Source organism: Chiloscyllium plagiosum, unplaced genomic scaffold (assembly GCF_037043375.1).
Source record: "Chiloscyllium plagiosum isolate Xiang-an unplaced genomic scaffold, Cpla_swu_hap1 HiC_scaffold_5, whole genome shotgun sequence".
Taxonomy (NCBI): Eukaryota; Metazoa; Chordata; class Chondrichthyes; order Orectolobiformes; family Hemiscylliidae; genus Chiloscyllium; species Chiloscyllium plagiosum.
Genome location: NW_028270143.1, coordinates 125,529,060 through 125,786,806, shown reverse-complemented (window position 1 = coordinate 125,786,806; position 257,747 = coordinate 125,529,060). Strand labels below are relative to the sequence as shown.

Sequence of the window (257,747 nt, the reverse complement as noted above, 5' to 3'; positions counted from 1 at the left end):
CAATATCACCGCCCCACCAATGCCTGGTGTGACTGGTTATATTTTTCTGTCCTGAGGTGGTGGGAAGGTTTCTATATAAATGTCAGACTTCCTGAATGGATTTTGTCTTGTCCTTTTTATTTCCTTCCTCGCATGTGCTGCTGGTCGGACCCTGTAGGTGGCGAGAGCGGGTACAACATCCCCACGGTGACGCTGTGCCCGGAAGTGGCAAAATACACCCAGCGCTCAGCCGCCCAGTTGGCCAAAGAGAACCCGCGGGACATGGAGGGTGTGGCCAAACGCCAGCTGTGTGATGCCTACATGTACCTGTACGAACACCCGCGCATGGCCGTCTACAAGTGAGCAGCACTCCCCCCATTGCCCAGCACCGGGGTAGGGGCTGGTGGAGGACGGTGGGGGGGGGGAGATGCAAATAGGGGAGGGTGGGCTTTACTGTACCAGGAGAACCAATCGAGACAGCCGTCCCATGTCGACCTTGCTGCTGGGGGGAGGGGGGTTGGTGAGATTTGGAGGGGGATTATCAGGTTGGATGGGGATGGCTGTGGGTCAGCAATGTGGAGGGTCAGAGGGGAGGTTACCCCAAGCGAGTTTGGGTTTGGCTTTGAGCTCCCGCTGTGGGCTTATCCAGCAAGCGTGCAGCTTTCTCTGCACACGCTAGCCTTTACCTCCTGCCCCGCACAGCTTTAGCGCCACATTTAAAAAGCTTCTGACAGTCTCCTGTTTCCGGAAGCCTTCTCTGTTCCAATTAGTTCACTGGTGCCGTGGCCAGCACTGGCAGAGCCAGCTCCTCGTTGCTTTTGAGAACTTGTCGGCTGTCATGTTCTGGTTGGAAGTGGAAGCTGACATTTGTGTTTTCCTATTGGCGTTTATTTGCAGAGTCCCCCCACCCCGAGCACTATTTCAGTCTGCTGCTGTTTAGGTGAGAGTATATCAAACCCCTCTCAATGGAACACCACCAAATAACATACAATTAACAACAGCAAGCTTTTGGGCTCTGGTAGTACGTTGGTAATATCCTACCTCGAGACCAGAAGGTCCAGGTTAAGTCCCATCTCAGGACGTGTTGTTCCAGTGGTGTTTCATAATTGGCCTGAACAAAATATTTACAGCATTGATCCCCCACTTTGAAATGCTGCTGTGTTTGATGAAGACGTTTCTATGCGTTGGTGAGCACACATCCCAAAGTCAGGTCTAACGACCAGCATTTAAGAACAAACTTTTGTCATGTGCGCGATCGCCTTAAAATGGTGAGAGTCACTGTTTTATTAAAGACCCCCGTGACACTGTTTGGGATGGCTTAGACCCAATGATGATGTAGAACCAGCCAATATGTTCAAACTAGAAATAGGAGTAGGCCATTCAACCCCTCAGGTCTGCACCACCATTCAATAAGATCATGGCGGATCCGATTGTAATCTCAAACTCACTGATAACCTTTCACCCTCCAGCAAGAATCTATCGATCTCTGCCTTAATAATATTGAAGAACTCTTCTGCCACCATCATTTCAGGAAGAGAGTTTCATACACTTTTTTATTTTTAAAACATCTATTGACAGGACATAGGCGTCACTGGCTGGGCCCAGCATTTATTACCCGTCCCTAGTTGCCCCTAGAGAAGGTGGGGGTGAGCTGCCTTCTTGAACCGCTGCAGTCCACCTGCTGTGGGTTGGCCCACAATGCCCTGAGGGAGGGAATTCCAGGATTTTGACCCAGGGACAGTGAAGGAAAGGCAATATTTTCCAAGTTTGGATGGTGAGTGAGACAGTGCTCTCAATCTTGGTTTTCTCTGGCCCCTCCATTTTGAAACATTACACACATTTACGCGGCCACCTCAAACTTAATTCCCTCCCGGCTCGGGGCGGTTCCAGAGCAAGGAGGAATTCTCTCTTCCTAATTTCCATTTCCACTCAGGCTGCCAGTGGATATTTCTGCTGACTGTGTGTTTGCAATTTTGTTTCTTGTTTTCTGTTGTGGAGTTTGTCAGATTTGTATTTGCAAATCGTTTTATCTTTAAATAAAAAGAAAACATTTTATCTCATTTTAGTTTTATTTTTGTTGGCAATGTTGGACGAAACTTTGAAATTGGGTCCAGGCCATCATAGCTGGAGGCCATTCACCCATCCTGCCCATGCCAGTTGTCTGCTTACCCAGTGCCACTTACCAACCTTTTCAGCAAAGCCCTGTAAATACTTTCTCTCCAGATAACAACCCAGTTCCCTTCTGAAAGCTCTGATTAAATTGACCTCTGCCTTGCCCTCAACCGGTGGTTTCCAGATCCTAACCACTTGTGACACACACGCAAAAAAGTCTTATTCTTCCTGTCACCATTCTGTCAATCGATATGAATCACTGCCCTCTGATTCTTAATCCTTCTGCTAACGTCGGCAATGTTTCCCTATCTGCTCTGTCCAAGCCCTTGTGATTTTGGAAACTTGTATCAAATCTCATCTCGCTCTTCTGAAGCAAAACAGCCCGTAACCTTTCTTTTTCAAGAGTCATAGCAATGTACAGCACAGAAACAGATCCTTCTTGTTTGAGCCATAGGGAGAAGCTGTTTTTCCCTGGAGCGTTGGAGGCTGAGGGGTGACCTGACGGGTTTATAAAATCATGAGGGGCATGGATAGGGTAAATAGACCATTTCTTCTTCCTCAGAGTAGGGGGAGTCCAAAACTAGAGGGTAACGGTTTAAGGTGAAAGGGGAAAGATTTTGAAAGGGACCTGAGGGACCACATTTTCACGCAGAGGGTGATGCGTTGATGGGATGAGCTGCCCGAGGAAGTGGTGGAGGTTGGTTCAGTTACAATATTTAAAAGGCATCTGGATAGTATAGGAAGGTTTTGGAGGGATATGGGCCAAGTGCTGACAAAAGAGACTAGATTTAATATATATCTACATAACGTGATGTTCCACATCCTGAGAAGCATTCTCGTGAAATTTTCTGCACTGTCATGGAGTCATACAGCACGGAAACAGACCGTTTGGTCCAACCAGTCCATGCTGACCATCATCCCAAGCTAAACTGGTCCCAGCTGCCTGTTCCTGGCCCCTCCCCCTTCCTAAAGCACTGGACACAACACACCAGCAGGGATCAAACCAGCCTTTCATCCAAGTTTATCATAACCTCCTTGCATTTGTTCTTGATAATACAAGATGTAGCATTGTGTTTTAACGGCACTCCCCAGGTTGTTCTTTCCTGTATCCTCTTTTCAAATTATCCCCTGGCTTTTGTGTTGTCTGTGTTCTTTCAATCAAAATGAATAACTTCACACTTCTCTGCATTAAGTTTCATCTACCACTTATCTGCCAATTATTCCTTATTTTTACCCAAGTTCCATATTCTCCTTGTCACAGTTCGTGAGTGTTGCCTCCATTTTGATTTTCTGCTCTGGACACCAATGTCCAGGAGCAGCAAGGCTGCCGGGACTGAGCCCTGGGGAACTCTGCTACAAACCTGACCTCCAGCCCAAGAACCATGCATTTACCATTATCAAGTTCGAAAGCAGGGTCAGGGGTTAACTTTGTTTTTCTCTTTTCCCCCCCCGCCCCTCTATGTCAATGGAACCGAGCTTGAGAGGATGGAGTGTGTCACATTGCTTGGAGCGACTGTAACTGATAACCGGTCCTGAACTTCCCACATGGATGTGATGGTCAAGAAGGCACAACAATACTTTTCCTTCCGCAGGTGGCTCAGGAAATTTGGCCTGTCCTTAAGGATCCTCACCAACATTTACAGATGCAGCATTGAAAGCATATGGTCTGGATGCATAACTGCCTGATATGGCAACCGTAGGAAACTACAGAAGGTGGTCTGCATAGCCCAGACCATCATGAAAGCGAGCCTTCCATCCGTGAACTCCATTTACCCAATTGCTACGCGGAAAGGCTGCCAGCATCAAACATCCATCACACCCAGTAATATTCTCCTATAACCCCTTCCGTCAGGCAGAAGATACAGAAGCCTGAATACACGCACCAGCAGGATCAGGAACAGCTTCTTCTTGGCAGTTTAGACTGAATAGACGCTCTAGCCTCCAATAATGCTGATCTTGCTAACATTGATCTCATCCAGCACATGACCTGTGCAGTGTAATCTGTATGCCACTAAGTCTTTTTGATCTGTACATCCTTGCCTACTATGATTAGATTAGATTACTTACAGTGTGGAAACAGGCCCTTCAGCCCAACAAGTCCACACCGCCCCGCCGAAGCGCAACCCACCCATACTCCTACATTTACCCCTTACCTAACACTACGGGCAATTTAGCATGGCCAATTCACCTGACCTGCACATCTTTGGACTGTGGGAGGAAACCGGAGCACCCGGAGGAAACCCACGCAGACACTGGGAGAACGTGCAAACTCCACACAGTCAGTCGCCTGAGGCGGGAATTGAACCCGGGTCTCTGGCACTGTGAGGCAGCAGTGCTAACCGCTGTGCCACCGTGCCGCCCAGTGATCTGCTTGCACTGCTTGGAAACAAAGTCTTTCACTGTACTTCGGTACACATGACAATGCATCAATCAATTAGAGAATCAATCAACCCTAAATGATGCCAGATCTGCTGAGTTTCTCCAGTAGCTTCTGCTTTTGTTTCAGATTTCTAGCATCTGCTGCTCTCGGTTTTATTTTATGCATTTCTCATTGCTTTCTCGCTCTCTCGTTTTCCTGTCGCTCGGCCAGTTCTGTAACTGTGTTGTTAATGTCCCTTTTACTCAGTAAAGTCTAACTTTGCTCTCAAACGTTTTTTATAAAATGGCCTTTTGGTAGTCTCTGTACAACACAGGGATAACGTTACCTTCATCGATCTTCTCTGTAATCTCGTCGTAAACACTGCAGCATGTTAGTTAGCTATGATTTGCCTTTAGCAAATAACTTTTGAAGTTCTGCTTATTGGGTTCTTTTTACAAAATGCTGACTTCAGGGTCACATCCCTCAACACTGCACAGTAGGGACCACTGGTCCTGATCCTCTTCCCCAAGTGGAATTCTCTGTAGCCACTCTCTGCTGGCCTTGAACATGGTGACCAGCACTCTAGCTAGCACTGAGGGAGAGATTGTGATGCTAAACTAAAAAGCTAATCATCAACTTCAGGAAACCAGGAGGAGGGCACACCCCTCTCTACCCCAATGGAGCTGAGGTGGAGAGGGTCAAGAGCATCAAGTTCCTGGGAGTGACCATCACCAGCTATGTGTCCTGCTTCATCCCCATTGATGCAATGGTTACAAAAGCACAACAATACCTTTTACTTCCTCAGGAGGCTAAGGAAATTCAGTGTGTCCGTAAATAGATAGATTACCGACAGTATGGAAACAGGCCCTTCGGCCGAACAAGTCCACACCAACCTTCTGAAGAGTAACCCACCCAAACCTATTCCCCTGCCCTACATTTACCACCTGACACTATGGGCAATTTAGCATAGGCATTTATCAATTTTTAGAGATGCATCATAGAAAGCATTCTATCTGGGTGCATCACAACTTGGTATGGTAGCTGCTCTGCCCAGGACTGTAAGAGATTACAGAGAGTTCTGAACACAGTCCACACCATCACGCAAGCCAAACTTCAAGCTCGTGACTCCTTTCCCACTGCCTCAGAAAGGCAGCCAACATCAAAGACCCTTCCCACCCCGGTTAGAATCTCTTCCAACCTCTTCCGTCAGGCAGAAGATACAGAAGCTTAAACACACGTACTAACAGATTCAAGGACAGCTGCTTCCCTGCTGTTATTAGACTACTGAATGGACCTCTCCAATTTCAAATCGAATGTAGACCTCGTGCTCTGTGCACCTTGTCTGCAGCTGTAGCATTGTATTCCTTGCTCTGTTCTATCACCCTGTGATCTCCCTGTACTGCTGGCAAAACAAAACCTTTCACTGTACCAAGGTACGTGACAATAGTAAATCAACTCAAATCAAATCCTGCACTCCCATCAGTTCCTGTGGAGATGCCTGACTGCGAGAGATGGATGCAGCGGGAATGCCTGCCAGTCTAGTAGACACTACTGGTGTAGAGGACCAGCTTAATGCCCAGAGGCACATGGGTTCAAATCCCATCATGCCAGCTGGTGGGATTAAAAATCACTTGATAAAATCTGGAACTGAAAGCTAGTTTTAGTGATGGTGACCATGACAACTGTCATTGCTAGCTGTACAATCCCATCTGGATCACTAATGGCCCTTTAGGGAAGTGAATCTGCCACCCTCGCCTGGGCTGGCCTACGTGTGATTCCAGACCCACAGTAATGGGGTTGACTTTCAACTGTCCTCCGAAATGGCAAAACTAAGCCCAGTTAGGAATGGGCAACATATATTGGCCTTGCCAGTGATGGTCATGTTCCACCGAAAATGGTGAAAGCAGACTCCTGTAGCACCTTCCTTTGTCCAATCCTTGTCCTGGCTCTGTCCGGCTGAGTGAGGCCAGGTGATGTGAGCCTAGTGCTCACCAGGCTGTCCCGGTCTCACTAGGCTGACTCCGTCTCACCAGGCCGTCCCGGTCTCAACAGGCCCTCCTGGTCTCGCCAGGCCCTCCCACTCTCACCAGGCTGTCCTGGTCTCATCAGGCACTCTCCGTCTCACCAGGCTGTCCCGATCTCACCAGGCTGTCCTGGTCTCACTGGGCCCTCTCCGTCTCACCAGGCTATCCTGGCCTCACTGGGCCCTCTCCGTCTCACCAGGCTGTCCCGGTCTCACTAGGCTGTCCTGGTCTCACTGGGCCCTCTCCGTCTCACCAGGCTGTCCCGGTCTCACCAGGCTGTCCTGGTCTCACTGGGCCCTCTCCATCTCACTAGACCATCCCCGTCTCACTAGGCCTTCCCCCTCCTGTCCCTTGGCATCCCGATTCTTCCGTCGTGTTTATCATTGCTGCTACCTTCACTTTCATTTTGTGAATGAGTTAAAATGCTTGAGTCAATGTGTGGAAGATACAGTGTATAAGCTGGGAATGGAAAACACTGATGGAAAGTTCTAGAACTTGGACATCCCTCCCCCTTCTCTCGTGTCCTCTTCACTCACTCTCCCTCATCTCTCTTTCTCCCTGTCACCTTCTAATACTTTCTCTCACCTCCTTCCTGTTTTTCTCTCCCATTTTCTTCTTACTTTTTTTCTTTCTCTTCACTCCTTTTTTCTCTCCCTTCCCCTTTTTTCTCTCCCTTCTTCCTTTTCACTTTCTTCCACCGTCCTCTCTATACTTCATCGCCTTCTGTTCTCCATCTATTGCCTCTTGTTCTCACTTGATTCCCCTTCCTCTCTCTCTCTCTCTCTCTCTCTCTCACACTCACACTCTCTCTCTCCCTTTTTCACTCTCCTATTTCTTTCATCCTATTGCTCTGTTATATTTTCCATCTCTTTCTCTCTCACTCTTCCTCTTTGCCTCACTCCTCATGTTTCCCTCTCTCTATCCTCCTCTTCCCAACCTCTCTATCTCCCCTCTAGGATTAGATCAATTTAACCTCTTTCCCCCCTCCCCCCCTCCACTCTAGCCAGTATTCAATCCCATTTTAGAACCTGGGGTCTATTCTCATAGCATGACCTCATGTTAAGCCTGGGTCGGACTAACCTTCCAGGGTTCACACAGCGACTCAGGCGAATGGGAAAAATTCCAGGAGGAAGTGCAGGAAAGCTCAAACCAATGCTAAAGGCTTCCGGAAGCTGTAACAGTTTGGCATGTCAGGGAACATCAGGGGAGGGGATTGGAAAGCTAAACCTTTCACAGGTAGAGCTTAGAAAATATGCCAGATGAACAGCATTAAAATAAACACAAGCTGAACAGGGATGGCACGGTGGCTCGGTGGTTAGCACTGCTGCCTCATAGCCCCAGGGACCCAGGTTCGATTCCACCCTCAGGTGACTGTCTGGAGTTTGCACGTTCTCCCTGTGTCTGCGTGGGTTTCCTCTCACAATCCACAGATGTACAGGTTAGGGTCAACTGGCCATGACAAATTGCCCATAGTGTGCAGGTTGGGTGAGGTAACCCTGGGAAATGCAGGGGTACAGGGATTGGGTGGGATACTCTTCAGAGAGTCAGTGTGGACTTGCTGGGCAGAATGGCCTGCTTCCACACTGTAGGGATTCTATGAAAGAAACTAAAACAACCTCCCCCCAGTTCTAGTATTTTCATCACCGATATTTATGGATCACAAGAATTGTAAAGTAGAAAGTTTGTCCGATTCCCGGCTGTAAAAGCGTTACAGTGTGATGCCTTGGTCAAGGAGAGTCGTCTGCTGGAGAAGCAAAAAAACTTTGCGACGTACAGCGAAACTTTCCAATGAGAGGAAAGAGATCACGTTTGCGGGAAACTTTAAGGAGCGGCAATGACCCAGTGGTATTATCACTGACCTGGTAATCACTACAGGTGACTCCAGACCCACAGCAATGTGGTTGACTCTGATCTGCCCCCTGAAATGGCCGAGCAAGCCAGGAATGCTATCAATCACTAAGAAGTCTCATCAGAGAAATGAAACTGCGTGGACCACCTGGCATCGACCCAGGCATTGGGAAAAACAAATCAGAAACAGCCCTGTCGACCCTGCAGAGTCCTCCTCACTAACATCTGGGGGCTAGGGCCAACATTGGGAGAGCTGTCTGACAGACTGGTCAAACAACAGCCTGACATAGTCATACTCACGGGATCATACCTTACAGACAATATCCCAGACACCACCCTCCCCATCCCTGGATAAGTCCTGTCCCACTGGGAGGACAGACCCAGCAGAGAGGGCAGCAGAGTGGGATACAGTCCGGAGGGAGTTACTCTGGGAGTCCTCAACATTGACTCCAGACCCCATGAAGCCTCATGGCTTCAGGTTAAACATGGACAAGGAACCCTCCTGCTGGTTCCCACGCACCGCCCTCCCTCAGCTGATGGATCAGTTTCTCCTCCATGTTGAACAACACTTGGAGGTACACTGAGGGTGGTAAGGACACAGAGTGTACTCTGGGTGGGGGGTTTCACTGTCCACCACCAAGAGGGGCTGGGCAGCAGCATTACTGACCGAGCTGGTCGGGTCCTAAAGGACACAGCTGCTAGACTGGGTCTGCGGCAGGTGGGGAGGGAACCAACAAGAGGAAAAAACATACTCAACCTCATCCTTCCCAATGTGCCGACTGCAGGTGCATCTGTCCATGGCAGTATCGGAAAGAGTGACCACCGCACAGTGCTAGTGGAGACAAAGTCCCACCTTCACATTGAGAATACCCTCCATTGTGTTGTGTGGCTGGGCTGCTCCGGCCAAACTGGTTGTGAAGCTCGACAGGTCGATGGGGATATTAAACAAACAGGAAACTGTTTCTCGCAGCTGGATAAATACCCAATCCCTTGCGTAGAGGATTTATGCACAAAGATGGCAGGGGGCTGTCCTTCACAAAGCTGGATGTAAGCCATCCGTACCTGCGATTGGGTTTAGGTAATGATTCCTAGAGGTATGCTACAATTAATGCCCATAAAGGTTGGTACCCATATACAAGACTGCCATTTGGGGTATCATCAGCCTGTGCCATTTTTCAGTGGATGATGGAGAACATTTTAGAAGGTCTATCCCAGGTCGACATTTATCTGGATAAGGTGCTAATAACAGGAAAGACCAATAAAGAGCACTTAGAGAACTTGGAAATAGTCTAGACATTTCTCCAAGGTGGATGTATGCCTAAGAAGGGAAAAGTCTGTGCTCCAGGCACCCCCAGTGACCTACATGGGCTACAGAGTCAACAAGACTGGGCTACTGCTCCTCGAATGCTGCCTGACCTGCTGTGCTTTTCCAGCACTACACTCTGATCTCCAGCAGTCTGGAGTCCTCACTTTCTCCGACACCTGTTGGAAGATAAAGTGAGGATGATCAAAGGGGCCCCAGCTCCCATGTCTGTATGAGAGCTTTGGTCTTGCCCTGGGCTGGTGAATTATTACAGAAAGTTCACACATTACCCGGCCTCCATCCTGGCACATTTGCAGCAACTCCTCAAAAGAGTCAGCCTTGGAAATGGTTGCGTAGCTAAGCCATCGCTTTCAGGGAAGTGAAGAAACAGCCATCATCCTCTAAGGTATTGGTGGATTATGATCCCACACGAGAGATCTGGTACTGACATAAGCTGCCTCCCTACATGGCATTGGGGTAATACTAGCTCATAAAAACTGAAAGAATTGCTTATGTTGGAAATCAGAAACAAAAAGCAGAAGTTGCTGGACAAACTCAGCAGGTCTGGCAGCATCAGTGGAGAGAAATCAGAGTTAATGTTTCGGGTCTGGTGAAGCTTGCTGAGAACTGGAGTTTGACATATAAGGACAGCTCCATACTACCCATCATCCAATGGGCTGGCAGAAAGAGCAGCCTAAACTTTGAAGGAGGGCATAAAGAAACAGCCTACAGTTTCACTCAATACCAAACTGTGCCAGTTCCTGTTTGATTATGGGACCATCCCTCACACAACCACAGGGATAGGCCCAGCAGAGTTGCTGATGGGGAGAAGACTCCTCACCAGGACAAATCTGATCTTCCTGAATTGGGGGTGAAGGAGAGGGTGAAACCATGTCAGGAACACCAATGCTGGGCACAAGACTGCGCCAAGCGAGAGTGACAGTTTACTTCAGGGGATGGGGTTTGGTGCAGGAACCATGGGAATGGCCGTGCGTGGGTGAGAGGCGAGGTCGATGCGAGATCAAATCCGGTGACGTATAAACTTCAGGTAGGTGTGAGAGTCCTGAACAAGCACGAGGACCGTGCAAACTCGCAAACGGTGCGACAGCCCAAACCTTGCCTGACTGTTCTGGAAGGAGAAAGTGAGGTCTGCAGATGCTGGAGATCAGAGCTGAAAATGTGTTGCTGGAAAAGCGCAGCAGGAAGGCCTCATTCCTGAAGAAGGGCTTATGCCCGAAACGTCGATTCTCCTGTTCCCGGGATGCTGCCTGACCTGCGCTTTTCCAGCAACACATTTTCAGCTCTGACTGTTCTGGAACCCCTGGGTTCTCAAGTTCTGAAGACACCTCAGAATCTGAGACAGACACAGCGGATATTGCCACCTCTGCACCCTTGCCGCCCGAAGAAAAGAATGAATTTTTCCCGAGATACTCCGGGCACAAGAGGCGAGTTATTGTGCGTTACACACCACCCGGATCCGAGGCAGAGTTGGAGCAAACTGACCCAGTGCTAAATCTCACCCCTCCAAGTGGCCTATGCCCCCAGACATACTGTGTGGGGGGGAGGTAAGTCAGGTGAGAGGAGGGATGAGGGGGGAGGAGAGCATGGGGAGGGGTATGTGGTGATTGTAATGAAGATAGCCTCAGAATATGAGTTCTGTGGTTGGGGCTATTAACCTGGTCCAATCAGGGAGCCCTGGCTGACAGATATGAACAAGAGTGTCAGGGGTTTTGCTCACTCTGAGAGTCTCACTCAAGGACTGTCCTGTGATTAGGTGACGATGGATTTATTTTAGTTACCATCACTGAATCCCCCACTCCCAACATCCTGGGAGTTACCATTGACCACAAACTCAGCTGGACTTATCACATAAACACAGTGGCTACAAGAGCAGATCAGAGGTTGGAAATACTGCAGTGAGTAACTCACCTCCTGACTCCTGAAGACCTGTCCACCATCTACAAGGCACAAGTCAGGAGTGTGGTGGAATACTCCCCACTTGCCTGGATGGGGGCAGCTCCAACAACACTCAAGAAGCTTGACACCATCCAGGACTGAGCAGCTTACTTGATTGGCACCACATCCACAAGCATCCACTCCCTCCACCACCAACACTCAGGAGCAGCAGTGTGTACTGTCTACAAGAAATTCACCAAAGATCCACAGACAGCACCTTCCAAACTCATGACCACTTCCATCTCAAAGGACAGGGGCAGCAGATACATGGGAACACCACCCCCTGCAAGATCCCCTTCAAACCACTCACTGTCCTGACTGGGAAATATATTGCCGTCACTGGGTCAAATTCCTGGAATTCCCTCCCTCAGGGCATTGTGGGTCAACCCACAGTAGGTGGGCTGGAGCGGTTCAAGAAGGCCAGCTCACCCCCACCTTCTCAAAGGGCAACTAGGGACAGGTAATAAATGCTGGGCCCAGCCAGTGACCCCCAGGTCCCACAAATGAATAAAAGAGAAACCTTTTCGACCCAGATCAGATCTAGTTCAGCAGTTCTGCTGAACACAGCTAAAGAGGAGGAATGTGGGAGGTGCTGTGTGTCCGCTCACCCGTTACAAACTAAATCTGTGATGTCTTATCAGCAATGTGTGTGCTGGAGGAGGCCAGTGTCAGGATGCTGTTTGACCTGATAAATGTTTCATTGTGCTGCCAGATGCTGCTGTTCCTTCAGGAACTCCGAGCCTATCTCAGGCCAAAGTGTTACTTCACCCGGTTACGTGCTGACTCCAGTGAAATGAAAGGCATTGAGTTTGTAATCGGAGCCTTGAACTCTCTGTGGGAGCGTTAACACTCACCATCCCTGTTCACGGTGAGAGGGCACCATCTTCACAACTGGGATCAGCAAACAGCTGATCACTTTCTCTCAAACACAACACTGACACACACAGACTCATTTGTCCCCGTGGTGACCACCCTCAAAGGCAGGAAGGTCTTAGAAGGACAAATTATGAAGAAAGATGTGATATAAGAGACTTGTATCCCCTTGACGACAGAAGACTGAGAGCTGATCCGATTGAGCAGCTGAAGATGATGATGGGATTTGATCGGTTAGATAGAGAAAACCTCTGTCCATGAGGAGAGTCTAGAACAAAGAGGCAGGACATTTGACCTCCTTGTTTGTTGAGAATCTGTTGACCTCTGCCCTAAAGATTCAAAGGCCCTGTTTGCACTGACTGTTGACGACGGGAGTAAAAGATGGCCCAATCACTGGGCTACCTGCCTTAATGCATAGTCATTAGCAATCCCTCACTCTCCAGTCTGTTTGTCCACCTCGGGGACTCCATGTCTCTGGTTCTGGGTGCTGGGGGTCCTTGTGTGGATGATAAGCCCAATCCTGGAGCCACATCTCTGGCCTCATATTTGGCAGGTGTTTCCGGGAGGTGGGATGAGACCTTGGCTTTGATTGCTGGCATTCCTTTAGAATCCATTAGAATCTAATCTAATCTAATTCCTTTCCAGGGTTCCTTTTCTGTGCTTCCTCTTCCCAACGGGTGTTCTCAAAGAATTCTACCCCTCTCAAAGTCGGTTTCTTTGGGAGCAGGATCTCTGAAGTGTTAGAGCTCTCTGCTGTATTTCTTGAGGGAGGACATCAGGGAATCTTTGAAACACTCCCTTCAGCTTCCTGTCACTCAAGTGCCTTCCTTGAGCTGGATAAAGATGAATTGCTTTGGCAGTCGGAACTTGGGTAATCCTAAACACATGGCCAAACATTGGCATTGGTTTTGGATGTTCATGGTGCTATTGGCTGCTTCAAGGACACTGATGTTGGTCTGCCTGTTTCCCCCGCTGAGGTCATGAATCCTTCTCAAACACTGATGGTACTTACCAAAGGCATTGAGATGGTGTCTATATGTAAAGCATGTTGTCTTGTGCGCAAGTATCTTGGGATCAGCATGGATGCCACAGACATTGTAGACTCTCATGTCATTCTACGGATTTGACCCCCCTGACCAACATGCTCTGCGCTGCCCTGCAAAGTGGTCCAGAAAGCCCCTTCCTAGAGCATAGGGGGCTGGGTGATAAAGGCTTCCCCTGGCCAGTGGGACTCACAATGAATTGAAAAGTTATCAAGTTAAACCTGTGATATTATAAAGATGCTAGGGAATCACAGTCCATGGAGAGAGAACGTTGTGAGATTGCCAGTTTGGTGGAAGAGCCGTTCTTTTTCCATTGAGTCCCTCCCCAGCCTCCGGTACTCAATATTGATTTCAGCAAGTTTACATTTTCAACTTTGTTACCCCATGTTGAACCCCCCCCCCCCCCGAAATAACCCTTCAGGGGCTGACATCCCCATCCCCAATCACCCTTTATTTACAAATGACTAATAGTACTGCCTCTCACTCAGTCAGGTAATCAGAGTCCCAATTAGATAGAGGGTCTCTGATTGGATTATGGTTAACAGCCCCAATCAGGGAACTCATATTCTTTGATGTCCCATTGGCTGACCCCGTTACAATCACTAACCCCCCCTCCCCACTGTCTATACCTTGTTTGCATGGTTTTGCTTCCAGGTTAGATCTGACCTTCATTCTGCCATTAACACCATCTCTGGATCAAAGCTTTGTTACTTCTCTATAACTATTCCCATCCCTCTTGCCTATTGTCCATGTAAACATAGGATCATAGAATGTTACAGTACAGAAGGAGGCCGTTTGACCCATTGTGCCTGTACTGGCTCCCAAAACAGCTACTCAGCTTGTCCCATTCTCCAGCCCTATCTCCATAGCCATCTAAATCCATCCCTTTCAGATATACAATATATCCAGTTCTCTTTTGAACCCTCCAAAGGAATCCACCTCATCCCTATCTCCAAATTGGTTATATAAATCAGCAAATGCAACGGTTCCCACACCGATCTCTGGGGAAGACCACTTTCAACATGTCTCCAATCTGGGAAATGCCCATCTATACCTACTTTCTGTTTCCTATCCTTGAGGCAATTTCTAGTCCATGTTGTCAAGGTCCCATCATTCCCAAACATTTCTCATTTGCTAACTAACATACTATGTAGCACCATTTCAAATGCTTTATATAAATCCAAATATACAACATCCACAGCACTACAGGAAGCAATGGCCTGATGGTATTATTGATTGGCTGTAAACCCAGAGAGCCAGGTAATGTTCTGGGGACCTGGGTTCAAATCCTACCACGGCAGATGGTGGAATTTGACTTCAATAACAATCTGGAATTAAGAATCTAATGATGATCATGAATGCATTGTCATTTGCTGTAAAAACCCCATCTGATTCACTAATGTCCTTTAGGGAAGGAAACTGCCATCCTTACCTCATCTGAGAGAAAGTGAGGTCTGCAGATGCTGGGGATCAGAGCTTAAAAATGTGTTGCTGGAAAAGCGCAGCAGGTCAGACAGCATCAAAGGAGAAGGGCTTATGCCCGAAACGTCGATTCTCCTGTTCCTTTGATGCTGCCTGACCTGCTGCGCTTTTCCAGCAACACATTTTTTAGCTCCTTACCTCGTCTGGCCTACATGTGATTCCAGACCCACAGCAATGTGGGTGACTTTTAACAATTCGGGATGGGCAGTAACTGCTGGCCTAGCCAGCAACACCCTCATCCTGTGAATGAAAAAGAAAACTACCCTCATCCACTGCCTGTGTCACCTTGTCAAAGAACGCACTTAAATTTGTCAAAAATGACCTGCCATGTGGACTGTCTGGTGTTTGTTAATTTATTATTAAATTGAGGTTGACAGGATGGCGGTGCAGTAGGGCTCTGACTGTGTTTCTTTCTTCTTCCTTGTTTCTTTTCCTTTCATTTTTCTTTTAGTTTTCTTCCTCCATTTACCTTCCAGAGGGAGCTTGAATGTGGTGGGGCAGTCTGGGGACCCTGAATGGGCACTTTTGCCAGTCAGCCACCAGGAGGTTAGTGTGCTCAGGCAGATCTCTGGCAGTCAATGGCATGGTGGGGGCAGGTGGGACTCCAGCAGTCAGCGATGAGATGGCAGTGTGGAGGCGTGGGGATCGAGAGATCGACTCCTCATGGGGAAAGCCTAACGTGGAGCGACTGCAGGCCCGTGACTAAAGGAGGACTGTAATTTGGAACTTCTAACTTTAAATTCATATTTACTACCTTACATTGAGAACTGTCATGTCAAACTCTTATTTCTTGATCTTTCTAGATTTTGCCTAAGATTTTGTATCTGGGTAAATTGTACCTGAGATGTCACTGGGATTAGCGAAATTATGTACTTTTCACTGTACTCCAGTATTCCTGTAAAACAGTACACGTGACAATAAACCCTATTCCTAATTTTCTTTAAGTATATATTTATCTTCATCCATTTTCCCACAATTGACATCACGCTGACAGGTCTGCAGTTTTCTGGGTTAGCCTTTGTCCCTTACTTGAACAACTCCATGTCACCTTTACAATCCTGCAGGACCAATCCAGAGGCCTTTGATCTTAAATCTTCTTCAGTCTCTAACCGTCTGCTCACCTGGCTTTCTGGGAGAAAGTGGAGACTGCAGACGCTGGAGAGTCAGAGTCAAAAAGTGTGGTGCTGGAAAAGCACAGCAGGTCAGGCAGCATCCGAGGAGCAGGAGAGTCAACATTTCAGACACAAGCCCTTCACCTGACCTGCTGTGCTTTTCCAGTGCCACACTTTTTGATTCACCTTGCCTTCTGTCCCACTTAGACTCATAGAGATGTACAGCACAGAGACAGACCCTTCAGTCCAACTTGTTCTGCTGACCACATATCCTAATCTAATCTAGTCCCATTTGCCAGCCCATTTCCCTCTAAACCCTTCCTATTCATATACCCATCTAGATGCCTTTTAATATTGTAATTGCACTACCCTTTGTGTGAAAAAGTTGTCCCTTATGTCTCTTTTATATCTTTCCCCTCTCACCCTAAACCTATGCCCTCTAGTTCTGGACTCCCCCACCTCAGGGAAAAGACTTTGTCTATTTATCATATCCATACCCCTCATAATTTTGTAAACCTCTATAAGGTCAGCCTTCAGCCTCCGATGCTCCAGGGAAAACAGCCCTAGCCTATCAACCTCTCCTTATAGCTCAAACCCTCCAATCCTGGCAACATCATTGTAAATCTTTTCTGAACCCTTTCACGTTTCACAACATCTTTCCGATAGGAAGGAGACCAGAATCGCAGGCAATATTCCAACAGTGGCCTAACCAATATCCTGTACAGCTGCAACATGACCTCCCAACTCCTGTACTCAATACTCTGACCAATAAAGGAAAGCATACCAAACGCCTTCTTCACTATCCTATCTACCTGCAACTGCACTTTCAGGGAGCTATGAACCTGCACTCCAAGGTCTCTTTGTTCCCCAAAACTCTCCAGTACCTTACCATTAAATGTGTAAGTCCTGCTAAGATTTGCTTTCCCAAAATGCAGCACCTCGCATTTATTAAATTAAACTCCATCTGCCATTCCTCAGATCCCTCTGATCAAGATCCCATTATACTCTGAGGTAACCCTCTTCGCTGTCCACTACATCTCCAATTTTGATGTCATCTGCAAACTTACTAACTGTACCTCTTATGTTCACATCCAAATCATTCATATAAATGATGAACAGCAGTGGACCCAGCACCGATCCTTGTGGAACACCGCTGGTCACAGGCCTCCAGTCTGAAAATTGTTCCTCCCCACCTTCCTCCAGAACGTAAAACCCAACTTCTCAATATGTTCTGAAGAAGAGTTGGACTTGGATCACTAACTGTCTCTCTCTCTCCCCAAGTTTCTGGGTTTCTCCAGGACTTGCTGTTTTGATTTCAGCATTTGAGGTGTTTAACTGTAGCCTGGTTAATCTGCTGCAGCTGACAAAGGGTTAATCTGCAGTTGGAGTGAATCTCGAGAGTGTAACAGACAGAGTTCAGTCCCTCCCAGTCAGTCGGACTGCAGACTGCTGCTGCAGGTTACACTCTCCCCGAGGTTTCACTAAGGATGGAGGAAATGGGCATAACCGAGGAGCAGCCAACTTGTGCCTTCTGCCACTGCCCATTCCCTGACTCTGACGCACTGCCCTGTGGCCATTACCTTTGCTCCAACTGTATCGAGGATTCCCAGGCCAAGGGGAAAGCTGTGGGCAGACTGGACTGCCCGGTGTGTGCCAATCCGTCGGTCTCGGAGCCCAGGCCGGACGTGGCAAGCCAGCCTGAGGAAGCAGCTGCCTCTGCCCTCACGGCCAAGCTCCCCTTACCTGGAGGGGAACTTCAGGTGGTGAGCGTAGGTGAGCCTGCGGCCAGACTTCCCAGCGATCCGATAGAGAGACAGTGCCGTGAACACAAGGAGCCTCTGGAGTTTTACTGTGAAGACGATGGAGAGTGTGTGTGTGGGCCGTGTACAATAACAGGCAAACACAAAACCCACTCCCTGCTCAGCTTGGAAAAGGCAGCGGCCGAGATTAAGGTGAGTGAGAGGAATAAAGTTCTGCAGTGTCTTTGGGAAACAGGGATGGAGGGAGATTCAGTTGGGATCTTCAAAACCATGGAGTTAGGGTGCAGGTCACCATGAGAGGCACTGTCATCCCCCAGTTACCACACCAGAGGGTCAGTAACAAGAGCACACACAAAGACTGAAAAGAATTTACAAAGTAGCAGAGGCAGGATTCAGAGAAGTTTTTTTTATTACTTTGGTTTAGAAAAGTCTAGAAAATTCCGGAAGTTACAGTCAAAAGTATTTGAAAAGTGACCTTAAAAAGGAAACGAACAAGCCTTGAAAAGGCAAGGGTTTTGCCAAGGGCACTGGGGAAACAGCAGGACAAATGAGGATATCCTGACAACAAACTAGTACAGACACAACAGACTGAATGGCCTCCCCTGTGCTGTTAGATTCCATGAGCTGAATGAAAGGATTTTTTAGAGAGAGAAATGGTGTTGACAAGGGTGAAGATAGTGTGGACTGTATTGGACTTTGAGGGGCAGATGCTGAGAGGATGTTTCTCTCCATGGGGGAGTCTGGACCAAGGGGTCCTGTTTCAGAATAAGCCATTGAAAACAGGGATGAGAAAGGATGTTTTCTGCTTGAGGTTTTTGGTCTATGGAATTCTTTCCCTCACTGGGGGCTGGGATATAGAATATCTTCAAGGCTGAGTTTCCAATAGTGTGAGGTAAAAACAATGACTGCAGATGCTGGAAACCAGATTCTAGATTAGTTGTGCTGGAAGAGCACAGCAGTTCAGGCAGCATCCAAGGCTCGGATGCTGCCTGAACTGCTGTGCTCTTCCAGCACCACTAATCCAGATTCCAATAGTGTGAGGCAGGAAAGAGGAATTGGAGTTAAAGTTATAGTAGACTCTGCTTGAGTGGTTTAACCTTACCCTTGGGGTTTCTATGGTCAAGAGGACAGACACATCGAACATGCCAGAGCTCTGACCCTCTGCTCGATGAGATCCCGCCCAGTCACAGCTCTATAAAAATCCCAGAGTAATAGAGCTGGGAGCTGGGGAAGCTATGGCTAATAATTATCGAGTAGAGTGGTGCTGGAAAAGCACAGAGTTCAGGCAGCATCTGAGGAGCAGGAAAATCTGCTGCCTGAACTGCAGTGCTTTTCCAGCACCACTCTACTCGAGAATCTGGTTTCCAGCATCTGCAGTCATTTTTTTTACCTAATAATTATCGAGTGACAGTGCAGTGTATCTTAGCTGGAAGACAGGACTGTGGGACACTTGCCCTTCACACTGGGAAACCTAATTCTCTCAAAGCCACCATAGCTTTCCCTCCCTGGCCAAGGGTATCTGTTACCCCCTTCACCCGGCAGCCCAGGACTCCAATCTCTGTCCACCCCACTTCAGGGCACATCCCATTGCCCTCCAGCTCCCCAAACCCAGCTTGGCACCAGCCCTGTGAAAACTACATCCTTGCCAAATCCCAGCCCACACCTCCCTCTCCGTCACCCTCAGATACACCCCCTCACATACCCACTGCCATTCAACCAGGGACTGAATGAGAAATCTGAGGGAATTCCCACCCTGTGTGGGGTATGTTCCCTCTGTGCTCCCCTAGTCACCAGGGAGAGGAGTAACCGTGCAAATCAGGCCAGGCCTCCACGTGGGAGTGAGGCCCAGGCTGCTGGGGAGAGGCCACACCACCTTGGAATCCAGCAATTTCCTCCCCTCCCCTTGACTCCAATCCTATAGCTAACTTTGAGGTGTGATGGTAATGTCACTGGACTCGTGATCTAGAGACTCGGTATAAACCCACATCTCACCATAGCATCTGGTTAAAACATAAGTGCAATTATTTAAAATTGAAAACTTGCCTCATCGACACCATTAAAATCCATCTGATTCACTGGTGACCTTCAGGGAAGGAAATCTGCATCTTTACCAAGTCTGGTCTACACATGACCCTTTTTTAAATACATTTGTTTGCAGGAATTGGGTGTCACTGGCTCAACCAGCATTTATTGCCCATTCCTAGTTGCCCAGAGGGCAGTTAAGAGTCAACCACATTGCTGTGGTTCTGGAGTCACAGGTAGGCCAGACCATGTGAGATTGGCAGATTTCCTTCCCTGAAGGACATTAATGAACCACGTGGGTTTTTTCTCGATGATTGGTAATGGTTCCCTGGTCACCGTTAGAGTCCTGACTCCAGATTTTTATTGAATTCAAATTCTACCACCTGCCGTGGGGGGTTCCGAACCTGGGTCTCCAGAACATTAACAACAAAAGCAGAAATTGCTGAAAAGCTCAGCAGATCTGGCAGCATCTGTGGAGAGAAATCAGAGTTAATGTCTTGGGTCCAGTGACCCTTCTACAGAACTGATGTAGCCAAATGCCAGCAAATGGCTGGTTGGCACAGATGAGTTGGACTGAAGTGTCTGTTTCCATGCTGAATAACTCTATGTTTCTATTAGTCAGTCGAACAGTTGGCACAATGCATCAACAAAGGGTCAAGTGATGCTCTGGTGCCCTGAACCTCCTCGGTTTCAGTCCAGCTGCTGTGGTTGCCAACTCTGATTAGGGGGCATTCCAGTGACTTTGTCACATGACTTCCTGCCCCTAATCCTCACACCATTGGGCACAGAGCATGTCAATCCTCATGATGTTCTACCTGCCCAGAGCCAATTAGAAAACAATTCTGCTAGCCATGCGGAATAGCCATTCCTGAATAAACATGTTATTACACTACCATTCAATTTGTTGTAACAGAGCCTCCAGCAGTAAATGGTGATGGTGCGGGAGGACATCAAGCAGAGCAGCTGGAGCAGTCTTCTCTGGAGGAAAGGGTGTCTTTTGCAGATGGTAATCCTAACGTGTCAGGGATCCCACAGACAGAAGATTTCCATAACCAGGTGTAAAGCAAAGACTTAACTCCATGTGAATAACATGTCTTCTTTCTTTAACCTTAATCTCCCTTCACATTTGGAATGACTGATGCGAGTGGCTGGAGATTCTCTACTCAATGATCTTTGGAATATCTGTTTATTCCTATTTCATGTAACATTATTATTAAGAGAAAAGTGATCATGGAAATAGGAAGATCCTACACAATTTTTGCTCTTGCTCTGAAGTCTCTAGGCCAATTCTGGAGAGTTGGTAACCCTGAGGAGCATCCTTGAATGTTTTTTCTATCTGTAAGTGACTCAGTGATGACAAATGAATCATGTCTTACATTAAAGTTCACATTGAAATATTATTTACTCTCTTTGCAGGGAAAACTACTAAGCAGCGTGAGGAGTATTCTGCAAACTCAACAAAGTTATCATTTCAAATACCAGGATCTCCAAAAATCAGAAGATGAATTGAAGGTAGGCACATAAACACACACATAACACACACACTCACAACAGACACACTCACACGCGCACACACTCGCACACACACACAGACATATACACAGACACACATGCAGACACACACAGACACACTCTCACACATAGACACACTCTCACTCACAGACACATACAGAGACCCACTGTCACACATAGACACACACAGAAACATTCTCACATAGACACAGTCACACACACAGACACACTCTCACATATAGACACACACACATACACACAGACACACTCTCACACATAGACACACACACAGACACACTCTCACACATAGAGACACACACACACAGACACTCTCACAGACACACTCTCACACATAGACACAGGCACACTCACATACAGACACACACAGACACACTCTCACATTAACACACACACTGACACACTCTCACACATAGACAGACACTGACACACTTTCACAAATACAGACACACACTCACACACACAGACACACACACACAGACACACTCTCACACATAGACACACACAGACACACTCTCACACACACACTGACACACTCACATGCAGACACACTCTCACACACACTGACATACTCTCACATACACATGTAGACACACACACAGCCACATCTCACACATAGACACACACACACACAGATGCACTGTCACACATAGACACACACACAGACACACAGACACACACACACAGACCCACTCTCACACATAGACAGACACACAGACACACATACAAAGACAGAAACACTTGCACATATACATTCACAGACACAAATAATCGTGCAGATGCACTCACATTCACATGCACACAAATGCACACATGCCTGCACACTTACATGTTGTTACATGTGAACACACACACACACACACACACACACACACACACAAATACCTCTCACTCATTTCACTTCTCTGCCAGCCAGCTAATATGTTACACCCTACACCATGAGCTTTTATTTCCTGCTTAACTTTTAATGTGGCACCAATTAAATACCTTCAGGGAATCTTAGGAGAGTAGAAGTGGGGATGTTCATCGATAATTGCACAATGTTCAGCACCATTTACAACTCCTCAGATACTCAAGCAGTCCATGTTCAAAGCAACAACATCCAGCCTTGGGCCAACAAGTGGCAAGTGACATTCATAGAATCAGAGAGTCTAGGTGTCGTATTGCACAGAAGCAGACGGTTCGGTCCAGCTCATCCTGAACTGAACAAGTCCCATTTGCTTGTGTTTGGCCCATATCTCTCTAAACCTTTCCTATTCATGTGCCTGTCCAAATGAATTTTAACTGTTGTAATTGTACCCAGTTTTACCACTTCCTCAGGCAGCTCCACATTGCCTCCTTGGGTCCCTCATACATCTTTCCCCTCTCACCTTAAATCTTTGCCTTTTAGTTTTGGGCTTCTGTGCCGTTGGAAAAAGACCTTGACTATTCACCTTATCTATGCCCCTCGCGATTTTGTAAACCTCTATGAGGTCACCTCATAGCATCCAACGCTCCAGGAAGAAAAGTTCCAACCTATCCGGCCTCTCCTTACATCTCAAATGTGGGCGGCATGGTGGCTCAGTGGTTAGCACTGCTGCCTCTCAGCGCCAGGGGCCTGGGTTCGATTCCAGCCTCGGACGACTGTCTGTGTGGAGTTTGCACATTCTCCCCGTGTCTGTGTGGGTTTCCGTCCACATTCCAAAAATTGTGCAGCTCAGGTGAATTGGCCATGCTAAATTGCCCATAGTGTTAGGTGCATTAGTCAGGGGGAAATGAGTCTGGATGGGTTACTGTTCGGAGGGTCGGTGTGGACTTGCTGGGCTGAAGGGCCTGTTTCCACACTGTAGGGAATCTAATTAAACCCTCCAGTCCCAGCTAAAAATCCCTGCTAATTTTTTTCTGTATCCTTTCATTCCACACAAATTCCAGACAGTGACCATCTCCAGTAAGAGATAATCTAACCACTGCCCTTTGACAATCAATGGCATTACTGTCTCTGAATCTCTCACTATCATCATCCATTGTCCAGAGACTCAACTGGACTCACCACATAAACATAAACTCACCTCCTGATTCCCAAAAACCCGTCCACCATCTACAAGACCCAAGTCAGGAGTGTGATGGGTGCAGCCCCAACAACACTCAAGAAGCTTAACGCCATCCAGGACAAAGCAGCTCACTTTATTGTTTGATTAATTGATTGATTGATGCACTACATCCATAAACATCCATTTCCAATGCTCAGTAGCAGCAGTGTGTACTGTCTATAGGATGCACTGCAGAAATTCACCAAAGATCATCAGACAGCACCTTCCAAGCCAATGTCCACTTACACTTTGAAGGATAAGGGCAGCAGATACACAGGAACACCACCCTCTGCAAGTTCCCCTCCAGGCTACTCACCATCCTGACCTGGAAATATATTATCATTCCTTCACTGTCGCTGGGCCAAAATCCTAAGGGCGTTGTTGGTCTACCCTACAGCACATCGATTGCAGCGGTTCAAGAAGGCAGCTCATCCCCACCTTCTCAATGGGGCAACTAGGGATGGGTAATAAATGCTGGGCCCAGCCAGCAATGCCCATGTCCCACAAATGAATAAAAACAAATCCTTACCCAGAGTAATTCTGCCAACCAGATCTTTCCAGTTTCTTTGTAGGTTAAAGTCTCTGTAATTATTGCCATGCCTTTATCACAAGCACCCAATATTTCTTCTTGTAGACTTTATCCCTCATTGTGGTTACTGTTGGGAGGCTTACAGACCACTCACATTAATAAATTCATTCCCAGAATATTCTTCATATCTATCCAAACTGATCCTACATTTTGATTTCCTGAATCAAGGCCATCTTTAACCATCACTAAAAAGTATCCTTCATTCACGCTTCTCTGTCTTTACCGAGCTTCTTATTCTTCTTAAAATCCAAATACCCATCGATATTCAGGTGCCAATCTTTCATCCATGTCCCAGTCATGGCCATCAGGTGGTAGTTATTCACTTCAATTAATACTATTCACTTACTTTGTTAAAAATGCTAAACACACTCAGATACAGAACCTTTAGTTTGAACTTTGTAAGCTCTAGTCTTGATTCTGTCTCCTCTCTGACTCTTCCCGCCATTATCTGATCCTCATTTCCCATATTACTATTTCCCTCTCTTACCTTGTCTACTCTTATTTACGGAGGAGGAGAAGGTGAGGACTGCAGATGCTGGAGAGTCAGAGTTGAGAGTGTAGTGCTGGAAAAGCACAGCAGGTCAGGTAGCACCACACTCGCAACTCTGACTCTTATTTACCACATCTTTCCATGTTTAGAACATAGAACATAGAACAATACAGCGCAGAACAGGCCCTTCGGCCCTCGATGTTGCGCTGACCTGTGAACTATTCTCAGCTCATCCCCTACACTATCCCATCATTATCCATGTGCTTATCCAAGGATTGTTCGAATCTCCCTAATGTGGCTGAGTTGACTACATTGGCAGGTAGGGCATTCCACCCCCTTACCACTCTCTGTGTAAAGAACCTGCCTCTGACATCTGTCTTAAATCTATCACCCCTCAATTTGTAGTTATGCCCCCTCGTACAAGCTGACATCATCATCCTAGGAAAAAGACTTTCACTGTCTACCCTATCTAATCCTCTGATCATCTTGTATGTCGACAGGAAAGTCGACATTTCGGGCATTCCTGATTAAGGGCTGATGCCCAAAATGTTGATTCCCCTGCTCCTTGGATGCTGCCTGACCTGCTGTGCTTTTCCAGCACCACACTCGCAACTCTGACTCTTATTTACCACATCTTTCCATGTTTAAAACATAGAACATAGAACAATACAGCGCAGAACAGGCCCTTCGGCCCTCGATGTTGCGCTGACCTGTGAACTATTCTCAGCTCATCCCCCTACACTATCCCATCATTATCCATGTGCTTATCCAAGGATTGTTCGAATCTCCCTAATGTGGCTGAGTTGACTACATGTCAACTACAGGTTGCAGGGGGCAGGTAGGGCATTCCACGCCCTTACCACTCTCTGCGTAAAGAACCTGCCTCTGACATCTGTCTTAAATCTATCACCCCTCAATTTGTAGTTATGCCCCCTCGTACATGCTGACGTCATCAATCTAGGAAAAAGACTTTCACTGTCTACCCTATCTAATCCTCTGATCATCTTGTATGTCTCTATCAAATCCCCTCTTAGCCGCCTTCTTTCCAATGAAAACAGGCCCAAGTCTGTCAGCCTTTCCTCATAAGACCTTCCCTTCAGACCAGGCAACATCCTGGTAAATCTCCTCTGCACCTTTTCCAATGCTTCCACATCCTTCCTGAAATATAGGGATCAGAACTGTTCACAATATTCCAAGTGTGGCCGCACTAGTGTTTTGTATAGTTGCAGCATGATATTGCGGCTCCGGAACTCTATCTCTCTACAAATGAAACCTAACACACCGTATGTCTTCTTAACAGCACTATCCACCTCAGGCGCCTCAGGCGACTGACTGTGTGGAGTTTGTACATTCTCCCCGTGTCCGTGTGGGTTTCCGCTGGGTACTCTGGTTTCCTCCCAAAGCCAAAAATGTGTAGGTTAGGTGAATTGGCCATACTAAATTGCCCGTAGTGTTAGGTGCAGGGGTAAACGTAGGGGATTGGGTCTGAGTGGGTGCGCTTCAGCGGGTTGGTGTGGACTTGTTGGGCCGAAGGGCCTGTTTCCACACTGTGGGTGATCTAATCTAATCTAATCTAATCTAATAAAAACCTGGGTGGCAACTTTCAGGGATCTATGCACATGGACTCCAAGATCCCTCTGCATATCCACACTACCAAGAATCTTTCCATTGACCCAGTACTCTGCCTTCCTGTTATTCTTCCCAAAGTGCATCACCTCACATTTAGCTGCATTGAACTCCATTTGTCACCTCTCAGCCCAATTCTGCAGTTTATCCAAGTCCCCCTGCAACCTGTAACATTCTACCACACTGTCCACTACTCCACCGACTTTAGTGTCATCTGCAAATTTACTAATCCATCCACCTATGCCTCCGTCTAAGTCATTTATGAAAATGACAAACAACAATGGTCCCAAAACAGATCCACCCTCCTACTTATCTCTTAGCCCCCCCTTCCACCCCCACATTCCTGATGAAGGGCTTATGCCCGAAACGTTGACTCTTCTGCTTCTCGGATGCTGCCTTGACCTGCTGTGCTTTTCTAGCTCCATGCTTTATCACAGTAGACTGACAGTGTTGAGTCACCTGTGGCGTTGAGTGCTCATCTCACATCTGTTTTCTTTTGGCTTTTCCACAGAAGGTGGCATCTCTGGCCAGGTGAGAATGTATTGCCCTAATTAAGAACATGGTGATAAGCAGAGCCCCAGAGTCCGTGTTTACCCATGTCCCTATAGGGCTACACACTCTCATTGGAGAGAGACAACTGGTGCTGGGTTAACCTGAGGGTCAACACACCTCGGGCGAGGGAAGAGATTGAGAAGGAGTGACCTTCATGGTAACCTCAGCTGGTGTGGGAATCCTGTGTCGCAAACTAGCTGCCCAGCAACTGAGCTAACCCTGAGCAATCGCTCAGCCACGGTAGTTCAGAGTCAGCCATTTTGCTGTGAATTTGGGCCCGACTGTAGGTCAGACCGGGTAAGGGCAGAAATTCCCCTTCCTAAATGACATTTTTATATCAGATGGGTTGTTACCACAATTCAGTAGCTCCAAGATCATTATTACTAAGTCCAGCAAGTGATTCCATTAAGTTATGGAATTTAAAGTCCCCCGGTCACCATGCTGGGGTTCGAACCTAGCTAAAAACATTGTAGATGCTAGAAAACTGAAATAAAAATAGAAATAGCTGGAAATTTCCAATATGTCAGGCAATTTCTGAGGAGAGAAAAAGAGTGACTATATTTTAGGCTAGTGATCTTTCTCACAAGAGTACTCCAACATCTAAAAGAGTTTTGGAGATGAGTAGACCTAATTTTCCCTACTCTTTGCACGAAGCACTGCTTCCTGATCTCACCCCTGAAGGATCTAGCTCTAACTTTAATGCTCACCCTCACCCCCACTCATGATTCGGATGTCCCCCACCCAACCAGGTAACAGTTTTTCTCCATCGACCTCCGACAACCTTTGAATTAGATCTAACAATCTGATCATGAATTGAAATTTCAGATGCAGATCAATCGGCTGCAAGAAAACATATCAAAGAAGTTCTCCGAGTGGAGGAAGAACCTGGAGGAGGATGAAGAGAATGTGCTGAAAATGATTGACGAGGAAGGAATCCGACTGACGGCTCAGAGCAGCTACTGTTCTAAAACATTAAATGAGAAGATGGATTTGATCAAATTGATAGATGATGAGGCCCAGAGTCTGACACAAGGCGATCGTCTGTCATTTTTCCAGGTAACTGCAGAGGAACCTTGATTATCCGAAGGACACGTTCATCGAATGTCTGATAGCATAGTTAGCCAAGGATCAGGACTTTGCAATCTTGTTCGGATAATCCGAAATTTGGTTAATCGATCGCCGGATAATTGGGGTCCCTCTGTACTACTGCCAGGACCATATTTAGAATGGAAACCATCTTTGTAAAGGTGTCCTCCTCTCAGTGGGGGCACTTTACTGCCACCACTGGTTGGATGTGGTAATTACAGCAAGGCAAGATGTTTGAGGCCATGTGACCACTGGAGTTTGTCATGCAGATGTATACGTTGAGGGCAAAAATGACCTCAAAATAAGAACTGAATAGCTCACTCTATCCTGTAATATCGGTACCTGAAAATTAGACTTGGCTTGTCTGCCAAATGTAATACCACGGGAGGCCTACTAACTATTGAAGTGTCATCTGCACTCAAAATGTTATTTTGCCCTCTCTCCACAGAAGCTACCTGACCCGCTGTGATCACCAGCATTTTTTTGTTTTCAAGTCAACTGAATGTTATTGGAATAAATTTAAAAGTCACACATTACCAGGTTATAGTCCAACAGGTTTAATTGGAAGCACTAGATTTCGGAGCGCTGCTCCTTCATCAAATATCTCACAACCACCTGATGAAGGAGCAGCGCTCCAAAAGCTAGTGTGCTTCCAATTAAACCTGTTGGACTATAACCTGGTGTTGTGTGATTTTTAACTTTGTACACCCCAGTCTAACACTGGCATCTCCACATCATTGGGATAAATGTTAGCCTAGCCAATGAAATCCCATGAATTGGTTTTAAAAAAAAACTAAAGTATTTTCTGCATACAAAATCTGAACTTGATTTTACTGACATTTGTGCATCAATATTTTTAAATTCTCATTGTGAATTACTTTATCCAAATTTATAATGGGAACTGGCTATGTAAACATGTCACAGTGTAATCACTATAGCTGAGGCAGAGGCTCACCAGAGGCAACACTATAGCTGCTTTGTTTCTCTGGCTTTTGCATCTCAGTTTGCTGCAGAAAAATTCATACATTCTAACCAATTCTGCTTTCTGAACAGCTGTTAGATTTCAGTATGTAATTAGATGCAAAACCCAAGATTCATTTAAAAATAAGGAATAAAATGTCTAGCTTAAATGGATAACGTCGACATAAAACTTTAGCCTGCTTTGACCTGGATATTATACATAGTGTCGACTTCACATTTGTAACCCACTGGTATATTACAGCTCTGCAGGCTACACTTACTTATCAGCTCACAAACTTAATGTGACCATAAAAACTTCATTTTTTATGTTAATGGGCAGGCCCTGATGTTGCCATGGTCACACATTGAGGCCTGTATTATATTTGTGGACAATGACGAAAAAAAACCACTGGTGCCACCAGAGTGTCCCTCTCGGGAGGAAATCTGCCCGGTCTGGCGTATGTACATATATATGTAACTCCAACCCAAAGGTTGAGCCTTAACTGCCCCAGAGAATCATAGAATCCCAAACAGTGTGGGGAGAGGCCATTCAGCATGTCAAGTCTGCACTGACCCTCTGAAGGGTATTCCACTCCCACACCCCGACCCTTGTAACCTTGCATTTCCTACTTACCCCACACAACCCTGAGCACTATAGCCAATTCAGCATGGCTAATGCACCCTACCTGCACATCTTTGGACTGTGAGAGGGAACCAGAGCACCCGGAGGAAACCCACACAGACACGGGGAGAATGTGCAACTCCACATGGACAGTCACCTGAGGCTGGAATCGAACCTGGGACCCTGGTGTTGTGAGGTAGCAGTGCTAACCACTGAGACACTGAGACATGGGATGAGCAAAAACTGTTTGACAGCAGAACTCACATTCTGTGAATGATGATAAAGAAACTTTGACAAACACGTCCACCATTTACTCTGGGAGACAACACTCTAATATGAGACTAATGTTCTTTTATTTCGGTGTGTTAACTTAATGCTCTAACTTATTTTTATTTCTCCCCTACAGAAATCTAAACAGCTCCTTTCAAAGTAAGTTTCATTTAGTTGAACAGGTAGTACTGACTTACAGCTCAGGACTGTGCCCTGGAATATTGGAATAGTTGCAAAGGTCCCTGAACAGTCCTCATGAAGATATGGTTCTGCCTTCACATTGAGAGTACCCTTGATCATGTTGTGTGGCACAATCCCCATGCTAAATGGGATAGATTTCAAACAGATCTAGCAACTTAACTCTGGGCATCCATGAAGCGCTGTGGGCCATCAACAGCAGCAGAATTGTACTCCAGCACAATCTGTAACCTCATGGTCCAGCTTAGACCCCATTCAACTATTACCATCACACCAGAGGATCAACCCTGGTTCAATAAGATTGCAGGAGGGTATGCAAAGAGCAGCACCAGGCATCCCTGAAGATGTGGTCTCAATCTGGTGGGGCCATCAAACAGAATTAACAATGGAAGCAGTCTGAAATAGTCAAGGTTAAGTGATCCCTCAACCAATGGTATGGCCAGCCACTATTATTAATAGTGGTGGACAATTAAATAACTAACAGGAGGAGGCTGTATAAAAACCCTATCCTCAATGGGTGTCACTGCAGGTGCTGCTTGATAGCACTGTTGATGACACATTCCATCACTTTACTGATGATCGAGAGTGGACTGTTGGCGTGGTAATTGGCTGGGTTGGATTTGTCCTGCTTTTTCTGCACAGGACATACCTGGGCAATTATTCACATTACCGAGTGGATAACAATGTATAACTGTACTGGAACAGCTTGGTCAGGGGAGCAGCAAGTTCTGGAGCACAAGTCTTCAGTACTATTGCCGGAATGTTGTCAGGGGCCATAGCCTTTGCAGTATCCAGTGTCTCCAACCATTCCTTGATATCACGTGGGGTGAATGGAATTGGCTGAAGACTGGGACCTGTGATGCTGGGGACCACTGGGGGAGGCCGAGATGGACCATCCCCTCAGCACTTCTGGCTGAAGGTTGCTGGGAAAGCTTCAGCCTTATCTTTTGCTCCGAAGTGCTGGGCCCTTCCATCATTGAGGAGGGGGATATTTGTGGAGCCTCCTCCTCCAGTGAGTTGTGTAATTGTCCACCACCATTCGCGACTGGAAAAATCTTGATTGGGTTTTTTGAAGAAGTAACAAAGAGGATTGATGAGGGCAGAGCAGTAGATATGATCTATATGGACTTCAGTAAGGCATTCGACAAGATTCCCCATGGGAGACTGGTAGGCAAGGTTAGAGCTCATGGAATACAGGGAGAACTAGCCATTTGGATACAGAACTGGCTCAAAGGTAAAAGACAGAGGGTGGTGGTGGAGGGTTGTTTTTCAGACTGGAGGCCTATGACCAGTGGGGTACCACATGGATCGGCACTGTGTCCACTACTTTTCATCATTTATATAAATGATTTGGATGTGAGCATAAGAGGTATAGTTAGTAGGTTTGCTGATGACACCAAAATTGGAGGTGTAGTGGACAGCAAAGTGGGTTACCTCAGATTACAACGGGACCTTGATCAGATGGGCCAATGAGCTGAGAAGTGGCAGATGGAGTTTAATTTAGATAAATGTGAGGTGCTGCATTTTGGGAAAGTAAATCAGAGCAGGACTTATACACTTAATGGTAAGGTCCTAGGGAACAAAGAGACCTTGGAGTGCAGGTTCATAGTTCCTTGAAAGTAGAGTCGTAGGTAGATAGGATAGTGAAGAAGGCGTTTGGTATGCTTTCCCTTATTGGTCAGAGTATTGAGTTCAGGAGTTGCGAGGTCATGTTGCAGCTGTACAGAAATAGGTTAGGCCACTGTTGGAATATTGCGTGCTGTTCTGGTCTCCTTCCTATTGGAAGGATGTTGTGAAACTTGAAAGGGTTCAGAAAAGATTTACAAGGATGTTGCCAAGGTTGGAGGATTTGAGCTATAAGAAGAGGCTGAATAGGCTGGGGTTGTTTTCCCTGGAGAATCGGAGGCTGAGGGGTGACCTTATAGAGGTTTATAAAATCATGAGGGGCACGGATAGGATAAATAGACAAAGTCTTTTCCGTGGGTTGAGGGAGTCTAGAACTAGAGGGCATACATTTAGGGTGAGAGGGGAAAGATATAAACGGAACCTAAGGGACAACGTTTTTACGCAGAGGGTAGTACGTGTATGGAATGAGCTGCCAGAGGAAGTGGTGGAGGCTGGTACAATTGCAGCATTTAAAAGACATTTGGATGGGTATATGGATAGGAAGGGTTTGGAGGGATATAGGCCGGGTGCAGGCAGGTGGAAGTAGATTGGGTTGGGATATCTGGCTGGCATGGACGGGTTGGACCGAAGGGTCTGTTTCCGTGCTGTACATCCCTATGACTCTTTGTGGCAAGACTTTAGAGCTTAGATCTGACCCATTGACTGTGAGATCACTTAGTTCTGTCTATCACTTGCTACATAAGCTGTTTGGCATGCAAGGAGACCTGTTTGGTAGCTTCACTAGGTTGATACCTCATTTCTAGGTACGCCATTTAAGACAGAGATGTGAAGGCTGGGTTGTTGAGTATAATCAAGACTGAGACGGCCAGATTTTTAATTAGGAAGGGTTCTGGAGAGAAAGAAAACAGGAAAGGGAGTGGAGGGTCATCAGATCATTGATAGATTTGATGGACTGAGTGGCCTACCTGTAGTCCAACGTCTGAGGTGTTGCTTCGAGCGTTTTCTTGCCCTCTTCACTGAGCCATGATTAATATCCCATCTCGATGGTAATAACGTGTGGGAAAGGCCAGGCTCTGAGGTTACAGATTGCATTCAAGTACAATCCTGTTGCTGCTGGCGGCCCACAGTGCCTCCTGGAGGCTGAGTTTTGAGTTGCTGGATCTGTTCAAAGTCCATCCTCAAGTGGAAGATGGGACTGGAGCTCCATATCAACGGTGTGGCATCACTCCCACCATATTTCCATGGAGACAAGTGCCTGTAGATTGGTGAGGATGTAGGTTTTTTTTCTCAGTTGGAACTGAACTGGAATTTCCGTCTTGCTCTTCCTTCACTGTCACTATGACAAAACTGTGGCCTGAAAGCTCTATGGCTGTACCCACATCAGAAGGACTGTCGTGGTTCAATTCAATGGCTCGGCACTATCTTGTTAAGGATGGGCGGTAAATGCCAGTCTTGCCAGGGATGCCCGCATCCTACAAATGAATCAAAGTACATTATTTAGCTCACCACCACCTTCTCATGGACAACTAAGGATGGGCAATAAATGCAGCCAGCAAAGCCCAAGTCCCATGAGTGGATAAAAAAAAAAATCAATCAGATCATCTCTTAATTTCAAATTCCCTGCTTGCAAAGGTCATGGAAGTGAAGTTGATCATCGCTTCCAAAGAGAAATGGGAATGTGTGCGGGGCTCTGGAGCTCAGAGCAGTGTGATGGGGTGAATGTGTTTTGAAGGAGCTTTCACAGATACAGAGGGACAAGTGGCATTTGTAATCTATCACTAAATAAAAGCCAGAAGACCCGCGAATGCTGTAAATCAGAAACAAAAACAGAAGCTGCTGGAAAAGCTCAGCTGTGAAGAGAGATCAGAGTTAACCTTTCGGTGACCTGAACCTGCTGAGCTTTTCCAGTAACTTCTGATTTTGTTGCAGTCCATCACTATGTTTCCAAAAACATAGCGCGCTACCAAATTGATGCTGACCGTATTTTCGCGAAACACCTCAAACCGGTATGAAAGCTGCTGTGTAAGAGCACATTGTTCTTGTCTGAAGCAAAGACAATGTTTCCTCTTCCATCCTAGGGCAAGAGAGCTTCAGAACCAAAAACCACTAATCAATCAGAGGGATATGTTGAACATCCGTTCTATATCTGAACAAGTCAAGGTGCTGATCGATAAATCGATGGCATATTACTCGATCATACTGAACATGATAGGTAAGAAATTGAAGCAATTGATAAATTGTTAACAACTTGTTAACATCTGGGCAGAGTCCTTGAACAGTGGAAGAAAGGAGGCAGACCCTAGCAGAGGCTGAAATATAAATGGAGACAGCCAGTCAGACAGAGATAGATACAGATTTGTCAACATAGACAGACTGCCCCTCGACATTCAATGATGTTATTTTCACTGAATCCCTCACTATCAACATCCTGGAGTTACCATTGACCAGAAGCTCACCAATAAACACAGTGGCTACAAGAGCAGGTCAGAGGTTGGGAATACTGCAGTGAGTAACTCACCTCCTGACTCCCCAAAGTCTGTCTATCATCTACAAGGCATAATTGTGGAGGGTGATGCAATAGAGTCAGAGAGTCATAGGGATGTACAGGACGGAAACAGACCCTTTGGTCCAACCCGTCCAGGCCGACCAGATATCCCAACTCAATCTAGTCCTACCTGCCAGCGCCCGGCCCATATCCCTCCAAACCCTTCCTATTCATATACCCATCCAGATGCCTTTTAAATGTTGCAATTGTACCAGCCTCCACCACTTCCTTTGGCAGCTCATTCCATACACGTGCCACTCTCTGCATAAAATAATTGCCCCTTAGATCTCTTTTATATCTTTCCCCTCTCACCCTCAACCTATGCCCTCTAGTTCTAGACTCCTCCATCTCAGGAAAGAGACTTTGTCTATTTATCCTATTCATGTCCCTCATGTTTTTATAAACCTCTATAAGGTCACCCCTCAGCCTCCGATGCTGCAGGGAAAACAGCCCTAGCCTATTCAACCTCTCCTTATAGCTCAAACCCTCCAACTCTGGCAACATCCTTGTAGATCTTTTCTGAACACTTTCAAGTTTCACAATATCTTTCCGATAGGAAAGAGACCAGAATTGCACACAATATTCCAACAGTGGCCTAACCAATGTCCTGTACAGCCGCAACATGACCTCCCAACTCCTGAACTCAATACTCTGACCAATAAAGGAAAGCATACCAAACGCCTTCTTCACTATCCTATCTACCTGCGACTCCACTTTCAAGGAGCTATGAACCTGCACTCCAAGGTCTCTTTATTCAGCAACACTCCTGAGGACCTTACCATTAAGTGTATAAGTCCTGCTAAGATTTGCTTTCACAAAATGCAGCACCTCACATTTATCCATAAATACATTGGGCAATTTAGCGTGGCCAATTCATCTGACCTACACATCTTTGGATTGTGGGAGGAAACTGGCGCACCCAGAGGTAAACCCACGCAGACACGGGGAGAATGTGCAAACTTCACACAGACTGTCACCCAAGAGTGGAATCAAGCCTGGGAATCCTGGCACTGTGAGGCAGCAGTGCTAACCCCTGAGCCACTGTTTTCCATCTCCCCACCTGACCTCCCTTTAGGATGAGGGTCACGCTTTCAGAATAAGGCTTCGCCCATTTAGGACAGAGATGAGGAGAATACATGTCCGAAAAGTAGAGGAAATAGAGTCCTACCTCAAGGCAAAGGTAGTAAATTCTTGATAAGCAAAGGGAGGAGGGTTGAAAGACTGAAAAAAAGAGTAATCAGATCTTATTGAATGGCCTCTCATGAATCTATCTACCTCGGCTTAAAAATATTTAGTTTCCACCGCCTCTTGAGGGTGACTGTTCTTTTGAGGGAGGGCTTGATCTCTTCAATCTCTAAAAGCTGGGGATATGTCTCACTCCGGCCTCCATTGTTCACCTTTGCGTAGATGCCCAGATTCCCAGCAGAACCCATCGCTGCTACCGGACAACCTCTCATGGCCGAGACCTCCTGTGGGAGAAGTCTGACCCGTTCCCCCATCCCCGGCCTGTTAACACCACCCCTCACATCTCCAGGGCTTTACTCCCACTCAGTCAGTCAGTCAGTTTGGGGCAGGGAGGGTCACTTTAGTGCAGTGTGAAGTCCTGCCCATGATCACTGTTGTAATGTAACATAGATCTCAGAGCAGGAGTAGGCCATTCAGCCCTGCTCTGCCATTCTGTGCGATTATGGCTGATCCTCTGCCTCAGTGCTATATTCCTGCCTTCTCCTCATGGACATTCTTTCCTTTAAAGTCTACAAATGAATCAATCACTTTCCGGAATATACTCAGTGACTAGGCCTCCGTAGTCAGCCACACTCTGAGTGAAGAAATCTTTCCTCATCTCAGTCCTAAATTGTCCACCCTGTATCCTGAGACTGTGTCCCCTGATTCTAGACTGTCCCACCCAGGGGTAACATCCTTCCTGCAGCAAGTCTGTCCAGGCCTGTTAGAACTGTGTACGTTTCAATCAGATCTCCCGCTCATCATTCTAAACCCGAGTGAATACAGGCCCAGCCAAACCAACCTCTCCCCCAGAACAGTCCTGCCATCCTCGGGATCAGCCGAGGACATGTAACAGGCACTTGGTACACAGCAAGATCCCACAGGTAGCAATGTGTTAACAAGTAAATAACCCATTTCCTGAGATGCTGATTGAGGGATAAATGTTATCCAGGACACCAGGGACAAACATTTCTCTGAAATAGTGCCACAGGGTCTTTGACATCCACATGAGAGGGGCCTCAGTTCAGCATCTAAGCAGAGCAGCAGCATCGTCAACTTGGTGTTGCACCTTTGACCTTTAGTTCTGTGTTCAAGTGTCAGAGGGGAATTTGAACCCACCTCAACCTTCTAAACTGGGAGGTGACAGTGCAAACCAACTGAACCAGAGCCTACAATTCACCAGTTCCCAAGTGAGAAAGCAGAACTGAAGCCAAATTTTGGCCATGGTCATATTAAAAGACAGAGCTCTTTCAATGGGCCAAATGGTCTACTCATTCTTCTATTCTAGTGTTTGCTGGGACTAATTCACTCTTTGAAACAGCCAACATGAGCTTCAGTGCTCTACTGGTTTAGGATCTGTTTGTAATTTTTTTTATGCTCGTGGGACTTGGATGTCACTGGCTGGGCCCAGCATTTATTGCCTGTCCCTAGTTGCCCCTTGAGAAGGTGGGGGTGAGCTGCCATCTTGAACTAATGCAGGCCCTCCAAGCCTGTGCCAATCTAAATCTACTGTCTAAACCTGTCGGTCAATTCCTAAGCATCTGTATCACTCTGCTCCCCACTTACTCAAGCATCTGTCCGGACACACCTTAAATGAATCTACCGTGCCTGCCTCTACACCTCTGCTGGCAAAGCATTCCAGACACCTACCACCCTCTGTGTAAAGTACTTACCGCGTGTATCCTCCTTAAACGTCTCTCCTCTCACCTTGAACGCGTGATCTCTCGTTATTGAAATCTCATCGTGGGATAAAGCTTGTCTCTATCTACCCTGTCTATACCCTTCATGATTTTTGTAGATCTCAATCGGGTGCCCCATCAATATCCTTTTTTCTAAGAAAATAATCCTAACCTACTTAACCTCTCTTTGTAGCTAGCACCTTCCATCCCAGGTAATATCCTTGTAAACCTTCTCTGCACACTCTCCAAAGCGTCCACATCCTTTTGGTAATGTGGTGACCAGAACTGTACACAGTATTCTAAATGTGACCGAACAAGGTGACTTGTACAATTTTAACATGACCTGCCAGCTCTTATACTCAATACCCTGTCCAATGAAGGCAAGCATACCATATGCCTTTTTGACCACTCTATCCACCTGTGCAGCCACCTTCAGGGTACAATGGACCTGAACTCCCAGATCTCTCTGCCCATCAACTTTTCCCAAGGCTCTTGCATTTACAGTGTAGTTCGCTCTAGAATTAGACTTCCTAAAATGCATCACCTCACATTTGCCTGGATTGAACTCCATCTGCCACTTCTCCGCCCAACTTTCCAGTCGATCTATATTCTCCTGTATTCTTTGACAGTCCCCAATGCTTTCTGCTACCCCACCAATCTTCGTATCATGTGCAAACTTGCTGATCATACCATCAGTGCCCTCTTCCAGATCATTTATGTATATCACAAACAACAGTGGCCCCAGCACTGATCCCTGTGGAACATCACTGGTAACCTTTCTCCATTTTGAGAAACTCCCTTCAACTACTATTGTCTGTCTCCTGTTGCTCAACCAGTTCTTTATCCACCTAGCTTGAACACCCTGCACACCATGTGACTTCACTTTCTCCATTAGTTTACCACAGGGAACCTTTTTCAGACTGGAGGCCTGTGACCAGTGGGGTGCCACAAAGATCAGTGCTGGGTGCTCTACTTTTTGTCATTTATATAAATGATTTGGATGCGAGCAGCCCCAGCCTGTTCAGCCTCTCCTTATAACTCAAATCCTCCAACTCTGGCAATATCCTTGTAAATCTTTTCTGAACCCTTTCAAGTTTCACAACATCTTTCCGATAGGAAGGAAATCAGAGTTGTACTCAGTATTCCAAAAGTGACCTAACCAATGTCCTGTACACCCATAACATGACCTCCAGGTTCCTATACTCAATGCACTGACAGTAAAGGAGAAAGTGAGGACTGCAGATGCTGGAGATCAGAGCTGAAAATGTTTTTCTGGAAAAGCGCAGCAGGTCAGGCAGCATCCAAGGAGCAGGAGAATCGAATTTTCGGGTTTCTTCAGGATTCCTGAAGAAGGGCTTATGCCCGAAACGTCGATTCTCCTGCTCCTTGGATGCTGCCTGACCTGTTGCGCTTTTCCAGCAACACATTTTCAGCACTGACAGTAAAGACAAGCATGCCAAATTACCTTCTTTGTCCTACCTACATGTGACTGCACTTTCAAGGAACTATGAACCTGCACTCCAAGGACTCTTTGTTAAGCAACGCTCCTCAGGACCTTACCATTAAGTGTATAAGTCCTGCCCTGATTTGCCTTTCCAAAGTGCAGTCCTCACATTTATCTAAATTAAACTTCATCTGCCACTCCTCGGCCCATTGGCCCATCTGATCAAGGTCCCATTGTACTCTGAGGTAACCTTCTTCGAATGAATGCCTCCAATGTCGTAGAAAGGTAGAAAATAGGAGCAGGAGTAGACCATTCGGCCCTTCAAGCCTGCTCTGTCATTCAATAAGATCATGGTTGATCATCCAACTCAGTTCCCTGTTGCTGCTTTCTCCCCATGCCCTTTGATCCTTTAGCCCCAAGAGCTGTATCTAACTCCTTCTTGAAAAAATTCACTGATTTGGCAAAAAACACTTTCTGTGGTAGTGTATCCCACAGGGTCCCCACTCTGTGGGGAAAGACATTTATGCTCATCTCAATCCTAAATGGCCCATTGCTATGTGTGAACTATGATCCCCTGGTTCTGGATTCCTCACTCAGTGGGAATATCTTTCCTGCATTTGTTGTGTCTAGTCCTGTTAGAATTTTATTGGTTTTTATGAAATCCTGCCCCATTCTTCTCACTCCAGTGAATGTAGTCCTAACCGATCCAATCTCTCTTCAAACATCAGACTGCCATCCCAGGACTCAATCTGGTAAATCTTTGACTTGTCAGACTGAGAGGGTGAGCAGAATGCTCTTTCCAGTTACATATTGGGAGCAAACACCACAAGTTTCATTCACCTGCGGCCTACCTCATCTCCCGAGGCTGAGCCAGAGTGTGTGCGACTTTGGTGTTGAGTTTCTGCCCACACGCCTGCTCTGGTTCCACCTTCACTGGATGTGGCTCACTTGGTCACGTTCTCCTTGAAGTCAAAGGTTCTGGACTCAAGAGGATTCCAGTGTAGACATCCTTACGGAGAGCTGGATAAACCCAATAAGACAACGGAGCAGAAATTGGCCACTCAGCCCATTGAGTCTGCTGCACCATTCAGTGAGATCATGGCCGATCTCATAATCCTCAACGTCATTTCTAGGTCAGGCAGCAGCTGCAAGGAGAAACAGTTCAACATGCTCTAATGGAAAATAGGACGGCCTGAAAGGTTAACTCACCCTCCTTTGTGCGTTCTCTCTCTCTCTCTCCCCCCCTTTACCTGTGGAATTTCCCAGTCATTTGGTCACCTGACCTAGATATCTCTTTGTAAGGCTTGGTATCAAATTAAATTTGCTCCCTTGAGGCATCTTGGAGATGTGTGACTATATTGGGGGCTGTATATAAATTTGATTTGGTTTGATTGAAGCTTTATTGTCACATATATTTCAATACAGGAGTGAAAACTGTACAACATTGCCACATATGGCACCATCTTAGGTACAAAGGTATGAAGGTGCAAAACTCAGATACAAGTAATTGCACAAAGAAATAAACTTAAAAGGAAAGCATTACTGCTGTTAGTGATAAATAGAAAAATAAAGAAATAAAGTTAAAAGTTAACATTACAGTCCTTCCTCGTATTAAGTGGAAAAATAAAGGAATGAAGGTAAATGTTCAACAGACTTTCTTAAGTGCACTCCCTGCAAGGGCAATGTGGTGGCTCAGTGGTTAATACTGCTGCCTCACAACACCAGGGACCTGGGTTCAATTCCAGCCTCAGGTGACTGTCAGTGTGGAGTTTGCACATTCTCCCTGTGTCTGTGCGGGTTTCCTCCAGGTGCTCCGGTTTCCTCCCACGATCCAAAGGTACGCAGGTTAGGTGAATTGGCCGTGCTAAGTTGCCCATAGTGTTCCGGGATATGTAGGCTAGGTGCATTAGTCAGGGGTAAATATAGGGTAGAGGAATGGGTCCGGGTGGGTTACTCTTCAGAGGGTTAGTGTGTATTCTGTTGGGCCAAATGGCCTGTTTCCACACTGTAGGGATTCTACTCTATTCTAAAACAAAGGCTCAGTTTCCTCTGCTTTGGCTCACTCTCTGTGAGATTTCAGGCTTCCTGCTCTTGTAAACCAGCGTAGATGCTGGGGTCCTCCCTCTCGGACACTAGCTCTAACCACATTGGGCTCAGACCTCCATGTTGCTGTGCTGCAGACCTCACTCTGGTAAGGACCTGGCACTGTAGGTGACAGATTAGCATCATAACAGTTCCCTGCTTCTCTCTCTATCTAGGTGAATGGGCACGGCTCACCCTGGATACCAAAACCGCCTACTGGTTCTTGACCGTCTCTGAGGACGCCCGCTCCCTGACGTTCGGATACGACCTACAGCCTTACCCGTCCAATCCGGAGCGGTTCAGGACCCACCGTCAGATTCTCTGCTGCCAGAGCTTCACCTCGGGTTATCACTCCTGGGTGGTGCAGGCTGAAGGCATTGCCTGGGGCATAGGGATCGCCTACGGGAGTATAGCGAGGGAGGGAGAGAGCTCAGATCTGACCAACTCCAACAAAGCTTGGTGCATTCACCTGAATCATGGCACCCTCACAGCCAGTCACAACGGGCTACACACTGATATCATCAAGGAGCCATTGCACAACAGGTTCCAGGTTGAACTAGACTATGAGTCAGGCTGTGTGTCGTTTTACCAGGTGGGGGACACTCCCCAGCACTTATACACATTTCGGACCATTTTTAGGGAGCCTGTATTTCCCGCATTCTCTTGTTTCTACATTTCCTCCATAAAACTGTGTTAAACACGATGTTAGAGAGGATTTTACAGCACAGTCTCAGGCCAATCAGCCCATCCAGCTCGTGCTGTTTAATCCCTTCATGAGACCTGTCCCACCTCATTATTTCCCATCCCCTTTCACTGAAGTTATCTAGTTTCCCCTGAAACGCATCCATGCCATTCACCTCTTTGCCGCTCTCAAAAGAAACAAGCTTTCCCCTGAACTCACTACAGGATTTAATTATTCGCTATTTCACTCACATTAACAGGTAGTGACAGTTGGAAACATTCAGTGAGGCACATCAGCCAGCGGTCACAATCACAAGTGAAAGCATTTTCTTTACATCAATCTTATTAATGTTTCCTTTCCTTAATGTTAAGAATATTGTTTTTCTTAAAAAAAAATCCATTCTTGGGAAGTGAGTATTTGTTGACCTTGCCTAATTGAGCAGGCCATGATGATGAACCGCCTTCTTCACCCTCTGCAGTTGATACTCCATTTTGTTGTCATTTTATACAGACCTGGGCCATTTAAGAGGGAGGTAGAGTTAAGACTCAAAAACGTTGCTTTGCGTCTGGGATCACATTTAGGCCAGACAGGGTAAGGATGGCAGAGATATACGGACAGAGCCTTTGGGAAGTTATTTGCCCGACTTGACCATAGGGGGCTATTTGTTTATGGGGCTAGGTTAAAGCCACGGTTTACCCACTTTTGGATGAACTTAGAGTGAAGATCACGAATGCAGTTCAAATTATTCCGCAGCAAATGGAGGTTGTTTTCAACAAGGCGTATAAATAGATTCAACAATGTATTGTAAAACATAGTGGTCATGTTGAAGCCTAGATATTTGACCTATAATGCATTGAAACCTTTTGAATCACACTCACATATGCTATTTACAGTTCACCACTATTGTGTGTACATCCAATATTACTAACACGTAAAGTTATGCAAGTATGCTATTAAAAAATCCTTTCAGTAGAAATGTGACACACCTTTTTGTATTTCCATTCACGGGATGTGGGTGTTACTGGCCAGAACAGCACTTTTATTTTTTCATTATTTTGCAAAGTCTCCTAGTCCAGGGAACCCTTCCTCACAGTATACTGGCTCTGGCCAGCTACAGAACAGCATTTATTGCACATCTTGAATTGCCCAGATGGCTGTTAGGAGTCAGGCACATTGTTGTGCAGTCACGTGGACAGAAGAACATTCAAATCAACAGCAAGATTTGGCCATTCAGCCTTTTGAGCCTGCTTCCTAACCTCCATCCACATTTTGCTCGTCACCTTGCACCCCCTTACTTAACAAGAATCTACCCATTTCTGTGTTAAGAATGTACAGGGCTTCTGCTTGCATCAACTTTTTAGGAAGAGAGTTCCAAAGACTCTCAGAGAGAAAAACACCTTATCTCAGCTCTGTAAAAAATGACCTTTAAATGGTGACCTCCTAGTTGTACACTCTCCCCCCCCAAAACCACCGTGTCAATATCAGGATTTTATATCTTTCAATCAAGTCACCTCTCACTCAGCGGATAACAGCCTTGCCTATCCCAACCTTTCCTCAGAATACAACCCATTCCAAGTGTTAATGCAGTAAACTTTCTCTGAACTGCCTTCAACACAATTATGTCTTTCCTTAAATAAGGAGAACAATACTGTGCACAGTAGTGCAGTTTTTTAATAATGAAGTTTTAGACCCACTTCTCTCTCTCTCAAACTTCATGTAAAATTCAGTCATATTATGATCACTGCTACCTACAGGAACCTTCATTCTGAGATCACTAATTAATCCTATCTCATTACAGAATATGAGGTCTGGTATAGTCTGCTCTCTGATAAACTCCAGAACATGCTGCTCCAAGAAACATGTTATGATGTACTTAATCTAAGTCAGAAGACACATGACACTAGGTTACAGTCCAAAAGGTTTCTTTAAAATCACAAGCTTTTGGGGCAGCGCTTTTAAATGAACCTGTTGGACTATAACCTTCAGGTTTCAGACTTTGCCTACTCCAGTCCAACACCACCACCTCCACATCATGGCTACTTCATCTAGTCTACTCTTGCTTATCGGACTTTTCCAGATGAAATGCAAATCGAAAACTCTGATTATTATGACGCCTTTCTGACCAGTTCTCATTATTTCTTCCTTTATACTACAAATTACGATAAAAAACTTAAATCCTACTCTGTGGTTACTGTTAGAGGCCTGTTCATCACACTCACAAAATAACTTCTTACCTTTTTCATTTCCACCCAAACTATTTCCATTTCCTGAATTTGGGTCATCCCTCTCTGTTATGTTAGTGCCATCATTAACCAGCAGAGCCACCTCACCACCTTTCTCTTTTTTAAGCTTTCCCATAATTCCTCAATGTACCCTTCAAATTTCAGGTCCCATTTCATATCATCCTGCAGCCATGAATCTGTAATGGCTTCTGTATCACACTTAGTCATTTCTGTTTGCACTCTCAGTTCATCTGCTTCATTTCAAATGCTAGGTACAGTCAGCTGTAGAGCCGTTAGTTTCATCTTTTTACTCTCTAATCTTATCCATTGGTTTGCTTTAGATTCATATGCTCAATGCTTTCCTGTCGTGGTCCATTTCCCAGTTGTCTGGGTGGCTGGTTTGCAATGTGCAGTGATGCCAACAGAATGGGTTCAATCCCTGAACTGGCTGAGGTCATTGTGAAGATCCCACCTTCTGTAGTGACCCTCAGGTTAAACCCACCACTGGTCACCCTCTCTCTAATGAGAAAACAGCCCTATGGAACTATAGTGACTTTACTTCATAGCCCTCTGCGGTAAAGAATTTGACAGATTCATTATACTCTGAGAGAAAGAAATTCCTCCTCATCTCATTCTTAAATGTCAACCCCTTAGTCTGAGATTATGCCCTCCCACAAGATGAAACAACCTTTCTGCACCTACCCTACAAAGTTCCCGAAGGATCTTACTTGTTTCAATAACGTCTCATTCTTCTATATTCCAAAGAGTACAAACTGAACCACTCAACCTCTCCTCATAACACAGTCCTTCCATAACAACTTAGTGAACCTTCTCTGGACTGCCTCCAATGACAGGATATCTTTCATTGGATAGGGACCCCAAAACTGTTCACAATAGTCCAACCGCGGGCTAATTAGTGTCTTGTGTATTTTTAGCAAAACCTCCCTACTGGTACACTCCATTCCCTTTGAAAAAAAGGCCATCATTCTGTTTGTCTTCCCTATTATCTGCTGAACTTGGATGCTAGTTTTTTGTGATTCACAAATGAAGACTCCCAGATGCCTCTGTCCTGTAACTTCCTGCTGTCTTTCTTCATTTAAATAATATTCAGCTCCTCTATTCTTCCGGCAGACAGTAGATTCTATCCTTTTTAAAAGCTGGGATCAGGGAATTGTCAATGTCCATAAGAAAATGCAAGGATTTGAAATCAATTATTTCTCCGCTATTCCGATGGTGTTGAGGTTTGTTACATAGAACATAGAACAATACAGCACAGAACAGGCCCTTCGGCCCACGATGTTGTGCCGAACATTTGCCCTAGCTTAAGCACCCATCCATGTACCTATCCAATTGCCGCTTAAAGGTCACCAATGATTCTGACTCTGCCACTCCCACAGGTAGCGCATTCCATGCCCCCACCACTCTCTGTGTAAAGAACCTACCCCTGACATTTCCCCTATACCTTCCACCCTACACCTTAAATTTATGTCCCCTTGTAACACTCTGTTGTACCCCGGGGATAAAGTTTCTGACTGTCTACTCTATCTATTCCAGTGATCATCTTATAAACCTCTATCAAGTCACCCCTCATCCTTCACCGTTCCAATGAGAAAAGGCCTAGCACTCTCAACCTATCCTCGTATGACCTATTCTCCATTCCAGGCAACAACCTGGTAAATCTTCTCTGCACCCTCTCCAAAGCTTCCACATCTTTCCTAAAGTGAGGCGACCAGAACTGCACACAGTACTCCAAATGTGGCCTAACCAAGGTCCTGTATAGCTGCGACATCACTTCACGACTCTTGAATTCAATCCCTCTGCTAATGAACACTAATACACCATAGCTGGAAATGTGTTGCTGGAAAAGCGCAGCAGGTCAGGCAGCATCCAGGGAATAGGAGAATCGACGTTTCGGGCATAAGCCCTTCACTTTCTCCACTAATACACCATAGGCCTTCTTACAAGCTCTATCCACCTGAGTGGCAACTTTCAAAGATCTATGAACATAGACCCCAAGATCCCTCTGCTCCTCCACCTTACTAAGAACCCTACCATTAACCCTGTATTCCGCATTCTTATTTGTCTTTCCAAAATGGACAACCTCACACTTGGCAGGGTTGAACTCCATCTGCCACTCCTCAGCCCAGCTCTGCATCATATCTAAGTCCCTTTGCAGCCGACAACAGCCCTCCTCACTATCCACAACTCCACCAATCTTCGTATCATCTGCAAATTTACTGACCCACCCTTCGACTCCCTCTTCCAAGTCATTAATAAAAGTTACAAACAGCAGAGGACCCAGAACTGATCCCTGCGGAACTCCACTTGTAACTGGGCTCCAGGTTGAATATTTACCATCTATCACCACTCTCTGACTTCGACCAGTTAACCAGTTTTCAATCCAATTGGCCAAATTTCCCTCTATCCCATGCCTCCTGACTTTCCGCATAAGCCTACCATGGGGAACCTTATCAAATGCCTTACTAAAATCCATGCTGAAAATGTGTTGCTGGAAAAGCGCAGCAGGTCAGGCAGCATCCAGGGAACAGGAGAATCGACGTTTCGGGCATAAGCCCTTCTTCAGGGGAAAAAAAAATTCAACCTACTAAAATCCATGTACACTACATCCACCGCTCTACCCTCATCCACATGCTTGGTTACCTCCTCAAAGAATTCAATAAGACTTGTAAGGCAAGACCTACCCTTCACAAATCCGTGCTGGCTGTCCCTAATCAAGCAGTGTCTTTCCAGATACTCATAAATCCTATCCCTCAGTACCCCTTCCATTACTTTGCCTACCACCGAAGTAAGACTAACTGGCCTGTAATTCCCAGGGTTATCCCTATTCCCTTTTTTGAACAGAGGCACAACATTCGCCACTCTACAGTCCCCTGGTACCACCCCCGTTGACAGTGAAGACGAAAAGATCATTGCCAACGGCTCTGCAATTTCCTCTCTTGCTTCCCACATAATCCTAGGATATATTCCGTCAGGCCCGGGGAACTTGTCTATCCTCAAGTTGTTCAAAATGCCCAACACATCTTCCTTCCTAACAAGTATCTCTTCTAGCTTACCAGTCCGTTTCACACTCTCCTCTTCAACAATACGGTCCCGCCCGTTTGTAAATGCTGAAGAAAAGTACTCATTCAAGACCTTTCCTATCTCTTCTGACTCAATACACAGTCTCCCACTACTGTCCTTGATTGGACCTACCCTCGTTCTCGTCATTTTCATGTTTCTCACATACGCATAAAATGCGTTGGGGTTATCCTTGATCCTATCCGCCAAAGATTTTTCATGCCCTCTCTTAGCTCTCCTAATCCCTTTCTTCAGCTCCCTTCTGGCTATCCTGTATCCATCCAACGCTCTGTCTGAACCTTGTTTCCTCAATCTTATGTAAGCCTCCTTCTTCCTCCTTACATGACATTCAACCTCCCTCGTCAACCAAGGTTCCCTCACACGACCATCTCTTTCCTGCCTGACAGGTACATACATATCCAGGACACGTCATATCTGTTCCTTGAAAAAGTTCCACATTTCCACAACATCCTTCCCTGACAGCCTATGCTCCCAACTTATGCTCCTCAGATCCTGTCTTACAGCATCGTATTTACCCTTGCCCCAATTGTAAAACCTACCCTGTTGCACGCACCTATCTCTCTCCATAACCAAGGTGAAAGTCACAGAATTGTGGTCACCATCACCAAAATGCTCACCCACTAACAAGCCCATCACTTGTCCCGGTTCGTTACCAAGTACCAAATCCAATATGGCCTCCCCTCTGGTTGGACAATCTACATACTGAGTTAGAAAAGCTTCCTGGACACACTGCACAACACTGCCCCATCCAAAGGGATCTAAAGAGCTTCCAATCAATATTTGGGAAGTTGAAATTGCCCATGACTGCTACCCTGTGGCTTCTGCACCTTTCCAAAATCTGTTTCCTAATCTGTTTCTCCACATCTCTGCTGCTATTGGGGGGCCTATAGTAAACACCCAACAAGGTGACTGCTCCTTTCCTATTTCTAACTTCAGCCCATACTACCTCCAAAGGCAGATGCCCCTCAAACTGCCTTTCTGCAGCCGTTATACCATTTCCAATTAGCAACGCCACCCCCCCTCCTTTTTTACCAACCCCCCTAATCTTACTGAAACATCTGTAACCAGGAACCTCCAACAACCATTCCTGTCCCTCTTCTATCCACATTTCCGTAATGGCCACAACATCGTAGTCCCAGGTACCGATCCACGCCTTAAGTTCACCCACCTTATTTCTGATACTCCTTGCGTTGAAGTATACACACTTGAACCCATCTCTGTGTCCGCAAGTATTCCCTGTCAGTGCTATCTTCTCCACAGCCTCCCTACATTCTTGGACATCCTGACAAACAGCTAGCCTACTTGCTGGACTACAAGTCCGGATCCCATTCCCCTGCCAAATTAGTTTAAACCCCCCCGAAGAGTGCTAGCAAACCTACCTCCCAGGATATTGGTGCCCTTCTGGTTCAGGTGCAACCCGTCCTGCTTGTACAGGTCCCACCTTCCCCAGAATGCAGTCCAATTGTCCAAATACCTGAAGCCCTCCCTCCTACACCATCCTTGCAGCCACGTGTTCAACTGCACTCTCTCCCTATTCCTTGCCTCACTGTCACGTGGCACCGGCAACAACCCAGAGATGGCGACTCTGTCCGTCCTAGCTTTTAGCTTCCAGCCTAACTCCCTGAGCTCCTGAATGACCTCCCACCCCTCTTCCTATGTCGTTGGTGCCAACGTGCACCATGACTTCTGGCTGTACACCCTCCCCCTTAAGGATTCTGAAGAAACGGTCCGAGACGTCCCGGACCCTGGCACCCGGGAGGCAACAAACTATCCGAGAGTCTCGCCCATGTCCACAGAACCGCCTGTCCGTCCCTCTAACTATGGATTCTCGTATAACTAGCGCTCTCCTCCTCTCCTCCTTTCCCTTCTGAGCCTCAGAGCCGGACCTCGTGCCAGAGACCCGGTCACTGCAGCTTACCCCTGCTAGGCCGTCCCCCCCAACAGTATCCAAAGCGGTATACTTATTGTTGAGGGGAACGACCGCAGGGGATCCCTGCACTGCCTGCTTCCTCCCCTTCCCACCTCTAACTGTTACCCAGCTACCTCTGTTCTCTGGCGTAACTATGTCCCTGTAGCTTCTATCTATCACCCTCTCAGCCTCTCGAATAATCCTCAATTCATCCAACTCCAGCTCCAGTTCCCTAACACGTTTTGTGAGGAGCAGGAGCTGACTGCATTTCCTGCAGATGAAGTCGGCAGGAGCATTGGTGGTCAGGGGGAACATTCCACTGCCTGCGCTGCCATTACTCTACACTTAGTCTCCAAAAACAAGAACTGAGTAGCTTACCTGTGGACTTTAAAGTTAGGTTAGAGGAGGAAGATGGGAGGGACGCCCTACTATGTAGGGCCTGGGGTCTAGAACACACCCACTCAAATATCAATCACTTACCTTCCCGACTAGCTCTGCGCTCCAACCTCACTTCCGCCCAGCTCCCGCCGCTCTCTGCTGTGAAAAGACCGTTGGCGTCGAGGTAAGTTCTTAAATATCAATCACTTACCTTCCCAACCAGCTCTGCGCTCCAACTTCACTTCTGCCCAGCTCCCGCCGCTCTCTGCTGTGAAAAAAGGGGATTGTTTCTTTCAGATTTGTGACTCGATCCTTGTAATTCATTATGAAGGTGTCGATTCCTCTGTAACAGGTACTTTCACTGACTGCTTCACCAAAGATCTTCAGATATGCTAAAGGTGTACCACCTTCAGGCATCAAGGGTTCCTTCAGTAAATAAAATGTTAATTCTCCAACTGTTAAAGTTGCCTCCTGTTTTGATTGTGAAGTGGAACAATGGGGTAAAAGCAGATTTGATAGCTGGACAGAATAAAGCCACCTGACCATGTGACCAGAAGAAATTGGTACATGAGTAGACCACTCAGAGCCTTGGGCCATTCAATCGGATCATTGCTGACCTGGCATTCCTCCTTCCACCTATCGCCTTTCCAACGCCCATCCCCCAAGTCCCTCCTTCCTACCTTTTATCTTAGCCTGCTTGGCACACTTTCCTCATTCCTGAAGAAGGGCTCATGCCCGAAACGTCGATTCTCCTGCTCCTTGGATGCTGCCTGACCTGCTGCGCTTTTCCAGCAACACATGATCTCCAGCATCTGTAGTCCTCACTTTCTCCTGGCATTCCTCATGTCCACATTCATGCATTTTCCCCCGTAACCTTTAATTCCCTGACTGATTAAGAATCTACCTCTCTCAGTCTTAAATAGACACAAGAATTCTACCCCCACAGCTCTCTGTGGTAAGGAGTTCCAAAGACTCACAATCCTAGAAGAAATTACTCCTCATCTCAGTCTTAAATTGGTGCCCATTTATTCTGGTACTGTGCCCTCTGGTACTGTGACTCTCCTACAAGGGGAAACATCCTCCCAGCATTCACCCTGTCAAGCCCCTTAAAAATCCGTTATGTTTCAATGAGATCACCTCTCATTCTTCTAATCTCCTGTAAGTAGAGTCCCAACCTGTTTAACCTTTGCTCCTAAGACATTCCCTCCAACTTGACAGAAAAGTCCATTTTTTTAGCACAATTTCATTCCCTATTTTAGACATTTCATTTCCTCGTACAAGGCAGTTGTTGAGTTTTCTCTCTTGACTCTAAGCAGAGATTATTTCCACGGGCAGAACCTTGGGCTGCTCCTGCGAACAGCAAGAGTGGAGATAATGAACAAAGACATGGTGTTTGTGTTCAATATTCATAAAACACTGGTTAGGTCTTAGCTGAAGTACTGCAGCCAATTCTGGACATCTCAATTCAGGAGAAAGTGAGGACTGCAGATGCTGGAGAGTCAGAGTCAAAAGGTGTGGTGCTGGAAAAGTACAGCCGGTCAGGCAGCGTCTGAGGAGCAGGAGAGTTGATGTCTCAGGCATAAGCCTTTCATCAGGAAAGCCCTTCATCAACACATTCCTGATGAAGAGCTTATGCTCAAAACGTCGACTCTCCTGCTCCTCAGCTGTGCTTTTCCAGCACCACACTTTTTGATCTCAATTTAGGAGCACTGTATGTGTTTTAAATTCCCAAGAATGGTATAAAAGAGAAGAGATGAGAATGTAGAGAGATGAGGAAAAACTGGCATTGCTATCCTTCAGGCAATGTGGAAGATGGGGGTGTTCCAAATCTGAGGGCTTATTAATGAGCTAAAAATGAAAAACTCTCTCCAGTGGGAGAAGCCTACCCCTAGCCTAACTCTCCAAGACCCATTTAACTATATCCCCATGGATGTAGGTTTGCTCGCTGAGCTAGAAATTTCATTTTCAGAAGTTTCGTCACCACACTAGATAGCATCTTCAGTGTTAAAGCCGGAGGCTCACTGAAGACGTTACCTAATATGGTGATGAAATGTTTGAAAATGAATCTTCCAGCTCAGTGAGCAAACTTACATCAGAACCTCAACCTGAGCTACAAATCTTCTCAAAACTCACTACTATCACCCCATATTTGCTGACCCAGAGCAGTCTCATTTATGGATTCTGGGAAGGAGGTAGAAGTAGGTTGTTTTGCATAGCAGATTCAATGGGCTTAATGGTCTATTTTTACTTCTATATCATAGAGTCATAGAGATGGACAGCATGGAAACAGACCCTTCGGTCTAACTTGTCCATGCCGACCAGATATCCCAACCCAGTCTAGTCCCACCAGCCAGCGCCCGGCCCATATCCCTCTAAACCCTTCCTATTCATATACCCATCCAGAAGCTCACCAATAAACACAGTGGCTACAAGAGCAGGTCAGAGGTTGGGAATACTGCAGTGAGTAACTCACCTCCTGACTCCCCAAAGTCTGTCCACCATCTGCAAGGCACAAGTCTGGACAGTGATGCAATAGAGTCAGAGAGTCATAGGGATGTACAGCACGGAAACAGACCCTGCGGTCCAACCCATCCATGCCGACCAGATATCCCAACTCAATCTAGTCCCACCTGCCAGCACCCGGCCCATATCCCTCCAAACCCTTCCTATTCATATACCCATCCAGAAGCCTTTTAAATGTTGCAATTGTACCAGCTTCCACCACATCCTCTGGCAGCTCATTCCATACACATACTGCGTGAAAAGGTTGTCCCTTAGGTCTCTTTTATATCTTTCCCCTCTCACCCTAAACCTATGCCCTCTAGGTCTGGACTTCCCAGGGAAAAGACTTTGTCTATTTAACCTAACCATGCCCCTCATAATTTTGTAAACCTCTATAAGGTCACTCTTCAGCCTCCGATGCTCCAGGGAAAACAGCCCCAGCCTGTTCAGCCTCTCCCCATATCTCAAATCCTCCAACCCTGGCAACATTCTTGTAAATCTTTTCTGAACCCTTTCAAATTTCACAACATCTTTCCGATAGGAAGGAGACCAGAATTGCACGCAATATTCCAACAGTGGCTTAACCAACGATCTTATTGTCTTAGCCAGATAACGTAGAGGAAGGTCTCCAAAAGAAATGATAATGATGGTTCTGGATGCTGTGTCTTGAAATGTGCTACATTAATTCATTCATTTCTACATTGAATGCTCAGACTACTTATTTCCCATCCTGCTTAGAGAAATGATCGCAATGCACTCATCAGTCCTAAGCAGATGTCATTAACCCTGCCTCCAGGCAGGCAGGCAGGCATCACCTCTCTGTCTCTCTCTTTCTCTCTCTCTGCGCTAGTGGCAACATTCCTCATTATACTCTCCCTACTACCATTACATTCAGAATCACAAGAGATTAATGGCATGTAAGGAGGGAATTCTCTTTGTTCTCCATGGCTTCCAGTACAACACTGCTACAGTCAGCAATTGGTTATTCAGTTAAATCATTGAATGATTCGATTGCAACTTTAGCACTCACCTCCCCCCCCCACCCCAGATTATATTAATTAGGTAAAAATAAGGGCTGCAGATGCTGGAAACCAGAGTCCAGATTATAGTGCTGCTGGAAAAGCTCAGCAGGTCAGGCAGCATCCAAGGGCTCTTCCAGCACCACTATAATCCAGATTATATTAATCGCAAACTGCAGTTCAGCATCCCTCCAGTCGCAGCGCTGTCTACACCTTTTCCTCTCCACATTTCGCAAAAACGACACACAACATCAGGTTATAGTCCAACAGGTTTATTTATTTGAAATTACAAGCTTTTGGAATGCTGCTCTTTCATCAGTTATCTAGTGGGGCAGGATTATAGGACACAGAATTTATAGTAAAAGATCAAAGTGTTATACAACTGATATGATGTGTTGAAGAAAGTTAGATTACGTAAGAACTAAGAGCAAGAGCAGGCTATTTGGCCCTTGGAGCCTGCTCTGCCATTCAATAAGATCATGGTTGAGCTTTTTGTGGACTGCTGTTAAGTCTTTCAAGCACTTAGAATGGGAATGATTGATTAATATGTAAATCCCAGGATTTCTTTCAAGTCACAGCTCTGAGATAACTTAAGGTTTTTCTAAGTATAAATAAAACATCTCAACTCAGACAATGCTTAAAGGTGTGAAGTTAGAGTCTGTCAATATCCCAAACTTGAGTTAGACTGGTTCTGTTTCCAAAGTAGGAAATTATAAAATGTCACATTGACTGACTGCGTACAGATTGTGTGCTTTTTGAACAAAATAGAATGTATCTGCATTTGCAAATTCACCCCATAGATTTATATGAGTGTGTGAGAGAGTGATTACATCAGCCACCAGCTGCAGTTCAGCCTCCCTCCAGTGGTAGCGCTGTCTCCCCCATCCCCTTCTCGGATTACATCGTTAAAAATCACACACCAGGCTATAGTCCAACAGGTTTAGTTCGGAGCGCTGCTCTTTCATCCTTCGCAACCACCTGATGAAGGAGCAAAGCTCCGAAAGCTACTGCTTCCAATTAAACCTGTTGGACTACAACCTGGTGTTGTGTGATTTTTAACTTTGCACACCACGGTCCAACACCGGCGTCTCCAAATCGGATGACATCAGCCACCAGCTGCAGTTCAGTCTCTTTCCAGCGGTAGCGCTGTCTCTCCCGGTCCCCCACCTTAGATTACATCAGCCACCAGCTGCAGTTCAGTCTCTTTCCAGCGGTAGCGCTGTCTCTCCCGGTCCCCCACCTTAGATTACATCAACCACCAGCTGCAGTTCAGTCTCTTTCCAGCGGTAGCGCTGTCTCTCCCGGTCCCCCACCTTAGATTACATCAGCCACCAGCTGCAGTTCAGTCTCTTTCCAGCGGTAGCGCTGTCTCTCCCGGTCCCCCACCTTAGATTACATCAGCCACCAGCTGCAGTTCAGTCTCTTTCCAGCGGTAGCGCTGTCTCTCCCGGTCCCCCACCTTAGATTACATCAGCCACCAGCTGTAGTTCAGTCTCTTTCCAGCGGTAGCGCTGTCTCTCCCGGTCCCCCACTTTCGATTACATCAGCCACCAGCTGTAGTTCAGTCTCTTTCCAGCGGTAGCGCTGTCTCTCCCGGTCCCCCACTTTCGATTACATCAGCCACCAGCTGTAGTTCAAGTCTCTTTCCAGCGGTAGCGCTGTCTCTCCCGGTCCCCCTCCTTAGATTAGATCAGCCACCAGTTGCAGTTCAGCCTCCCTCCAGCGGTAGCGCTGTCTCTCCCGGTCCCCCTCCTTAGATTAGATCAGCCACCAGTTGCAGTTCAGCCTCCCTCCAGCGGTAGCGCTGTCTCTCCCGCTCCCCTCTGCCTCCTCTCATGCTCCGCCGCTTGGCCGCCCGGAGCCGGTCTACCGTAGCTGCCGCGGCCGGGTTGCTGTCGCTGTCCCCCGGGGCGTGGTGCTGCACTCGGTCGGTGTGCGTGTCAGCGCCGGGTCTCCAGAAGCAGAAGCCGCTGTGGCAGCGCGTGTCCCGCGTGATGGAGGGAGACGCGGGCCGTGGGGAGCAGGTTCTGGCGCCGCTCAGGCTGGCGGTGCGGGAGCAGGTAGGAGGGGCCCGGCCTGGGGAATGGGGAATGAGGCTGGGGCGTGGGCGTGGGGAATGGGGAATGGGGGCTGGGAATGGGGAATGGGTCCCAGGGAATGGGGAATGAGGCTGGGAATTGGGAATGGGTCCTAGGGAATGGGGAATGGGTCCCAGGGAATGGGGAATGAGGCTGGGAATGGGGAATGGGTCCCAGGGAATGGGGAATGAGGCTGGGAATGGGGAATGGGTCCTAGGGAATGGGGAATGAGGCTGGGAATGGGGAATGGGTCCCGGGGAATGGGGCTGGGAATGGGGAATGGGTCCTAGGGAATGGGGAATGAGGCTGGGAATGGGGAATGGGTCCCGGGGAATGGGGAATGAGGCTGGGAATGGGGAATGGGTCCCAGGGAATGAGGCTGGGAATGGGGGCTGGGAATGGGGAATGGGTCCCGGGGAATGGTGAATGGGGGCTGGGAATGATGCTGGGGAATGGGAATGGGAACGCTTCTGAGACAAGGCTTGGGTGTGGGTGTGGGTGTGGGGGTTGGGGCTGGGACAGGGGCTGGGACAGGGGCTGGGGCTGGGACTGGGCACTGGTGCCTGGGACAGGGACAGAATAAGCCTCACTCTGGAGGGGTCTGATATTTCATCAGATGTGGGGAACGCGGGTCAGGTAAATCAGGAACATTTCTGCCTGTAACTGGTCTTGTGTGCAGTTCTGGAATCCACATTCTGGGAGGGAAGTGATAACACTGGAGGGGGTGTAGAGAAGATTTACCAGAATGTTGCCTGGGGCTGGAGAGCTTCAGTTATGAAGAGAGCCTGGACAGACTGGGGTTGTTTTCCTTGGAGCAGAGGAAGTTGAGAGGGTTCACAATTGAGATGTGTAAACTCGAAGGCATAAACTAGGCAGGCAGGAAGAGACTTTTTCCCTTGGTGAAGAGTTCACTGATTAGGTGGCATTGATTTAAGATCAGGGACGGAATATGTAGAGAGGTTGTAATGCAAGATGTTTCAGGCAGAGCGTGGTGGGAATCTGGAACTCTCTGCATGTGAGGTTGGTAGAGGCAGAAATCTCATAGCATTTGTACACTTGTGATGGCAAGGCATACAAGGCTTAAGGACCAAGTGCTGAAAAATGGGATTAGAACAGTTAGGTAGTTACTAACAGCAGAAACCAATGGCCCAAAGGGCCTTTTTCAGTGCTTTAGAGTTCTACAGTTGACTCTATTAGCTGATGGTGGAAGAATTAGAGAACAGAAATGGAAGATTCTGTGCAAGAGATGCAATGAGACTATGTGAGGGACAAATGTTTTGTGCAATGAGTTCACTTGTCTAGACAGATAGGATGCTCTCAGTTTCTAACCTCGATCCGAAAGATGATGATTCTGACAGTACTTCCCTGGGACATTAAATATCTGGAGTGGGGCTCAGACCTTTAATCAACTGATTCTGAGTAGGAGTTAACTGCTTGCAGTGCCTGTGGCCCCATCCATTGTAAAATTGTCCTAATATTTGCTAATCAGCCTGTTCAGAGATGTTGGTGCACTGGAACAGGTGGGACCTTAATCCAAGATTTTGGCTCAGAGGTAGGAACACTGCCACCACACCACAAGCACTTTAAACCTGACCTCACAATATAAAGCATCTCTGCTATTTGTATGAGGTGATAATTGTTTTGAGTTGCTTATAAATGTTAGTTCTGGTTCAGCAAGTTCTGTTATTTTTAATGTACAAAGGTTTGGGGGAAAAAATCTAATGCTGTTGGTACTAATGATTTCAATATAGTTTTCAGCCAAACCATGTTGCTGTGTATGTGAGAATGTTTGGAACCAATCGATTAAGAGAAAGTGAGAACTGCAGCTGCTGGGGATCAGAGCTTAAAAATGTGTTGCTGGAAAAGCGCAGCAGGTCAGGCAGCATCAAAGGAGAAGGAGAATCGACGTTTCGGGCCTGAAGAAGGGCTTATGTCCGAAACGTCGATTCTCCTTTGATGCTGCCTGACCTGCTGTGCTTTCCTAGCAACATATTTTTAAGCACCAATCGATTTAAGCTGACTGTGAAAGTATAACACTGAGTGATGAGCTGAGTGATGATGTCTGACCAAGTGCTGGTCTTCTCTCCCACGTTTGAAGTGAAGGGTGTTTTTATTTCTGTTGAGATGGCAGTTGCACCACCCTGTGCTCCTTCATTACTGCTCAGAAGAGAGTGAATGTAGTTGCTTATGTGACCAGCCACGTGTGTTTTTCAAAGCAGTGTGGAATCCCAGCAGACCCTGCTTGCTGCAGTTTCAGTTTGCAGATTCTTCCCTCCCCCTGCCACGTTTCCCTCCTTCAGCAGTGAACTGCTGCAGAACTCTGCCCGGTGATTATCTGATTTTGGTTTCTTACTGCGTTCCCTGTTCAGCGATTTTCCCCCTCAATTGCTGCCTGGTTCTACATTTTCAGTCATGTGCTTTCTGTTCTTCTCCTTTCAAGCTACAGCATCTTTTGGAGAGATTTTTAAGTTTAAACAAAAGGAACAGCAAGCAACACCTATGCAGTTTTCCCACAACCCCTTGAAGCATATTACAGCCAGTGTAGGACTATTGAGATGTAATCACTATTGTAATGGAGGAAAGCCAATGTGTGCACAGCAAGCTCCTAGAAATAATAATGTGGCAACGACCAGTATTTTTTGGTAATGCAGTCTAATGTTGGCTGCTCTCCCAGTTATAAGATGCTCTGCAGAAATTCGCTAGAGATCTTTGGACAGCACCTTCCAACCCTCCAAAGGGTGAGAGATTTTTGGGAGCACCACCCTCTGCAAGTTCTCCTCCAAGCCACTCACCATCCTGACTTAGAGCTATTTTGGCATTCCATCATTGTTACTCGGTCAAAATCCTGTGACTCTCTTCTTAACAACACCGTAGGTGTCCATACACCACAGTGACTGCAGTGGTATCAGAGGGCTGCTTGCCACCATCATCTTCAATTAGAGATAGGGAATAAATGCTGATCTAGCCAATGTCACCCTCATTCTCTGAATAAATTTTATAAACTTGCCCAATTGCAATGTATGAAGTTAGACCATAAGAGAGAGGAACAGGGGTAGGCCATTTGGCCCCCGTGAGCCTGCTTAACCATTCAATCGGATCATGGCTGATCCAGTACTTGTCACGTTCACTTTCCTGCCCTTTCTCCATAACCCTTGATTCCCTGACTGAGCAAGAATCTATATATCTCAGTCTTAAATATACACAAGGACTCCGCCTCCATAGCCCTCTGTGGCAAGTTCCAAAGACTCTCAAGCCTCAGTGAAGAAATTCCTCCTCATCTCAGTCTTAAAGTGGTGTCCCTTTGTTCTGAGGTGATACCCTTTAGCCCTAGACTCCCATGAGGGAAGTCATGATGTAGAGGTGCTGGTGTTAGACTGGGGTGTTTAAAAAAACACAACACCAGGTTATAGTCCAACAGGTTTATTTGGAAGCACTAGCTTTCGGAGTGCTGCTCCTTCATCATGTGGTTGTCAAATCAGAGATGGAAGTTCTTTTTCAGGTTGGCAATGTGTAACCACTATGACTCCACTGGGGTCCGTGCTGGATCACAACTGTTTACAACACACATTAATGACTTGGACAATAGAAGTAAATCTACTACAACCACATTTACAAAAGCATACAAATAGGTGAAAAAGCGAGATGGATATTAACAGTTTAGAGTATACTGATAGATTATGTGAGTGGGCAAAAGTTGGCAAATGGACTATAATGTGGGAAAATGTGAAGTTTGTTTTAAAGTGAGAACAAAAGAACAGAATATTGTTCTAATGGAGAGAAAGTGCAGAAAGCTGCAACACAAAGGCACTTGGGGGTGCACTGTAACACCATGTCTCTGTGCTCCCAGTTAGGATGCACTGTAACACCATGTCTCTGTGCTCCCAGTTAGGATGCACTGTAACATTATGTCTCTGTGCTCCCAGTTAGGATGCACTGTAACATCATGTCTCTGTGCTCCCAGTTAGGATGCACTGTAACACCATGTCTCTGTGCTCCCAGTTAGGATGCACTGTAACACCATGTCTCTGTGCTCCCAGTTAGGATGCACTGTAACATCATGTCTCTGTGCTCCCAGTTAGGATGCACTGTAACACCATGTCTCTGTGCTGCCAATTAGGATGCACTGTAACATCATGTCTCTGTGCTCCCAATTAGGATGCACTGTAACATCATGTCTCTGTGCTCCCAGTGAGGATGCACGGTAACATCATGTCTCTGTGCTCCCAGTTAGGATGCACTGTAACCTCATGTCTCTGTGCTCCCAGTTAGGATGCACTGTAACCTCATGTCTCTGTGCTCCCAGTTAGGATGCACTGTAACATCATGTCTCTGTGCTCCCAGTTAGGATGCACTGTAACATCATGTCTCTGTGCTCCCAGTTAGGATGCACTGCAACCTCATGTCTCTGTGCTCCCAGTTAGGATGCACTGCAACCTCATGTCTCTGTGCTCCCAATTAGGATGCACGGTAACATCATTTCTCTGTGCTCCCAGTCATGATGCACTGTAACACCATGTCTCTGTGCTCCCAGTTAGGATGCACTGCAACCTCATGTCTCTGTGCTCCCAGTTAGGATGCACTGTAACCTCATGTCTCTGTGCTGCAATTAGGATGCACTGTAACATCATGTCTCTGTGCTCCCAGTTAGGATGCACTGTAACATCATGTCTCTGTGCTCCCAGTTAGGATGCACTGTAACATCATGTCTCTGTGCTCCCAGTTAGGATGCACTGTAACATCATATCTCTGTGCTACCAGTTAGGATGCACTGTAACCTCATGTCTCTGTGCTCCCAGTTAGGATGCACTGTAACCTCATGTCTCTGTGCTCTCAGTCATAATACAATGTAACATTATGTCTCTGTGCTCCCAGTTAGGATGCACTGTAACATCATGTCTCTGTGCTCCTAGTTATGATGCACTGTAACCTCATGTCTCTGTGCTCCCAGTTAGGATGCACTGTAACCTCATGTCTCTGTGCTCCCAGTTAGGATGCACTGTAACATCATATCTCTGTGCTCCCAGTTAGGATGCACTGTAACATCATGTCTCTGTGCTCCCAGTTAGGATGCACTGTAACCTCATGTCTCTGTGCTCCCAGTTAGGATGCACTGTAACATTATGTCTCTGTGCTCCCAGTTCGGATACACTGTAACATCATATCTCTGTGCTCCCAGTTAGGATGCACTGTAACATCATGTCTCTGTGCTCCCAGTTAGGATGCACTGTAACATCATATCTCTGTGCTCCCAGTTAGGATGCGCTGTAACATCATGTCTCTGTGCTCCCAGTTAGGATGCTCTGTAACCTCATGTCTCTGTGCTCTCAGTCATAATGCAATGTAACATTATGTCTCTATGCTCCCAGTTAGGATGCACAGTAACATCATGTCTCTGTGCTCCCAGTTAGGATGCACTGTAACATCATGTCTCTGTGCTCCCAGTTGGGATGCACTGTAACCTCATGTCTCTGTGCTCCCAGTTGGGATATACTGTGGTATTAAGTCCTTTCTGTTAAGTATTTACAATGTACTGGTATGGTATGCTGTTATGGTGTGCTGAAGGATATTCATCTGTGTTCACCATTTGGATATTAAACACTCTGAACAACAGCCTTGCCTGTAGGTCACTGGTACATACCTGCACTGTATCAGGTATAAAAAGAAACTTGAAGGAAATTCATGTGATGTCTACTTTGTGCATGTGCCCTTGAAGCTCCTTGTCCCACCCTTCTGTCCAATTGTTCTCGTTTTCTATCTGTGCCTTGTGTACTTTAGACCTTGAGAATGACCTGCCCATTTCTTGTGTACCTGATGGCTGAATGTATGCGAGGAGCTGTGGTTTAAACCAAGACCTGTCTAATCTTTTGGGTGTATGTAACAGGTTGATTGCACAGCACAGAAGCGCAGGAGAGTTCTCCTTGTTCCTGGCCAGGATTTAATCCTTAACAGCCATTGCTAAAGCGCTTTATTTTATTGATCTTATTTCATTCTGCTATCTGTGGGAGCTTGCAATGTTCAAATTGACTGTTAAATTTTCTGCATTGCGACATATCAGAAATGAAAGTATTGAATTTAGCTGTCAAAACCTTTGGAATAGCCTGAGGCTGTAAAGGGTGCTGCAAAAATGCAGCTGCCTTTTCTATGGACAAAAACAGGCAGGTTTCCTGGATGCAGTAAAAATACAGCTTTTTGAAAATTCAGTCATGGGATGGAGTTATCATTGCCTAGGCCAGCATTTATTGCCCATACCTAATTACCCAGTGGGCAGTAAAGAGCCAACCACATTGCTGTGGGTCTGGAGTCACATGAGGCCAGACTGGGAAGGATGGCAGCTTTCTTCCCTGAAGGGCATTAATGAATCAGATGAATTTTTCTGACATTTGATAACAGGTATCGCGATCATCGTTAGATCCTTAACTCCATGTTTTTATTATATTCACATTCCATCATCTCCTGTGGTGGGATTGATCTCTGGTCGCCAGAGTATTGCCTGGATCACTGGATTAAGTCTGGCAATAATCCCACTCTGCCATCGCCCTCTTGTCTTACTGTTACAGGGCTTCACACTGCTGGAGAGAATAATTCATGATGTCATCTGATTCATATCATAGATTGGGCTCAGCAGTGACACAGGCCATTCAGCCCATTATATAGGTGCTGGTCTTCTGAAGGGGCAGTTAACCTACTGCTACTGACCTGCCTTCTCCCCAAAGACTTGTTAAGGAATGTTTCCTAACATAATTTAATTCTCATTGGATGCTTCAATTGACTCTGCCTCCATTGCACACTCAGTGCACTCTAGATCCTCATCACAACTCCCAGTGCTTCCAAACTTTGTATCATCATGTGTTTGGAAATTGTGTCAAGGCACAAGGGTCGAAGTCATTACATATTTATCATAAATAACAAGGGTCCGAACATTGGCTCCTGGATAGCTCCATTACAAATCTTCCTTCAGCCTGGAAAAACATCCATTCATTGTACTCTGGTTTCTGTTACTCAATCAATTTCTTATTCATTTTGTTATTGTCCTTTTTATTCCAAGAGCTCAGACTTTCTGAAATGTCTGTTGTGGGGTATTGTATCCAGTGTCTTCTGGAAATCTCTCTGCAGCACATCCTCAGGATTGACCTCATCAACCCTCTCTGTTCAAATGCCAATAAATTAATTAAGTATGGGTTGTTTTAACTTTATGCTGGAATTTCTCGATCAATCCAAATTTATCCAAATGACTGTTGGTTTTTGTCCCAGTTATTGTTTCTAAACCTTTTCCTCTAACAGAATTTAAAATGACTACCCTATACTTGCTGGGTTTATCTTTACATTTTATTTAAAACAAGGTGGGTAACATTTGCAGTTCTCCAATCCTTTGGCACCACCCTGAATCGAAAGATGAATGCATAGTTATGGCAGTGTCTCTGGGTTACTTAGTGTCACTTCTCTTGGTTACGTCTTATCTGGTCCTGGTATCTTATAAACTTTTAAGTGCAGGCATCCTATCCAATACCTCCTCTCTTTCTATTTTAAATCTTTCAAGTGTTTAAACCATCTCCTCTGTCTCTATGCCCTGGGCAGCATTTTCTTGCTTGGTAAAGGCAGATGCGATGTATTCGTTCAATACCACTCTGTGCTTTGATCCCTCGCTCCTCCTGCAAATCTTTGCTATTTATCTGTGCCACCTCCATATATATCCCCTTGACCTCAACTCTCCCCTGGTATATTGTTCGAAGTCTAGTTTGTACCTTGTCTTTTCTCAGAACCGAGCCATACAATAAAATGATCATTGTTCCCTTACTGATCTCCTTGGTCCATTTCATTCCCTCACTGTTGCTGGGTCAAAATCCCAGAACTCCCTAACTACAGCAATTCAAGAAGGCCCTCATTCAGGAGAATTCGGGATGGGCAATGAATGAATTTAAACAGATAGATTGAAAGAAACAGTGGAGCTGTTTCTGAGGTATTTGCAATTTTCAGTGTCAGCTGTCTGTATAAAGTGATAATGTGGAGGTGACGGTGTTGGACTGGACTGGAGTGGATAAGGTCAGAGGAAGTCACGTGACACCAGGTTATAAACCAGCAGGTCTATTTGAAATCACAAGGTTTTGGAGCGCTGCCCTCACTTCACCTGACGAAGGAACAATGCTCCGAAAGCTTGTGATTTCAAATAAACCTGGTGCCGTGTGACTTTTAACTTTGTATAAAGTGACATCATTTCTCTAGTTGTGTTGCTGAAATCGACACTGGTCTGACATGTTTTTTCACTCACTCTCTGTTGTTCCTTTCCAGGGTGAACTTGTTCGGAAACTTAAAGCAGAGAATTTTCCACAGGTGGATGTCGATAAAGCTGTGGCCGAGCTTAAAGCTCGGAAAAGGATCCTGGAGGCTAAGGTACAAACTACGATCTCTCCAGAACTAGAGGGCATGGGTTTTGGGTGAGAGGGGAAAGATATAAAAGAGACCTAAGGGGCAACTTTTTCACATACAGGGTAGTATGTGTATGAAATGAGCTGCCAGAGGAAGTAGTGGAGGCTGGTACAATTGCAACATCTAAAAGGCATTTGGATGAGTATATGAATAGGAAGGGTTTAGTGGGAAATGGGCCAAGTGCTGGCAGGTGGGACCAGAATGGGTTGGGATATCTGGTCGGCATGGACGGGTTGGACCGAAGGCTCTGTTTCCGTCCTGTACATCTCTATGACTCTCTGACTCATTGGCCACAAATCGTTCTGTTCTTACCTTTCCAGCAACAGCCAGAAGAAATTTTGCAATGAATCTTTCCCATCATGCTGTCCTTCACTCTCTTGTATCTTATCTAATTGCAACTTTGGTAACTTCATCTGAACAAACTGTGTTGGGCTCCACTTGCATACTGATGCCATCTAGCCCTGTCTCTCCATCCCAACTCTTGATCTCTTCTTTGCCTCTGCTGTATCTCCATTCTATCTCTGTCTCTTCCCGTCCTGAATAAGAAAGAAGAGCAGGAGTAGGCCATTTGGCCCATTGAAACTGCTACACCATTCAGTAATCTGACTGTGACAGTAATTCCACTTTCCTGTCTGTCCCCATAACCCCGACTCCCTCATGGATCAGAAATCAGCCTTGAGCATTTTCAATGACCCAGTCTCCATTATTGTTGGGGAGGAGAATTCAAAAGATCTATGACCCTCTGAGAAAAGAAATTGTTCCTTATCTGCATCTTAAGTGGGACACCCTTCAAGCTGTGCTGTTTAATTCTAGATTTCCTCACGGGGAAACATCCTCTCATCTATCCTGAGAAGCGCCCTCAAAATTTATGTTTCAATAAGATTACTTCTCGTTCTTCTGAACTCCGATGAGTAATCACACATCCTGCTCAGTTTTTCCTCATAAGGCAAAAAATTTTTATCTCTGGAGTCAGCTTCGTAAAGTTTCTCTGAACTGCCTCCAACGTAAGTATTAAAATGGAGACCAATGCTTTAGATGGATGAATTGCAGGCACATGGTGGCTCAGTGGTTAGCACTGCTGCCTCACAGGGACCCGGGTTCAATTCCAGCCTCGGGCGACTGTCTGTGTGGAGTTTGCACATTCTCCCCGTGCGTTTCCTTTGGGTGCTCTGGTTTTCTCCCACAATCCAGAGATGTGCAGGTTAGGTGAATTGGTTATGTCTGATTGTAAAAACAATGACTGCAGATGCTGGAAACCAGATTCTGGATTAGTGGTGCTGGAAGAGCACAGCAATTCAGGCAGCATCCGAGGACAGGCAAAATCGACGTTTCGGGCAAAAGCCCTTCATCAGAAGGGCTTTTGCCCGAAACGTCGATTTTGCCTGTCCTTGGATGCTGCCTGAATTGCTGTGCTCTTCCAGCACCACTAATCCAGAACCTATGTCTGATTGTCCATAGTGCGAGGTGCATTAGTCAGAGGGAAATGGGTCTGGGTGGGTTATTCTCTGGAGGGTCAGTGTGGACTTGTTGGGCCAAAGGGCCTGTTTCCACACTGTAGGGAATCTAATCTAATCTAAAAATTAAATATTGGGAAAAAAAAGCAACTATCTTCCATCTCCACTATAAATTCCATTTCCACTTGTACACTGTTCCTTGGCCACTATCTCCGTCTGACCAGCAACATCTGTCTTTGGTGGCGAGATCTAATCCTGAATCAAGCTACTGATAGAGCAAATATTCAATCAGCAAAGCCACCTACATCCACCTTGACAACATTGTGTCCTCACTACTACCTCAGCTCCTCTGTGCTTCTGTCATTTCCCTACTCGGTTATAGACCTTGCGCTCCCTGTAACTTCAGCTCGTCTAAAACTCCTCACTCTAAATCTCATTCGCCCATCATATCACTTCGTGTTCACTGACCTACATTGTCTCCCAGTTGAACAGTGGCTTAGAATTTTAGAATTTTGGTCAGAATGTGCAAACCCTCCAGAGCCTTGCTTGCCCTCTCTCCTTAATCTCCTTCAACTCTCAGATCTCTGTATTCTTCCAGTTCTGGCCTTGTGCGTCTTCCACTTTATTCTCCTCGACAGTGGTAGTTATAACTTTAGGCCCATGCATCATAAGCTGTGGAGTTCCTTTCCAAAATCTCTGCATCTCTATTCTCCTTCGAGAAACTGAATCCTGTGTCATTGATGGAACCTTTTGTCACCTATTAACTCCATTGACTTTGGTTTTGTCTTAGAGCCTGTGTACATGTCTGAGTGTTTCACCCTGCATGAGTCCAAGAGAAACATATTGCAATCTCAGGAATTGTATTGCTTCACGTAGAAATCATTTTGCTGTGTATCCTTCTCCCCACAGGAGCTGGCTCTGCAGCCAAAGGATGACATAGTTGACCGAACAAAAATGGAGGATACCCTAAAGAGGAGGTTTTTCTATGATCAAGCTTTTGCGATATATGGAGGTAGGAAGAGGACCAGTCCCTGAATATGTAGTCATTTGTATTAAAGTATATAATTAGTAGAGAGTCAGACACCAGCTGATGTATAAGGTCTGCCTCTGCCTATGGTGACGAGAGATGCCCCTCTTCCATCACCAGTTTGCTGCCACACAGTTGCCTGGGGAATAAAATTCTCTCTAGGGCAGCAGACACATTGGAACACCACCACTTGCAAGTTTCCCTCCACGCCTCCCCATTATCCTGACTTGGAGCAATAACTCTATTCCTTTGTTACTGCTGGGTCAACTCCTGGAACTCCCTCTCTAAGAGCATTGTGGGTGTCCTATTTCCCAAAGGCTGCAGCTCCACCACCTTCTCAAAGGCACTGACAACCCATGAACAGAGAAGAAGTGATTGAGGAAGGCAAGGAAATATGTAGAAGTGAAGCAGCAATTTAGTTGAGTACAGTTCTGCTTTAATGTTGCAAGTCACAAAGTTGGTTGGTATCAGAATTGTGTCTGCTTGTTACCTATCCGCAGCAGCTTTGGCTGTATGAAGAGATTGATGAAGGAGTACCGGCTTCCTTTCTTAGAGGGGTAACAATGGACCAGTTTGATTCATCCTTTTAGCTACCTCTTTGGTCCTGACCCAGGCTTTAACAAATGAGCTTTTAATATTTCAATTTCAACATGACACAGTGGAATCGAAGTTGGGGAGTACTGGTAGCTGATTCTAAAAAATAATATCCTGGGGTGCAGGCATCTTTGGCAGGCTTGTCTTTTTTTCCCCCCATGTCCCTAATTGCCTTGATATAATGGAGCAGGTTGCCTTTGAAGGGGAGTTGAGACTCAATCATACTGTGGGTCATTTTCCTTCTTTTATGAAGGATGCGACTGAACACGTTTTGTTTTTAACAGGAGCTTGAAACAACTTTACGACTTTTATTGAGACTCTAGCTCCAGACATTTTGAAGAATGGAATTAAAATTCCCAAATTTTTGCTGTAGAGATTGAACTTCCATTCTCTGGATTATTAATGCAAGACTCTGGTCCAGTAATGTGATCACTAAACAGCTGTATTTGTCCAGTGATTGTACCCATTGAGGGGGCTGAGATAGGAGCAGTCTGTGAGAGCCCCAATTAGGCAGATGATGAATGAAAACGGTGTGGGTGAGGGGTGAATTTGCATCCTGTATGTATGTAAGGTCTCATTGTACTTTGGAACAGGTGTGAGTGGCCTGTATGACTTTGGCCCTGTCGGCTGTGCTCTGAAGAACAACATCCTGCAGATCTGGCGGCAGCATTTCATCCAGGAGGAGCAGATTCTGGAGATTGACTGCACGATGCTGACTCCTGAACCTGTCCTGAAGTAAGTAGAATTATGCAATGACTGCAACACAGAAAGGAGACCATCCAATCTGTTGGGTCAGTGCTGGATCTCCGTAAAGGCACCTCAGATAGTCCCACACTCTGTCTTTTCCCCTCACCTTTGCAAATTTTTCATCTTCCGATCATAATCCAATTCCTTTTTGAAAACCGTGGTCAAAGGTGCTTCCAACCACACACTTGGGCAGTGCATTCCAGATCTTAACCGTTTGGTCTGTGAAAATGTTTTATCTCATGTCACCATTGCTTTGTTGGTCCATCATTTTAAATCTGAGGCATCTGGTTCTCTGTACTAACACCAATGGGAACAATATCTCCCCATCTGCTCTGTCCAGACCTCATATGATTTTGAGCACTTGAATTCTCTTCTCAATCTTCTGCTCTTCAATGTCATTAATGATTGGAGAACAAAAGGGATGATGCTGTAAAGAAAGAGGGAGTGATAATGGAACAACATGAGAAACCAGCTCGGACCAGAGGAGCTGTAGGTGACAACTTGTAACACTAACATTATCACTACACTGCCATATCCCCTTAAGTTAATGTCATGGCATGAATAATCCAGAGATCCAATCTAATTTTCTGAGGAGGCAGGTTCAACTCCTACTTAGGGAGCTGAGGGTGTTCTAATTCAGTTAATCCAAATGAAAATGAGCAGCTTGTATTCATATGCAGCACAATCTGGGTAATATTCTTAAGGCAAGGACCATCTCAAACAAGAAATACTCTAAACATTTCCCCATGATGTTCAATGGCATTGTCATCATTGAATATCCCACTTTACCTGCCAGATCCTCTTTCAGTGATACACCAAGCTGATGTGGAAATGTATTGTTGTTCCTTCAGTGTCACTGGATCAGAATCCTGAACCTCCCTATCAGCATTATGGTCATATGAACTGCAGCAGTTCAAGGAGGCAGCTCATCATCATCATCTTAAGGGCAATTAGGGATGGGCAATAAACACTGCTGGTTTAGCCAGCAGCTTCCACATCCTGTGAATGATTTTTTTTAGAAACCTCTAGAATTTGAGAACTAATCTCACAAATGGTGACTGTGAGACAATCATCAGTTGTGATAAAAACACATTTGGTTCATTAATGCCCTTACCTGGTCTAGGCTTAACATGTGACTCGACCGGACAATGTGGTTGACTCTTAACTGCCCTCTGAGATGGGGTGAGAAAGCCATTCCACTCAACAATGGAGTAACAAATGCTGGCCTGGCCGGCATCATCAATATCCCATCAAAGAATGAAAAAAAATCTACAAGCCTTCGTGTTGTCCTTGAGGACCCATGTCAAGGGCTTGCTGATCCACTCTGGGGGACTGGGTAGATGTACTCTGAGCCAACCACACACTCGGTCCTTGTTGTCAGTATCTGGATGAGAAATGGGCATCATCTTCCTTCTCTGAAGCTACAGTGGGTGTTGATGGCATGACGTTTTGGATTCAACTCAACAATTAGTGAGCAGCCAAAGACAGTGAAGATATTATCTTAAAATAATCTTTCTCCCTGAATAATTTCTCAGATGGTCTAGCTGACAAAGCAGTTGAATAATATTATCTCCGTTGTGGAGATCAACCTCTGAGAATTGGAGTTTGATCTTAGGGACTGTTCTCAGATGGTTAAAACTTTGTTTGGGTTTTCTTGTGTGCTTCTGTGCTTCTCCCCAGTGCTGTTTCCGCAGAGCTCCCTACCTCCAATTGACAATCTCTGCCTCAGTTTTAGACAGTTCTGTGCTCAACCAGTTAATATCTGAATGACCCAGATAGTGAGTGGGAGGTATTTCGGACTTGTTTTATTTAATTAGATTCTTTTGTTGGCATTGACAGAGTTAGCAGAGGGTTGCCTTTAGCCCACTGCTGTCGAGAGGACGGTTTCATTGTGAGGCTGGGAAGATCAGTCAATTTTGTGACCTGAGCTTTCTGCTGCTGAGCTTTGGTGATCTATGTTGCAGAACATCTGGACATGTGGATAAGTTTGCTGACTACATGGTGAAGGACGTGAAGAATGGGGAATGTTTCCGTGCTGATCATCTGTTGAAAGGTAACAGTTTCCATTTGGACTGAGGGCTGGTAATTCATTGAACGCTCTGTACGGTTGGGGAACTGACCCACCTTACCATGTGTTAAAGTGCATTTTCCCTGCGAGGTTTTTTAATCTACCTGTTCAGGGACATAAGGACACAAATCTGGAGCAGGTGGGACTTGAACCTGGGTCTTCTGGCTCAGAGGCAAGGTCATTATCACTGTACCGCAAGAGCCTATTTGATGCCCTGGATGACTGCTGACAGTCAGTAACATTTTTGCCGATTCAGTTCATTTTGACCCTGAATGATACAGACCAGAAGGAGGCCATTTGGTCCATCTTGTCTATACTGATTTCTGGCTAAAGCAGTATAGTCTTTCCCGTGCCTTCTCCGTTCATCTTAACGTCACCTTGCCCCAGCAGTCAGTGATTTTCTGTCTCCCTGAAGTGTCTGCCTCTACTTGTCCTCCCAAAGACTCAATCTTATCCTCTTCTCCATTTCTCACCCTCACCACCACCACCACCAACCACATCCATCTCCCCCCAAAGGAGAAGCCATTGTGTACTGGTACCTTGCTGTATGATGAACAGACTCTCTGAATGCATTGTGCTGTTGATGTACCATTGAGAGAAGACGTGGAAATTATTTGTATCACTCATTGGCAGCAGGTTTCTGTGCAATGGCGCTAGCCTGTCAGGTCTTGATGCATCAAAACTAAGCCACGTGACATTACCTCCACCAGTTTGGCAATCTTGAATCGTTTTCCATTTTTATAGCTCACCTGCAGAAATTGATGTCCGATAAGAAGTGCTCAGCAGAGAAGAAAGCCGAGATGGAAAATGTCATCACTCAGGTATGAGAATCTGTTTCACTTGTCTGTTTTAGCCCATCTACCCCTTGTTTTCTCACAAAGGGGGTTGTCCATTCCTGTTCATCCAAGTCTACTGATATGCAATGAGTAAGAACTAAAAGAACTCCAGGTACTGTAAATCAGGAACAAAAACAGAAGTTGCCAGAAAAACTCAGCAGCGTCTGTGAAGAAAGATCAGAATGTTTCGGGTCCAGTGACCCTTCCTCAGAACACTGTGCACTGAGTGCTGTGTTTCCATGATCAGCTTGATCATTGCAGTTGGTATTGAAGTGTTACTTTCATGCGTTTCCTTTGTTTCTCCCATTCTGCCTTTGGTTTTCCTCCATATATTTGTTTTGAGGGTTGCGCTTTCACTGGGGTGCAGTTCACCATGTGCTGTTGATTTATTGAACACCAGAGCATTGATGGAAGAGAAACAGGGTGGTCTTCCCTTGCCATAGGAACAGGAGGAGGCATTCAGCCTGTTTGGAACTGTAGTGCCTTTCAGCTAGATAATGCCCAGTCTGTGATTTCATATCCCTTAATGCCCTTGCCCAACAAAAAGACATTGATTTCCCATTGTCACCGCTTCTACAGCTTCTAGGTAGCAGTGATTTTCGGATTCTCGCTATTTTCTGCAGGTTCTGGCCAAGATTACTGTACCACCCAAATAAGCATCGTAAAGAAACAATAATCAAATTTGTTTCTTTTTCTCATTAGCTGGATAATTACAGCCAACAGGAATTAACGGATCTCTTTGTGAAATATAACGTCAAGTCTCCAGTCACGGGGAACGATTTGTCTCCACCTATCTCCTTCAATCTGATGTTCCAGACATCCATTGGACCAGGAGGGAACATGCCAGGGTAAGAAGAGATGAATAGTATTTAAGGGGAGGCTAGACTAGCACATTGGGGAGAATGTTGAATCGAGGGTTACATTGAGGGATATCGATCAGGAAGAGGCTTGAAAGAAGCATAAGTACGAACATGGAATGGTTGCCACATATCCTTTAGAATCCTCTGTTGTATATTAACCACTGTGTACAGTATTTTCCAACATACTACCCACAGTGTACAATGTAAGGACTGAACATTCCTGTACAATACCCATAACAGTGTAAGGGCTGTACACACTAATATGTTCATTATAAAGACTCAACAATTGTAAGGACCGTACATTCAAATATACCCACTCTACACAGTGTAAGGTCGGTATTTGTCAATATAATATTCAATGTACAGTTTGATTGTATAGCTGCTGTACATAGTATACACCTCTACATAGTGTAAGGACTGTATACCCATATACAGTATAAGGACTATATCGTCAGTGTATTGTGTAAGAACTGTACATCCTCAATGTGTAGTCTAACAACTGTATCCTTTAGAGTCATAGTCATAGAGTCATATAGAATGAAAATAGACCCTTGGTTCGACTTGTCCATGCCAACTAAGTTTCCCAAACTTAACTAGCCCCACTTGCCTACGTTTGGCCCATATCTGTCTGAACCTTTCCTATTCCTGTATCTGTCCAAATGTATTTTCAATGTTGTAACTGTACCTGCCTCTACCACTACCTCTGGCTGTTCATCATGTGAAAATGTTGCCCCTCAGGTCCCTTTTAAATCTTTCTCCTGTCATCTTAAAAATATCCACCATAGTTTTGACCACCACCACCACTACCATGCACAAGGGTAAAGACAATAGATAATAGACAATAGGTGCAGGAGTAGGCCATTCTGCCCTTCGAGCCTGCACCGCCATTCAATATGATTATGGCTGATCATCCTTAATCAGTATCCTGTTCCTGCCTTATCTCCATAACCCTTGATTCCACAATCCTTGAGAGCTCTATCCAACTCATTCTTAAATGAATCCAGAGACTGGGCCTCCACTGCCCTCTGGGGCAGAGCATTCCACACAGCCACTACTCTCTGTGTGAAGAAGTTTCTCCTCATCTCTGTCTTAAATGGTCTACCCCGTATTTTTAATCTGTGTCCTCTGGTTCAGGACTCACCCATCAGCGGAAACATGTTTCCTGCCTCCAGAGTGTCCAATCCTTTAATAATCTTGTATGTCTCAATCATATCCCCTCTCAGTCTTCTAAACTCAAGGGTATACAAGCCCAGTCCTCCAGTCTTTCAGTGTAAGGTAGTCCCGCCATTCCAGGAATTGACCTCGTGAACCTACGCTGCACTCCCTCAATAGCCAGAATGTCTTTCCTCAAATTTGGAGACCAGAACTGCACACAGTACTCCAGGTGTAGTCTCACCAGGGCCCTGTACAGACTCACCAGACCTTTGCTATTCATCTTGTCTATGCTTCTCATGATCTTATAAAGCTGTATTAAGCTCACCTCCTCAACCTCCTATCCTCCAGTGAAAAGATAAGTCCTAGCCTATCCAGCCTTTCCTTATAATTCAAACCCTCTAGTCCCAGTAACATCCTTATAAATGTTTTCAGAACTCTCTCCAATTCAATGACATCCTTCATATAGCAGGGTGACCAGAACTGTACACAGTACTCCAAACGTGGCCTCACCAACGACCTGTACAACCTCAACATGTCGTCCCAACTCACGTACTCGGTGGTTTGAGCAATAAAGGCAAGTTTGTTAAACACATTCTTAACCACCAATGATTTATACACCTGAACTCCAAGGTCTCTCTATTCAATGCACTTTCCAAGGTCCTACCATTAATTGTCCTGCCCTTGTTCATTTTACCAAAATGCAATACCTTGCATTTATTCAAACTAAACTCCATCTGCCACTTCTCAGCCCATTGATTCAATTGATTAAGATCCCTTTGTAATCTTAGGTAACCTGCTTCACTGTCGACTATATGACCAATTTTGGTGTCATCTGTAATGTCTCCTAAAACCTCATCCAAAACATTTGCATAAATGACAAACAGCAGCGGACCCAGTACCAGTGCCTGCAGAGCACCACTGGTCACAGGCCTCCAGTCTGAAAAACAATCCTCCATTACCACCCTCTATCTCCTAGCTTCAAGCCAATTTTGTATCCAATTGACAATCTCTCCCTGAATCCCATGTGATCTAACTTTTCTGCATGGTGAATGGATTAGTACTTTGTTAAAGGCTTTACAAAGTCCATGTGAACAGTGTCTACCACTGTGCCCTCATCTATCTTTTTGGTTACATCCTCAAACTCAAGTTTGTGAGACATGATTTCCCACACACAAAACCAGGCTAACTATCCCTAATCCTTCCTTGCCTCTCCAAATGCATGCAAATCCTATTTCCCAGAATTTTCTCCAACAACATACCCACCACTGATTTCAGACTCTCAGGTCTGTAGTTCCCACGCTTCTCCTTACAGCCTTTCTTAAGTAAAAGCACAACATTAGCTACTTTCCAGTCCTCTGGCACCTCACCTGTGCCTGTGAATGATACAAATATCCCTGCTAGGGACCCCACAATTTCTTCTCTAACTTCCCACAATGTCCGGGATACACTCAATCAGGTCCCAGAGATTTATTCACCTTTGTTTTTTAAGACTTCCAGCACTTCCTGTTCTGTACTGTGGACTGTTTTCAAGACATTACTATTTATTTCCCAGTGTTCCCTAGCCTCCATGTCTTTCTCCATGTCTTTCTTTCTCTGTATGTAGCATTAAGGACTATGCACCCTGTAATGTAGTGTAAGAACTACACACCAATAGAACTGTAAGGACCGTACATTCCAACCAAATGCCCACTGTGCAGTATAAGGTCTAACCTATCGAGTGTACACTGTGTGTGGCCTGTATATCCCAATATAACTCCCACTACTTGAAGTGTTAGGACTGTATTCTACCCACTGCACACAATGTTAGAACGGAATGTTTGTATATAGTGCACACTGTGTACTGCATAAGAATTGTACAACCATCTACAGTCTCTTGGAGATGATTAATTGTTATATTAAATGTATTCACATCCAAATATTGAAACAGAAGCTGGAGAGGGGTGAGGTAGGAACATTTCAGCCAATCTGTCTGCATGGTTCAACGCAGATTCATTTGGTGGAGTTGTCATGTAGAGACTGATTTTAAACTGTCCCAGCTTTTTATTTTCAGGTACCTCAGACCAGAAACAGCCCAGGGAATCTTCCTGAACTTTAAACGGCTGCTGGAGTTTAACCAGGGAAAGCTTCCCTTTGCTGCTGCACAGATAGGAAATTCATTTCGGAATGAGATTTCTCCACGATCAGGGCTCATCCGTGTCAGGTAAGAGCTTCGTCTCTAGTTCTTGTCATTGTTTTGCTAGCTAATTCTCTTCTCGTGCTGTCTCTTGCTTATTCTCTCTCTCTCTCACTCACTCTCTCACACACATCTGTTATTTCATTGGGATTTGAGTTAAGTGTTTGATTCTAGTCTGGGTTGTTCGGTAGCTTGGGGCAGCTATCGCCGTCATCGAGCGACACAGTTTTTATTTATCTTTCCTCCCTTTATGTTACTCCTCAAGAGTTGTTGTCATCTCAGTGAAAGGACAAGCTTAGAAACATCAGAGTATGCCAGTACTGAGCCTACGCCAGACTGCGATAGACAACCCTGCTCTGATATAAAAACTGATTAGATTGAGGCTTTTTGGATTTTGAAAGGAATCGATTGCTAATTGCATGAATTAAGTTGAAGTATGTTCAGGTGGACGGTGTTCATTAGATGATTACTTATCGAGAGACATTTGAGATGGCCGTAAATAATTGAGTGAGCAGCTGTATATTGTAAGGTTCCACTTGATTAAAAAAAGCCCAAAAACTGAGTGAAGATTGACTTTTGATCTCTTTGTGCACCAACTATCAGTAATCTAACATTGATTTGTGTTGGATACAGCGAGGCAATGGCCTAATGGTATTTATTGTTAATCCAGCACCACAGATGGTGGATTTTGAATTCAAAAAAATCTGGCAGAGTATAATGATGATTGTTGGAAACATGGAATGTGGTTCACTTGTGTCCTTTAGGGAAGGAAACTGCCATCCTTACCTGGTCTGGCCTACACGTGACTCCAAACCCACAGCAATGGGGTTGACTCTCAACTGCTCTCTGGCCAATTAGGGATGGGCAATAAATGCTGATCTAGCTAGTGCCACCCTCATCCTTTTTAAAAAAGGGAATTGTGTGCTCGGGTCAAAGAGCCATAAGAGCCAGGCCGCATTCCAAAGGAGTTGGAAAGAACTTTCTGCAAAGTGAGGAGATCTGTTCGATTAAAAAAACTATTGTTATTCATTGAATTAACATGTTAGAGCCTCTTTAACTTGATCGATTATTTTTCTTGTCATAGTATGAAATAACATAGAGGCAAGGCAGATAGAGATAGAACGGAGGGGTTTATTTCTGACACATTAAAGTTGTCATATTTGCTGATAGATGGGAATGTAAGTCATGGCAGAGATCGAAGGGGATTTAGACAGACTAGGTGAAGGTGCAGGAACACGGCAGATGGAATATGTTGCGGATAAGTGTGAAGCTATATCCTTCAGGAGAAAGAAACACAAAGGTAACTGGTGAGAGCCTGGGAAGTGTTGCAATCCAAAGGGAGCTCAGGTGTTTCTGAGTCAGGTGCAGCAAGCAACGAAGAAGCTAAATGCTTTGTTGACCTTCAATGCAAGGGGATTTGAGTACAGAAGGAAAATGCCTTCTTACAGTTGAATAGAGCCTTAATGAGACCACATCTGGAATAGTGTGTCCAGTTGTGGTTTCCTTAACTAGGGAGGGATATACTTGCTATAGGGGGGGGTGTAACAGATCAATCCCTGGGATGGTGGGGTTGTCCTGTAAGGACAGAATGAGGAACCTGGATCTGTATTCTCCAGAGCATCAAAGAATGAGAGATAATTAAGTTAAAACTTAACATTCCTGGGAATGACAGGATGTTTTCTTTTGGTTGGGTGTCTAGAAGCAGGGGACATGATCTCAGGATAATGGGCAGGTCATTTCAGACTGAGGCTGTGGAGGAATTTCTTCAACTGAAGCTCTCAATGTGATGCAGCTGCGGAAGCTCAATCATTGAGCACATTCATGATCTAAATCAACCGATTCTGGGTGACTGATGGCATGAAGAGATATGTGGGAAGGCAGTGTCACTGGACTAGAGATATGCAAACTAATGTCCTGGAGACCTGGGTTAGAATCTGTGCTGCAGATGGTGTTATTAGAATGTAACGGAAGCAGATGAGGTAGTGGGTCAGCCATGATCTAACAATGGTGGGAGCAGGCTCAATGGGCTGATTGGCCTACCCCAGTCCCTATGATGGAGGTCAGATACTCACCATCTGTTACACTATTGAGCAGTGAAGCATGTTGATGGGGCTGAATGAACTCTGCATGTTCCTGTGGTCAGTCTGTGCTTACCTGTGAAAACCTGTGGTAACACAACTATCGGAACAATAGGCTGTTCATCCTTTCGATCACAGCATGACTTCTCCATGCCTTTATTCTGATCTTCCTGTGAAATGGTCTCTGCTTGATGATAGAAGACACTTATTGAATGGTCTTCCCAAAGAGCCCATTATCTAATTGAATGATGAAATAATCTCAAGGGGCTGAATGGCCCATGTCTGTTTCTGTGTCTTAGGGGAGCCAAACTGTTATGGTTACAACACCCCACCAAGCTCCAGTTGTGAAATTAACCTCGGAAACCTGGTGATTTGTCAGGTACCCCTGCTTTTCGTTTCTTTGTTCATGGAATGTGGTTGCCACTGGCTAGACCAGTGTTTATTGCCCGTCCCTAATTGCCCTTGAAGGTGCTGGTATGTTGCCTTCTTGAACTACTGCAGTCATTTGAGTGTAGGCACACGCACAGTGCTGTTCCAGAGGGAATTCCAATACTTTAACTCAGCAACACTAGGAACAGCGATTTATTTCCAAGTCAGGATAGTGAGTGGCACGGAGGGGAGTTGTGGGGGTGGTGTTCCCATGTATCTGCTGTCCTTGTCCTTCTAGATAGAAGTGGTCATGAGTTTGGAAGGTGCTGTGGAAGCAAATGCGTTAGGCTCATGAATGGTTTTGAGGGGAGGGAGGCTGTGATAGCCTGTCCAAGACTGAGCTACAGCACTTCATGAGCAGAGGAATAGATAGTACTGAGACAAAGGATGAGAAATTCTGTGTTGCGACTCTAACAATCCTTCTTGCTATTCAGAGAATTCACGATGGCAGAAATTGAGCATTTTGTGGATCCCAATGAGAAGACCCACCCTAAGTTTGAAGCTGTGGCAGATTTACAGATCCTGCTGTACTCCAGCCAAGCTCAGACTAGCGGGCAGTCAGCACGGACTATGCGACTCGGCGATGCTGTTGAACAGGTACCACTCTTGTCTGCATGAATGTGAAAGCAGGTCTGACTTACACCTGCTCTGTTCTGGTCTGGGTCCTGAAACAGGAACACTAGGTTATTGGTTGAGATTATCACCAGCCCTGAATCCAGCAGATTTGGAAAGGCGGAGAATGGTTTGGTTTCACTCACGTCAATTGATGGATTGGGAATTTGATCTTTTCCAGTCACGAGTTGATTGGTAGAATGGACAGAGGGAGCTGATAGATATGGTGGAACTGCTGAGAAACTGTCAGGGCAGCAGGGTGAAGATCTGGGAACATTGTACAGGTGTTGGGAAGAAGTGGGGTTTGTATTCCGGATTTATTGCACGGGGAAGCCCCTGGACTTGGTCACTCTGTCTCTCGCTCCCTGCTAATCTTGTCTCCTGTTGCAGCGCATCATCAATAACTCTGTGCTGGGTTACTTCATCGGACGGATTTACCTCTTCCTGCTGAAGGTGGGTGTGTCGGCTGGAAAGCTGCGTTTCCGGCAGCACATGGACAATGAGATGGCGCACTACGCCTGTGACTGCTGGGATGCTGAGGCCAAAACCTCTTACGTAAGTATAGCTTTCGTCAGTACCAACATCCCAGGGTGGGGGTGTGTGTGTGTGTGAGACGAAAGATGTTTTGTTCCATACTGCAGTCTGCATGAAAGAAATTCCCCATCACCGTATCACTCTGTGTCAGTGAAACAGTTTGGTTTGTTTTTATCTGGGCTGCTGTCTTCCACTGCAGGCTCAGCCTTTTTGCTGGCTGCATGGATCACAAATGCCTCAGTCAGTCAGGACAGCTGCTCTCCCCAACCTTGATATTAAACTAACATGGTGGAACCAAACGGGCTGAGGAGGGGTGAGCAGACCAGTCTATGACACTTCCTTCCCCACATTAACCCTCAGTGGTTTGAGAAGTACTGTAGCTTAGCCATGACCCCTCTGCATGGTGTTCCCCAGGGGAAGAGGTTGCTGAGCTAGGCCTGATCCACACGGGACCTGTCCTTTGTAACTTCAACCACGTTAACTGCAGTTAACTTTCCTCACATTCCCTTCTTCCCCAGTGAGCACAGAAACCACATGGTGATAGCAGTTCAATCTTACAAGACACACCAATAGTTTGAGTTTTGGGTAAATTACTCGAGTTAGTAAATGTGGTAAAATTCAGCTCCGTCATCGTCTGAGTGAATGGTTATACAGACCCTGACACACTCCTTCCCATCCCCATGACAGCTGGTGCTATGGGTCAAAACCATAATTTAATTGGGACTGCCAGGCAATTATAGTTAGAAACATTTGCTGCTGTAATTTTGTTTTTATTGGGTGACAATCCGTAGGAATGATTGGGTATTGTTTGCTTCTCCTTTGTGTGCACTCACTCTCATTCAATCTCCCCCCACTGTGTCTGCAGGGCTGGATCGAGATAGTTGGCTGTGCTGATCGATCCTGCTATGATCTCGCCTGTCATGCCAGAGCCACCAAAGTGCCTCTAGTGGCTGAAAAGGCTTTGAAGGAGCCTATATCCTTTGCACAGCAAGAAGCATTGCACACTATGTTCAGAGGAGTTAGATCACTGTGACTGGAACTCTCCGCACTAGTTTGAGAAAGACCGCAGAGACCCCTCTCTCTCTGACCCCCTCTCTCTCTGACCCCCTCTCTCTCTGACCCCCTCTCTCTCTGACCCCCTCTCTCTCTGACCCCCTCTCTCTCTGCCCCCTCTCTATCTGCCCCCCTCTTTATATGCCCCCTTCTCTCTCTGCCCCCCCCTCTCTCTGCCCCCCCCTCCCCTCCTCTTTATATGCCCCCTTCTCTCTCTGCCCCCCCCTCTCTCTGCCCCCCCTGTCCCCTCCCCCTCTCTCTATCTGTCCCCTCCCCCCCTCTCTATCTGTCCCCTCCCCCCTCTCTCTGTCCCGTCCCCCCCCTCTGTCCCCCCCCCCTCTGTGTCCCCCCCCTCTGTGTCCCCCCTCCGTCCCCCCCCTCCGTCCCCCCCCTCCGTCCCCCCCCTCTGTCCCCCCCCCCTCTGTCCCCCCCCCGTCCCCCCCCTCTGTCCCCCCCCTCTGTCCCCCCCCCTCTGTTCCCCCCCCCTCTGTCCCCCCCCCCTCTGTCTCCCCCCCCTCTGTCTCCCCCCCCTCTGTCTCCCCCCCCTCTGCCCCCCCCTCTGTCTCCCCCCCTCTGTCCCCCCCCCCTCTGTCCCCCCCCCTCTGTCCCCCCCCCCTCTGTCCCCCCCCTCTGTCCCCCCCCCTCTGTCCCCCCCCCTCTGTCCCCCCCCCTCTGTCCCCCCCCCCTCTGTCCCCCCCCCTCTGTCCCCCCCCCCTCTGTCTCGTCCCCCCCTCTGTCTCGTCCCCCCCTCTGTCTCGTCCCTCTGTCCCCCCCCCCCTCTGTCTCCCCCCCCCTCTGTCTCCCCCCCCTCTGTCTCCCCCCCTCTGCCCCCCCCTCTGCCCCCCCTCTGTCTCCCCCCCTCTGAAACCCCCCCTCTGTCCCCCCCCCCTCTGTCCCCCCCCCTCTGTCCCCCCCCCTCTGTCCCCCCCCCCTCTGTCCCCCCCCCCTCTGTCCCCCACCCTCTGTCCCCCCCCCGTCTCCCCCCCCCCGTCTCCCCCCCCTCTGTCTCCCCCCCCTCTGTCTCCCCCCCCTCTGTCTCGTCCCCCCCTCTGTCTCGTCCCCCCCCCTCTGTGTCCCCCCCCCCTCTGTGTCCCCCCCCCTGTCCCCCCCCCTCTGTCCCCCCCCCTCTGTGCCCCCCCCCTCTGTGTCCCCCCCCTCTGTGTCCCCCCCCTGTGTCCCCCCCCTCTGTGTCCCCCCCCTCTGTGTCCCCCCCCTCTGTGTCCCCCCCCTCTGTGTCCCCCCCCTCTGTGTCCCCCCCTCTGTGTCCCCCCCCCTCTGTGTCCCCCCCCCTCTGTGTCCCCCCCCTCTGTGTCCCCCCCCTCTGTGTCCCCCCCCCTCTGTGTCCCCCCCCTCTGTGTCCCCCCCCCTCTGTGTCCCCCCCCCTCTGTGTCCCCCCCCCTCTGTGTCCCCCCCCCCTCTGTGTCCCCCCCCCTCTGTGTCCCCCCCCCTCTGTGTCCCCCCCCCTCTGTGTCCCCCCCCCTCTGTGTCCCCCCCCTCTGTGTCCCCCCCCCTGTGTCCCCCCCCTTCCCCCTCCTCTGTCCCCCCCCTTCTGTCCCCCCCTTCTGTGCCCCCCCTGTAGCCCCCCCCCTGTTGCCCCCCCCCGTTCTCCCCCCCCTCTGTCCCCCCCCTGCCCCCCCCCCAGACCCCCCCCTCTGTCCCCCCCCGTCCCCCCCTTCTGTCCCTGCACTGTCCCCTCCCCCCCTCTCTGTCCCCTCCCCCCCTCTCTGTCCCCTCCCCCCTCTCTCTGTCCCCTCCCTCTGTCCCCTCCCCCCTCTCTCTGTCCCCTCCCCCCTCTCTCTGTCCCCTCCCCCCTCTCTCTGTCCCCTCCCCCCTCTCTCTGTCCCCTTCCCCCCTCTCTCTCTGTCCCCTTCCCCCCTCTCTCTCTGTCCCCTTCCCCCTCTCTCTCTGTCCCCTTCCCCCTCTTCTCTCTGTCCCCTCCCCCCCCTCTCTGTCCCCTCCCCCCCTCTCTCTGTCCCCTCCCCCCCTCTCTCTGTCCCCTCCCCCCCTCTCAGTCCCCTCCCCCCCTCTCAGTCCCCTCCCCCCCTCTCAGTCCCCTCCCCCCCTCTCAGTCCCCTCCCCCCCTCTCAGTCCCCTCCCCCCCTCTCTCAGTCCCCTCCCCCCCTCTCTCAGTCCCCTCCCCCCCTCTCTCAGTCCCCTCCCCCCCTCTCTCAGTCCCCTCCCCCCCTCTCTCAGTCCCCTCCCCCCCTCTCTCAGTCCCCTCCCCCCCTCTCTCAGTCCCCTCCCCCCCTCTCTCAGTCCCCTCGCCCCCTCTCTCTGTCCCCTCGCCCCCCTCTCTGTCCCCTCCCCCCCTCTCTCTGTCCCCTCCCCCCTCTCTCTGTCCCCTCCCCTCTCTCTGTCCCCTCCCCCTCTCTGTCCCCTCCCCCTCTCTATCTGTCCCCTCCCCCTCTCTATCTGTCCCCTCCCCCTCTCTATCTGTCCCCTCCCCCTCTCTATCTGTCCCCTCCCCCTCTCTATCTGTCCCCTCCCCCTCTCTATCTGTCCCCTCCCCCTCTCTATCTGTCCCCTCCCCCTCTCTATCTGTCCCCTCCCCCTCTCTATCTGTCCCCTCCCCCCCTCTCTCTGTCCCCTCCCCCCCTCTCTCTGTCCCCTCCCCCCCTCTCTCTGTCCCCTCCCCCCCTCTCTCTGTCCCCTCCCCCCCACTCTCTGTCCCCTCCCCCCTCTCTCTGTCCCCTCCCCCTCTCTCTGTCCCCTCCCCCCTCTCTCTGTCCCCTCCCCCCTCTCTCTGTCCCCTCCCCCCTCTCTCTGTCCCCTCCCCCCCTCTCTCTGTCCCCTCCCCCCCTCTCTCTGTCCTCTCCCCCCCTCTCTCTGTCCCCTCCCCCCCTCTCTCTGTCCCCTCCCCCCCCTCTCTGTACCCTCCCCCCCTCTCTCTGTCCCCTCCCCCCTCTCTCTGTCCCCTCCCCCCCTCTCTCTGTCCCCTCCCCCCTCTCTCTGTCCCCTCCCCCCTCTCTCTGTCCCCTCCCCCTCTCTCTGTCCCCTCCCCCCTCTCTCTGTCCCCTCCCCCTCTCTCTGTCCCCTCCCCCCTCTCTCTGTCCCCTCCCCCCTCTCTCTGTCCCCTCCCCCCTCTCTCTGTCCCCTCCCCCTCTCTCTGTCCCCTCCCCCCTCTCTCTGTCCCCTCCCCCCTCTCTCTGTCCCCTCCCCCCTCTCTCTGTCCCCTGTCCCCTCTCTCTGTCCCCTGTCCCCTCTCTCTGTCCCCTGTCCCCTCTCTCTGTCCCCTGTCCCCTCTCTCTGTCCCCTGTCCCCTCTCTCCTCTCTCTGTCCCCTCCCCCCTCTCTCTGTCCCCTCCCCCCGCTCTCTGTCCCCTCCCCCCTCTCTCTGTCCCCTCCCCCTCTCTCTGTCCCCTCCCCCTCTCTCTGTCCCCTTCCCCCTCTCTCTGTCCCCTTCCCCCTCTCTCTGTCCCCTCCCCCCCTCTTTTCCCTTCCCCCCTCTCTGTCCCTTCCCCCCTCTCTCTGTCCCCTCCCCCTCTCTCTGTCCCCTCCCCCTCTCTCTGTCCCCTCCCCTCTCTCTGTACCCTCCCCCCTCTCTCTGTCCCCTCCCCCCTCTCTCTGTCCCCTCCCCCTCTCTCTGTCCCCTCCCCCTCTCTCTGTCCCCCCCCCTCTCTCTGTCCCCTCCCCCTCTCTCTGTCCCCTCCCCCTCTCTCTGTCCCCTCCCCCCTCTCTCTGTCCCCTCCCCCCTCTCTCTGTCCCCTCCCCCTCTCTTTGTCCCCCCCCCTCTCTCTGTCCCCTCCCCCTCTCTTTGTCCCCCCCCCTCTCTCTGTCCCCTCCCCCCTCTCTCTGTCCCCTCCCCCTCTCTCTGTCCCCTCCCCCCTCTCTCTGTCCCCTCCCCCCTCTCTCTGTCCCCTCCCCCCTCTCTCTGTCCCCTCCCCCCTCTCTCTGTCCCCTCCCCCCTCTCTCTGTCCCCTCCCCCCTCTCTCTGTCCCCTGTCCCCTCTCTCTGTCCCCTGTCCCCTCTCTCTGTCCCCTGTCCCCTGTCCCCTCTCTCTGTCCCCTGTCCCCTCTCTCTGTCCCCTGTCCCCTCTCTCCTCTCTCTGTCCCCTCCCCCCTCTCTCTGTCCCCTCCCCCCTCTCTCTGTCCCCTCCCCCCTCTCTCTGTCCCCTCCCCCCTCTCTCTGTCCCCTCCCCCTCTCTCTGTCCCCTTCCCCCTCTCTCTGTCCCCTTCCCCCTCTCTCTGTCCCCTCCCCCCCTCTTTTCCCTTCCCCCCTCTCTGTCCCTTCCCCCCTCTCTCTGTCCCCTCCCCCTCTCTCTGTCCCCTCCCCCTCTCTCTGTCCCCTCCCCCTCTCTCTGTCCCCTCCCCCTCTCTCTGTCCCCTCCCCCTCTCTCTGTCCCCTCCCCTCTCTCTGTACCCTCCCCCCTCTGTACCCTCCCCCCTCTGTACCCTCCCCCCTCTCTCTGTCCCCTCCCCCCTCTCTCTGTCCCCTCCCCCCTCTCTCTGTCCCCTCCCCCCTCTCTCTGTCCCCTCCCCCTCTCTCTGTCCCCTCCCCCTCTCTTTGTCCCCTCCCCCTCTCTCTGTCCCCTCCCCCTCTCTCTGTCCCCTCCCCCTCTCTCTGTCCCCTCCCCCTCTCTCTGTCCCCTCCCCCCTCTCTGTCCCCTCCCCCTCTCTCTGTCCCCTCCCCCCTCTCTCTGTCCCCTCCCCCCTCTCTCTGTCCCCTCCCCCCTCTCTCTGTCCCCTCCCCCCTCTCTCTGTCCCCTCCCCCCTCTCTCTGTCCCCTCCCCCCTCTCTCTGTCCCCTCCCCCCTCTCTCTGTCCCCTTCCCCCTCTCTCTGTCCCCTTCCCCCTCTCTCTGTCCCCTTCCCCCTCTCTCTGTCCCCTCCCCCTTTCTCTGTCCCCTCCCCCTTTCTCTGTCCCCTCCCCCTTTCTCTGTCCCCTCCCCCTTTCTCTGTCCCCTCCACCTTTCTCTGTCCCCTCCCCCTTTCTCTGTCCCCTCCCCTTTCTCTGTCCCCTCCCCTTTCTCTGTCCCCTCCCCCTTTCTCTGTCCCCTCCCCCTTTCTCTGTCCCCTCCCCCTTTCTCTGTCCCCTCCCCCTTTCTCTGTCCCCTCCCCCCTTTCTCTGTCCCCTCCCCCCTTTCTCTGTCCCCTCCCCCCTTTCTCTGTCCCCTCCCCCCTCTCTCTGTCCCCCCCCTCTCTGTCCCCTTCCCTCCTCTCTCTGTCCCCATCCCCCCCTCTCTCTGTCCCCATCCCCCCCTCTCTCTGTCCCCATCCCCCCCCTCTCTCTGTCCCCTTCCCCCTCTCTCTCTGTCTCCTCCCCCATCTCTCTGTCCCCTCCCCCTCTCTCTGTCTCTCCCCCCCCCCTCTCTCTCCCCCCCATCTCTCTTTCTGTTCCCTCCCCCCCTCTCTCTGTCCTCCTCTTTCTGCCTCTACAATGACACTGGCAACAGAAAACTCTCTCTAGATTGGTATTAATCCGCAATCCGTCAAACTCGGAGAAGCCAAGTGCCGGCTCATGGGGAGCTTCCCTGATATTATTTGCCTTGGGAGTGTGTGAAGCAAGTCTGTCCTAAGGGGTGCTGAGTACCAAAGTTAGACACGCCTCAGCTCTCGACCTTGATTGGTGCAGAATTCTCAATGCTTTTAAAAAAGGCGGAGCACTCAAGGCCAATATCAAAAGTGAGACTTAACAAAAGAAAGCAGTTGTTAGGAGTGGATAGACTTTGGGAATTATGTGCACTGTGACCTATCCTTAACTTGGACACACAAAACCGTCAACATTGTTCAGTTTGAACCAAACAAGGGAGCTATCGGCAAAGAATTCAAGAAGGAAGCCAAGATTGTGATGGAGTTCTTAAATATCTGTGATGAGTGTTATATCGTGGATAGGGAGAAGGAGCTGAATGAAAAAGGGTGGGTTTCCCAAAACTACATCTAACTTTATTGTTTCAAGCAATGTGGGCATCACTGGCAAGGCCAGCATTTGTTGTTCTTTCCTAATGGCCCTCACATTGAAGGGCTGGATCAGAGGACAGTCAAGAGTCAACACCTTGCTGTGGTCTGGAGTCACTTGTAGGTTAGACCAGCTAAGGGTAGCAGATTTTCTTCCCAAAAGGACATTAGTAAACTTGAATTTATTGTCCCGTGTACCGAGGCACAGTGAAAAGCTTTTGTCTTGTGAGCAATACAGGCAGATCACAGAGTTACGTAGCATAGATAGTAAATAATAGATAAACAGTGGCAAAAACAAAAACACAGGTACAGGCGAATGTGAAGTGTTTGAGAGTCCATTCAGTATTCTAGCAACAGTAGGGTAGAAACTGTTTTGAAACTGGCTGGTGTGTTCAGGCTCCTGTACCTTCTCCCCGATGGTAGAGGTTTTAGAAAAACATTGTCAGGGTGGGATGGATCTTTGAGAATGCTGGCGGCCTTTCCTTGACAGTGGGCCTGGTAGGTGGATTCTATAGATGGGAGGTTGGCCTTTGTGATTGTCCGGGCTGTGTTCATCACTCTCTGTCACCGTTTCCAATCTTGAATGGTACAGTTGCTATACCAGGCAGTGATACATCCAGACAGAATGCTATTGATGGCGCACCTATAAAAGTTGGCAAAGGTATTTGCCATCATGCCAAATTTCCTCAGCTGCCTGAGGAAGAAGAGGTAAAAACAATGACTGCAGATGTTGAAACCAGATTCTGGATTAGTGGTGCTGGAAAAGCACAGCAGTTCAGGCAGCATCTGAGGAGCAGTAAAATCAACGTTTCGGGCAAAAGCCTTTCATCAGAGGAAGAAGAGACATTGTTGGGTCTTTGTAACCAGTGCGTCCACATGAAGGGTCCAAGGAAGCTTGTTGTGGATGACCACTCCCAGGAGCTTGACACCCTCCACTTGTTCCTGATGGGTTTTTACAACAATCAAGTTCACCATTCCTGAGATTAGATTTACATTCCAGATTTATTAATTGAATTTAAATTCCACCAGAGCATTAGCCTGGTGACATTATCCCTCAGATTGTTAGCTCAGTGACTTTACCAATGCACTGCTGTCAGTGAATGGCCAGGCGTATGTTAGTTTAGGAATGATCACTTTCGCCAGGACTAGAATCAGGAGTTTTTCGTCCATTTGAATTCTCTGTGTAACGAGTGAATATTGAAAAGTAGTAATGACCACCCCGTTCCCCTGCTGTCTATCCCTGACATTGGGAGGAGCTGCGTATCATTGGTCTCAGCCCACACTTCATTCACTACAGCTCCATGCTAAAGTGCTTTAGGCTGCGACTTTGTACAAGTTATAACGCAAAACCGGCCAGGTCTGCCACGGAGCTTGACTAATGAGGTGATGGAGAGGGTCTAATGTTCCAGTGTTGAAGTAGCGATTTGGGGCTATTCCATTTCTTAGCAGATCCCAGCTTAGTCAGTTCTGCTACAACAGAACTGTTTCTTCAACATGAATTGGCTTTAACGCGATTGAAGAATTCAGACCGTTACTTGTAGAAGACAAGCTTTCCTTACCTGTGCTGGCGATAACGCGATTCTGGCTCCATTAGTTTAAATGGCGTGACTATTGTGCGATTTTCTTACAACGCAAGATCACACAAAACTGGAACTATTACGTTATATCAGAGCCAACTCTACTTGCGCCTGTTGTCAAAGCCCCTTCATGCCTGAGTTAACATGAGATTGTAGCAGCAGAAGCCTGTCAGGCTAGCTCCACCATGCACTGGGGCCCACATTTACCTCCAGTTACTGACCCAAGCTCCTGTATCTGTGGAGCTGGAGCTCCCATGTTCAACCCTGCTCACTATAAGCCGAGAAGCACTGTGACATTTTTGTCATCTGGGTGTAGCCAGTTTAAGTCTGTTAAAGGCATTTGTGATGTGTGAGGTTAATGTTGCTTTATCCCTCTTACCAGGGAGTTCACTTTTACTTCAGATGGGAAAAGCTTTACTCTGAACAAGAGCATGGTTGGAGTGAAGAGGTTTCAGAAAACTTTACATGGTCAGTGGAATGTGCTTTTATTTCCAAGTTAATCCTCAAACAGTTTTACACCTTTTCTCAGTGTCTCTCTGTTCCCCCTTCGCTATAGGTCATTGTGTGAATTCCTTTGATTGTAAACGGTGTGTGCCAACATAGCATTTATTATTCTCTTCTTAATAGCTGTGCAATGCTTTACTCATGAAATAATGGAAACAGTCTCTACCTTCTCAATCCTGTCAGCTACTCTGGTGTCTGGAGTAGCAGTCCAGAAGATCCAGATATAACACCATGTTAATATGGTTGTCATAAAAACATGCTGGTGCTCGAAAGGGTAAGTTTTGCCCTGCGTTGTCTTGCTGTAAATATAAATTATGGCCCTGCCTTTCTCCCAGTTCCCTCACCAAAGGCAGTGCCACTAACTGCTTTGGTGGTTGCTGTGTGTCTGGATCAAATGCTCAAAGTCTAGATTAGAGTGGTGCTGGAAAAGCACAGCAAGTCAGGCAGCATCCGAGGAGCAGGAAAATCGACGTTTCAGGCAAAAGCCGTTCATCAGGAATAGAAGTCCTTGATGACCTGCTGTGCTTTTCGAGCACCACTCTAATCTTGACTCTAATCTGCAGTACCCACTTTTCTCTCAAATGCTCAACGGCCCTAGTTACAGCATCACCAGATACCAGTTTGCACTGGCATGATTCGCTGTGATAAGGTGGTACACTCAGTCCTACTTTTCCTTTGTCTGGCAGCTGAGCTGACCTTATGGGGTTAATTAAGATTATGGATCAAAGCCCCTGGCACCTTTCTGTCCAGTACTGGAGATTCCAAGTGCACGCTGTCAGAGGGTTTAACCAGTGGTTTGCAGCACAAGCTTCTTGCTGTTATAATTTCTTCCACTGTTTTTAACCCATGATCTTGAATGATTTTTTAAACAATCTCATCAACCTGCTTTGTTACCTTCAAAGATTTATGTGCACATATCCCCAGTACAAGTACACAATCCTTTATCCAAAATGCTGGGGACCAGCTGGTTTTCGGAATGCAGAAGGTTTGGAATTTCAAAATAAGTGACAGTTTGACAGTGAAATATTTTAAAATATCTTACTGAACAGCAGACTCCCAGTGGAGTAATGGGCCCTGAGACAGAATTGAGGCCTGCCAGTGGTGTGCCACGCCCATCCATGTCGCATCTGAGTGACCTGCTTCGAGTGGGTGTGGAGTTGGGTTAACTGTTTGCACGCCAAACAACCTTGTTAAGGGGAAAAAAACTTCACGATATCCTTTGGATTTTGGATTTCAGGATTTCAGATAAAGGATTGTCTATCTGTACCTGTATAGTGTCGTCTGTAGGTAGGAAGGAAATACCTGTCGACAGGCTGATGCTGCTCCCCAGTTTGACCACCACTGACTGACTTGTCCTTGGGAAATGTGTAAAATGTGTCAACATTGTATTATCACCTGGCTGCTATATGTATGAGAATGTCGAACATAAAAGTGACACAGTGGTAATGTCCCTACCTCTGGTCCAGAAGGCCTGGGTTCAAGTCCTATCTGTTCCAGAGGTGTGTCATAACATCTGTGAACAGATCCATTAAAAAAAAATCACCAGACAGAGAAACCCCCCCTTAATATCTTCAGCCATGAACTGAATCCCTTTGAAAATGCAGAAGCCTTGGTAGCCAATTATAACAAGTCATTGTGAGCGCAGCAAGAACTGACAACTAATAGTGTGAGCAATGAGCTTTGTTCAGGTGTGGCATCACAAGTGGGACACTCCCTACAGCTGTATCTGAAAGCACCGTCACAAGTTTCGGGAGACAGTATGTCATGTAAAAGGTTCTGTGGGAGGAGGTCCCTGCTCAGTCATTTATTCACACAATAAACCTGTTTTTGTTTTTGTGTTTCAGTGGAGGAAATCACTCCCAGTGTGATTGAACCGTCCTTTGGCATCGGAAGAATTATGTACTCAGTTTTTGAGCACACCTTTCACGTCCGAGAAGGGGATGAGCAGAGAACGGTAAGTCTGCACATTCTCCCTATGTGGCCTTCAGTGCAGTGGCATTGCACGGAGAGGGAGAGGGGGAGGAGGCAGGCACACCGAGAGAGAGAGAGAGGATGTGGAAGGACAGAGAAAGGGACAAAGAGAGTGGGAGAAAAGCAGCATGGAGCATTGGAGCGTTTGAAGTTGCAGCTGTAGGGGAGCAGGGGGCTGTTGTGGTCACCCACAACAGGATAATGTGCAATTGGATGGGAATCTCTCAAAATCTGCAGGAGGCTAGCCAAGAGAGAGCATAGAGTGTGACAGTGACTAAAATATAGATCTTAACTCATCCCTATTTGTTTCCTATAAAAGCACAGCAGGCCAGGCAGCATCCTGATGAAGGGCTTATGCCCGAAACATTGTTTCTCCTGCTCCTCGGATGCAGCCTGACCTGCTGTGCTTTCCCAGCAACACACTCTCGACTCTGATCTCCAGCATCTGCAGTCCTCACTTTCTCCTATTTTGTTTCCTGTTGCGGGTGGAAGTGATAGATTGTTTAATACACCAGTGGTTAACCTCCTGTCCAGCTGCTTCTGTCTTACATAAGCCTTGGTGTGGCGCTGCATTATCTTTGGGACATAAATGTCCTTTATCTGTTTGGTCTTAGGATGTGGGCATCACTGGCTTTATTGCCCGTATCTACTTGCCCTTGAGAGTGGCAGTGAGCTGCCTTTGTGAACCTCTGGAGTCTGTGTGCTGCAGGTGGGCCCACAATACTGTTTAGGAAGGGAATTCCTGGATTTTAACACAGAAAAAAAGGGCTTGGTTTGTATCTTGGTATCCGGAAGCTAACCTGTTCACAGCTATCGCGGCCTGTGTTGCTGCTTGGTTATTGCAAAGTGGACACCACAGATTCAGCCAATCATTCCTGTGCAGGCCCTTTGCAAATACGATCCTGTTAGTGATGTGCTTATCCTCCCCTTGCAGTGTTTCACCTCTATATTTACACATTCATGTTCTGTTTGTTTGGGAGAGGTTCCGAATACTCAACAAGCCAGACTGGTCTTTCACAGACCATCTCAAGGCACTGGTGTGTTAAGAATATAAGGTTCTGCAGCAATAGGAGAGGGGTTGTTCTGCTCAGTGTGTGGTGCTCTTCTTGAAACTGTTGAGGATTTGCAAAAGGTAGTAGAAGTATAGGAAACAGGAAAAGTGAAAAAATCAGCAGTGTACTGCGCAAAGACAGTAAGAAGGAAACAGAACAAATAAAGATGAGGAAGATTGGAGAGTAAATTATTAGTTTGATATAATTGGTAAAGAAGTTGTAATGTTTGTAGCTCAGGTTGAGGTTTAGGGTGTAGGTTTGCTCGCTGAGTTGTAGGTTTGATATCCAGACGTTTCATTACCTGGATAGGTAACATCATCAGTGGCCATCCTACACCCTGGTAAAGACGTCATGGGCTGATAAATAATTTTTACACAGTGACCTGATGACCTGTGCTGCTTGCCAGGGTGACCGTAGAAAATTCAGAAACATTCAGGGCTGTGAAGATAGTGCTGAAGTCAGAACACTTGAATATCTCTTTTTTTGGCTGACTGGTCTGTTATGCTTCAACGTTGTGTGGTCATTTATATACTCCAGGAGGGTGTGGTTTTTTATATACATATATATATATATATATATATACACACTCTCGCGGGGCATGGGTTATTGATATACACCGGTGGGGCGAGGGTTATTTATATACCCCGGCGGGGTGTGGGGTTATTGATATACACCGGTGGGGCGAGGGTTATTTATATACCCCGGCGGGGTGTGGGGTTATTTATATACTCCGGCGGGGAGTGGGGTTATTTATATACCCCGGCGGGGAGTGGGGTTATTTATATACCCCGGCGGGGTGTGGGGTTATTTATATACCCCGGCGGGGTGTGGGGTTATTTATATACTCCGGCGGGGTGTGGGTTATTTATATACTCCAGCGGGGAGTGGGATTATTTATATACTCCGGCGGGGCGTGGGGTTATTTATATACTCCGGCGGGGTGTGGGTTATTTATATACTCCAGCGGGGAGTGGGGTTATTTATATACTCCGGCGGGGCGTGGGGTTATTTATATACTCCGGCGGGGAGTGGGGTTATTTATATACTCCGGCGGGGAGTGGGGTTATTTATATACTCCGGCGGGGAGTGGGGTTATTTATATACTCCGGCGGGGAGTGGGGTTATTTATATACTCCGGCGGGGTGTGGGTTATTTATATACTCCGGCGGGGTGTGGGGTTATTTATATACTCCATTGGCGAGTGGGGTTATTTATATACTCCGGCGGGGTGTGGGTTATTTATATACTCCGGTGGCGAGTGGGGTTATTTATATACTCCGGCGGGTTGTGGGTTATTTATATACTCCGGTGGCGAGTGGGGTTATTTATATACTCCGGCGGGGAGTGGGGTTATTTATATACTCCGGCGGGGTGTGGGTTATTTATATACTCCGGCGGGGTGTGGGGTTATTTATATACTCCGGCGGGGTGTGGGGTTATTTATATACTCCGGCGGGGTGCGGGGTTATTTATATACTCCGGTGGGGTTATTTATATACTCCGGCGGGGTGTGGGGTTATTTATATACTCCGGCGGGGTGTGGGGTTATTTATATACTCCGGCGGGGTGTGGGGTTATTTATATACTCCAGTGGGGTTATTTATATACTCCGGCGGGGTGCGGGGTTATTTATATACTCCGGCGGGGTGTGCGGTTATTTATATACTCCGGTGGGGTTATTTATATACTCCGGTGGGGTTATTTATATACTCCGGCGGGGTTATTTATATACTCCGGCGGGGTGTGGGGTTATTTATATACTCCGGCGGGGTGTGGGGTTATTTATATACTCCGGCGGGGTGCGGGGTTATTTATATACTCCGGCGGGGTGCGGGGTTATTTATATACTCCGGCGGGGTGCGGGGTTATTTATATACTCCGGCGGGGTGCGGGGTTATTTATATACTCCGGCGGGATGCGGGGTTATTTATATACTCCGGCGGGGAGTGGGGTTATTTATATACTCCGGTGGAGCACGGGTTATTTATATACTCCGGCGGGGTGCGGGGTTATTTATATACTCCGGCGGGGTGTGGGGTTATTTATATACTCCGGTGGAGCACGGGTTATTTATATACTCCGGCGGGGTGTGGGGTTATTTATATACTCCGGTGGAGCACGGGTTATTTATATACCCCGGCGGGGCGAGGGGTTATTTATATACTCCGGTGGAGCACGGGTTATTTATATACTCCGGCGGGGTGTGGGGTTATTTATATACTCCGCCGGGGCGAGGGGTTATTTATATACTCCGGCGGGGCGTGGGGCTATTTATATACTCCGGCGGGGAGTGGGTTATTTATATACTCCGGCGGGGTGAGGGGTTATTTATATACTCCGGCGGGGTGAGGGGTTATTTATATACTCCGGGCGGGCGTGGGGTTATTTATATACTCCGGCGGGGAGTGGGGTTATTTATATACTCCGGCGGGGCGTGGGGTTATTTATATACTCCGGTGGGGTGTGGGGTTATTTATATACTCCGGCGGGGTGTGGGGTTATTTATATACTCCGGCCGGGCGTGGGGTTATTTATATACTCCGGCGGGGAGTGGGGTTATTTATATACTCCGGCGGGGCGTGGGGTTATTTATATACTCCGGCGGGGCGTGGGGTTATTTATATACTCCGGTGGGGTGTCGGGTTATTTATATACTCCGGCGGGGCGTGGGTTATTTATATACTCCGGCGGGGCGTGGGGTTATTTATATACTCCGGCGGGGCGTGGGTTATTTATATACTCCGGTGGAGCACGGGTTATTTATATACTCCGGCGGGGCGTGGGGTTATTTATATACTCCGGCGGGGCGTGGGGTTATTTATATACTCCGGCGGGGTGTGGGGTTATTTATATACTCCGGCGGGGTGTGGGGTTATTTATATACTCCGGCGGGGTGTGGGGTTATTTATATACTCCGGCGGGGTGTGGGGTTATTTATATACTCCGGCGGGGTGTGGGGTTATTTATATACCCCGGCGGGGTGTGGGGTTATTTATATACTCCGGCGGGGTGTGGGGTTATTTATATACTCCGGCGGGGCGTGGGGTTATTTATATACTCCGGCGGGGCGTGGGTTATTTATATACTCCGGTGGAGCACGGGTTATTTATATACTCCGGCGGGGTGTGGGATTATTTATATACTCCGGCGGGGCGTGGGGTTATTTATATACTCCGGCGGGGCGTGGGGTTATTTATATACTCCGGCGGAGCACGGGTTATTAAAATACAACGGCGGGGAGTGGGGTTATTTATAATACCCTGCGGGGTGTGGGGTTATTTATATACTCCGGCGGGGCGTGGATTATTTATATACTCCGGTGGAGCACGAGTTCTTAAAATACACCGGCGGGGTGTGGGGTTATTTATATACTCCGGCGGGGTGTGGGGTTATTTATATACTCCGGCGGGGCGTGGGGTTATTTATATACTCCGGCGGGGCGTGGATTATTTATATACTCCGGTGGAGCACGAGTTCTTAAAATACACCGGCGGGGTGTGGGGTTATTTATATACTCCGGCGGGGTGTGGGGTTATTTATATACTCCGGCGGGGCGTGGGGTTATTTATATACTCCGGTGGAGCACGGGTTCTTAAAATACACCGGCGGGGTGTGGGGTTATTTATATACTCCGGCGGGGCGTGGGGTTATTTATATACTCCGGCGGGGTGTGGGGTTATTTATATACTCCGGTGGAGCACGGGTTATTTATATACTCCGGCGGGGAGTGGGGTTATTTATATACTCCGGCGGGGAGTGGGGTTATTTATATACTCCGGCGGGGTGTGGGGTTATTTATATACCCTGACGGGGCGTGGGGTTATTTATATACCCCGGCGGGGCGTGGAGTTATTTATATACTCCGGCGGGGCGTGGGGTTATTTATATACTCCGGCGGGGCGTGGATTATTTATATACTCCGGTGGAGCACGGGTTATTAAAATACACCGGCGGGGTGTGGGGTTATTTATATACTCCGGCGGAGCACGGGTTATTTATATACTCCGGCGGGGCGTGGGGTTATTTATATACTCCGGCGGGGCGTGGGGTTATTTATATACTCCGGCGGGGTGTGGGGTTATTTATATACTCCGGCGGGGAGTGGGGTTATTTATATACTCCGGCGGGGTGTGGGGTTATTTATATACCCTGACGGGGCGTGGGGTTATTTATATACTCCGGTGGGGTGTGGGGTTATTTATTTACTCCGGCGGGGAGTGGGGTTATTTATATACTCCGGCGGGGCGTGGGGTTATTTATATACTCCGGCGGGGCGTGGGGTTATTTATATACTCCGGCGGGGCGTGGGGTTATTTATATACTCCGGCGGGGCGTGGGGCTATTTATATACCCTGACGGGGTGTGGGGTTATTTATATACTCCGGCGGGGTGTGGGGTTATTGATATACTCCGGCGGGGTGTGGGGTTATTTATATACTCCGGCGGGGTGTGGGGTTTATTTATGTACTCCGGTGGGGTGTGGGGTTATTTATATACTCCGGCGGGGTGTGGGGTTATTTATATACTCCGGCGGGGTGTGGGGTTATTTATATACTCCGGCGGGGTGTGGGTTATTTATATACTCCGGCGGGGTGTGGGTTATTTATATACTCCGGCGGGGTGTGGGGTTATTTATATACTCCGGCGGGGTGTGGGGTTATTTATATACTCCGGCGGGGAGTGGGGTTATTTATATACTCCGGCGGGGTGTGGGGTTATTTATATACTCCGGCGGGGCGTGGGGTTATTTATATACTCCGGCGGGGTGTGGGGTTATTTATATACTCCGGCGGGGTGTGGGGTTATTTATATACTCCGGCGGGGTGTGGGGTTATTTATATACTCCGGCGGGGCGTGGGGTTATTTATATACTCCGGCGGGGTGTGGGGTTATTTATATACTCCGGCGGAGCACGGGTTATTTATATACCCCGGCGGGGTGTGGGTTATTTATATACTCCGGCGGGGTGCGGGGTTATTTATATACTCCGGCGGGGTGCGGGGTTATTTATATACTCCGGCGGGGTGCGGGGTTATTTATATACTCCGGCGGGGCGTGGGGTTATTTATATACTCCGGCGGGGCGTGGGGTTATTTATCTACTCCGGCGGGGTGTGGGGTTATTTATATACTCCGGCGGAGCACGGGTTATTTATATACTCCGGCGGGGAGTGGGTTAATTATATACTCCGGCTGGGCGCTGGGTTATTTATATACTCCGGCGGGGTGTGGGTTATTTATATACTCCGGCGGGGCGTGGGGTTATTTATATACTCCGGCGGGGTGCGGGGTTATTTATATACTCCGGCGGGGTGCGGGGTTATTTATATACTCCGGCGGGGCGCGGGGTTATTTATATACTCCGGCGGGGTGCGGGGTTATTTATATACTCCGGCGGGGTGCGGGGTTATTTATATACTCCGGCGGGGTGCGGGGTTATTTATATACTCCGGCGGGGTGCGGGGTTATTTATATACTCCGGCGGGGTGCGGTGTTATTTATATACTCCGGCGGGGTGCGGTGTTATTTATATACTCCGGCGGGGTGTGGGGTTATTTATATACACCGGCGGGGTGCGGGGTTATTTATATACTCCGGCGGGGTGCGGGGTTATTTATATACTCCGGCGGGGTGTGGGGTTATTTATATACACCGGCGGGGTGTGGGGTTATTTATATACACCGGCGGGGTGTGGGGTTATTTATATACTCCGGCGGGGTGCGGGGTTATTTATATACTCCGGCGGGGTGTGGGGTTATTTATATACTCCGGCGGGGTGCGGGGTTATTTATATACTCCGGCGGGGTGTGGGGTTATTTATATACACCGGCGGGGTGTGGTGTTATTTATATACACCGGCGGGGTGTGGTGTTATTTATATACTCCGGCGGGGAGTGGGGTTATTTATATACTCCGGCGGGGTGCGGGGTTATTTATATACTCCGGCGGGGTGTGGTGTTATTTATATACTCCGGCGGGGTGTGGGGTTATTTATATACACCGGCGGGGTGTGGTGTTATTTATATACTCCGGCGGGGTGCGGGGTTATTTATATACTCCGGCGGGGCGTGGGGTTATTTATATACTCCGGCGGGGTGTGGGGTTATTTATATACTCCGGCGGAGCACGGGTTATTTATATACTCCGGCGGGGTGTGGGGTTATTTATATACTCCGGCGGGGTGCGGGGTTATTTATATACTCCGGCGGGGAGTGGGGTTATTTATATACTCCGGCGGGGTGTGGGGTTATTTGTAAACTCCGGCGGAGCACGGGTTATTTATATACTCCGGCGGGGCGTAGGGTTATTTATATACTCCGGCGGGGTGCGGGGTTATTTATATACTCCGGCGGGGAGTGGGGTTATTTATATACTCCGGCGGGGAGTGGGGTTATTTATATACTCCGGCGGGGAGTGGGGTTATTTATATACTCCGGCGGGGTGTGGGGTTATTTATATACTCCGGCGGAGCACGGGTTATTTATATACCCCGGCGGGGCGTGGGGTTATTTATATACTCCGGCGGGGCGCGGGGTTATTTATATACTCCGGCGGGGCGTGGGGTTATTTATATACTCCGGCGGGGTGCGGGGTTATTTATATACTCCGGCGGGGTGCGGGGTTATTTATATACTCCGGCGGGGAGTGGGGTTATTTATATACTCCGGCGGGGTGTGGGGTTATTTATATACTCCGGCGGGGCGTGGGGTTATTTATATACTCCGGCGGGGAGTGGGGTTATTTATATACTCCGGTGGGGCGTGGGGTTATTTATATACTCCGGCGGGGTGTGGGGTTATTTATATACTCCGGCGGAGCACGGGTTATTTATATACCCCGGCGGGGAGTGGGGTTATTTATATACTCCGGCGGGGCGTGGGGTTATTTATATACTCCGGCGGGGTGTGGGGTTATTTATATACTCCGGCGGGGCGTGGGGTTATTTATATACTCCGGTGGGGCGTGGGGTTATTTATATACTCCGGCGGGGAGTGGGGTTATTTATATACTCCGGCGGGGCGTGGGGTTATTTATATACTCCGGCGGGGTGTGGGGTTATTTATATACTCCGGCGGAGCACGGGTTATTTATATACCCCGGCGGGGCGTGGGGTTATTTATATACTCCGGCGGGGAGTGGGTTATTTATATACTCCGGCGGGGTGTGGGGTTATTTATATACTCCGGCGGGGTGCGGGGTTATTTATATACTCCGGCGGGGTGCGGGGTTATTTATATACTCCGGCGGGGTGCGGGGTTATTTATATACTCCGGCGGGGTGCGGGGTTATTTATATACTCCGGCGGGGTGCGGGGTTATTTATATACTCCGGCGGGGTGTGGGGTTATTTATATACTCCGGCGGGGTGTGGGGTTAATTATATACTCCGGCGGGGTGTGGGGTTATTTATATACTCCGGCGGGGTGTGGGGTTATTTATATACTCCGGCGGGGTGTGGGGTTATTTATATACTCCGGCGGAGCACGGGTTATTTATATACCCCGGCGGGGAGTGGGGTTATTTATATACTCCGGCGGGGAGTGGGGTTATTTATATACTCCGGCGGGGCGTGGGGTTATTTATATACTCCGGCGGGGTGTGGGGTTATTTATATACTCCGGCGGGGCGTGGGGTTATTTATATACTCCGGTGGGGCGTGGGGTTATTTATATACTCCGGCGGGGAGTGGGGTTATTTATATACTCCGGCGGGGCGTGGGGTTATTTATATACTCCGGCGGGGTGTGGGGTTATTTATATACTCCGGCGGAGCACGGGTTATTTATATACCCCGGCGGGGCGTGGGGTTATTTATATACTCCGGCGGGGAGTGGGTTATTTATATACTCCGGCGGGGTGTGGGGTTATTTATATACTCCGGCGGGGTGCGGGGTTATTTATATACTCCGGCGGGGTGCGGGGTTATTTATATACTCCGGCGGGGTGCGGGGTTATTTATATACTCCGGCGGGGTGCGGGGTTATTTATATACTCCGGCGGGGTGCGGGGTTATTTATATACTCCGGCGGGGTGTGGGGTTATTTATATACTCCGGCGGGGTGTGGGGTTAATTATATACTCCGGCGGGGTGTGGGGTTATTTATATACTCCGGTGGGGCGTGGGGTTATTTATATACTCCGGCGGGGTGTGGGTTATTTATATACTCCGGCGGGGTGTGGGTTATTTATATACTCCGGCGGGGTGTGGGGTTATTTATATACTCCGGCGGGGTGTGGGGTTATTTATATACTCCGGCGGGGAGTGGGGTTATTTATATACTCCGGCGGGGAGTGGGGTTATTTATATACTCCGGCGGGGTGTGGGTTATTTATATACTCCGGCGGGGTGTGGGGTTATTTATATACTCCGGCGGGGTGTGGGGTTAATTATATACTCCGGCGGGGTGTGGGGTTATTTATATACTCCGGTGGGGCGTGGGGTTATTTATATACTCCGGCGGGGTGTGGGTTATTTATATACTCCGGCGGGGCGTGGGGTTATTTATATACTCCGGCGGGGTGTGCGGTTATTTATATACTCCGGCGGGGCGTGGGGTTATTTATATACTCCGGCGGGGCGTGGGGTTATTTATATACTCCGGTGGGGCGTGGGGTTATTTATATACTCCGGCGGGGAGTGGGGTTATTTATATACTCCGGCGGGGCGTGGGGTTATTTATATACTCCGGTGGGGTTATTTATATACTCCGGTGGGGTGCGGGGTTATTTATATACTCCGGCGGGGTGCGGGGTTATTTATATACCCCGGCGGGGAGCGGGGTTATTTATATACTCCGGCGGGGTGTGGGGTTATTTATATACTCCGGCGGGGTGTGGGGTTATTTATATACTCCGGCGGGGAGTGGGTTATTTATATACTCCGGCGGGGAGTGGGTTATTTATATACTCCGGCGGGGTGTGGGGTTATTTATATACTCCGGCGGGGAGTGGGTTATTTATATACTCCGGCGGGGTGTGGGGTTATTTATATACTCCGGCGGGGTGTGGGGTTATTTATATACTCCGGCGGGGTGTGGGGTTATTTATATACTCCGGCGGGGAGTGGGTTATTTATATACTCCGGCGGGGTGTGGGGTTATTTATATACTCCGGTGGAGCACGGGTTATTTATATACTCCGGCGGGGTGTGGGGTTATTTATATACTCCGGCGGGGTGTGGGGTTATTTATATACTCCGGCGGGGTGCGGGGTTATTTATATACTCCGGTGGGGTTATTTATATACTCCGGTGGGGTTATTTATATACTCCGGTGGGGTTATTTATATACTCCGGCGGGGTGTGGGGTTATTTATATACTCCGGTGGGGTTATTTATATACTCCGGTGGGGTGCGGGGTTATTTATATACTCCGGCGGGGTGCGGGGTTATTTATATACCCCGGCGGGGAGTGGGGTTATTTATATACTCCGGCGGGGTGTGGGGTTATTTATATACTCCGGCGGGGTGTGGGGTTATTTATATACTCCGGCGGGGTGTGGGGTTATTTATATACTCCGGCGGGGTGTGGGGTTATTTATATACTCCGGCGGGGTGTGGGGTTATTTATATACTCCGGCGGGGTGCGGGGTTATTTATATACTCCGGTGGGGTTATTTATATACTCCGGTGGGGTTATTTATATACTCCGGCGGGGTGTGGGGTTATTTATATACTCTGGCGGGGTGTGGGGTTATTTATATACTCCGGCGGGGTGTGGGGTTATTTATATACTCCGGCGGGGTGTGGGGTTATTTATATACTCCGGCGGGGAGTGGGGTTATTTATATACTCCGGCGGGGAGTGGGGTTATTTATATACTCCGGTGGGGTGTGGGGTTATTTATATACTCCGGTGGAGCACGGGTTATTTATATACTCCGGCGGGGTGCGGGGTTATTTATATACTCCGGTGGAGCACGGGTTATTTATATACTCCGGCGGGGTGTGGGGTTATTTATATACTCCGGTGGAGCACGGGTTATTTATATACCCCGGCGGGGTGCGGGGTTATTTATATACTCCGGCGGGGTGCGGGGTTATTTATATACTCCGGCGGGGTGTGGGGTTATTTATATACTCCGGCGGGGAGTGGGGTTATTTATATACTCCGGTGGAGCACGGGTTATTTATATACTCCGGCGGGGTGCGGGGCTATTTATATACTCCGGCGGGGTGTGGGGTTATTTATATACTCCGGTGGAGCACGGGTTATTTATATACTCCGGCGGGGTGTGGGGTTATTTATATACTCCGGTGGAGCACGGGTTATTTATATACCCCGGCGGGGTGTGGGGTTATTTATATACTCCGGCGGGGTGTGGGGTTATTTATATACTCCGGCGCGGCGTGGGGTTATTTATATACTCCGGCGGGGTGTGGGGTTATTTATATACTCCGGTGGAGCACGGGTTATTTATATACTCCGGCGGGGTGCGGGGTTATTTATATACTCCGGCGGGGAGTGGGTTATTTATATACTCCGGCAGGGAGTGGGGCTATTTATATACTCCGGCGGGGAGTGGGGTTATTTATATACTCCGGCGGGGCGAGGGGTTATTTATATACTCCGGCGGGGTGTGGGGTTATTTATATACTCTGGCGGGGAGTGGGGTTATTTATATACTCCGGCGGGGTGTGGGGTTATTTATATACTCCGGCGGGGAGTGGGGTTATTTATATACTCCGGCGGGGTGTGGTGTTATTTATATACTCCGGCGGGGTGTGGTGTTATTTATATACTCCGGCGGGGAGTGGGGTTATTTATATACTCCGGCGGGGTGTGGGGTTATTTATATACTCCGGCGGGGAGTGGGGTTATTTATATACTCCGGCGGGGTGTGGTGTTATTTATATACTCCGGCGGGGCGTGGGGTTATTTATATACTCCGGCGGGGAGTGGGGTTATTTATATACTCCGGCGGGGAGTGGGGTTATTTATATACTCCGGCGGGACGTGGGGTTATTTATATACTCCGGCGGGACGTGGGGTTATTTATATACTCCGGCGGGGAGTGGGGTTATTTATATACTCCGGCGGGACGTGGGGTTATTTATATACTCCGGCGGGGAGTGGGGTTATTTATATACTCCGGCGGGGTGTGGGTTATTTATATACTCCGGCGGGGTGAGGGGTTATTTATATACTCCGGCGGGGAGTGGGGCTATTTATATACTCCGGCGGGGTGAGGGGTTATTTATATACTCCGGCCGGGCGTGGGGCTATTTATATACTCCGGCGGGGAGTGGGTTATTTATATACTCCGGCGGGGTGAGGGGTTATTTATATACTCCGGCGGGGAGTGGGGTTATTTATATACTCCGGCCGGGCGTGGGGCTATTTATATACTCCGGCGGGGCGTGGGGCTATTTATATACTCCGGCGGGGCGTGGGGTTATTTATATACTCCGGCGGGGCGTGGGGCTATTTATATACTCCGGCGGGGCGTGGGGTTATTTATATACTCCGGCGGGGAGTGGGTTATTTATATACTCCGGCGGGGAGTGGGGTTATTTATATACTCCGGCGGGGCGTGGGGCTATTTATATACTCCGGCGGGGCGTGGGGTTATTTATATACTCCGGCGGGGAGTGGGGTTATTTATATACTCCGGCGGGGAGTGGGTTATTTATATACTCCGGCGGGGCGTGGGGTTATTTATATACTCCGGCGGGGAGTGGGGCTATTTATATACTCCGGCGGGGCGTGGGGCTATTTATATACTCCGGCGGGGCGTGGGGTTATTTATATACTCCGGCGGGGAGTGGGGTTATTTATATACTCCGGCGGGGAGTGGGTTATTTATATACTCCGGCGGGGCGTGGGGTTATTTATATACTCCGGCGGGGCGTGGGGTTATTTATATACTCCGGCGGGGCGTGGGGTTATTTATATACTCCGGCGGGGCGAGGGGTTATTTATATACTCCGGCGGGGCGTGGGGCTATTTATATACTCCGGCGGGGAGTGGGGTTATTTATATACTCCGGCCGGGCGTGGGGCTATTTATATACTCCGGCGGGGCGTGGGGCTATTTATATACTCCGGCGGGGAGTGGGGTTATTTATATACTCCGGCGGGGTGTGGGGTTATTTATATACTCCGGCGGGGCGTGGGGTTATTTATATACTCCGGCGGGGTGTGGGGTTATTTATATACTCCGGCGGGGCGTGGGGTTATTTATATACTCCGGCGGGGTGTGGGGTTATTTATATACTCCGGTGGAGCACGGGTTATTTATATACTCCGGCGGGGTGCGGGGCTATTTATATACTCCGGCGGGGTGTGGGGTTATTTATATACTCCGGTGGAGCACGGGTTATTTATATACTCCGGCGGGGTGTGGGGTTATTTATATACTCCGGTGGAGCACGGGTTATTTATATACCCCGGCGGGGTGTGGGGTTATTTATATACTCCGGCGGGGTGTGGGGTTATTTATATACTCCGGCGGGGCGTGGGGTTATTTATATACTCCGGCGGGGTGTGGGGTTATTTATATACTCCGGTGGAGCACGGGTTATTTATATACTCCGGCGGGGTGCGGGGTTATTTGTATACTCCGGCGGGGAGTGGGTTATTTATATACTCCGGCAGGGAGTGGGGTTATTTATATACTCCGGCGGGGAGTGGGGTTATTTATATACTCCGGCGGGGCGAGGGGTTATTTATATACTCCGGCGGGGTGTGGGGTTATTTATATACTCTGGCGGGGAGTGGGGTTATTTATATACTCCGGCGGGGTGTGGGGTTATTTATATACTCCGGCGGGGAGTGGGGTTATTTATATACTCCGGCGGGGTGTGGGGTTATTTATATACTCCGGCGGGGCGTGGGGTTATTTATATACTCCGGCGGGGAGTGGGGTTATTTATATACTCCGGCGGGGAGTGGGGTTATTTATATACTCCGGCGGGGAGTGGGGTTATTTATATACTCCGGCGGGGAGTGGGGTTATTTATATACTCCGGCGGGACGTGGGGTTATTTATATACTCCGGCGGGGAGTGGGGTTATTTATATACTCCGGCGGGACGTGGGGTTATTTATATACTCCGGCGGGGAGTGGGGTTATTTATATACTCCGGCGGGACGTGGGGTTATTTATATACTCCGGCGGGGAGTGGGGTTATTTATATACTCCGGCGGGACGTGGGGTTATTTATATACTCCGGCGGGGAGTGGGGTTATTTATATACTCCGGCGGGGTGTGGGGTTATTTATATACTCCGGCGGGGAGTGGGGTTATTTATATACTCCGGCGGGACGTGGGGTTATTTATATACTCCGGCGGGGAGTGGGGTTATTTATATACTCCGGCGGGGTGTGGGGTTATTTATATACTCCGGCGGGGAGTGGGGTTATTTATATACTCCGGCGGGACGTGGGGTTATTTATATACTCCGGCGGGGAGTGGGGTTATTTATATACTCCGGCGGGGTGTGGGGTTATTTATATACTCCGCCGGGGCGAGGGGTTATTTATATACTCCGGCGGGGCGTGGGGCTATTTATATACTCCGCCGGGGTGTGGGGTTATTTATATACTCCGGCGGGGCGTGGGGTTATTTATATACTCCGGCGGGGAGTGGGGTTATTTATATACTCCGGCCGGGCGTGGGGCTATTTATATACTCTGGCGGGGAGTGGGGTTATTTATATACTCTGGCGGGGAGTGGGGTTATTTATATACTCCGGCGGGGTGTGGGGTTATTTATATACTCCGGCGGGGAGTGGGGTTATTTATATACTCCGGCGGGGTGTGGTGTTATTTATATACTCCGGCGGGGTGTGGTGTTATTTATATACTCCGGCGGGGAGTGGGGTTATTTATATACTCCGGCGGGGTGTGGGGTTATTTATATACTCCGGCGGGGAGTGGGGTTATTTATATACTCCGGCGGGGTGTGGTGTTATTTATATACTCCGGCGGGGTGTGGGGTTATTTATATACTCCGGCGGGGAGTGGGGTTATTTATATACTCCGGCGGGGAGTGGGGTTATTTATATACTCCGGCGGGACGTGGGGTTATTTATATACTCCGGCGGGACGTGGGGTTATTTATATACTCCGGCGGGGAGTGGGGTTATTTATATACTCCGGCGGGACGTGGGGTTATTTATATACTCCGGCGGGGAGTGGGTTTATTTATATACTCCGGCGGGGTGTGGGTTATTTATATACTCCGGCGGGGTGAGGGGTTATTTATATACTCCGGCGGGGCGTGGGGTTATTTATGTACTCCGGCGGGGAGTGGGTTATTTATATACTCCGGCGGGGTGTGGGTTATTTATATACTCCGTCGGGGTGAGGGGTTATTTATATACTCCGGCGGGGAGTGGGGCTATTTATATACTCCGGCGGGGTGAGGGGTTATTTATATACTCCGGCCGGGCGTGGGGCTATTTATATACTCCGGCGGGGAGTGGGTTATTTATATACTCCGGCGGGGTGAGGGGTTATTTATATACTCCGGCGGGGAGTGGGGTTATTTATATACTCCGGCCGGGCGTGGGGCTATTTATATACTCCGGCGGGGCGTGGGGTTATTTATATACTCCGGCGGGGCGTGGGGCTATTTATATACTCCGGCGGGGCGTGGGGCTATTTATATACTCCGGCGGGGCGTGGGGTTATTTATATACTCCGCCGGGGCGTGGGGCTATTTATATACTCCGGCGGGGCGTGGGGCTATTTATATACTCCGGCGGGGCGTGGGGCTATTTATATACTCCGGCGGGGCGTGGGGCTATTTATATACTCCGGCGGGGCGTGGGGTTATTTATATACTCCGGCGGGGCGTGGGGTTATTTATATACTCCGGCGGGGTGTGGGGTTATTTATATACTCCGCCGGGGCGAGGGGTTATTTATATACTCCGGCGGGGAGTGGGGTTATTTATATACTCCGGCCGGGCGTGGGGCTATTTATATACTCCGGCCGGGCGTGGGGCTATTTATATACTCCGGCGGGGCGTGGGGCTATTTATATACTCCGGCGGGGAGTGGGGTTATTTATATACTCCGGCGGGGTGTGGGGTTATTTATATACTCCGGCGGGGCGTGGGGTTATTTATATACTCCGGCGGGGTGTGGGGTTATTTATATACTCCGGCGGGGTGTGGGGTTATTTATATACTCCGGCGGGGCGTGGGGTTATTTATATACTCCGGCGGGGCGTGGGGTTATTTATATACTCCGGCGGGGTGTGGGTTTATTTATATACTCCGGCGGGGCGTGGGGTTATTTATATACTCCGGCGGGGTGTGGGTTTATTTATATACTCCGGCGGGGCGTGGGTTATTTATATACTCCGGCGGGGCGTGGGGTTATTTATATACTCCGGCGGGGCGTGGGTTATTTATATACTCCGGTGGAGCACGGTTTATTTATATACTCCGGCGGGGTGTGGGGTTATTTATATACTCCGGCGGGGCGTGGGGTTATTTATATACTCCGGCGGGGTGTGGGGTTATTTATATACCCCGGCGGGGTGTGGGGTTATTTATATACTCCGGCGGGGTGTGGGGTTATTTATATACCCCGGCGGGGCGTGGGTTATTTATATACTCCGGTGGAGCACGGGTTATTTATATACTCCGGCGGGGCGTGGGGTTATTTATATACTCCGGCGGGGCGTGGGGTTATTTATATACTCCGGCGGGGCGTGGGGTTATTTATATACTCCGGCGGGGCGTGGGGTTATTTATATACTCCGGCGGGGCGTGGGTTATTTATATACTCCGGTGGAGCACGGGTTATTGATATACTCCGGCGGGGTGTGGGGTTATTTATATACTCTGACGGGGCGTGGGGTTATTTATATACTCCGGTGGGGTGTGGGGTTATTTATATACTCCGGCGGGGCGTGGGGTTATTTATATACTCCGGCGGGGCGTGGGTTATTTATATACTCTGGTGGAGCACGGGTTATTAAAATACACCGGCGGGGAGTGGGGTTATTTATATACTCCGGTGGGGCGTGGATTATTTATATACTCCGGTGGAGCACGGGTTATTAAAATACACCGGCGGGGTGTGGGGTTATTTATATACTCCGGCGGGGTGTGGGGTTATTTATATACTCCGGTGGTGCACGGGTTATTTATATACTCCGGCGGGGAGTGGGGTTATTTATATACTCCGGCGGGGTGTGGGGTTATTTATATACCCTGACGGGGCGTGGGGTTATTTATATACCCTGACGGGGCGTGTGGTTATTTATATACTCCGGTGGGGTGTGGGGTTATTTATTTACTCCGGCGGGGAGTGGGGTTATTTATATACTCCGGCGGGGCGTGGGGTTATTTATATACTCTGGCGGGGCGTGGGGTTATTTATATACCCTGACGGGGTGTGGGGTTATTTATATACTCCGGCGGGGCGTGGGGTTATTTATATACTCCGGCGGGGCGTGGGGCTATTTATATACCCTGACGGGGTGTGGGGTTATTTATATACTCCGGCGGGGTGTGGGGTTATTTATATACTCCGGTTGGGTGTGGGGTTATTTATATACTCCGGCGGGGTGTGGGTTATTTATATACTCCGGCGGGGTGTGGGGTTATTTATATACTCCGGCGGGGTGTGGGTTTTTTATATACTCCGGCGTGGTGTGGGGTTATTTATATACTGCGGTGGGGTGTGGGGCTATTTATATACTCCGGCGGGGTGTGGGGTTATTTATATACTCCGGCGGGGTGTGGGGTTATTTATATACTCCAGCGGGGTGTGGGGTTATTTATATACTCCGGCGGGGCGTGGGGTTATTTATATACTCCGGCGGGGCGTGGGGTTATTTATATACTCCGGCGGGGTGTGGGGTTATTTATATACTCCGGCGGGGTGTGGGGTTATTTATATACTCCGGCGGGGTGTGGGGTTATTTATATACTCCGGCGGGGTGTGGGGTTATTTATATACTCCGGCGGGGTGTGGGGTTATTTATATACTCCGGCGGGTTGTGGGGTTATTTATATACTCCGGCGGGGTGAGGGGTTATTTATATACTCCGGCGGAGCACGGGTTATTTATATACCCCGGCGGGGCGTGGGGTTATTTATATACTCCGGCGGGGAGCGGGGTTATTTATATACTCCGGCGGGGTGTGGGGTTATTTATATACTCCGGCGGGGCGCGGGGTTATTTATATACTCCGGCGGGGCGTGGGGTTATTTATATACTCCGGCGGGGAGTGGGTTATTTATATACTCCGGCGGGGTGCGGGGTTATTTATATACTCCGGTGGGGTTATTTATATACTCCGGTGGGGTTATTTATATACTCCGGCGGGGTGTGGGGTTATTTATATACTCCGGTGGGGTTATTTATATACTCCGGTGGGGTTATTTATATACTCCGGTGGGGTTATTTATATACTCCGGCGGGGTGCGGGGTTATTTATATACTCCGGTGGGGTTATTTATATACTCCGGTGGGGTTATTTATATACTCCGGCGGGGTGTGGGGTTATTTATATACTCCGGTGGGGTTATTTATATACTCTGGCGGGGTGTGGGGTTATTTATATACTCCGGTGGGGTTATTTATATACTCCGGTGGGGTTATTTATATACTCCGGCGGGGTGCGGGGTTATTTATATACTCCGGCGGGGTGTGGGGTTATTTATATACTCCGGCGGGGTGTGGGGTTATTTATATACTCCGGCGGGGTGTGGGGTTATTTATATACTCCGGCGGGGTGTGGGGTTATTTATATACTCCGGCGGGGTGCGGGGTTATTTATATACTCCGGTGGGGTGTGGGGTTATTTATATACTCCGGCGGGGTGTGGGGTTATTTATATACTCCGGCGGGGTGTGGGGTTATTTATATACTCCGGCGGGGAGTGGGGTTATTTATATACTCCGGCGGGGTGTGGGGTTATTTATATACTCCGGCGGGGCGTGGGGTTATTTATATACTCCGGCGGGGTGTGGGGTTATTTATATACTCCGGCGGGGAGTGGGGTTATTTATATACCCCGGCGGGGTGTGGGGTTATTTATATACTCCGGCGGGGCGTGGGGTTATTTATATACTCCGGCGGGGTGTGGGGTTATTTATATACTCCGGCGGGGAGTGGGGTTATTTATATACTCCGGTGGAGCACGGGTTATTTATATACTCCGGCGGGGTGCGGGGCTATTTATATACTCCGGCGGGGTGTGGGGTTATTTATATACTCCGGTGGAGCACGGGTTATTTATATACTCCGGCGGGGTGTGGGGTTATTTATATACTCCGGTGGAGCACGGGTTATTTATATACCCCGGCGGGGTGTGGGGTTATTTATATACTCCGGCGGGGTGTGGGGTTATTTATATACTCCGGCGGGGTGTGGGGTTATTTATATACTCCGGCGGGGCGTGGGGTTATTTATATACTCCGGCGGGGCGTGGGGTTATTTATATACTCCGGCGGGGCGTGGGGTTATTTATATACTCCGGCGGGGCGTGGGGTTATTTATATACTCCGGCGGGGAGTGGGGTTATTTATATACTCCGGCGGGGTGTGGTGTTATTTATATACTCCGGCGGGGCGTGGGGTTATGTATATACTCCGGCGGGGAGTGGGGTTATTTATATACTCCGGCGGGGAGTGGGGTTATTTATATACTCCGGCGGGACGTGGGGTTATTTATATACTCCGGCGGGGAGTGGGGTTATTTATATACTCCGGCGGGACGTGGGGTTATTTATATACTCCGGCGGGGAGTGGGGTTATTTATATACTCCGGCGGGGTGTGGGGTTATTTATATTCTCCGGCGGGGTGTGGTGTTATTTATATACTCTGGCGGGGCGTGGGGTTATTTATATACTCCGGCGGGGAGTGGGGTTATTTATATACTCCGGCGGGGTGTGGGTTATTTATGTACTCCGGCGGGGTGTGGGGTTATTTATATACTCCGGCGGGGAGTGGGTTATTTATATACTCCGGCGGGGTGAGGGGTTATTTATATACTCCGGCGGGGAGTGGGTTATTTATATACTCCGGCGGGGCGTGGGGTTATTTATATACTCCGGCGGGGTGAGGGGTTATTTATATACTCCGGCGGGGTGAGGGGTTATTTATATACTCCGGCGGGGAGTGGGTTATTTATATACTCCGGCGGGGTGAGGGGTTATTTATATACTCCGGCGGGGTGAGGGGTTATTTATATACCCCGGCGGGGCGTGGGGTTATTTATATACTCCGGCGGGGAGTGGGGTTATTTATATACTCCGGCGGGGTGTGGGGTTATTTATATACTCCGGCGGGGAGTGGGGTTATTTATATACTCCGGCCGGGCGTGGGGTTATTTATATACTCCGGCGGGGCGTGGGGCTATTTATATACTCCGGCGGGGCGTGGGGTTATTTATATACTCCGGCGGGGCGTGGGTTATTTATATACTCCGGTGGAGCACGGGTTATTTATATACTCCGGCGGGGTGTGGGGTTATTTATCTACTCCGGCGGGGCGTGGGGTTATTTATATACTCCGGCGGGGTGTGGGGTTATTTATATACCCCAGCGGGGTGTGGGGTTATTTATATACTCCGGCGGGGTGTGGGGTTATTTATATACCCCGGCGGGGCGTGGGTCATTTATATACTCCGGCGGGGCGTGGGGTTATTTATATACTCCGGCGGGGCGTGGGTTATTTATATACTCCGGTGGAGCACGGGTTATTTATATACTCCGGCGGGGCGTGGGGTTATTTATATACTCCGGCGGGGCGTGGGGTTATTTATATACTCCGGCGGGGCGTGGGTTATTTATATACTCCGGTGGAGCACGGGTTATTAAAATACACCGGCGGGGAGTGGGTTTATTTATATACCCCGGCGGGGTGTGGGGTTATTTATATACTCCGGCGGGGCGTGCGGTTATTTATATACTCCGGCGGGGCGTGGGGTTATTTATATACTCCGGCGGGGCGTGGGTTATTTATATACTCCGGTGGAGCACGGGTTATTAAAATACACCGGCGGGGAGTGGGGTTATTTATATACTCCGGCGGGGTGTGGGGTTATTTATATACCCTGACGGGGCGTGGGGTTATTTATATACTCCGGTGGGGTGTGGGGTTATTTATATACTCCGGCGGGGCGTGGGGTTATTTATATACTCCGGCGGGGCGTGGGTTATTTATATACTCCGGTGGAGCACGGGTTATTAACATACACCGGCGGGGAGTGGGGTTATTTATATACTCCGGTGGGGCGTGGATTATTTATATACTCCGGTGGAGCACGGGTTATTAAAATACACCGGCGGGGTGTGGGGTTATTTATATACTCCGGCGGGGTGTGGGGTTATTTATATACTCCGGCGGGGCGTGGGGTTATTTATATACTCCGGCGGGGTGTGGGGTTATTTATATACTCCGGTGGTGCACGGGTTATTTATATACTCCGGCGGGGAGTGGGGTTATTTATATACCCTGACGGGGCGTGGGGTTATTTATATACTCCGGTGGGGTGTGGGGTTATTTATTTACTCCGGCGGGGAGTGGGGTTATTTATATACTCCGGCGGGGTGTGGGTTATTTATATACTCTGGCGGGGCGTGGGGTTATTTATATACTCCGGCGGGGCGTGGGGCTATTTATATACCCTGTCGGGGTGTGGGGTTATTTATATACTCCGGCGGGGTGTGGGGTTATTTATATACTCCGGTGGGGTGTGGGGTTATTTATATACTCCGGTGGGGTGTGGGGTTATTTATATACTCCGGCGGGGTGTGGGGTTATTTATATACTCCGGAGGGGTGTGGGGTTATTTATATACTCCGGCGGGGTGTGGGTTATTTATATACTCCGGCGGGGTGTGGGTTATTTATATACTCCGGCGGGGTGTGGGGATATTTATATACTCCGGCGGGGTGTGGGTTATTTATATACTCCGGCGGGGTGTGGGGTTATTTATATACTGCGGTGGGGTGTGGGGCTATTTATATACTCCGGCGGGGTGTGGGGTTATTTATATACTCCGGCGGGGTGTGGGGTTATTTATATACTCCGGCGGGGTGTGGGGTTATTTATATACTCCGGCGGGGTGTGGGGTTATTTATATACCCCGGCGGGGTGTGGGTTATTTATATACTCCGGCGGGGCGCGGGGTTATTTATATACTCCGGCGGGGTGCGGGGTTATTTATATACTCCGGCGGGGTGCGGGGTTATTTATATACTCCGGCGGGGAGTGGGGTTATTTATATACTCCGGCGGGGCGTGGGGTTATTTATATACTCCGGCGGGGTGTGGGGTTATTTATATACTCCGGCGGAGCACAGGTTATTTATATACTCCGGCGGGGAGCGGGGTTATTTATATACTCCGGCGGGGTGTGGGGTTATTTATATACTCCGGTGGAGCACGGGTTATTAAAATACACCGGCGGGGAGTGGGGTTATTTATATACTCCGGCGGGGTGTGGGGTTATTTATATACCCTGACGGGGCGTGGGGTTATTTATATACTCCGGTGGGGTGTGGGGTTATTTATATACTCCGGCGGGGCGTGGGTTATTTATATACTCCGGTGGAGCACGGGTTATTAAAATACACCGGCGGGGAGTGGGGTTATTTATATACTCCGGTGGGGTGTGGGGTTATTTATATACTCCGGCGGGGTGTGGGGTTATTTATATACTCCGGCGGGGTGTGGGGTTATTTATATACTCCGGCGGGGTGTGGGGTTATTTATATACTCCGGCGGGGCGTGGGGTTATTTATATACTCCGGTGGTGCACGGGTTATTTATATACTCCGGCGGGGAGTGGGGTTATTTATATACCCTGACGGGGCGTGTGGTTATTTATATACTCCGGTGGGGTGTGGGGTTATTTATTTACTCCGGCGGGGCGTGGGGTTATTTATATACTCCGGCGGGGTGTGGGGTTATTTATATACTCCGGAGGGGTGTGGGGTTATTTATATACTCCGGCGGGGTGTGGGTTATTTATATACTCCGGCGGGGTGTGGGGTTATTTATATACTCCGGCGGGGTGTGGGGCTATTTATATACTCCGGCGGGGTGTGGGGTTATTTATATACTCCGGCGGGGTGTGGGGTTATTTATATACTCCGGCGGGGTGTGGGGTTATTTATATACTCCGGCGGGGTGTGGGGTTATTTATATACCCCGGCGGGGTGTGGGTTATTTATATACTCCGGCGGGGCGCGGGGTTATTTATATACTCCGGCGGGGTGCGGGGTTATTTATATACTCCGGCGGGGTGCGGGGTTATTTATCTACTCCGGCGGGGAGTGGGGTTATTTATATACTCCGGCGGGGCGTGGGGTTATTTATATACTCCGGCGGGGCGTGGGGTTATTTATATACTCCGGCGGGGTGTGGGGTTATTTATATACTCCGGCGGAGCACAGGTTATTTATATACTCCGGCGGGGAGCGGGGTTATTTATATACTCCGGCGGGGTGTGGGGTTATTTATATACTCCGGCGGGGAGTGGGGTTATTTATATACTCCGGCGGGGCGTGGGGTTATTTATATACTCCGGCGGGGTGTGGGGTTATTTATATACTCCGGCGGAGCACAGGTTATTTATATACCCCGGCGGGGCGTGGGGTTATTTATATACTCCGGCGGGGATCGGGGTTATTTATATACTCCGGCGGGGTGTGGGGTTATTTATATACTCCGGCGGGGCGCGGGGTTATTTATATACTCCGGCGGGGTGTGGGGTTATTTATATACTCCGGCGGGGAGTGGGTTATTTATATACTCCGGCGGGGCGCGGGGTTATTTATATACTCCGGCGGGGCGCGGGGTTATTTATATACTCCGGCGGGGAGTGGGGTTATTTATATACTCCGGTGGGGTTATTTATATACTCCGGCGGGGCGTGGGGTTATTTATATACTCCGGCGGGGTGTGGGGTTATTTATATACTCCGGCGGGGCGTGGGGTTATTTATATACTCCGGCGGGGCGTGGGGTTATTTATATACTCCGGCGGGGCGTGGGGTTATTTATATACTCCGGCGGGGAGTGGGGTTATTTATATACTCCGGCGGGGTGTGGGGTTATTTATATACTCCGGCGGGGTGTGGGGTTATTTATATACTCCGGCGGGGTGCGGGGTTATTTATATACTCCGGCGGGGTGTGGGGTTATTTATATACTCCGGCGGGGTGTGGGGTTATTTATATACTCCGGCGGGGTGCGGGGTTATTTATATACTCCGGCGGGGTGCGGGGTTTTTTATATACTCCGGCGGGTTGCGGGGTTATTTATATACTCCGGCGGGGTGCGGGGTTATTTATATACTCCGGCGGGGTGCGGGGTTATTTATATACTCCGGCGGGGTGCGGGGTTTTTTATATACTCCGGCGGGTTGCGGGGTTATTTATATACTCCGGCGGGGCGTGGGTTATTTATATACTCCGGTGGAGCACGGGTTATTTATATACTCCGGCGGGGTGTGGGGTTATTTATCTACTCCGGCGGGGCGTGGGGTTATTTATATACTCCGGCGGGGTGTGGGGTTATTTATATACTCCGGCGGGGTGTGGGGTTATTTATATACCCCGGCGGGGCGTGGGTCATTTATATACTCCGGCGGGGCGTGGGGTTATTTATATACTCCGGCGGGGCGTGGGTTATTTATATACTCCGGTGGAGCACGGGTTATTTATATACTCCGGCGGGGCGTGGGGTTATTTATATACTCCGGCGGGGTGTGGGGTTATTTATATACTCCGGCGGGGTGTGGGGTTATTTATATACTCCGGCGGGGTGCGGGGTTATTTATATACTCCGGCGGGTTGCGGGGTTATTTATATACTCCGGCGGGGCGTGGGTTATTTATATACTCCGGTGGAGCACGGGTTATTTATATACTCCGGCGGGGTGTGGGGTTATTTATCTACTCCGGCGGGGCGTGGGGTTATTTATATACTCCGGCGGGGTGTGGGGTTATTTATATACCCCAGCGGGGTGTGGGGTTATTTATATACTCCGGCGGGGTGTGGGGTTATTTATATACCCCGGCGGGGCGTGGGTCATTTATATACTCCGGCGGGGCGTGGGGTTATTTATATACTCCGGCGGGGCGTGGGTTATTTATATACTCCGGTGGAGCACGGGTTATTTATATACTCCGGCGGGGCGTGGGGTTATTTATATACTCCGGCGGGGCGTGGGGTTATTTATATACTCCGGCGGGGCGTGGGTTATTTATATACTCCGGTGGAGCACGGGTTATTAAAATACACCGGCGGGGAGTGGGTTTATTTATATACCCCGGCGGGGTGTGGGGTTATTTATATACTCCGGCGGGGCGTGCGGTTATTTATATACTCCGGCGGGGCGTGGGGTTATTTATATACTCCGGCGGGGCGTGGGTTATTTATATACTCCGGTGGAGCACGGGTTATTAAAATTCACCGGCGGGGAGTGGGGTTATTTATATACTCCGGCGGGGTGTGGGGTTATTTATATACCCTGACGGGGCGTGGGGTTATTTATATACTCCGGTGGGGTGTGGGGTTATTTATATACTCCGGCGGGGCGTGGGGTTATTTATATACTCCGGCGGGGCGTGGGTTATTTATATACTCCGGTGGAGCACGGGTTATTAAAATACACCGGCGGGGAGTGGGGTTATTTATATACTCCGGTGGGGCGTGGATTATTTATATACTCCGGTGGAGCACGGGTTATTAAAATACACCGGCGGGGTGTGGGGTTATTTATATACTCCGGCGGGGTGTGGGGTTATTTATATACCCCGGCGGGGTGTGGGGTTATTTATATACTCCGGCGGGGTGTGGGGTTATTTATATACCCCGGCGGGGTGTGGGGTTATTTATATACTCCGGCGGGGTGTGGGGTTATTTATATACCCCGGCGGGGTGTGGGGTTATTTATATACTCCGGCGGGGTGTGGGGTTATTTATATACCCCGGCGGGGTGTGGGGTTATTTATATACTCCGGCGGGGCGTGGGGTTATTTATATACTCCGGCGGGGTGTGGGGTTATTTATATACCCCGGCGGGGTGTGGGGTTATTTATATACTCCGGCGGGGTGTGGGGTTATTTATATACCCCGGCGGGGTGTGGGGTCATTTATATACTCCGGCGGGGCGTGGGGTTATTTATATACTCCGGCGGGGCGTGGGTTATTTATATGCTCCGGTGGAGCATGGGTTATTAAAATACACCGGCGGGGTGTGGGGTTATTTATATACCCTGACGGGGCGTGGGTTTATTTATATACCCCGGCGGGGTGTGGGGTTATTTATATACCCTGACGGGGCGTGGGTTTATTTATATACCCCGGCGGGGTGTGGGGTTATTTATATACTCCGGCGGGGCGTGGGGTTATTTATATACTCCGGCGGGGCGTGGGGCTATTTATATACTCCGGCGGGGCGTGGGTTATTTATATACTCCGGTGGAGCACGGGTTATTAAAATACACCGGCGGGGAGTGGGGTTATTTATATACTCCGGCGGGGTGTGGGGTTATTTATATACCCTGACGGGGCGTGGGGTTATTTATATACTCCGGCGGGGCGTGGGGTTATTTATATACTCCGGCGGGGCGTGGGTTATTTATATACTCCGGTGGAGCACGGGTTATTAAAATACACCGGCGGGGAGTGGGGTTATTTATATACTCCGGTTGGGCGTGGATTATTTATATACTCCGGTGGAGCACGGGTTATTAAAATACACCGGCGGGGTGTGGGGTTATTTATATACTCCGGCGGGGTGTGGGGTTATTTATATACTCCGGCGGGGTGTGGGGTTATTTATATACCCTGACGGGGCGTGTGGTTATTTATATACTCCGGTGGGGTGTGGGGTTATTTATTTACTCCGGCGGGGAGTGGGGTTATTTATATACTCCGGCGGGGCGTGGGGTTATTTATATACCCTGACGGGGTGTGGGGTTATTTATATACTCCGGCGGGGCGTGGGGTTATTTATATACTCCGGCGGGGCGTGGGGCTATTTATATACCCTGACGGGGTGTGGGGTTATTTATATACTCCGGCGGGGTGTGGGGTTATTTATATACTCCGGTGGGGTGTGGGGTTATTTATATACTCCGGCGGGGCGTGGGGTTATTTATATACTCCGGTGGTGCACAGGTTATTTATATACTCCGGCGGGGTGTGGGGTTATTTATATACTCCGGCGGGGTGTGGGGCTATTTATATACTCCGGCGGGGCGTGGGGTTATTTATATACTCCGGCGGGGTGTGGGGTTATTTATATACTCCGGCGGGGCGTGGGTTATTTATATACTCCGGCGGGGCGTGGGGTTATTTATATACTCCGGCGGGGCGTGGGGTTATTTATATACTCCGGCGGGGTGTGGGGTTATTTATATACCCCGGCGGGGTGTGGGGCTATTTATATACTCCGGCGGGGTGTGGGGTTATTTATATACTCCGGCGGGGTGTGGGGTTATTTATATACTCCGGCGGGGTGTGGGGTTATTTATATACCCCGGCGGGGTGTGGGTTATTTATATACTCCGGCGGGGCGCGGGGTTATTTATATACTCCGGCGGGGCGCGGGGTTATTTATCTACTCCGGCGGGGAGTGGGGTTATTTATATACTCCGGCGGGGCGTGGGGTTATTTATATACTCCGGCGGGGTGTGGGGTTATTTATATACTCCGGCGGAGCACAGGTTATTTATATACTCCGGCGGGGAGCGGGGTTATTTATATACTCCGGCGGGGTGTGGGGTTATTTATATACTCCGGCGGGGTGTGGGGTTATTTATATACTCCGGCGGAGCACAGGTTATTTATATACCCCGGCGGGGCGTGGGGTTATTTATATACTCCGGCGGGGCGTGGGGTTATTTATATACTCCGGCGGGGTGTGGGGTTATTTATATACTCCGGCGGGGAGCGGGGTTATTTATATACTCCGGCGGGGTGTGGGGTTATTTATATACTCCGGCGGGGAGTGGGGTTATTTATATACTCCGGCGGGGAGTGGGGTTATTTATATACTCCGGTGGGGTGTGGGGTTATTTATATACTCCGGTGGAGCACGGGTTATTTATATACTCCGGCGGGGTGTGGGGTTATTTATATACTCCGGTGGAGCACGGGTTATTTATATACCCCGGCGGGGTGTGGGGTTATTTATATACTCCGGCGGGGTGTGGGGTTATTTATATACTCCGGCGGGGCGTGGGGTTATTTATATACTCCGGCCGGGCGTGGGGCTATTTATATACTCCGGCGGGGCGTGGGGTTATTTATATACTCCGGCGGGGCGTGGGGTTATTTATATACTCCGGCGGGGCGTGGGGTTATTTATATACTCCGGCGGGGAGCGGGGTTATTTATATACTCCGGCGGGGAGTGGGGTTATTTATATACTCCGGTGGGGTGTGGGGTTATTTATATACTCCGGTGGAGCACGGGTTATTTATATACTCCGGCGGGGTGTGGGGTTATTTATATACTCCGGTGGAGCACGGGTTATTTATATACCCCGGCGGGGTGTGGGGTTATTTATATACTCCGGCGGGGTGTGGGGTTATTTATATACTCCGGCGGGGCGTGGGGTTATTTATATACTCCGGCCGGGCGTGGGGCTATTTATATACTCCGGCGGGGTGTGGGGTTATTTATATACTCCGGCGGGGCGTGGGGTTATTTATATACTCCGGCGGGGTGTGGGGTTATTTATATACTCCGGCGGGGCGTGGGGTTATTTATATACTCCGGCGGGGCGTGGGTTAATTTATATACTCCGGCGGGGCGTGGGTTATTTATATACTCCGGCGGGGCGTGGGGTTATTTATATACTCCGGCGGGGTGTGGGGTTATTTATATACCCCGGCGGGGTGTGGGGTTATTTATATACTCCGGCGGGGTGTGGGGTTATTTATATACCCCGGCGGGGTGTGGGGTCATTTATATACTCCGGCGGGGCGTGGGGTTATTTATATACTCCGGCGGGGCGTGGGTTATTTATATGCTCCGGTGGAGCATGGGTTATTAAAATACACCGGCGGGGTGTGGGGTTATTTATATACCCTGACGGGGCGTGGGTTTATTTATATACCCCGGCGGGGTGTGGGGTTATTTATATACCCTGACGGGGCGTGGGTTTATTTATATACCCCGGCGGGGTGTGGGGTTATTTATATACTCCGGCGGGGCGTGGGGTTATTTATATACTCCGGCGGGGCGTGGGGCTATTTATATACTCCGGCGGGGCGTGGGTTATTTATATACTCCGGTGGAGCACGGGTTATTAAAATACACCGGCGGGGAGTGGGGTTATTTATATACTCCGGCGGGGTGTGGGGTTATTTATATACCCTGACGGGGCGTGGGGTTATTTATATACTCCGGCGGGGCGTGGGGTTATTTATATACTCCGGTGGAGCACGGGTTATTAAAATACACCGGCGGGGTGTGGGGTTATTTATATACTCCGGCGGGGTGTGGGGTTATTTATATACTCCGGCGGGGCGTGGGGTTATTTATATACTCCGGCGGGGTGTGGGGTTATTTATATACCCTGACGGGGCGTGTGGTTATTTATATACTCCGGTGGGGTGTGGGGTTATTTATTTACTCCGGCGGGGAGTGGGGTTATTTATATACTCCGGCGGGGCGTGGGGTTATTTATATACTCCGGTGGAGCACGGGTTATTAAAATACACCGGCGGGGAGTGGGTTTATTTATATACCCCGGCGGGGTGTGGGGTTATTTATATACTCCGGCGGGGCGTGGGGCTATTTATATACTCCGGCGGGGTGTGGGGTTATTTATATACTCCGGCGGGGTGTGGGGTTATTTATATACTCCGGCGGAGCACGGGTTATTTATATACCCCGGTGGGGCGTGGGGTTATTTATATACTCCGGCGGGGAGCGGGGTTATTTATATACTCCGGCGGGGTGTGGGGTTATTTATATACTCCGGCGGAGCACGGGTTATTTATATACCCCGGTGGGGCGTGGGGTTATTTATATACTCCGGCGGGGAGCGGGGTTATTTATATACTCCGGCGGGGTGTGGGGTTATTTATATACTCCGGCGGGGTGTGGGGTTATTTATATACTCCGGTGGAGCACGGGTTATTAAAATACACCGGCGGGGAGTGGGTTTATTTATATACCCCGGCGGGGTGTGGGGTTATTTATATACTCCGGCGGGGCGTGGGGTTATTTATATACTCCGGCGGGGCGTGGGGCTATTTATATACTCCGGCGGGGCGTGGGTTATTTATATACTCCGGTGGAGCACGGGTTATTAAAATACACCGGCGGGGAGTGGGGTTATTTATATACCCTGACGGGGCGTGGGGTTATTTATATACTCCGGTGGGGTGTGGGGTTATTTATATACTCCGGCGGGGCGTGGGGTTATTTATATACTCCGGCGGGGCGTGGGTTATTTATATACTCCGGTGGAGCACGGGTTATTAAAATACACCGGCGGGGAGTGGGGTTATTTATATACTCCGGTGGGGCGTGGATTATTTATATACTCCGGTGGAGCACGGGTTATTAAAATACACCGGCGGGGTGTGGGGTTATTTATATACTCCGGCGGGGTGTGGGGTTATTTATATACTCCGGCGGGGCGTGGGGTTATTTATATACTCCGGCGGGGTGTGGGGTTATTTATATACTCCGGTGGTGCACAGGTTATTTATATACTCCGGCGGGGTGTGGGGTTATTTATATACTCCGGCGGGGTGTGGGGTTATTTATATACCCTGACGGGGCGTGTGGTTATTTATATACTCCGGTGGGGTGTGGGGTTATTTATTTACTCCGGCGGGGTGTGGGGTTATTTATATACTCCGGCGGGGCGTGGGGTTATTTATATACTCCGGCGGGGTGTGGGGTTATTTATATACTCCGGCGGGGTGTGGGGTTATTTATATACTCCGGCGGGGCGTGGGGTTATTTATATACTCTGGCGGGGCGTGGGTTAATTTATATACTCCGGCGGGGCGTGGGTTATTTATATACCCTGACGGGGTGTGGGGTTATTTATATACTCCGGCGGGGCGTGGGGTTATTTATATACTCCGGCGGGGTGTGGGTTATTTATATACTCCGGCGGGGTGTGGGGCTATTTATATACTCCGGCGGGGTGTGGGGTTATTTATATACTCCGGCGGGGTGTGGGGTTATTTATATACTCCGGCGGGGTGTGGGGTTATTTATATACTCCGGCGGGGCGTGGGGTTATTTATATACTCCGGCGGGGCGCGGGGTTATTTATATACTCCGGCGGGGTGTGGGGTTATTTATATACCCCGGCGGGGTGTGGGTTATTTATATACTCCGGCGGGGCGCGGGGTTATTTATATACTCCGGCGGGGTGCGGGGTTATTTATATACTCCGGCGGGGTGTGGGGTTATTTATATACTCCGGCGGAGCACGGGTTATTTATATACCCCGGTGGGGCGTGGGGTTATTTATATACTCCGGCGGGGAGCGGGGTTATTTATATACTCCGGCGGGGTGTGGGGTTATTTATATACTCCGGCGGGGTGTGGGGTTATTTATATACTCCGGCGGGGAGTGGGTTATTTCTCTACTCCGGCGGGGCGCGGGGTTATTTATATACTCCGGCGGGGAGTGGGTTATTTCTCTACTCCGGCGGGGCGCGGGGTTATTTATATACTCCGGCGGGGCGCGGGGTTATTTATATACTCCGGCGGGGCGCGGGGTTATTTATATACTCCGGCGGGGCGCTGGGTTATTTATATACTCCGGCGGGGCGCGGGGTTATTTATATACTCCGGCGGGGTGTGGGGTTATTTATATACTCCGGCGGGGTGTGGGGTTATTTATATACTGCGGTGGGGTATGGGGCTATTTATATACTCCGGTGGGGTGTGGGTTATTTATATACTCCGGTGGAGCACGGGTTATTAAAATACACCGGCGGGGAGTGGGGTTATTTATATACTCCGGTGGGGCGTGGATTATTTATATACTCCGGTGGAGCACGGGTTATTAAAATACACCGGCGGGGTGTGGGGTTATTTATATACTCCGGCGGGGTGTGGGGTTATTTATATACTCCGGTGGTGCACAGGTTATTTATATACTCCGGCGGGGTGTGGGGTTATTTATATACCCTGACGGGGCGTGTGGTTATTTATATACTCCGGTGGGGTGTGGGGTTATTTATTTACTCCGGCGGGGAGTGGGGTTATTTATATACTCCGGCGGGGCGTGGGGTTATTTATATACTCCGGCGGGGCGTGGGGTTATTTATATACCCTGACGGGGTGTGGGGTTATTTATATACTCCGGCGGGGCGTGGGGTTATTTATATACTCCGGCGGGGCGTGGGGCTATTTATATACCCTGACGGGGTGTGGGGTTATTTATATACTCCGGTGGGGTGTGGGGTTATTTATATACTCCGGCGGGGCGTGGGGTTATTTATATACTCCGGCGGGGCGTGGGGCTATTTATATACCCTGACGGGGTGTGGGGTTATTTATATACTCCGGTGGGGTGTGGGGTTATTTATATACTCCGGCGGGGTGTGGGTTATTTATATACTCCGGCGGGGTGTGGGTTATTTATATACTCCGGCGGGGTGTGGGTTATTTATATACTCCGGCGGGGTGTGGGGTTATTTATATACTCCGGCGGGGTGTGGGGCTATTTATATACTCCGGCGGGGTGTGGGGTTATTTATATACTCCGGCGGGGTGTGGGGTTATTTATATACTCCGGCGGAGCACGGGTTATTTATATACCCCGGTGGGGCGTGGGGTTATTTATATACTCCGGCGGGGAGCGGGGTTATTTATATACTCCGGCGGGGTGTGGGGTTATTTATATACTCCGGCGGGGTGTGGGGTTATTTATATACTCCGGCGGGGAGTGGGTTATTTCTCTACTCCGGCGGGGCGCGGGGTTATTTATATACTCCGGCGGGGCGCGGGGTTATTTATATACTCCGGCGGGGTGTGGGGTTATTTATATACTGCGGTGGGGTATGGGGCTATTTATATACTCCGGTGGGGTGTGGGGTTATTTATATACTCCGGCGGGGTGTGGGGTTATTTATATACTCCGGCGGGGAGTGGGGTTATTTATATACTCCGGCGGGGCGTGGGGTTATTTATATACTCCGGCGGGGTGTGGGGTTATTTATGTACTCCGGCGGGGCGTGGGGTTATTTATGTACTCCGGCGGGGCGTGGGGTTATTTATATACTCCGGCGGGGTGTGGGGTTATTTATATACTCCGGCGGGGTGCGGGGTTATTTATATACTCCGGCGGAGCACGGGTTATTTATATACCCCGGCGGGGCGTGGGGTTATTTATATACTCCGGCGGGGTGTGGGGTTATTTATATACTCCGGCGGGGTGTGGGGTTATTTATATACTCCGGCGGGGCGTGGGGTTATTTATATACTCCGGCGGGGTGCGGGGTTATTTATATACTCCGGCGGGGCGTGGGGTTATTTATATACTCCGGCGGGGTGCGGGGTTATTTATATACTCCGGCGGAGCACGGGTTATTTATATACTCCGGCGGGGCGTGGGGTTATTTATATACTCCGGCGGAGCACGGGTTATTTATATACTCCGGCGGGGCGTGGGGTTATTTATATACTCCGGCGGGGTGTGGGGTTATTTATATACTCCGGCGGGGCGTGGGGTTATTTATATACTCCGGCGGGGTGCGTGGTTATTTATATACTCCGGCGGGGAGTGGGGTTATTTATATACTCCGGCGGGGTGTGGGGTTATTTATATACTCCGGCGGAGCACGGGTTATTTATATACCCCGGCGGGGCGTGGGGTTATTTATATACTCCGGCGGGGAGTGGGTTATTTATATACTCCGGCGGGGCGCGGGGTTATTTATATACTCCGGTGGGGTGTGGGGTTATTTATATACTCCGGCGGGGTGTGGGGTTATTTATGTACTCCGGCGGGGCGTGGGGTTATTTATGTACTCCGGCGGGGCGTGGGGTTATTTATATACTCCGGCGGGGTGCGGGGTTATTTATATACTCCGGCGGGGAGTGGGGTTATTTATATACTCCGGCGGAGCACGGGTTATTTATATACCCCGGCGGGGCGTGGGGTTATTTATATACTCCGGCGGGGTGTGGGGTTATTTATATACTCCGGCGGGGTGTGGGGTTATTTATATACTCCGGCGGGGCGCGGGGTTATTTATATACTCCGGTGGGGTGTGGGGTTATTTATATACTCCGGCGGGGTGCGGGGTTATTTATATACTCCGGCGGGGTGTGGGGTTATTTATATACTCCGGCGGGGTGTGGGGTTATTTATATACTCCGGCGGGGTGTGGGGTTATTTATATACTCCGGCGGGGTGTGGGGTTATTTATATACTCCGGCGGGGTGTGGGGTTATTTATATACTCCGGCGGGGTGTGGGGTTATTTATATACTCCGGCGGGGTGTGGGGTTATTTTCTACTCCGGCGGGGAGTGGGGTTATTTATATACTCCGGCGGGGTGTGGAGTTATTTATATACTCCGGCGGGGAGTGGGTTATTTATATACTCCGGCGGGGCGTGGGGTTATTTATATACTCCGGCGGGGTGTGGGGTTATTTATATACTCCGGCGGGGTGTGGGGTTATTTATATACTCCGACGGGGTGTGGGGTTATTTATATACTCCGGCGGGGTGTGGGGTTATTTATATACTCCGGTGGGGCGTGGGGTTATTTATATACTCCGGCGGGGCGTGGGGTTATTTATATACTCCGGCGGGGAGTGGGGTTATTTATATACTCCGGCGGGGCGCGGGGTTATTTATATACTCCGGCGGGGCGTGGGGTTATTTATATACTCCGGTGGGGTGTGGGGTTATTTATATACTCCGGCGGGGCGCGGGGTTATTTATATACTCCGGCGGGGTGTGGGGTTATTTATATACTCCGGTGGAGCACGGGTTATTTATATACTCCGGTGGGGCGCGGGGTTATTTATATACTCCGGCGGGGCGTGGGGTTATTTATATACTCCGGTGGGGTGTGGGGTTATTTATATACTCCGGTGGAGCACGGGTTATTTATATACTCCGGCGGGGCGCGGGGTTATTTATATACTCCGGCGGGGTGTGGGGTTATTTATATACTCCGGCGGGGTGTGGGTTATTTATATACTCCGGCGGGGTGTGGGGTTATTTATATACTCCGGCGGGGTGTGGGGTTATTTATTTACTCCGGCGGGGCGTGGGGTTATTTATATACTCCGGCGGGGAGTGGGTTATTTATATACTCCGGCGGGGTGTGGGGTTATTTATATACCCCGGCGGGGCGTTGGGTTATTTATATACTCCGGCGGGGCGTGGGGTTATTTATATACTCCGGCGGGGTGTGGGGTTATTTATATACTCCGGCGGGGTGTGGGGTTATTTATATACTCCGGCGGGGTGTGGGGTTATTTATATACTCCGGCGGGGAGTGGGGTTATTTATATACTCCGGCGGGGTGTGGGGTTATTTATATACTCCGGCGGGGAGTGGGTTATTTATATACTCCGGCGGGGTGTGGGGTTATTTATATACTCCGGCGCGGTGTGGGGTTATTTATTTACTCCGGCGGGGTGCGGGGTTATTTATATACTCCGGCGGGGCGTGGGGTTATTTATATACTCCGGCGGGGTGTGGGGTTATTTATATACTCCGGTGGAGCACGGGTTATTTATATACTCCGGCGGGGCGCGGGGTTATTTATATACTCCGGCGGGGTGTGGGGTTATTTATATACTCCGGTGGAGCACGGGTTATTTATATACTCCGGTGGGGTGTGGGGTTATTTATATACTCCGGCGGGGTGTGGGGTTATTTATATACTCCGGCGGAGCACGGGTTATTTATATACTCCGGCGGGGTGTGGGGTTATTTATATACTCCGGTGGAGCACGGGTTATTTATATACTCCGGTGGGGTGTGGGGTTATTTATATACTCCGGCGGGGTGTGGGTTATTTATATACTCCGGCGGGGAGTGGGGTTATTTATATACTCCGGCGGGGAGTGGGGTTATTTATATACTCCGGTGGGGCGTGGGTTATTTATATACTCCGGCGGGGAGTGGGGTTATTTATATACTCCGGCGGGGAGTGGGGTTATTTATATACTCCGGCGGGGCGTGGGGTTATTTATATACTCCGGCGGGGAGTGGGGTTATTTATATACTCCGGCGGGGCGTGGGGTTATTTATATACTCCGGTGGGGCGTGGGCTTATTTATATACTCCGGCGGGGCGTGGGGTTATTTATATACTCCGGCGGGGAGTGGGGTTATTTATATACTCCGGCGGGGAGTGGGTTATTTATATACTCCGGCGGGGCGTGGGTTATTTATATACTCCGGCGGGGTGTGGGGTTATTTATATACTCCGGCGGGGAGTGGGGTTATTTATATACTCCGGCGGGGTGTGGGGTTATTTATATACTCCGGCGGGGTGTGGGGTTATTTATATACTCCGGCGGGGCGTGGTGTTATTTATATACTCCGGCGGGGAGTGGGGTTATGTATATACTCCGGCGGGACGTGGGGTTATTTATATACTCCGGCGGGGCGTGGGGTTATTTATATACTCCGGCGGGGTGTGGGGTTATTTAAATACCCCGGCGGGACGTGGGGTTATTTATATACTCCGGCGGGGCGTGGGGTTATTTATATACTCCGGCGGGGAGTGGGGTTATTTATATACTCCGGCGGGGAGCGGGGTTATTTATATACTCCGGCGGGGTGTGGGGTTATTTATATACTCCGGCGGGGCGTGGGGTTATTTATATACTCCGGCGGGGAGTGGGTTATTTATATACTCCGGCGGGGCGTGGGGTTATTTATATACTCCGGCGGGGAGTGGGTTATTTATATACTCCGGCGGGGCGTGGGGTTATTTATATACTCCGGCGGGGTGTGGGGTTATTTATATACTCCGGCGGGGTGTGGGGTTATTTATGTACTCCGGTGGAGCACGGGTTATTTATATACTCCGGCGGGGTGCGGGGTTATTTATATACTCCGGCGGGGCGCGGGGTTATTTATATACTCCGGCGGGGCGCGGGGTTATTTATATACTCCGGCGGGGAGTGGGGTTATTTATATACTCCGGCGGGGCGCGGGGTTATTTATATACTCCGGCGGGGAGTGGGGTTATTTATATACTCCGGCGGGGCGTGGGGTTATTTATATACTCCGGCGGGGTGTGGGGTTATTTATATACTCCGGCGGGGAGTGGGGTTATTTATATACTCCGGCGGGGAGTGGGTTATTTATATACTCCGGCGGGGTGCGGGGTTATTTATATACTCCGGCGGGGTGTGGGGTTATTTATATACTCCGGCGGGGCGCGGGGTTATTTATATACTCCGGCGGGGTGTGGGGTTATTTATATACTCCGGCGGGGTGTGGGGTTATTTATATACTCCGGCGGGGCGTGGGGTTATTTATATACTCCGGCGGGGTGTGGGGTTATTTATATACTCCGGCGGGGTGTGGGGTTATTTATATACTCCGGTGGAGCACGGGTTATTTATATACTCCGGTGGGGTGTGGGGTTATTTATATACTCCGGCGGGGCGTGGGGTTATTTATATACTCCGGCGGGGCGTGGGGTTATTTATATACCCCGGCGGGGCGTGGGGTTATTTATATACCCCGGCGGGGAGTGGGGTTATTTATATACTCCGGTGGAGCACGGGTTATTTATATACTCCGGTGGGGTGTGGGGTTATTTATATACTCCGGCGGGGCGTGGGGTTATTTATATACTCCGGTGGGGTGTGGGGTTATTTATATACTCCGGCGGGGAGTGGGGTTATTTATATACTCCGGCGGGGAGTGGGGTTATTTATATACTCCGGTGGGTGTGGGGTTATTTATATACTCCGGCGGGGTGTGCGGTTATTTATATACTCCGGTGGGGCGTGGGGTTATTTATATACTCCGGCGGGGAGTGGGTTATTTATATACTCCGGCGGGGTGCGGGGTTATTTATATACTCCGGCGGGGTGTGGGGTTATTTATATACTCCGGCGGGGCGTGGGGTTATTTATATACTCCGGCGGGGCGTGGGGTTATTTATATACTCCGGCGGGGTGTGGGGTTATTTATATACACCGGCGGGGAGTGGGGTTATTTATATACCCCGGCGGGGCGTGGATTATTTATATACTCCGGCGGGGCGTGGGGTTATTTATATACTCCGGCGGGGTGTGGGGTTATTAAAATACACCGGCGGGGAGTGGGTTTATTTATATACTCCGGCGGGGTGTGGGGTTATTTATATACTCCGGCGGGGCGTGGGGTTATTTATATACTCCGGCGGGGCGTGGATTATTTATATACTCCGGTGGAGCACGGGTTCTTAAAATACACCGGCGGGGTGTGGGGTTATTTATATACTCCGGCGGGGCGTGGGGTTATTTATATACTCCGGCGGGGTGTGGGGTTATTTATATACTCCGGCGGTGCGTGGGGTTATTTATATACACCGGCGGGGCGTGGGTTATTTATATACTCCGGTGGAGCACGGGTTATTAAAATACACCGGCGGGGAGTGGGGTTATTTATATACTCCGGCGGGGCGTGGGGTTATTTATATACTCCGGTGGAGCACGGGTTATTTATATACTCCGGCGGGGTGTGGGGTTATTTATATACCCTGACGGGGCGTGGGGTTATTTATATACTCCGGCGGGGCGTGGGGTTATTTATATACTCCGGCGGGGCGTGGGGTTATTTATATACTCCGGCGGGGCGTGGGGTTATTTATATACTCCGGCGGGGTGTGGGGTTATTTATATACTCCGGCGGTGCGTGGGGTTATTTATATACACCGGCGGGGCGTGGGTTATTTATATACTCCGGTGGAGCACGGGTTATTAAAATACACCGGCGGGGAGTGGGGTTATTTATATACTCCGGCGGGGCGTGGGGTTATTTATATACTCCGGTGGAGCACGGGTTATTTATATACTCCGGCGGGGTGTGGGGTTATTTATATACCCTGACGGGGCGTGGGGTTATTTATATACTCCGGCGGGGCGTGGGGTTATTTATATACTCCGGCGGGGCGTGGGGTTATTTATATACTCCGGCGGGGAGTGGGTTATTTATATACTCCGGCGGGGCGTGGGGTTATTTATATACTCCGGCGGGGCGTGGGGTTATTTATATACACCGGCGGGGCGTGGGTTATTTATATACTCCGGTGGAGCACGGGTTATTAAAATACACCGGCGGGGAGTGGGGTTATTTATATACCCCGGCGGGGTGTGGGGTTATTTATATACTCCGGCGGAGCACGGGTTATTTATATACTCCGGCGGGGCGTGGGGTTATTTATATACTCCGGCGGAGCACGGGTTATTTATATACTCCGGCGGGGTGTGGGGTTATTTATATACTCCGGTGGAGCACGGGTTATTTATATACTCCGGCGGGGTGTGGGGTTATTTATATACTCCGGCGGGGTGTGGGGTTATTTATATACTCCGGCGGGGCGTGGGGTTATTTATATACTCCGGCGGGGTGTGGGGTTATTTATATACTCCGGCGGGGAGTGGGTTATTTATATACTCCGGCGGGGTGTGGGGTTATTTATATACTCCGGCGGGGCGTGGGGTTATTTATATACTCCGGCGGGGCGTGGGGTTATTTATATACCCCGGCGGGGAGTGGGGTTATTTATATACTCCGGTGGGGTGCGGGGTTATTTATATACTCCGGCGGGGTGTGGGGTTATTTATATACCCCGGCGGGGTGTGGGTTATTTATATACTCCGGCGGGGTGTGGGGTTATTTATATACCCCGGCGGGGTGTGGGTTATTTATATACTCCGGCTGGGCGCGGGGTTATGTATATACTCCGGCGGGGCGTGGGGTTATTTATATACTCCGGCGGGGTGTGGGGTTATTTATATACCCCGGCGGGGCGTGGGTTATTTATATACTCCGGCGGGGCGTGGGGTTATTTATATACTCCGGCGGGGCGTGGGTTATTTATATACTCCGGTGGAGCACGGGTTATTAAAATACACCGGCGGGGAGTGGGGTTATTTATATACCCCGGCGGGGTGTGGGGTTATTTATATACTCCGGCGGGGCGTGGGGTTATTTATATACTCGGGCGGGGCGTGGATTATTTATATACTCCGGTGGAGCACGGGTTCTTGAAATACACCGGCGGGGTGTGGGGTTATTTATATACTCCGGCGGGGTGTGGGGTTATTTATATACTCCGGTGGAGCACGGGTTATTTATATACTCCGGCGGGGTGTGGGGTTATTTATATACTCCGGCGGGGTGTGGGGTTATTTATATACCCCGGCGGGGTGTGGGGTTATTTATATACCCCGGCGGGACGTGGGGTTATTTATATACTCCGGCGGGGCGTGGGTTATTTATATACTCCGGTGGAGCACGGGTTCTTAAAATACACCGGCGGGGTGTGGGGTTATTTATATACTCCGGCGGGGCGTGGGTTATTTATATACTCCGGTGGAGCACGGGTTCTTAAAATACACCGGCGGGGTGTGGTGTTATTTATATACTCCGGCGGGGTGTGGGGTTATTTATATACTCCGGTGGAGCACGGGTTATTTATATACTCCGGCGGGGTGTGGGGTTATTTATATACTCCGGCGGGGTGTGGGGTTATTTATATACCCCGGCGGGGCGTGGGGTTATTTATATACTCCGGCGGGGTGTGGGGTTATTTATATACTCCGGCGGGGCGTGGGTTATTTATATACTCCGGTGGAGCACGGGTTATTAAAATACACCGGCGGGGAGTGGGGTTATTTATATACTCCGGCGGGGCGTGGATTATTTATATACTCCGGTGGAGCACGGGTTATTAAAATACACCGGCGGGGCGTGGGGTTATTTATATACTCCGGTGGGGTGTGGGGTTATTTATTTACTCCGGCGGGGAGTGGGGTTATTTATATACTCCGGCGGGGCGTGGGGTTATTTATATACTCCGGTGGGGTGTGGGGTTATTTATATACTCTGGCGGGGCGTGGGGTTATTTATATACCCTGACGGGGTGTGGGGTTATTTATATACTCCGGCGGGGCGTGGGGCTATTTATATACCCTGACGGGGTGTGGGGTTATTTATATACTCCGGCGGGGTGTGGGTTATTTATATACTCCGGCGCGGAGTGGGGTTATTTATATACTCCGGCGGGGTGTGGGGTTATTTATATACTCCGGCGGGGTGTGGGGTTATTTATATACTCCGGCGGGGTGTGGGGTTATTTATATACTCCGGCGGGGTGTGGGGTTATTTATATACTCCGGCGGGGTGTGGGGTTATTTATATACTCCGGCGGGGTGTGGGGTTATTTATATACTCCGGCGGGGTGTGGGGTTATTTATATACTCCGGCGGAGCACGGGTTATTTATATACTCCGGCGGGGCGCGGGGTTATTTATATACTCCGGCGGGGAGTGGGTTATTTATATACTCCGGCGGGGCGCGGGGTTATTTATATACTCCGGCGGGGTGTGGGGTTATTTATATACTCCGGCGGGGTGCGGGGTTATTTATATACTCCGGCGGGGCGCGGGGTTATTTATATACTCCGGCGGGGCGTGGGGTTATTTATATACCCCGGCGGGGAGTGGGGTTATTTATATACTCCGGCGGGGTGTGGGGTTATTTATATACTCCGGCGGAGCACGGGTTATTTATATACTCCGGCGGGGTGTGGGGTTATTTATATACCCCGGCGGGGCGTGGGGTTATTTATATACTCCGGCGGGGCGCGGGGTTATTTATATACTCCGGCGGGGCGCGGGGTTATTTATATACTCCGGCGGGGTGCGGGGTTATTTATATACTCCGGCGGGGTGCGGGGTTATTTATATACTCCGGCGGGGTGTGGGGTTATTTATATACCCCGGCGGGGAGTGGGGTTATTTATATACTCCGGCGGGGAGTGGGTTATTTATATACTCCGGCGGGGCGCGGGGTTATTTATATACTCCGGCGGGGTGCGGGGTTATTTATATACTCCGGCGGGGTGTGGGGTTATTTATATACCCCGGCGGGGAGTGGGGTTATTTATATACTCCGGCAGGGTGTGGGGTTATTTATATACTCCGGCGGGGAGTGGGGTTATTTATATACTCCGGCGGGGAGTGGGGTTATTTATATACTCCGGCGGGGTGTGGGGTTATTTATATACTCCGGCGGGGTGTGGGGTTATTTATATACTCCGGCGGGGCGTGGGGTTATTTATATACTCCGGCGGGGTGTGGGCTTATTTATATACTCCGGCGGGGAGTGGGGTTATTTATATACTCCGGCGGGGCGTGGGGTTATTTATATACTCCGGCGGGGCGTGGGGTTATTTATATACTCCGGCGGGGTGTGGGCTTATTTATATACTCCGGCGGGGAGTGGGGTTATTTATATACTCCGGCGGGGTGTGGGGTTATTTATATACTCCGGCGGGGCGTGGGGTTATTTATATACTCCGGCGGGGCGTGGGGTTATTTATATACTCCGGCGGGGCGTGGGGTTATTTATATACTCCGGCGGAGCACAGGTTATTTATATACTCCGGCGGGGAGTGGGGTTATTTATATACTCCGGCGGGGCGTGGGGTTATTTATATACTCCGGCGGGGAGTGGGTTATTTATATACTCCGGCGGGGTGTGGGGTTATTTATATACTCCGGCGGGGAGTGGGTTATTTATATACTCCGGCGGGGTGTGGGCTTATTTATATACTCCGGCGGGGAGTGGGGTTATTTATATACTCCGGCGGGGTGTGGGGTTATTTATATACTCCGGCGGGGCGTGGGGTTATTTATATACTCCGGCGGGGAGTGGGTTATTTATATACTCCGGCGGGGAGTGGGGTTATTTATATACTCCGGCGGGGTGTGGGGTTATTTATATACTCCGGCGGGGCGTGGGGTTATTTATATACTCCGGCGGGGAGTGGGTTATTTATATACTCCGGCGGGGTGTGGGCTTATTTATATACTCCGGCGGGGAGTGGGGTTATTTATATACTCCGGCGGGGAGTGGGGTTATTTATATACTCCGGCGGGGAGTGGGTTATTTATATACTCCGGCGGGGTGTGGGCTTATTTATATACTCCGGCGGGGAGTGGGGTTATTTATATACTCCGGCGGGGTGTGGGCTTATTTATATACTCCGGCGGGGTGTGGGGTTATTTATATACTCCGGCGGGGAGTGGGGTTATTTATATACTCCGGCGGGGAGTGGGGTTATTTATATACTCCGGCGGGGAGTGGGGTTATTTATATACTCCGGCGGGGCGTGGGGTTATTTATATACTCTGGCGGGGAGTGGGGTTATTTATATACTCCGGCGGGGAGTGGGGTTATTTATATACTCCGGCGGGGAGTGGGGTTATTTATATACTCCGGCGGGGAGTGGGGTTATTTATATACTCCGGCGGGGAGTGGGGTTATTTATATACTCCGGCGGGGCGTGGGGTTATTTATATACTCCGGCGGGGAGTGGGGTTATTTATATACTCCGGCGGGGCGTGGGGTTATTTATATACTCCGGCGGGGCGTGGGGTTATTTATATACTCCGGCGGGGAGTGGGGTTATTTATATACTCCGGCGGGGTGTGGGGTTATTTATATACTCCGGCGGGGTGTGGGGTTATTTATATACTCCGGCGGGGAGTGGGGTTATTTATATACTCCGGCGGGGTGTGGGGTTATTTATATACTCCGGCGGGGAGTGGGGTTATTTATATACTCCGGTGGAGCACGGGTTATTTATATACTCCGGCGGGGAGTGGGGTTATTTATATACTCCGGCGGGGTGTGGGGTTATTTATATACTCCGGCGGGGCGTGGGGTTATTTATATACTCCTGCGGGGTGTGGGGTTATTTATATACTCCGGCGGGGCGCGGGGTTATTTATATACTCCGGTGGGGTGTGGGGTTATTTATATACTCCGGCGGGGTGTCGGGTTTTTTATATACTCCGGTGGAGCACGGGTTATTTATATACTCCGGCGGGGTGTGGGGTTATTTATATACTCCGGCGGGGTGTGGGGTTATTTATATACTCCGGTGGAGCACGGGTTATTTATATACTCCGGCGGGGTGTGGGGTTATTTATATACTCCGGCGGGGCGTGGGGTTATTTATATACTCCGGTGGAGCACGGGTTATTTATATACTCCGGCGGGGCGTGGGGTTATTTATATACTCCGGCGGGGTGTGGGTTATTTATATACTCCGGCGGGGCGCGGGGTTATTTATATACTCCGGCGGGGTGTGGGGTTATTTATATACTCCGGCGGGGCGTGGGGTTATTTATATACTCCGGCGGGGCGCGGGGTTATTTATATACTCCGGCGGGGTGTGGGGTTATTTATATACTCCGGCGGGGCGAGGGGTTATTTATATACCCCGGCGGGGCGTGGGGTTATTTATATACTCCGGTGGAGCACGGGTTATTTATATACTCCGGTGGGGTGTGGGGTTATTTATATACTCCGGCAGGGCGCGGGGTTATTTATATACTCCGGCAGGGCGCGGGGTTATTTATATACTCCGGCAGGGCGCGGGGCTATTTATATAATCCGGCAGGGCGCGGTGTTATTTATATACTCCTGCGGGGCGTGGGGTTATCTAAATACTCTGGCCAGGCGTGTGTGCTCCGTTTTGGGTCATGTCGAACGCCCTGCCTCCCTCACGGGTCAATTTTAATGCTGAAGTCACACTCGAGGGAAATTTCAGCAGGAGATTGAAACTGATTTTCACTGGACCTTCTATTTCTTTTTCTAGTTCTTCAGCTTTCCAGCGACAGTGGCTCCCTATAAGTGTTCTGTTCTGCCCCTCAGTCAGAACCAGGAGTTTGCTCCATTTGTGAAAAAGCTTGGTGAGTTGCCGATCTGTTTTTAATTTGTTCACGGGGTGAGGCAATTGCTGGCCAGGCCAGCACCTATTACCCATTCCTTATTGTTCACCAACGTGGCAATGTTGCCCCATATGCAGAGCAGGTAAGGATGGCTGTTTCCTACCTGATAGACATTAGTGAACCGTATGTTTTTTTTCCCGACAATTGACAATGGATTCATGGTCATCGTTATACTCATAATTTCAGATATTTATTGATTTCAAATTCCACCATCAGCCGTGGTCCCCAAAACATTACCTGGGCCTCTGGATTAACAGTCCAGCAGTAATACTACTAAGCCATCGCCTAGCCTAGCCTAGCTCTTTAAGCAGCTTGTTGATGAGAATGGAAGTAATGAAAGGGAAAGCTGCAAAGGCTTGCATTTATATTGCACCTTTCTTAGACATCCAGTAGCATTTCACAGCTCATGAAGGATTTCTGAAGCGTGGACACTGTTTAATGGAGGAAGCTGCAGTCATTCCTGATGAAGAGCTTATGTTAGAAGCATTGACTCACCTGTTCCTTGGATGCTGGCTGACCAGCTGTGCTTTTCCAGCACCACACTTTCCAACTCTGATCTCCAGCATCTGCAGTCCTCACTTTATCCTAGTCATATTGACAGTGACTGGTATCACGTCAACCACCCAGCCCTGTGAACTGAACATCACAGCACAGGTCTGCAGCTTGACCTTTCACCTTGGGATTGACTGGATCCAAGACCTGGTCTCTCCAATAGCTGCAGGGTTCCAGTGGGAGATAAGATGTGGAGCATTGAGAGTTAAGTATTACTGAACCAAGGATTGATACTTTTCATGCAATACGGTCATTCATAGTGTTCATTTATGACATGTTGTATGGAAATTAAAGCACAGAATCAGATCATTCAGCCCATCTTGTCCATTCTCTACACAAGCCTCTTCCCAACACTGATCCGTGTGAAGCAATTTTCATTGCTGTTTCCAATTTAAGAAAGCCCCTTTAATCTCTACTCTTTGCTACGTATGTACAGCAGACATGGATTTCTGTGCCGTAAAGAAATATAACAGGAAAAGTGAGTCAACCGTGACTAACAAAGGTAGTTGTATATTGTATTAAATCAAAGGGAAGGCTTATAAAGTTGCCAAAAAAGTAGCAAGCCTGAGGATTGGGAGCATTTTAGAATTCGACAAAGGAGTACCAAGAAATTGCAAAGGACAATAGGAAATGAATTCAAGTTATTCGGAAGCATATAAAGCTTCATTGGGTATATCAAAAGGAAAGAAATCTCCCAGAAATAGTGATGATTCAGAGGACTAGTGACAATCAGGAACTGGAAGAAGTTAATGTTAGTAAAAATAATACTGCAGAAACGAACAGGACTGCAAGTTGACAAATTCCAAGGGCCTAATGATATATATCTCAGAGTTTAAAGAAGTGAGAATGGTAATAGTGGATACTAATCTATAGATTCTAGAGTTGTGCTTGCAAATATAAATGCAACTTGAATACTTAAGAAAGGAGGGAGAGAGTAAACAGGGAACTACAGACCTGTTACTTTATCAATAGTAAAGAAAATACTAGAATATGTTATAACTGTTGTGACAACTGGAGACTTAGAAAAAAATTACTGATTGGCAGAATTGATATAGAATTATAAAAAGAAAATCATATTTGACAAACCTGTTGAATTTTTTAGGATGTTACCAGCAGAGTAGATGAGGGGTGTATTTAGATTTTTAAACAGTTTTCAATTAAGGTTCCACAAAGATTAGTACACATTGAGCATGTGTGGATTATGGGTAACATATTGCCCTCATTGAGAATTGGTTAACACACAGAAAACAGTAGGAATAAATCGTCATTCTTGGATTGGCAGGCTGTGACTAATGGGGTACCATAAGGCTCAGTGCTTGGGTTGCTGTTATTTATAATCTTTATCAATGATTTGGATAATGGGACCAAATGTCATATCTCTCCAGGGCCTAGTTCTTGTTTATCACAGTTGGACACTAACTGGGTAATTATAAACTTAGGCAAATCCAGCTCGGTGATGGGAGCACAACATTCAGTCACTAATCCCCATTCTTTATCTACAGTCTTGGTCTCCTTATTTAAGGAGGAATATTGGAGACAGGTCGGAGGAGTTTCACTAGGCTGGTTGCTGGGATGAAAGGGAAAATGAGCAGATTGGAGCTGTAACCAAAGGAGTTGAGAATAAAATATCATGTCTTTGAAACATATAAGATTGTGAGGTGGCTTGACAGTGGAGATGTTGAATATTTCCCTTTATTGGGGGGGACATCTAGAATGAGGGGTGCAGTTTCAAAATAATGGGTCTCCATTTAAGGCAGATGAGCTTCTCTTCTCCCTGAGGATTGTCACTGTTTGGAATTCTCAACCCTAATGAGCAGCGAAGGCTGGGTCGTTGAATATGTTCAAGGCTGAGTGACAACAGATTTCTGACTGATAGGAGTCCAGATGCATTATGAGGGTGTGAGGTGTCAGACCGAGTGGAGTTAGCCCACAGTCCGAGCAGACCCGAGGTGGCCAACGGCCAACTCCTCCTGTGAGTCCGAGGTTCTGGGTTACATGTAGTCCTTTCAGATGAACCTTATCCCTTTTAAACTGGATATTGGTAGCTATCACTGACTCATGACCCACCTGAAAACCGTGCAAACACATGGGAACCCCACCATTGACAAGTTCCATTCCATTCTGTGGCTCAACACTTTAACTCCCCCTCCCACTCCACCAAGGATATGCAGGTCTTTGGACTCCTCCATTGCCAGACCACAACAACACGACGGTTAGAGGAAGAGCGACTCATCTTCCGCCTAGGAACCCACCAACCACAAGGGATGAACTCGGATTTCACCAGTTTCCTCATTTCCCCTCCCCCCACCTTGTCTCAGTCAAATCTATCGAATTCAGCACCGCCTTCCTAACCTGCAATCTTCTTCCTGACCTCTCCGCCCCCACCCCAGTCTGACCTATCACCCTCACCTTGACCTCTTTCCACCTATCACATTTCCGACGCCCCTCCCCCAAGTCCCTCCTCCCTACCTTTTATCTTAGCCTGATGGACAAACTTTCCTCATTCCTGAAGAAGGGCTTATGCCCGAAACGTCGATTCTCCTGTTCCCTGGATGCTGCCTGACCTGCTGCGCTTTTCCAGCAACACATTTTCGGCTCTGATCTCCAGGATCTGCAGACCTCACTTTCTCCTCAAGTTCCATTCCAAGCCCCCCACCATCTCGACTTGGAAATATATAAATCATTTCTTTACTGTTGCTGAGTCAAAATCCTGGAAATCTTTCCTGAACTGCTTACAGTGTCCCTAAACTCTGAGACTGTGGCAGTTCAAGATGGTGGCCCACTGCTGCCTCCTAAAGGACAGTTTGAGATGGGCAATTGCTGGCAACACCCACATCTGGAGAATTATTATTGTTTTAACTGTAATGTGACCATTTTTCTAACATCGTAAAACTGTACGTAAGCTCAAGGTTTGCTCAGCATGTAGTCAAGAGAGGATCAGTTGGAGTTATCCCTGATCTGTATGGCGTTAGCTAAGCTCAAACCGATCCTCAGTACCATCCTGGCAGGTAGAGGTACATTTAGCTTCCTGGACCAAGGGGAAAGCAACTGTGAAGATAAAGGGAACCTCAGTGAGAGAGGGTCTGCTGTTGTGTTTGCAGATTATCTGTCACCCTTTACTAATGCTTCTGCCCATCCTGTCTGCAGCTGAAGAACTCACCAAACATGGTGTTTCTCACAAAGTGGATGACTCATCTGGCTCCATCGGGAGACGGTATGCTAGGACGGATGAGATTGGTGTGGCCTTTGGCATAACCATCGATTTTGACACGGTGAACAAGGTGCCCCACACAGCCACACTGAGGGACCGTGACTCGATGCGGCAGATCCGAGCTGAGGTATGTTCCGGGAGTAACTTCAGTGTCACAGTGCCTCCTCCCTCCATCAGTGAGTGTACGCTCACACTGAGCCCTTCCAGATAGCGGCAAGCTCCCGGTAGTATTTATCAGTCAACCATGGTGAGCAGAATAATTCTCTGGTAATGCATAGGAACAAGTACGGTGGCAGCCCGAATCGATGGGAATCAGTTCCCCATTGGCACAGTGAGAGCCCTACCACCCTGAAATCCTGTCCCATCACAACTGGCTTCAACCTTGACCAGGTGTTATTGCAGCAGCTTATATGCATACATAGATCCTTCCATTCTAATCCACCCTGATTCGCAGCAGTTCGCATTTTAGACAAATGTGCCTTTTAAGTGACATTTCATGGGGCTGTCAGGGCTTGAGATCTCCTGAGCACTGCAGCCCATTTCTCCCAATTGGTCATTCTGTGTCTATCACACATTGTCTGTTTCCTAACTTTAAATCCGAGCCAACATTCTCCTCACAGTTTCCTGTAACTTTGTTTAAATGTTTCTGTGGAGTAATAAGACACCAGATTACTGAAGTGATTTTGTGCACTGCTGCAATGACTGCCTGCAGTCATTGATGTTATATTCTTCTGTTCGCTTTAAATGTACCAATCACACACAAGCACTGGTGAAACAATGATGGGATTTCTTTATTTGAGTCGGATGGTTAACACACCATGACCACTGAGCTAAATGCAGCCGATCTGACTTCTACCTCTGCTGCTCAGAGTGCCATGCCTCTCACATCAGGCCCTGTCAGGGTGTGGAATGATTTGTTTAAGGTGCATGCCCTTACAGATACATACATCATATCACAATATTGGGAGCTATGTGACCTGGACATGCATGAAGCAACTTCAAAGTTGTTTATCATTGGAGAGATGTATCCCTGTGTCATCGCACGCGTACACACACACACACACACAGGAAAATGCAGGATATTAGGACTAGATGATAGTCAGAGCAGGCACTCTGGACTGAATGGTCTCCTGCACAATAATAATTCTGTGGTTCTGTGATTCAGTCAAATTGTTCTCAAATTTTTTCCACAGATTTCAGAACTGCCTCAAGTCGTCAGAGATTTAGCCAATGGTTCCTTGACCTGGGCTGATATCGAGGCCAAGTACCCTTTGTTCGAAGGGCAGGAAACAAGTAAGAAGGAAATTTGAAAAGCATGTCGCTTCTCCATTATCATCTCCTGCCGTCCTCTGAGGAACCCAGATACTGAGCTGTGTTCTGTACATTGGTAATACAGGTTTGACTGAACCAGTGACTGTTATACCTGTGGAAGGCCCTTCTCTCACTACAGGATTATGGAAGAATTCAATGAGATTCTGTGCAATAAAACCTGATGGTGAACTGGTTGATTGTCTTTCTCTGATCTACTGATCTCCTACTTCATTATTTTTACAACTGGACATCTGAATTGCAATGTGATTGTGCACACTGTAAATACACTCAACAGTTTGATCTGATTCTGAGACTTAAAGTATCTAAGTAATTTACTGTCTCTTCAGTGAATGGTGGGAGATTTCCACAGAGTGAGAGGCAAAGTCACTCTCAGCTGACTGAGGATAGATCCACCAATCCATCAACTTTAACTCCATATTATTCCACAACAATAAATCTCACTAAGTGAAACTAATATTTTGAAATACCCTTTTGAAACTGTTACTTATCAGTATAAAAAGCTGGGTAATTAATCTAATCAGGTGTTTATATATGGAATAATGGAGTCTGCTGTTTAATCAAGGGGTACAAGTGGTATATGTGTAGAACTCCAGGGGTGAATTACACACATCTAATTGATGGGTTCAGGTGGTGTATTTGTAAAATACTGACACCCAGGAGTGAGATACACACATCTAATTGATGGGTTCAGGTGGTGTATTTGTAAAATACTGACACCCAGGAGTGAGATACACACATCTAATTGATGGGTTCAGGTGGTGTATTTGTAAAGCACTGACACCCAGGAGTGAGATACACACATCTAATTGAAGGGTTCAGCGTGGATTTTATATATGGAAGAACAGATATCCTTGTGTGAGATACAAACTAAACAAGGGGATTGCATGGTTTAAGAGCGAGACTAATACTCTGGGAGATTAAACCAGGGGAGGTGATGGCCAAGTGGTAATATCACGACTGTTAATCTAGACCCAGGTAATGTTCAGGGGACTCTGGTTCAAATTTGAATTCAATAAAAATATCTGGAATTATGTTTCAATGAAGACTTTGAACCCATAGCTGATCGTCATAAAAGTCCATCCAGTTCACCAATGTCCTTTAGGGAAAGAAACTGCCATCATTACCTGGTCTGGCGTAAATGTGGTTCCAGACCCACAGAAACATGGTTGACTCTTAATTGCCCTCGCCAGTGATGCCCATATCCTGTAAATGAAGTTTGAAAAATCTCAGGTTTGGATGTTATCTAGGCCATGCTGTAGGCTGCCAGATACTGCTGTGTTGTTAGAGGTCACTTTGAATGAAGCTAAGCCTGTAACAAAGGGAAGGAGATTCATGAAGTGGCTAAGGATGATTGTCTGGAGCAACCACTGGAGTTATATGTTGGCTGTGTAGGGTTTCCAGTTGATCTGATGATCTCCATGTTATGTACAGGTCATTCTCCTATAACACCACCATGGCGTTCCAGTGAGACCTCACTTTGTAGAAAATCACTGAACAGAAATCATGGGGCCTGTGGGAAAAGTGTGGTTAGGGACAGACCAGCAAAAATGATCACACTCGATCGCTCAAAAATCACACACAAGTCAAACGCAATGTATAGCACAGCCTGAATGAAATGTGAAATCATATTTATTAATGAAACTAAAATAAATTTAACATGGTATTTTTAAAGCAATGTAAGAAGGTTGCTCTCTGTGCTGTACCTGTCTCAGAAAGCTGGTCTGTTGGCAGCTGGCATTGGCGCGTGCGCAGGTCAGCACACAGACATTTGCCTGGACATTGGCACGTGTGCAGAATGTCACAAAGACCGGCACCCACGTCGTGTGCGTGTGGAATGGTGTGAACATCAGGCGTGTGCACAGAATGAAGTGTGCAAATTGATCCCAGTTAGAACTGCACTATTGCCAACTGAGGTAAGTGTTCTCAAAAATAGCATTGCCTAATTCTTCAGTGATGTTATAGCCAAATTGCGCTGCTGAAACGCATGTTATCCCAGAACTACCTGTACAAATCTAATCAGTGCAAGAACTTGTCATACCCAACCTCTCGGTTATCCAGGGCTCCTCCATGTAATTCTTGGTTAAATGTTGCCATCATGAACATTAGACAAAAGTACAATTTATTAAACATTAAAACTGGGTAAAGAGAGCCACGCAGTCACTGGGGTAGGCATGTTACCATGGAGAAGCTACTGAGACAACCAGTGTTCCCAATTTGTCTTACAGGCCTGCATTGAGAAGCTCAGTGTAAATTCGTCAGATTTTCAAATGACTCAAATTTCAGAGAATGTTGGAATTGAAAGAGGCAACTTGGAATGAGGTGGGCCAGATATAAATGTGGGAAGGACAAAAACATGAAGTTGCTGGAGGTATATGAAATGCTAAAAGATTAAAAATTGGAGCTTTTCATCTTGCACTCATCAGAACCAGGATGCAAGAAACAGACTTAGGGAAGGAAAGATAAACTTTTATGCAGCAAGGGGATGGTGCTGATTAGTTGGGCCATCATTGACATGGTGATGCAGCAAGAACAGTTAACTGTCGATCTTCATTCTCAGACCAGGTGTAGGTTCTGTTGGTCAGGGTATTGTGGGGATGCAGCACTGTTTGGCTGTCTCCATGACCCTGTTGATTTTTGTTAAATGTGCAATGTATTATACAAATTCTTTTTGCATACATATTTATATGTGTAGCTTCTCATGGACACACATACATCACACTTAGGAAATAAGTCACTAGAGAGATAGTTAAATCTTTGGTTTTAATTTTCCAAAATACCCTTAAATCAGGCAAAATTGTATTAGCTTGGAAAGTTGCAAAGATAACTCCTTTATTCAAAACGAAAAACTACAAAAAGCAAGAAATTACAGGCCAGTTATTTTAACACCTGTCTTAGGGAAGATGTTAGAAACTATTTTTGAAGACATAGCAGGCACTTAGAAAGGTTCAAGGAATCAGGCAGTCAGTATGATTCTGTGTCAGGGAAAATCTGTATGACCATTTGTTGAAGTTCTTTGAGGAAGTCACATGCTGTGGATAAGGGGTGGTGGGGGAATGATGGTGTACCACAGGAATCGGTGCTGGGGTCTCAATTTTTTACAATTTATATAAATGATTTGGATGAAGGAACTGAAGGAATGTTTTCTAGAGATGCTGATGGCAAAGATAGGAAAGTAAATTGCATACACTTGTCTGTATTGGTCAGTGCATTGAGTATAGGAGTTGGGAGGTCGTGTTGTGGCTGTACAGAGTATTGGTTAGGCCACTTTTGGAGTGTTGTGTGTAAGTCTGGTCTCCCTGCTATAGAAAAGGCATTGTGAAACTTGAAAGGGTTCAGAGAAGATCTACAAGGATGTTGCCAGGTTTGGAGGATTTGAGCTAAAGGGAGTGGCTGAATTGGCTGCTAGAGCATTGGTTTGGGGGTGGGGGGGGGTGACCTTACAGAAATTTAGAAATCAGAGACATGGATAGGGCAAATAGCAAACATCTTTTCCTGGGGTAGGAGAGTTCAAAACTTGAGGGCATAGATTTGAGGTGAGCGGGGAAAGATTTAAAAGAAACCTAAAAGGCAACTTTTGTGTATGGAATGATCTACCAGAGGAAGTGGTGGAGGCTAGTACAATTACATGGGTATATGAATAGGAAGGGTTTAGAGGGATATGGGCCAAGTGCTGGCAAATGGGACTGGATTAACTTTGGATATCTGGTCAACATGGATAAGTTGGACCGAAGGGTCTGTTTCTGTGCTGTACATCTCTATAACTAAGGGCACCGGGATGCTACAAAGGAAATAGATTGCATGATTGAAAAAAGATCTGTCAAAACGGATAGGAACTGGGAAAATGTGAAATTAACCTTTTTGCATAAAGACTTTAAAAATAAATAAATGGTGAGAAATTGCAGATCTCTGAGATGCAGAGGGGTCTGGGTGTCTCAGTGCATGAATCACAAAGGGTTGATATTGCAAGTAATTCGGAAAGCAAATAAAATGTTATTTAGTGCAAGGGAAATTGAAAATAAAAGCAGGGACGTTATATAGAGCACTGACCACATGGAGTACTGAGTACATTACGAGTCAACTTATTTAAGAGAAGGTATAAATGTTTTGGAGTCAGTTCAGAAAGGGCTAGATTAAAACATTATCAAAGGAAAAAATGAAACCCCAAACAAGACTATTACTGATCAATGTTTTATACTTACTATAGGCACAGAGAACTCTGTAATGTTTAATTACTGAGAGTTTATTTACTGACAAAAATCTAGATATCAGAAGTCTGACAGAACACTTCAGAACATAGTACAGAGAATACTCTGAGGAGCTACCAATCAATATATCTGGGGCAGAGGAAACTGCCAATCACACAGTTAAAGGGACAGTGATGGAACTCGTTAAAATAAAAACCCACCTCATTCGGACAATTCTTTGGAATGACGAAGAAGTCAATAAAGATTAAACTCTTACCTTTATCTTGCACATATTAAAAGATATTCAGTCCCATGATTATTAGCAACACAGTGATAGATCACAAACAGTGGTTCTTCAGGAACCTTTGGCCAACTTCGTATAGTGACAGATAACCTTTGACCCCAGTGTGAATGTTTTCACCCATGACCCCTAGTTAGACCAAATTGTGATGAAGCAGATAAGAGTTCTTACCCATTGTGGAGTCTGGGAATTGTTGGAATGTTCCACTGGCAGGTAGTTACTGGAATTTATAAGAGGATATTAAGGATGTATAAGAACTGTTAGCAGTTTGGGTCCAAGGTGGAATCAGAGTGAGCACTATGTCCTGAGGATATATTATATAAAAAATAACTTAGTGATTAAGGTGAATCAACAACTTCAAATCCATTTGTCAAGGGGTCCTATGACCTCTCTCCTGGTGCCAGATCTCAAAACACAGCTGAATGTTTGTACATATTTCTGATAGCATGTTGTTACCTGACTGTCCTGCAGATTGTCCTGCTCCTTTTGGAATGACCAATATTGGAAAACTGAACCAGCTTGAGTCACACACTCACGAGAGAGCCTATACCCCCTACCCGCAGCCTACACCCCCTACCCGCAGCCTACAATCATCTCATCCACCTCCCAGCCCTCAACCCCCCCCCCTCAAGAACTACCCTTGGCTCTATCCTCACTGGTCAATCAGGATGAAAACAAGGTGGGCATTTTATCCCATTTCTGATTGGGTTTGGTTATCATGAAGGAAACCTGTGGTTCTGAGATCAAAATAGTTATCTAGTGTTGACTGTTGTGAAGAATACATCTATCAGAGATTTGTTCATACCCTTGTCACATCTAAACGACTATTCCAACCCCAGAATCATTGCAGCTAAATGTGCTCCTCTAATTCTAAACTCTGAAGCATCACTGATTTTAAATATTTCACCACAGGCAGCCATGCCTTAATTGTCAAAGTCCGTATACTCTGGAATTCTCTTCCCATACCCCCTGTGCTTTTCTCTTTTAAGATGTTTCTCAAAACCTATCTCTTGGGCAAAGCTGTCAGCCAGCTGACCAGTGGCCTGGGACAATTTGTTTTGTATAATGTACCTGTGAGGAGCTTTGGGGCATTGTATTATATTAAAGGCACTATATAAATACAAGTTGTCATTGTGGCACCAACAAGACCTGTGACTGTTGCCAATTATCCACTAGGGGCAGAAGTTTAATCGGTGCTTGGGCCAGGTATCAGTCAGAGATCAACACAGGCATCAACAACATTCTGGGGGCAATTTTAATGTCACTGTGGAGGAGGGGATTGGTGGGGTTGGGATGTGATGTTGGTTCACAGCCTCCTTTATGCCCCCACCCTGATTGTATTGAAATAAATGGAGAGGAGGTGAATGGGTTGGGATGTGAAATGCTGCACCTGATCCCTGGCCTTTCCCATGTGGAGAAGTGGCTTAAAATTACCGGCTGGGCCCATCATTTTATACCTGACTTTAACACAGTTTTATGGAGGAACTGCCCGAACAAGAGAATGCAGGAAATACAGGTTCAGAGAAGGTGGTTTTGAAGGTGTGCAAATGCCTCTGACGATCACTGACCTGGTAAAAAGACACTGTGCCAGCCTCGTAATCCAGTCGGACACGCATCCTGCTAATGGCCGGGTACTTCAGGAGGTAAGTCTGTTGGTTCTTTTGACAAGCTGTCAGAAACCCGCGGTAGAAATATAAACACCACGACTTAGTGCTGTTGGTGAAATAAGACTCCAGCCCTCCCCGGTCTATAGACCCGTAGGCCACTCCCACCCCCCAGGCAATGCCACCGGTCTTCACATCCCAGGAGTGGCAGCCAGCCGTGAAACTCTGAGAGCACAGGATCTGGTGCATGTTCTCAAACATGTTCGAGTTGTGCCATGAGTTCTCGCCCATGTAGCCAAACATCACTGTCTTCTCATCCTCGGAGACATTCAGGAGCCAGTAGGCCGAGTCCGGATCCAGAGTCAGCAGTGACCACTGATCTGGGGGAAGGGGGAGGAGACACAAACTGGTCAGAAACTGCCATTCTGTTCATCCTTCCCCACCTCTCCCAGTGAGTGACACAGAGGTAAAGACCTCCAGTCTGTCTGCTAACACTGTGTACCATCTGCCGTGGTGGGAATTGGAACCTATGCCCCCAACGCATGAGACTGAGCCTCTGAAATACCACTGTGCCATCACAATACTTGTTCTTCATTTCTTTGTCCTTCTATCTTTATATTCTAAGCTCTGGTTTATTTTTCCATGTTTTAAGGTGATGCTGGCGATATGGCGAAACTATACAACATTTTTCACTGTATTTTGTAACAAAATACATGTGACAATAAGTAAATCAAATCCCAATCTAAATTGGCCAGAACTGAACACGGTTTTAGCTGAGGCCTAAACAGTGTTTTATAAAGATTTCACATAAAAACTTCTTTGCTTTTGTACTCTTACTTAAATAAGGCTCAGGATTTCATGTCCTTTATTTTTAAAAGGTCTGCTCAACCTTTCAATGCTGCCCCCCACCAAAGGTTTGGGTAATACTCCCAGGTCACCACAGGCCTCCACAGATAAGGAAGGACACCACTTCGACTGGGACAACACATCCATCATAGGGCAAGCCAAACAGAGACATGCATGAGAATTCCTAGAAGCCTGGCATTCCAACCAGAACTCTTTCAAAAAACACATTGACTTGGACACCATGTACCGCCCTCTGAGAAAAAAATACAGGAAATGATATCACTACAGGAAATAACATCACCAACCCAAGGAAACCTAAACACAAATAGAAAGCGGGTCACTAACACTAGTGCTTCATCCGGAGGCTCACTGACGATGTTACCTAGTACGGTGATGAAACATCTGAAAATGAACCTTCCAGCTCAATGAGCAAACTTACATCCAGAACCTCAACCTGAGCTACAAATATCCGGTTTCTCTGTTCCTGCAACATCTTTAAAATTGTACCTAACTTTGACTGACTCTGCGCATTCTGTACCCATTTCCCCAGTCTTTCTGTGACTGACTGGAGACTATTCTTGTATCAGGTTACATCGGATCTTACAGACGAACATACAACTTAGGAACACGAGCAGGCTGCTTGGTCCTCAGACTGGCTGCCCCATTCATTAAACTGATGTCTGATCTGATTGTAATCTCAACTCTGCATTTCCCCCCCCCAACTCACCCATTGAAACTTTACTCATCTAAACCTATCAATTTCTGCCATTAAAATATTCAAAGACTCTGCTTCTACTGCCTTTGAAAAGACAATTCCAAATCTGAATTAGATTTTTTTTGTAAAGCAAAGAACAGGGGCCAACGGCATGGAGTTAGGCTACAGGTCAGCCATTATCTCATTGAATAGTAGAACAGATTTGAGGGGCTGAATGGCCTACTCCTGTTCCTAAGAATCATAGCCCTCTTTGAGAAATAGCTTCTCCTCATCTCTGATTTAAATGGGCCATTTTTACACAGTGACCCCTCTTTCTAGATTCTCCCTGAAGAGGAAGTACCATTTCCTCACTGACCCCTTAGAACATGTTTCAATCAAGTTGCCTCCTACTCTTCCAATCTCCAGAGGTTGCAGGCCCAACCTGTCCAAACTTCCCTCAGAAAATAAACTCCTCCTTCCAGGTGATGGTCTAGTAAACCTTCTCTGAACTGCCACCCTAATTGCTCCTCAAATTTGGAGACCATTATGCAGCCAGTTCTTCAGGTGTGGTCTTTGTCACTAGTCTGTTGTATTTCGAAAAGCTGCCTGCTCTTACTTGTAGTCCCCAGAATGGCTGATTGGTAGGTGAAAGAATTATTCATCCGCTCCTTGATAAATTCAGGTGCATTGTACAGATTCAGGATCAGCTTCGGAATATTTATATCTGGTTTATTCTGTGTGTCAGCAACTCTGCAATAAAGGAAGAAATAAATTCCTTTCAGTGATTCAGATCAGCAGTCCATTGGTGAACACCACACACATTTGCACTGACACTGAATTGTAACCACTTTGAGAGGGCTCACAGGCTAGTCCCAGCTCCCAATGCCCGCCCACCCCCTCCCTTACTCCAATATCCTAACAGTTTTTCTTCTCTCAAATATTTATCATTGTCACTTTTCAAAGTTTTACACTTGCTTCAAGCACCCTTCCATGCAGTGCACCCTGAATGATACCTCACTGCAAATGCTGGAGAGTCAGAGTCGAAACGTGTGGTGCTGGAAAAGCACAGCACGTCAGGCAGCATCTGAGGAGCAGGAGAATCGGAGTTTTGAGTGTAAGTCCTTCATCAGGAATGTGGAGAGGGGGAGAGTGGGGTGGGGCAGGGCTGGGGAGGGTGTGTTGAGAGATAAATGCAGGCTGGGTGTTTGGGGTGAGGCTGGGGGGAGGTAGCTGGGGAGGTGATAGATGGATGCAAGTGAGGGTTAATTGATTAGTCTGACGGGAGGGTGGAGCGGATAGGTGGGAAGGAAGATGGACAGGTAGGACAGTTCAAGAGAGCGGTGCAGAGTTGAAGGGTTGGATCTGGAAAGAGGTGGGGGGAGGGGAGATTTGGAAACTGGTAAAGTTGACATGAATGCCATGTGCTTGGAGGGTCCCAAGGTGAAAGATGAGATGTTCTTCCTCCAGTGGTCTGCCATAGGACAGTGGGGTTGTTGGGTGCGTGGGTCCCAGAGATGTTCCCTGAAACATTCTGCAAGTTGGCATCCTGTCTCCCCAATGTAGAGGAGACTACATTGAGAGAAACCTCATCTACTGTATCTGTTGCTCTTGATGAGGTCTCCTGTACACTGGGGAGACAGGACACCAACTCGCAGAATGTTTCAGGGAACATCTCTGGGACCCATGCACCTAATAACCCCACTGGCTTATGGCAGACCATTTCAACACCCCCTCCCACTCTGCCAAGGACATGCAAGTCCTGGGCCTCCTCCATCACCAAATCCAAGACACCAGGCGCCTGGAGGAAGAACACCTCATCTTCCACCTTGGGACCCCCCAACTGTATGGAATCAATGTTGACTTCAGCAGTTTCCAAATCTCCTCTTCCGCAACCTCATCCTAGATCCAACCTTCCAACTCTGCACCGCCCTCTTGACCTGTCCTATCTGTCCATCTTCCTTCCTATCTATCCGCTCCACCCCTTCCCATCGACCTATCACAATTTCCCCTCACGTGCATCTACCTATTGCGTTCCCAGCTCCCTTGCCCCACCACAGCCCCACCACCACCCTCCTATTTACCTCCCAGCCGCCTTCCCCTCACCCCACACATTCCTCATGAAGGGCTTGTGCCCAAAACACCAACTCTCCTCCTCGGATGCTGCCTGACCTGCTGTGCTTTTCTAGCACCACACTTCTCAATTCTGCAATCTCACTGAGGATTGTTTTGTTATTTATTCATGGGATGTGGGTATTGCTGGCCATACCTGCATTTATAGCCCTTCCCTGTTTGCCCAGATAGCAGATACGAGTAAACCACATTGCTGTGGGTCTAGATTCACATGAAGGCCAGACCAGGTATAGATGGCAAATATTCTTCTCAAAAGGAGATTAGTGAATCAGATGGGTGCCTTTGGACAACCAACAGTGTTTGCATGGTCGCTGGGCTAAGATTTTAACAAATTCCAGATTTTTTATTGAATTCAGATTTTGCCATCACCCATGGTGGGATTTGAACCCAGAACAAGACTGTGGGGTTTTAGTTTAATAGACCAGTGACATTATCACTACATTATGGCCTCCACTTTTATACTTGAAGAGATTCCTGAACAGATCCATGTATACAAAGATGAGTGACTGATGTCTGTATTCTGGATTGACAACTGTATATTGGATCTTGGACTGACATATATAAAGGATCAGAGACTCACGTCTCTGTATAGGATCTGGTACTGATATCAGCTTGTTGGATCTGGTACTGATATCCGTCTGTTGGATCTGGTACTGATATCAGCCTGTTGGATCTGGTACTGATATCCGTCTGTTGGATCTGGTACTGATATCCGTCTGTTGGATCTGGTACTGATATCCGTCTGTTGGATCTGGTACTGATATCCGTCTGTTGGATCTGGTACTGATATCCGTCTGTTGGATCTGGTACTGATATCCGTCTGTTGGATCTGGTACTGATATCCGTCTGTTGGACCTGGTACTGATATCCGTCTGTTGGACCTGGTACTGTATCCGTCTGTTGGATCTGGTACGGATACTGTCTGTTGGACCTGGCACTGATATCCATCTGTTGGATCTGGCACTGATATCCATCTGTTGGATCTGGTACTGATATCCGTCTGTAGAATCTGGTACTGATATCAGCCTGTTGGATCTGACACTGATATCAGCCTGTTGGATCTGGTACTGATATCAGCCTGTTGGATCTGGTACTGATATCAGCCTGTTGGATCTGGTACTGATATCTGTATGTTGGATCTGGTACTGATATCAGCCTGTTGGATCTGGTACTGATATCAGCCTGTTGGATCTGGTACTGATATCGTCTGTTGGATCTGGTACTGATATCCGTCTGTTGGATCTGGTACTGATATCCGTCTGTAGAATCTGGTACTGATATCAGCCTGTTGGATCTGGCACTGATATCAGCCTGTTGGATCTGGTACTGATATCAGCCTGTTGGATCTGGCACTGATATCAGCCTGTTGGATCTGGTACTGATATCAGCCTGTTGGATCTGGTACTGATATCCATCTGTTGGATCTGGTACTGATATCGTCTGTTGGATCTGGTACTGATATCGTCTGTTGGATCTGGTACTGATATCCGTCTGTTGGATCTGGTACTGATATCCGTCTGTTGGATCTGGTACTGATATCCGTCTGTTGGATCTGGTACTGATATCCGTCTGTAGGATCTGGTACTGTATCCATCTGTTGGATCTGGTACGGATACCGTCTGTTGGATCTGGCACTGATATCCATCTGTTGGATCTGGCACTGATATCCGTCTGTTCGATCTGGTACTGATATCCGTCTGTAGAATCTGGTACTGATATCAGCCTGTTGGATCTGGTACTGATATCCGTCTGTTGGATCTGGTACTGATATCCGTCTGTTGGATCTGGTACTGATATCCGTCTGTTGGATCTGGTACTGTATCCGTCTGTTGGATCTGGTACGGATACCGTTTGTTGAATCTGGTACTGATATCAGCCTGTTGGATCTGGCACTGATATCAGCCTGTTGGATCTGGTACTGATATCAGCCTGTTGAATCTGGTACTGATATCAGCCTGTTGGATCTGGCACTGATATCAGCCTGTTGGATCTGGTACTGATATCAGCCTGTTGGATCTGGTACTGATATCAGCCTGTTGGATCTGGTACTGATATCTGTATGTTGGATCTGGTACTGATATCGTCTGTTGGATCTGGTACTGATATCCGTCTGTTGGATCTGGTACTGATATCCGTCTGTAGAATCTGGTACTGATATCAGCCTGTTGGATCTGGCACTGATATCAGCCTGTTGGATCTGGTACTGATATCAGCCTGTTGGATCTGGCACTGATATCAGCCTGTTGGATCTGGTACTGATATCAGCCTGTTGGATCTGGTACTGATATCAGACTGTTGGATCTGGTACTGATATCTGTATGTTGGATCTGGTACTGATATCAGCCTGTTGGATCTGGTACTGATATCCGTCTGTTGGATCTGGTACTGATATCCATCTGTTGGATCTGGTACTGATATCCATCTGTTGGATCTGGTACTGATATCGTCTGTTGGATCTGGTACTGATATCCGTCTGTTGGATCTGGTACTGATATCCGTCTGTTGGATCTGGTACTGATATCCGTCTGTTGGATCTGGTACTGTATCCGTCTGTTGGATCTGGTACGGATACCGTCTGTTGGATCTGGTACTGATATCCATCTGTTGGATCTGGTACTGATATCCGTCTGTAGAATCTGGTACTGATATCAGCCTGTTGGATCTGGCACTGATATCAGCCTGTTGGATCTGGTACTGATATCAGCCTGTTGGATCTGGTACTGATATCAGCCTGTTGGATCTGGTACTGATATCTGTATGTTGGATCTGGTACTGATATCGTCTGTTGGATCTGGTACTGATATCCGTCTGTTGGATCTGGTACTGATATCCATCTGTAGGATCTGGTACTGATATCCATCTGTAGGATCTGGTACTGATATCGTCTGTTGGATCTGGTACTGATATCCCTCTGTTGGATCTGGTACTGATATCGTCTGTTGGATCTGGTACTGATATCCGTCTGTTGGATCTGGTACTGATATCCGTCTGTTGGATCTGGTACGGATACCGTCTGTAGGATCTGGTACTGATATCCATCTGTTGGATCTGGCACTGATATCCATCTGTTGGATCTGGTACTGATATCCGTCTGTAGAATCTGGTACTGATATCAGCCTGTTGGATCTGGCACTGATATCAGCCTGTTGGATCTGGTACTGATATCAGCCTGTTGGATCTGGTACTGATATCAGCCTGTTGGATCTGGTACTGATATCTGTATGTTGGATCTGGTACTGATATCAGCCTGTTGGATCTGGTACTGATATCGTCTGTTGGATCTGGTACTGATATCCGTCTGTTGGATCTGGTACTGATATCCATCTGTAGGATCTGGTACTGATATCCATCTGTAGGATCTGGTACTGATATCGTCTGTTGGATCTGGTACTGATATCGTCTGTTGGATCTGGTACTGATATCCGTCTGTAGGATCTGGTATGATATCCGTCTGTAGGATCTGGTACTGATATCCGTCTGTTGGATCTGGTACTGATATCCGTCTGTTGGATCTGGTACTGATATCTGTCTGTTGGATCTGGTACTGATATCAGCCTGTTGGATTTGGCACTGATATCAGTCTGTTGGATCTGGTACTGATATCTGTCTGTTGGATCTGGTACTGATATCTGTCTGTTGGATCTGGCACTGATATCAGTATGTTGGATCTGGCACTGATATCCGTCTGTAGGATCTGGCACTGATATCCGTCTGTAGGATCTGGCACTGATATCCATCTGTTGGATCTGGTACGGATATCGGTCTGTAGGATCTGGTACTGATATCGTCTGTTGGATCTGGTACTGATATCGTCTGTTGGATCTGGTACTGATATCGTCTGTTGGATCTGGCATTGATATCTGTCTGTTGGATCTGGTACTGTATCCGTCTGTTGGATCTGGTACGGATACCGTCTGTTGGATCTGGCACTGATATCCATCTGTTGGATCTGGCACTGATATCCATCTGTTGGATCTGGTACTGATATCCGTCTGTAGAATCTGGTACTGTTATCAGCCTGTTGGATCTGGCACTGATATCAGCCTGTTGGATCTGGCACTGATAACAGCCTGTTGGATCTGGTACTGATATCAGCCTGTTGGATCTGGTACTGATATCAGCCTGTTGGATCTGGTACTGATATCAGCCTGTTGGATCTGGTACTGATATCGTCTGTTGGATCTGGTACTGATATCCGTCTGTTGGATCTGGTACTGATATCCATCTGTAGGATCTGGTACTGATATCGTCTGTTGGATCTGGTACTGATATCGTCTGTTGGATCTGGTACTGATATCCGTCTGTAGGATCTGGTATGATATCCGTCTGTAGGATCTGGTACTGATATCCGTCTGTTGGATCTGGTACTGATATCCGTCTGTTGGATCTGGTACTGATATCCGTCTGTTGGATCTGGTACTGTATCCGTCTGTCGGATCTGGTACGGATACCGTCTGTTGGATCTGGCACTGATATCCATCTGTTGGATCTGGCACTGATATCCGTCTGTTGGATCTGGTACTGATATCCGTCTGTTGGATCTGGTACTGATATCCGTCTGTAGAATCTGGTACTGATATCAGCCTGTTGGATCTGGCACTGATATCAGCCTGTTGGATCTGGTACTGATATCAGCCTGTTGGATCTGGTACTGATATCAGTATGTTGGATCTGGTACTGATATCAGCCTGTTCAATCTGGTACTGATATCGTCTGTTGGATCTGGTACTGATATCCGTCTGTTGGATCTGGTACTGATATGCATCTGTAGGATCTGGTACTGATATCCATCTGTAGGATCTGGTACTGATATCGTCTGTTGGATCTGGTACTGATATCGTCTGTTGGATCTGGTACTGATATCCGTCTGTAGGATCTGGTATGATATCCGTCTGTAGGATCTGGTACTGATATCCGTCTGTTGGATCTGGTACTGATATCGGTCTGTAGGATCTGGTACTGATATCAGCCTGTTGGATCTGGTACTGATATCGTCTGTTGGATCTGGTACTGATATCGTCTGTTGGATCTGGTACTGATATCGTCTGTTGGATCTGGCACTGATATCTGTCTGTTGGATCTGGTACTGTATCCGTCTGTTGGATCTGGTACGGATACCGTCTGTTGGATCTGGCACTGATATCCATCTGTTGGATCTGGCACTGATATCCATCTGTTGGATCTGGTACTGATATCCGTCTGTAGAATCTGGTACTGTTATCAGCCTGTTGGATCTGGTACTGATATCTGTCTGTTGGATCTGGTACTGATATCAGTCTGTTGGATCTGGCACTGATATCAGTATGTTGGATCTGGCACTGATATCCGTCTGTAGGACCTGGCACTGATATCCGTCTGTATGATCTGGCACTGATATCCATCTGTTGGATCTGGTACTGATATCGGTCTGTAGGATCTGGTACTGATATCGTCTGTTGGATCTGGTACTGATATCGTCTGTTGGATCTGGTACTGATATTGTCTGTTGGATCTGGTACTGATATCAGCCTGTTGGATCTGGTACTGACATCCGTCTGTTGGATCTGGTACTGATATCCGTCTGTTGGATCTGGTACTGATATCAGTCTGTTGGATCTGGTACTGATATCCGTCTGTTGGATCTGGTACTGATATCCGTCTGTTGGATCTGGTACTGATATCCATCTGTAGGATCTGGTACTGATATCGTCTGTAGGATCTGGTACTGATATCCGTCTGTTGGATCTGGCACTGATATCGGTCTGTAGGATCTGGTAATGATATCGTCTGTTGGATCTGGTACTGATATCGTCTGTTGGATCTGGTACTGATATCCGTCTCTAGGATCTGGTACTGATATCCATCTGTTGGATCTGGCACTGATATCAGCCTGTTGGATTTGGTACTGATATCAGTCTGTTGGATCTGGCACTGATATCCGTCTGTAGGATCTGGCACTGATATCCATCTGTTGGATCTGGCACAGATATCCATCTGTTGGATCTGGTACTGATATCCGTCTGTAGGATCTGGTACTGATATCATCTGTTGGATCTGGTACTGATATCGTCTGTTGGATCTGGTACTGATATCCGTCTGTTGGATCTGTTACTGATATCCGTCTGTTGGATCTGGTACTGATATCGTCTGTTGGATCTGATACTGATATCGTCTGTTGGATCTGGTACTGATATCCGTCTGTTGGATCTGGTACTGATATCCGTCTGGTGGATCTGGTACTGATATCCGTCTGTAGGATCTGGTACTGGTATCGTCTGTTGGATCTGGTACGGATACCGTCTGTTGGATCTGGTACTGATATCCGTCTGTTGAATCTGGTGCTGATATACGTCTGTAGGATCTGGTACTGATATCCGTCTGTAGGATCTGGTACTGATATCCCTCTGTTGGATCTGGTACTGACATCGTCTGTTGGATCTGGTACTGATATCCGTCTGCTGGATCTGGTACTGATATCCGTCTGCTGGATCTGGTACTGATATCCGTCTGTTTGATCTGGTACTGATATCCGTCTGTTGGATCTGGTACTGATATCGTCTGTTGGATCTGGTACTGATATCTGTCTGTTGGATCTGGCACTGATATCCGTCTGTTGGATCTGGTACTGACATCGTCTGTTGGATCTGGTACTGATATCGTCTGTTGGATCTGGTACTGATATCGTCTGTTGGATCTGGTACTGATATCCGTCTGTTGGATCTGGTACTGTATCCGTCTGTTGGATCTGGTACTGATATCCCTCTGTTGGATCTGGTACTGATATCGTCTGTTGGATCTGGTACTGATATCGTCTGTTGGATCTGGTACTGATATCCGTCTGTTGGATCTGGCACTGATATCCGTCTGTTGGATCTGGTACTGTATCCGTCTGTTGGATCTGGTACTGTATCCGTGTGTTGGATCTGGTACTGATATCCGTCTGTTGGATCTGGTACTGATATCCGTCTGTAGGATCTGGTACTGATATCCCTCTGTTGGATCTGGTACTGATATCGTCTGTTGGATCTGGTACTGTATCCATGTGTTGGATCTGGCACCGATATCGTCTGTTGGATCTGGCACTGATATCCGTCTGTTGGGTTTGGTACTGATATCTGTCTGTTGGATCTGGCACTGATATCCATCTGTTGGATCTGGCACCGATATCGTCTGTTGGATCTGGCACTGATATCCGTCTGTTGGATTTGGTACTGATATCTGTCTGTTGGATCTGGCACTGATATCCATCTGTTGGATCTGGTACTGACATCGTCTGTTGGATCTGGTACTGATATCCGTCTGCTGGATCTGGTACTGATATCCGTCTGTTGGATCTGGTACTGATATCCGTCTGTTGGATCTGGTACTGATATCGTCTGTTGGATCTGGTACTGATATCGTCTGTTGGATCTGGTACTGATATGTGTCTGTTGGATCTGGCACTGATATCCGCCTGTTGGATCTGGTACTGATATCGTCTGTTGGATCTGGTACTGATATCGTCTGTTGAATCTGGTACTGATATCCGTCTGTTGGATCTGGTACTGTATCCGTCTGTTGGATCTGGTACTGATATCCCTCTGTTGGATCTGGTACTGATATCGTCTGTTGGATCTGGTACTGATATCAGTCTGTTGGATCTGGTATTGATATCCGTCTGTTGGATCTGGCACTGATATCCGTCTGTTGGATCTGGTACTGTATCCATCTGTTGGATCTGGTACTGTATCCGTGTGTTGGATCTGGTACTGATATCAGTCTGTAGGATCTGGTACTGTATCCATCTGTTGGATCTGGTACTGATATCCGTGTGTTGGATCTGGTACTGATATCCGTCTGTTGGATCTGGTACTGATATCGTCTGTTGGATCTGGTACTGTATCCGTCTGTTGGATCTGGTACTGTATCCGTGTGTTGGATCTGGTACTGATATCCCTCTGTTGGATCTGGTACTGATATCGTCTGTTGGATCTGGTACTGTATCCGTGTGTTGGATCTGGTACTGATATCCCTCTGTTGGATCTGGTACTGATAATCCATATGTTGGATCTGATATTGACCTACATACTTTGGACCTGAACTAACATATGTATATTGGAACTAGGACTATCAGCTGTTTAATGGATCTGGGACTGTTTCCTGTATGTAGGATAAGGGACTGCCATATGTATATTGGACCTGGGACTGTTGGTCTTGTTATGCTGCTCATTAATGTGGTGATTTTCAGTTCTCAGCCACTAGTGGAGCTGCAAGCCTGGACTATCTTTGCCTGAAAATAGAACTGAAATTGTAAAGACTAATCTGGTTATCAACTTGAGGTACACAACAGACAAAGACACATTTGCCCAAGCATAAGGAATTATATCCTGTGGGACAGAAAAAAACTTACTGAGAGAAGACCTGTTTCGATTTCTGTGTCAAGAAAGAAAGAGAGAGAGAGAGGAGATTAGGACATCAAGTTAACAGATCAGCACATGTTGAACTAAAAAAAGTGAATTTGATGTTCGAGGATGCATTACATTAGAGCAAGTCACAGGAAGGGGAGCCACTGTGGGTCACAGCAGCAGTGTGGACACAGCAACAATGCTGGGGGACCCTTGGCAATGTGCTAAGAACGAACAGCCTCAATGAGAAGCAACTTGCACTTGTATATAGTGCCTGTAATGTAGCAAAATGTCTGATGCAGTTCCATTAATCAAAATTTGACTTCATGCCACAGAATCTGAGGATGATAGTGTACTGAAGGAGGCTATTCATTTCATCATTTCTATGCTGATGTTTTGGAAGAGCTATCCATGTAACCTGACTTCCCCAACCAATACCTTGCGGAACTTCCTCTTCCAAGTACCTACCTGATTGTGAAGGTTATTAATGAAACAACTGCTATTGCCTTGTCAGGCTGTTTCCAGGTCATTATAACAGGCTGCTTCCCTGTTTCACAGTTATACAGCCCTCATGAATCTTGCAGTTGGTTCCTTCACTAAGTATTTAAATTGAGGTCCTCCAGTAAATGGTCATTTAGCCAATGGAAAGATTTGATCTTTATTCACTCCATCAAATTCCTTCATAATTTTGGACAAACCAATTAAATCTCCTTTTCTCTGCTCTGAAAACAATCCCAACTTCCTTAACCATCACATAGCTAAATTCCTCATCTTTGTTATTGGTCTATTAAATCTCCTCTCAAAGCACTCCGCCATTGAGGTGCCTAGAATTGAACACACTCCTGCAGCTGGGGCCAACCAAGTGTTTTATAAAGGCATGGATGGGGGTGGACAGTCAGAGTCTTTTTTCCAAGGTGGGAATGTCAAATATAAGGGGGAGCATAGGTTTAAGGTGAGAGGGGAAAAGTCTAAAGGAAAAGTGTGGGGAAAGCCTTTTACATGGGTGCCAGGAATGTGCTGCCAAGGGGCTGGTGCGGGTGATTTATCCACCTTCAGACCTTCTAGCTTCCCCAGCACCTTCTCCTTAATGTTGGCCACTACACTCACCTCTGTCCCTGACCTTTGAAGTTCTGGGAATGCTGCTGGCGTCTTTCAATGTGAAAACTGATGCAAAATACTTTGTAGGTTCCTCCACCATTTCTTTGTTCCCCATCACTACTTCTCCAGCCTCATTTTCCAGTGGTCCAATGTCCACTCTTGCCTCTCATCTTTTATATATCTAAAAAAAAACTCTTGCCTTTTGCCATTTTGGTCTTTATCACAAAAAGATTTGATTAAAGAAATAACAATGTTGCTTTGTAAAAAGTTTTGGTGAGACTGCACCAGTGAGCATTGTGAATAGCTTTACTCCCGCTATCTGAAGTGGGATATACTTGTCATAGAGGGAGTGGACCTTCACCAGATCAATCCCTGGGACCGCAGGGCTGTCTTATCAGTAGAGAATGAGGAGACTGGGCCTGTATTCTGTAGCATTTTGAGAAATGAGGTTACAGAGTGTGACAAGGTGGATATATAAAAATTATTCCTCCTTACTGTTGAATTTAAACCAGGAATCATAATCTCAGAATGAGAGGCAGGTTTTCTTAAGACTAAAATGGTAATAACTTTTTTCATTCAAAGAACCATAAGAAAGAGGAACAGAAATAGGCCATTCGGCCCATCGAGTTCTGCTCTGCCATTCAATCAGATCATGCTGATCTGATAATCCTCAACTGAGGTGAAAATCCTCAACTTTCCCCATATCCTTAATTCTGTTATTGATTAAAAATCTGGTTTATCTCAACCTTGAATGAACAGCCCAGCCTCAACAGCCCCATGGTAAAGAATTCCACAGTTTCACTACCCTTTGACATAAGATATTCCTCCTTATCCCTGCCTTATTTGTGTGACCCATTATTCTGAGATCTTGCCCTTTGGTTCTAGATTTTGCTAGAATTTATCTGGAATTCTCTCTCCCGAGACTGTAGAAGCTCAGTCATTGGGCATGATCAAGACAGAAACCAATAGATTTCTGGAGAGGAATGACGTCAAGGATATGGAGATTGTGCATAAAGGTGGCATTGTGGTAGGACTTTGGCCACGATCTAATTAAATGGCGGAGCAGGCTTGTCAGGCTGAATGGCCTATCCCATTCCAATGTTACTATGTCCTGTTGTCAGGCACTGGGAGGGGGAGGGCTTGTTTTGTGGAGCTGTAGGGCCCATTGGAGGCCCCTCCAAGGTAATCCCCCTCCCAATCCCCTGCCCCTAAAACCTGGCCTCCTTCCTCCACCAATTTTCTCAGTGGTCCTTATGAGGCCCAGCCTTACCTCTGAGTGTGGCTTCCTCTTTCTCAGGATCAGCTGTAATCCCAGCAATGGCCACTATACAGGGTGGTGCTACTGGAACTGGAGGGCAAGTCCCTCATTCATGCTATTCATCGCGTTATACAGCAGCGGGATCGGCATATGAAACCCCCAGCAACTCTTTAGTCACGGTTAAGTCCTGCCGTCTCACTGTATATTAAGAGGCTAGTGATCATGGAGGGTTATAGGGCTGGAACAGAGATAGCAAGGGAGCAAGACCATGGAGAGGCCATTGCAGCCAGTCAGCAGTGGGTAGGTAATCTGTTTGTACCACATGGGTAGTGTTGTAAAACAGAGAAACCTCGGGGTGCAGGGACGTAATACTTTGAAGTTTGTGTCAATTATAGACAGGATGGTTAAAAAGGCATTTGGCATGCTTGCCTTCATTGCTTAGACCTTAGAGTATAGGAGTTGGGATGTCGTGTTGAGGTTGTACAGAACATTGGTGAGGCCTCTTCTAGAATACTGTGTCCAGTTCTGAGCGCCCTGTTATAGGAAGCAGATTATTAAACTGGAGAGGGTTCAGAAGAGAATTTACCAGGATGCTTATGGATATGGAAGATTTGAGTTATAAAGAAAGGTTGGACAGGCTGGGATTGGTTCACCAGAGCATAGGAGATTGAGAGGCAGAATTATGGAATTCTATAAAATAATGAGAGGTATGGATAGGATTAATAGTTGTTGTCTTTCCGGAGGATGGGGACTTTCAAGACCAGGGGGCATATTTTTTAGGTGAGATGAGAGAGAGTTAAAAAACTTATAAGTGGCAAATTTTTTTACATAAGAGGGTGGTTCATGTGTGGAATAAACTTCCTGAGGAAGTGGTGGATCTGGGTACAATTACAATGTTTAAAAGACATTTGGATGGATACATGAACAGGAAAGGGTCTGGAGGGATATGGGCCAGGAGCAGGCAGCCGGGACACGTTTGGGATGATGGTCAGCATGGACAGGTTGGGCCGAAGGGTCTGTTTCCGTGCTGTAGGACTCTATGACTCTATGTGTACCTGAATAAATGAGAGTAGATCCATATGGACCAGATTCTGAGTTTCATCATCTATCAGCCTAATTAGATGCATTTGGTTGTTCAGTTCATCAAAGCAGTTGGTGCTCTTTGTCAACACCTTCATCCCCTCCTCTTCAATCATTTTATTGGCATAGTCTTCATCCTCCTCCAGGCTCTTCCTCCACTCAGAGAACTTCTTTGAGAGGTTTTCTTTCAGCTGATCGATTTGTGTCTGAAATTTCAAACCATATTCTGGTTAGAAACTGGTCATTTACAGGACTCTCTACTGCATCATTACTTTCCCTGAAGGAACACATTGGCATCTCCACCTTTTGCTTTGTTTAAAATGATCTGAATATTGTGCTCTTTCAGTGAGGAAATAGAGTGCTTGAGACTAGAACATTTGCCCATAGGGAATACAAACAGGAGTAGGCTATTCAGCCCCTCAGGCCTGCTCTGCCATTCAATCAGATCATGGTTGACCCAACATTCCGCACGTCCACTTTTCTGCCTTTCCCCATAACTCTTCATCCCTGACTGATCAAGAATGTCTCTATCACAGCCATGTCTCTGCCCCCACAGCTCTCTCGGGCAGGAAGTTCCAAACCCTCTCCAATTTAATTCTGAGACTAAGCAGGTGAGGAGGATGTTGATGTCCCGGTGATAATCGACCACACTCCCATTGGCTAGGCCAGCATTTATTGCCCATAGGGCAGTTAAAAGTCAACCATGTTGCTGTAGGATGGCAGTTTCCTTTCCTAAAGGACATTACTGAACCTGATGGACACACACACACACACTCACAGACACACAGACACACACACACACACACACACAGACACACGCACACACACACAGACATACACACACAGACACACACACACACACACTCACAGACACACAGACACACACACACACACACACACAGACACACACACACACACACACACAGACACACGCACACACACACAGACATACACACACAGACACACACACACACACACTCACAGACACACAGACACACACACACACACACTCACAGACACACAGACACACACACACACACACACACAGACACACGCACACACACACACACACACACACACACAGACATACACACACAGACACACACACACTGACATACGCACACACAGACACACACACACAGACATACACACACAGACACATACATACACAGACACACACACACACAGAGACATACACACACAGACACACACACACAGACACACACAGACATACACGCACAGACATACACACACACTGACATACACAGACATACACACACAGACATACACACACACAGACATACACACACACACTTACATGCACACACTGACATACACACACTTACATACACACACACTGACATACACATACACTGACATACACACACACACTTACATGCACACACTTACATACACGCACACACGTACACACACACAGACATACACACACACGCACTTACATAGACACACACACTGACATGCACACACACACTGACATACACACACCCACAGACATACACACACACAGACATACACGCACACACACACAGACATACACACACACAGACATACACACACACTTACATACACACACTGACATACACACACTTACATACATACACACTGACATACACATACACTGACATACACACACACTTACATGCACACACTGACATACACACACACACTGACATACACACACACACTTACGTACACACACACACTGACATACACACACACACTTACGTACACACACACACTGACATACACACACTCACACTGACATACACACACACACTGACATACACACACACTGACATACACACACAGACATACACGCACACACACACAGACATACACACACAGACATACACACACACACTTACATACACACACTGACATACACACACTTACATACATACACACTGACATACACATACACTGACATACACACACACACACTTACATGCACACACTGACATACACACACACAGATATACACACACAGACATACACACAGACACACACAGACATACACACACACAGACACACAGACACACATACACACACAGACACACACACAGACATACACACACAGACACACACACACAGACATACACACACACAGACATACACTCTCTCTTTCACACACACACTATGACACACACACAGAGAAATGCACACTCACACTGACACACACTGACATACACACACACACTGACATACACTCTCTCTCACACACACTATGACATACACAGAAATACACACTCACACTGACACACACATACACACAGACATGCACACACACAGAAATGCACATTCACACTGACATACACACACACACAGACATATACACTCTCTCATACACACACACTATGACATACACACACAGAAATGCACTCACACTGACATACACACTGACATACACACACACACTGACATACACACACAGACATACATACACACACACAGACACACATACACACACAGACACACACACAGACATACACGCAGACATACACACACTGACATACACAGACATACACACACAGACATACACACACACAGACATACACACACACAGACACACATACACACACAGACACACACACAGACATACACACACACAGACATACACACACACACACTTACATACACACACTTACATACACACATACACTGACATACACACACACACTTACATGCACACACACACACACTGACATACACACACACACACACTTACATACACACACACACACTGACATACATACACACATTGACATACACACACCCACAGACATACACACACACTGACATACACACACAGACATACACGCACACACACACAGACATACACATACACACTGACATACACACACAGAGAAATGCACACTCACACTGACATACACACACACACACAGACATACACACACACTGACATACACACACACACACTGGCATACACACACACTGACATAAACACACACAGATATACAGACTGACACACACACACACTGACATACACATACACACTGACATACACACACAGAGAAATGCACACTCACACTGACATACACACACACAGACATACACACACAGACATACACTCTCTCTTTCACACACACACACTATGACACACACACAGAGAAATGCACACTCACACTGACACACAAACACTGACATACACACACACACTGACATACACTCTCTCTCACACACACTATGACATACACAGAAATACACACTCACACTGACACACACATACACACAGACATACACACACAGAAATGCACATTCACACTGACATACACACACACACTGACATATACACTCTCTCATACACACACACACACACTATGACATACACACACAGAAATGCACTCACACTGACATACACACTGACATACACACACACACTGACATACATACACAGACATACACACACAGACACACACAGACTTACACACACACAGACACACAGACACACATACACACACAGACACACACACACAGACATACACACACAGACATACACGCACAGACATACACACACACTGACATACACAGACACACACAGACATGCACACACACACAGACATACACACACTTACATACACACACTTACATACACACACACACAGACATACACATACACTGACATACACACACACACACTTACATGCACACACTTACACACACGCACTGACATACATACACACACTGACATACACACACCCACAGACATACACACACACTGACATACACGCACACACACAGACATACACACACACTGACATACACACACACAGACATACACACACACACTTACATACACACACTGACATACACACACTTACATACACACACACTGACATATACATACACTGACATACACACACACACTTACATGCACACACTGACATACACACACACTGACATACACACACACACTCACTTGCGTAAACACACACACTGACATACACACACACACGTACACACACACACTGACATACACACACTCACACTGACATACACACACACACTGACATACACACACACTGACATACACACACACTGACATACACACACTTACATACACACACAGACATATACACGCTCTGACATACACACACACTGACATATACACACACAGATATACACAGACTGACACACACACACACACACACACTGACATACACATACACACTGATATACACACAGTGAAATGCACACTCACACTGACATACACACACAGACATACACACACACTGACATATACACACACTTACATACACACACAGACATATACACACACTGACATACACACACACTGACATATACACACACAGATATACACAGACTGACACACACACACACACTGACATACACACTCACACTGACATACACACACACACAGACATACACACACTCTCTCACACACACACTATGACACACACACAGAAATCCACACTCACACTGAGATACAGACACACACAGACATACACACACACAGACATACATACACTCTCTCTTTCACACACACACTATGACACACACACACACAGAAATGCACACTCACACTGACACACACACACTGACATACACACACACACTGACATACACTCTCTCTCACACACACTATGACATACACAGAAATACACACTCACACTGACACACACATACACACAGACATACACACACACAGAAATGCACATTCACATTGACATATACACACACACTGACATATACACTCTCTCATACACACACACACTATGACATACACACACAGAAATGCACTCACACTGACATACACACTGACATACACACACACAGACATACACACACAGACATACACACACACACTGACATGCACACACATACACTGACATACACACACACTGACATACACACACACTGACATATACACACACAGACGTACACACACACTGACATACACACACACTGACATACACACACAGACATACACACACACTGACATATACACACACAGACATACACACACACTGACATACACAAACAGACATACACACACTGACATACACACACACACTGACATACACACACACTGACATGCACACACACAGACATACATACACTCTCTCACACACACACACTATGACACACACACAGAAATGCATACACACTGAGATACACACACACTGAGATACACACACACTGAGATACACACACACACTGAGATACACATACACACTGACATACACTCTCTCTCACACACACTATGACATACACAGAAATGCACACTCACATTGACACACGCACACACACTGACATACACACAGATATACACACACACAGAAATGCACATTCACACTGACATACACACACAAACTGACATATGCACTCTCTCATACACACACACACACGACACACACACAGAAATGCACTCACACTGACATACACACACACACTGACATACACAAACACAGACATACACACACAGACACACACACAGACAGACAGGCACACACACACAGACATACACTCTCTTTCACACACACACTATGACACACACAGAGAAATGCACACTCACACTGACACACACACACACTGACATACACACACACACTGACATACACTCTCTCTCACACACACTATGACATACACAGAAATACACACTCACACTGACACACACATACACACAGACATACACACACACGGAAATGCACATTCACACTGACATACACACACACACACTGACATATACACTCTCTCATACACACACACACTATGACATACACACAGAAATGCACTCACTCTGACATACACACTGACATACATACACACACTGACATACACACACAGACATACACACACACAGACATACACACAGACACACACAGACACACATACACACACAGACATACACGCACAGACATACACACACACTGACGTACACAGACATACACACACAGACATACACACACTTACATACACACACACACTGACATACACATACACTGACATACACACACACTTACATGCACACACTTACACACACACTGACATACACACACACGCACTAACATACACACACACACTGACATACATACACACACTGACATACACACACCCACAGACATACACACACACTGACATACACACACAGACATACATGCACACACACACAGACATACACACACACTGACATACACACACCCACACAGACATACACACACACTTACATACACACACTGACATACACACGCTTACATACACACACACACTGACATACACACACACAGACATACACACACACACACTTACATACACACACACACTGACATACACATACACTGACATACACACACACACTTACATGCAAACTTACACACACACTGACATACACACACGCACTTACATACACACACACACTGACATACATACACACACTGACATACACACACCCACAGACATACACATACACTGACATATACACACAGACATACATGCACACACACACAGACATACACACACACTGACATACACACACCCACACAGACATACACACACAGACTTACATACACACACTGACATACACACACTTACATACACACACACTGACATACTCACACACACACTGACATACACACACACACACTGAAATACACACACACTGACATACACACACAGACATATACACACACTGACATACACACACACACTGGCATATACACACACAGATATACACACACTGACACACACACTGACATACACACTCACACTGACATACACACACACACAGACACACACACACACACAGACACACACTATGACACACACACAGAAATCCACACTCACACTGAGATACACACACACACAGACATACACACACACAGACATACATACACTCTCTCTTTCACACACACACTATGACACACACACAGAAATGCACACTCACACTGACACACACACACTGACATACACACACACACTGACATACACTCTCTCTCACACACACTATGACATACACAGAAATACACACTCACACTGACACACACATACACACAGACATACACACACAGAAATGCACATTCACACTGACATATACACACACACTGACATATACACTCTCTCATACACACACACACTATGACATACACACACAGAAATGCACTCACACTGACATACACACTGACATACACACACACAGACATACACACACACACTGACATACACTCTCTCTCACACACACTATGACATACACAGAAATACACACTCACACTGACACACACATACACACAGACATACACACACACAGAAATGCACATTCACACTGACATACACACACACACACTGACATATACACTCTCTCATACACACACACACTATGACATACACACAGAAATGCACTCACTCTGACATACACACTGACATACATACACACACTGACATACACACACAGACATACACACACACAGACATACACACAGACACACACAGACACACATACACATACAGACATACACGCACAGACATACACACACACTGACGTACACAGACATACACACACAGACATACACACACAGACATACACACACTTACATACACACACACACTGACATACACATACACTGACATACACACACACTTACATGCACACACTTACACACACACTGACATACACACACACGCACTAACATACATACACACACTGACATACACACACCCACAGACATACACACACACTGACATACACACACAGACATACATGCACACACACACAGACATACACACACACTGACATACACACACCCACACAGACATACACACACACTTACATACACACACTGACATACACACGCTTACATACACACACACACTGACATACACACACACAGACATACACACACACACACTTACATACACACACACACTGACATACACATACACTGACATACACACACACACTTACATGCACACTTACACACACACTGACATACACACACGCACTTACATACACACACTGACATACATACACACACTGACATACACACACCCACAGACATACACACACACTGACATACACACACAGACATACATGCACACACACACAGACATACACACACACTGACATACACACACTGACATACACACACTTACACACACACACACTGACATACACACACACACACTGACATACACACACACTGACATACACACACAGACATATACACACACTGACATACACACACACACTGACATATACACACACAGATATACACACACTGACACACACACTGACATACACACTCACACTGACATACACACACACACAGACACACACACACACAGACACACACTATGACACACACACAGAAATCCACACTCACACTGAGATACACACACACACAGACATACACACACACAGACATACATACACTCTCTCTTTCACACACACACTATGACACACACACACAGAAATGCACACTCACACTGACACACACACACTGACATACACACACACACTGACATACACTCTCTCTCACACACACTATGACATACACAGAAATACACACTCACACTGACACACACATACACACAGACATACACACACAGAAATGCACATTCACACTGACATATACACACACACTGACATATACACTCTCTCATACACACACACACTATGACATACACACACAGAAATGCACTCACACTGACATACACACTGACATACACACACACAGACATACACACACACACTGACATACACTGACATACACATACACTGACATACACACACACTGACATATACACACACAGACGTACACACACACTGACATACACACACACTGACATACACACACAGACATACACACACACTGACATATACACACACAGACATACACACACACTGACATACACAAACACACTGACATACACACACACTGACATACACAAACAGACATACACGCACTGACATACACACACTGACATACACACACACACTGACATACACACACACTGACATGCACACACACATACATACATACACTCTCTCACACACACACACTATGACACACACACAGAAATGCATACACACTGAGATACACACACACTGAGATACACACACACTGAGATACACATACACACTGACATACACTCTCTCTCACACACACTATGACATACACAGAAATGCACACTCACATTGACACACGCACACACATACACACACACAGATATACACACACACAGAAATGCACATTCACACTGACATACACACACAAACTGACATATGCACTCTCATACACACACACACACGACACACACACAGAAATGCACTCACACTGACATACACACACACACTGACATACACACACACAGACATACACACACAGACACACACACAGACAGACACACACACACAGACATACACTCTCTCTTTCACACACACACTATGACACACACAGAGAAATGCACACTCACACTGACACACACACACACTGACATACACACACACACTGACATACACTCTCTCTCACACACACTATGACATACACAGAAATACACACTCACACTGACACACACATACACACAGACATACACACACACAGAAATGCACATTCACACTGACATACACACACACACACACTGACATATACACTCTCTCATACACACACACTATGACATACACACAGAAATGCACTCACTCTGACATACACACTGACATACATACACACACTGACATACACACACAGACATACACACACACAGACATACACACACACATACACACACAGACACACACACACAGACATACACACACTGACATACACGCACAGACATACACACACACTGACGTACACAGACGTACACACACAGACATACACACACACTGACATACACATACACTGACATACACACACACACACTTACATGCACACACTTACACACACACTGACATACACACACATGCACTTACATACACACACACACTGACATACATACACACACTGACATACACACACCCACAGACATACACACACACTGACATACACACACAGACATACATGCACACACACACACAGACATACACACACACTGACATACACACCCACACAGACATACACACACACACATACACACACTGACATACACACACTTACACACACACACTGACATACAAACACACACAGACATACACACACACACACTTACATACACACACACACTGACATACACATACACTGACATACACACACACACTTACATGCACACACTTACACACACACTGATATACACACACACGCACTTACATACACACAGACACTGACATACATACACACATTGACATAAACACACCCACAGACATACACACACACTGACATACACACACAGACATACATGCACACACACAGACATACACACACACTGACATACACACACCCACACAGACATACACACACAGACTTACATACACACACTGACACACACACACTGACATACACACACACACTGACATACACACACACTGACATACACACACAGACATATACACACACTGACATACACACACACACTGACATATACACACACAGATATACACACACTGACACACACACTGACATACACACACACACTGACATACACACTCACACTGACATACACACACACACAGACATACACACACTCTCTCACACACACACTATGACATACACACAGAAATCCACACTCACACTGAGATACACACACACACAGACATACACACACACAGACATACATACACTCTCTCTTTCACACACACACTATGACACACACACAGAGAAATGCACACTCACACTGACACACACACACACTGACATACACACACACACTGACATACACTCTCTCACACACACTATGACATACACAGAAATACACACTCACACTGACACACACATACACACATACATACACACACACAGAAATGCACATTCACACTGACATACACACACACACTGACATATACACTCTCTCATACACACACACTATGACATACACACACAGAAATGCACTCACACTGACATACACACTGACATACACACACACACTGACATACACACACACACTGACATATACACACACAGACGTACACATACTGACATACACACACACTGACATACACACACATAGACATACACACACACTGACATATACACACACTGACATACACACACTTTGACATACACACACAGACATACATGCACAGACACAGACATACACACACACTGACATACACACACCCACACAGACATACACACACACACTTACATACACACACTTACATACACACACACACTGACATACACACACAGACATACACATACACTGACATACACACACACACTTACATGCACACACTTACACACACACGCACTTACATACACACACACACTGACATACATACACACACTGACATACACACACCCACAGACATACACACACACTGACATACACATACAGACATACATGCACACACACACAGACATACACACACACTGACATACACACACCCACACAGACATACACACACACACACTTACATACATACACTGACATACACACACTTACATACACACACACACACTGACATACACACACACACACTGACATACACACACACTGACATACACACACAGACATATACACACACTGACATACACACACACACTGACATATACACACACAGATATACACACACTGACACACACACTGACATACACACACACACTGACATACACACTCACACTGACATATGCACACAGACACAGACATACACACACTCTCTCACACACACACTATGACGCACACACAGAAATCCACACTCACACTGAGATACACACACACACAGACATACACACACACAGACATACACTCTCTCTTTCACACACACACACTATGACACACACACAGAGAAATGCACACTCACACTGACACACACACACACTGACATACACACACACACTGACATACACTCTCTCTCACACACACTATGACATACACAGAAATACACACTCACACTGACACACACATACACACACAGAGAAATGCACATTCACACTGACATACACACACACACTGAGACATACACTCTCTCATACACACACACACACTATGACATACACACAGAGAAATGCACTCACACTGACATACACACTGACATACACACACACACAGATATACACACAGACATACACACACACAGACTTACACACACACAGACACACACAGACATACACACACAGACACACACACACACAGACATACACACACACAGACATACACTCTCTCTTTCACACACACACTATGACACACACACGGAGAAATGCACACTCACACTGACACACACACACACTGACATAAACAGACACACTGACATACACACACACACTGACATGTACACTCTCTCATACACACACACTATGACATACACACACAGAAATGCACTCACACTGACATACACACTGACATACACACACACACTGACATACACACACAGACATACACACACACAGACACACACAGACATACACACACACATACACACACAGACACACACACACAGACATACACGCACAGACATACACACACACTGACATACACAGACATACACACACAGACATACACACACACAGACATACACACACACACACTTACATACACACACACACTGACGTACACATACACTGACATACACACACACACTTACATGCACACACTTACACACACACAGACTGACATACACACACACACACTTACATACACACACACACTGACATACATACACACACTGACATTAACACACCCACAGACATACACACACACTGACATACACACACAGACATACATGCACACACACAGACATACACACACACTGACATACACACACCCACACAGACATACACACACACAATTACATACACACACTGACATACACACACTTACATACACACACACTGACATACACATACACTGACATACACACACACTTACATGCACACACTGACATACACACACACACACACTGACATACACACACACTGACATACACACACACACACTTACGTAAACACACACACTGACATACACACACACACACACTTACGTACACACACACAGTCATACACACACTCACACTGACATACACACACACACTGACATACACACACACTGACATACACACACACACTTACATACACACACAGACATATACACACACTGACATACACACACTGACATATACACACACAGATATACACAGACTGACACACAGACACACATACTGACATACACATACACACTGACATACACACACAGAGAAATGCACACTCACACTGACATACACACACACAGACATACACACACTCTCTCATACACACACTATGACACACACACACAGAAATCCACACTCACACTGAGATACACACACACACAGACATACACACACAGACATACATACACTCTCTCTTTCACACACACACTATGACACACACACAGAAATGCACACTCACACTGACACACACACACACTGACATACACACACACACTGACATACACTCTCTCACACAAACACTATGACATACACAGAAATACACACTCACACTGACACACACATACACACAGACATACACACACACAGAAATGCACATTCACACTGACATACACACACACACTGACATATACACTCTCTCATACACACACACTCTATGACATACACACACAGAAATGCACTCACACTGACATACACACTGACATACACACACACACACACTGACATACACACACAGACATACGCACACACAGAAATGCACATTCACACTGACATACACACTCACACTGACACATACAGTCTCTCATACACACACACACTATGACATACACACACACACTGACATACACACACCCACAGACATACACACACACTGACATACACACACAGACATACACGCACACACACAGACATACACGCACACACACAGACATACACACACACTGACATACACACACACAGACATACACACACACACTTACATACACACACTGACATACACACACTTACACACACACTGACATATACATACACTGACATACACACACACACTTACATGCACACACTGACATACACACACACTGACATACACACACACACTCACTTGCGTAAACACACACACTGACATACACACACACACGTACACACACACACTGACATACACACACTCACACTGACATACACACACACACTGACATACACACACACTGACATACACACACACTGACATACACACACTTACATACACACACAGACATATACACGCTCTGACATACACACACACTGACATATACACACACAGATATACACAGACTGACACACACACACACACTGACATACGCACTCACACTGACATACACACACACACTGACATACACACACACTGACATATACACACACAGATATACACAGACTGACACACACACACACACACACACTGACATACACATACACACTGATATACACACAGTGAAATGCACACTCACACTGACATACACACACAGACATACACACACACTGACATATACACACACTTACATACACACACAGACATATACACACACTGACATACACACACACTGACATATACACACACAGATATACACAGACTGACACACACACACACACTGACATACACACTCACACTGACATACACACACACACAGACATACACACACTCTCTCACACACACACTATGACACACACACAGAAATCCACACTCACACTGAGATACAGACACACACAGACATACACACACACAGACATACATACACTCTCTCTTTCACACACACACTATGACACACACACACACAGAAATGCACACTCACACTGACACACACACACTGACATACACACACACACTGACATACACTCTCTCTCACACACACTATGACATACACAGAAATACACACTCACACTGACACACACATACACACAGACATACACACACACAGAAATGCACATTCACATTGACATATACACACACACTGACATATACACTCTCTCATACACACACACACTATGACATACACACACAGAAATGCACTCACACTGACATACACACTGACATACACACACACAGACATACACACACAGACATACACACACACACTGACATGCACACACATACACTGACATACACACACACTGACATACACACACACTGACATATACACACACAGACGTACACACACACTGACATACACACACACTGACATACACACACAGACATACACACACACTGACATATACACACACAGACATACACACACACTGACATACACAAACAGACATACACACACTGACATACACACACACACTGACATACACACACACACTGACATACACACACACTGACATGCACACACACAGACATACATACACTCTCTCACACACACACACTATGACACACACACAGAAATGCATACACACTGAGATACACACACACTGAGATACACACACACTGAGATACACACACACACACACTGAGATACACATACACACTGACATACACTCTCTCTCACACACACTATGACATACACAGAAATGCACACTCACATTGACACACGCACACACACTGACATACACACAGATATACACACACACAGAAATGCACATTCACACTGACATACACACACAAACTGACATATGCACTCTCTCATACACACACACACACGACACACACACAGAAATGCACTCACACTGACATACACAGACATACACACACAGACATACACACACACAGACATACACACACACACACTTACATACACACACACACTGACGTACACATACACTGACATACACACACACACTTACATGCACACACTTACACACACACAGACTGACATACACACACACACTTACATACACACACACACTGACATACATACACACACTGACATTAACACACCCACAGACATACACACACAGACATACATGCACACACACAGACATACACACACACTGACATACACACACCCACACAGACATACACACACACAATTACATACACACACTGACATACACACACTTACATACACACACACTGACATACACATACACTGACATACACACACACTTACATGCACACACTGACATACACACACACACACTGACATACACACACACTGACATACACACACACACACTTACGTAAACACACACACTGACATACACACACACACACACTTACGTACACACACACAGTCATACACACACTCACACTGACATACACACACACTGACATACACACACACACTTACATACACACACAGACATATACACACACTGACATACACACACACTGACATATACACACACAGATATACACAGACTGACACACAGACACACATACTGACATACACATACACACTGACATACACACACAGAGAAATGCACACTCACACTGACATACACACACACAGACATACACACACTCTCTCATACACACACTATGACACACACACACAGAAATCCACACTCACACTGAGATACACACACACACAGACATACACACACAGACATACATACACTCTCTCTTTCACACACACACTATGACACACACACAGAAATGCACACTCACACTGACACACACACACACTGACATACACACACACACTGACATACACTCTCTCACACAAACACTATGACATACACAGAAATACACACTCACACTGACACACACATACACACAGACATACACACACACAGAAATGCACATTCACACTGACATACACACACACACTGACATATACACTCTCTCATACACACACACTCTATGACATACACACACAGAAATGCACTCACACTGACATACACACTGACATACACACACACTGACATACACACACACACACACTGACATACACACACAGACATACGCACACACAGAAATGCACATTCACACTGACATACACACTCACACTGACACATACAGTCTCTCATACACACACACACTATGACATACACACACACACTGACATACACACACCCACAGACATACACACACACTGACATACACACACAGACATACACGCACACACACAGACATACACGCACACACACAGACATACACACACACTGACATACACACACACAGACATACACACACACACTTACATACACACACTGACATACACACACTTACATACACACACACTGACATATACATACACTGACATACACACACACACTTACATGCACACACTGACATACACACACACTGACATACACACACACACTCACTTGCGTAAACACACACACTGACATACACACACACACGTACACACACACACTGACATACACACACTCACACTGACATACACACACACACTGACATACACACACACTGACATACACACACACTGACATACACACACTTACATACACACACAGACATATACACGCTCTGACATACACACACACTGACATATACACACACAGATATACACAGACTGACACACACACACACACACACAGACATACACATACACACTGATATACACACAGTGAAATGCACACTCACACTGACATACACACACAGACATACACACACACTGACATATACACACACTTACATACACACACAGACATATACACACACTGACATACACACACACTGACATATACACACACAGATATACACAGACTGACACACACACACACACTGACATACGCACTCACACTGACATACACACACACACTGACATACACACACACTGACATATACACACACAGATATACACAGACTGACACACACACACACACACACACTGACATACACATACACACTGATATACACACAGTGAAATGCACACTCACACTGACATACACACACAGACATACACACACACTGACATATACACACACTTACATACACACACAGACATATACACACACTGACATACACACACACTGACATATACACACACAGATATACACAGACTGACACACACACACACACTGACATACACACTCACACTGACATACACACACACACAGACATACACACACTCTCTCACACACACACTATGACACACACACAGAAATCCACACTCACACTGAGATACAGATACACACACACAGACATACATACACTCTCTCTTTCACACACACACTATGACACACACACACACAGAAATGCACACTCACACTGACACACACACACTGACATACACACACACACTGACATACACGCTCTCTCACACACACTATGACATACACAGAAATACACACTCACACTGACACACACATACACACAGACATACACACACACAGAAATGCACATTCACATTGACATATACACACACACTGACATATACACTCTCTCATACACACACACACTATGACATACACACACAGAAATGCACTCACACTGACATACACACTGACATACACACACACAGACATACACACACAGACATACACACACACACTGACATGCACACACATACACTGACATACACACACACTGACATATACACACACAGACGTACACACACACTGACATACACACACACTGACATACACACACAGACATACACACACACTGACATATACACACACAGACATACACACACACTGACACACACACACTGACATACACACACACACTGACATACACTCTCTCTCACACACACTATGACATACACAGAAATACACACTCACACTGACACACACATACACACAGACATACACACACAGAAATGCACATTTACACTGACATATACACACACACTGACATATACACTCTCTCATACACACACACACTATGACATACACACACAGAAATGCACTCACACTGACATACACACTGACATACACACACACAGACATACACACACACACTGACATACACTCTCTCTCACACACACTCACATTGACACACGCACACACATACACACACACAGATATACACACACACAGAAATGCACATTCACACTGACATACACACACAAACTGACATATGCACTCTCATACACACACACACATGACACACACACAGAAATGCACTCACACTGACATACACACACACACTGACATACACACACACAGACATACACACACAGACACACACACACACAGACAGACACACACACACAGACATACACTCTCTCTTTCACACACACACTATGACACACACAGAGAAATGCACACTCACACTGACACACACACACACTGACATACACACACACACTGACATACACTCTCTCTCACACACACTATGACATACACAGAAATACACACTCACACTGACACACACATACACACAGACATACACACACACAGAAATGCACATTCACACTGACATACACACACACACTGACATATACACTCTCTCATACACACACACACTATGACATACACACAGAAATGCACTCACTCTGACATACACACTGACATACATACACACACTGACATACACACACAGACATACACACACACAGACATACACACACACATACACACACAGACACACACACACAGACATACACACACTGACATACACGCACAGACATACACACACACTGACGTACACAGACGTACACACACAGACATACACACACACACTGACGTACACACACACACTGACATACACATACACTGACATACACACACACACACTTACATGCACACACTTACACACACTGACATACACACACACGCACTTACATACACACACACACTGACATACATACACACACTGACATACACACACCCACAGACATACACACACACTGACATACACACACAGACATACATGCACACACACACACAGACATACACACACACTGACATACACACCCACACAGACATACACACACACACATACACACACTGACATACACACACTTACACACACACACTGACATACAAACACACACAGACATACACACACACACACGTACATACACACACACACTGACATACACATACACTGACATACACACACACACACTTACATGCACACACTTACACACACACTGATATACACACACACGCACTTACATACACACAGACACTGACATACATACACACATTGACATAAACACACCCACAGACATACACACACACTGACATACACACACAGACATACATGCACACACACAGACATACACACACACTGACATACACACACCCACACAGACTTACATACACACACTGACACACACACACTGACATACACACACACACTGACATACACACACACTGACATACACACACAGACATATACACACACTGACATACACACACACACTGACATATACACACACAGATATACACACACTGACACACACACTGACATACACACACACACTGACATACACACTCACACTGACATACACACACACACAGACATACACACACTCTCTCACACACACACTATGACATACACACAGAAATCCACACTCACACTGAGATACACACACACACAGACATACACACACACAGACATACATACACTCTCTCTTTCACACACACACTATGACACACACACAGAGAAATGCACACTCACACTGACACACACACACACTGACATACACACACACACTGACATACACTCTCTCACACACACTATGACATACACAGAAATACACACTCACACTGACACACACATACACACATACATACACACACACAGAAATGCACATTCACACTGACATACACACACACACTGACATATACACTCTCTCATACACACACACTATGACATACACACACAGAAATGCACTCACACTGACATACACACTGACATACACACACACACTGACATACACACACAGACATACACACACACACTGACATATACACACACAGACGTACACATACTGACATACACACACACTGACATACACACACATAGACATACACACACACTGACATATACACACACTGACATACACACACTTTGACATACACACACAGACATACATGCACAGACACAGACATACACACACACTGACATACACACACCCACACAGACATACACACACACACTTACATACACACACTGACATACACACACTTACATACACACACACACTGACATACACACACAGACATACACATACACTGACATACACACACATACTTACATGCACACACTTACACACACACGCACTTACATACACACACACACTGACATACATACACACACTGACATACACACACCCACAGACATACACACACACTGACATACACATACAGACATACATGCACACACACACAGACATACACACACACTGACATACACACACCCACACAGACATACACACACACACACTTACATACATACACTGACATACACACACTTACATACACACACACACACTGACATACACACACACACACTGACATACACACACACTGACATACACACACAGACATATACACACACTGACATACACACACACACTGACATATACACACACAGATATACACACACTGACACACACACTGACATACACACACACACTGACATACACACTCACACTGACATATGCACACAGACACAGACATACACACACTCTCTCACACACACACTATGACGCACACACAGAAATCCACACTCACACTGAGATACACACACACACAGACATACACACACACAGACATACACTCTCTCTTTCACACACACACACTATGACACACACACAGAGAAATGCACACTCACACTGACACACACACACACTGACATACACACACACACTGACATACACTCTCTCTCACACACACTATGACATACACAGAAATACACACTCACACTGACACACACATACACACACAGAGAAATGCACATTCACACTGACATACACACACACACTGAGACATACACTCTCTCATACACACACACACCCTATGACATACACACAGAGAAATGCACTCACACTGACATACACACTGACATACACACACACACAGATATACACACAGACATACACACACAGACACACACACACACAGACATACACACACACAGACATACACTCTCTCTTTCACACACACACTATGACACACACGGAGAAATGCACACTCACACTGACACACACACACACTGACATAAACAGACACACTGACATACACACACACACTGACATGTACACTCTCTCATACACACACACTATGACATACACACACAGAAATGCACTCACACTGACATACACACTGACATACACACACACACTGACATACACACACAGACATACACACACACAGACACACACAGACATACACACACACACATACACAGACACACACACACAGACATACACGCACAGACATACACACACACTGACATACACAGACATACACACACAGACATACACACACACAGACATACACACACACACACTTACATACACACACACACTGACGTACACATACACTGACATACACACACACACTTACATGCACACACTTACACACACACAGACTGACATACACACACACACACTTACATACACACACACACTGACATACATACACACACTGACATTAACACACCCACAGACATACACACACACTGACATACACACACAGACATACATGCACACACACAGACATACACACACACTGACATACACACACCCACACAGACATACACACACACAATTACATACACACACTGACATACACACACTTACATACACACACACTGACATACACATACACTGACATACACACACACTTACATGCACACACTGACATACACACACACACACTGACATACACACACACTGACATACACACACACACACTTACGTAAACACACACACTGACATACACACACACACACACTTACGTACACACACACAGTCATACACACACTCACACTGACATACACACACACACTGACATACACACACACTGACATACACACACACACTTACATACACACACAGACATATACACACACTGACATACACACACACTGACATATACACACACAGATATACACAGACTGACACACAGACACACATACTGACATACACATACACACTGACATACACACACAGAGAAATGCACACTCACACTGACATACACACACACAGACATACACACACTCTCTCATACACACACTATGACACACACACACAGAAATCCACACTCACACTGAGATACACACACACACAGACATACACACACAGACATACATACACTCTCTCTTTCACACACACACTATGACACACACACAGAAATGCACACTCACACTGACACACACACACACTGACATACACACACACACTGACATACACTCTCTCACACAAACACTATGACATACACAGAAATACACACTCACACTGACACACACATACACACAGACATACACACACACAGAAATGCACATTCACACTGACATACACACACACACTGACATATACACTCTCTCATACACACACACTCTATGACATACACACACAGAAATGCACTCACACTGACATACACACTGACATACACACACACTGACATACACACACACACACTGACATACACACACAGACATACGCACACACAGAAATGCACATTCACACTGACATACACACTCACACTGACACATACAGTCTCTCATACACACACACACTATGACATACACACACACACTGACATACACACACATACACTGACATACACACACACTGACATACACACACACTGACATATACACACACAGACGTACACACACACTGACATACACACACACTGACATACACACACATAGACATACACACACTGACATATACACACACAGACATACACACACTTTGATATACACACACATACACACACACTGACATACACAAACGCACTGACATATACACACACACTGACATACACAAACAGACATACACACACTGACATACACACACACACTGACATGCACACACACAGACATACACACACTCTCTCACACACACACTATGACACAAACACAGAAATGCATACACACTGAGATACACACACACTAAGATACACACACACACTGAGATACACACACACTGACATACACTCTCTCTCACACACACTATGACATACACAGAAATGCACACTCACACTGACACACACACACATACACACACACAGACATACACACACACAGAAATGCACATTCACACTGACATACACGCACAAACTGACATATGCACTCTCTCATAAACACACACACACGACACACACACAGAAATGCACTCACACTGACATACACACACAGACATACACACACAGACACACACACACAGACATACACACACAGACATACACTCTCTCTTTCACACACACTATGACACACACACAGAGAAATGCACACTCACACTGACACACACACACAGACATACACACACACACTGACATACACTCTCTCTCACACACACTATGACATACACAGAAATACACACTCACACTGACACACACATACACACAGACATACACACACATAGAAATGCACATTCACACTGACATACACACACACACTGACATATACACTCTCTCATACACACACACACTATGACATACACACACAGAAATGCACTCACACTGACATACACACTGACATACACACACACACTGACATACACACACAGACATACACACACACAGACATACACACACAGAGACACACACAGACATACACACACACAGACACACATACACACACAGACACACACACACACACAGACATACACACACAGACATACACGCACAGACATACACACACACTGACATACACAGACATACACACACAGACATACACACAGACATACACACACACACTTACATACACACACTTACATACACACACACACTGACATACACATACACTGACATACACACACACACTTACATGCACACACTTACACACACACTGACATACACACACAGGCACTTACATACACACACACACTGACACACATACACACACTGACATACACACACCCACAGACATACACACACACTGACATACACACAGACACACACGCACACACACACAGACATGCACACACACTGACATACACACACTTACATACACACACACACATGCACACACTGACATACACACACACTGACATACACACACACACTGACATACACACACACACACTGACATACACACACACACTGACATACACACACACACTGACATACACACACAGACATATACACACACTGACATACACACACTGACATATACACACACAGATATACACAGACTGACACACACACATACACACACTGACATACACATACACACTGACATACACATACACACTGACATACACACACAGAGAAATGCACACTCACACTGACATACACACACAAAGACATACACACACTCTCTCTCATACACACACTATGACACACACACAGAAATCCACACTCACACTGAGATACACACACACACAGACATACACACACACAGACATACATACACTCTCTCTTTCACACACACACTATGACACACACACAGAGAAATGCACACTCACACTGACACACACACACACTGACATACACACAGACATACACTCCCTCTCACACACACTATGACATACACAGAAATACACTCTCACAATGACACACACATACACACAGACATACACACACACAGAAATGCACATTCACACTGACATACACACACACACTGACATATCCACTCTCTCATACACACACATTATGACATACACACACAGAAATGCACTCACACTGACATACACACTGACATACACACACAGACATACACACACACACTGACATACACACACATACACTGACATACACACACACTGACATACACACACACTGACATACACACACACAGACGTACACACACACAGACGTACACACACACTGACATACACACACATAGACATACGCACACACTGACATATACACACACATACACACACACTGACATACACAAACACACTGACATACACACACACACTGACATACACACACAGACATACACGCACTGACATACACACACTGACATACACACACACTGACATACACACACACTGACATGCACACACACACAGACATACACACACTCTCTCACACACACACACTATGACACACACACAGAAATGCATACACACTGAGATACACACACACACTGAGATACACACACACACTGACATACACTCTCTCTCACACACACTATGACATACACAGAAATGCACACTCACACTGACACACACACACAACACACACACAGACATACACACACACAGAAATGCACATTCACACTGACATACACACACAAACTGACATATGCACTCTCTCATACACACACACATGACACACACACAGAAATGCACTCACACTGACATACACACACACACTGACATACACACACACAGACATACACACACTTTCTCTTACACACACACACTATGGCATACACACACAGATATGCACACACACAGACATATACACACACACTGACATACACACACACACACAGATGTACACACACACAGACATACACACACATACAGAAATGCACACTGACACGGATACGCACACACACACTGACCTACACACTCTCTCACATACACACAGACATACACACATACACAGAAATGCACACTCACACTGACATACACACACAGACATACACACTCTCTCTCAAACACACACAATGACATATACACACAGACAAACACAAACACACAGAAATGCACACTCACACTGACATACACACACACACAGACATACACACACTGACATACACACACATTGACATACACACATACAGATATACACACACTGACACACACACAGACATGCACACTCACACTGACATACACACACAAAGAAATGCACACTCACACTGACATACACACACAAACTGACATACACACTCTCTCATACACACACACACTATGACACACACAGAAATGCACTCACACTGACATACACACACAGACATACACACACACACAGACATACACACACTCTCTCTTACACACACACTATGACATACACACACAGATATGCACACACACAGACATATACACACACACACTGACATACACACACACACAGACAGATGTACACACACACACAGACATACACTCACAGAAATGCACATTGACACGGATATGCACACACAGACATACACAAACACACTGACCTACACACTCTCTCACACACACACAGACATACACACATACACAGAAATGCACACTCACACTGACATACACACACACAGACATACATACTCTCTCTCAAACACACACAATGACATATACACACAAACACAAACACACAGAAATGTACACTCACACTGACATACACACACACACTGACATACACACACACACACACACACAGACATACACACACACAGAAATGCACACTGACACTGATACACACACACACATAAACACACACACTGACATACACACACAGGCATACACACACTGACATAACACACATTGACATACACACATACAGACATACACACACTGACACACACACACAGACATGCACACTCACACTGACATACACACACAAAGAAATGCACACCCACAATGACATACACACACACACACAGACATACACACACACAGAAATGCACACTGACACTGATACACATACACACATAAACACACACACTGACCTACACACTCTCTCACACACACAGACATACACACACACACAGACATGCACACTCACACTGACATACACACACAAAGAAATGCACACCCACAATGACATACACACACACACACACACACAGACATACACACACACAGAAATGCACACTGACACTGATACACACACACACATAAACACACACACTGACCTACACACTCTCTCACACACACAGACATACACACACACACAGAAATGCACACTCACACCGACATACACACACAGACATACACACTCTCTCTTTCACACACACACACACACTCTCTCTTTCACACACACACACACAATGACATATACACACAGACATACACAAACACACAGAAATGCACACTCACACTGACATTCACACACACAGACATACACACACAGACATACACACACACACACTGACATACACACACACAGACATACACACACTGACACACACACACAGAAATGCACACTCACACTGACATACACACACACACTGACATACACACACACACAGACATACACACACAAACATACACACACTAACATACACACACACACATTGACATACACACACTGACATACACACACTGACACACAGACATGCACACTCACACTGACATACACACACAAAGAAATGCGCACTCACACTGACACACACACAGACATACACAGACATACACACTCTCTCTCTCTCACACACACACACAATATGACACAAACACAGAGAAATGCACACTCACACTGACATACACACACACACACAGAAATGCACACTCACACTGATACACACAAACACACTGGCATACACACGTTGGCATCAATGACATAGGTAGGAAGAGGGGTGGGAAGGTCATTCAGGAGCTCAGGGAGTTCGGCTGGAAGCTAAACGCTAGGACGGACAGAGTCGTCATCTCTGGGTTGTTGCCGGTGCCACATGACAGTGAGGCAAGGAATAGGGAGAGAGTGCAGTTGAACACGTGGCTGCAAGGATGGTGTAGGAGGGAGGGCTTCAGGTATTTGGACAATTGGACTGCATTCTGGGGAATGTGGGACCTGTATAAGCAGGACGGGTTGCACCTGAACCAGAAGGGCACCAATATCCTGGGGGGTAGGTTTGCTAGCACTCTTCAGGGGGGGGTTTAAACTAATTTGGCAGGGGGATGGGATCCGGACTTGTAGAGCAGCAAGTAGGCTAGCTGTTTGTCAGGATGTCCAAGAATGTAGGGAGGCTGTGGAGAAGTTAGCACTGACAGGGAATACTTGCAGACACAGAGATGGGTTCAAGTGCGTATACTTCAATGCAAGGAGTATCAGAAATAAGGTGGGTGAACTTAAGGCGTGGATCGGTACCTGGGACTACAATGTTGTGGCCATCACGGAAACGTGGATAGAAGAGGGACAGGAATGGTTGTTGGAGGTTCCTGGTTACAGATGTTTCAGTAAGATTGGGGGGGGGGGTGGTAAAAAAAGGAGGGGGGGTGGCGTTGCTAATTAGAAATGGTATAATGGCTGCAGAAAGGCAGTTCGAGGGGGATCTGCCTTTGGAGGTAGTATGGGCTGAAGTCAGAAATAGGAAAGGAGCAGTCACCTTGTTGGGTGTTTACTATAGGCCCCCCAATAGCAGCAGAGATGTGGAGAAACCGATTGGGAAACAGATTTTGGAAAGGTGCAGAAGCCACAGGGTAGGAGTCATGGGCGATTTCAACTTCCAAATATTGATTGGAAGCTCTTTAGATCAAGTAGATTGGACGGGGCGGTGTTTGTGCAGTGTGTCCAGGAAGCTTTTCTAACTCAGTATGTAGATTGTCCGACCAGAGGGGAGGCCATATTGGATTTGGTACTCGGTAACGAACCGGGACAAATGATGGGCTTGTTAGTGGGTGAACATTTTGGTGATGGTAACCACAATTCTGTGACTTTCACCTTGGTTATGGAGAGAGATAGGTGCGTGCAACAGGGCAGGTTTTACAATTGGGGGAAGGGTAAATACGATGCTGTAAGACAGGATCTGAGGAGCATAAGTTGGGAGCATAGGCTGTCAGGGAAGGATGTCGTGGAAATACGGAAATTTTTCAAGGAACAGATACGACGTGTCCTTGATATGTATGTACCTGTCAGGCAGGAAAGAGATGGTCGTGTGAGGGAACCTTGGTTGACGAGGGAGGTTGAATGTCTTGTAAGGCGGAAGAAGGAGGCTTACATAAGGTTGAGGAAACAAGGTTCAGACAGAGCGTTGGAGGGATACAGGATGGCCAGGAGGGAGCTGAAGAAAGGGATTAGGAGAGCTAAGAGAGGGCATGAAAAATCTTTGGCGGGTAGGATCAAGGATAACCCCAAGGCCTTTTATGCGTATGTGAGAAACATGAGAATGACGTGAACGAGGGTAGGTCCGATCAAGGACAGTAGTGGGAGACAGTGTATTGCATCGGAAGAGATAGGAGAGGTCTTGAATGAGTACTTTTCTTCAGTACTTACAAATGAGAGGGACCGTATTGTTGAAGAGGAGAGTGTGAAATGGACTGGTAAACTAGAGGAGATACTTGTTAGGAAGGAAGATATGTTGGGCATTTTGAAAAACTTGAGGATAGACAAGTCCCCGGGGCCTGACTGAATATATCCTAGGATTATGTGAGAAGCAAGACAGGAAATTGCAGAACCGTTGATCTTTTCGTCTTCACTGTCAATGGGGATGGTGCCAGGGGACTGGAGAGTGGCGAATGTTGTGCCCCTGTTCAAAAAAGGGAATAGGGATAACCCCGGGAATTACAGGCCAGTTAGTCTTACTTCGGTGGTAGGCAAAGTAATGGAAAGGGTACTGAGGGATAGGATTTATGAGTATCTGGAAAGACACTGCTTGATTAGGGACAGCCAGCACGGATTTGTGAGGGGTAGGTCTTGCCTTACAAGTCTTATTGAATTCTTTGAGGACGTGACCAAGCATGAGGATGAGGGTAGAGCAGTGGATGTGGTATACATGGATTTTAGTAAGGCATTTGATAAGGTTCCCCATGGTAGGCTTATGCGGAAAGTCAGGAGGCATGGGATAGAGGGAAATTTGGCCAGTTGGATAGAAAACTGGCTAACCAGTCGAAGTCAGAGAGTGGTGGTAGATGGTAAATATTCAGCCTGGAGCCCAGTTACAAGTGGAGTTCTGCAATGATCAGTTATGGGTCCTCTGCTGTTTGTAATTTTTATTAATGACTTGGATGAGGGAGTCGAAGGGTGGGTCAGTAAATTTGCAGACGATACGAAGATTAGTGGAGTTGTGGGTAGTGAGGAGGGCTGTTGTCGGCTGCAAAGGGACTTAGATATGATGCAGAGCTGGACTGAGGAGTGGCAGATGGAGTTCAACCCTGTCAAGTGTGAGGTTGTCCATTTTGGAAGGACAAATAAGAATGCGGAATACAGGGTTAACGGTAGGGTTCTTAGTAAGGTGGAGGAGCAGAGGGATCTTGGGGTCTATGTTCATAGATCTTTGAAAGTTGCCACTCAGGTGGATAGAGCTTGTAAGAAGGCCTATGATGTATTAGCGTTCATTAGCAGAGGGATTGAATTCAAGAGTCGTGAGGTGATGTTGCAGCTGTATAGGACCTTGCTAAGGCCACATTTGGAGTACTGTGTGCAGTTCTGGTCGCATCATTTTAGGAAACATGTGGAAGCTTTAGAGAGGGTGCAGAGGAGATTTACCAGGATGTTGCCTGGAATGGAGAATAGGTCGTACGAGGATAGTTTGAGAGTGCTAGGCCTTTTCTCATTGGAATGGCGAAGGATGAGGGGTGACTTGATAGAGGTTTATAAGATGATCAGGGGAATAGATAGAGTAGACAGTCAGAGACTTTTTCTCCAGGTACAACAGAGTGTTACTAGGGGACATAAATTTGTCAGGGGTGGGTTCTTTACCCAGAGAGTGGTGGGGGCATGGAATGCGCTGCCTGTGGGAGTGGCAGAGTCAGAATCATTGGTGACGTTTAAGCGCCAATTGGATAGGTACATGGATGGGTGCTTAAGCTAGGACAAATGTTCGGCACAACATCGTGGGCCGAAGGGCCTGTTCTGTGCTGTATTGTTCTATGTTCTATGTTCTACACACACTCTTTCACGCACACACACACTATGACATACACACACACAGAAATGCACATTCACACTGACACACACAAAATGACCTACACACTCTCTCACACACACACACAGTATGACATACAAATGCACACTCATACTGACATACACACACACTGACATACACACACACATACACGCACACACACTGACATACACACACACTGTAATACACACACACATACACGCACACACACACTGACATACACACACTGACATACACACACTGGCATACACACAGGCATACACACTGACATACACACACACACTGACATGCACACACATACACACACACTGACATATACACACACACACACTGACATACACACTTTCTCTCACACACACACACACACTATGACATATACACACACAGAAATGCACACTCACACTGACATACACACACACTGGCATACACACACTCTCACACACAATGACATACACACACAGAAATGCACACTCACACTGACACACACACACACACTGAGATACACACACTGACATACACACACTCTCTCTCACACACACACACACTATGACATACACACACACACTGACATACACATACTCTCTCTCTCACACACACACTATGACATACACACACACACTGAATACACACACACATACACATACTCTCTCTCACACACACTATGACATACACGCACACACAGAAATGCACACTCACACTGACACACACACACACTCTGACATACACACACACAGACATACACACACACTGACATGCACACACTCTCACACACAATGACATACACACACAGAAATGCACACTCACACTGACACACACACACACACTGAGATACACACACACACACACTGACATACACACACTCTCTCTCACACACACTATGACATACACACACACACTGACATACACATACTCTCTCTCTCACACACACACTATGACATACACACACACACTGAATACACACACACATACACATACTCTCTCTCACACACACTATGACATACACGCACACACAGAAATGCACACTCACACTGACACACACACACACTCTGACATACACACACACAGACATACACACACACTGACATGCACACACTCTCTCATACACACACAGAAATGCACACTCACACTGAAATACACACACACACTGACATGCACACACTCTCTCACTCACATACACACACTATGACACACACACACAAAAATGCACATTCACACTGACATACACACACACTGACATACACACACTCTCTCTCTCACACACACACTATGACATACACATACACACTGAATACACACACATACACTCTCTCACACACACACTATGAATACACGCACACACAGAAATGCACACTCACACTGACACACACACACACTCTGACATTCACACACAGACACACACACACTGACATACACACACTCTCTCATTCACACACACAGAAATGCACACTCACACTGACATACACACACACTGACATACACACACTCTCTCTCTCACACACACACACACTATGACATACACACACACACACACTGAATACACACACACATACACACACTCTCTCTCTCACACACACACTATGACATACACGCACACACAGAAATGCACACTCACATTGAGACACACACACACTCTGACATTCACACACAGACACACACGCACACAAACACTGACATACACACACTCTCTCTCTCTCATACACACACACAGAAATGCACACTCACACTGACATACACACACACTAACATACACACACTCTCTCACACACACACTATGACATACACACAAACTGACACACACACTGACATATACACACACACTCTCTCTCACACACACAGTAAGACATACACACACACATACACGCACACACACTGACACACACACAGACATAGACACACACAGACATACACACTCTCTCTCTCACACACACAGACATACACACACACAGAAATGCACACACACACAGACATACACACACACAGACATACATACACTCTTTCTCTCTCTCACACATACACTATGACATGCACACACAGAGCAAAGCACACTCACACTGACATACACACACTCTCTCTCTGTCACACACACTATGACACACACGCACACACAGAAATGCACACTCATACTGACATACACACACACAGACATACACACACAGACATACACACACACAAACACACACACACACTGATATACACACACACTAACATATACACACACTGACATATGCACAACACTGACATACACACACACACTGACATACACACACACACAAACATACACACACACAGACATACACGCACAGACACACACACACATTGATATGTACACACACACACACAGGAATGCACACTTACATACACACCACACACACTGACATACACACACTCTCTCTCATACACACACACTATGACATGCACACACACAGAAATGCACACACACTGACATACACACACACTGACATACACACACTCTCTCATACACTTACACAGAAATGCACACACACTGACACACACACACTCTCTCGCTCACACACACACTGATTGATATGCACACACACACTGACATACACACACTCTCTCTCTCACACACACATAGACATACACACACACAGAAATGCACACTCACACTGAGACACACACACACTGACATACACACACAGAAATGCACACTCAAACTGACATACACACACTCTCTCTCACACACACACTATGACACACACACACAGAAATGCACACTCACACTGACACACACACTGACATACACACACACACTGACATACACAGACACAGGTATACACACTGACATACACACACATATACACACACACTGACATACACGCACACACAGACATACACAAACACAGACAGAAATGCGCACTCACACTGACATACACACACACACTGACATACACACACTCTCTCTCACACACACACACTATGACATATACACACACAAAAATGCACACTCACACTGACATACACACACACACTGACATACACACATACACTGACATACACACACTGACATACACACACTCTCTCTCTCACACACACTGATTGATATGCACACACACACTGACATACACACACTCTCTCTCACACACACCCACACTGACATACACACACACAGAAATGCACACTCACACTGACATACACACACACACTGACATACACACACACAGAAATGCACACTCACACTGACATACACACACACTCTCTCTCTCATACACACACGCACACTGATTGATATGCACACATGCACATACACTCTCTCTGTCTCTCTCACACACACAGATTTATATGCACACACATACTGACATACACACTCTCTCTCACACACACACTAATTGATATGCACACACACACTGACATACACCCTCTCTCACACACACACACATAGATTGATGTGCACACACACACACTGACATACACACACTCTCTCTCACACACACACACTGATTGATGTGCACACACACACACTGACATACACACTCTCTCTCACACACACACTGACATACACACACACAGAAATGCACACTCACACTGACATACACACACACTCTCTCTCTCATACACACACGCACACTGATTGATATGCACACATGCACATACACTCTCTCTGTCTCTCTCACACACACAGATTTATATGCACACACATACTGACATACACACTCTCTCTCACACACACACTAATTGATATGCACACACACACTGACATGCACACACTCTATCTCTCACACACACGCACACTGTCATACGCACACACACTCTCTCTCACACACAAACAGTGATTGATATGCACACACACACTGACATACACCCTCTCTCTCTCACACACACACACATAGATTGATGTGCACACACACACACTGACATACACACATTCTCTCTCTCACACACATACACTGATTGATGTGCACACACACACACTGACATACACACTCTCTCTCACACACACACTGACATACACACACACAGAAATGCACACTCACACTGACATACACACACACTCTCTCTCTCATACACACACGCACACTGATTGATATGCACACATGCACATACACTCTCTCTGTCTCTCTCACACACACAGATTTATATGCACACACATACTGACATACACACTCTCTCTCACACACACACTAATTGATATGCACACACACACTGACATGCACACACTCTATCTCTCACACACACGCACACTGTCATACGCACACACACTCTCTCTCACACACAAACAGTGATTGATATGCACACACACACTGACATACACCCTCTCTCTCTCACACACACACACATAGATTGATGTGCACACACACACACTGACATACACACACTCTCTCTCACACACACACACTGATTGATGTGCACACACACACACTGACATACACACTCTCTCTCACACACACACTGACATACACACACACAGAAATGCACACTCACACTGACATACACACACACTCTCTCTCTCATACACACACGCACACTGATTGATATGCACACATGCACATACACTCTCTCTGTCTCTCTCACACACACAGATTTATATGCACACATATACTGACATACACACTCTCTCTCACACACACACTAATTGATATGCACACACACACTGACATGCACACACTCTATCTCTCACACACACGCACACTGTCATACGCACACACACTCTCTCTCACACACAAACAGTGATTGATATGCACACACACACTGACATACACCCTCTCTCTCTCACACACACACACATAGATTGATGTGCACACACACACACTGACATACACACACTCTCTCTCACACACACACACTGATTGATGTGCACACACACACACTGACATACACACTCTCTCTCACACACACACTGATTGATATGCACACACACACTGACATACACACTCTCTCTCTCACACACACACTGATTGATATGCACACACACACTGACATACACACTCTCTCACACACACAGACATACACATACACAGAAATGCACACTCACACTGACATACACAAACACACTGACATACACACATACACACACACACACTAATATATACACACACACTGACATACACACACACAGGCATACACACTGACATACACACACACAGACATACACGCACAGACACACACACACTGACATACACACTGACATACACACACACTGACATATACACACACACATACACGCACACACACTGACATACACACACACACTGACATACACACACATACACACACACACAGACAGAAATGCACACTCACACTGACATACACACACACTCTCACAAACACACAACGACATACAGACACACACAGAAATGCACTCACACTGACACACACACACAATGACATACACACATACACTGACATACACACTCTCTCTCTCACACACACACAATGACATACACACACACACTGACATACACACACTCTCTCTCACACACACACACAATGACATACACAAACACAGAAATGCACACTCACACTGACATACACACACAGACATACACACACACTGACATACACACGCACTCTCTCTCACACACACACTATGACATATACACACACAAAAATGCACACTCACACTGACATACACACACACTCTCACAAACACACAACGACATACAGACACACACAGAAATGCACTCACACTGACACACACACACAATGACATACACACATACACTGACATACACACTCTCTCTCTCACACACACACTATGACATACACACACACACACTGAATACACACACACACTGACATACACACACTCTCTCTCACACACACACAATGACATACACAAACACAGAAATGCACACTCACACTGACATACACACACAGACATACACACACACTGACATACACACGCACTCTCTCACACACACACACTATGACATACACGCACACACAGAAATGCACACTCACACTGACACACACACATACTCTGACATACACACACACAGACATACACACACTCTCTCTCATACACACACAGAAATGCACACTCACACTGACATACACACACACACACACTGCCATGCACACACACTCTCTCTCACACACATACACACACTATGACATACACACACAGAAATGCACACTCACACTAACACACACACACTGACATTTACACACACTGACATACACACACTCTCTCACACACATACACTCTGACATACACACACACAGACACACACACACTGACATACACACACTCTCTCATACACAACACACAGAAATGCACACTCACACTGACATACACACACACACGCTGACATGCACACTCTCTCTCACACACATACACACACTATGACATACACACACACAGAAATGCACACTCACACTGACACACACACTGGCATACACACAGACACACACACACACACTGACATACACATACTCTCTCTCACACACACACTATGACACACACACACAGAAATGCACACACACTGACACACGCACACACTGACACACACACACACAGACACACACACAGACATAGGCACACACAGACATACACACACAACCTCTCTCTCTCACACACACACACAGACATACACACACTCAGAAATGCACACACTCTTTCTCTCTCTCACACACACACATAATGACATACACACACAGAGAAATGCACACTCACACTGACATACACACACTCTCTCTCTCTCACACACACTATGACACACACACACAGAAATGCACACTCATACTTACATACACATACAGACACACACACACTCTCTCTCACACACACACAGAAATTCACACTCACACTGACATACACACACACACTGACATACACACACTCTCTCACACACACAGACATACACATACACAGAAATGCACACTCACACTGACATACACACACACACTGACATACACACACTCACACACACACTAACATATACACACACACTGACATACACACACACACACAGACATACACGCACAGACACACACACACTGACATACACACACTGACATACACACACACAGACATACACACACACACTCACAGGAATGCACACTCACACTGACACACACTGACATACACACATTCTCTCTCTCTCACACATACACTATGACATACACACACAGAAATGCACACTCACATGGACATACACACACACACACTGACATACACACACACTGACATACACACACTCTCTCATACACACACACTGACATGCTCACACACTGACATACACACACTCTCTCTCTCACACACACTGATTGATATGCACACACACACTGACATACACACACTCTCTCTCACACACACTGATTGATATGCACACACACACTGACATACACACACTCTCTCTCACACACACCCACACTGACATACACACACACAGAAATGCACACTCACACTGACATACACACACACACACTGACATACACACACACACAGAAATGCACACTCACACTGACATACACACACACTCTCTCTCTCATACACACATGCACACTGATTGATATGCACACATGCACATACACTCTCTCTGTCTCTCTCACACACACAGATTTATATGCACACACACATACTGACATACGCACACTCTCTCACACACACACTGATTGATATGCACACACACACTGACATAAGCACACACTCTCTCACACACACACACTGATTGATATGCACACACACATTGACATACACACTCTCTCTCTCACATACATACACACACTGATTGATATATACACACACACACAGATATGCACACACACACACTGACATACACACTCTCTCTCACACACATACACACACTGATTGATATACACACACACTGATTGATATGCACACTCAATCTCTCTCTCACACACACACAAACACACACTGATATACACATTAACACACCCACTGACATACACACTCACAAACACACACTGACACACACTCATTCTCTCTCTATCTGATACACACACACACAGACATACACACTCATTCTCTCACACACAAACACACACACATATACATGATTATGGAAGGACAATCATTGAGCATGTTCAAAGTGGAAATCAATAGATTTCTGGAGTATATTGACTTTAAGGGGTAATGGAGAGAAAGGACGTGCAGGTAGATGATCTGTTTCAATGCAGGTAGATGATCTGGGAAGATCAAGTTGGCAGTGGTTCGCAAGATAGGAATATGTGGAATGTCTACAAGATGGCTTTTTGGAGCAGCTTGTGGTGGAGTCCACTAAAGAATTGAATTTAGTCAACTCACAGAAAGTGAGGATTGCAGATGCTGGAGACCAGAGTCGAAGGATGTGGTGTTGGAAAAGCACAGCGGGTCAGACAGCATCCGATGAGCAGGACAGTCAATGTTTCGGGCATAAGCCCTTCAGAAGGAATGAGGCTTGTGAGCCGGGGGGCTGTGAGATAATGGGGGGGGGGGGGGGGCTGGAGGGAGGTAGGTGGGACTGGAATGGGTAGATGAAGGTGGGGGTGAAGGTGATAGTTGGAGGGGAGGGTGGAGTGGATAGATGGGAAGGAAGATGGACAGGTAGGACCGGTCAAAAGAGCAGTGCCAAATTGGAAGGTTGGCACTGGGATAAGGTGGGGGGAGGGCAAGTGGGAAACTGGTGAAATCCACATTGATCCCAAGACAGAAGATAAGGTGTTCTTCCTCCGGCTGTCGGGTGGTTAGGGTTTGGTGATGGAGGAGGCCCCCAAACCTGTCCAAATCCTTCTGTAGCCTCCCCACCTCTTCAATACTATCTCTCCTTCCACCTATCTTTGTATCATCTGCAAACTTCACCAGAATGCCCTCAATTCCTTCATCCAGATCATTAATGTATAAGGTGAAAAGTTGTGGTCCTAGCACTAAGCCTTGAGGAACACCACTTGTCACCGGCATCCATCCTGAGAAGGGCAAATGCTGCACCCACACCTCCCCCCTCACCTCTGTCCAAGGTCCCAAACGATCCTTCCACTTCTGACAGAAATTTACCTGCACTTCCATACATTTCATCTACTGCATCCATTGCACCCAATGTGGTCTCCTCGACACTGGGAAGACAAGACGCCAACTTGCAGAGCACATCTCTGGGACATCTGCACCAGCCTACCCCACCTCCCCGTGGCCGAACACTTTAACTCCACCTCCCACTCTGCCGAGGACATGCATGGAGAGAATGGAGTTGAGAAACACCACCCCCATCAACATCACTCACCAGAGTATCGCTGACATCGTGAATGTCACCTGTTACATCACTTCCGCCCCTGTGGATGCCACTGTAGGCACTGCTTCCACCTCCCGACCCCCAGAGTGAGAGTCACTTCCGTTGGTGATGTCACTCCCGACCCCATAACCATACTCACTCCAGATACAGTCTCCGCACCCACTCCCCATTCCACACCCACACCAGGTCCTAGCTCCCACCCTGCTGTGCCTTTACCATTCCCCCCCAGACCTCCCCCTCACTGAGGATGAATGGTCAGTTCTCAGTAAAGGCCTCACCTTCAGCCCCCTACACTTCCAGATCAATGAATTTAACACGCTTTGCGATCTCAAACTTTTCTTCCACTGCTTCCGTCTCTGTGTTTACTTTTTCCATCAGGATTCATACCCGCCCACCCACTGGGGACCCCTTCTCCCATCTCCTACATACCCCATTCACCTGGACACCATGTGTTGGTCCATTACCTGCCCTCGACCTCTTTATCTCCAATTGCCTCCGTGACATTGACCGCCTCAACCTGTCCACTCCCCTCACCGACTCCCTCACCTTCACAACACTCCACTCCACTCCCTCCACTCCAACCCCAACCTCATCATCAAATCAGTGGATAAGGTGGAGGGGGGTGCGCTGTGGTAGTTTGGTGCGCTGACCTCTAGACAATTGAAGCCAGGTGCCAACTCACGGCCAACTCCTTCTACTAGCCCGTCAACCACAACCTCACCTCCCATCACCAAACCATCATCTCCTAGACCATCTACAACCTCTTCACCTCAGGAGATCTCCCATCCACAGCCTCCAACCTCATCTTTCGGGAACTTTGCACCACCCAGTTCTACCTCCTACCCAAAATTCACAAACCTTACTTCCCCGGTCGACCCATCATCCCTGCCTGCTCCTGCCCCAGTCCCACCAGACTTATCTCCTCAATCCTTGATACCGTTCTGTCCGCCTTCGTCCAGGAACTCTCCATGTACATTTGGGACACCACACACACGCCCTCCACCTCCTCCATGACTTTCATTTCCCCGGCCCCCAACGCCTTATCTTCACTATGGACATCCAGTCCCTGTACACATCCATCCGCCTGACAGAGGCATCCAAGCCCTCCGTTTCTTCCTCTCCCGCCCGACCCAACCAGTACCCTTCCACTGACAGAATCATTTGATTGGCTGAACTCACCCTCAACAATTTCTCCTTAGAATCCTCCCACTTCCTCCAGATCAAAAGGGGTAGCCATGAACACCCGCATGGGCTCGAGTTTTGCCTGCCTTTTGGTCGGGTACGTGGAACAGTCCATCTTCCACAGATACTCTGGCACTATTCCCCACCTTTTCCTCTGCTATCGAAGACTGTATCGGCGCCACCTTGTGCTCCCATGAGGAGGTTGAACTTCACGAACACCTTCCACCCTGATCTTAAGTTCACTTTGACCATCTCGGACACCACCCTCCCCTTCCTGGAGCTCTCCATCTCCATTTTCAGCGACTGACTCAACACGGATATCTATTACAAACTCACCGAATCTCACAGCTACCTGGACTACACCTCGTCCCACCCTGCATCCTGCAGAAACACTATCCCTTATTCCCAATTCCTCCACCTCTGCTGCATCTGCTCCCAGGATCACCAATTCCACCATAGAATGTCCCAGATGGCCTCCTGCTTCAGGGACCGCAATCTCCCCTCCCACATAGTCAACAATGCCCTCCAGCGTATCTCCTCCACTTCCAGCACCTCTGCTCTTGAAACCCCCCCCCTACAATTGCAACAAGGACAGACTTCTCTGGTCCACACCTTCCATCTCACCAACCTCCGGATACAGCACATCATCCTCTGCATTTCCGCCACCTACAAACAGAGCCCACCACCAGATAAATATTTCCCTCCCCACCCCTATCTGTGTTCCGCAGAGACCATTCCCTCTGCAATTCTCTTGTTAGTTCCACGCGCCCCTACCAACCCATCCTCCCCTCCTGGTACCTTCCCCTGCCGCCACAAGAAATGCAAAACCTGTGGCCACACCTCCCCTTTCACCACCATCCAAGGCCCCAAAGGATCCTTCCACATCCAACAGAAATTTATCTGCACTTCCACACAAGTCACCTTCTCTATCTGTTGCACCCGATGTGGTCTCCTCTACATCGGGGAGACAGGACGCTAACTTGCGGAATGTTTCAGGACATTCTCTAGGACACATGCACCAATCAACCCCACCCCACCGCCCTTTGTCCGACCACTTCAACTCCCCCTCCTGTTGCACCAAGGTCCTTGGCTTCCTCCATCGCCAAACCCTAACCACCCAAAGCTTGGAAGAAGAACGCCTCATCCAACCACACAGGATTTGCCCAAAATGTCGATTTCGAAGCTCCTTTGATGCTGCCTGAACTGCTGTGCTCTTCCAGCACCACTAATCCACACAGGATCAATGTTGATTTCGCCAGTTTCCTCATTTCCCCTCACCCCACCTTATCCCAGATCCAACCCTTTAACTTGACACCATCTTCCTGAGCTGTCCCACCTGTCCATTTCCCTTCCCACCTGTCCGCTCCACCCTCCTGTCGGACCTATCACCATCACACCGCCTTCATCCACCTATTGCATTCCCAGCCACCTACCCCCAGACCCACACCCTCCCATTTATCTCTCAGGCCCCTTTGCTCCCCCCCCCCCCCCATTCCTGATGAAGAGCTTATGCTCAAAACGTCGACTCTCCTGCTCCTCAGATGCTGCCTGACTGGCTGTGCTTTTCCAGCACCACACTTTTTGACTGAGAAACTTATCAGCCATGATTGAATGGTGGAGCAGACTCGATGGGCTGAATGGCCTAATTTCTGCTCCTATGTTTTATGGTCCTATGGTCTTAAACCCAGTCCCAGTGCATGTACTCTACCTTGATTTCCGATTCGGTTATTGTTACATCTTGGTGCTTGAAATGGCAATCCTGCTGAATTATCCGGAGATTTTCAACTTCTTTTCTCAATTTTTCCTGTGAAGACAGTTGCAATAATGAAAACATATGAAATGTGGCATGATGGCTCAGTGGTTAGCACTGTTGCCTCACAGTGCCAGAGACCTGGGTACAATTCCAGCCTCAGGCAACTGTCTGTGTGGCGTTTGCACATTCTCCCCATATCTGCATGGGCTTCTTCTGGGTGCTCCAGTTTCCTCCCACTGTCCAAAGATGTGAAGGTTAGGTCAATTGGCCATGCTAAATTGCCCATAGGAGAAAGTGAGGACTGGAGATCAGAGCTGAAAATGTGGTGCTGGAAAAGCGCAGCAGGTCAGGCAGTATCCAAGGAGCGGGAGAATCGACGTTTCAGGCATGAGCCCTTCTTGAGCTCATGCCCGAAACGTCGATTCTCCTGCTCCTTGGATGCTGCCTGACCTTCTGCGCTTTTCCATAAATTGCCCAAAGGATTGTGTAGGTTAGGTACATTAGTCAGGGGATACACTGTAGGAAATCTAAACTAATCATAACAATATAAGATAGGGGAATGGGTCTGGGTGGGTTACTCTTCAGATGGGTTGGTGTGTGTTGTTGGGCCAAAGGGCCTGTTTCCACACTATAGGGATTCTAATTCAAAAAGGGGAGTTCTGACTCAGGGGCTTTACTGCCTCCTACTGATCACTGACCAGGACAGTTTGATTCTTGGTAAAGAAACAAAGGCAGCAGCATTTTTGTAGCAGCTTCGGATATCTTCAAGTGTTTCGCAGAGAAGGAAGCATTTTTCCAAGTACATTCATAGATGTGGGAGACGCAGTAGACAGTTTACACACAGACAGTAATGAGATAAATTACCTTATTGAATGAGACTAATTATTGCCCAGGTCACTTTGAATTAAGCTGCAGTTATGTCCATCTGAGAGGCCAGACAGAAACTCCATTTAATGTTTAATTCAACAATACAGCACTCAACAATATAACACTGAGAATGCCAGCCTCGATTCTGTTCCCATATCTCTGAATCCCACAACCTCTCCGTTCAGAAACATCGTGTCGTGGCTGCACCAAGCCCTGATGGTGCAATGGTGCAAGGATTTGTCTCAATCTGCCGAAGGGTTGGAGAGATTGCTAGTGAGTATCTGAGCTGAAAAATGTGTTGCTGGAAAAGCGCAGCAGGTCAGGCATCATCCAAGGAGCAGGAGAATCGACGTTTCGGGCATGAGCCCTTCTTCAGGAATGAGGAGGGTGTGCCAAGCAGGTTAAGATAAAAGGTAGGGAGGAGGGACTTGAGGGAGGAGTGTTGGTAATGCGATAGTTGGAAGGAGGTTAAGGTGAGGGTAATAGGCCGGAGAGGGGGGTGGGGGCGGAGAGGTCGGGAAGAAGATTGCAGGTCAAGAAGGCGGTGCTGAGTCCGAGGGTTGGGACTGAGATAAGGTGGAGGGAGGGGAAATGAGAAAGCTGGAGACATCTGCATTCATCCCTTGTGGTTGGAGGGTTCCTAGGCAGAAGATGAGACGCTCTTCCTCCAGGCGTCGTGTGGCCCTGGGTCTGGTGTTGGAGGAGGCCAAGGACCTGCATGTCCTTGGTGGAGTGGGAGGGGGAGTTAAAGTGTTCAGCCACAGGGCGGTTGGGTTGATTGGTGCAGGTGAGCCAGAGGTGTTCCCTGAAACATTCCGCAAGTAGGTGGCCTGTCTCCCCAATGTAGAGGAGACCACATCGGGTGCAGCGGATGCAATAAATGATGTGTGTGGAGGTGCAGGTGAATTTGTGGTGGATTATGGAAGGATCCCTTGGGGCCTTGGAGGGAAGTAAGGGGGGAGGTGTGGGCGCAAGTTTTGCATTTCTTGCAGTTGCAGGGGAAGGTGCCGGGAGTGGAGGTTGAGTTGGTGGGGGGTGTGGACCTGATGAGGGAGTCGCGGAGGGAGTGGTCTTTCCGGAACGCTGATAGGGGAGGGGAGAGAAATATATCCCTGGTGGTGGGGTCCGTTTGGAGGTGGCGGAAATGACGAAGGATGATACGATGTATCTGGAGGTTGGTGGGGTGGTAGGTGAGGACCAGTGGGGTTCTGTCCTGGTGGCGATTGGAGGGGCGGGGTTCAAGGGCGGAGGAGCGGGAAGTGGAGGAGATGCAGTGGAGGGCATCGTCGACCACGTCTGAGGGGAAATTGCGGTCTTTGAAGAAGGAGGCCATCTGGGTTGGTTGGTATTGGAATTGGTCCTCCTGGGAGCAGATGAGGCGGAGCGAAGGAATTGGGAATATGGGATGGCATTTTTGCAGGGGGCAGGGTGGGAGGAGGTGTAGTCTAGGTAGCTGTGGGAGTCGGTCGGTTTATGGTAAATGTCCGTGTTGAGTCGGTCGCCTGATATAGAAATGGAGTGGTCTAGGAAGGGGAGGGAGGAATCTGAGACAGTCCAGGAAAATTTGAGGTCAGGGTGGAAGGTATTAGTAAAGTGGATGAACTGTTCAACCTCCTCGTGAGAGCATGAGGTAGCGCCGATACAGTCATCGATGTAGCGGAGGAAAAGATGGGGGGTGGTGACAGTGTAGCTGCGGAAGATGGACTGTTCCACATATCCTACAAAGAGGCAGGCATAGCTGGGGCCCATGCGGGTGCCCATGGCTATTCCATTGGTTTGGAGGAAGTGGGAGGATTGGAAAGAGAAGTTGTTCAGGGTGAGGACCAGTTCAGTCAGTCGAAGGTGGGTGTCAGTGGAAGGGTACTGGTTGGTATGGCGGGAAAGGAAGAAGCGGAGGGATTTGAGTCCTTCGTGATGGGGGATGGACGTGTACAGGGACTGGATGTCCATGGTGAAGATAAGGCGTTGGGGACCGGGGAAGCAAAAATCATGGAGGAGGTGGAGGGCGTGGGTAGTGTTCCGAAAGTAGGTGGGGAGTTCTTGGACTAAGGGGGACAGGACCGTGTCAAGGTATGCGGAGATGAGTTCAGTGGGGCAGGAGCAAACTGAGACGATGGGTCGGCCGGGGCAGTCAGGTTTGTGGATTTTGGGCAGGAGGTAGAAACGGGCGGTGTGGGGTTGTGGGACTATGAGGTTGGAGGCGGTGGATGGGAGATCCCCTGAGGTGATGAGGTTCTGGATGGTCTGGGAGATGGTGGGAGGTGATGGGAGGTGGGGTCATGGTCAAGGGGGCAGTAGGAGGAGGTGTCCGCGAGCTGGCGTTTAGCCTCAGCGATGTAAAGGTCGGTGCGCCAAACTACTATCGTGCCTCCCTTGTCTGCCAATTTGATAGTGAGGTTGGGGTTGGAACGGATGGAATGGAGGGCTGCATGTTGCGAGGGTGAGAGGTTGGAGTGGGTGAGAGGGGTGGAGAGGTTGAGGCAGTTAATGTCGCGGTGGCAGTTGGCTATGAAGAGATCGAGGGCGGGTAAGAGGCCAGCACGGGGTGTCCAGGTGGGTGGGGTGTGTTGGAGGTGGGAGAAGAGGTCGTCAGAGGGTGGGCAAGAGTCTTGGTTGAAGAAGTAGGCGCGGAGGAGAAGGTGGCGGAAGAATTGTTTGATGTCTCGCTGCGTGTTGAACTTGTTAGTCCGGGAGCGTAGGGGGATGAAGGTGAGGCCTCTGCTGAGGACTGATCTTTCATCCTCAGAGAGTGGGAGGTCTGGAGGGATGATGAAAACACGGCAGGGCTGGGAGTTAGGACCTGGTGTGGGGCTGGAGCTGGGAGTGGGGGCGAGGTTAGGCATGGGGGCGGAGATCGGCGTGGGGGCAGAGATGCATGCGGCGTGGTCGTTGTACAGGTGAGTGATGTCACTGGGAAGTAGATGAGGCAATGGCAACTGCAGGGGGGGAGGTGGCTGTGGTGACGGCTGAAACGGTGTTGTTGCCGGTGGTTGTGGACCCCGCGGAGGCCGCGAATCTGTTGGCGATGGTCTTCCTGGCGATCGTGGAGGCGGTTGTCTGGGCGGTGATCGCGGAGGCTGCATGGTCGGTGGGGGCGGAAGTGACATCGTGGTTCGCGGCGGCGGTTGCTGCAGTGGCCGCCTGGTTAATGGTGCCTGAGCGGTTCCGGAGGCCGATGGAAGATACTGGAATGGTTGAGGAATCTGGAGTGTGGGGGTAAGTACATGAAAGTTTTTGGTACTTACTGACTTTAATTTCCGATATGGCTAGGAAGAACTGTTTGTTTAGTGTATGGATTCTTCTGTGGATGAAGAACAGTAGAATCTGAGCCATTTTGGAAGCTTCTAGACTTGATTCTTCATGTCAGTCCTACAAGAGGTGGATGCAGAGGATGTTCACAGGGCTGTTGCCTGGAATGGAGCACTTCAATCATGAAGAAGAGCTGGATAAGCTCAGGATGTTTTCTTTAGAGCGGAAAAGATTGAGGAAGACTTGAATGAGATGTGTAAGATTGTGAGAGGCTTTGACAGAGTGGATAAAAAGCCGCTGTTGAAGGGTCGTTAACAAGGGGGCATCATGTTAGACTGAAGTAGGAGTTTAGAGGGGAATTGAAAGGTTTTTTTCACTCAGAGGGCAGTGGGGGTCTGGAATGCACTACGTGGGAGGGGACCCAAGATAGATAACCTCACAACCTTTAAAAGAATCAGCACTTGAAGAGCGATATCATTCAAGGCTATTCAAGGCAAAGTGGGTCCAGTGTAGATTTCAGGTAGTTTTGATGCTATAGACTATTTCCTAAATGGGGAGAGAATTCAGAACTCTGAAGTGCAAAGGGACCTGGGAATCCTAGTCCAAGATTCTCTTCAGGTAACATTGCAGGTTGAGTTGGTAGTTAGGATGGCAAATACAATCTGGCATTTAGTTTGAGACAACTACAATATAAAAGCAGGGGTGTACCTCTGAGACTTTATAAAGCTCTGGTCAGACCACATGTGGAATGTTGTGAACAATTTTGAGAGCCCCATACCTCAGGAAGACGAACTGGCCCCAGAGCGGATCCAGAGGAGGTTCTTGAGAATGGTCCCAGGAATGAAAGGCTCAACATATCAGGAATGTTTAGGACTTTGGGTCTATACTCAATGGAGTTTAGAAGGATGGGGGGGTGGGGTGGATCTGATTGAAACATGCAGATAACTGAATGGCCTGGACAGAGTAGATGTTGGGAAAATGTTTCTATTGGTAGGAGAGATGAGGACCCAAGGGCACAGCGTTAGAGTAAAGGGAAGACCTTTCAGAACAGAGATAAGGAGAAACCTCTTCAGCCAGAGAATGGGGAATCTATGGAATTCACTGCCACAGAAGGCTGTGGAGACCAGATTCTGGATTAGTGATGCTGGAAGAGCACAGCAGTTCAGGCAGCATCCAAGGAGCAGCGAAATCGACGTTTCGGGCATCAGGAATAAAGGCAGTGAGCCTGAAACGTGGAGAGATAAGCTAGAGGAGGGTGGGGGTGGGGAGAAATTAGCATAGAGTACAATAGGTGAGTGGGGGAGGGGATGAAGGTGATAGGTCAGGGAGGAGAGGGTGGAGTGGATAGGTGGAAAAGGAGATAGACAGGTAGGACAAGTCCGGACAAGTCATGGGGACAATGCTGAACTGGAAGTTCGAAACTAGGGTGAGGTGGGGGAAGGGGAAATGAGGAAACTGTTGAAGTCCACAGGTCATTGAGGATATTTAAGAGAGATAGATAAGTTATTGAGTTTCATGGGGATCAAGGGTTATGGGGAGAAAATGGGAAAATTGGGTTGAAAAGCATATAGCCATGATTGAATGGTGGATCAGAATCAATGGGCTGAATCCTAATTTCTCCTCTTAAGTCTTATGGTCTTACTACAGACTCAATGAGCCATAAGGTCTCTTCTGTATTGTAAGATTCTATATATGAGGACATTGTAGTGATTGTAACAAGATCAGCTAGGTGGACCTCATAGCATATGAGTTTCTTGATTGAGGCTGTTAACCTGGTCCAATCAGGGAGCCCTGCTGACAGATATAAACAGGAGGGTTCCCGTACTTCCCGCGGGAGCCTGTGCCCCACAACCTGAGCCGCCTCCGAAATTTTAATTTTGTTTCGTTTAAGGAGGTGAAGAGAAAGGCCCTGTATCGACTGCTGCTGCACACCATCCACCTCTTCTCCCTCATCCACCGTCCGGACACGCCTTGGCGTGCCCATTTGCCACCGGGCGGTGGGGATCCCCAGTGGAGGGCTCTCTACGCGGGAGTCCTCCCCCTTTCTCTCGGGGATCTGGGGTGGAGGGTGCTGCACGCAGCAGTCCCCTGCAACCGCAGATTGCGGTGGTTCACGGACTCCCAGCCCAACTGCTTGTTCTGTGGCCCTGTGGAGTCCGTGGACCATGTATATATTGGGTGTGGGCGTTTGCACTCCCTTTTTGATTCCTTAAAAACCTTCTCCTCTGTTTTTGGCTGCACTTCAGTCCCACGCTCCTGATCTTTGGGCACCCGGTACGGAGGAAGGAGGGCAGGTCTGAAGACGTCCTCGTGGGTCTGCTCCTGGGCCTGGCCAAACTGGCCATCAACAGGTCCAGGCAGCGGGCCGTGGAGGGGGTCGTTAGGGCCGACTGCCTGCCCCTCTTCTGCGGTTAGGTTAGAGCCTGGGTGTCCTTGGAGAAGGAGCATGCAGTGTCGACCAACACCCTGGAGTTGTTCAGGGAGTGGTGGGCGCCGCAGGGAGTGGAGTGCATCACTTCTCCCTCCAACTCTATTTTGATTTAGTCCCTACCCTCCCCTTCACTGTTTTTGATCACACAGCATTGTCCTTTGATGTGAAGGGCAGTGTTTGTCACTGGCCACTCGGGTGTTTTCCTATCTTCCTGGTGGTGGAATTTGAATAAAGATTGGTGCACTTTGTGTCTTTCACACTGTCTCACACCTATACACACACACTGGGGTGTGTGGGTGCTGGGGAAAAAATAAGCACTACCGCACTTAGGTGGTAGTGTGGGGGTTAAATTAAAAAAAAAAGAAACAGGAGTGTTGAATAAAGATTCGTGCACTTTGTTAAAAAAAAATTAAAAATAAGAGTGCCTGCCCTTCAAAAAAAAGGGGAGTTTTGCATCATTTCTCCAAAGAAAAAAAAAACAGGAGGGTGTGAAGGGCACTGCTTGTCACTGGCCACTCAGGTGTTTTCCTATCTTCCTGGTGGTGGAAATTGAATAAAGATTCGTGCATTTTGTGTCTCTCACTGTGTCTCACACCTGCACACACACAACATGGGTGCTGGGGAAAATATAAGCACTACCCTGGTTAGGTGGTAGTGTGGGGGAGAGAAGAAAAAAAATAAACAGGAGTGTCAGGGGATAGAGAGAAAGAAAAAAAAATAAACAGGAGGGTCAGAGGTTCTGTTGACTCTGAGTAAGTTGGACCAGTGTCAAGTACTATCCACGTGTAAATACAGGGTGACTTGGTGACAGGATACCAGCCTCCATGAATACAGGGTGACTTGGTGACAGGATACCAGCCTCCATGAAGATATTTCGGTGGCAACGAGAGAAAAAAAATGCTCCTGAAGAAATTTGCTCCTAACAGTCGTCTTTGAGTTGGGGTAAGCATTTCTGGCAATATGGTATTATTTGAGAAGCTTGACTCATTTGACCTTGCCTTCAAAGACTGGGCCCAGTATGTGGAAAGAATGTGTTATTGTTTTTGGGCAAATAACACTGGGGCAGATGAAAAGCAATCAGTAATTCTCCTGACAACTTGTGGACCTGCAGCTTTTTCGGTCATTAGGAGCTTTACTCTTCCTGAGGCACCAGATACTAAAACCTTTCAAGAGTTAATGGATTTAGTTAAGGAATATTATTCTTCTCTAATTCTGAGACTCCATCGGTTTTACTTGGCAGCTCAAGAACCTGGAGAATCGGGATTTTTGTCAAGATTAAGACAACTGGCAAAGGCAGTGACTTTGATTTAATCCTTAATGAAATGCTGAGAATCGATGTGGGACTAATGAAGTAAACATGCAAAAGCACCTACTAGCTGAAGCCCAACTGGACTTTAAACAGGCACCACAACTGGCTTTGTCATTGGAGAGTGTGACAAGTGGAGCAGATGAATTGCAGGTATGCTTATGTAAATGGACACCCTCGCCAGGCCAACTGAGATTGGGGAAGACCACCTGAGTGAATGCAATTGACAGTCTCACTCAGGACATATCATGAACAGAAGGACTCGAGATCAACCTGTAGCAAAACCCCCAAAGCTAAGCCAAGCCTCGGCCAAACAGAGAACAGTTTCTCCAGAATCCGGGCCAGCAAGCCACTGTAGTTGCTGACTGTGTTTGGACTCGAGACAGCAGAAGAGTTCCACTGGTCTGAATTGAGTAAGAAAATTCATAGACTGGTATCCAGGACATAGCACACCCCGGAAAGCCCACCTACATCTGGCTTGTAACTGTTAAATTGCTTAGCAACATCCAAATCAGAGCCAATCAAAATAAACGTCTGGTTAAATGGTCACCTGGTTCCAGTGGAGGTTGATACTGGCGCAGCTGTATCAGTGATTGCAGAACCAGCCTTTAACAAAATTCATGCAGGACTCCAATCCTTATGTTTGCATACGACCTTAGCTAGACTGAGAACCTTTACAGATTAAGGGGACAACTTTGGTTATGGTCTTGTTTGAGAAGCAGCTGATTTAGTTCCCACTAATTGTAGTAAAATGCTCAGGCCCAAGCATGATAGGGCAAAATTGTTTGAGATAGGTTCACCGTGATTGGCTCAACATTTTTTGATTAGAAAATGGCAGCCTGAGTGAAGTTCTAATTAAATACCTGGAGATTTTCAGGAAGGTCCAGGGGCTATCAAAGGAGCCAAGGCCACCTTTCACGTTGACCGGGAAACATTTCCATGATTCTGCAAGGCCCGCCCAGTGCCATTTGCCTCACGGGCAAAAGTACAGGCAGAAAGTAGTAGGCTGGAAAACGAAGGAATCATCAAACCAGTCCAGTTTGTGGAATGGGCTGCACTGGCCAAACTAGTTGTAAAGCTCGACAGGTTGATGGGGATATTAAACAAACAGGAAACTGTTTCTCGCAGCTGGATAAATACCCAATCCCTTGCATAGAGGATTTATGCACAAAGATGGCAGGGGGCTGTCCTTCACAAAGCTGGACATAAGCCATGCGTACCTACGATTGGGTTTAGGTAAGGATTCCTAGAGGTATGCTATAATTAATGCCCATAAAGGTTGGTACCCATATACAAGACTGCTATTTGGGGTATTATCAGCCTGTGCCATTTTTCAGTGGATGATGGAGAACATTTTAGAAGGTCTATCCCAGGTCGACATTTATCTGGATAAGGTGCTAATAACAGGGAAGACCAATAAAGAGCACTTAGAGAACTTGGAAATAGTCTAGACATTTCTCCAAGGTGGATGTATGCCTAAGAAGGGAAAGGTCTGTGCTCCAGGTACCCCCAGTACCTGGGCTACATGGGCTACAGAGTCAACAAGACTGGGCTACACCCGTTGGAAGATGAAGTGAACAAAGAGCAAAGAAAATTACAGCACTGGAACAAGCCCTTCGGCCCTCCAAACCTATGCCAATCCGGATCCTCTATCTAAATCCATCACGTATTTTCTAAGGATCTGTATTCCTCTGCTCCCTGCCCATTTATGTATCTGTCTCGATACATCTTAAATGATGCAATCGTGCCCAGCTCTACCACCTTTGCTGGCAACACATTCCAGGCACCCACCACCCTCTGCGTAAAGACCTTCCCACATATATCACCCTTAAATATTTCCCCTCTCTCTTTGAACGTGTGACCCGTAGAAACTGAGTCCCCTCTGGGAAAAAGCTTCTTGCTACCCACCCTGTCTATACCTCTCATGATTTTGTAGACCTCAATCAGTATCCCCGCTCCCCAATCTCCGTCTAATGAAAATAATCCTAATCTACTCAACCTCTCCTCATAGCTAGCACCCTCCATACCAGGCAACATCCTGGCGAACCTCCTCTGTGCCCTCTCCAAAGCATTCACATCCTTTTGGTAATGTGGTGACCAGAACTGTACGCAGTATTTCAAATATGGCCGAACCAAAGTCTTATACAACTGTGACCTGATCTGCCAACTCTTGTACTCAATACCATGTCCAATGAAGGAAAGCATGCCAAATGCCTTCTTGACCTGCATTGCCACCTTCAGGGAACAATGGACTTGGACACCCAGGTCTCTCTGTACATCAATTTTCCCCAGGGCTTTTCCATTTACTGTATAATTCGCTCTTGAATTGGAGCTTCCAAACTGCATCACCTTGCATTTGCCTGAATTGAACGCCATCTGCCATGTCTTTGCCCAACTCTCCAATCTACCTATATTCTGCTATATTCTCTGACAGTCCCCTTCACTATCTGCTACTCCACCAATCTTAGTATCATCTGCAAACTTGCTAATCAGACCACCAATACTTGTCCTGGATTAGTGGTGCTGGAAGAGCACAGCAGTTCAGGCAGCATCCAGCACCACTAATCCAGAATCTGGTTTCCATCATCTGCAGTCATTGTTTTTACCTACACCAATACCTTCCTCCAGATCATTTATGCATATCACAAACAACAGTGATCCCTGCACGGATCCCTGTGGAACACCACTAGTCACAGGTCTCCATTTTGAGAAACTCCCTTCAACTACTACTTTCTGTCTCCTGTTGCCCAAGCAGTTCTTTATCCATCTAGCTAGAACACCCTGGACCCCATGTGACTTCACTTTCTCAGCCTACAATGGGAACCTTACCAAACACCTTACTGAAGTCCATGTATTTGACATCTACAGCCTTTCCCTCATCAATCAACTTTGTCACTTCCTCAAGGAATTCTATTAAGTTGGTAAGCTTCTCCAGCAGCTTCCATATCACTGACGTCAGGCCTACCGGTCTATAATTACCTGGATTATCCTTGCTATCCTTCTTAAACAAAGGGACAACATTAGCAATTCTCCAGTCCTCCAGGACCTCACCCCGTGTTCAAGGATGCTATAAAGCTATCTGTTAAGACCCCAGCTATTTACTCTCTCATCTCCCTCAGTATCCAGGGATAGATCCAAATCGGACCTGGGGACTTGTCCACCTTAATGCCTTTTCAAATACCCAACACTTCCTCCCTCTTTTTGCTGACTTGACCGAGAGTAATCAAACATCCATCCCTAACTTCAACATCCGTCATGTCCCTCTCCTCGTTGAATACCAACGTAAAGTACTCATTAAGAATCTCACCCATTTTCTCTGACTTCACGCATAACTTTCCTCCTTTGTCCTTGAATGGGCCAATCTTATCTTTAGTTACCCTCTTGCTCCTTATATATGAATAAAAGGCTTTGGGATTTTCCTTAACCCTGTTTGCTAAAGATATCTCATGACCCCTTTTAGGCCTCTTAATTCCTTGTTTCAGATTGCTGATATTTTTCCAAAGCTTTGCCTGTCTTCAGTCGCCTAGACCTTATAAATGTGTCCTTTTTCCTCTTAGCTAGTCTCACAATTTCACCTGTCATCCATGGTTCCCTAATCTTGCCATTTCTATCCCTCATTTTCACAGGAATATGTCTCTCCTGCAGTCTAATTACCTGGATTATCCCTGCTATCCTTCTTAAACAAGGGGTCAACATTAGCAATCCTCCAGGACCTCCCCCATGTTCAAGGATGCTGCAAGGATATCTGTTAAGGCACTGACTATTTTCTCTTTCGCTTCCCTTAGTAACCTGGGATGGATCCCATTCGGACTCGGAGGATACTTAAGAGGGAAATCGTGGGGAAAAAAGGGGACATATGATAGCTTTGGCAAATAGAGTTAAGGAGAATCGGAAGGGTTTTACAAATACATTAAGGACAAAAAGATAACGAGGGAAGAATAGGGCGCCTCAAAGATCAGCAAGGTGGCCTTTGTGTGGAGCTGTAGGAGATGGGGGAGATACTAAACGAGTATTTCGCATCAGCATTTACTGTGGAAAAGGACATGCAAGATATAAAATGTAGGGAAATAGGTGATGACAACTTGAAAAATATCCATATTACAGAGGAGGAAGTGTTGGATGTCTTGAAACGCATAGAAATGGATAAATCCCCAGGACCTGATCAGGTGTACCCTAGAATTCTGTGGGAAGCTGGGAAGTGATTGCTGGGCTTCTTGCTGAAATATTTATATCATCGATAGTCACAGGTGAGGTGCCAGAAGATTGGAGGTTGGCAAACGTGGTGCCACTATTTAAGAAAGGTGGTAAGGACAAGCCAGGGAACTCTAGACCAGTGAGCCTGACATTGGTGGTGGGCAAGTTGTTGGAGGGAATCCTGAGGGACAGGATGTGCATGTATTTGGAAAGGCAAGGACTGATTCAGGATAGTCATCATGGCTTTGTGTGTGGGAAGCCTTGTCTCACAAACTTGATTGAGTTTTTTTGAAGAAGTAACAAAGAGGATTGATGGGGGCAGAGCAGTAGACATGATTTATATGGATTCTGGATTAGTGGTGCTGGAAGAGCACAGCAGTTCAGGCAGCATCCGAGGGGCAGTAAAATCGACGTTTCGGGCAAAAGCCCTTCATCAGGAATACAGGACGTTAGTAAGGTGTTCAACAAGGTTCCCCGTGGGAGACTGGTTAGCAAGGTTAGATTTCACAGAATAAAGGGAGAACTAGCCATTTGGATACAGAACTGGCTCAAAGGGAGAAGACAGAGGGTGGTGGTGGGGGTTTGTTTTTCAGACTGGAGGCCTGTGACCAGTGGAGTGCCATAAGGATCGGTGCTGGGTCCTCTACTTTTTATCATTTACATAAATGATTTGGATGCGAGCATAAGAGGTACAGTTAGTAAGTTTGCAGATGACACCAAAATTGGAGGTGTAGTGGACAGCGAAGAAGGTTACCTCAAGTTACAACAGGATCTTGATCAGATGGGCCAATGGGCAGTGGAGTTTAATTTGGATAAATGTGAGGTGCTGTACTTTGGGAAAGCAAATCTTAGCAGGACTTATGCACTTAACGGTAAGGTCCTAAGGCGTGTTGCTGAACAAAGAAACCTTGGAGTACAGGTTCATAGCTCCTTGAAAGTAGAGTCGCAGGTAGATAGGATAGTGAAGAAGGCATTTGGTATGCTTTCCTTTATTGGTCAGAGTATTGAGTTACAGGTTAGGCCACTTTTGGAATACTGCATGCAATTCTGGTCTCCTTCCTATCGGAATAATGTTGTGAAACTTGAAAGGATTCAGAAAAGATTTACAAGGATGTTGCCAGGGTTGGAGGATTTGAACTACAAGGAAAGGTTGAATAGGCTAGGGCTGTTTTCTTGAGTGTCGGAGGCTGAGGGGCATGGATAGAGTAAATAGACAAGTCTTTTCCCTGGGGTGGAGGAGTCCAGAATTAGAGGGCATAGCTTTAGGGTGAGAGGGGAAAGATATAAAAGAGACCAAAGGGGCAACTTTTTCACGCAGAGGGTGGAATGTGTATGGAATGAGCTGCCAGAGGAAGTGATGGAGGCTGGTACAATTGCAACATTTAAAAGGCATCTGGATGAGTATATGAATAGGAAGGGTTTGGAGAGATATGGGCTGGGTGATGGGACTAGATTGGGTTGGGATATCTGGTTGGCATGGACGGGTTGGACTGAAGGGTCTGTTTCCGAGCTGTACATTTCCATAACTTTATGACTCTATAATCAACCTCTCTTTAAAAGCCTCCCGTATATCGAATGAGGATTTACCTTCAACCACCTGCTCCCAATCCACATTCCCCAGCTCTTGTTGAATTGAGGGTGATTAAAGGTGGCCCGGCTCCCACGTGTGTACCGGAGTTTAGGTCTTTCCTTGGACTGATGGTGTTATTAAAGGAAGTTCATACATAATCTGGCTTCCATTCCGGCACCCTTCTATCTGCTATTAAAAAAGGGTCAGCCTTGGAAATGGTCTTGTAGCCAAGATGTAGCCTTTGGGGAAGTGAAGAAGCAGCAATCTTCATCTGAGGTGTTGGCACATGATGATCCCAAGTCAGATCTGGTGTCGAGATGCGATGCCTCTCCATATGGTATATTAGGGTCGTGTTAGATCACAGTTGGCTCAATGGAGAGGAATGCCCAATGGCATATGCTTCCCAGGTTGTGGCTGATGCAGAGCACAAATATGCCCACATAGAGAAGGAAGGTTTGGCGGTCTTTAGATAGATAGATAGATTACTTACAGTGTGGAAACAGGCCCTTCGGCCCAACAAGTCCACACCGCCCCGCCGAAGCGCAACCCACCCATACCCCTGCATTTACCCCTTACCTAACACTACGGGCAATTTAGCATGGCCAATTCACCTGACCTGCACATCTTTGTGATTGTGGGAGGAAACCGGAGCACCCGGAGGAAACCCACGCAGACACGGGGAGAATGTGCAAACTCCACACAGTCAGTCGCCTGAGGCGGGAATTGAACCCGGGTCTCTGGCGCTGTGAGGCAGCAGTGCTAACCACTGTGCCACCGTGCCGCCCTCTTCTTTGGTATGAGAATGTTCCACCAATACCTTTACAGATGTGAATTTATATTAATAACAGACCACAAACCCCTGCTAAAGCTAGTTGAAGAAGACAAGACCTCGCCGCCCATAACTTCAGGTCAAATTCAGCGGTGGGCTCTCATTCTAAGTATGTACAATTACAAGTTGGAATGCTGTCTGGAAAGCCAAGTAGCAAACACAGATCCCAAAAGAGAAAATGCTGGAAAATCTCAGCAGGTCTGGCAGCATCTGTAAGGAGAGAAAAGAGCTGATGTTTTGAGTCTAACTGACCCTTTGTCAAAGGGTCCAGAAAGGTTTCAATTCTGTTTGTGATGGCCCTTTTGTTTCCCCCATCACTACCAGTTGTTCTCCAGAGGGGATGGCATTTTATTATGGGGAGTAAGTGTAATTGTCCCAACCAAATACTGGCTGAATTCCACCAGGGTCATCCAGGGGTGTCCAAAATGACGTTGTTGGCCAGGATTGTTGGTGGGAGAGTGCCCAAAATGCCAACAAGGACCAAGCGTACCACCAGCAGCTCCCCCAAGTTTGTGGGAATTGCCATAAAAACCCTGTACTCGGTTACACATTAGTTAGAAAGACTATGCCAGCCTTTCATGGGTTCGACATGCTTAGTCATTGTGGATGCCCTCTCAAAGTGACTGGATGTGCATGGAGTCAAACACAGGAATGACGATGGAAAAGCTGCGAGCATCTTCTGCAATACACAGCCTCCGAAAGTGTTTGTAACAGACAACCAGCCATCATTTACCAGCATGGAATTCTAGTATTTCCTCAACTCAAATGGCAGTCTGCATATAGGTAGACAAGCAGGAGGCTGGAAGATCACATGGCAAAGAACTCATGCCATCTGGCTTGCTGTGTTCTTCCAGCCTCCTGATGTCTACCTAATCTACAGAATGCCATTCAACTTTAGGAAATACTTGAACTCCTGGTCATCATTTACCAGGATGGAATTCAAGTATAGAGCTGTCTTTATATGCAGAATTAGAGACAAAAAAAACCTGCATTGCTGGATTCCAAGGTAGACAAGGTAGGCTGGAAGAACACATGGCAGAGAACTGTTTTTCCAACCTACCTTGTCTACCTTGGAATCCAGCATCTACAGTTTTTTTTGCCTCTAATTCTACATATAAGGACAGCTCTATACCATCCATTGTGCAATGGTCTGGAGGAAAGAGCAGTCCAAATTTCGAAGGCAGGCATAAAGAAACAGCCGACAGCTTCACTCAATACCAACCTATCCCGGTTCCTGTTTGCTTGTTTCCAAGGAGTGGAGTCAGAGGGAGGAGCACACAGTGATGAGTACAAAAACTAACTTACCTTGGGGATTTGGGGCCTTGTTTCTGGGGGAGGAGCACACAGAGCAGTGAGTATAAAAACTAACTGACCTTGGGGATTCGTGGCCATGTGGAAAATCGCTAATGTAACCTCCCTGTTTAAGAAGGGAGTGAGGCAAAAGACAGGAAATTACAGACCAATTAGCCTGACATTAGTTGTTGGTAAGATTTTGAAGTCTGTCATGAAGGATGAGATTTCTGAAAACTTGGAAGTGCATGGTAAAATAGGGCAAAGTCACATGATTTCATCAAGGGGAGGTCATGCCTGACAAATCTGCTAGAATTCTTTGAGGTGGTAATGAGCAGGTTAGACCAAGGAGACCAATGCATGTTATCGATCTGGACTTCAAGAAGGCCTTTGACAAGATGCCACACAGGAGGCTGCTGAGTAAGATAAGGGCCCATGGTGTTAGAGGCAAGGTCCTCGCATGGATAGAAGCTTGGCTGTCTGGCAGGAAGCAGAGAGTGGGGATAAAAGGGCCCTTCTCAGGATGGCAGCTGGTGACAAGTGGTGTTCCACAAGGGTCAGTGTTGGGACCACAACTTTTCACTTTATACATTAATGATCTGGATGAAGGGTCTGAGGGCATTTTGGCTGCGTTTGCAGACAATACAAAGATAGCTGCAGGGGCAGGTAGTATTTAGGAGGTGAGGAGGCTGCAGAAGGATTTGGACAGGTTGGGAGAGTGGGAAAAGAAGTGGCAGATGGAGTACAATGTTGGAAAGTGTGAGGTCATGCACTTTGGTAGGAAGAACAGAGGCATGGACTATTCTCTAAATGGGGAGAAAATTCAGAAATGTGAAGTGGCAAAGAGCCTTGGGAGTTTCAGGCCAGGATTCTCTTAAGGTTAACTTGCCATTTGAGTCAGTATTTAGGAAGGTAAATATAATGTTGGCATTTATTTTGAGAGAACCAGGACATAAAAGCAGAGTTGTACTTCTGAGACTTCCATCAGGCTTTGGTCAGACCACATTTGGAGTATTGTGAGCGATTTGGGTGCCATATCTCAGGAAGGATGTACTGGCCCTGGTCCAGAGGAGGTTCATGCGAATGATCCCAGAAATGAAAAGCTTAACCTATGAGGAACGTTTGAGGACTCTGGGTTGATACTCAATGAAGTTTAGAAGAATGAGGAGAGATCCAACTGAAACATACAGAATACTTTTGGGCCTGGACAGAGTGGACAATGGCAGGAGAGATTAGAACCCGAGGGAAGACCTTTAGAATGGAGATAAGGAGAAGTTTCTTCAGCCAGAGAGTGGTGAAATCTATGGAAGTCTTTGCCACAGAAGGCTGTGAAGGCTGGGTCATTAAGTATAGTTAAGACGGAGGTAGATAGGTTCTTGATTGTCAATGGGAGAAAGGGGGAGAAAAGGGTTGAAAAGCTTATCAGCTATGTTTGAATGGTGGAGCAAACTTGATGGGCCAAATGGCCTAATTTCTACTCCTATGTCTTATGGTCTTATTATAGGACCACCCCTCATGCAATGACAGGGATAGCTCCAGTAGGGTTGCTAATGGGGAGAAGACTGCGCACCAGGTTAAACCTGACCTTCCCGGACCTGAGGGGGTGGAAGGGCGAAACGGCATCGGGAACACCAATGCTGGACACAAGATTACGCAAGGCGAGAGAGTGTTTACTTCAAGGGACCAAGTTTGGTGTTGAAACCATGGAAATGGCCCTGCATGTGTAACAGGTATGGTGGACACAAGATCAGCTCCCATGGCGTACAAGGTTTGGGTAGGTGTGATGGTCCTGAACAAGGCTATTGGAATCCCTGTGTTCTACCCAGCCTTCTTGTGTCAAAGAAACCTCGGACACAGTGGATTCACAGTCCCAATGCCTTTATCATCTGAAGAAGGAGGTGTATTTTTTCTGATATGCCTCAGGGTGAAGAGGTGGGCGAGGATCCAGTGCATGCCACCCATATCTGAGGCAGAGTCAGAGGCTGAGGGGTGACTATATAGAGCTTTATAAAATCATGAGGGGCATGGATATGGCAAATTGACAAAGTCTTTTCCCTGAGTGGAAGAGTCCAGAACTCAAGGGTATAGGTTTAAGGTGATAGGGGAAAAATTTAAAAAGGACCTAAGGGGCAACTTTTTCATACAGAGGATGGTACGTGTATGGAATGAGCTGCCAGAGGAAGTGGTGGAGGCTGGTACAATTGCAACATTTAAAAGGCATCTGGATGGGTATATGAATAGGAAGGGTTGGGAGGGATACGGGCTAAGTGCTGGCAAATGGGACTAGATTTATGTAGAATGGACGAATTGGACTTGTAGGGTCTGTTTCTGTGCTGTACATCCCTATGACTCTATATACCTTTACAACTTTCTGGTTCCAACTGCACTTCTACTCTGTCAGTAGATACTTGCATATATGACTCCCTGTTTCTCAGTTTCTTCATCTAAGCCATTTAGAATTACAATGAAAGACTCTGGGCCTTGGTACATTAAATCCCCTGGGGGCATTAATTACATTTCTATTAACCCCGCTCTCTGTCTTATTCCTCATACTTTAGACAGGTCAAAGGTTTGTCTTCAATAACATACATGTTCAGTTTCTGTAAGTAATCTATTTTATGGAACCTTACTGAGTGCCATCTGTAAATCCATACAAATAATATCCACAACACTCCCTTTGAAACCACATGAGTTAAGTCTGCCAACAATGTTTAGCTGGTTTAGTTAGCCCTGTACAAATCCAGGCTGGTTCTCCCGATTCACATAGGGATTCCATCGGATATGCAGCACAGACTCAAACCCATTCAGCTCAACCTGCCCCTGCTGCAATTTGTGACCCACTGTCGTCCCACTTGTTCACCAATTCATACTTGTCGAAGTATTTGATCTTTCCATCTCTAATCACAGATTCCAATCATTTCCCCACAGCTGATATTGGAAGAATCAATCTGGAATGTTCTCGCAACACTGAAGAGAGATTGGGGATTATCTAATCAAAGGCAGCAGTTCCTGAATTGAGAGAGTTTGGAAAATCAACAATTTCCTCACCTGCCGTACTTCTTTCAGTATCCTGAGCTTGGAACCAACATGTCCTACACTCTTCACAATAACCAATTGCATTCTTTTCTCTATTTCTGGTTTTAACCTGACATTACATTGAGTTAGTTCCTGCCTTTGCTTTAGTTCTATGCTATTTCAGAGCAGTTTTCTCTTCTTCTATTGGGAATAATTATAGGATAATTATTTCACAGGTCTTCCATTTCCTGATTTACATTTCCGTTTCACTGTGTTTGTCTTTAAGATGTTGGGACTATCCTCATCTCCACTCTTTATCTTACCAGTGAAACAACTTTGAGAGTTGCTCTTGATGAGTCTGTCAAGTCACCTCTTGAGTTACCTTTTTGCAACTCTTAGGATCTTTTTCTCTTCTCTATAACTCAGTCTCGATCTGTGGGATCTTCACTAGTATCTATATTTGTGTTAGTCCTTTCCTTAAATTTTACACACATCCGTGATGGGCCAAATGGCCTCCCACCTTGCTCTCAGCATTCTGCGATTTGATGTAACACACAACTTCTCTTATCAACTGAACGTTTCCTCATTTGGCAAGCAGCAAGGTCTTATATTAAACTCTCCCTTAACACTTAACTGGACACTTTTATTTCATCTCACTCACCTTTATGTGACTTTCTGCCTTTTCCAAGCTGAGCAGGGAGTGGGTTTTGTGTTTGCCTGTTATTGTACACGGCCCACACACACACTCTCCATCGTCTTCACAGTAAAACTCCAGAGGCTCCTTGTGTTCACGGCACTGTCTCTCTATCGGATCGCTGGGAAGTCTGGCCGCAGGCTCACCTACGCTCACCACCTGAGGTTCCCCTCCAGGTAAGGGGAGCTTGGCCGTGAGGGCAGAGGCAGCTGCTTCCTCAGGCTGGCTTGCCACGTCCGGCCTGGGCTCCGAGACCGACGGATTGGCACACACCGGGCAGTCCAGTCTGCCCACAGCTTTCCCCTTGGCCTGGGAATCCTCGATACAGTTGGAGCAAAGGTAATGGCCACAGGGCAGTGCGTCAGAGTCAGGGAATGGGCAGTGGCAGAAGGCACAAGTTGGCTGCTCCTCGGTTATGCCCATTTCCTCCATCCTTAGTGAAACTTCGGGGAGAGTGTAACCTGCAGCAGCAGTCTGCAGTCCGACTGACTGGGAGGGACTGAACTCTGTCTGTTACACTCTCGAGATTCACTCCAACTGCAGATTAACCCTTCGTCAGCTGCAGCAGATTAACCAGGCTACAGTTTGATAGCTTCTCCTTTGTGTTTACAATGGCTTCCTGAGATTGGCACAACAACGAGAGACTTGGAGAAACAGAAATCTTTGTAAACGTGGGGACAACTGAAAAGGCACAGTTGGATGTATATACAGTGGTGGAGAGTGCAGCAATAAAGAAGGCACACTAAACATTTATAAGTTATAAATTAGGCCTCAACTTGAGTACAGTGTACAGTTTACAAAGGGATTACATGTAAGGAGTTCTTAAAATGTATTCATGAGATGTGGGCGTCGCTGGCGGCACCAGAATTTATTGCCCATCCCTAACTCCCAGGAGAGGTGGTGGTCAGCGCCGCCCTTGAACTGCTGCAGTCCTTGAGACCATAAGAAACAGGAGCAGAATTCGGCCTTTTGGACCATCAAGTCTGCTTCATCATTCAATCATGGCTGCTCTGTTTCTCCATTCTTTTCCCCGTAACCCTTGAACCCCTTACTAATTGAGAATAATTCACACTGAGAATACCCTCCATGGTGTTGTGTGGCACCATCACTGTGCTAAATGGGACAGACTTCAAACAGATCTAGCAACTCAAGCCTGGGCATCCATGAGGTGCTGTAGGCCAACAACAGCAGCAGAACTGTACTCCAGCACAATCTGTAACCACATGGCATGGCATATCCCCCACTCAACCATTACCATCACGCCAGGGAATCAACCCTGGTTCAATGGACAGTGCAGGAGGGCATGCCAGGTGCAGCACCAGGCATCCCTGAAGATGAGGTGTCAACCTGGTGAAGCTACAAACCTGCCAAACAGCAGAAGCAGCAAGTGATAGACAGAGCTAATCGATCCCACCACCAACGGATCAGATCTAAGCTCTGCAGTCCTGCCACATCCAGTTGTGAATGGTGGTGGGCAATTAAACAACTCCCTGGAGGAGGAGGCTCCACAAATATCCCCCTCCTCAGTGATGGAAGGGCCCAGCACATCGGAGCAAAAGATAAGGCTGAAGCTTTCCCAGCAACCTTCACCCAGAAGTGCTGAGGGGATGGTCCATCTCGGCCTCCCCCAGTGGTCCCCACCATCACAGGTCCCAGTCTTCAGCCAATTCCATTCACTCCACGTGATATCAAGGAATGGTTGGAGACACTGGATACTGCAAAGGCCATGGGCCCTGACAACATTCCAGCAATGGTACTGAAGACTTGTGCTCCAGAACTTGCCGCTCCCCTAACCAAGCTGTTCCAGTACAGTTACAACACTGGCACCTACCCCACAGTGTGGAAAATGCCCAGGTATGTCCTGTACATAAAAAGCAGGATAAATCCAACCCAGCCAATTACCGCCCCATCAGTCTACTCTCGATCTTCAGTCGAGAGTGTGGTGCTGGAAAACCACAGCAGGTCAGGCAGCATCCAAGGAGTAGGAGAATTGACATTTCGGAATGACTGATGAAGGGCTCATGCCCGAAATGTCAAATCTCCTGCTCCTTGGATGCTGCCTGACCTGCTGTGCTTTTCCAGTATCACATTCTAAACTCTGATCTCCAGCATCTGCAGTCCTCACTTTCTCCTATTCTCGATCATCAGTAAAGTGATGGAAGGTGTCCATCAACAGAGCTATCAAGCAGCATCTACTCAGCAATGACCTGCTCAGTGACCCTCAGTTTGAGTTCCACCAGGGCCACTCAGCTCTTGACCTCATTACAGCCTTGGGTCAAACATGGACAAAAGAGCTGAACTCCAGAGGGGAGGGGAGGGTCACAGCCCTTGTCATCAAGGCTGCATTCGACCAAGTTCCTGCATCAAGGAACCCTAGAAAAACTGGAATCAATGGGTATCCAGGGGCAAACCCTCCATTGGTTGGAGTCATACCTGGGACATAGGAAGATGGTTGTGGTTATTGAAGATCAGTTACTGCAGCTCCAGGACAACTCTGCAGGAGTGCCTCAGGGCAGTGTCCTCGGCCCAACCATCTTCAGCTGCTTCATCAATGACCTTCCCTCCATCATAACGCCAGAAATGGGGATGTTCGCTGATGATTGCACAGTATTCAGCACATTTGCGACTCTTCAGATACTGAAGAAGACCATGTCTGAATGCAACAAGATCAGGATAGTATCCAGGCTTGGGCTGACAAGTGGCAAGGAGGGGAAAGTGAGGACTGCTGATGCTGGAGATCAGAGTTGAAAGTGTGGTACTGGAAAAGCACAGCAGGTTAGGCAGCATCAAGGAGCAGGAGAATTGATGTTTCAGGAATGAATGGTGATAAGTGAATGAATGGTGCCGCTGATAAATGGCAAGCAACATTTATACCACACAAATGCCAGGCTATGACCATCACAAATAAGAGACAATCTAACCACTGCCCCTTGACACTCAATGATGTTACTATTAATGGATTGCCCACTATCACCATCCTGGGAGTTATTTTAATCAGATACTGAACTGGACTCACCACATAAACACAGTGGCTTCAAGAGCAGGTCAGAGGCTAGGAATACTGCAGCGATTAACTCACCTCCAGACTCCCTAAAGCCTGTCCACCATCTACAAGGCACAAGTCAGGAGTGTGATGGAATCCTCCCCACTTGCCTAGATGGGTGCAGCCCCAACAACATTCAAGAAGCTTGACACCATCCAGGACAAAGCAACCCGCTTGATTAGCACAACATCCACTGCCTCCAACACTGACACTCAGTCGCAGCAATGTGTACTAACCACAAGATGCACGGCAAATATTCACCTAAGATCCTCGGAGAGCACCATCCAAACCCATGACCACTTCCATCTAGAAGGACAAGGGCAGCAGATACATGGGAGACTACCCCCAAGCCACTCACCGTTCCTTTGCTGTCGCTGGGTCAGATTATGGAATTTCCTCTCTAAGGGTATTGTGGATCAACCCACAGCAGGTAGATTGCAGCAGTTCAAGAAGGCAGCTCACCACCACCTTCTCAAGAGGGCAACTAGGGACGGGCAATAAATACTGGGTCTAACCAGTGACACCCACATTTCACACAAATGAACAAAAAAAACCCAAGAACCTATCTACCTCTGTCTTAAATACATTCAATGACTTGGCTTCCACAGCCCTCTGCAGCAATAAGTTCCACAGATTCCCCACCCTCTGGCTGAAGAATGTCCTCCTCGTCTCAGTTCTAAAGGGTCATCCCTTCCCTCTGAGGCTGTGCCCTCAGGTCGTAGTCTCTCTTATTAGTGGAAACATCTTCTCCATGTCCACCCAATCCAGGCCTATCAGTATTCTGTAGTTTCAATCAGATCCTCAAAGAGTTCTTTGAGGAAGTGACCAAGTTGATAGATGAAGGAAGGGCTGTTGATGTCACATACATGGACTTTAGTAAGGTTTTTGATAAGGTTCCCCATGATAGACTAATGGAGAAAGTGAAGTCACATGGTGTGCAGGATGTTCTACTGGGTGGATAAAGAACTGGTTGAGCAACAGGAAACAGAGAGTAGTAGTTGAAGGGAGTTTCTCAAAATGGAGAAAGATTACCAGTGGTGTTCCACAGAGGTCAGTGTTGGGGCCACTGTTGTTTGTAATATACATAAATGATCTGGAAGAGGGCACTGTTGGTATGATCAGCAAGTTTGCAGATGACACAAAGATTGGTGAGGTAGCAGAAAGCATAAGGGACTGACAGAGAACACAGAACACAGGAGGATATAGATAGACTGGAGAGTTAGGCAGAAAAGTGGCAGATGGATTTCAATCCAGACAAATATGAGGTGATGCATTTCGGCTAGACTAATTCTAGAGCAAATTATACAATGAATGGAAGAGCCTTGGGAAAAGTTAATGGGCAGAGAGATCTGGGAGTGCAAGTCCATTGTACCCTGAAGGTTGCTGCATAAATGGTTAGAGTGGTCAAGAAGGCATATAGTATGCTTGCTTTCATTGGACGGGGTATTGAGTATAAGAGCTGGCAAGTCATGTTAAACTTGTACAGGACATTGGTTTGGCCGCATTTAGAATACTGTGTACAGTTCTGGTCGCCACATTACCAAAAGGATGTGGACGCTTTGGAGAGGGTGCAGAGAAGATTTACGAGGATGTTGCCTGGTATGGAAGGTGCTAGCTATGAAGAGAGGTTGAGTAGCTTAGGATTGGTTTAATTAGAAGAAAGGAGATTGAGGTGGGACCTGATTGAGGTTTACGAAATCATGAAGGGTATAGACAGGGTGGGTAGTGCCAAGCTTTTTCCCAGGGTGAAGGATTCAATAATGAGAGGTCACGCTTTCAAGGTGAGAGGTGGAAAGTTTAAGGGGGATACATGCGGCAAGTACTTCACACAGAGGGTGGTGGGCGTTTGGAACGCGTTGCCAGCAGAGGTGGTAGAGGCAGGCACGGTAGATTCATTTAAGATGCTTCTGGACAGATGCATGAGTAGGTGGGGAACAGAGGGATACAGTTGCTTAGGAATTGACCGACAGGTTTAGACAGTACAGTTGGATCGGCTCAGGCTTGGAGGGCCGAAGGGCCTGATCCTGGGCTGTAAATTTTCTTTGTTCTTAGATTCCCCACCCCCCTCATCGTTTTAAACTCCATCAAGTACAGACCCAGAGTCCTCAACTGCTCCTCATATGACAAGTCCTTTATCCTGCTCACAATATTCCATATTGACTCTTATGTAACCTCAGCAGTACAGTTAGAGTCATAGAGTCATAGAGAAGTACAGCACGGAAACAGATCCTTTAACTCGTCCATGCTGACCAGATATCCTAAATTAATCTAGCCCCATTTGTCAGCATTTGGCCCATATCCCAATAAACCCTTCCTATTCCTATACCCATTCAAATACATTTTAAATTTGTAATTGTACTAGCCTCCACCACTTCCTCTGGCAGCTTTATCCATACATGCACACCCTCTGTTTGAAAAGGTTTACCCTTAGATCACTTTTAAATCTTTTCCCTCTCACCCCAAACCTATGCCCTCTAGTTTTGGACTCCCCCACCCCAGGGAAAAGACTTTGTTTACTTATCCTATCCATGCCCCTAATGATTTTATAAAACCTCTGTAAGGTCGCCCCTCAGCCTCCGACGCTCCAGGGAAAACAGCCCTAGCCTATTCAGTCTCTCCTTATAGCTCAAACCCTCCAAATGTGGCAACATCCTTGTAAATCTTTTCTGAATCCTTTCAAGTTTCACAACATCCTTCCTATAGCAGGGAGACCAGAATTGCATGCAATATTCCAACAGTGGTCTAACCAATGTCCTCAACAGCCACAACATGACCTCCCAACTCCTGTACTCAATACTCTGACCAGTAAAGGAAAGCATACCAAATGCCTTCTTCACTATCCTGTTTACCGGCGACTCCACGTTCAAGGAGCTATGAACCCGTACTCCAGCATCTCTTTTTGCAGCAACACTCCCTTGGACCTTACCATTAAGTGTATAAGTCCTACCCTGATTTGCCTTTCCAAAATGCAACACCTCACATTCATCTAAATTAAACTCCATCTGCCACTCGTTGGTTCATTGGCCCATCTGAACAAGGTGCCTTACACTCTGAGGTAACCTTCTCTACTACACCTCCAATTTTGGTGTCATCTGCAAACTTACTAACTATTCCTCCAATGTTCACATCCAATCGTTTATATAAATGACAAAAAGCAGTGAACCCAGCATTGATTCTTGTGGCACACCACTGGTCCCAGGCCTCCAGTCTGAAAAGCAAACCTCCACCCCTACCCTCTGTCTCCTACCTTCGAGCCAGTACTGTATCCAAATGCCTAGTTCTCCCTGTACTCCATGTGACCTAACCTTGCTAACCATAAGGCACCTTGTCAGACACCTTACTGAAGCCTATATAGATCAAGTCCACCACTCTGCCAAGTTCTGCTCTTATTTTCTAGCCCTCTTGAAATAAATGCTAACATTGTATTTGACTTCCTAACTGCCAACTAAACCTGCATGTTAACCTTTACAGAAGCCTGAACTATTTCCAATCCTTTTCCCCATTTAGAAAATAGTCCATGCCTCTATTCTTCCTACCAAAGTGCATAACCTCACACTTTCCCATGCTGTATTCTGTCTGCTGTTTCTTTGCCCAGTGTCCTAGCCTGTACAAGTCCTTCTGCAACCTCCCCGCTTTCTCAACAGTTGTCCCTCCACCTACCTTTGTGTCACCTATAAACTTAACAACAGTTCCTTAGCTCAGCTCATTAATGTGTAAAGTGAATAAATCTGGCCCAAAACTGACCCCTACGAAATTCCACTAGTCACTGGCTGCCATCCAGAAAAAGACCTTTTGGTCTATACTCTCTGCCTTATGCCAGTCATCCAATCCTCTATCCATGCCAGTACCTTGCCCCTAACACCGTCTTATGGGAGACTCCTGTGCAGCACCTCATCAAAGGTTTTCTGGAAATCCAATGAGATCATGTCCACAGGCTCTCCTTTGTCTAACTCGTTACCTCCTCAAAGAATTCCAACAGATTTGGTGGGTGTGACTTCACCTTGACGATACTGTGCTGACTCTGCCCTATTTTACTGGGCACTTCCACATACTCTGCAATCTCAGCCTTACAGTTTCCTGTCTTCTGGCCTACAGTTTCCTGTCTTCTGCCTCCCTCACTTCTTAAAAAGGATTTTACGTTAGCCATTTTCCAGTCCTCTTGGGCCCTCGCTGACTCCACTGATTCCTGGGAGATCACCACCAATGTCTCTATAAAACCTTCAGCTACTTCCTTCAGAACTCTGAGGTGTAGTCCACCCAGTCCATTTGATTTATCCACCTTCAGACCTTTCAGCTTCCCCAGCACCTTCCCCTTAGTGATGGCCACTACACTCACCTCTGCCCCCTGACTCTCTTGAAGTTCTGGAATGCTGCTGGTGTCTTTGCTGCTGAAAACTGATGTAAAGTACCTATTTGGTTCCTTTGCCATTTCTTTGTTCCCCATGACTACTCCTCCAGCCTCATTTTCCAGTGGTCCAATGTTCACTTTTGCCTCTCTCTTACCTTTACATATCCCAAACTTTTCCAACTTTCTTCTAGGTTACTAGCTAGCTTACACTTATATTTCCTTTTCTCTCCCATCATTGCTTTTTAGTTATCCTCTACTGGTTTTTGAAGGCTTCCCAATCCTTGGCCTTCCCACTAATCTTCAACATATTGTATGCTTGCTCTTTTGCTTGACTCCCCATGCCAGCCACGATTGCCTCATCCTCTCCACTGCATATTTTTTCTACCTTGCTGTGGAGGAAGTGAGGACTGCAGATGCTGGAGATCAGAGTCAAGAGTGTGGTGCTGGAAAAGCACAGCAGGTCAGGCAGCATCCGAGAAGCAGGAGAATCGACGTTTCAGGCAAGAGCCGTTCATCAGAAACTTGCTGCTGTGTCCCCTGAATTACCCGTGTAGTGCTGGGACATCCAGAGTGCTGTTAATGAGGGAGTTCCAGGATTTTAATCCATTTTTATCGAGGCTTTGGAGAGGGTGTAGAAGAGATTTGTGAGAATGGTCCCTGGGTTCAGGGAGGTGGCTGTAATCCAGAGGGTGAGAGGGATGTTTTGCCAGCATGGGTTCAGATCATAGCATTTGCTGAAATTTAAACTGAATTAATAAATCTAGAATTGACAGCTAGTCTCAGAAATGGTAACCGTCACCCTAACACCCAACTCACACAGTGTGCTTCCATCTTCTCAACACACTGCTCGCATTTATTTCCCCTTTCTGTCAGTAATGGGCTGCTGGGCTGACAAGAGCAATAACTGGCATTGTTCTCTCTTACAGAATCACAGGATCGTTGGACACCATTTGGCCTATCATGTTTGTGTCCAGTCTCTGAGTGAACATGCAGATGATGTCATTGTGCTGTCTTCCCCCCCATTCCTTGTGGATTCTTCATTTCCAGATGATAGTCCAGTTTGCTTTTGGGCCTCCACCACATTCTCAAGCAATGCTTTCCAGATCTTAAACACTCGCTGTTTGGAAACGATTCTCCGCATGTCCCAACTGCTTATTTTGCCAATTATCTTAAATCTGCATCCCCTCTGCTCCTCAATCCTTCCACCAATGAGAACAGTCTCTCCCTATCTGCTCTGTCCTGATCCTTGGTGATTGTGAAAATTTGCTTTTATGGGACTTTTAGATAAGCACATGAGTATGTCCAATGACGGAGGGATATGGCCCAAGTGCAGGCAGGAGAGACTAATCTAATTTGGTGTCATAGAACATAGAACAATACAGCACAGAACAGACCCTTCGGCCCTCGATGGTGCGCCAACCTGTGAACTATTCTCAGCTCATCCCCCTACACTAGCCCATCATCATCCATGTGCTTATCCAAGGATTGTTTAAATCTCCCTAAGGTGGCTGAGTTGACTACATTAGCAGGTAGGGCATTCCACGCCCTTACCACTCTCTGCGTAAAGAACCTGCCTCTGACATCTGTCTTAAATCTATCACCCTTCAATTTGTATCCATGCCCCATTGTACAAACTGACGTCATCATCCTAGGAAAAAGACTCTCACTGTCTAACCTATCTAATCCTCTGATCATCTTGTATGTCTTTATCAAATCCCCTCTTAGCCTCCTTCTTTCCAATAAGAATAGACCCAAGTCTCTCAGTCTTTCCTCATAAGACCTTCCCTCTAGACCAGGCAACATCCTGGTAAATCTCCTCTACACCTTTTCCAATGCTTCCACATCTTTCCTGTCAGAGGGCGACTGGAACTGTACACAATATCCCAAGTGTGGCTGCACTAGTGTTTTATACAGTTGCAGTAAGACATTACGGTTCCAAAACTCAATCCCTCTACTCATAAAACTTAACACACCGTATACCTTCTTAACAGCACTATCCACCTGGGTGGCAACTCTCAGGGATCTATGTACATGGACTCCAAGATCCCTCTGCACATCCACACTACCAAGAATCTTTCCATTGACCCAGTACTCTGCCTTCCTGTTATTCTTCCCAAAGTGCATCACCTCACATTTAGCTGCATTGAACTCCATTTGCCACAACTCAGCCCAATTCTGCAATTTATCCAAGTCTCCCTGCAACCTGTAATATTCTTCCACACTGTCCACTACTCCACCGACTTTAGTGTCATCTGCAAATTTACTAACCCATCCACCTATGCCTGCATTTAAATCATTTATAAAAATGACAAACAGCAGTGGTCCCAAAACAGATCCTTGTGGCACATCACGAGTAACTGGACTCCAGACTGAATATTTTCCATCAACCACCACTCGCTGCCTTCTTTCAGAAAGCCAATTCCTAATCCAAACTGCGAAATCACCCTCAATCCCATGCCTCTGTATTTTCTCCAACAGCCTACCACATGGAACCTTTTCAAAGGCTTTACTGAAGTCCATGTATACCATGTCAACTGCCCTACCCTCATCTACATGCTTGGTCACCTTCTCAAAAAACTCAATGAGGTTTGTGAGACATGACCTGCCCTTGATGAAACCATGTTGACTATCTGAAATCAAATTGTTGCTAGTGAGATGATTATAAATCTTATCTCATATAATCCTTTCCAAAACTTTTCCTACAACAGAAGTAAGACTCACTGGTCTATAATTACCTGGATCATCTCTATTGCCCTTCTTGAACAAGGGCACAACATTTGCAATCCTCCAGTCCTCTGGTACTAAACCTGTAGACAATGACGATTCAAAGATCAAAGCCAAAGATTCCACCATCTCCTCCCTAGCATCCCAGAGAATCCTCGGATAAATCTCATCCTGCCCAGGGGGCTTGTCTACTTTCACTCTTTCTAGAATTGATAACACCTCTTTGTAACTAACCTCGATCCTTTCTAGTCTAATATTTCGTACCTCATTCTTCTCCTCTACAATATTCTCCTTTTCCTGAGTGAAAACCGATGAGAAATATTCGTTTAGCACCTCTCCAATCTCCACAGGGTCCACACACAACTTCCCACTTCTGTCTTTGACCGGCCCTATTCCTACCCTAATCATCCTTTTATTCCTCACATACCTACAGAAAGCTTTAGGGTTCTCCTTTATTCTATTTGCTAAAGACTGCTCGTGTCCTCTCTTTGCTCTTCTTAACTCTCTCTTTAAATTCTTCCTAGCTGACCTGTAACTCAGAAATCCTTCCATATTTGGCACAACTTCGTGGGCTGAAGGGCCCGTTCCTATGCTGTACTGCTCTATGTTCTAAATTGTACCTGCAATCACTGGTTTGAAATCGAGACTCATCACCACATCACTGGCACTCAGGTCTGCAGAGGGAGATGTCATGGAACAGTAAGGTTGCTGGTTTCAGAAGTTCAGGTTAATGATCAACTGACACCAGTTCAAACCCCACCACAGCCACTAGTGGATTCTGAAGTCATAAAACATAGAACATAGAACAGTACAGCACAGAACAGGCCCTTCAGCCCACGATGTTGTGCCAACCACTAATCCTCATGTATGCACCCTCACATTTCTGTGACCATATGCATATCCAGGAGTCTCTTAAATGTCCCCAATGACCCTGCCTCCACAACTGCTGCTGGCAATGCATTCTATGCTCTCACAACTCTCTGTGTAAAGAACCTGCCACTGACATCCCCTCTATACTTTCCACCAACCAGCTTAAAACTATGGCCCCTCGTGTTCGTCATTTCTGCCCTGGGAAATAGTCTCTGGCTATCGACTCTATCTATGCCTCTCATTATCTTGTATACCTCAATTAGGTCCCCTCTTCTCCTCCTTTTCTCCAATGAAAAAAGTCCGAGCTCAGTCAACCTCTCCTCATAAGATAAGCCCTCCATTCCAGGCAGCATCCTGGTAAACATCCTCTGAACCCTCTCCAAAGCATCCACATCTTTCTTATAATAGGGCGACCAGAACTGGACGCAGTATTCCAAGTGCGGTCTAACCAAAGTTTTATAGAGCTGCAACAAGATCTCACGACTCTTAAACTGAGTTGGAGGTTTGGATTAGGAGTTGACTGGCTGGAAGAAAACAGAGGGTAGTAGTTGATGGCAAAGGTTCATCTTGGAGTGCCGTCACTAGCGGAGTTCTGCAAGGATCTGTTTTGGGACCATTGCTGTTTGTCATTTTTATAAATGACCTGGAAGAGGGGTTAGAAGGTTGGGTGAGCAAATTTGCGGATGATACGAAAGTCGGAGGAGTTGTAGACAGTGAGGAAGGATGTGGCAGGTTACAGTGGGATATAGATAAGCTGCAGAACTGGGCAGAAAGGTGGCAAATGGAGTTCAATGTAGCTAAGTGTGAGGTGATTCACTTTGGTAAGAGTAATAAAAAGATGGGGTACTGGGCTAATGGACGGATACTTGGTAGTGTGGATGAGCAGAGGGATCTTGGTGTCCATGTACACAGATCTTTGAAAGTTGCCACCCAGGTAAATAGTGCGGTGAAGAAGGCATATGGTGTACTGGCTTTTATTGGTAGAGGAATTGAGTTCCGGAGTACTGAGGTCATGTTGCAGTTGTATAAGACTCTGGTGCGGCCGCATCTGGAGTATTGTGTGCAGTTTTGGTCGCCATACTATAGGAAGGATGTGGAGGCACTGGAACGGGTGCAGAGGAGGTTTACCAGGATGTTGCCTGGTATGGTAGAAAGATCGTATGAGGAAAGGCTGAGGCACTTGGGGTTGTTTTCATTGGAGAAAAGAAGGTTTAGGGGTGACTTGATAGAGGTGTACAAGATGATTAGGGGTTTAGATAGGGTCGACAGTGAGAATCTTTTTCCATGTATGGAGTCAGCTATTACAAGGGGGCATAGCTTTAAATTAAGGGGGGTAGGTATAGGACAGATGTTAGGGGTACGTTCTTTACTCAGAGAGTCGTGAGTTCATGGAATGCCCTGCCAGTAGCAGTGGTGGACTCTCCCTCATTATGGGCATTTAAGCGGGCATTGGATAGGCATATGGAGGATAGTGGGCTAATGTAGGTTAGGTGGGCTTGGATCGGCGCAACATCGAGGGCCTGTATTCTTCTAAACTCAATCCCCCTGTTAATGAAAGCCAAAACACCATATGCTTTCTTAACAACCCTGTCCACTTGGGTGGCCATTTTAAGGGATCTATGTACCTGCACACCAAGATCCCTCTGTTCCTCCGCACTGTCAAGAATCCTATCCTTAATCCTGTACTCAGCTTTCAAATTTGACCTTCCAAAATGCATCACCTCACATTTATCCAGGTTGAACTCCATCTGCCACCTCTCAGCCCATCTCTGCATCCTGTCAATGTCCCACTGCAGCCTACAACAACCCTCTATACTGTCAACGATACCTCCAACCTTTGTGTCATCTGCAAACTTGCTGACCCATCCTTCAATCCCCTCATCCAAGTCATTAATAAAAATTACAAACAATAGAGGCCCAAGGACAGAGCCCTGTGGAACACCACTCACCACAGACTTCCAGGCAGAATATTTTCCTTCTACTACCACTCGCTGTCTTCTGTTGGCCAGCCAATTCTGTATCCAGACAGCTATGTTCCCCTGAATCCCATTCCTCCTGACCTTCTGAATGAGCCTACCATGGGAAACCTTATCAAATGCCTTGCTGAAGTCCATATACACCACATCCACAGCTCGACCCTCATCAACCTTTCTAGTCACATCCTCAAAGAACTCGATAAGGTTTGTGAGGCATGACCTGCCCCTCACAAAGCCGTGATGACTGCATTTAATCAAGCCATGCTCTTCCAGATGGTCATAAATCCTATCCCTCGGAATCCTTTCTAACACTTTGCAGACGACAGACGTGAGACTTACTGGTCTGTAATTGCCGGGGATTTCCCTATTTCCTTTCTGGAAGAGAGGAATTACATTTGCCTCTCTCCAGTCCTCAGGTACGACTCCAGTGGAGAGTGAGGATGAAAAGATCTTCGCAAGTGGCGAAGCAATTGCATTTCTCGTTTCCCAAAGCAGCCGAGGACAAATCTGGTCCGGGCCTGGCGACTTGTCAATCTTAATGTTTGACAAAATTTTCAGCACATCAGCTTCCTCTATCTCTATCCATTTCAGCATGCACACCTGCTCTTCAAAGGTTTCATTCACTACAAAGTTTGTTTCTTTTGTAAAGATAGAAGCAAAAAACTCATTTAGGGCTTCCCCTATCTCCTCAGACTCCACAAACAAATTCCCTATGCTATCCCTGATCGGCCCTACTCTTTCTTTGACCATTCTCTTATTCCTCACATAAGTGTAAAATGCCTTTTGTGTTCTCCCTAATCCGTTCTGCCAAGCCTTTCTCGTGCTCTCTCCTGGCTCTCCTCAGACCATTTTTGAGCTCCTTCCTTGCCTGCCTGTAATCCTGTAGAGCTGAGCTTGACCCTAGCTTCCTCCTCCTTATGTAAGCTACCTTCTTCCTTTTGACGAGAAGCTCCACCGCTCTCGTCATCCAAGATTCCTTTATCTTACCCCTTCTTGCCTGTCTCAGAGAGACATATTTATTCATCACTCGCAACAACTGTTCCTTAAACAGTCTCCACATGTCTATAGTGTCTTTACCATGGAACAATTGCTCCCAATCCATGCTTCCTAACTCATGTCTAATCGCATCATAGTTTCCTCTTCCCCAATTAAATATCCTCCCATTTTGCCTAAAATGGGAGCTCCTTCTCCATAGCTATGTGGATTGTGAGGCAGTTGTGGTCACTATCACCAAAATGCTCTCCCACCACAAGATCTGACACCTGCCCTGGCTCGTTTCCGAGCACTAAGTCTAGAATAGCCTCTCCCCTCGTCGGCCTCTCAACGTACTGAGTTAGGAAACCCTCCTGAACACAACTTACAAAAACAGCTCCATTCAAATCTTCTGCTCGAAGGAGGTTCCAATCAATATTGGGAAAGTTAAAGTCACCCATTACAACAACCCTACTACGTCCACACTTTTCCAAAATCTGCCGACCTATGCTTTCTTCCATCTCCCTGCTACTATTGGGGGGCCTGTAGTAAACCCCTAAAGAGGTGACTGCTCCCTTGCTGTTCCTAATTTCTACCCATACTGACTCGATAGGCAGATCTTCCTTGACAATGGAAGCTTCTGTAGCTGTGATACCCTCTCTGATTAGTAGTGCTACACCCCCTCCTCTTTTTCCCCCCTCCCTATTCTTTTTAAATGCTCTAAACCCTGGAACATCCAGCAACCATTCCTGCCCTTGAGAAACCCATGTCTCTTTTATGGCCACAACATCATTGCACCAGGTACTGATCCATGCTCTAAGTTCGTCACTTTTATTCCTGATACTCCTTGCGTTAAAGCAAACACACTTTATCTTATACCTTGGTTCCTTGCCAGGAAAATCCTTCCCACTAGCTGGTCTACCTCTTGCTATTGCCTCATCTCCATCAACTCTCACCTCCGGTATATAGCTCAGGTTCCCACCCCCCTGCCATACTAGTTTAAACCCTCTTGAACTACTCGAGCAAACCTTCCACCCAGGACATTGGTCCCCTTCCAGTTCAGATGCAACCCGTCCTTCTTGTACAGGTCCCACCTTCCCCAGAAGGCATCCCAATTATCTACATATCTGAAGCCCTCCCTCCTACACCAGCTGCGCAGCCACATAATAAACTGCACCCGCTCCCTGTTCCTCGCCTCGCTATCTCGTGGCACCGGTAGTAAACTAGAGAACAGTACTCTGTTCGTCCTGCTCTGCAGCTTCCATCCTAACTCCCTGAAATCACTTTTTATATCTTCGATCCTTTTCCTGGTGATATCATTAGTGCCAATATGTAACACGATTTCTGGCTGTTCGCCCTCCCCTTTTAGAACCTTATACGCCTGATCGGAGACCTCCCGGACCCTGGCACCAGGGAGGCAACATACCTTCCGGGAATCCCGATCCTGACCACAAAATCTCCTGTCGATTCCCCTAACTATTGAGTCCCCTACCACGAGTACTTTTCTATTCTGCCCCCTTCCCTTCTTTGCCACAGTGTCAGGCTCAGTGCCAGAGAACTGACTGCTATGGCTTTCCTCTGGTAGGTCATCCCCCCAGCAGTATCCAAAACGGTATACTTATTGCTGAGGGGAATGTCCACAGGGGATCTCTGCACTGTCTGACTGTCCCCTTTCCTCCCCCTAACTGTAACCCATTTATCCTTGTCCTGAGCCTTAGGAGTGACCAACTCCCGGTAACTCCTCTCAATTACCCCCTCAGCCTCCCGAATGATCCGTAGTTCATCCAGCTCCAGCTCCAATTCCCTAACACAGTTTTCAAGGAGCTGGAGTTGGGTGCACTTCCCGCAGATGTAGCCAGCGGAGACCTGTGCCATGTCTTCCACCTGCCACATTCTGCAGGAGGAGCAAGCAACTACTCTAGCATCCATACCCGACTTATCTGAACACGCACTCAGTACTAAAGTAGAAAGCTTAGTTCAAGTTGCTATAAAATCAATAACAAACTTATATTCAATAGAGGAAGTTTAGAATGAACCTTACCTTATTAACTAGGTTAGAGGAAGAGGGCGGGTGAGAGACTCTACAACTGTTTAGCCGCCTTGCTGATATATATATGGTCACTGCTTTCCTTCCCGGCTGATTCATCTGGACTCTTGAGTCAATTGATTCATCTGGACTCTAGAGTCTGTAATGGTGACCTTCACCTTCTTAGAATGTCATACCCAACCTTCAATGACGGTGACCATGAAACTGTTTAAACCCATCTGGTTCACTTCAGGAAAGGAAATCTGCCATGTTTAGCTGGTCTGGCCTAGATATGACACCAGACCACAGGAATGGGCTGCCCTCTGAAACAGCCTAACAGGCAACTCAGTTCAGGGGCAGTTAGGGATGGGCAATAAATGATGCCTTGTCAATGACATCCACATACCGTGAAAGAATAATAACTCTTTACCTCAGTTTGTCTTCTCTCTCCACTAACCCTGACTCCCTATCCTGACCTTGCCCTGTTCAGGCTTTTATAGGTCAGGCTTCAAGTTGCTAACTCTCCTGTTTATTCTGGCGATACCGTTTCTAACTGTTATAGTGGCTTGCTTCCCTGGGTAACCAGGAGCTTGAAGGTTCAAGTTTTGCTCAAAAGATATGAGCATAAAATCAAGGGTCGATGCTGTCAGGTAGTCCTGAGTGAGTGATCTACCATACCTGTAGGTGTGTGTTGTTGCTCATTGGATGCTGGACCATAAAATTGATTGGATATTACACAGCTACACAGCATCCAGCACACATCGAGACTGTCTTGATGTCACCAGGTGATGAAAGCTATGGTGTAATGCCTTGGAACCCAGTGAGCTCTGACTGGCCTTGTCAGTGTTGGAATGAGCATGAAGTGGCATCCATCACATGTGAACAAAGGCACTTGTGGGCAGTCGACTTTGAGATTCACCAAATATTGCCAGCTGGAGGATGCAGAGGCAAAGACAGGCAAATGGTCCCTGTGTCCTCCTGACAGTGCGTGGTATATCTCCTGGGCAGGGGGTCAGAGAAGACGTCTGTGTGAAAGGCAGGTTAAATCTGCTGAAACTATTGAGTGGGGAAACTACAACATTTAGAGTCATAGAGATGTACAGCATTGAAACAAACCCTTCAGTCCAACCCGTCCATGCTGACCAGATATCCCAACCCAATCTAGTCCCACCGGCCAGCACCCGGCCCATATCCCTCCAAACCCTTCCTATTCATATACCCATCCAAATGCCTCTTAAATTTTGCAACCAGGCAGCCTCCACCACATCCTCTGGCAGCTCATTCTATACACGTACCACCCTCTGCGTGAAAATGTTGCCCCTTAGGTCCCTTTTATATCTTTCCCCTCTCACTCTAAACCTATGCTCTCTAGTTCTAGACTCCCACACCCCAGGAAAAGACTTTGTCTATTTATCCTATACATGCCCCTCATAATTTTGTAAACCTCTATAAGGTCACCCCTCAGCCTCCGCCCTCCAGGGAAATCAGCCCCAGCCTCTTCAACCTCTCCCTGTAGCTCAAATCCTCCAACCCTGGCAACATCCTTGTAAATCTTTTCTGAACCCTTTCAAGTTTCACAACATCTTTCCGATAGGAAGGAGACCAGAATTTCACGCAATATTCCAACAGTGGCCTCAGCAATGTCCTGTACCATTACAACATGACCTCCCAACTCCTGTACTCAATACTCTGACCAATAAAGGAAAGCATACCAAACGCCTGCTTCACTATCCTATCTACCTGCAACTCCACTTTCAAGGAGCTATGAACCTGCACTCCAAGGTCTCTTTGTTCAGCAACACTCTCTAGGACTTTACCATTAAGTGTCTAAGTCCTGCTAAGATTTGCTTTCCCAAATAGCAGCACCTCGCATTTATCTGAATTAAACTCCATCTGCCACTTCTCAGCCCATTGGCCCATCTGATCAAGATCCTGTTGTAACTTGAGGTAACCCTCTTCGCTGTCCACTACACCTCCAATTTTGGTGTCATCTGCAAACTTACTAACTGTACCTCTTATGCTCGCATCCAAATCATTTATGTAAATGACAAAAAGTAGAGGGCCCAGCACCGATCCTTGTGGCACTCCATTGGTCACAGACCTCCAGTCTGAAAAACAACCCTCCACCACCACCCTCTTTCTTCTACCTTTGAGCCAGTTCTGTATCCAAATGGCTAGTTCTCCCTGTATTCCATGAAATTTAACCTTGCTAACCAGTCGCCCATGGGGAACCTTGTCGAAGGCCTTATTGAAGTCCATATAGATCACATCTACTACTCTGCCCTCATCAATCCTCTTTGTTACTTCTTCAAAAAACTCGATCAAGTTTGTGAGACATGATTTCCCACGCACAAAGCCATGTTGACTATCCCTAATCAGTCCTTGCCTTTCCAAATACATGTACATCCTGTCCCTCAGGATTCCCTCCAACAACTTGCCCACCACCGAGGTCAGGCTCACCGGTCTATAGTTCCCTGGCTTGTCCTTACCGCCCTTCTTAAACAGTGGCACCACATTAGCCAATCTCCAGGCTTCCGGCACCTCACCTGTGACTATCGATGATACAAATATCTCAGCAAGAGGCCCAGCAATCACTTCTCTAGCTTCCCACAGAGTTCTCGGGTACACCTGATCAGATCCTGGGAATTTATCCACTTTTACCTGTTTCAAGACATCCAGCACTTCCTCCTCTGTAATCTGGACATTTTGCAAGGTGTCACCATCTATTTCCCTACAGTCTATATCTTCCATATCCTTTTCCACAGTAAATACTGATGCAAAATACTCGTTTAGTATCTCCTCCATTTTCTGCGGCTCCACACAAAGTCTGCCTTGCTGATCTTTGAGGGGTCCTATTCTCTCCCTAATTACCCTTTTGTCCTTAATGTATTTGTAAAAACTCTTTGGATTCTCTTTAATTCTATTTGACAAAGCTATCTCATGTCCCCTTTTTTCCCTCCTGATCTCCCTCATAAGCATATTCCTACTTTCTTTATATTCTTCTAAGGATTCACTCGATCTATCCTGTCTACACCTGCCATATGCTTCCTTCTTTTTCTTAACCAAACCCTCAATTTCTTTAGTCATCCAGCATTCCTTACAACTACCAGCCTTTCCTTTCACCCTAACAGCAATATACTTTCTCAAGATTCTCGTTATCTCATTTCTGAAAATTTAAAAGTCATCTGGATGGGTATATGAATAGAAGTGTTTAGAGGGATATGGGTCAAGTACTGTCAAATGGGACTAGATTAATTTAGGATATCTGGTCGAGCATGGACGAGTTGGACTGAAGGGTCTGTTTCCATGCTGTACATCTCTATGACTCTATGATTCTACTGCTGCACCTACGCGCAAGCAGGAACCCATTGACTTCTGCCTGAGGGCGTTCTCCAGGCAATGGAAAAAATCCACTGGGACTCCCTCAAGTCTGGAGTTTATTGGCAGAGGACAACCTTCCTGACGTAACCGAGCCCCAGAGGCTCAGAGTTCCCTGCCAAGTGACATGTGCGTTTGAGAGAATGATAGACAAAGCTTTGACAAAGGGTCAGTTAGACTCGAAACGTCAGCTCTTTTCTCTCCTTCCAGATGCTGCCAGACCTGCTGAGATTTTCAAGCATTTTCTCTTTTGGTTTCAGAATCTAGCATCCGCAGTTATTTGCTTTTATTATGAAAGACCAAGTTGTTTGCTGATCCCAGTTGTGAAGATGGTGCCCTCTCACCGTGAACAGGGATGGTGAGTGTTAACGCTCCCACAGAGAGTTCAAGGCTCCGATTACAAACTCAATGCCTTTCATTTCACTGGAGTCAGCACGTAACCGGGTGAAGTAACACTTTGGCCTGAGATAGGCTCGGAGTTCCTGAAGGAACAGCAGCATCTGGCAGCACAATGAAACATTTATCAGGTCAAACAGCATCCTGACACTGGCCTCCTCCAGCACACACATTGCTGATAAGACATCACAGATTTAGTTTGTAACGGGTGAGCGGACACACAGCACCCCCCCCCACATTCCTCCTCTTTAGCTGTGTTCAGCAGTTCTCCAGAACTGGATAGCTTAAAGCATTTCGCTGAGTGTGGTATCGACAGACCTGAACAAGACTGAAAGCAGAGGGGGTCAGGAGGTTTAGGATGGCGGTGGTTGGAGTCATACCGAGTGCAAAGGTTGTGGTTATTGGAGGTCAGTCATCACAGCTCCAGGACATCTCTGCAGGAGTTCCTCAGGCTACTGCCCGAGGCCCAACTATCTTCAGCTGCTTCATCATCAGTTGCCATTGAGCAGGTGGGGGTGAGCTGCCTTCTTGAACTGCTGCAGTGCCCCTGCTCTGGGTTTACCCACAATGCCCTTAGGGAGGGCCTTCCAGGATTTTGACCCAGTGACAATGAAGGAGCAGTGATAGAAGCAAATTACTGCAGATGCTGGAATCTGTATTGAAAACAAAAAGTGCTGGTGATCACAGCAGGTCTGGCAGCATCCAGGGAGACAGAGCAAGCTAATGTTTTGAGTCTAGATGACTCTTCATCAAAGGTGATATATTTTCAAGTCAGGATGGTGAGCGGTTTGGAGGGGAACTTGCAGGGGTGGTGTCCCCATGTATCTGCTGCCCCTGTCCTTCTAGATGGAAGTGGTTGTGTGTTTGGAAGGTGCTGTCTGGGGATCTTTGGTGAATTTCTACAGTGCATTGGATAGATAGTACACACTGCTGCTACTGAATGTCAGTGATGGAGGGTGGATGCATGTGGATATGGTACCAAAAAAGCGGGCTGCTTTGTCCTGGATGATGTCAAGCTTCTTGAGTGTTGTTGGAGCTGCCCCCATCCAGGCAAGTGGGAGTATTCCATCACACTCCTGACTTATGCCTTGTAGATGGTGGACAGGCTTTGGGGAGTCAGGCTGCGAGTTATTTACTGCAATATTCCTAGTGTCTAACCTGTTGTTGTAGCCACTGTGTTTACATGGCGAGTCCTGTTAGGCTTCTGGTCAATCATAACCCCCAGGATGTTGAAAGTGGGGTATTCAGTGATAGTAACACCATCTAGTGTGAGGGGACATTATTTAGTTTGTCTCTTACTGGAGATGGTCATTACCTACCATTTGTGCTGCAAGTATTACATGCGACATGTCAACCTAATCCTGGATTCTGTCCAGATCTTGTAGCATTTGTACATGGACTGCTTCAGTATCTGAGGAGTTGTGAATAGTGCTGAATACTGTGCAATCATTGGTGAACATCTCCACTTCTGACCTTAAGATCGAGGGAAGGTAATTGATGAAGCAGCTGAGGCCTAGGACACTACCCTGAGGAAGTGCTGCAGGGATACCTTGGGGCGCGATGACTGACCTCCAATAACCACAACCATTTACCTGTGTGCCAGGTATGACTCTAACCAGTAGAGAGTTTCCCCCCAATACCCACTGATTCCAGTTTTTCCAGGGCTCCTTGATGCCATACTTGGTCAAATGCAGCCTTGATATCAAGGGCTGTAATTCTCACCTCCCCTCTGGAATTCAGCTCTTTTGTCCATGTTTGAATCAAGGCTATAATGAGGTCAGGAGCTGAGTGGCCCTGGTGGAACCCAAGCTGGGCGTCACTGAGCAGGTTGTTGCTGAGCAGGTGTTGCTTGATAGCACTGTTGATGTACCCTTCCATCATTTTACTGATGATTGAGAGTAGACTGATGGGGCGGTAATTGACCGGGGTGAATTTGTCCTGTTTTTTGTGTACAGGGCATACCTGAGCAATTATCCACATTGTCAGGGAAATGTTGTAACTGTATTGGAACAGCTTGGCTAGGGGATTGGCAAGTTCTGGAGCACAAGTCTTCAGTACTGTAGTTGGAATCTTGTCAGGACCCATAGTGTTTGCAGTATCCAGTGTCTCCATCCATTTCTACATATCACATGGAGTGAATCGAATTGGTGAAGACCGGTATCTGTGATGCTGGGGACCATGGGAGGAGGCTTCTGGCACTTTTGGCTGAAGATCCGTCACTGGGAATGGGGATATTTGTGGAGCCTCCTCTTCCAATGAGTTATTTAATTGTCCACCACCATTCACGACTGGGTGTAGAACATAGAGCGCAGAACATAGAATAGTACAGTACAGAACAGGCCCTTTGACTCTCGATGTTGTGCCGAACTTTTATCCTACTCTAAGATCAAACTAACCTACATACCCTACATACATTGTACTGTCTTCCATGTGCCTATCCAAAAGTTGCTTAAACATCCCTAATGTATCTGACTGTACTATCACTGCTGGCAATGCATTCCATAGAGTCATTCCACAGACTCACCACTGTGAAAATAACCTTCCTGCAATCACCTTAAAACGATGAGTCCCTGTGATAGCCATTTCCGCCCTGGGAAAAGGTCTCTGGCTACCCACTCTATCTGCCTCTCGACATCTTGTACACCTCTAACAAGTCACCTCTCATTCTTTTTTGCTCCAATGAGAAAAGACCTAACTCTCTCAACCTTTCTTCATAAGGCTTGCCTGCCAGTCCAGGGAGCATCCTGGTAAATCTCTGCACTCTCTCTAAAGCTTCCTATAATGAAGCAACCAGAACTGAATACAATATTCCAAGTGTGATCTAACCAGGCTCTATAGAGCTGCAGCATAACCTCATGCCTGTTAAACTCAATTCCCCTGCTAATGAAAGTCAACACACCATACCCCTTCTTAACAACCCTTTCAACTTGGATGACAACTTTGAGGGATTTAGACCCCAAGTTCCCTCTGCTCCTCCACACTGCCAAAAATCCTGCCTTTAACCCTGTATTCTGCATTCAAATTCGACCTTCCAAATGAATCACTTCACACTTTTCTAGGTTGAACTCCACCTGCCACGTCTCAGCCCAGTTTTGCATCCTCTCAATGTCCCATTGCTAACTACAACAGCCCTCTACACTATTCATCACTGCCCCAACCTTCATGTCATCGGTAAACTTACTAACCCACCCTTCCACTTCCTCATCCAAGTCATTTATGGAAATCACAAAGAGCAGAAAACACAAAAGCTCATTCATTCATTTACTCAGAGGATGTGGCAGGGATACAAATCTGATCTGTTGTTTGAGGGATTACTCACCTCTTTTTGTCACTTGCTGCTTATGATGTTTGGCACGCAAGTAGGCCTGTTTGGTCGATTCACCACATTGACACCTCATCTTCAGCCTGGTGCTGCTCCTGGCATGCCCTCCTGCACACTCCATTGAACTAGGGTTGATCCCCTGACTTGATGCTAATAGTTGAGTTGGGGGTATATGCTGGGCCATGAGGTTACAGATTGTACTGTTGATGGCCCACCGTGCCTCATGGATGCCCAGGCTTGAATTGTTGAAGTATGTCCCATTTAGCACAGTGATGATGCCACACAACACAAGTTTCTTTGTTCATTCATGGGATGAGCGTATCACTGGTTGGTGAGCATTTATTGCCCATCCATAATTACCCCAAGGGCAGTTAACAGTCAACCACATTGTTGTGGGTCTGGAGTCACATGGAGGCCAGACCAGTTAAGGATGGCAGTTTCCTTCTCTAAAGGACATTAGTGAACCAGATGTTTTTTTTCTGACAATTGACAATGGCGCCATGGTCATCATGAGTCTCTGAATTCCAATACTTTCTATTGAATTCAAATTCCACCCTCTGTCAGGGCAGGATTTGAAATCAGGTCCCCAGAACATTAGCTGGGTCACTAGATTAACATACAGTGATAATACCACTGGGCCAATGGAGGGTATTGTCAATGTGAAGGCAGGACTCTGACTCTACAAGTCATTTCTACTAATTCTCTCATGGACAGATACACCTGCAGCTGGCAGATTGGTGAGGATGAGGTTGAGTATGTTTTTTTCCCTGTTGTTGGTTCCCTCACCACCTGCTGCAGACCCAGTCTAACAGCTGTGACCTTTATGACCCAACCAGCTCGGTCAGTAGTCCTGCTGCCAAGCCACTCTTGGTAGTGGACAGTGAAATCCCCCACCCAGAGTACACTCTGTGTCCTTACCACCCTCAGTGCTTCCTCCAAGTGTTGTTCAACATGGAAGAGAAACTGATTCATCAGCTGAGGGAGGATGGTACATGGGAATCAGCAGGAGAGTTCCTTGCCCATGTTTAACCTGAAGACTACATGGGGTCCGGAGTCAATGTTGAGGACTCCCAGGGCAACTGTCTCCTGCCTGTATCCCACTGTGTCGCCACCTCTGCTGTCTCTGGTGAGACAGGACATATCCAGGGATGGTGATGGTGGTGTCTGGGATATTATCTGTAAGATTATCATTAGACTGTTAATTATAGAATCATATAATCATAGAATGTTACAGTACAGAGGAGGCCATTTGACCCATCATTACTAGACTGGCTCCTGAAAGAGTTACCCAGCTTGGCCCACTCTCCAGCCCTATCTCTGTAACCCTTTAAATTCAACACTTTCAAATATATATGTGGGCGGCACAGTGGTTAGCACTACTGCCTCATAGCGCCAGAGACCTGGGTTCAGTTCCCACCTCAGGCGACTGACTGTGTGGAGTTTGCACATTCTCCCCGTGTCTGTGTGGGTTTCCTCCGGGTACTCCGGTTTCCTCCCACCAGTCCAAAAATATGCAGGTTAGGTGAATTGGCCATGCTAAATTGCCCATAGTGTTAGGTGAAGGGGTAAATGTAGGGGAATGAGTCTGAGTGGGTTGCGCTTCGGCGGGTCGGTGTGGACTTGTTGGGCCAGCGGGCCTGTTTCTAATCTAATATATCCAGCTCTCTTTTGAACCTCCTGTGGAATTTGCCTCCACCACTCTCCCAAACAGCGAATTACAAATCCTAACAACTCCCTGAGTAAAGAAGTTTCTCCTCATCCCACTCCTAGCTCTCTTGCTGACAATTATGAAATTGTGACCCCTAGTTATTGACCATACCAACTAGTCATAGAATCATAGAGACATACAGCACGGAAACAGACCCTTCGGTCCAAATTGTCCATGCTGAGCAGATATTTTAAACTGATCTAGTCCCATTTGCCAGAACTTGGCCCGTATCCCTCTAAAACCTTCCTGTTCTTATACCCAACCAGATGCCTTTGGAATGTTGTAATTGTACCAGCCTCCACCACTTCCTCCGAATGAGTAAATGAGCTTTATTGTCACATATGCTCAATGAGTATAGTGAAAAGCTTATACGTTGCCAGTTACAGTGCCCTTTTCTTGTCCTGTGCCATTAGTTCCAACATGTACAATGACCTCCTGCTGGTCCCTCTCCCCTTTGAGAACATTCTGCACCCTCTCTGAGATATTCTTGATCCTGGCACCAGGGAGAAAGTGAGGACTGCAGATGCTGGAAATCAGAGTCGAGAGTGTGTTGCTGGAAAAGCACAGCAGGTCAGGCAGCATCCGAAGAGCAGGAGAATTGATGTTTCAGGGATGGTGAAGGGCTCTGGCCTGAAACGTCGATTTCTTGGATGCTCCTCGGATGCTGCCTGACCTGCTGTACTTTTCCAGCAACACGCTCTCAACCTTGGCACTAGGGAGACAACATACCATTCTGATGTCTCGTTGTTGGCCTCAGAAACATCTGTCTGTGCCTCTGACTGGAGAATCCCCTATCACAAAACTAGTGGAAACAAAATCTCCTTTTTTACTGTATCAAAATTGGTTATAATTTTGAGTACCTCAATAAAGCCATCTTTTCATTTTCTCTGCTCCAAGCGGAATAAGCCCAATCTCTCTAATCTTTCCTTGTATCTAAAATCCCTCATTCCTAGCAGCGTTCTAATAGATCTCCTTTAATCTCTCTCCAGGCTTTTAACATCTTTCCTGAAATAAAGTGCCCTGAACTGAAAATAATACTTGAAATGCAGTCTGACCAATGAGTTGTAGAGGTGTAGCATCACTTCCTTGCTTTTATACATTATACCGCTATTTATAAACCCAAGGATCCATTAAAGCTTCTTCACAACTGTTTCAACTTGCCTGGCCACCTTCAGATTTCTCACTGAATTCCAATTCCACGATCTGCCATGGCAGGATTCAAACCAGGTTCCCAGGATATTTATCCGATCTTTGGATTAATTGTCTAGTCATAATACCACAAGGCCATCACGTCTCCTAAAGCTAATAAAAATTATACTTTATCCAAAAATGTTTTACTCATGAATATGCAGAAGTATTTTCCAAGAGATTTCGAATTGGTGTGACACAAAGTGCAACAACATTTAACTTTTCTCCACTCAGAGATGCTGCAGTACATTTTGCAAATCAAAGGAGTTAGTAGTTTTGGGGGTTGGGGAGGGAAGACAGGACGTGGAGTTGAGCCTGAGCTATGATCTGATCGAACAGCAGAGCAGCCTCGAGGGGCCGACTGGCCTACTCTAGTTTCTGATTCTTTTGATCCCGTGTGTTGTGGAAAAGGGTAGGAGAGAGTACAACCGGGGTGGGAGGCGTCTATGATCACGTTGGTTGCTTTCCCGAGGCAGTAAGAAATCTAGATGGAGTCAATGGATGGAAGGCCTGTGTGATGGACTGGCCTGTGTTCACGAATCTCTAGGTTCCTGCGGTTACACTTCCTATAGAACATGCCAAATTGCTCAGACACTGTATCCCACAATGTTATTTTCATAAAATTACATCTTAATGTTATCCTAAAATATAATTTTCACAGTTGAGTCAGAAGATTGTGGGGTTCTGTCATGCTCTGTACCTTGAGCTCAAAGCCAAGGCTCAAGCTGTAATGCCGTAGTCAGGGCATGCCAAACTGTGGTGATACATTAAACAGTCTTCACAGGGGGAAGTAAAAGACCCTCATGGGTCACCACTGGAAGAAGGCTAGTGGAGTTCATCACATTGTTAACCTGCACCAGTTACACAGATTATCTGTTTATCTTTCTTGAGCTTGAGGAGTTTTTGTGCAAAAATTGGTTGCCACATTTCCTACCACAGTGACTGTCTTTGGAAACCATGATGTGGAGGGGCCGGTGTTGGACTGGGGTGGACAAAGTTAAAAATCACACAACACCAAGTTACAGTCCAAGAGGCTTATTTGGATGCAGTAGCTTTCGGAGCGCTGCACCTTCATCAGGTAGTTGGAAAACCACCCGATGAAGGAGCAGCACTCCGAAAGCTAGTGCTTCCAAATAATCCTGGGAGCAGGAAAATCAACATTTTGGGCAAAAGCCCTTCATCAGGAATGAGGCTGGGAGCCTTGGGGGTGGAGAGATAAATGGGAGTGGGGGGGTGGGGTTGGGGGAAGGGGGGGAATTCTCCTGCTCCTCAGATGCTGCCTGACCTGCACCACACTCTTAGCACTAATCTACAGCATCTGCAGTACTCATTTTCGCTTTCCAAATAATTATGTTGGACTATAATCTGGTGTTGTGTGATTTTTAACTTTGTCTTTGGAAAGTAGTTTGTTGGCTGTAAAATCTGTTAGGATGCCCTGAGACCATGAAAGGTGCTATTTAAATGCAAGGCCTTCCTTGATGGACAGATTGCTGACTGTGTTTGAATTGCAAGGCTATATTTCAACAACAGCCAGTTATATCCTCCGAAATTGTTACACTTTGTGTAACATTTGCCTGCAGTGGCTGTTGATTACATTAAAGGAATGATTGTTTATGTTATTTGCTAAAATTTGATTGTTACATTGAGGGACATTTTTTGCTGGTTATACAGAGAGATGCTGAGAGATTAGTTTGGATTGCTACAATGTAGCCATCGTCTCAATAGCACCATAGTACCTTATCATTTTTACAAATAACTAGACAAATACTTGGCTTCCTGACCCTACCCAGTAATGGTAGAAGGCTGACCCTCTGACTGTGCACCCCCAGATCACGATTACAAACTCAGGAAGTCAGAAGTCTCCTTATCCTTAGATATCACTTGACCGTGATTACATTGTTAACTACTAATGTAAATGTTGATGGAATATGTGTATTAATCGGTGGTTCCCAACGAACCTAATCAGAAAGCAGAAACCTCCAATGTTATTTCCCATCATAGACAAATGGAAAGCTGTCAGGAACGTTCCTGAATTTCCCTGAGGCAGCAGGACTCTCAGTGAGAGTGCAATCACTTCATGATGTCGGATACGGAAAGCACTGAGTGCACCAATCAAACGGACAATGCTTGGTACGCGATTGTCTTATGCACATTAAACCACATCACCGTGGGAACCAATTATAAGTTTACATTTAAACACAGCAGGGATAGTGCAGTGATTGGCTGAACTGAGATTCTGGCTAGTCAATGAGAGCACAATGGGGAAATGAGAAGACGCAGGCTCCAGGTACTATCTCAGCTGGTACCCACATTGTACCTGGGCCATCAGAGTTATTAAGCACCACATTTAGAGAATGGAGGTAATCACTCCCACATCCTTCTGCTTAGAGCAGATAACGGTATGGGGAGATTTAACAGGCCTTGTGATACAATCGATCTCTACCTTGGAGTCGGAGCTGTGGGGTCCTTTCTACTGGCTTATTGGCCATGGCAACTTCAGCATGACTTGGTCAAACAAATTAATTTAGGTTATGATTTGGAGATGCCGGCGTTGGACTGGGGTGTACAAAGTTAAAAATCACACAACACCAGGTTATAGTCCAACAGGTTTAATGGGAAGCACACTAGCTTTCGGAGTGACGCCTCATCAGGTGGTGAAGGAGCGTCGCTCCGAAAGCTAGTGTGCTTCCAATTAAACCTGTTGGGCTATAACCTGGTGCTGTGCGATTTTTAACTTTGATTTAGGTTAGGTATCCTTTATCCACATGTCTAAAATCAGAAAGTTAAAGGTCTTTTGAAAGTGGATCCAAACTGTTATCATATTGAGTTTAGGGTCTTTCAGAAAAAAATCTTTTGGTTGCATCTGAAAACCAAAACTATCCTTTGTCTGCAGCCAATTAGTTTTGAGATTTTCTGATAAAGGATTCCTGACTTGTAACCAGCTCACAAATTCTTCTACCAATTCTCCACTATTGGCCAAATGAAAGAAGAAGGTGAGGGTATGGAGTTATTAGAAGGAGATATAAAGATAGATAATGTTTTGATTTGAATTTGATTTTATTATAAGTGTGTTTTGCAATGGAAATGCAATAAAATACAGTCAAAACCTTTCATTTATTGCCACAAAGTACAATTTTGAATAAGTTAAAACTAAGGAAAAATGTAGATAAAGCTTGAAGAGAGTCTATCAGTCCTGAGGAGAAAGTGAGGACTGCAGATGCTGGAGATCAGAGCTGAAAATGTGTTTCTGGAAAAGTGCAGCAGGGCAGGCAGCATCCAAAGAGCAGGAGAATCAACGTTTCGGGCATGAGCCCTTCTTCAGGAAGCTCTTCACCAGTCTTGAGCCAGGTTGTCATCAGCAGCAGCATCTGTGCAACCATCCCTCTGCCACCGTCTACATCGGACCCAACCAACGCTGTTGGGCCCACCTCATTGATGTTGCCATGATGCCCTCCCAATGCTGCTTTGCTGCTGCCAGTGTTGGACCCAGCCAGCAGTAAATTGCTGATTCTCAGGTCCTATCCTTTGCCGCTGTCTCACTGACATCGCCTCTATCAATATAGCAGACTCTGCTGATTCCCGGTCCTGTCCTTGCTCTGGGAAAGTAAGTAGGGACTCACTCCTTTACACATTGGGCCCACTCGAGGTCCCTGTCCTGAGCACTTGCTGCTGCCGTCCAAGCTCAGGATAAGCTAAATAAGTAAGAAAGAAAAGAGACCGAGAAATAAAGGCAAAGAAAAAGAAAAGCGTTTGGATCAGAGGAAGTCTGCTGCCATCTTGAACCAAAAGGACCAAACTTAGCTCAGGAGCAAGGTTTTAAGAAGTGTCTAAAAAGCAAGGATGCTACAGGATATGGAGACAGACAGGGTGGTGGAGTTAGGATGCAGATCATCCATGATCCCACTGAATGGCCTCTTCCAGTTCCTATATGTGCATGAAAGAAGCAAAAAGGCAGGAATTTCAGAGTTTAGGGCATAGGCAGCTGAAGGGCATCAGAGATTCCAGAAAATTGTGGACTGGAGAAGGCCAGAAGTAGCAAAGGGACAAAGCCATGGAAGGATTTGGACATGAGGATGAGAATGATCAAACTGACTGCAGTCCATCTTAGCCTTGCAGACTCACATAGGGTCAGGGCATCAAAAGTTGATTGAACAGTTTCTGGAGTTTCAAGCCGATGGTTTAGGAAGGTAGGGTTAGTGTAGTTCAAAGAGCTCTGATTGTGACATGTCTCTGGAATGTAGAAATGGAAAGGACAAGGGCCTTTCCAGTTTGAAATGTAACATGGTGAATGGTACCGTCAGACACAATGACAGCTCGTAAGGAACACAGGGACAACAGGAGGCCATTAAGCCCATCAGGCCTGTTACAACCATGATTAGCCTGTAATGGCATAAGACAAAGTGGGAATGTTTGCTGTGAAAGAGATGCAAAATGTGTGCAAAAGGATTTAGAAAATTCGTGTGACTGGACAAGATAGTGGCAAACTGAATAGAATGTGGAGAAATATTCTACTTTGATCGGAGTAATAGAAAAGTTGAATACTTTCAAAATCATGAGAGCCTGGGGAATTCTGGTATCTAGGTAGACATAAAGCCTGACTCCTGATTGTTACATGTGTTTGAACAGATCGAGTGAGACAAGAAGTGCCATCTTCAATGATGTTTGCACACAGCTACATGGAGGGCCCGATGAGAACATGACATATCAAGAAGTTTTGAGGGAAAAAAAATAGAATATTTGATCAGGAAATTTGGCATGTCCACAAGGACTCTTACCAATTTTTATAGAGACACCATAAAAAGCATCCTATTGAAATTCCTCACAGTGTGATACAGCAACTGCTCTGCCCAGGACCACAAGGAATTACAGAGAGTTGTGAACACAGCCCAGTCCATCACACAAACCAACCCTTCATCCATTGACTCCGTCTACACTTCCCACTGCCTCGGGAAAGCATCATCAAAGACCCCTCCCACCCCAGTTATATTCTCTTCCACCCTCTTCAATCGGGCAGAAGATATAAAAGTTTGTATACACAAGGAAGTGGTGGAGGCTGGTACAATTGCAACAGTTAAGAGGCATTTGGATGGGTATATGAATAGGAAGGGTTTGGAGGGTTATGGGCCGAGTGCTGGCAGGTGGGACTAGATTGGGTTGGGATATCTGGTCGGCATGGACGGGTTGGATCGAAGGGTCTGTACATCTCTATGACTCTATAACTCTACATGAATAGAATTCAAGAACAGCTTCTTGCCCACTGTTATTAGACTTCTGACTGGACCTCTCAAATTTTAAATTTAATATTGCGCTCGCTCTCTGTGCACCTTCTCTGCGGCTGTAACAATGTATTCCTTGCTCTGTTCAATCACCCTGTGATCTTTGTCTGGTATGATCTACCTGCACTGCATACAAACCAAGACTTTTCACTGTACCTAGGTACATGTGACAATAAAAAGTCCTGATGAAGGGCTTTTGCCCGAAACATCGATTTTACTGCTCCTTGGATGCTGCCTGAACTGCTGTGCTTTTCCAGCACCACTCTAATCTAGATTCTGGTTTCCAGCATCTGCAGTCATTGCTTTTACCTAATAATAAGTCAAATCAAATCAAGAAGATACAAAAGTTTGAAAATACTTGCCAACGGAGTTAAGAACAGCTCCTTTCCTGCTGTTATCAGACTTTTGAATGTACGTCTCATATATTAGAGTTGAGGAAGTGGTGGAGGCTGATACAATTACAGTATTTAAAAGGTACCTGGATGAGTATATGAATAGGAAGGGTTTAGAGAAATATTGGCAAATGGGACTAGATTAATTTAGGATATCTGGTCAGCATGGATGAGTTGGGTCTGTTTTCATGCTGTACATCTGTATGACTCTATGATCTTTCTCTGCACCTTCTCTGGAGCTGTAAAACTATACTCTGCGTTCTGTTCTATTACCCTGATGTACTTATGTAGGGTACGATATTTTGGTTAGCACGCAAAACAATACTTTTCACTGTATCTCGGTACATGTGACAATAACAAATCAAATCAATCAATTAAATATTTGAAACTGTACACCAGTTTGAGCTGAAGGAAATCTTGAAGAAATTCAGTAGCTTGAACTACCTGGAGGTGCTGGTAGCAGAAAACTGAAGCATGGCAATGGGAAATCAGCATCGGATTTACTCTGGTAATTGGAGTAATTGGAAAAGGAACGGTGGAGTGTTAAGTGATTGAAAAGGATCACTGGAACTGAGAGGAAGAATCTCCATGAGAGTTGTGAGATCACCCTCATTCTATTATACAGAAACCTGGGCAATAGCAGGAAGGTACTGATGAGACGTGGATGCTGAGAATCAAGAAAGACAAAATCAGGGAGCAGTATATCAGGGGATCAGTGAGATTGTGGGAGCATTGAAGGTAGTAGCTGATAGGAGATTGAAATGTACAGTCATCTGTAACAGAGAGAGAGAGAGAAAATGCAATGAGGTAAGTGATGATTGGAACTACCAGGAAGAAAACACCACCATTACCATCCCTGGATAAGTGCTGTTCCACCGGCAGGACAAATTGAGTAGAGGTAGCAGCATAGTGGGATACAGTCGGGAGGGAGTTGCTGTGGGACTCCTCAGCATTGACTCCAGACCCTATCAAGTCTAACGGCTTTAGGTTAAACATGGGCAAGGAAGCCCCCTGCTGATTACCACACACTGTCCTCCCTCGGTCGATGAACACTTGGAAGAAAAACTGAGGTGGCAAGGACACAGAATGTACTCTGGGTGTGGGGGATTTCAATGTCCAGCACCAAGAGTAGCTCAGTAGCAGCTTTACTGATCGAGCTGGTCAGGTCCTTGTGTAGATGAAGTCCCGCCTTCACATTGAGAATACCCTGTGTCATGTTGTGTGGCAATATCTCCATGCTAAATGGGACAGACTTCGAACAGATCTCGCAGGTCAAGACTCAGGATCCATATGGGCTGTGGGCCATCAACATCAGCAGAATTGTACTCCAGCACAATCTGTAACCTCATGGCACGGCATATACCCCACTCAACCATTACCATCACGCCAGGGTGTCAACCCTGGTTCAATGAGTTGCAGGAGCGCATGCCAGGAGCAGCACCAGGCATCCCTGAAGTTGAGGTGTCAACCTGGTGAAGCCCCCAAACAGCAGAAGCAACAAGTGATAGACAAAGCTAAGTGATCCCACCACCAATTGATCTGATCTAAGCTCTGCAGTCCTGCCACATCCAGTTGTGAATGATGTTGGATGACTAAACAACTCACTGGAGGAGGAGGCTCCACAAATATCCCCCTCCTCAATGATGGAAGGGCCCAGCACATCGGAGCAAAAGATAAGGCTGAAGCTTTCCCAGCAACCTTCAGCCAGAAGTGCTGAGGGGATGGTCCATCTCGGCCTCCTCCAGTGGTCCCCACCATCACAGATCCCAGTCTTCAGCCAATTCCATTCACTCCACGTGATATCAAGGAATGGTTGGAGACACTGGATACTGCAAAGGCTATGGGCCCTGACAATATTCCGGCAATAGTACTGAAGACTTGGGATCCGGAACTTGCCGCTCCCCTATCCAAGCTGTTCCAGTACAGTTACAACACTGGCATCTACCCCAAAATTCATAGATACATAGAATCCCTATAGTGTGGAAACAAGCCATTTGGCCCAACAAGTACACGCAGACCCTCCAAAGAGTAACCTACCCAGACCCACTCCGCTATCCTATATTTACCTCTGACTAATGCACCTAACCTACTCATTCCTGAACACTATGGGCAATTTAGCATGGCCAATTCACCTAACTTGCACATCTTTGGATTGTGGGAGGAAACCAGAGCACCCGGAGGAAACCCACACAGACATGGGGAGAATTGCCCAGGTATATCTTGTACATAAAAAGCAGGGCAAGTCCAACCCAACCAGTTACCGCCCCATCAGTCTACTCTCGATCATCAGTAAAGTGATGGAAATTGTCACCAACAGGGCAATCAAGCAGCACCTGCTCAGCAATGACCTGCTCAGTGATGCCCAGTTTGGGTTCCACCAGGGCCACTCAGCTCCTGGCCTCATTACAGCCTTGGGTCAAACATGGACAAAAGAGCTGAACTCCAGAGGGGAGGGGAGAGTGACAGCCCTTGACATCAAGGCTGCATTTGATCGATTTGGCATCAAGGAGCTCTAGAAAAACTAAAATCAATGGGTATCGGGCAAACTCTCTGCTGGTTGGAGTCAAATCTAGCTCATAGGAAGATGGACGTGGTTGTTGGAGGTCAGTCATCTCAGTTCCAGGACATCTCTGCAGGAGTCCCTCAGGGGAGTATCCTAGGCCAACCATCTTCAGCTGTTTTGTTATCGACCTTTCCTCCATCAAAAGGTCAGATGTGGGGATGTTCGCCGATGATTACACAATATTCAGCACCATTCATGATTCCTCAGATACTGAAGCAGTTCATGTTCAAATATAACAAGATCTG

General features: G+C 47.1%; 4 protein-coding genes across 5 annotated transcripts in view; 3 read left to right on the top strand and 1 right to left on the bottom strand.

Annotated features, from left to right (window-relative positions):
• The window catches only part of cyldl (cylindromatosis (turban tumor syndrome), like), a 39,328-nt gene extending 34,574 nt beyond the window's left edge, over positions 1 to 4,754 (top strand). The window contains exons 15-16 of one of the 2 annotated variants that reach the window (XM_087987636.1): positions 158 to 338; positions 3,684 to 4,754. In XM_087987636.1, coding sequence (XP_087843762.1) covers positions 158 to 338; positions 3,684 to 3,777 — 275 coding nt within the window. In that variant the 3' untranslated portion in view covers positions 3,778 to 4,754. Of the gene's footprint in view, positions 1 to 157; positions 2,040 to 3,683 lie in introns of those variants that run through there. The other variant, XM_087987637.1, reaches the window with a different exon arrangement.
• A 12,824-nt stretch (positions 4,755 to 17,578) lies between these two features.
• On the top strand, positions 17,579 to 41,162 carry LOC122550336 (E3 ubiquitin-protein ligase TRIM7-like). Its single transcript, XM_043691063.2, has 6 exons — positions 17,579 to 18,043; positions 21,290 to 21,385; positions 27,555 to 27,785; positions 29,804 to 29,826; positions 33,570 to 33,703; positions 40,642 to 41,162. Exons 1-6 carry the CDS (start codon positions 17,579 to 17,581, stop codon positions 41,160 to 41,162), a joined length of 1,470 nt encoding a protein of 489 aa, XP_043546998.2.
• A 12,920-nt stretch (positions 41,163 to 54,082) lies between these two features.
• On the top strand, positions 54,083 to 138,565 carry gars1 (glycyl-tRNA synthetase 1). The gene is made up of 17 exons (XM_087987634.1): positions 54,083 to 54,336; positions 62,641 to 62,742; positions 65,142 to 65,244; positions 66,447 to 66,588; positions 68,565 to 68,653; positions 69,413 to 69,489; positions 70,207 to 70,352; positions 73,570 to 73,719; positions 76,634 to 76,796; positions 77,202 to 77,366; positions 78,211 to 78,316; positions 84,103 to 84,250; positions 86,249 to 86,334; positions 88,215 to 88,324; positions 133,165 to 133,258; positions 136,997 to 137,187; positions 138,254 to 138,565. Exons 1-17 carry the CDS (start codon positions 54,112 to 54,114, stop codon positions 138,368 to 138,370), a joined length of 2,214 nt encoding a protein of 737 aa, XP_087843760.1. The 5' UTR covers positions 54,083 to 54,111; the 3' UTR covers positions 138,371 to 138,565.
• Positions 138,566 to 143,867: 5,302 nt separating this feature from the next.
• On the bottom strand, positions 143,868 to 223,752 carry LOC122550335 (E3 ubiquitin-protein ligase TRIM7-like). Its single transcript, XM_087986857.1, has 6 exons — positions 223,288 to 223,752; positions 203,831 to 203,926; positions 159,926 to 160,156; positions 156,520 to 156,542; positions 146,638 to 146,771; positions 143,868 to 144,861 (listed from the first exon to the last, which is right to left on the bottom strand). The coding sequence occupies exons 1-6, from the start codon at positions 223,750 to 223,752 to the stop codon at positions 144,341 to 144,343; spliced, it is 1,470 nt and encodes a 489-aa protein (XP_087842983.1). The 3' UTR covers positions 143,868 to 144,340.
• Positions 223,753 to 257,747: the final 33,995 nt, after the last annotated feature.

Coding starts and splice junctions, on each gene's coding strand:
- LOC122550335 (XM_087986857.1), bottom strand. CDS start 223,752: ATGGAGGAAATGGGCATAACCGAGGAGCAGCCAACTTGTGCCTTCTGC. Junction 160,157..203,830: donor TAACCGAATCGGAAATCAAG/GTAGAGTACATG, acceptor TTGAAATTTCAG/ACACAAATCGATCAGCTGAA. Junction 144,862..146,637: donor AGCCATTCTGGGGACTACAA/GTAAGAGCAGGC, acceptor CCCTTCCCCCAG/ATCAGTGGTCACTGCTGACT.
- LOC122550336 (XM_043691063.2), top strand. CDS start 17,579: ATGGAGGAAATGGGCATAACCGAGGAGCAGCCAACTTGTGCCTTCTGC. Junction 18,044..21,289: donor AGGCAGCGGCCGAGATTAAG/GTGAGTGAGAGG, acceptor CTCTCTTTGCAG/GGAAAACTACTAAGCAGCGT. Junction 21,386..27,554: donor AATCAGAAGATGAATTGAAG/GTAGGCACATAA, acceptor TTGAAATTTCAG/ATGCAGATCAATCGGCTGCA.
- gars1 (XM_087987634.1), top strand. CDS start 54,112: ATGCTCCGCCGCTTGGCCGCCCGGAGCCGGTCTACCGTAGCTGCCGCG. Junction 65,245..66,446: donor AGCTTTTGCGATATATGGAG/GTAGGAAGAGGA, acceptor ACTTTGGAACAG/GTGTGAGTGGCCTGTATGAC. Junction 84,251..86,248: donor AAGGAGCTGAATGAAAAAGG/GTGGGTTTCCCA, acceptor CCCTCTTACCAG/GGAGTTCACTTTTACTTCAG.